Below are 288,358 nucleotides of genomic sequence, written 5' to 3'. Positions count from 1 at the left end.
CAAAAATTAGAACTCTTTTTAGTTTGGCAAATCATTGAATGACCATATGATTTAACTTTTGAATCGGTTTTTTGTATGTGTGCGTAAATACCGGCTTTGTATTTATTGTCAATGAAAAATGTACTTTATCGGGTTTAGTTAAATTTGATTTTTGGATAATAGGTTGTGGTTAAGGGTAGAGGTGTGTGTGGAAACAGGATTCGCTTCCCATATGATTTTTGTATGACATTCCTTTTGTGGATATTGGTTATTGAAATTGGTGTTTTATGAGGAGTGAAATAGAATACATTTTTGTTTAAATTTTGCGTCGATAATCGATCTAGTTAGGTTGTAGGGTCAGACGGGTTGCGCTGCGTCTGGGCAAGTTTGGTGAACAGATTAAAAAAATGAAAAAGATACCATTTTTTTATAAATAGTTGAATTGCAGTACCAATCAAAAAGTCGGTTTATTTTAATAAAGTAACTGTAGGAACTGTAAAAACGTTAATAAAGTAACTGTAGAAAAATAACACCTGTACAGTGTGAACTAGTTACATAAAAAATGGCCTTGTATCTCCTATAATAAGCTCCTTGTTTGACGTGTTCTTCTTAACTTAACGTAAAAGTTAAATTAATTTAAATTAAAGTTAATGTCATAGGTCAATTATCTGTAAAGGTTTAATTAAAAACAGATGATTATGTTATCACACTTAAAACACCAGGCATTTATAATATATTAAAATAATAGAAAAAATATTAATAATTTCTGTTTTATTTTATTTCGATAATAACTTATAGCATTAATCCAATAATAGACAAATTTAATTAATTAACAATCCTATATCGACAATATAAATTAACAATAATCTGTACTTATACTGTGCTGATGTCATGAAAAAGTCATGATTGTTTCTGAGAAAACATCTTTGTACAGATTATGGCAAAGTTACATTAAATTGCTTGGATAAGATAAAGGAGATAGAGAATATATCTGAGATTATAATTACGTCAAATATCGTTGTAATAATGACAAATACTCAAGCATTTGTAATTATTACAATAATATAACGTGTAATTGAAAAAAAATCAACAACTTATTAAAACATTCGATATTATCTATACTTTAAGCAATTTTGAATTACTTAACTTCAATACATGATAATAAGTCAACCAATGGTTTGAAAAGATGGTGAATATAACGAAAAGAACTGAGTTCTTAAAGTTTTTGACAGATCATCTAATCTTTAGGATCTTTATTGCACACACTAATTATTATTAATCGTCTAGTGACCGTCAGACATACGGTCTTTCTTATATTTGATTAAAAGAGACTGACTTACGCCAATCCTCGCTTTTCTTAATTACCTATTAAGATAAAAGTATTTTTCTACCAAATTGGTAGAAAGTCCAATTACCCGTCTCCCAAAAATGACAAGGGTGGCGGGAAGAAAACACCGGGAACGCTTGCGAGCGAGAGGGCGTTTCAGTCGGCGCTCGACCTCGAAACGAGTCGGACGTACCTCTCCAGGGTAAACTCTGTGTTTGTGTTGTAAAGACTGATAAAAAATGGACTTGTATTAATTATATTTAAGTGGTGTGAAAGAACTCTGTGCCAAAATGTGGGGGGAAAGTAGCAAAAACTGTGAAATTAACTGCCAGTGCTCAGGGTATGTCTTCACCTTTTTCATAAGTTTGAATAAAAATTGTATTATATAGGAACAACTCAAAACCTATGTGCTAATTAATATGTGAGAGGAATGTATTAACGATCTTTGCAAACTAAAATTAAGCTGTAATTTGGTTAATTCAGATTGTTTTATTTCTGAAGTTATAGGTTATCACTTCTAACGGTTTAAAGTTGTCTTTGATACGTTTGTTTCCTTTTCATGGATAATGAATGGATTGTGAACTGCAATGTGTTTGGATAAGGCTAAAAACAACATGTTATTGAAATTGCCTACAAATAGGCTACCGTAAAAATATGGAAAAAAAGTTACCTCAACTATTATATACCTACGATGTTTTACCTGCGTGTCCTTTACTGATAAGCTTTAGATTTATTAGCTCGTTTTTGTTATTAGCTTTACATAAAAATCTTAATGTTCGCGTGTCGTTATTTAGGAACTAGGAACTCTAGGAAGTGTGTATTACATTGCCTCAAAATGTTGGCTGTATGATTGAAAACCTATGCATAAAGTTTTTTTTTTCTTTCCCATAGATAACAGCAAGATTTTTATATCAAATAAAAAAGGCATAATTTTTAAATTTACTATATTACAATATAGTTTATATTGGGCATATTTAGTTTATTAGAAACTGTTACGTTTTCAGATTAAACGTTTAAAATGTTGCAAATCGTAAGTGATGTTTAAATTTATTCTATTCTCTTTGCCAATTTTATTATGAGCTGTTTACTTTGAAAAGTTGCCTTACGGCTATAAAGTTAACGATAGGTTCTATGAGAGTAGTGGGCGGTTGTTTTGTTTAGACGTTCCGCTAATAGAGATAAGAAGAAAGCAGATATTATCTGTGACTATAAAAACGGTTGTAAATGACAATTAGACGCAATATGACGCTGTTGATATCGTGTGTTATTCCTGGGAGCAGCTACTGACTAGATTTTTTAGAAAACTGTTTTTCTTAATCCTTAGTAATATTTTTAGTGGGGGTGTTTTTTGTTTTTCCTTACTTTACGTCTTAACAAAGCAACCGATGAATTTGATATTTGGCATAGAGTTAGTTGAAAAGACGAAGAGTTACATAGGCTTCTTTTTATCCCTGGAAAATAAACGGTTCCCACAGGATTTGTAAAACGCGGTCAGCTCGTTTTACTATAAAGGACACTTTACACACACCGATTTTGGATTAGAAACGGGTTGAATCAGAAGATGTAGAGGGTTACGTAAACATTAAACATTCTGTCTATGATTAATGGTTTTGGTTTCACTACTGGGCCCTGGTCCCAGGCCCTTGTCCGGGAAGTATACAACGGGCTTCCCAGGCGACGGGTTGTAACAAAGCCAAGAGAGAGGGACATCCGTTGTGGTTTTACAGTGACCTCCGACGCCCAAGGATTTGAGGTGTAGCCATAAAGCTTTTCCACCACAAAAAAAAATGTCCCATATAGAATATCTTAAATGCGTGTTGCCTTTTAACGATAATAACAATTGAATAGTGATAAAGACAGAGACTGATGGCTTAGCGTGATGACCAATGGTTTTTAAACCAGGCTGGTGTCCATCTTACAAAAGTCTAAGGTCGACCAACGCTGCAGTTTCTGGTGTATTTTCTCGATTCCAGCGTCAATGCAGGCTACGTGTATGACACAGATATTCTCTGAATATTGCTACATTCAACGCCTGCTGAGCGCTTTTGAGCTTTATTAGACCAGTAGTTACCTAGTCTGTGCTAATATAGCTGTCTCTCTGAGATATCGGACCAAGACGATTTACGATCGGAAAGTGTAGAGATAGAGAGCCCTTAAATCGTTGACAAAATATGATGTAATATTTTATTTTATCCTTGAAAATAATGGAGTAGAGAAAAGTTGATTAACCTTTTTATTCATTTAATTTTATTGAATAAAAATATTTTGGGTAAACTGCGTGGCCGCCATTTTTGGAAATGTTTTGTTTTAAATTACACTTTTGAATATTAAAATAAAGGACATGCAATGTAGGAAAAATAGAGGGTTTTTTTTTTAATTTAGATTTTTAGAAATCCTTTATTTGGACTTCCCTGACGCAGTGAAAACGGTGTTTTCGGAGGTGTCCCAGGCACAATTCCCGGTGGGGCATTCTGAGAATTATGATTTCTTTATTTTGTCTGGTCAATCCGATCATCATTATGATGCTGGTTTCAACACGAGCTTTTCATTCAGGCTTATTTCATAAAGTCTGTCCGTGTGTAGTGACTCTACCACCGGTTCGGAAGGCAGCATCTACCGAAAAGAAGCCGGCAAGAAACTCAGCAGTTGCTCTTTTCCAACTATTCTACCTTTTATCTCTCGACGACCTCCATGGCGCAACGGTGAGCGCTGTGATTTTAATTAGGAGTTCTCGCGTTCGATTCCCGGCATATATATTTGGGGTATATATATTTGAAGTTTCTCTGGTCCGGTCTTTGGCTAGTTATCACCCTACCGTCAAAGACGTGCAATTAAGCGATTTAGTGTGCGATTTGGTGCGATGTCGCGTCGAAACCGATTAGGTGTATATCGTATAACTACCATACTCCCTCACAGGTTAGCCCGCCGTGAGATTGCAGTCAAGGGCTAACTTGTAGTGGGAAAATAAAAAAAAACCAGTCTTGCGGAAGACGACAGCGGGGCTAGAATACTCTTCGAATTTAATATTCTAAATTAAACGCGGTCAACAGCTAGGTATTTAGATATTATACAAATCCCGTGGAAACCGCTTGTTTTCGCGGGATAAAAAGTCAAAGTTTGCACACCTCTTTATGTACATACATTCTGTAAGGCTTTTCAAATTCAATGTAAAGTCAAAGTCAAAAATATCTTTATTCAAGTAGGCCCATATAGGTGGCACTTTTGATGCGTACATAAGAATTACACGGTAGTGAGATGATGGCGAAACCACATTCGTAAACTTAAAACTAAAGCTACGAGGGTTCCAAACGCAAACGTTCCCGGTCTAAGAAGAAGCCCACAACAAACTTAGCCGGGTGTTTTTTGTTTTTTTGTTATCACCATCTCACAATGTCATTTAAAATTATTAGAAGAGCAACCTGGTTAGGGCAATAATTTACACCCAAGCTTTTTTATCGATTACGTAGTCCTTTATACTATAATAGGACTTTTCTATAAGCTTACGTGTAATACAAACTTTGAACTTTTTAAGAGACATCTCCAAGATGTCAATTGGTAGTTTATTATAGAATTGTATGCAATTTCCTTTAAACGAATTATGAAAAAGTAGCCTACCTACTTCAACTCTTCTTTTTCAACAAAATCTCTGCTAAAATCAATTCGGTTGTAATATTTCGCAGAGGTTTATCTACGTACCTCTAAGTTATCGGATATATGTTTATCATTATCTCGTTCCATCAAATAGTTTTAATTCATATGTTAGAGCAGGACGGAAGGTTTGGGTGATGTTTATATTGCTGTCTCGCTTTGTTACATTGTTAATGCGGCTGAGTGAGAGAGATGCAAGATCTTTCGGCGGAAACCCGGGAAGTTTTTGAATTATGTCACGTCTACGAGAATTTGTGCACGTTTCTTTGGGATACTAACTGATAGAATTTAACCGTGACTTCACTTGCGATTTACGGAATAAAAGCATAAGATATCTACTACCTCTGGCTCGTCCATGCAATAACACGTTGCATTCGATGCGTGAAAGAAAGTCGAACTAAAAAAACATTCTTTGGCTCTTTGATGCAACAAAAAAAAAACTCGTTTTTACGTTGCTGCGTGGAAGAAAGTCAATGCTTTAACATTAGAAAAAAATGTGTGAAAACATTTATACCCGATTTGAGACAAAAGTTTGGGGGCTTGGTTTTGGGCAATTTTCTTTGAATACTTTTTAATCAATTGTAGTACTTTTTCATCATCATCACAGGGCACGGGTCTCCTCCCACAACGAGAAGGGTCTAGGCCGTAGCCCACCACGCTGTCCCAGTGCGGATTGGTGGACATTGATATGATTGATTGATCTCACTACCGTGTAATTCTCATGTAATAAGATATGAATAGCTTGGATGTGAATTATCGCTTTAACCAGGTTGCTCTTCTAATAATTTTAAATGACAATGTAAGATGGTGATAACAAAAAAAAAACACCCGGCAAGTTTGTTGTGGGCTTCTTCTTAGACCGGGACGCGTTTGGAACCCCCGTAGGTTTAGTTTTAAGTTTACGAATGTGGTTATCGCCATCATCTCACTACCGTGTAATTCTTATGTAATGTACGCATCAAAAGTGCCACCTATGGGCCTACTTGAATAAAGATATTTTTGACTTTGACTTTAATATTACAAACAGATTAAATTTTATCTTTTAGTAGTATATTATTATTCCCTGTATTAGGTATTTCCTGTTTTGTATTCTCGCTTCGCTACAGGATATTCGAGGTCGGAGGATGACGTAATCTTTGCTATATTTAACTGTTTGACGGCGACTTCGTGCGTACATTTAATCTTTTATTCTACATAAGTTGCCCCTAGCAACCTGGTGGTATGGGTGGACGTCGTACCGGAACGCTAATTCGCTTGGCGGCACATCTTTTTTTTTTTTAAATGAGACAAGTGATGGCTGCAATCACACCTGATGATAAGTGACGATGCAGCTTAAGATGGGGCGCGCTTGGCTAAAAGATGCCTATTCTAGGCAAGCGCGCAAGATGTGTGGGGAATGGAGGTAGATTTTTTTTATTCATGATCAGGCGCAATACTGACAGATTAACGTGCTCTCCGAGGCACGGGGTGGAATTATCGCCAATTTCCAAACTCCGGTCTAATTGTACTAAGAATTTCTTAATAGAAAAACGCAATAATCAATGGTCCCGGCTATCGAACCATGAATTTGCGACTCTAAAGCAAGTGGAATAAGGCCCATTTTACTTTGACAGTTTGATATGCGAAAACTACCTACAGACTAGACTTATCAGTAACCCAGTTTTCAAGTGCGAGAAACTAATTATTTTAAATCGGCTCTTTTGTTGTTGATAAGGAGCTCTGAATACGCTTCGCACTCCATGCAGGCGAAAGGTCACTGCCTACTTAGCAATGTCAGATAAATTAGTTTAAAATATATAGCCTATAACAGTCCACTATTGGACCTCTGGGAAGGCGTCTCGCAACATGACGGTTTGCCCATAATCACCAGGTATTATGAAAATTAAGCCTTATTTGCTATACTCCGCGGAACATGGTAGCGGGCTAACCTGTTAGAGAGTATGTCCTTAAGTTTTGAATAGAAGCAGGCGTTACTTTGCGGAAATCCATCTCCAAGTTTTCATATATCATGAAAATTAAGCTTATTTGCTATACTCCGCGAAAATCCGGAGAATCTGTATGGTGTAATTTATAATTTACTAGCGTGCCCAGCCCGCTCCGCCGGGCTAGATTTTGCTTTATTTTATTTAAACAATAAACTTACATCATTAAACTTTTAATTTAAGTCATATAATATATTAAATCATTTCTTTATCTCCGTATTCATTCTCTTCTATTCTCTTCTCGAGCGGGTGAAGATCATTATCTACACCCATGTACACCCAACAATAGAATATCATCATAGTAAATAAAAGCTGTATTTGACAGTTAGACAGTTCAAAAATAGGAGTGCTCCGATCGTCACCAAACTCTACAGGATTACTCGCCAGGTCAATCCGGAGATTCCCTGAATGTTTCATTGAAATCGGTCCAGCCGTTTCGGAGCCTATCTTAGAATATACATATAAACACCCAGACACTGAAAAACATTCATGTTCATCACACAAACATTTTCCAGTTGTTGGCAACGAACCCACGACAAGTCAGAAAGCAGGGTCGCTGCCCACTGCACCACTCGGCCGTCGAAAAAAAAAGAAATTTGCGATGACCATAAAGCCCAGCAACCCATATTCAAGCCTAGCGGGTTCAGCTTTAATCTATTTCAGATGAGGCCTATGACCAGCAGTCTAGCATTAATAGCACAAGGATGGATATTTCGTCGTACGGATATCAAAAACAAGGAAAAATCATAGTAAATAAAAAAAAAACTATATCCTGCGGTCTACAAAAAGTTTTTACAAAGGACCCCTATGATTCTACCTTCGGTTATATAATTTCATCTCATAACTTTCAATGAAACATAACTCCTAATCTTAACATCATAAAGTTGATAATCGATTGCGTAGTTTTGTGTTTGTCTACCAACAGTAATATCATCCCGGATTATTAATGATAAAGGAAATTTACTCTTATCCTTATGCGCATAAGGTTGATGGATTTTGTTGGTCAAAGTTAATGTTGCCATGTTTTGTTTTTTTTTTTTCCCCATAAAGTGGGACATTCAAGGTGGATTGTGAGGGTTTTTAACACACTTGTAAATGGTTCAATGACCTCTTAGGCTAAGTTTTACTTAAATGGCTTATTTTATTTTTAGTTTTAGTCTTAAAACTATTTTTTGTCTCTCTTACGTCTTAGGACACTTTCAAATTCAGAAATGTTTGAATCGTGTAGACCTTATCACATACACTTATGAAGCGTTCATACATTTAACATGTTATTACTAATGTAAGGTGGTGGTGATAACTGCATTCGTTAACTTAAAACTGAAGCTAGGAGGGTTCCAAACGAGTTCGTCTAAGAAGAGCCCGCAGCCAACTTAGCCAGGTTTTTTTTTGTTATCACCATCTCAGTCGAATAAATGTTTAGCTATGAAGTTGGAGCAATTCATACTTTGGCCTTTTTTATCATACATGTAGTATCCTTAATATTGTAATAGGATTACGTTTTTTATAAACTTTATTTCTATAAGATTACGTTTTTTATAAACTTTCATAAAATCCAAAATTCATTTATTTCAAGTAGGCATAATGTAAGCACTTTTGAAACGTCAAGTCTGTCTGTTTGTTGTGACTCTACCAAGGGTTCGGAGGGCAGATTCTACAGAGCAATAAACTCAGCAGTTGCTCTTTTCCAACATCAACTATTTACATTTTAACATTAATTTTTTTATCATGTGAGAGATGAAAGCGGATGACTTATTTACTGTCCTTTTAAAACTTTCATTCAGTCGTAGCAGAACTTTTATGACAGCGCGTCCTGGGATATACTACCACCATGGTTATTTCTGTGTTGCCAGTCTTAGTACATGCTCATGGGGTACACCCCCGTCTCAGGTTTATGGACACATGTATGTAGTACATGTCTGTACGTGTGTTGCTTTAACGGTGCACTGCTACTATACTATTGATGAATTACTGAATGACGAGGTTTCCTGGAAACAAGCCGCTCTGCTTTCATCTCACACAAGATAGAACATTGATTGTTAAATTGTAAAATTATGTTGGAATAGAGCAACTGCTGTGTTTCTTGCCGGCTTCTTCTCGGTGGAATCTGACTTCCGAACCGGTGGTAGAGTCACTACAAACAGACATACTTGACGTTTCACAAGTGCGTATATTAGGCCTACTTGAAATAAATTAATTTTGAATTTAGAATTTTTTTTCCATGCCTGAGAGTTCTTCGTAAGTCTTTACGTCCTCAAAGGCATGCAAAGTCTAGTCTTTCCCAAAACTATGGCAACACTACCTACGGATGTCTGAAGGTCACCTAAATATATCGTCTCAACACTGACTCGACTGAAATGACAACATTGGAATATGAGCAAAGTCAAGAGTTTTTTTTTTGGAGTTTACTCCTTAAGATCGATATAAGGCGCCCGGTATGAGAAAAATGTTAGGAGAAGATCTATTAATGACCTCATTACGTTTTCGCTTTGCGACGTTGCGTGCCCGGCGACCGTGATGCGCAAAAATGCAACGTCGCTTTCGTTTAATTAACTTATTTTTCCTATTTAAGTTACCAAAGAAACCGAATAATATTTAGATAAAGAAACAAACACGTAAATGTATAGAACAGAGTGAGATAGAAAACATAATACATTTTTTTACCTATTCTAGTTCCATGGAAACTAAATAATAAACATAACATTTATCCTAATAGTTCTGATACTCTACATCCACCTCAATCTCTCGTAGGCTACTTTTAAGAAGTTACACTTCCGCCGTGTGTGAATAAATTGCACAGGATTTTTAATTTACCCTTTCATATGGTATTAATCTTTATTCAGCTAAATAAACTCTTTTTGTGTATGTTTCGACAATCGTACTTAAGGAGTAAACTCCAGTCGTGCGTCGGAGCTGACAGTTGACACACACTTTTTTTTATATTTATATTTGACTGCCCATGCAGATGGCTTATCTGGTGAGCAGAGAACCGTCGACAGAGCAAACAATACCTCTTGCAAAGACGGCCTGTGGCCCTTCAGACCGGAACTATACATTTGATGAATTCCTCAATGACAAGGTAGAATGGAAGCAGCCAGCCTCGCTCTCATCTCCCGCAAGATAGCAAAATGATTGTAAATGTTGATGTTGGAAAAGAGCAACTACTGAGTTTCTTGCCGGCTCTTCTCGGTAGAATCTGCTTTCCGAACCGGTGGTAGAGTCACACAAACATATATACTTGACGTTTTAAAAGTGCTTATAAAGTAGGCCTACTTGAAATAAATGAATTTGAATTTGAATTTGAACACAGTAGTGATGCTTGACAGCAGAATTCAGCATGGCGGTACTCTCCCGGACGAGCTCTGTCAAGCCCTAATGTCACAAAAGTGCCTCCATCAAGAACTTCGTAGTATTTCCACGTTGGACCGCACCAGCAGCCACGAGGCGGGGTCCGTTGGTCGGTGGTCGTTACTCGTTACGGCCTACCATATGCTCCCGTTAAAATACGTTGTAGAACGTTAACGGCGCGTCACGGTGCCCGACCCGGTCGTCGCCACGCGTCATGCCACAGGCGGAAGCGGGTATTGAATATTTATTAACTTTTTGACCCATTGCGGCCGCGGCTCGTTGTGAGTTTTTGTCGCTATCACCTACCATCGCCCACTGTGCGTTCACTGTTGAATGTCACTGGGAGACAAAACGCGCATACTGTTTAGATTGATTTAAAAGCACTTGCAACTAGTTTCGGCTGCTTGACCCGTAAACCCTTGAGTCGTCGGTTGCTGGAACTATTTGTCGCCGTATTGTCACCGTATTGTCATGTGTGTACAGTGAGCGCACTTCTTTATATCTTCATAGCACTCCACTTGACGACAAAAATCGCAATGAGCCGAGTCTTAATTAAGTATTCAGGAATAAACAAAAGTAACTAAGAGCCTGTTTCATCACCTAATAGCTTATACACATATTTTGTCTTTGTCACTTGACATAAAGTAAGAGAGTGACCAAAATTACGTTTAGGTTATGTCCCACACTTGCCAGAAGGCGGTTAAACATGCCTTAACGGTATTATTGTTATAGAAAAAGCGGTTATGTCTTAGTTGTTGGATAGAATGGTTAGTGGCGGAATTTAAGCGATTAAAATATCACAGTAATAATATTAATAAACTGATTGTGATGTATCTTAATAGGTACATAACTGTATAAGTTTCGTTCCCGATATTCCCACGGAATCGAAACATAAGCGGGTAAAACCGCAGCAGCTCATATAATTGCCATTTATTTATATTACAACTGTCATAGGTGGTGATAGCGGTAAAGTCGCCATAGTCCTGTCACTTGTACCACCATAATCGGTGCTCATCGCCCGCATCGGTGACCTTTGAGGATATCCACTTATTTATATATTAGAATTTTGATTTCTGCATTAAGTAAACGCTGGCACTGGGGGCAATAAACTGTTAACTTAATAATTTATTCAAATACCTAGGCCTGAGAGGTTTCTTTTAAAAAAAAAAAATCCCAACCATTAGACCAAAACAATTTTTTTTTCTTTTTATTTTTTTAAAGAGAGTAAAATTGTGGAATGGAATTAATGTATATATATATGTGTTTGTTTCTTAATCGTGTCGCATTTTCGTTTCAAAAAGTTTCAAATTTGAAATATATCTAACTTCAGGGTGTCGGTTTTTTGTGACGCTGTGCGCGCGAATCGTAAAAAAATACCCTCATATTTTTTTCCTAACGCGCCAAAAGAAGTATGACTCCAAAAACATGCGAACATATAAACAAAAGTCGATACAAACAATTGACTCACTAGAAACGGACATAAATGAGTGATATATCATATCGTCTGAGAAAAGCACAGAAATTCTTTGTGGGGATGGATATATACTTTTGTCAAGTGATTCCGAAGGTAATATTAGATCTACCTTTACCTAAGTTTAAACAATATATGAAAACACATTTAATCCATTGTGGTTACAACACGATTGATGAATTTCTTAACGACAAGGCTGCTTGGAAGCAGGCCAGTCCCATTTCTCACAAGATAGGAAAATTCTAAAGATTGTTGAACTATAAAAATATGTTGGAAAGGAGCAATCTGCTGAGTTTCTTGCCGGCCCTTCTCAGTGGAATCTGCCTTCCGAACCGGTGGTAGAGTCACTAAAAAGAGAATAAATTGACGATTCCAAAGTACTTTAAAATTAGACCTACTTGAAATAAATGAATTTAGAATTGCTTTCATTTAAATAAATTAATATACTAGGATAATACACACTCCCCCATCTAGTACCAAAGTAAGCATATCATGTGTTATGGGTAATGAAATAACTGGTGAATATTTTTATGAACAATATACATATATACTTATAATACATATACAAATAAACACCCAGACAATGAAAATATTCATGTTCATCACATAAACATTCCAGTTGTGGGAATCGAACCCACAACCTTGGACTCGGAAATAGGGTAGCTGCCCACTGCGCCAATCGGCCGTCAAAATAAGGCGAAAGATAAAATATTTGAAAAGATTGTTGTCTTGTTACGTCAAAGAACTGACACTTCTAACGCGTGTTCATTTTTATTTAATAAAGACACTTCTATAGGGATAAGTTTTACTTTATTGTTTTGTTCCGGGTGAAGAAACGCAAGTTTCAAATGGCTATTGGATTCAAGTACGGTTTCTAAGTCTCCGTGTGTACGGGGTCACCCCTCGCTTCTATGGTAACTACAGCTATAAACTGCAAGTATAATTGCCCCCGGGCGAGGGTGCTAGCATCTGGTGGGTTGAACGACCCGCGGGGGTTGTTAGTTGGCAGTTCGGTATCGATCGGAGTTGCGCGTGCGTCGCTTTCGACACACGATTCTAGTTCTATGTCAATGATGTAAGTAACTATAGTAGTTGCCCGCGATTTCGTTCGCGTGGAAATTTCGACGTGTATGTCATGTTATACTCTGACTATCACTATGGAATAAAAAACGTTATCTCTTGCTGTGTGAAAAACAGTTATAAATACATATATCCCATACCATATTTGACGGCAGATTGGCGCAGTGGGCAGCGACCCTGCTTTCGGAGTCAAGGCTGTGAGTTCGATTCCAACAATTGGAAAATGTTCGTGTGATGAACCTGAACGTTTTTCAGTGTCTGCGTGTGTATCTGTATATTATAAATATTTAAGTATATTGGTAGTTGTCGTAGCAATGTATCTGTTGTATTATAATCAGGAGGCGCCGGGTTCGATTCCCCGCGGGGTAATTGGAGAATTTATAATGTCGGTTTCGGCGGTGGCTAGTTAGCGCCTTTTTTTTTTTGGCGTAGTGGAAAAGCTTTATTGCTACCTCCGACCCTTGGGCAGGACGGAGGTTATGTGGGACTCCCCCTCTAAAGGGGTGTACCCAAACTAAAAACCACCACGTCATGTCCCTCTTGTTGGCTTTGTTAGACGTCCGGGAAAACCGTTGTATACCTCCCGAACGTCCAACCACCCCAAACGATTGTTGGGGCTCCCGTACTAGCGAGCAGTGGCGTGCACTTCATACATGCCCAAAAGCACTGCCTATCCATATAACTCTTGTAGGAGAAGGATTTTTGCCATTTATGCAATTTTCCTGTTGCATGCATACCATGGTAAGGAACCCAGTGCACGCCACACGGGCGAGACATCTGCTTGGCCGTTCAATTAGGTACATATTTAGAACCCAAATTAAATGACACCTATTTTTTGGTAATTCTTGGAATAAAACGCTTAAAAGGCAAAATATGTTTTTAGCCCATAGAGTGATTATTAATGCCGGTAATAACTCTGTTTCAGCAATAGATTGTCAATAATAGATTATTTCGTAATCCAAATCGATTTTTAACAATAAAAACAAAAAAAAGAAACAACACCATTTCGAAACTATCAAATCCGACGCCATAAATATTCGCTATCTCGAAACAATAAAATATTGTCTATGGTGGAAAAAAAAAAATGGCCGCCCTTTTTTTGGGGTGAAATGACACCTGCGGTTTTGCGAATTTTGTATTATGTTATAATGAATCTTATGTTGTATAGACATAGAAATGATTTTGGGTTGTGCTAATTAATGTTTTATTGTATTCTATTGGGTACAAATATCGATCGACAGTCGATGGTTAGATAATTTCGCTGCAGTACTTCAGTCTATCTAAATTATTGATTTAAAACTAATCGTTCTATTTTGGACATTGGTAATTTATAATTCAATTTAATTTGATTTTTATTAATGAATGAATTAATACATTATTTTATAGAATACCAAGGAAGTGGTGATAACCCAGTGGGTAGGCCTTCGACTTCACATTCGCGGGCCGAGTTCGAATCCCAACCTATAACTTTTATAATTTATGTACATTTTAAGTAATTAAAATATCACTTACTGCAGCGGTGTAGGAAAACATCGTGAGGAAACCTGCATTTCTGAGAGTAATCAAAACGTTCTCAAAGGCGTGTGAAGTCCACCAATCCGCACTGTTCCAGCGTGGTGGCCTACGGCCATAACCCCTACTCAGTGTGGGAAGAGACTCGTGCCCTGTAAGGGTGTAGTGGGCCGGTAATGCGTTGATATGATGATGATGATTGAACACTATGGAAAAAAACATCAGATAATAGAGTAAGTGACCAAGAAGAAAAAAAGAAAAAAAATAGAATCACGTTTCTGTACCAAAATGCATTCAATATGAAGCACATCATATAGTACTAAGTTTCTATAACGGTTCATGAGATACAAACTGACGTACGGACAGACAACAGAGGCTTTGTAATAGGGTCCCTTCGTGTTTAGTGGTCCCTTAATAGTTTTATTCAGACTCGCGGAAGTAAATGTATAATTATTTATATGGTTAAGAAATCGTTCGAAAACTTTCAATACTTAAACATGTCCGTTTATTTTTCTTACAACAAACTCCATCAGTTTTCATTGTTTAATCGCTTTATATTGTACTTGATATAAATTATTTAAAAGACAGCCGGCTGGCGCAGTGGGCAGCGACCCTGCTTTCTGATTCCAAGGCCGATGGTTCGGTTCCCACAACTGGAAAAACGTTGGTCTGATGAACATTTATCTGTATATAATTAATAGGTATTTATGTGTATTGTATTCATAAAAGTATTCATTAGTCATCTTAGTACCCATAGCACAAGCTACGCTTAGTTTGGCGCTAGATGGCGATGTGTGTATTCTCATAGTATATTTATTGATTTAGATAGCCATAATCATCAGCCTAGTAACAGCCCACCACACGGCACGGGTCTTCGCTCAGAATGAGTAGGGTATAGGCCGTAGTCCACCAGACGGCACACGTCGTTGAGAACATTATTAAGAACTGTCAGACATGCGAGTTATCCCAAAATGTTTCTCTACCAAGAGGAAGTAGCGGCGTGCAACGGGCCTTCGGCCAGGTTATACATAAAGCAGATACAAGGCATAAAACGGAAATATTCCCCTCCACAACGAGCTATAAAAAAATAATTGGGGTAGGAAGTGCTTTTGTGCATATATGAAGTGCACGCTACTTTAGGCAAAAGATTATTTGCTGAAAACGCACTCCGAGAAACTGCCGTGTATATGCCGACATCCTTAATTCCATCACCATTCTAAACATCACAACTTTCTTTCTGTATACCCTGAAGCAAGTGAGGAAATAAGATGGACCGTTAAAAAACAACCAAAAACAAAACCGGGTTTCAAAGAGCGCCGAGTAATGATTCTGTGGTAATTTATGATTGGGTTCGGACTTCGGACATTTCGTCTATAGTCTATGAGATTAAATAACTGGTTAGAGAAGGATGTACTTACACGAAATTCATTTATAACTAAACTTTATAACCACTGTTGATACATCAATTCTATCACCGGTTCCGAAGACGGCCGTATGGCGCAGAATTATCGCTAATCGCTGAAATGCTTTTTAAAAAAATCACTGGGCAGTATAATAGTTTGAACCTACTTAATTTACTTATTTGAATATAAATAAATCAAATATACTACGACAGTACACACTTATATCGATTGACGTATCGACCATCGTACATTTGGACGGCCGACTGGCGCAGTGGGCAGCGACCCTGCTTTCTGAGTCCATGGCCGTGGGTTCGATTCCCTCAACTGGGAAATGTTTGTGTGATGAACATGAATGTTTTTCAGTGTCTGGGTGTTTACCTGTATATTATAAGTATTTATGAATATTATTCATAAAAATTTTCATCAGTCATCTTAGTACCCATAACACAAGCTACGCTTACTTTGGGGTTAGATGGCGATCTGTGCATTGTAGGATATTTATTTATTATGTATAGATTCTACAATATAGTATTCAACATTGAAGAAGCAGTATTCTTAAAAGCCGAAATTTATAAATTTTATAGTAACGTCCCAATACCTTATAAAGGGTAATTTGCCATCAGTACGTTTGTATAGACCAATTGGGCTATAGGATTAAAAATAGTAATACCTTTTAATTTCGAAACGAAATTACTCTGGCGTTAGTATCATTTATTCCCTGCCATAGATATAGATAGCTTGATCCAAAGAAGATTTAAACACTTTGCTTGATCTTAAAGGAATGAAATACTTATGGTATGTTATCTGTGGCGATGGCGTCAACCATAATCTTTGACGCGGGATAATCTGTGCTTTCCTGCGACCTTGGTATGGAGTTATTGCTCCGTGAGGAGGATCTTGCGGTTTTTGTACCCCGGTCTTTCGTTGCGATACTATTTATAAACTAACGATATTAAACAATCTAAAGATGGTTTAATAGAAATATATTATGTTGGTATATTTTATCGTCGTAGTTGAGTGTAAAGATTTTCAAAAATCCGTCGAATCTTAAATCCCATACTTTATTGCCTATATCCTGAAGATAACGAACATCCTATGACATAACTTGAATATATAATAAGAAGGAGTGAGATAGCGGCGTCCGAGCGAGCGAGACGTCCCGCGACCGTTGGATAATGGTCACGGGTACGATTTTCAGAGTTCCGTAGACAATGCATAGTTTAGAAAAGCGAGAGTGAATTAAGGTTTAATTGAAAAGATTGTGGCTGAATGTAACGAAACCTTTGCTTCATGGGACTAAAATAAAGAAATAAAAAGTCTCTCTATAACGCTTTAGGTCGCGCTACTGTACAGTTCCGTAGACGAACAAGCCATCCCTATCCATGCCGTACTAATATTATAAATGTTAATGTAAGTTTGTTTGTTACGCTTTCACGCAAAAACTACTTAACCGATCCTCATGAAACTTTGTACACATATTCTTTGAAGTGTTAGAAGTAATATAGGATATTTTTTATCCCGACATAAACCTTTGGCAGAGGGGATGAAAGTGTTTGACGATTTTACACCATAACTCCGACCAATTATAACCGATTTAAATATTTATTTTTGTACTATAGAGGTTATAATATGTGTTTAATTTTGCCCAAACTTTGTGTAGATCTGATGAATGTGGTTGGAGACCTCATTTAAGGCTTAGCGATACTGAATACTTTAAATTTTTTTAGAAATACAACTAAATTGAATGCCACAACAAAAAACAAAATCAAACGCAGACGAAGTCGCGGGCACCAGCTAGTATTTTATAAAAGTGAGAGTGAAATAAAACGTTTTTACTCGGTTGAATTTTTTTATTTTTTTTCTATCATAGATGTTTTACAATTAACATTACGCTTTTATAGTCTGAATACAACAAATCCTTAGCCTCGTTACATGCAATTTAAAAACTTTTGTCTATGATCCAATTTTTCTTTTACGGAATCCTTTAAAGCAAACACTCAATGGCTCTAGAATTACATATCTTGTTTTTCGCTATGATGTGGGTTCGATTCCCACAACTGGAAAATGTTTGCGTGATGAACATGAATGTTTTTCAGTTTCCGGGTGATAATATGTGTATTATAAGTATATATGCATATTATTTATTAAAAAAAACATCAGTCTTAGTACCCACAACACAAGCTACGCTTACTTTGGGACTAGATAGCGATGTGTGTATTGTCGTAACTCGTAGCATATTTATTTATTAATTAATATTATTTTATTAGACTTTGACGTTTTATTAAAAGTATAGATTACGCTAATAAATATGTATATATATATACATTTCAATTTAATAACACTTGATCATGTTTTATAAAAAATAATAATAAATTTTATTACATATAATATACTTGTACCAGGAGATCTCGTTCTTCTCTAACAAAATGTTTACATACATTGAGCTAATTTTTCTAATTTAACTGTATATTATTAAGATTTATTTCATGCTTGCATGCAATCTTGTGGAGTTTATATATAAACAAGGATATTTTGTTGAAAGGTATTAAACAGCTTTTTATTGGTTCCGAACTTTTGTATACGGAACCCAGTGATGTGGGAGGTCCGTGTCGCACTTGGCCGTTAATTTTTTCCACCGATAAAGACGTGATGCTGCGTGGCCCAGCGGAACCTGTTCTGTAAATTGTAAGTAAGATCCCATCTCAAGAATGTTCCAGCTTCAATGCGTCTTTATGTTCCGCCTTACGTCACACGAGCGAGACGGTTTAAAAATAGGATTTAAACTGAACCCAGACTAGACCTCACTAGATAAAAATAAAAGCTAAAATTTTTTATTTTTTTGTGCCATAGTAATCCGTGACCCCACTTGACCTCAAATGCAATCACAGCTGACGATTTGGTTGACACTGCGTTTTTCTTCACTTTGTGTTTACTAAATGGCAATATAATTTTTATACAACAACTGGAACATGTTTGTGTGATGAACATTGTGGTGTTTATATGTATATTATTGACAAAAATATTCATCAGTCATCTTAGTACCCATAATACAAGCTACGCTTACTTTGGGGCTACATTGTCATGTGTGTATTGTGGTATATTTATTAAAACTATCAGTAACACAAACCCCCCCCCCCCCCCCCCCCCTCCCAATCCCAGTGTTTGTTTCTCTACTTGCCTCGGATAGTTTGTAGAAACTGCAAGATGTCGTAACATCCGCTGCAGTAATAGAGTATTGTACCTAATTCGTTGGATGCCCCAATTGGCTGCTTCCTTTACAAACCGTCACTCGGGACCGCCAGGGCTCAGTAGTTAGCAGGCTAGCCTACGTTTAGGCGCAATATTTCAATGATTGAATATTGACAACTACTATGTCGGAAAAGCTATTTATGCAACTACTATGTCGGAAAAAATTTCAGAGTCACATCCATAAGAAATGGTACCTATTTAGGTTGTCAAAAAAGTAAAATACATAATGGAATCTTTTATATATAAACTTTTCAATGGTTGAATGAATGAAGAATTTTTGAATTTGGGTTTGAACTTATATTATATATGCAAACGGTTATATCGGGCTTGCAAATTTATCATTCAGGGTAACTCAGGATGCATTTGATAGCCCACTTCTCGAGGAAGAAGGCGAGCGAGTCGATGCGGTATGTCGCGGTTTTTTTTTTTTTTATAACGGAGGAATGTGAATGTGAAACTTATCAGGAGCTATACGCGGGCGAAGTCGCGGGGGACTGCTAGTAAGTCGTATAAGGAATTTGGAAAACAAACCTAATCATTTTTCAAACATCTCTTCGTTATCATTGCATCATCATTTAACATCCGTCCAGTTAAGACATCTTACACAATTTGAACTTGAAACTTTCTATTTACACGTTGGAATTACGAAAATCCCAGTCCCGTTTCTCCCATTCCATATTCAAATCTTAACGGCGGCTACGATAGAGTCGAGTTTTGTTTCGTTTTCTTCTCTGGGCGAAGGCATCTGGTCGTACAGCCTATTGAAGCAAAGATGTTTTAATTAAAACACCTACGTATTACGAAAGACTTAATTCCGCCTATCCCGTTCGAAATTCAAATATTAACGGCAACGGGTGCAGAGGTGAAGACGATCCTTACTGTTTCTGTCTGTTTCAATTATGTCGCTTGATTAAACCGAAAAGCAAAACTAAGTCCTGTTACTTTAGTGTTTAAATTAACTAACGTTAGCTTAAATCTGTCATTTTGTACGGAAATTTCAAAACTTTAATCTCTAATGCAAAGAAGTAACTGGATAAAATACATTTGGGCAGTTATCTTATTTCAAATCAACGAACATAGAGTTCAGTTTTGTATCTGTGTTTATATTGAGGCAAAGACATCTGGTTATACAGCCTAATAGAGTAGAGTTGTGTTAATTTAGAAATGAGTAATTGTACTAAAGATAATAAGTTTTAATTGAAGTCTTTATGGACAAACACCTGCCGAGAGTTACGTAATTTGGTTTTGCAATCAAGTAGTTACTTTTATTGTGTACCCTTTGATAAAATAATTAAATATAATTTATAAAAGTGTTGTCCGAATATCATGAATTTAATAATTTATGAAAATTATGAAAAAGCAGAACGCAGATATAAAATGGGTTACAAAAAAAAATAAAGCGAACTGGTTTTATACGATATGGAGATATATCATTTGTCGCATAGTACTTTATGGATTTTCCAGCGTGCACTTTTGGATTTTCCAACTATTGTTTATATCTATTTCCTGAGATAAAAAACCTCATAGAATAATTGCTAGAGATGTTTTATAATTATTTCAAGAAAAATAGCTTCCTAAGACCATAAGTGCTTATAGGAAAGGCCTAACCATATAAAAGGCATCTAGTTCCCTTATCTACTACCCTATAAGCTCATACGAGCTCATAGGCGACGCTTTTTACTTCGATCCCTAGGGAGTACGGTATTTTAATACAGCGGATCAGAGGAAGATATTTACTGTTATGTTGTTAATAGACAGGACAAATATCAGGACAGAAGCCAGAAGAATAGCGGCAAAGACAATTGGCATCTTAGTTTTGTATTCTAGTTTTTGGTTTAACCTATTGAAGTTGCTCTGACTGTTAGTGGCGTGCATAGAGGGATTGCACAATGTATGCAGATGATATAAAATGGACAAAAACTCCAGTACGATAAAAAACTTAAGGATAGGCATTGTAAGAGTTATAAGAAGTCTATCCTTAAGTATTTGTAACTCGTAGTGGAGATTTTTTTCATTTTGTATCATGTGCATACTCTCTATACACGCCACTGGTGACTTTTTACCATAACCATCCAAAGCCCTCTTTCAAGATTTCATGAAAACTTTTTATTCTTTCCAAAAATAGTTACAATTAAGTATCTTACATACATGCCAAATTAAATGTATAATATAAATATTTCTTTCATTTATTGTTTAAAATATTATCACCTTACACCATTCACACTCGCACTCTGGGAGATTCAAGACCAGTATGTATAAGGTTTAAAGAAAAGATTCCATATAGCCGCTCTACTCAACCCTTCAGTTAAACCTCCTTGACAGCGAGTCAATCATATGTGCGTGGGAGAGGCACGCGTTTAGAAAAACATGGCCGGCGACCGTTGGAGCCAGTTTCCTTTGCTTCTTTTTTTTTTTAACCATAGAGCAAGTTTTTTTTCGAGGCACAGATTTTGTTCTATTCCCGCTCACGTCGTTTTTTATCTGGAGAGCGTTCTGACTGTTCATTTGAATGCTATATTGAGGTTTTATAATGACGAGTTACTTAAACGTTACGAAAAAGATGGCGCGAAACAACGTTGAATTTTTATGCCGCCAAATATAAAATTTTCGGTTACAAAAATAATAACTGTTTTGAGTGTCTTTTTAATAGCTGTGGTTAACGCACGGGTCAGAGAGACTTTGGTGTAAAGTATATTATAGTTTTGTGTTAATATTTTGTGCAATATTTGTTGTTGGTAAGTGCTTGCTTATTGTATTCGTCCGCCGAAGTACCAAGCTGGGGGAACATGGAGGCAGATCCTCCCATGCCCCCTGATCCAGGGGAGCATGTAGAAATCCCACAGCGTACGCCGACTTCCTCTGGTCGCAAGCGACCACTAGAAGAGAAAATCCACGCCTCATTTAAAAAATCTATCAGTGATCCTGCATCTGCAAATCCCTCTATTCAGTTAATTTATATCCATCCATCCCTAGAAGTTGCATCTAAAAAATACTTGGACACGGATTCAGGCCCTTTTGTTGTTTACGTATCACGCGAAGTGACTGATCCCTCGGCCGGCTCTTCTATCAGGGCAATAAAATTCGGACAATTTTTATATAAGAATAAAATTAAATCTATTGTTAATGACGGTGTTAAGAGCTTAGGTAGAAATAAGATCTCTGTGGAATTTAAGTGCGGGGAAGCAGCTAATAGCTTTCTTACTAACCCTATTTTAGAAAATGCAGAATTTAAGGCATACATCCCTACGTTTAATATAACTCGAATGGGTCTAGTAAGAGGAGTTCCTGTTGAATGGCACCTGGACGAATTTGTTGAGTCTCTTGATCTCCCTTCCGGCTGTGGAGAGGTGCTCAAAGCCAGAAGACTTAACCGTAAGCAAATAACAGAAGGCATTGTGACTTGGGTTCCAACCCAATCGGTAGTCGTCACATTTAGAGGACAAGTTCTTCCCAATAAAATTTACTCATATCATACATCTCTTCCAGTAGAAACGTACTATTTCCCTTCCATACAATGTGTGAATTGTTGTAGATTTGGTCATACAAAAATCCAATGCCGCTCAAAACCTAGGTGCTACAAGTGTTCACAGCAACATACCGGAGATACTTGCAACATAACTATGGATGATGCATTATGCATACTTTGTTCAGGAGGGCATTTAGCTACTGACAAAAACTGTTCTGAACATACACGCCAACAGTCTATTAAGCAGGCTATGTCTCAAGATAATATATCCTATATTGAAGCTTCTTCCCGTTTCCCGCCTAGCCACCCTTCTTATGCCGAAATATCTAAGCAAATGTTTGCTTCATCTAATAATCATGACTCTGGTCATGAAAATACCCAGTTTAAATCAATTCCTACACGATCTTACCGAAAAACGGTTATTAGCAGTCCTCGTCCTAGACCTAGTCCAGGAAAGGGATACGACCAAAAAGCTCATAAAAATATCATTGGTAACTGTTCATCTTCCCTAGGCAATGGCTGTGCCATTAATCCCAACCATGATCACTCCTACTTTACTAATTCTAGTGACAATGATGTCCCTGTTTTAAAAACATCCCTAATTGATCTTTTAGAAAAGATTACTACCCAATCATTACCGTCCAACGTTGCAAATATATTGATAAAAATCATCTCTCTTCTTCATAATGGACTTAGTCACAATTCTACAATGGAACTGTAAAAGTCTACGTAGTAAAAAACATGAATTATCTTTACTAATAAACGAATATAAACCTGCCATTCTTGCCATCTCTGAGTCTTGGCTTAAGCCTGTTTCCCATTTTAGGGTCCCGGGCTTTGCTTGTCTGAGGGATGACAGGGATGATGGGTATGCGGGAAGCGCTATCCTAGTCAGACGCTCTCTCATCTATTCCTCCATTCCTCTTCCCTCCCACAGTAAAAAGTTCAATGCTGTAGCTGTTAAAGTACTTAATATATATTTCCTCTCTGTGTATATTCCACACCCACATTCATCACTTATCCCAGAGTTGAAATCTATACTTCTATCACTAAATTCCCCTATTGTAGTAATGGGAGATTTTAACTCTCACCACACAGCCTGGGGTTCCCACTCATGTGACGGGTTTGCGATTCTTTTGATGGAACTCTTTGATGAGCTTGACATATGTATTCTCAATAACGGATCTCCGACAAGAAGAGTATACCCAGATCAGAACCCTAAGTCTGCTTTAGACCTATCTCTTTGTTCTCCTTTTTTAGCCTCACTTATGTCTTGGCAAACCCTCCCAAGCTCGCACGGCAGCGATCATTTCCCTATTCTTCTCACTTTGGCCCAAAGGTCGATTCCGTTCAAAGTGCCTAACCCGCTACTTAAGTATAAGCTAACAAAAGCACAATGGCCTGCGTACGCAGATTCCGTTGATAGGTTTATTGATTCTCTCTCAGCTGCTGGAAGTGGTGGTGATTGTTTAATTTACTATGAGCAATTTGTTAAAATTCTGAAATCATCAGCTAACCTCCATATTCCTATAAAAAAAACTGAACGTGACTTTTACTCATCTCCACCCTGGTGGGATGACGAGTGTACAAACATGATTAAAAACCGCAAGGAAGCCGAGTCCTCTTATACAATGAATATGACTCGTAGCAATTTTCTTGATTACCAGCGTACTAATGGTATAACTAGGAGACTTATGTCTAAAAAGAAAAAAAACGGTTGGGTAGATTACTGTGAATCGTTAGATCCCCGTTCTCCCTCGTCCTCAGTTTGGAATAAAATTAAGCGTTTCCGGAACTCTGTTACATCTACAGATCCTTCATCGAACGATACAAATATCTGGCTTGAAGCCTTTGCAGATAAACTTGCTCCTCCGTATGTCCCTTGTGGAAGTAGCTTTACTCCTTCCTCATCTTTATTATCTGGCAATGAAATGGATGCCCCATTTTCGTTTGATGAACTTCAAGGAGTTCTTTCAAGTCTTAAAGATTCAGCCCCTGGGGCCGATGGCATACCGTATTCCTTTTTGGTAAAACTTAACGAAAAAGCAAAGCATTTTTACCTTGATTTGATCAACAGTTTTTTTTTAACAGGAATAGTCCCGGAATCTTGGAGAACTCAAGTCATAATCCCAATACGAAAACATGGTAAAGACCCCATGGATCCAAACTCTTACCGTCCCATAGCTCTTTCCTCCACGTTAGCCAAAATTATGGAGCACTTGATAAAAATCAGATTGGAATGGATAGTAGAAAGTAGAGGTTTATTGGCCAAGTCCCAATTTGGCTTCCGAAAGGGACTCGGAACAATGGATAGTCTTGGAGTCATTACGACAGATATTCGAACAGCCCTGGCTAAAGGAGAGTATCTTGTGGGTGTATTTCTTGACATAGAATCAGCATATGATAGTGTTCTCCTTCCGCTTCTGAGACATAAACTGCATCTGCTGAATATTCCGCCGAGGTTAACTCAAATCATATTAAATCTTCTATCAACCCGAAATATTCTGGTGAAAACCCCTTCTTCTTTTCTTCCCCCCAGAACCATCTGGAGAGGTCTCCCTCAGGGGTCTGTCTTAAGTCCATTGCTTTATAGTATTTACTCCTATGATCTCGAACTGTCTGTCGTAAGCTTTTGCAATGTTCTACAATATGCTGACGATATCGCTCTGTACGTTAGCTCCAATTGCATGGAAAATATCACAAGTAACTTAAACTCTGCATTGTACTATTTAGGCCAGTGGTTATTAGATCATGGTATGTCTCTTTCTATCGATAAGTGCAAGGCAGTAGTCTTTACTCGGAAAAGAATCATTCCAGATGCTAATATTATGTATAATGGTCAACGCATTACCCTCGAAAATAAGGCCAAATTTTTAGGTGTTGTACTTGACTCAAGACTCAATGGCGCGTCTCATGTTCTACACGTCAGTAAAAAATGTGAAAGTGGCATTAACATCCTCCGTGCATTGTCAGGGGTGTGGTGGGGTGCTCACCCCTACTCCCAAAAACTTCTTTATAATGCAATAATCCGCAGCCACATGGACTATGGCCTATTTGTTCTTGACCCCATTAACAAATTGTCAACTGAAAAGCTAAACAAAATACAATACAGATGTCTAAGAATAATACTTGGTGCCATGAAGTCATCTCCCACCAATGCACTGCAAGTGGAATGCGTTGATCCCCCAGTTCAGATAAGAAGCCAGTATTTATGTGACCGCTTTATCTGTAAAGTTTTACAACTTTCTTCGCATCCGTTATTTGATAGCCTTCGACGGCTATCTTCTGTTGTCAAAACAAACCAAGACCTCCCTTTTCTTTTAAATAGTTTTCGTAAATTCACATCTCTTCCTCATCCAATTCAGTCATCTCCAATGATATCCCTTTTTTCTACACCATTCAAAAGTTTGACTTATAAACCATCCATTGTTAATTTAAATATACATAACGATACAATTGAGGCCAACCAAAGGTTCAATGAAATTATTCATAGTAACTGGCCCGAGTACCTTACCATCTATACGGATGCCTCCAAATTATCTCTGTCTGGTTGCGTTGGCGTAGCATGTTGGATACCAAAATACAAAATTGGTACTCAATTCAAGTGTCCCCCACAATCTTCAGTATTTACTGGAGAGTCTATAGGTATATTGGAAGCAATCCTCTTTGTGGAAGCCCATAACATAAAACGAACAATAGTACTAACTGACTCCTTAAGCTGCTTACAAGCACTAAAGGATAATCCGTTTCGCTCTAAGATGAGAATCTCCATCATATTAAGGATAAGAGAGGTATTGCAAACATGTCAGCAGAAAGGCCTTACCGTTGTGTTAGGATGGGTTCCAGGTCACTCAGGCATCATTGGTAATGAGACAGCTGACGCTTGGGCTAAACTTGCAACTGAATCGGGTTCTATGACCTATTTTAAAATCCACCCGCAAGACCTTCGTTGCTTAGCAAAATCTGACTTGGAGAAATCTTGGAACTCAGTGTGGGTCGAATCAAAATCGGTTAAAGGAAAACAATATGCTTCAATCCAGCCTAATATCCCCCGAAAACCTTGGTTCTTTATTCATAAAAAATCTGTTCGCTGGGTCACGTCAACTATCAGTCGTCTACGGATTGGACATGCTTGTACCCCAGTACATTTGACAAAAATAAGAGTTCGAGATCATTCTCTGTGTGAGTGTGGCCTGGACGAAGGATCAGTCTCACATATCCTTTTTTCCTGCCCGAAATTGCCCTTTAATCTGTATGATATACTTCCTTCTAAAATTCCTCGTCCCTTAAATGCCGAGTGTGTGTTAATGTCAGTGTATAGTCGGTATGTTAAACATCTATGCAAATTTATTAAAATTAACAAATTAAAACTATGATTTTTATATTTTGGATATAAAATTTGAATTCTATTTTATCTTCAAATGATTTTTAAATTCATGCGTACTTAGGTCATTTCACTAACAACTACTATTGCAGGTCGAAGTTATGAAATAGACATTTCTTTTTCTTTACTGACCACTCTAGTTCGTGCCTTTTCCAAGCTACTTGACACTGGCAAAGTACATTGTGCTGTTTTGGCACTACGAAAAGCCATAAATCAAAAGAAGAAGAAGAAGAGTTACTTAAACATACTACTTTTGACAAAGTTCTTAATGTCATCTTTTTTTCTTAGAGACGAAGAACATTTTCAAATTAGTTCTTTGAGTGCCATTCATAGTTAGCGATGATTGATGATGAGTCATATAAATCCCATACTCCTAATAGATTTCTACGCAGCAACTTACCGGCACCTCATTGCCTCTGTGAGGTATTGAACACGGGAACTCAACATAAAGCCCACCACTGCGCCAGGGGTCGTCAATGCACACGGTATTTACATTCGCGCTTCAAGTTTATAAGCGAGAGTGTGTCAGTGAAGGATTACAGCTGTGCCACTTGTTTGGGAGATGCGGTCTCGCGGACAAACAGTCGTAACGAACGCACTGACAGATAACTTACACTGCCGTCTGTACAATCGCGCGGAAAACTTTTTCGTGAGCCTGAGTACTTGAGGCTTTGTGTTCTTTGAGTATTTCTACAAGGTTAAGGATTATTTAAAAAAAAAAAGTAGTAATAATACTCGCCATGGTAAGTGAAAAACCATCGGCTATAAACAGAGCATGCAAAGAAGAAGCGTAGGTGTTGAACCTAAAGTGCTTCTAATTACACACTGGCCCTTCACATTGCCATGCTTATTTCGCAAGCCAGACCGAAATGCTGCTTCGCGGCAGAAATATGCATAACGCGTACTGCCCCGGACGAGCTCTACTTCTCCTAAAAATAAGTCTGTTGTTTGTATAAGTTTTTCAAAGTCGGCACATTAAAATCTAGTTATTAATAGTCTTAAGACGAGTTTAATTTCTTTCCTTGTATTAAAAAAGTCGCGTGAAATGAGGATAATTGTATTTATCAAAAATTAAACGAGCAAAACGATGACAACCGCTAGTGTTGGATAAAATAAGATTACAAACACTTGTGCACTCGAGTGTACACGTCCGTGCATTATTACTAACATCCTGTCTTGATAAAACCGGTTAAATAACGACAAACGCCGGGTTGACGGCCTAGTGTCACAAAAACACAACATACTTTCCCATCGACCACGGGGCCCAGACTATGGCGATATAACACCATAGATTATTTAGAATAGTAGGTTGTTGTTTCTTAATTTGTCTCCTTAGGGCAGGCAAAGATTGATGACTATACAGCCTATGCGCTATTCAGACATACATTAAATCTTAGATTTTTTGATTGAGCAAAAACGTGTGATGTATGTATTATGTTGTCTAATTATTTTTATTTTCATTATTTTTATTAATCAAAATCATCATAACAATCCAATTCTCTCGATGAAATAAGCTGCATACGAACGAATATAATATAATATTCCGAAATTTCTCTGATAGGTTTACAGCATCATAAGTTACGCTACGAGTATGTACACCAGCTGATCCACGGTTTCTTGGACGATTTGAATTGTTTTTTAGGAGGAGGGTGCTCTCGAATATTTCCAATTCATAAGTATCGATACCAATAAATATAATTTGCGCAAATTCTTCATTTACAGAGTCCATCTGTCCATCTGCCGTACCCACAATCATGGGAACTTAATTTCTGTATCAGATAATAATAATAATTATATGCACCAAAATATCCGCGCCGTCTTAAAATAGTCTTTATAATATACACCATAGAAGTTTAACTAAGCACTATGTCTTTCAACCTTACCCTAAAATACGGAAGCGCAGAAAAAATAACAATAGACAAATCAGATGATCCAGATTCGCACGGGAATTCGCGCGCTTTTGTTTGGCAGGTCATGACCCCAAGGGCTCCGTCTTGTTCATCTGTTGTCTATGGTTTTCACGTTCGAATTTCAAATTTATTTTTGACAGGTTTATACATTGTTAGGTTTGGGTTCTTTATGAGGCGTGGTGAAGTTTCTCAGATTATACATCTGTTTTCTTAATTCAAATAGTTAAAGACCTCCACTAGTATACAGTATAAAAATTTTTTGATCTTAGAAACGAATCCAGTGCGCGTTGGCGACGACGGTAAAGTCACCATTATGATATCTTTATATTTAAATACGAAAAACTTCAAAATCCTATTTTACCCGTCTACGTCTAGTTTGAACCTACCTTCTAAACGAATATCTCTAATGACTTTAAAAAAGTTTAATTTTCATACAATAATTTAATTCTTATTTAATTCACTTACGGGTAAATTACCAGGATAAAACAAGCCTATATCTATCTGTCCCTGTATCCTCTGAAAGTCCCGTCAAAATATGAAAAAGACAAAACTTTTACTTATAAATAGTTGATGTTGGGAAAGAGCAAATGCTGAGTTTCCTGGCGGCTTCTTCTCGGTAGAGTCTGCCTTCCAGATCTGTGATTGAGATACAACTACTTCTTGAATTGACTTTTAAAAAGTTTTTCAAAGAGTATGTCTACTTAAAATAAATGTTTTTTTTTATTATAGCATCAAAAAAGTTATTTCAAATATGTACATCACGAAAACATACATAATAATTGATACCAAATGCTTATGTATTGTGCACCTATTTCGGTTTGTTTATACCTACATTGTGTTTGTTTTGCACATATTATCGCCGTAACACGTAATTATAACTGAAACCGTTACGTTATCACACAGCTACCAGCTATTGTAATAGGTACTTATAATATTTAATAACAACATGATAAAAGTTTGAACTCAACGGAAAATGCATTAGCCGTTAGTTATATATTAATTGCTGGATGGGTTTTACTGGAATAGCGGTTAATTTAGTATAGACATGTGGAAACGGCAGAATAGAATACCGCTGACACTACCCCTCCTTTTTCGTGTCGTACGAGGTGACTAAGAGAATATAACGGGAAACGAGCAGTAGCGTGGTCTGTACTGCGACTACCATTAATTGCGAGGTTAAATGAATATTTATTCTAGTCAAGAAGGAGGCTGCTGAGCGAGATCGAGAGCGAGCCAATCCTGCTCGTAGAAGACAGCGCCCTACAGGTAATCGGGAATCATAAATCTTCCCGGGACGAGCTATAAGCGTTGTGCAAGGGAGGCACCGGTGCGTTCCTAGGAGATCCCGGAGCCTCCCATTATGTACTGAGGCTGGCAACCGAGGGGGTTTTAGTGGGTAGAAATCCCACATAACCCAAATTCTCCCAAAGAGATGCCCAACATCTTTTGAGAAGATTTCCCCCCCGTCAACAAAAAAAAAAAAAAAAAAAAGGTTATATTAGCTGCCTAGAGAAAATTTTTAGGTTTGGATCTAGTTGGATCTAGATTAACTATCGTCCTGTTATTGGGAAAGTATGCCGTATTCTAATCAACACCCCTCTGACAACATTTACCAACATAAATTTAAGTTAAGTATGCAGGTCTAATGTTGCTTTAGTTGGTATCTTTGAAAGTTTAGGCATTATAGTTGCTGACCTTTGCCTTTGGTCGCGTAATAAAGTAAGATGTGAAGTTATGATACTTTATTTCATCAACATTCCAAATTCAAAGTGCTACAGTACGAAAAGGTTCTTTTAAAACTTGCGATCGTGTTGAAAAATAAATATGCAATTAAAAACAAAACACCGTGGGAACGCGCATCCGGTCATAGACAACCCGTAGTTTTTATTAGCGTACATTCGGTCATAGACAAATCAGTAGTGTTTTTTTTTCTTAATTACCATAAATTTGAATAAATTTCGCCAACACTGCCGCTGATGTGTGAATGAATCGAAGAAACTTGTTTGTAGTCTTTTTTTTTATAAAAAAAAAAAACAAAAGGAAATAAGATAGAGGTGCGTACAAGATGAATAAAAAAACCGGTTTGTTTTTTATTCTCATTTATTTTTTATTTCATGTGCCCTGTTACCTGAGGATATTTTGAGGTATAATAAATATGATTAATAAATAAATAATGCCTTTTTATTTCTTTTTAGTGCATGCATGTTCATTAATTATCGAAAGTTTCTTATTTTTATTCTTTTTCTTGGGAAACCAAGTCCCTCGTAGAATGTTTGGTTTTGTTTCACACTAATTCCTAAATTAGTCAAACGCTTTCTTAGCGTGCAATCTTTGATCACAAATGGTGCAATAAAAAATGGCGCCTTTCGGTATTGTTCGTGACGTCACTTTAACGGTTTTCTTGACAATGCACCCTCTGTTACCAACCACAGTTAATAACATGCCTTAAACATTCAGACTTAAAGTCGAAAATTATATGTTTTCGTTCAATCACATAATTTGTAGGGGTCGTTGGAAAATAAACCTTAAGGTATGAGAATTAAAGTTCAAAATCAATTGTTGGTAATAATTTAAACTAATTCAGTTGATTCTTAAAGTTGGAGGAAATAATGACCATTGTTTGAAGTTTGATATTTATAACACTAGATTCCGCGTTTGGTTTCGCACGTGCTCGAAGTACTATTTATAACTGACTTTTAAGGAGGATATTTTCAATTTAACTTTTTTTACCTATTTAGGTATCTTTCGTCGATGTTTACATATTAGTGATCAAAGGGTGCTGTTCACTCGTCTGAAGGGCGTGGTTACCGGTGTCATTACAGTCACATGTGGCTTAACACCTACGCCTCAGGTTTATGGACACAAGTCGGTCAGTTACTATATATCCTTATTGGCTACCAAACATATCATATTATTATATCTTCTCCCATATTGAGGTCGTATTCTAATCATAGCTAGTCGCAACGTGGACTATGTCGCCATTTGACATTGCCTCAAACAAAGTTCACTGCTGATATCATATCTAAAATATTGTTTTTATGGCGCATTCTCCCATAAAAGTTTTTTTCTACGTATTCCTAGGAAACGCTTAATTCGGATGCCTTATGATTTGCGTGATGCGTAGAGATGAAAAAAAGGTATAAATTTGATTTTTGTAATAACCTTAAATCCACAAGAGAGTTAAAAATATGTTAATACAAACATAAAAGCTTGAAATTTAAATTCATAAATTCTTTATTAATGTAGGCCTATCACATGCACTTATGAAGCGTTCATACATACTAGTATATGATTACCAACAAATTCGTTCGCCAACTAACTAAAACTAGTACTCAAGCTAGTATGGTTCCAAACGCGCTCTGGTCTAAGAAGAGTCCACAACAAATTTAGCCGGGGATTTTTTTTTGTTATCACCATTTTTTTGTGACCAGAATATATACTTTAGACAGCCGGTGCGCACACCGCAGTGGGCAGCGACCCTGTCTTCTGAGTCCAAGGCCGTGGTTTCGATTCCCACTACGGGAAAAATGTTTGTGTGATGAACATGAATATTTTTCAGTGTCTGGGTGTTATATAAGTATTTCAGTATATTATTCATTAAAAAGTATTCATTAGTTAAAAAAAAAATCTGTACTTGGCCAGCGTGGTGGACCGCTGCCTTCCCCCCTTCTCATTCCGAGAGACTCGTGCCGTGTAGTGGGACGGTAATGGGTTGAAGATGGTGATGATTATGATGACTACTCGAAAGCCTGAGGCAATATTGAATGGCGACATAGGCCATATAACCAAACATGATTAGAACGTGACCCAAATACGGTACGATAAAGCCGGGCAGATCTAATTGCGGGCCCGTTCCGATACGATGGGCGTCACCAAGTGATATCATCGACCCAGTTGGAGCGTTTTGTTTTCGTATTAAACAGTCACATGTGTACATTTGTTCTCGCTCTGTTCCTAATATTGAGGTTGCCTGGAAGAGATCGCTTCTAAGCGATAAGGCCGCCTTTTGAATAAATAAATAAATATACTACAACACATACATCGCCATCTAGCCCCAAAGTAAGCGTAGCTTGTGCTATGGGTACTAAGATAGCTGATGAATATTTCAGGGGCAATTTGGAAATTTAAAATTTCTGTTTTATCTCTGGTTTACCTAGTTACCACCCTACCGACAAAGACGTGCGGCTAAGCGAGTTAGCTTTCCAGTACGATATCGCGTAGATACCGAATAGGAGTACGGAATTATTTATTTATTCCCATCGTACATTTTTGTCATTACACGAAAAAGTTATCCTAATACGACAATGCAGCCTGTTATGTAAATTTTAATAATATATATAACTATAGTGTATATGATAAAATCCAAATCGCTATATTTGTGAGTTCACTCAGAGTGCAACAAAATAAATCCGTCTTCTCGGCTATCACATTTAATATAACTGCCATACTCCCTAAAAGGTTAGCCTGCTACATTGCATTTATAATATTGGTATAGATGTCTATTTGCCTTTGTTTAGCTATCAGATTATTAAGAAGTGGGATTGCGTAAAGTTTCAGTATAACGAACATCTAATAAGAGATGCGTTCACACACCATCTACTCGTAGATGAGTAGATGAATGTGTGAACGTCTCAAATAGCTATCAAATTCACGTGACCCACTAACGGAAGCGTAGCGGGCGCTCTAAAACAAAAGCGTTTATTTCAATTCATGCCAAGGCTCAGGAACTCGCGTATCAATGAAGTTTTATCTTTTCTGTTAACGGACGAAAATAAAACAAGTATCGACAAGTTGTAAACCGTCTTGGATTAAAAATTAAAAAAAAATTACAAAGATTCTAAGAGGATATAAACACTACAAAACTTTACCGGTCTTTTTAAGAACAGCCAAAGAGGATATAAGGACTAAAATATATAATATTTTACGGTCACCTGACATTGGCTAATCTCTGTAAAGCCAGAAGAGAAAAAAAAAAAAAAAATATTTTACGGTTAAAAGGAACGATTAAGCAAGCAGATAATTGTGTCTACCTACCATTTATCAAACAGACCTTCCAAAATTTATCACTCCGTGAAAAGCAGGAGAATCAGTATGGTGTAATTTACAATTTCTTCAATACTCCACACAGATCTTCGACCGACCGAAGCATCCTCAGATGTTGAGTTAACAATGAATAATTGCTCAGACCTCATTTGTAGCGGGTTGTAGTTAGCCTATATAGGTATTTTTTTTTTCTACTTGAATCCTTTTTTTTGACTTCGAGAAAATAAGAACAAACAACAATTCTTAAAACAAACAGTGAACATTGAATGAATGAAAAACAAAGCACTTATCTCTGCTGATCTTAAAAAGTAATTTAAAAAGGTCGTCCGGTCGCGGGCCGTTACAGAAATGGCGGCTCTTTTGACAGCTCCAGAAGCGCGCCAAAAATAGACTTTCTGTTAAAATAAGGGAATTTAGATGATTTATTGGGGGTTTAGCATACATCTGGGTTAAAAAGAAACTTTCACTCGGTAGAGAATATTCATAATCTTTATCTTTTCTCCTAAATTAACTATTGTATTTTAGAGGTAGGTCGCTGTTTTTTTTCTGCTACCAATTAAATGAACTATCCCAAAGCCAGTGAGAAATTTTCTTAAAATTTGTTTAATTTATGTAAGGTAAGTAAGATATTTAATCTTAGAAAGTACCTCTACATATAGTTACAAATAACGAACATTATTATCATAAATCATAATACATGTACTAACTTAAGTCTAATAATAATGACAAAAGTAAAATTAAATTGGTTTCTAGACGTGTGGTCTATTTTTTTCTTTTTTTACGGCCACACTCGGTTGCCAGCGTTCGAAATACAAATCCGTTCCGTTCGGAAACCGTAAACACGTGCACTCCAGGATTCTTGCGGGATGCTTAGCGTTTGTGAACGATTATTGGATAAGGTTTTTATGGTGTCAACGAATTCCAAATTTGTGTTAGGTAGGGATTTAAATGGTCGCGTTCGTCAAAGAGATTTTTTGTTATCTTCTTTTTGCATAAGTTTTTTTATATGGTCTCATGATGAACATAGTTGAGACCTAAGACTCACTTTGGTTGGTTTTGATTTATTTACCTTGGGATAGGCAAAGGTAAATGATTATTCAGCCTAATGCGCCAAAGAAGATTATAATTTAATATTTTAGTTTAGGCTGGATGACCTAAGCCATATGGCGTTTGGATCGTTGCCTGCCATATTGTTTCAGCTGTTAATAAGCCGTTTTGAGCATATTCATTGGACAAATTTCACGTGTCGCTGCTCGTACGGTCGCCATATGTTCGCGCCCGACTCCCCGCGCGACACCTCCGTGGGGGGGAATCGGGGAGGTCATGTATAAATACATAACTGATGTAGTTTAATTTGAGCAATTAAATATTATCACTTGTTGCTTGAGCGGTGATGGCTCAGTGGGTTAGACATCGGCTTCCCTTTCATGAAGAGCGAGTTCGGGCCCCGGCACGCACCTCTCAACTTTTGTAGTTATGTGCATTTTAAGAAATCATCTTTAGGAAACCAGCATGCCTGGGAGTTCTCAGGCAAAAGGATATAACAGGTTTTCTCATTCCACTGGAGGTTAGCCCTTGACTGTGATCTCACCTATTGGTAAGTGATGATGCCACTGACAAAGATGGTAGCGGGCTAATGTTCCCCGAAACGGTTTCTACGCGGCATCGCTCCAGAACGCAAAATCACAGGCATGCAGGTTTCCTCATGTTTTTATCCTTTACCGCTATAGCAATTGGTCATTATTATCAACCCATAACCGTCCTAGGTACCACAGCGCACTGGTCTCCTCCCGCAATGAGAACGGGTTAAGGCCGTAGTCCACCACGCTGGCCCAGTGCTGATTGGTGGACTCCACACACCTTTGAGGAAAACTCTCAGGCAAGCAGGTTTCCTCACGATATTTTCCTTCACTGTTGAAGCAAGTGATTTTTGAAATGCTTAAAACGCACATAGAAGATATATTAGAACTCGGCCCCCCAAATGTGAAGTCGAAGTCGTAACCATACACAAAAAAAACACGAAGAAAATCTCTTTATATTGAAATTGTTTTTATTTCGTCCTTCGCGATGGAATTTTCAAGGTACTGACACGAATAATGTCCGCTCATTCAAGTATCCGAGCGAGCCTCTTCGCCGGAAGTGGTCGGTGCCGGATACAAGCTCCACTTGCCCCGGGGCGGAGCCCTACGGTGTCCCCTTACTGTAGAGTTAATGTCGAGAATCTCTGCGATCATTTGAGGTCGCACTTTATTTATTTTTAAGGTCTTACCTTTCTTCAAACTAGGGTTACCAGATGTAAAAACACCAAAAGACCTTGACAAGTAATAAAAAATCCTGAGATTGTTTATAGTTTCAGAATTTTCTTTCTCTCTCTTTAGTTAGAGCTGTGCTAATTCATTGTAATTTGAAGATATGCGAGGTATTTTTGTTAATCAATGGTTTAAGAAAATTAAACACACTTGAAAGGTTTCCTCACATAATATTAAGAAGTATAGTAGAAGTATAACTGAAGAAGTATCCGTCTTGGATGAATAACCACTGATTTTAATTGTGTTTAATTATTACCAAAGGAAGATCATTTTTAGTTTTTGAAAAAAAAAGCTGTATTTATTGAAAATTTGCGAAAATCTGGTCGTAATGCGTCCAAAATCCTAAAATCTCAGGAAAAATCCTTTGGATTTTAGACTAAATGGGCGCGTGGCAAAAAACTAAATAACTATTCCGTCGTTATGCCACGTTTGCTTGCAAGCCATGTCATACACGCTACAAACCTCAGGACGAAGTCAGTACAGTAGGGGGTAACCTATTAGTGATACGGCAGTTATATTAAACCTATACCCCTAATCGGTTTCTGAGCGACTTCGTACCAGAACTAATATGTAAAAAGTGGATGGACTTCATATTTAAAAAAAATAGGTAGCTGAATACAGTTCATTAGGACCTCATTTGACAGCTCCACAGATTATGTTTCGACCATAAACAAACCATTATGTTTTTATCCCCCACACGCATAGACCGTTATAGATCGATATGTTTAATGCCGGCACATTGTTTACCGACTATACAAAAGTAGGGGTGCTTGAAACCATGATACTTGCATCACAGATTAACACCCGGCTGAGTTCGTTAGAGCTAAGTGGTCGAAACTGCGGCTTGACACTCGAGAGCACATGGTTCGACCCTGGCACACATCTTATTTTCAGAGCTAATTATATGGGTATTTAATTCATGCTACTAAGACCTCTTTGACAGCCAAATGGCGCAGTTGGCAGCGACTGCGCTTTCTGAGTGGAGTGGAGTGGTCTAAAAAACATAGAAAGTGATGTTTTAAAATCACAAAATACATGATATATTCAGAGTTTTTCGACGTTCAAGCGGTACTAAATTATGTGTGTATAGAAGTGACGTCATAATTTTGTATTCGTCGTTTCAACTGTCATGGCGGATCGCTAGATTTTCCAGTTTTATTTATTCATATATGTTTTTCATAATACATGAATCATATTATATCATTAGATAAAAACGATATTTTAGTGGTTCCTTGTTGCTGTCATCACGCCTATCTCCGATTTATCTTGAGGAAGGTTCAAATTAAAATTAATTTATTTGCTTAAAACATGACAAAATATTATTATCTACGACATGCAAATCTTAATTTACTATACATCACCACTCAATTGCAAATATATTAAAAATGATAGAATATATAGAATTATAAGGAAACTAAAAAAAAACTGAATTAATGTTTCGTGGCAAATAATTCTTTTACAGAATCATAACACTTATCTACCAACCAGGTTGTCAAAATAATGCTCAAATTTCCGAGCATGTTTGAGAAAACTATATTTTTAGATCGCGGTCGCGATTGGGGAACTGTATCGCACCACGCGTTACCCCCAATGGAAAAAAATCGATGTGGAAAACCGTTACGCCGCTGTCGAGGGTTGCATCCCTTAACAGCTATATTGGCGGTTGCATTGTAACGATTTTGATGGAGTATTAGTTTTTTTTTGCCCCTCTGGTCTTTTGGTTAGCATGTCCGACTATACCACGTCTTACGAATTACGAAATAATATTGACAGATGCTTAAGTATATTTCATAAGGAATCGCCCTATAAAAATAATAAATCAAAAGAAGGATATTAATTTTTCCATACAAACTAATTCAAAACATGTTTACTTATGACAACCCTATTGAAGACACGCGCATAGTACCCACGCTACGCGATGCGTACCTAATAAACTGACAGGAGTCAAATGATATTAGTTTTGCATGTGAGGTTAGGGCTGTATCTAATTTCTTTCAGTAGAAACTATGGCAGTGGTTTACTCAAAAACTATTACTATATATAAGTCTCAGAGACAGTGCATAAAGTGGATTATTATTTTGGTTTTCATTTACGCTTCGTATATCACGTAGGTGCTATTCTGGAGTCCAGAAATAAAATGATAGTATATAAATATAATATTCATTTTATTAATATACTACGATAGATAGAACAAGGTATTTATAAAAACATTTATTTATTTTATTTAACTCTTTATTTGTACACCACAATGAAGTTAGGAAAAAAAACAATTGAAATACAAAGACAGAAGTAGAATACAAAAGGCGGCCTTATCGCTTAGTAGCGATCTCTGCCAGGCAACCTTTGGATAAGGACAAGATGAGCGAGACAGGACAGGTGGTGTGATTATAAACCTACATTCAAATGGCTAAAATACAAATACATAAACAAAATTGCACAAATAAGAAACATATAATAAATAAATATAAAATAATAAACTAATATATACTCAATCATACATCAATACTTATGAACATGTAGATAATAAAAATAACCATAATCAAGGTATAATAAATGTCGTCATTGTTGTGCAAGATAATATGCTTTCACCGCGTTTTTAAATATTGAGCTTGACCTGGTTATAGGCAGAATCCTTACAATATTCATTTATCATCATCATCATATCACCACATTACCGGCCCGCTACAGGGCACCGGTCTCCTCCCGCAATTATAAAGGGTTAGGTCCACCACGCTGGCCCAAGGCGGATTGGTGGACTACATACGCTTTTGAGAACATTATGAAGAACTCTCAGCCATGCAGATTTCCTCGCGACGTTTTCCCTTACCGTTCAAGCAAGTGATATTTTGACGTGACAACGTCTATAATTCGATGAAGCCGGCTGCACGCACGAAAAAACATGACGTATGCGGCGTTACCTCGCTCGGAGGCGTTCCATTCAAGGCTTGAAGTGCAAGCGAGAGCGCGGAACGAGCGACAAAGAGGCACAGTCGGCCTCCGCGTTCGACATCTGTCTCTCTCCTACTTGAGTGAGCGAAGCGTCCGCGTGGACAGCTTCTATACAATAATACATTTACATGTTTTCGGCAAGGACGAAGTGCAGTGAAAAGTTAATGTGGTGTCAATTGTTTATAGCAACGATAATATCTATCAAACAAATAAAATTAAAATTTTCTTTTGAAAAATGCAGCCATTCCATCAGTATTTTCTTACGACGTTGTCACGTTCAACTATCGTCAGTGAGCCGACTTTACAGACAACCAATGTTTTACTACTTAAAACACATAACAGAAAAGTTAGAGATGCGTGCTGGTATTCGAACTCGACCCCCCGATCACTGGGCTAACACAGCTTCTCAGTACTCATTAGTAACTTTCAATACGGGGCGCCGAAACCACAAGAATGTCCCGTAACCCAATATCCTGGGAGGACGTAACATCCTCTATTCCACCTTGCGCTTATTTATTGCCCGGGATTTGCACCACATGGCGGTTTCGTTACCGCAGGGCGAATATCAACGGATCCCATGGTTTATGGTAACTTAACCTCACTTCCGCGCATATGGGTCGGATAAGCGGTGATGGGTTAGGACTTCGGCTTCACTCGCGGCGGGCTTAGTTCAAATCGCCTCATAAGTCAAAGTGAAAAATATCTTTATTCTAGTAGGCCCATAGATGGCATATGATGCATACAATACATGAGCATTACACGGTAGTGAGATAATGGCGATAACCATATTCGTAAACAAAACTAAAGCTACGAGGGTTCCAAACGCGTCCTGGTCTAAGAAGTCCACAACAAACTTGCCGGGTGATCTTTTTTATGATTACCATCTCACAATGTCATTTTAAATTATTAGACGATGTCATTTTAAACCAGGTTGCTATACCTGGTTAGAGCAATAATTTACACCCAAGTTTTTTTATTGATTACGTAGTCCTTTATACTATAATAGGATTTTTCTATTAGCTTACGTTTAATACAACTTTAACTTTGAACTATTTAAGAGACATCTCCAAGATGTCAATGGGTAGTTTATTGTAAAATTGGATGCAAATTTCGTTTAAAGGAATAAACGAATTATGAATTTTATGTAACCTAGTAAATTAGACTGCCAGTTTATTCTTACTTCTAAACATACTTTTCTAAGTTCACATAAATACCTCGTTGGTGTACTGATTAGCATGTTTAAACTACGGATCACTAGGTTCTTCATTCGAATCCTAGGTATTATACAACCTGTAAATGAAATATCACACATTCTTTAGAGGTTTCTTTGCTGTCTCTGGGACTTATCTGTGAAACCTAAACGCCAATTATCTTTGAGCAAACTACTGCTTTTAATTCTTCTGAAACAAATCAGAAAGAGCTCGAACATCACGCAAAATTAAAGTCAAGTGACTCTGAGAGTAGGTACTATGCACGTGTCGGTCTTTATCGTTAATAAGGTTGTCAAAAGTAAACACGTAGAATTTCTTGAATTCGTTTGTATGGATAAATAAATATGCTTCTTTTGATTTATAATTCTTAAATTTCCTTAAGAAATATACTTTAGCACCGTTCAACAGTTTTTTGGATTTTTTATATGACTGTAAACTTTATAAAATCATAAAGTACGTTACCCCCTCCTGTTGGGAAAGGCTTTTAGTTTAGCGGTGGACTATTGTCTATTGTTGATGAAGGTTAGAGAAATGCACTTAAAGTACGTGAATAATCTTGCGCTTGGAATTCTTCGTCAGTATGTCAACAAATCACTAGCAGTAACACTTAAAGTGGGAATGCGAAGAACTCTTAAACGCCCACATTCAATATTGTAACCATAGACAAGCAATTATATTTTTGTACACTCACGCCTGCCTGTTTGTATTCTCAAAGTCACAGATTTTACTATAGGCGTGTTAAAGCTTATTCGCGATTTTCCACGGTTTAACAAATATCCATTCACATAAAGGTTATAAAATTGTATCATTGTTTCTTGTTGTTTGTACTCGACAGGGACTCGACTTTACCTTCGGGGAGTCGAGTTCGAATCCCAGTACGCACCTCTAACTTTTTTTATCTTATGTCCGTTTTAAGTAATCAAAATAGCACTTGCTTCAACGGTGAACGAAAACATCGTGAGGAAACCTGCATGCCTGAGAGTTTTACATAATGTTCTCAAAGGTGTGTGGAGTCCACCAATCCGCACTGGGTCAGACTTGTGGGCTTTACCCCTTCTCATTGTTGGAGGACACCCGTGCCCTTAGTCGGCCGTTAATAGGTTGATATGATACTGATCATTGTTTCTAGAAAAAAATCATATCAAACTATAGAATAAATCATAAATTATTATTTATAAAGTAGAATCTTTACCTATCTTATTCCTATCCAAATAGGTAATTAGTTTAATCGTGATGTCTTTTATATACACCTATACCATAGACAACTGACATTGGCTAATCTGTGTAATGCCAGATGAAAAAAAATGTCTATTCGTTCCAAACTCATCTCGTAAACGGCTTTGACGATGTTTTGAGGGGTAAGTTAGGCTTCTTTTTATTTTAAAAAAAACAAGAAATGACTAGTCTGTTTTAACTTTAAACTATTTGTCTGTGTTTAATTATATTACCATGCCTCTTATAGGGTAGCTGCAAAAAATCGCGCTTCTATTTTTAGTAAGGAGAAAAATAAATAATAGTGCGGGCGGGGGGTCGGGGTGTATTTTGAAAACTAGCTAATGACATAGGAAAATTGACTGAAGGCTGTTGTGGTAGATCTATAAATAAATCGACACTATACAAACAAAGCTGCTTTCCCGTTTTAACGATAGAAAAACCTGCCCCATGTAAATCTATTCAAGAAAATATAGAGTCTACCTATATCACTTTCCGTGAAGCGGTTCGTTAATAATAAAAAAAAAGTCAAAACACATGTTCAATGACGTATTCACGAAATGAATGAAAGTGAGCTACCGAATGGGATGCGTTCGGAAATCTATCATTTGTTTTGTCTATGCGAACGCCGCACGTGCTTCCGTATCCGGAGTCCATTGAAATAAAACCATATCGACCCACATTTTTTAAGTGACGTTTATAAAAAGAAAGGTAATTTTTCCGACATTAAATTCCTTAATGTTATGGAAAGGGTTTGGTTCAATTTAAAGAATATTTAGTTTTTTTTTACGTAAAGAATGGAACGATCTATTTAGAGTTAACAACCAATGTTCAATAAAAAATTAATAATCAATTGTCTATTATATATATTAACGTATCGCATTCAACCGATAAAATCAAGTCAACTAAAAAGCAAAAAAAAAAAGGAGAACATGATAGACTTTATACAAGTTTTTTTTTTAATAAGCATAACTGTTTGATTCCATAGATTTAATAGTGTAAAGTTAAAAACATTAAATAATATGACTGTCTGGAAAAATTAAGAACTTCTCAAATGTAGGTACTCTTTACAAGGTAAAGGTGATGGATGGACACAATTCATAGCATTGTCATATGATAAAAGTCTATCGATTTCCAGGCCAAAAAATATAACCACGCAAAGTCCAAGACATCTGCTTGCAAATAAAATTAATTCAAAACTGACTTCCCTAATCTTATCGCAGTTCATAGCATCTGCCCACCCCCTTATAGTTAGTTCCGATAAAGGTCAACGTTCGCAAAAAAAAAAAATACAATTATAATGTTTCCGAACGGAAAGGCTGAATAGCTCGACGCCTTCGCCTCAAGACGCAAAGGTGCGATATGTACAGCTGCCATTACAGCTGCGTTCGAGATTCAAATTCACTTGTCGCGCTCTATTTTACAATGAACCGCGAACTTTATTGTTACATGCAATTATTAACTCTGTTTGTATAAAGTTTGAGATTATTTTTCTATGCATTCATATGCCTTGGCGCCCTGTGAACAGCTGTTGGGGCACGCGCCAAGACGTTACATTTCTTACCTTTGACCTGAAGGCTTTTGTTGCGTCCATTGTGTGAGATAACTGTGATGCTACCGTTGCGTTCTATTGTCAAATTTTAAATTAGGTATGTTTTGATGCATAGATCAGATTTTAAACCGTTGGAAAATCGTTGGAAATTAAATGATATTAAACAAGTACCAGGTACATTAACGGACTTTAATTAAAAATATTTCTAATTCTATCAAATAAAAATATTTTTTCATTTTTTTTTATCAGGCTTATATTTTTAATTTTGATTCTATAGGGAAAACGTCTAGATTTACTTGACATTAACTTGGCATAACTTGGAAAATATAAAATATAGTAATTGAAACTTACTGTTTAAATGTAATTGTTGTTCACCAATACTTTATAAAATTATTAATTAAGACATAAGTGAACCTATTTCTTCAATATCTTGGACTAAGAATGAAGCTTTAAATAAGTCCGCAGTGAATGGTTTTCTACCTAAAATAAGATCATAATTTCTTTTTTTTATATAGAGCACGTGCCAAACATGCGATTCATTTTTTTTAACAAATCCGCCCACCTGAAAGAATCCAATTGTACTCCCCCAACCATAGACACGTGTATTCGGCGGGAGTCTAAATTCAACTTTCTCTGAATTACATACAGCTCATTTTGTAATGAAAAAAAAAAATACCGGCTGCGTGTCGCGTGCGCAATGCCAAGTGTAATATCAATTTGTAATAATAATTGTTGAGTACGTTTTTTGTTACAATTTAAATCCCGAAAATGGAAGGTATGGTCAATGGAGCAGCAAAAACAAACTAATACGTCACACTATAGTCGTAAAAATGTAATAGGCCCGTTTTGACATTTGTCATCGCGACGTAACTAGTTATGGAACCATAAGACTCGGGACTCGATACTCACGATAAATCAATTCAAGTTCATTCAATCAGTACTTGATTGATATTATTATGTATTGTAAAGTGTTCGTTCGTTCAAAGTATTCCTTTAACTTCACAACCAATACGCGTGACTGGCTGTTGATTATACGTCCACTTTTCAACATGTTGAAACAGAGTTAGTACTATATAACAACAAACACAAAAATCGAGTCAAATCACTATGTTTAAATTAATGTCCAAAATAGAAGAGCCATAGTTAACGTAATAGTAAACAATATATATCAAACTTAAACGAGCGCATAGTCAACTTTACAAGATGAGGAACAATGTAAAAAAATGGTTACAGCTCTAGTATAAAAAAAAAAAAAAGACTGAAAAAAAAACTGTTTTCGGAACGTTTCGCAACAATTATAAATTGCATGATACTATGAAGTAAGCGCAAAAAGAATACTCGCGATATATTCTTTCATATTATTTAACGTCCCAAAAAAATTTACGTATTTTTTAAAACACTGTATGTAATTGATTTTTATTTTTTTGTTTCTTTCAGTTTCGTTCCAAGTTACATACTATGGTCTTGCACAAATATCAAAACGGGCCTATTACATTTTTCCGACTATAGTAGTCTACATTCAATTACGTAGCTTTATTTTAAAAATGGTTCGGTGGGGCACGATTTTTTTGTTCATTATTGTTTTAGTGTTAGAAAAAAAAAAAATTAGACAATTGAAAAGCTTGCCACAAATGTGAGCAGATTATAATTGTATGTCGGTATAGGTCGAGGGTACATGATAAAGTCTACATTCAACATAATATAATAAAATTACGGTTACGGCGATAGCTCAATCACCATTCGAGAATCTACATGAGTTTAGAAAGTTCAACCTAATCAACACATGATTCTCAAATCGCCGTTAATAGATTCCACTAAAGTTGGCTCATCAAACGCATTGTGACCATAACCGTCGCTAAACCTGCTCCGCGCACCAACACGACAACCCAAAACCAATTCAATCACGTACATAATAGACTACAAAATGCCCCGTAGCCCTCCGAAAGGGTAAATATTTATTCAAATGAAGGCCTTTGTTGTTTTCTGCTGAATCAAGTGGTGCATCTACATTGTGGGTATTGTGCTGAATGTGCATAAAGAAAGCGGGTTTCTGAACGATTTCACAGTTCTTAATGCAACGGTTTTCGGACGGATTGCGGTTTTTTAATATATCTTCACTCTCGCCTTTTTTATAAGAAGTAATAATTTTTTTTTTATATTTGTTATTACGACAACTAGGTCACTCACCTCATCTCAAACCACACAGAGTTTATGTGACAAGGTATAGATTAATGTTTAATGATATTCATTTTAAAAACAATTTGTTTTTTTTTATTATTTAAGTCAGTACACAACATTTAGATAGCAAGTTTATGATTACAACTTGTACATAAAGAATGACAAATGAGAGAAACAGTGCAACACTGCGCAGGGCATGCAAGGAACTCTTTCAGAAAGTGCCGACCTGTGTTGAACCTGTGGCGTAGGTGTACCAGTGATTACACCGGCAACAACTCTAAATAACTTCTTTTTGACATGGTCTTGAAAAGACAGGACGTCTAATCGGATAAATGCCTTGTGCCTGTCAAAATCTTCAGATGCCTCGCTGTTTCTCCGGTAGAAAAGTGAGCGATTGAACAGTTCCTGAGTGCTCTCTCCGAAATATATTATTTAAACAATAAACTTACATCATTGAATTTTTAATTTAAGTCTCATAATATGTTAAATCATTTATTTCCCTCCGTATTCATTCTCTTCTATTCTCTTCTCGAGCGGGTGAAGATCATTATCTACACCCATGTACACCCAACAATAGAATTTCATCATAGTAAATAAAAGCTGTATTTGACAGTTTGACAGTTCAAAAATAGGAGTGCTCCGATCGTCGCCAAACTTTACAGGATTACTCGCCAGGTCAATCCGGAGATTCCCTGAAAGTTTCATTGAAATTGGTCCAGCCGTTTCCGAGCCTATACGGAACATATCCACACACCTTCACTTTTATATATATAGATAGAAGATAGAATACCGTTTGACAGGCCGACACGACGGTGTTCTAATTTCTGAAGTCTTGCCTTTGGGTCCTTTCGTTTAGGACCTAATAAGTCTTCTAGAAAAACAATCCACCAAGTATCGGACTTCGCAAAGTTTCTAAGAGGATGGCTGATGTTATTGTTAAATGTTTTTTATGATTAATTAAATTAAAAAAAACTGATTCGAACTGACTGAACTGAACTTGCAGTGTTAGTGCAGTACGCCATTTACAAAAAATCTGTTGAACTGACCGAATGATGAATGAACTAAACATTTTTTGATTTCTGAACGACTTCAACTTATCGTCTTGAAGAATGTCATGACACTAAAAAGCACAAACAAAGAGCGAAGTCATATTGAGTTATTGAATTGACTCTCGAATCTACATATCTTTGTGTAAATGCATAAAGAAAGCTGGTCTTTAGATCTTCAGATGGTGTTTTGTGCAACGGCTTTTAGTATTCCTGTTGGTGACAGTAATTTAAAGATGCTTTAGCTTTGATTTTAAGGGTGATGTCTTTATTATTTTTATACCTGGCATCACTTTGTCCGTCCGTGTTGTAAGGACTTTACTCTCAGATACTGCTTTTGGTAAGAGTTGAAATTTAATATTTTAATACTTGAAGTCTAAAACCACATATTGCTAGAAAAAAATCGCTTGTGTCTTCAATTAATTTATAAGATACAGTCTTTAATATTATTTTAATAGTAATTAATGAACTGTCTCTGTACACTTTGTATAATTAACTGATTAGCTTTGATCTATAATATACACTCTGCATGAAAATTAGGTAATACAATCTAAATACAGATTCAAAATTCAAAATTCATTTATTTCAACTAGGCCTAATATAAGCACTTTTGAAACGTCAAGTCTGTCTGTGTGTAGTGACTCTACCACCGGTTCGGAAGGCAGATTCTACCGAGAAGAAGCCGGCAAGAAACTCAGCAGTTGCTCTTTTCCAACATTAACAATTTACATTTTACATTTCAAAATTCATTTTTCTATCTTGTGAGAGATGAAAGCGGAGCCGGATGCTTCCAAGCAACCTTGTCATTAAGAAATTCATCAATTGTATAATAACCTCGCTGTAATAAATGTGTTTAACACATTCTTTAAACTTATACATTGGTAAGTCCAAAATTACCTTAGGAATCATATTATAAAAGCGTTTACTCAGTCCCACAAATGACTTCTGCACCTTTCGCAGACGATTACAGCCCTCAGTCTTGGGTTTGCCTATTTGTTGTGTTTTCCAACCGTTCGGAAGGCAGATTCTACCACGAAGAAGACGCCAAGAAACACTGCAGTTGATATTTTCGATAAAAATTACTTTTTATATTGTGCCAGTAGGAATGAATTTAAAATTACGAATTATAAGGTCAGAAATTACCTTCGGAATCTTCTTTAAAGCGTATCTACTCAACCCCAAAAAGGATTTCGTTAGTTTTCAAGTATATGTGATGTCGTGTCTCTTAAATGCTCGTGCCTATATAAAACTGCACACAAAAGTCCCCTGTCTGCAAGTCAGTTATACCGTTAACATAACTGAAAAAAATCACCCTTGTAGCCGTGATAAGAAAACGTTAAGTGCAAGCAATGCATCCATTGTTAATCGCCGGGGGAAGCCGTTTCGTTATAGCTATACGATTTTATACCTTACAGGCATGTCTAGATGATAACGGCGTTAAAATTTACACATTAAATAACTTTTAAACATTTATGAGAATGATGAATGAACTAAAAAGATTTCGATTCCTGAACGTTATCAACTCGACACCTTAACAATACATGTACACGGTACTGAAAACAAATAAATATCTTTCGTAAGTCGTTTTAAGTTTTTGTTTGACGGATGAGCCAAATATATTTTTGATAATCTGAACGCCACACGCCAACACTCGTGTTACTAATATAAAATTACTAGTGTACCCAGCCCGCTTCGCTGGGCTAGATTAACTTACATCATTAAATTTTTAATTTAAGTCTCATAATATATTAAATCATTTATTTCTCTCTGAATCATTCTCTTCTATTCTCTTCTCGAGCGGGTGAAGATCATTATCTACACCCATGTACACCCAACAATAGAATATCATCATAGTAAATAAAAGCTGTATTTGACAGTTTGACAGTTCAAAAATAGGAGTGCTCCGATCGTCACCAAAGTTTACAGGATTACTCGCCAGGTCAATCCGGAGATTCCCTGAAAGTTTCATTGATACCGGTCCAGCCGTTTCGGAGCCTATACGGAACATACACTCACACTTTCTCTTTTATATATATATAGATCCTGTTAGAACACTAATCGTTATAAATCGGATAAGTCGTTCATTTAGTTTATTCAGAACTAAATGAACGACTTATCCGTCGATTTCATACACCCCATAATATAATACCGAGTATAAGTATGTTTAAACCTTTTTTAAGTAGGTTTAAAATAAAAAATAACCTTAATTATGTTAAATAATATAATATTACCTAACGATTGACTAATGAACAAGTATCAATTGAATAAAGATCATAAATTACAAACTAGTTTAATGGTATTACTAATTATTATTGTTGGTCATTAATTCATTACATAATTAAAACTTGTGGTTATTAAGAAATTACAATGTAAAGCTCTGGTTAATATCCTTCCGCACATATCTGATTATTTGATACTTAAGGGTACGCTATCAGTCACGGGAACGGTATCTCTGCCAAGACTAATAAAAATTATACTTAACGCAAGTCAAAGTCAAATATTTCTTCATTCAAATAGGCACATAGATGGCACTTTTGATGCGTACAGTACATGTAAAATATGACATAGGAGTGAGTTGATGGCGATAAATAAATTCGTCAACTTGAAACTAAAGCTACGAGAGTTCCAAACGCGCCCTGCTCTAAGAAGAAGCAAAGTCCAGATAAGACTATAAAATATCCACTACAATTGAAGTTCGCGATTCATTTTCAACCAAAACAAACAGTGGTGAGTTTAGTACATAAATCAATAAGTTAAGATGTGATGATAGTAATGGGGAAATTATTAAATGGATGGCGCCATCTTAAGTAACGATTAGGCACAATGCATACTTAATTTCCATACAAAATTAGTTTAAATACTTAAAGTACTTGCACAATGGGTGATCTGTATTCTGGTTGTGAGTAAAGATCGGTTAAGCGATCAATATGCAACAGATTACAGGATCGGAAAGGGGCGTAGGGAGATCTCATGAATAAAAAATATATTTATTGTAACCGTTATTCTAAAATAACGGACTTTTATGGGATGTTATTTAAGAATGCGATTTAAATTTGTAACTTCGTAGAAACGATTGCTTCAGTTCTTTGAGCAATCCCGCGGAAAAAGTTATTGTTTCCGGGATATCCTTCGACCAGTGGTGTGCACAGGATATTTCTCCAGGGTAGGCACAAAGCAGAAAGATGGCGTAAAACAGATAAATCCTACTCGTAAACGAGTTATAGGAACAATGTTGGGTAGGCAGTGCTTTTGTGCATGTATGAAGTGAACGCCACTGCCTATGACCGTCCTTCACCAAGATCGAACTATGTAAACGTGTATGGGCAACGAGGGATGTTTCCTATAAATTGCATCATTGCAGCAGTTAAGCCAAACATAGAAGACATACCAATAAATTCACAAACGAACGGTAATCTCCAAATTTATAATATGGTCGAAATCGACTCGACTCGACTTTTTCTTGTACTGCTCCAGTATAGTGTTTTAATAGCGACATTATGTTGATGTCCACTGTCCCACTATTCCGGCAAGTTCTAATCTCAATATCCTTATATCCTTCATTCATATTTTGCAACTTGTTGGGTGATCTCCGATTCTTCTACGTATCACAACTGTTTTATGAAACTACTTCTTTTACATAAAAGTTTTTAAAACTATATATTCTTGAATGTTTTAACAAAATTCATTCATAAATTAATCATTCATTCAAAACAATTTCCGGACGAAAGCCAATGACTCAATCTGACCGTCTGACGTTTCGTGACACTTACAAAGCGCGCGAATTTCATTCCACCTTCACTTCTCTTTCGTGGGAGTCAACTTTTTAAATTAAAAAAAAAAACATAAAAGGTGTTTTACAGTGCCCAGTTTGGTGTTCTTAGTTAAAATTTACAAGTGTTGTATTCAAAGTAGTCCATGAGAATTGCATGTTTTGTTACGTTCACATAACCTTTTGGCGTTTAGTAAATAAAATGGGTGACGAAAAAGGGCACGGTATGTATTTTAAACCAGTTCTTCGATTTATTGTGTCTTTCGATAACTTATGGGTATCTGTTCCTTATGTTCCTCGTTTGAAAAAAAGGGTATTTTAATATCGACCCTCGAAGGGGTCTTTTGTCATCTTAGCGTATTTTTAGGGTATTTTGTAATACCGTGATAGCAAATAACAATACTTTCGAGGGATCGCGTGAATTAAATTAATTGAAGAATAATTTCCAAATCAAACTGGTTTTATTATGATTTATGACGATTTTCTGAACATAAATATTTTTTTTGTTCTTTTTTCCTGATCCAAAGCACTAGTTAATAAACTAAGTCTTGAAATACTTATTTTACATCAAAAGAGGGAACTTCTCCGATATCTCCCATTCCTTTTTTGTTTTTTTTATTATATACAGTGATTTCAGAATTATACAGATTTTAATGGTTCTTTTACAGTCTATAGATTACTATCAAAATTTTATATACAATTATTATATGATCTGTAATGTAACCTGTGGCTGTGGCTGTGCTGTGGCTCAGTGGTTGGCGCTGTGGTCATATGAGTGGGAGATCCCCAGTTCAATCCTAGCAATAACAAATTAGAAATATATTAATTTCTGATTTTAGTCTGGTTTTGTAGGGAGTCTTCGTCTGTGGCTAGCTATCACCCTACCAACAAAGATGTATCACAAAGCATTTGCCATAATGCTGGGTAAGACCCAATAATATAACTTCCATACCATGCCATGTGATGAATGATTGAAGTGGCGAACATAAATGATTTTCAGTGTCTGGGTGTTTATCTGTTTGTATTATTCATAAAAGTATTCATCAGCTATCTTAGTACCCATAACACAAGCTACGCTTACTTTGGGGCTACATGGTGATGTGTGTATTGGCGTAGTATATTAGTACTAGTATACCCCTTACGGGTTAGCCCACTGAAATATAAGACTGCATCATCACTTACCATCAGGTGAGATTGCAGAAAAACTTGTAGTATAATAATGTATTGCATCTATAATACTTCTAAATGCATAAAATAAATATACTAAGACAGTACACACCAAGCCCTAAAGTAAGCGTAGCTTGTGTTTATCAAGATAACTGATTACTGAAATATTTTAATGAATAATTGATGTGTATCTCATTACTCATAAGTCAAACCTATACTCAGTAATACACCGGTCTTCGTAACTGACGGTCGTTTTATTTACCCACATACATCTCAGTGGCGACGCGGCGGGATAACTTACCCTCGTTAATTTTAATAAATAAAATGTCGGCCTACCTAGGGAATCTGCAAATATTTGACCACAAAACAAGTGAATGGCAAATATTGAAAGGAAAATTAGTGCAGTTTTTGAAAATTAATTAAGTACATAAATACTTATATACAGATAAACACCCAGACACTGAAAAATATTTATGTTCATCACAGAAACATTTATTTTCATGTTTTATGTTAATTTAGTTTTAAGTCCTAATATTTAATTTTGTTTGTTGTACCACCTACTTATTTCTTATAACATTTTCTTGTATGCCTTTGGTTGCCTGGAAGAGATCGCTATTTAGCGATAAGGCCGCCAAATTGTACGTTCTACCTTATTCTGCTGTTGTATTTGTATCTCTGTAAATTTTCTCTGTGGTGTACAATAAAAGTGTATTCATTCATTCATTCAAACATTCTCGAGTTGTTGGAATTGAACCCACTAGTCTAGGACTCCGATAACAGGGTCGCTGCCTACTGTTTCAATCGTCGTCACATTATTAGTATGGATGATAACCTTTTTCTTGTTACAGGTTAATAACGGAGAACTTCAAAATCAACTCCGGCAACAGTGCAACAAAACGGAAACAAGAGGAGGCTTTGTCGAACAACTACAGAGTTAAAGTACACCCACATACGTTGGACTTCAACAGACAGTCTCCGTTAAGCTCACCAATCTGCACACCATCCAAGCGTAGGGTTCTAGGGGAGATACAGAATTCTCCGTTGTTCAGGTAATAATCAATTTTTTGGCTAAAACATAACTGTCTTTCCAAGTTAATAAATACACTTGCCTTCATCAATGCTAATGCTATGAATTCTAATTCACCTTCAGACCTTAACACAGGCTCTTATGAGCATACATACATATAACATGTTACCACTAATGTTAGGTGATAGTGATAACTGCATTTGTGAACTTAAAACTAAAGCTTGGAGGTTTCAAAACTCGCCCAGGTCTAAAAAGAGCCCACAACAAACTTAGCCAGGTTTTTATTTGTTATCACCATCTCACAGTCAAATCCATATTTAGCTATGAAGTCAAAAAGAAATATAAGAAACGTCTGTGCTTAAGCTATAAGTTAAAAAATTATCATCATTGTATCAACCTATTTCTCTTAAACTACAAAGTCTTGTCCCACATTGAGAAGGAGTTAAGGCTGTAGTCCACCACGCTGGCCCAGTGTGGATGAGTGGACTCCACACACCTTTGAGAACATTATGGAGAACTCTCAGGCATTCAGGTTTCCTCAAGAGGTTCTCCTACACTGTTGAAGCATGTGATGTTTTAATTGCTCAAAAAGCACATAACCTAGAATAGTTACAGGTTCATATTCAGCCCTCCAAACGTGAAGTAAAGTCCCACCCACTGGGACCTATGACCTCTTCCCGTTAAATAGATTGATTGATAGATATAGATTCCTTTTAAAAGGGTTTTCTTATTTTCAGGCCGAAAGACTCACCAACCATTGAAAGGCTGAAGAACACTCCGATAAGTAAACAAAATTCACCATTAATAGATTCATTGTCACCTTTAACCAGCAGATCTGAGCGTAAAAGGACAAAAATATCAAGAATATCAAGGATATTTGAAGAAAGGACCAAATACAAAATGTCCAACAAGGAGAATGAATTTTTAAATATGTCAGAAACATTCCTCGAGATGGACAGCAGAGAAAACGAATCGTTAATGATGTTCAGTAGAATGGGCAGAGCGGAACATCAGTCGTTAGTCAGGCCAGACATTTTTAAAATGAACAAAAGGGAAAGTGAATCGTTGAAGATGTCAGACATGTTCAATAAAATGGCCAATTCAGAGAATGAATCGTTAAACATGTCCGAGACTTTCGTTAAGTTAGATGTGGAGGAGGAGACTCGGGATTGTTCGTTTGGTGCCACGTTCCCCGCAAGCTCAGCAATTATGCCCAACTGGTGCACGGCAAAGGTATGTCCCTGGATTTGTTTTTACGAATATATACAGGGTGCTAGAGCCGACCAGGTTTTCTATATTAGGTAAAGTATTTAAAAACTTTGGGATGAATTAATTTACAATTAAATAGTTATATTAAAAAAAAATAAAAAATATTACACTAACAATTGACGGACGAAGCAGACGGAAAACTAAAGCTAGGAGGCTTCCAAACGCGCCCTGCTCAAGCCCGCAACCAACTTAGCCAGGTTTTTTTGTTATCACCATCTCACAGTCAAGTTAATGCTTAGCTTTGAAGTTAGAGCAATTCACCCAAGCTTTTCAGTACAAACATTCCATAACAAATGTGATCAAAATGTCAGCCTTAACTAACAAGTATGAAGAGAAGCTAACTCAATCCAGGGAAAACTATCCAATAAATAACAAGCGTTCTATAAAATTGCTATAATATTAACAATTGACCTCTTGTATTTTACAGTTGGACTTCACAGATGCAATCCAATCGAAGATCTTTGAAACGGAGAACGAAGAAAAAAACCTAGACATGTACGTTCCAGAAAAGGAAGCAACCGTAGACACTGATTTCGAGACCCTGCATGATTTAGAAGAAGAATTTGACTGTAACAATTTCGATGAGTGTTCGAAATATGAAATCATTTCTACGGACAGCCCTAACATCATTTCCAGTGGTCGTTCTACGTCAAGAAAAGTACATTCCAGAAATTTTGATTTCGGAGCACCGTTGCTGGAGAACGAGAACTCAACTAGCTTCAACAAACCAAACGTTACTGCTACACGCATGCTAAATTTTGAGGACGAGAGTTTCGAATTCACGTCGCCCGCACTGAAACATCATAGCGCTTCTGTCAAAAAATCGTTAAAGTTTACAGAGAAACACAACGCTTCTGTCAAGAAATCGTTAAAGTTCTCAGAAACGCCGACCAAAAATGTTCTGAGGCACGAAAAGAGTGATTCAAGTATCGGATCCATGTCTATGTCACCTGCCTCTACGAAACTGAGGTTGTATCCATCCGAATCTACAATGTCTATGGAGAGTGGGTTTATATCAGAATTAGAAGATCAATTTTTGGATTACGAGATATCAAACTCACCTAAGATTGCTAATTTCAACGAATTACTATCTGGCCGTATTAAAGATAGTTTTACGGACAGCAAATTATTATCCGGAGATAGGGGGGGGACATTTGGTGACTGTCAGTTGCTGTCCAGTCCGATGACGGATGTAGAACGCTTTGATGTGCGCCGACAAATCAAAGATGGCTTCCCAGAACAGTCATTTAACCTGAGTTTTAACAATAGTCAGTTATCCAGTCAAACTGAGCATAATGCGGCGGAGAAGCAATTATTATCTGGTAAAATTTTGGATAGTTTTGAGAAACCGTTCAGTGTACGAAGACCGCTGCAGAGGAGTTTGAGCTTTAACCCGGAAGTGTCTAAAGCGAGAGTGTCATTGTTCTCCATCAACGAGAGTCCAAACCAAGAGAAGAAGAACAAAAAGAGAAATGAAAGGTAATATTTCTCTTTTTTTCAATGACAGATGAATTAATCTGTCAACTTAACACTACAGTAATCAAATGTTAATTTAAGATCTTTGGGTCTGTAGTATAAAATATATGTAATATTTCCAGAAGCGAGATGGAGAATATATCAAGTAAACGGAGAAGATCGAATTGTCAGAGTCCGGAAATGGAGAAACCGGTGAGGCCAGTTCTTCAACGAGCGTTCTCTGAGAACCACGCCTCCATTATGTCAGCTATGACCAGATGTAAGTACACTCACCTAGTTTATTACTCTCCAGCCCTTGACTTGCAATCCCACCAGATGGTAAGTGATGATGCAGTCTAAGACGGAGTTGGGGAGTATTGTAGTCATACCCCTTATAAGTTTCTATGCGACGTCGCACCGGAACACTAAATCGCAGTGGCACGTCTTTGTCGGTAGGGCCGAAGCCTCCAGACTAGACCAGAGAAAATGCAGTAATTATAAATTCCCATTTTGCATCTGCTGGGAATCAAACCCGGGACCTCCTACCGGCACAGCTCTTACCGCTGCGCCGTCAAAATTCGTCTGTTTATAGGCAATGATTTTCCACTTACCATCACATAGGTTAGTTGTTACATTCATTATTACCATAAAAACAACCGCTAGATCAAGAACAATGGAGTAAAATTTCTAACCATATCTAACTATATATAATTTGAACAAAATTTTTGTTTCCAGTTGAATCAGAACCCGGCCTAATAGGGGACTTCACACAACCCTTCGCTCTGCCACTAACGTCTGGCGACCACACGGACTTAAACTCCATATCCTGTGATACGCTGGCGGGCTTACTGCGGGGCGACTACGCGGAGAGCATAAGCGAATTTCAGGTACTAAAATGTTGTGCTCTCCCTATTCTCTGCTGACGTATTCTAGTACCTCCGCTACTTACTTTATTTCCCATTTTCTTGACTCACGTAATTCTCCTTATTCTCCACCGATACAAACCCCCGTTTTATCCAATAGCCTAATTCCCCATTCTCCACTAAAGTTATTTCCCCCTATTCTTCGCTAACGCAAACATCATTCTCCAAAAACGTAATTTCTCCCTAAACTTATCTCCACTTATTGTCCACTAACGTAAATCTCCCCCCCCCCCCCCCCCATTTTCCACAAACTCCGTTTTCTCCACTTACGTACGTGGAGAATGGGGGCATTCTCCACTAACGTAATTCCCCTAATTCTTCATTAACGCAAAAGAATAGATGGGGGTGCCACCTTTTCTTATGCCCCCTTATTGTCCTCCAACTTAACTCCCCCTCTCATTTTCCGTTCACTTACGTAATTCCCCCATTCTTCACTAATTTAATTCCCCCTGTTCCTCATTAGCACACCCCTTCTCAACTGACGTAACCTCTTCTCGTAGGTGATCGACTGCCGGTACCCCTACGAGTTCGAGGGGGGGCACATCGCGGGCGCTGTCAACCTCTACACCCCCGAGCTGGTCCAGGCTCTGGTGGAGGAGCCAGCAAGCCCGGGGCAAGACGGGCGCCGGATACTAGTGTTCCACTGCGAGTTCTCGCGGGAGAGGGGGCCTAAGTTGTGAGTATAATTTTTTTTAGCATATCCTCATATAGTCAGTGGCGTGCACTTGCCAAATGCACTGCCTACTGCCTACTGACCAAATCAGTATAGACAAGTGATAAGAATGATTGTAAATTACACAATAATGTCCTTAATTTTAATGAATAACTGAGAAAAACCTTTTTTTAAGAGGTAACTTCGGTATTTTTCTCATTTTTCAAATTTTAATGAATCGTGAAAAGCGGAAAATTATAAATATTATTGTCTATGATAACACATATTTTTATCGCTTGTATAAGATTATTAAAAGTTCCAAATCAATCTAACACGGTAGCTGGCTAACCATATATATAGTTATATTTAACTCATACTCCTAATCTTTTTACGCGACATCGTACCGGACCGCTTAATTGCCGCTAAACCGCAGGCCATAACAGAGAAAAATCAGTCCATTATAAATTCCCATATCTCCACTGGCAAGGATCGAACCAAACCAAGGATTGAATACAAAGCGCTCACCGCTGCGCAGAGGAGGTCATAAAAAAAACCTAACCTAAATAAATAAATAAAATCTCTTTATTTCCAGATCCCGCTTCCTCCGTTCGAAGGACCGCGCGAAGAACAAGGAGAACTACCCCTCCCTCCACTACCCGGAGGTGTACCTCCTGCACTCGGGGTACCGCGCCTTCTACCAGCGGTACCCGGAGCTCTGCTCGCCCACCGGATACACCGCCATGTTGGACCCCAGCCACCGCGTCGCTCTCAAGAAGCACCGCTCCTTCAGCCAGCCCGCCAGCACCCAACGCCGGCATCGGCTGCTGTTGTGACCACCCAATGTGCAATAGACCAGCGTGGTCTACTCCAGAAATACTCCCAAAAATGGTGCAGTCCATTTCAAACAACGTGGTCAACACCAAAATACGTCGGTCTACTTGAAAATAGCTCGGTCTACTCAAAAATAGGTTGGTCTACTCAAAAATAAGTCTCGCTACTTAGGATTAGGTCGCTCTTCTCGAAAATAACTCTACGTCTACTCAACAACAGCTGCGTCTAATTGAAAATAGGTCAGTCTGCTAGTTTATAATGCGGTCTACTTCATAAAGATTCTGGTCTATTGGAAAGTCAGTGTCTAATCAAAAAAAATGCAGTCCACTTGTAGTACCTCCGTCTACTATACAGTATAGTCGATAATAACGCGGTCTTCTTAATAAAATCTCTTCTTCTTCTTCTGATCTACTCGAACTAGGTCAGAATACTAAATAATAACGCGGTCTACTTTAAAAATAATTCCGTCTTCTTGATAATGCCTGATCAAAATTATATTAAGTTCAGTATGAGATACTATGTTTCTTATCTTATTGCTGAGAGATTATGGGTACATAAAATACAAACTATATAGGACTTAGATATATATAGGTTAAGTACCTAATTGGTCTACTCAAAATTTCAAAAAAAAAAGTCTGAAACTGCAGACTGAGCTATGATAAACATCGCAGTTTAAAAAATTAATTAAACGGTTACTTCATAAAAGCTATGCTAATATACTTAAAAAAAACTTAAGTTTACTAAAAAATCGTGGTCTACTCCAAAATACATCAGTCTTTTTTATATTTTATAAAAAAACTGTAAATATCGATATGAAAGATATATATGAAAAATAGTTTCTGTTTAAACTTCTAAACCTATTTAGTTAGTAAACTTAATAGACCAAGATGTTACTTGGTCTCTTGAAGTAGACCGCAGAACATTTCGAATGCATTTAATTAATTTTAATATCACTTTTAGCGAAATTAAAATATTACTCTTACAATATCGAATAAAAAATTATTCTAGTTATAAAAAATAATAATTTGTAAATAGTTAACGAAAAAAAAAATTATGCCATATTAATTATTATTTAAATTAAGTACAAAATAGTTATTAGACAAAACAACCCCACCTCTATAGTTTATATTTAGTTTAGCATAACTAAAATATCACAAACAAAATATATATTTTTGCGATAATTTTCTATTAAATTAAAACAATTCGGAAGCGGTGATAGCGGAATGGGTAGGAGCTCGACTTCACTTTCCTGGGGGCGAGTTCGAATCCCAGTAAGCGCCTCTAACTTTTCTAAGTTATGTGCGTTTTAAATAATTAAAATATCACTTGCTTTAACGGTTAAGTAAAACATCAAAAGGAAACCTGCATGCCCGAGAGATCTATATGATATTCTCATAAGTGTGTGGAGTCCACCAATCCACACTGGGCAAGCGTGTTGGGCTACGGCCCTAACACTTTCTCACTGTGGGAAGGAGACCTGTGTGCTCTGTAGTGGGCCGGTAATGGTTTGATGTGATAATGAAGAAAACAATTCGTTGTAACTACCCAATCCAAATAAACAGACTCCTAGTTTAGCTGTTAACTTCACTCTGTGACTTTTTGTCGTAGTTATAACAACTAAGAAAAAAGCGTGCCAACTTAATTAGAAGTGGATACAAAATGACGATTTACACACAGTAACACTTCTGATTGTTTTTATAAAACATCATTAATTGTTGAAAATTCTGCTAAGCAATGAAATACTCAATTTCAACACATTTTACAGTATTTTTTTTTTGGATTTTCAGTCAGTAAATTCGTTATTTTTAACAATGAACCAGTTATCACCTGATAATTTGACATACGTCATTACAAAATGACTGATTTACCACATCTCATTATTTCACGTTATTTGACAACTCAACTAGGCCCACATTTTGTATGAAATGTCATAACCACAATTTGTGACGTAAAAATGTGCAATTGATTAAAACAGTATTATTTTCAAATGACAATTTGTATTACATACCTTTTGTTCCAAAAATAAGTGTTAAAATGCAAAACGTCAATAATAGCAAAATGATACTGTTTTTAAGTTTCGTTTAATAAGCCTCCACTTTATTTAAATATTGTAGTTGAATTGGGTATGAAGAGTTGTCAAAATGTGCGGCACGAAATTTATGTATCAAAACCATAGATAATAATGACACGAAAGTTAGGAGAAAACAGCTAAGTTAAATTGTACGGTTCGTTGGATGGGATAATATGACGTGTTATTAAAACTATGACAGACAGATAGGAAAATTGTCTTACTAAAGCTTCGACGTTGGATGTTTGATATTTTGACCGCTCGTTATGCTTTTTGACTCAAATATGACATAATTTGTCAATATTCTGATAAAGAATGTGTTAAGATGAGATTTTAAAGTCGAAGCAAAAGTAAATATTAGGAAAAAAGTAGTTAAGTTTATAAGGAAATAGGTCTTCTTAAGCTTTAAAAAACAAACTGTGTGCCGTTTAAGACCCAAGAATTAATTACGTTCGTTAATAATATTGTGTAAATAGTTAAAAGAATATTATTATTAATATTAATTATAACGCCATATTATTTTTTGGTATGAAAAAATCCGCGTTGTGTGCGTACGTGCGGCAAACGCGATACAGCCGATCGAAAAATAACAGAAATATACACAATACTTCTATTACATGACAAATTCTATTAATTTGTATTGTATGTGCCATTATTTGAACAAAAACAGTAACTTGTTGATACAAAATAACAGAAATGTTCACATTATTTTGTGTGTGAATGTTTGGCCACTTATTCAGAGATACAAAATAATAGAAATGTTAACTGTCATACAAAATATTGTGTATATTTGTCTTATTTTGTATGACTCAGTGTCACTATTTGCGAGATTAACACCACTCTTGTGCTTTATTGTAAACCTTACTTTTTCGTTAAAATATTCCTGTAATAAGAGAGATGTAATATTCCTTTTAAAAAATATAGTGTTAACATCTCTCTTACCCAAACAAAGAAAATGAACTAAATTTTGGCAATATGATAATACGCTTTCCAGTAATTATGTTATTAATTAATTAAAACAATATAATAAGAAATTATGATAAGTTCGCATTACGTTATACGGGAAGAAAGATTTATTTTTTTATTTAATTAAAACTAAAATTATGACTGTAGTTTTTAAGTTCACATAATATATATATATTTTATTTTCACTGTGATGTTTTTTGCTTGAGCACTTTCAAACTCATAAAAGTAGGTATCTAATGTTTTAATCCATAGCACGGTAAATACATTATGTTCAAAATTCCATTAATATCTGTTTATTATGCTGTTTTATCTGATTTAAAAACGACGATTGTGACAGGTCTTGTGTGAAGAAGTGTCAAAAATTCATCACAAAGTTTATACTTAAAATTTCACCTTCCCAAAGAGTGCCTAATCTTTTATGCTCTTAGTTCCATGAAATATATTTTGTGTTAAAGATTATTACGCTTATATTGTAATAGATTATAAGCCCGCCAAGCTGCAGTAGTGCAGGTTGTTGGGTTTTATGGTCTAATACGCTCTATATCAGTAATTGTAAACGATATTGACATATAACACCCAAGATTTTTAAAAATAGAACTTTTTCTTCGTGCTCAGACAATAAACAAATTATTGTTTTCTTTTTTTGAGATTTTCCGGGACAACCCCGAGAAATTTACGCTTACTAGTTATATTTTTTTTTTGTAAATATTACTTAATTATTATTATCCTTAGTTACAGTATGTTTCGAAATTTTATTGATAAAGGAATAAATTTACGTTTTATTTTTTTATGCTCTCATGTTTTGCAATTTTTCATTTTAAATTCGCAGCCCATTTAATTTATGAACCGATAGTGTCTAGAATATTTAAAATGTGTACTGCACCTATTAATTAAAAATTTAATTCGACTTGAACTAATTTTAGAGTTAATTTTATTATACCACAGTTCTCTTAACTTAATTCTCATACCCAAAGTAGTCTAAACTTTCTCTAATGTTGGGAACAATATAAAAGTACATACCTACTTGTAGATAGACGATTTAGTTATTAAGGAGATTTGTGTAAAATAGATTTGACACCAACCTTTTTAAAATATTGACTTAAATGACAGTTGCGAATAAAATTCTGTAAAAATTAAGTTACAGTCAAATTAGTTAACTCTCCTTTTCGATATTGTGTCGAATGAAAATGGGGTATTTTCTTCACTTTTTTCTTTGGGTTTGAGTAACTTCTACCCAAGTCGGTAACGAGATGATGACTTGTCTATAACCTTTTTTTCCCCCTCTGATGGCATTTTTAGTCCCGGGTATTAGTACTTATCACGCCGTAGCCGTAGCCTGCCAACCCATATATAATTATATTAGTGGGTTCTTAACCGTATATCCCACAAATGAGTCATGATGTTTCAGTAGAACATTAATAGTTATTAATCATGATATCGTATAAAAAAATTCCGTAAGTTGATATTGAGATGCAGTTATAACATTTTTTGTTAAAAGAAAAGCAGAGTTTGTATATTTGACTGTAACTATTTCTTATTTAAAATTATCCAATAAAGAACCACACTACGTAATTTTCTTATCGCGCAGTATGAATCGCGACAGTTGCGACTGCGACGCGACCGTCGCATCTGAAACAACTGTCGCGCCGTATTTACCGCAGTGTACGTCACAAGCCCAGCCGCGAATCTTACATAGTGTGCAAAAGCAGACATTTTGTACAAGTTTGATTAAAATTAAGAGAGTTATTTTATTTTTACTACTACGGACGTTAAAAATAAACAAATTAATGCTGAATAAAAAAATAAAAATTACATTTAACATGAGTAGATTTTCATTTATATTTTTCGGCGCAATTATTTTGATAATAAACTTTAATATATTATTAATTATTATGATGTATATTTAATTATAGTTTTATTGATAAAATATAGAATATAATTGTGAATTTCTAGATTTTAAGTTGAGATAAATAAATAAATTATAAAAAAATACCTGTTATGTTTTTCTATATATCAGATTTAGAATAACCCGATAAATTGTTACACATATTATGTTAGTATAGCATATATACGTGTGAAGAGTTTTGACCTTTTTATGGGGGGATCGATTTCGACACGGCACACAATTTTCTGCTGTTATGTGGACTTTTAATTTAAGCTATTTAAATATTTCTAGCTTTTTAAACTATTACATTATTTAATTTACTAAACGATGTAAGAAAAAACGCGAGGAAACCTGCATTCCTGTGAGTTCTTCATAACGTTCGACATTCTCAAAGGCACGTGAAGTCCGCCAATCCGCACTTGACCAGCGTAAAACAAGCTACGCTTACTTTGGGGCTAGATGGCAGTGTGTATATTGTCGTAGTATATTTATTATTCATCTATGATTTATTCTTTTTCATTTTTTTTTGAATTCTTAACAATGCTTTAAAATAAAATGAAAAACACTTAAAAATTTATAAAAAAAAACATCCACCCTCTGCTTGCGGGGCTTTCGAATGCCCAAGCAACCGGCGGTTAGGGCTCCAGAGTGAGGAACCTCCTCACAATACGCTCCGTTTCAATGACTACTGCCTTCTGTATCCGACCCTTGATCCGACAACCAAGCGAAAGCTTCTTAAGATGTTGGTCGAAGCTTTTTGCGAGAAGACCATTGACTGTAACGACGATCGGAACAATAACGGTCGACTCAACATTCTACATAGCGGTAATCTCGTGAGCAAGGTCCAAGTATTTAGATACTTTTTCCTTTTCAGCTTTCACCAGATTATAATTATTTATTATTAATATGTAATCTTTAAAGTTATCTGCCCCTCAAAGCTGCGTGGTGGGTTTACGCTCTAAGCCCCGTTCTATGGGAGGTCGCCTTCGCATAGCTTTGGGACATCAATGCAAAGTATGTGACACACAAGGATATATCACTTATGTCAAAGATTTTTTAATGACCCCTGTGGCGCAGTGGTAAACGTTGTGTTCTTAAAGTTGAGAGGTCCCGGATTCGATTTTCAAAATTTGGTTGTTTATAATTTCTGAATATTCTCTGGTCTAGTGGGAGGCTTCGGCCTTCGCTAGTTACCAATCTACCATCGAGAGAGACCCGCCATGCGATTTAGTGTTCCGGTACGCAGAGATGTAAAACCATAGAGCTATACACCTCTAAAAGGTTAGCCCGCTACCATCTTAGACTGTTTCAATTACCAGGTTTGTAGGAAGTGAGGAATACAAAAAACATACAATGACAAGTGAAACAATCATATATTTAAGAACAAGATATATTTTCATTTAAAAACTAGACATGTGACAAATATTATTCGGAATAGTTACATAGTTCCAAACATTTACGTAAATTACTGCATAAACATCAAGACATTTAAGTGGTGAATTATTAGTCTATGATACTATATTTCGTAATGCTACCTCAGGTGTAAAATTCAAGTTAACATACTTGTTACTTAATGTACTATTTCATTACTTCTTAGTGTCATCATAATCATCTCAACCAATTGACGTCACTGCTGGACATAGCTCTTTTGTAGGGAGTACCACAATACACGGTCCTGGGCCGCTTGCCTCCAGCGGCTCCCGGCTACTCGCCTGATGTCATCTGTCCACCTCGTTGGGGGCCGACCTACGCTGCGTTTACCGGTTCGGGGTCGCTATTCGAGCACCTTAAGACCCCAACTTCCATCGGTTCTCCGAGTTATGTGCCCCACCACTTCAGCTTCGCGACTCGCTGAGCTATGTCGGTAACTCTAGTTCTTCTACGGATCTCCTCATTTCTGATTTGATCACGTAGAGATACTCCTAACATAGCTCTCTCCATCGCCCGCAGACTGACTCTGAGTTCTTTTTAAATACATAAAAAACAAGTGCGATAAAATAATGTATTAGTATACATTATTTTATCGCATCGTATTATTCGTATTATTTTTACAATAAATTACCGGTTGATATATTGGGGATGTCTCTAAAAAAGTTGATAGTTTCTATTAAGCGAAAGCTTATAGAAAAGTTCTTTATAGTATTAAGGATTACGTAAACGATAAAAAAGCTTGGGTGTGAACAATTGCTCTAACCAGGTTGCTTCTTAAATATTTTCGAACGACAATGTGAGATGGTGATAACAAGAAGAACACCCGGCAAAGACATTTTTAAGACAGAGGGCGCTGTTATTATTTCCTAAATAACATTTAACACCCCATTATTGTCCAAATTATTCGGTGTCTCGATTTTCTTTTCCATAACTTCATTATTAGCTTTATCTTCTTCTGTAGAAGTCATAGACAATTGACGTAAGATGCTTTCGAAAATTTTCGGCGCGCTTTTCGTATTTGGAAGCGAAATGTCAGTTTGCGTCGGCACAGATTCCCATCTCTTTTCCTCTTTCACTTCTAGAGGTAAGACCGTCTCTTTCAGATTCAGAGATAAGTTTTTCTTTTTAATTTCTGTTTCAGGATTGGGTTTCTCAATTTTCAGCTCTTGTATTTTATCTGAAATGTAGTCCCGGTCTTTAGTTTGCCTTTCTATGGCTTTTGTAAGGACGTTACCAAGTATGTGAGCACATTTAATAACATTTTGAGTTTCTCGGGGTGTCAGACGTATCCCTTCATTTCTGATTATGCTGTTTATGGTTTTAATGTTCTCCGGAGAACGTTTTCTGGAACCGTCTGTTGAAAATTCTGTAATAAAATATTGCATATTTAAATATTGGATAGAAGCAGGCGTTACTTTGCGGATATCCATAATATATTATGAAAATTGAGCTTAATTTGCTATATTCTGCGAACAGCAGGACAATCTGTATGGTGTTATTTATAATTCTTCAATCCATATACTTCACACCAAACAAATCCACGGCAACGTTCGCTTCGATCATCCTCAGGAGATGTTGACTTTTCAATTAATAATTGTTGAGTGTATAATTGTCAATTGCATTTTTGACCACAGAGTACAAAATACACTATTGAGTTAGCTGTTTTCGGACCACGCACGCCTTGTGAAGTGGTGGAGGTTTTTGTGCGGTTGTCTGAACGAGCTGCCACAAAACGCTATACTATTACACGACTTCTTCAATATACATACTTGCTTTTAATTATTTTTTTAGCTAAAAATAACACTTGCTTTAACTGGGAGAGACCTGCATGCCTGTAAGTTTTCCATTGGTCATGTGTGCTTTTTATTTAAGCTATTAAAATATCACTTGCTTCATATATGATTTACTTAAACGCTGAAAGAAAACATCGCGAGGAAACCTGCATGCCGAAGAGTACTCCATAACGATCTCAAAGACGTGTAAAGTCTAGAAATCCGCACTGGGCCAGCGTGGTGGACTACGGCTTGCACCTTACTCGTTCTGAGATAAAACCTGCTCTGTAGTGGGCCGGCAATTGGTTTAAAAAGATGATGCTGAATCAAAGAATCACCTAAGTCCGCCAGCTCTATGTCCTCGGAGCGGTAGGGCGTGGGACACTGGTCGTAATAGCGGCTGACGGGTACCCTCGCCAGCGAGTTGTTATAGTTCGCCCAAAAGTGGCCCCATTCGCCTTCTCCGCGCTCACTGCACTCCTGCCACGTGCTCACGCTGAAGCTGACGACGAATTCAAAATTCATAATTCAAATTCAAAATTCAAAATTCCAAATTGAAATTGAAATAAAATAATTTGACCTTTTGTTGTCGAGAGCATTTTGCATAATCGTATACCTACAGCGGATAACTCAAGAAATATGTTCAAGAGTAAAAAAAAGTGTGTGTACTTATGTACACGCGTTAGAAGATATACTGCTTTGGAGTAACAAGATAGAAAACTTTTCAAATTTGAAATTTCGCCTTATACTTTTGTAGAAAAAACGACACTAACAATAATAGAAAAAAAGGTAGGTATTTAATACATTGAAAGTATTATTATAACGCATTATCTAGTTCATTAAGGTTTATTTAAATATGACAAAAACAATATTTCTACTAAATAATTTAAAACATGGACATAATAAACATAATTAATTTTTTAATACTGATAGACTAATAAGAATAATAATAAGACAACCAAGTTTCACTCAACAATAAAATTTATGATTTTTGTACATTTAAATCACCGGAATGAGTCCGTAGATTTTGACAATTCAATGTGTACACTGTCAAACCTTATACCTAGCTAACTTCAGGGTGTCGGTTTTTCGTGACGGTGTGCGCGCGCATTGTTAAAATTTACTCTCATCATTTTTCCCTAGCGCGCCAAAAGAAGTATAACTTTACAAATATTGGTTTCATGTCAAGAATCACATGGATATAGTAATTTAGTATATTCTAATGGAGGTTTTGAAACCACAAATAAAAAAGCCTATTTCAAATAACTAAAAAGAAAGACAAATATTTCCAACAACATTTTTGAAATCGGTGCCGATTTAAAAATAAAAAATTCTTTGTTGTTAACTATATTGTAAATGATACAAAGCATGTAGTTATTACTCAATACAACCAAATTCTGAAACAATTTTTTTAAGTCTTGAAAAATTGGACTTCATAAATCTGCAAAAGAAGCACACCTACGTATCTTACTTTTGCGGAAACCGAAAACAGAATGACCGAAATAAAAACATCGCCTTTTCAACAGCACCATGTAACTTTTCTAAGTTATGTGCGTTGTAAGGAATTAAAAATATCACTTGCTTCGACGGTGTAGGAAAACATCGTGAGGTAACCTGCATGCCTGAGAGTTCTACATAATGTTCTCAAATGTGTGTGGAGTCCACCAATCCGCACTGGGCCAGCGTGGTGGACTACGGCCTTAACCCCTTCTCATTGTGGGAGGAGACCCGTGCCCTTTTGTGGGCCAGTAGTGGGTCGATAGTATGATAAATTAATTTTCTTTATTTATTTATTTAGTCCAAACACTGAACATCTTAAGAAATCCATAAATTTTAAAGAAACTTAAAACACTTGGTAAGTTATACCTGTCCTGCAGATCTTGGCTCCGCGGTGATACCAGGGTCTCAGCAACGCCCGCGACGCTGTCCCCAGATGACGCTGCGGAGTACTCCGGAGACATAGAGGAGTAGTCTAACTCTGTACTCACTGGGCGTCTTGTAGAATGTATACTGCAAGCAAAACGTATTTGAAGGTCTTCTGAGTAAGACTAGTAGAACTTTGACGGGTCTCCTCACACAATAAGAAAAGGTTAAAGGATCGGTGGACTAAATAAATCACTTTTAGGTGAAACTTTTACGTTGGTTTTGGTTTTCCTGGAGTATAAAAACGTTTTACAAACTCTTATAAATAAAAAAAAGACAGGTCATCTCTGTCACAAAAAACTCTGCTACAACTAAAAAGCAAATTCAAATTCAAAATTTCTTTATTCATGTAGGCCTATCGCAGGCACTTATGAAGCGTTCATAAAGCTACGAGGGTTCCAAACGCGCCCTGCTCTGAAGAGTCCACAACAAAATTAGCCGGGTATTTTTTTTGTTATCGACATCTCACAGTAAATTAATATGAAGCTACCAAGTTAGAGTAATTCACATCCAAGCTTTTTTCTTAAAGATTTCATTCGGTAATTTGTTATAAAATAATATACAATTGCTTTTGAGTGAATTAGCAATTTTATGTAGCCTAGTAATCTGCACGAGTTTATTTTTGCTTCTAATATCTATATTATAACAGTCCATTTTTTATGGACATTTTGTTATATTTTTATGGACATAAAGCGACCACTATATGTACAAAAATTTTAATGGCATACCGTAGGCCAGTCAGTCTGTATACTAAAATACTCAAACCTAATGATAAAAAGAAAAAAAAAATCTTTAACATTACTCACCTATAAGTCCCGCTAGAAGACGTCTTATATACACTGTCCCTTGACGACATAACACTGTCCCTGCTCTTCTTGGACTCCAGAACCCTCACTTCTTTCTTGGCTTCCCTCGGATAAGAGCTGGGGATCTGAACGGAAGAACTTCTACCTTTTTGGCATAACCTCTTTGGTGTAGAGGTCGCTAGGGGAGCCAGTTTGTCCTTCAAACCGTATTTCAGACTAAGATCTTCGAAGTCCGAGACCTGAGCGAGTAATAAAAAGAATCGTGTGGTTTCATAAAACCACGGTAAAAGAAAAACGTTTTTTCACATTATAGACATTTAACTAAACATTTTCGGAATATTCCATTTAGGGATATTAAAGTCGCTACATAAATCTTCATTTTATACTTCTTCTTCTTCTTCTTAGGGTGCCGTCTCTTTACGAAGGTTGGCAATCATTAGGGCTATCTCTACCTTGGACACCGCTGCTCTAAATAATGATTTGGTGCTCTTTCCAAACCATTGTCGTAGATTTTTGAGCCATGATATTCTTCTTCGGCCAGGCCTTCTTCTGCCTGCCACTTTACCTTGTACGATAAGCTGAAGAAGTTCATACTTTTTGGTGTTCCGCATCACATGACCAAAATATTCTACAAAATAAATATTTTATACTTGGAAAATGGGAATTATAATGGGAAATGATAACAATTAATCTACTTTTATCATCTCCCATTATCAATCAATATTTTTATTGAACCCTGTATGTCAGAGTTCGACATACTTAACAATTATTTAGACGATATGCACATATTAAAAAACTGAAAACAATATTTTATATAAATAAAGGTAATTTTGATTCGTTTTTCAATTATTTGCAATCATTCTATTGTAAATTCCATCTTCATGAGTTTCACAGTTTATAAATGTAACCAGTATTTCATGGAATACCGGCACAAATGAGTGATAGTCTAAACACTACACGGTCAGCTGATGCGAACTATAGGCGTCGCCATATTGGTCTCGGCCGCTCTGACGAGCGCCTGTCACTTTATCCCTACTCCGCGGCCGACCGTCACGCGACATGCAACACACAGTCGGCAAACTCTGAGACGATGCAATAAAAGTTTCACCTCGAAAATCCGTTAAACAAAACAATTTACAGAGCGTGAACAATTTAAATTAGGTTAGTTTAGGTTATTTTGTAAGTTTAAATATAATAAATATACTAAGACAATACACACATCGCCACCTAGCGCCAAAGTAAGCGTAGCTTGTGTTATGTGTACTAAGATGATTGCTGAATATTTTTATGAATAATATACATAAATACTAATAAAATACAGATAAACACTGAAAAACATTCATGTTCATCACAGAAACGTTTTCTAGATGTGGGAATCGAACCCACGGCCTCAGAAAGCAGGGTCGCTGCCCACTGCGCCAATGCGGCAGTAGGTAAGTGTACGGGAGCTATGGTGATACGCTCGACCGTAACAATAGGAAGATCTTCCTCCGAGCGGGTGATCGTGCTCGGGGACCGAGCTCCGAACATTCATTTTCATTTTTCGGATGTACATTTGCCGATAACCACCTGAGGGGTTGCTACGGCGTCACCGGGGGAGTGGGGCGAGCGCGAAAGCTCGCCATGAGAAGAGCCCCAGGGCTCGACGACATCGGGGGGGAGAGTGGGAGACGTCGACCCGAGGGTGCCTCCTGCGAGGACTCGAACCTCGGCTCGGTTCGACGTTAATCTGACTGTTAGTGGACTTTTGGACTAATCATTGTTTAGTCCGAACGCCCCCGTGACCGTGGTAAGGATCCACGTCCGAATGACGTCAGAAATCGGGGCCCTCGTCTTCGCCGGCAAAGACGCTGTGTTGTTGCGTGTGTGTGTGTGTTGTTGGGACACGTTGTCGGTAGTTATTTTATCGTCAGGGCCGTCAAGGCCATGCTTCGGACGACGCCGCTTTGGCTCGACTTCGGGGGCGGGGGTATAAGTGACGCCTCGACCACTAGGGCATTGGGGTGTCGGACTGCGTTTTCAAAGTAGGTCTTTGATAATAATTTCATGTACTGGGCTATGGTGGGAAGATCGAGGTCTCGGTGGAGATCTACGTTGCGCACAAACCACGGACTGTCCGTGGTCATACGCATAAACTTGTTCTGCAGGACTTGAAAGCTCCTGTAAGAGCTGTGAAAGCGATGGGCGAATACTTATACTATAACTTCGCTAGCGCGATGCAGGATTTTTGTAGCGCCATCTAGTTATGTAATGTGGAGACCGTTACAGTATGTATTTTAGACGTAAGAAACATATTTTCTTTTAAATTTTTACAGAAGACTTAAAATGTGCGATCTGACATATATTGTTTGTTTACAATTAGTCCGCGGATAAATTGGCCGTACTTTAGTACCTACCTGGGATAAATCCAAGGACATGTCATCTTCCAGTGACGCCTCGCGACTGTTTGATTTTGCTGTGTTGCTTCGTTTCGGTGAATCGACGCTCCTTTTTGTTTTAAGCAACGATTCGGATGACGGTCTGCGATGATACGATCCGGGGAGGGAGTTTGCTCTGTCACCTCTGCGATAAAAAGAACAACTTTTCTTAATCCAAAACTATTGTTACAATGTACCTTAATCCTGGGGATCTAAAGGTCAAAATCGCGCGTGAACGTAACGCGTAGGTATTAAACGTGTTTGTGTCGAATTCGTAAACGTGTTTCGTAGAATAGGCATAATTCGAAACGTTTCTAGGTCGCTCTATTGTCTACGATTTCCGAGTAAAGAGGTGGTAGACCTTCGAAGTGATATAAACAGCGGGGGCCCATCGCTGCTAAGTCATATACCCCCCCGATGTCGTCGAGCCTTGGGGCTCATCTCATGGCGAGCTTTCGCGCTCGCCCCACTCCCCCGGTGACGCCGTAGCAACCCCTCAGGTGGTAATCGGCAAGTGTCCTTCCGAAAAATGAAAATGAAAAATGCTGCTAAGTCGCAGTTAGATTCTGTTTATTTCAGTTTAATATTAGATAAAATCACCAGCATAGCTCACAAGCGGCGATTATATAATGATCTCTTTTTCAACAGAACCGCCCATAAATATCTGCCGGCGACGCTTGTGTCGCGGATTAGGGCGCCCGATCCATTAATGTATTATTTATTTAGTGTTCGAGGCATCCACTTCTGCGGCGACGTCCGAAGAATGTCCTTTATGACCCTGACAATCGAATTACTACCGACAATGTGTCCCAACAACACACAGCCAACACAGTGTCTTCGCCAGCGAAGACGAGGCGCCCGATTTCGGACGACATCCGGACGTGGACGCTTACCAAGGTCACGGGGGCGTTCTGATGAAATAATAATTAGTCTAAAAGTCCACTCAGATTCCGACTCCGAGCGGAGGTCCGAGTCCTAAGGCAATTCTCATGGCGAGCTCTAGCGCTCGCCCCCCTCCCCCGATGACGCTGTAGCAATACCTCAGGTGGTTATCGGTTAGTGTCCATCCGAAAATCGAATCGACTGAGTCAGTCTACTCTGAGGGCGAAGTGAAGTAAGGTCATTTAGTGAAACGACTGTCAAGCGTGAATATAAATTTCACCACGGCTTCCGTCCTTTACTACGATTGACTTGTGTTCTGGAACTTTGTATTGAAGAGCTGATTAAAGTCCTACAAGAGTCATCAGATTCTCTTATACCAGATCCTCGTACCTTAGCACTGAGCAATGTGATGAGTGATAGGATAAGTTCTGAATTTTCTCTGATCTTGGCTGGTGGGAGGTTTTGGGCTAGTTACCCAGCCAAGACGGCACGGCTTTGTCAGTAAGATGATGAGTGGGAGGATAAGTTCTGATTTTTCTCTGATCTGGGCTGGTGGGAGGTTTTGGACTAGTTACCCAGCCAAGACGGCACGGCTTTGTCAGTAAGACGATGAGTGGGAGGATAAGATCTGAATTTTGTGAATGTGAATCGGGTGTGAAGTAAGACGTGCCCGGGGCGTTTTATGCATGCAATAATAGCTGAATGAGGTTTCTGAATGTTGTTCATTCTGTGGCTGCATTATTGATGCTGTTTCCTTCTGGAAGCAAGAAGTATATAAATGTAGATCTAACTTTTTTAACAATGGTTTTCCAGTAACAACAAAGTCTGGATTCAGCGGTTTGTGTATTTTCTTTGGGGTAGAAGAGCTTGAATTTGGTGGCGTGTTTTTCTTCCCTTCCGGCTCCTTCTTTATGCTGCTTCTCCTGGAGAACGGGCCGGAGTTCCTTCTAGAACCCGGCCTGCTTCTAGCTCCTTCCGGATCGTCCACCCATTCGGAGTTATGCATTTTTCACTGTAAACCAAAGAAAAATGAATACGGTAAGATGAAATCAAACCAGCTCACGTAGATTTCTAATAAAACCTTCCTCAGCCAAGACACTTTGCAAAACCTTTTTCTTTCCCCGTTTACGCCTTTCCAAGCAATCCCACCGCCAACTGACGTTGAGGTTGCAATGAAATCATTACAACCCTATAGTGTCCAACGTATAATACAAGTAAGCGCGCCTGTATTTTAAAAATAGCAATTTTGAAACAGCTACGAAATCACAAAAAATCAAATAAGATCCGAGCGTCTATATTTTGAAAACATTCAAATTCAAAATCAAAATTTTTAATTCATGTAGGTCTATCACAGGCTATAATTGAGCCTCTATACATATATGTTAATAGTGAGGGGATGGTGATAACTTCGTTCGCCAACTTAAACCTAAAGCTACGAGTTCCAAACGCGCCCTGGTCTAAGAAGAGCCCACAACAAACTTAGCCGGGTAATTTTATTTTTTTTGTTTCGTGTGATTCTTGTAAGACATATGCAACCATGCTCACACACTGCTGGGTATTTCTCTCGGAGAAATTCTCACACTCTTTTACGGTTTAAGCCGCTTGTTTCCAGCAACTCGATTCGTTTTATATAAATAAATAAATTAATAAGTATACGATGAAAATACACACCGCCATCTTTCCCCAAAATAAGCGTAACTTATGTTATTGGTACTAAGATGACTGATGAATATTTTTATAAATAATATACGTAAATACTTATAATAAATACATAAACAACCAGACACTGCCAAACATTCATGTTCATCACACAAAAATACGGCCTTGGACTCAGAAAGCAGGGTCGCTGCCCACTGCGCTACAATCGTATCAAACGTAACTTACGTCGAGCTTTATCAACATGAAATAGCCTATATAACTGATATTATAAGTTTGTCTAGCATTACAAATTATACATTTACAAAGCCTCTAACTACCCCCGCTTTGAAGCGAAAGGTTCTGGTTGTTCTTTTAACAAAACCATTGAAAATGTTAACGTCAGACTAGGGTCACACATAGACATCCTCAGCCTAATAGTGTCACAGGCCTCTTCTTCATAGAACAGAGTAACAGAGCGTAGACCCACCTCGCTGATCTAATCCGGGTTAATGGGCTTTAAGGCTCCCCGCACACACATCAATATTATTGACAATATTCTGCATTCAATATTGTACGTGTGCCGTATTGAAGAGTTGAAGAATTTGTATAAAATATTATCAGTAATATTTACTGCGTGCGAGCAACCTTACGACTTTTATCACAAGTTAATGATAATCTCCGATATTGCCTACTAAGAATTCTTTAATAAAAAATCCTGATATTTCACATGTTTTGTCTGGATTTGAACCCAGGAACTCCGTAAAAATAAACTCGTTGTGAACTAGGGTACATAAAATTAGATGCTCATCATATCAACCCATTACCGGGCCACTACAGAGCACGGGTCCCCCCACAATGAGAAGGAGTTAAAGCCGTATTCCACCACGCTGGCCCAGTGCGGATTGGTGGACTCCACACACCTTTGAGAACATTATGTAGAACTCTCAGGCATGCAGGTTACCTCACGATGTTTTCCTACACCGTCGAAGCAATGGATATTTCAAAAAGTGAAGTCGAAGCCCTACTCACTGGGCTATCATTAGTAATTCATTCAAGCGAAATTTAATATTATTTTTTAACAAATTACCGGTTGAAATTTTAGAGACGTCGTCGCGTCGCTCAATAAGTTCAAAGTTTATATAAACCGTAAGCTTATCCTGTTATAATATTACTTAAACTATAAAAAATCTTGGATGTGAAATGCTCTAACTTCGTAGATAAATATTACTTGACTTCACAGTGATATAGTGATAACAATAAAAATACCCGGCTAAATTTGTTGTGGGCTCTCGTTGAGAACCCTCGTAGTTTTAGGTTTAAATTGTGGACGTAGTTATCACAATCCAATCACAATCATGTGCACATATATGTATGAACGCTTCATAAGTGCCTGTGATAGGCCTACATGAATAAAGAGTTTTTGAATTCTAATTTGGACGCTCGTATAAAAATATGTCAAAACCAAAACAACAAAACTTGCTTTCAGTTTGAACTGGACTTTTGGGGCGGTAATCTGAGACATCATAACTAATATAATCGAACAGAGAGAGTTTTTTTTTGTCAAGGAGTTTGTTCCTACATAGGAACAATTAAACTTGATTTTTGGCAAACAGTTTGTTATTATGAAAATTAAGCTTAATTTGCTATACTCCGCGAACAGCAGGAAAATCTTTATGGTCTAATTTATAATTTCTTCAATCCGTATACTCCTCACCAAACAGATCCTCGGCAATGTACCCTCTACGCACGTTTCGCTCCGAAACCGGAACATCCTCAGTAGATGTTGACTTTACAATGAATAATTGTGAAGTCAATGATCTTAATGGATTCCGCAAAGTAACGCCTGCTTCTATCCAAACAGTTTGTTGACAGGACGGAGAGTAGCATAAGCTTTTATAGCAGGAAAATAACACAGGATTTGTAAAAAACAGTAACATGCGGACCAAGAACGAGGTACATTAAAAAGTGTTTCAAAAAATTTAAAATTATATACCAAAAACTGAATACGAAGTTTTAACCATAAACATAATACATATTTGATTACGAAAAAAATAGTAAGATTATAGGCGCTCACCAATTTTCCATAAAAATCCAAAAAATCACTGAACTATTCAAAAACTCCCATGTTTTATCCTCTGTCGAAAACATGTGTGTCTGTCCGTCCCGTTCCCTTCTAACACTGCTCTCGCAAGGCCTATAATCGTGTGACACGCTTCAATAGTTTTACGCGTTTACTGTCACAGACGGAGCGTTGCACGGTGGTACGTTTTATCCCGGAAAAATAAAGGGTAGGTACCTGTGGGATTTAAAACCTAAAATAATCGCGAACGAAGTCGCGAGAACCAAAAAATAACTTGCAATAGATAAAACTAAGGGTAAAAACCATACATTTACGTTAGGTTTTACTGATGTTGAAATGGTATATCGCGCGCCTGAGTGATTTTTATAGCAAATGCAGTTTTAACACTATTTGCTTCATTGGTATTTCATATGGGCTTCAGGGCTTCCACACATGATTTCTGTATATTAAAAGAAAAGAATGCCAGTCTCTTTACAATTGTTATAGAAGGTACAAATTATTCTAGCGATATTTGATAGTCATACATTATTTTTGGAACTTCCAAACTACCTAGTTTGAAATATTTTTACTCATAGAATATGAAATACAATCGGTCCCTGGCGACTTTTTCCGCGTGTAACTTTTGTTAATAGCAGCACCGAGGGATGTTTGACGGCCGATTTTTGACGGCCAAATGGCGACGTGGGCAGCGACCCTGCTTTCTGATTCAAATTCAAATTCATATTATAACTATTTATGTACATTATTCATAAAAATATTCAGATGACTGCATCTTAGTACCCATAACACAAGCTACGCTTACTTTGGGGCTAGATGGCGATGTGTGTACTGTCGTAGTATATATTTAGTACCTAGGTAGGTTGTTTATTCTGCGATGCAATGGGTGTGTTTGTTATTCCGATCTTTATTTAGCAAGCTATCAACTAGATTTTTGGCGAAGAGTTAGTTGAAAGGACAGAGAGTTATTGTGCGACTTTTGATCTTGAAATAACACCAATTTCCCAAGGTTGGCTACACCAAATATCGTCCTTTTGACGTCCTGATAAAGTAACCGAATGACTTTCATCGCGGATAACACCGCGGGGCGCAGTTAGCTTACTAACTGCGCCCCGCGGTGTTATATAAACAGCTTAGATGTTTCTGTGGTATAGGTACCTACGTAGTTAAACCGCTCGCTCATATAACGTGTTCTCACCTTTAATGAAGGGATGGTGATCAGTAGCGCGTGTAGACAAAACAAAATGGCCGTGGAGACGCCCCGGGTACAATAAACGTTGTAATATTTACATTTTTGACTCTTGAAACTATTGTCTGTGTATTATGAATATTAAGAAGAAGAAAAAACAATTTATTGCACGTTAAACATATAGGAAAAGAAACAGTAAGGAGTATACAATAAACAACGTAGACATGCAAAGGCGGCCTTATTGCTGCAAGCAATCTCTTACAGGCCACCTTTGTAAATAGGACTTACAGCAAGAGAACGGGGAAGAGTGTTGTAATGTATAAATTCAATGACATAGATAATTTAAATAAATATAAGTATACGTAATATATAAATATAAAATATCCATAATATATATAAATATATAACATACATAATAAATTAATTTAATTTAATTTTCTTTACTTCGCGAAAAGCAGGAAAATCTGTTTGGCGTAATTTGTAATTTCTTCAATCTCAAAGAGTATAAAACTCAACACCAAACAGATTTTCGGCAATGTTGGCTACGCACGTTTCGCTCCGACATCGGAGCATCTTCAGGAGATGTTGACTTTACCGTGAATAATTGCTAAGCCGTCATCATCTCATTGTAAAGGCAACATCTCCTGGGGATGCTCCGGTCTCAGAGCGAAACGTGCGTAGATCGTCGAACATTGTCGAAGATCTGTTTGGTGTGGAGTATTAAGATTGAAGAAATTTTAAATAACATCATACAATTCCTGCTTTTCGCGGCGTATAGCAAAGTACCTGACGGCTGCTTCTATCCAATTGTCTGAGTACTTTAGTTTGGTTGGCTTCGGCCGTGGCTAGTTACCACCCTATAAGCAAAAACGTGCGATTTACAGTTCCGGTACGATATCACGTAGAAACCAATTAGTATTTTAGTTATTGACTATATACCAGCTGTTGCCTTACGTTACGAGTAGTTCAACATTTTCTTGCCCGCAATTAAAGAGTCGTTTTCGAGCATTATACTCTGTATCATCAAAGTAAAATAGATCTAATGCCACTCGACATAAAGTCGCAAATCCTGTACTTCTGATTTTTGTTTTACAAACGTTCTTTAAACTTTAAACGTTAAAGAATAGTCAGGAAATTTGAGCTTTCACGGAATGCAAAAAAGGCTACAGATGAGATTGCAGTCAAGGGTTTACTTTTATGATATAAGCTGTCCCTCGCGACTTCGTCCGCGTAAAAGTCAACCTTAAAAGATAGACATGTGCTGTCGCGGACCCTCTTTTATATATCATAATCATTTAAAACATAACAAAATATTATACATGTTTAATCGCAGTGTACGACATGCAAATACTTAATTTACTATACATCACCACTCAATTACAAATATATTAAACATAATAAAAATTGTAATTATAAGAATGTCATATGTTTATTAAGATTAGAATTAAAAGGTGTATTAGTTGTATGTCATAATCAAAAATAAGAAAATTATAAAAAAAGTCTGAATGAATGTTTCGTGGCAAAGAATTATTTTAGAGAATAAAAACACTTATCCACCAACCAGTCGTGTAATTTAGCTTTGAACTTCAAGAACGGTAACTCAATTATAGTTTTTGGTAATCTTAATATATATAAATCTCCTGTCACGATGTTTGTCCGCGATGGACTCCTAAACTACTAAACCGATTTTAAATTGAATTGGCACACCGTGAGCAGTCTGGTCCAACTTAAGAGATAGGATAGCTTAGATCTTTAATTATAGTCGCAATTTTATTTTATTGCAAATTTTTTGTCTATAAATAATATGGTATTATATATACTACTATACTCCTTATATATAATAGCGATACTGAATACTTTAAAAGCAAAATCAAACGCAGACGAAGTCGCGGGCAACAGCTAGTTTATTATAAATCATTATTCATTATCAAACAATAATAACAACTTTTGGAACAGACCGCTGTTTTGCATGGTGGATAATATATTTTATTTTGATATCGGGTATTAAATGATACATTTCCACATATCTCGAAAAACCTTCTTCTATACTTTTTTACGAAGTATATTGATTTGAAGATGTACTCGTATATACTCGGTAGCGTTAATAATTTTAGTGATTTAAAGATGGGTTTGCATGATTGCTAATGCACTTTTTTTTAATAATAAAAACTTTATTACTTTTTAAAGAAAACATCTTTTTCATACATGATTTTATCGAAACTGTAATCGTTTACGCAGCGGAGGCTCTCAAAAGGAGCAAAAAACTCAGATTTTGAACCATTCTTCAAGACTTCATTGGTCCTGTGCTCCGTACCGACACATAGGTTACCACCCTACCGACAAAGACGTGGTAAATATTGGATAGAAGCAGGCGTTACTTTGTGGAAATCCATGATATGTTATCAAAATTAAGCAAGAAAGCTTTACAATGAATAATTGTTAAGCACAATAACAACTTAACAATTATTCATTATAAAGTCAACATCTCCTGAGGATGCTCGCGTACAAACCCCGAATCGGTTTGTACGCGACATCGCACCGGAAGACTAAATCGCTTACCACGTCTTTATCAAAATTAAGCTTAATTTGCTATACTCCGCGAAAAGCAGGAGAATCTGTATGGTGTAATTTATAATTTCTTTAATCCTTATACTCCAAACAGATCTTCGGCAAAATACCCTCTACGCACGTTTCGCTCCGAAACCGGAACATCCTCATGAGATGTTGACTTTTTTTTTTCCCTCACAGGGAGATTTAATTGTCTCCTAGCCGTGCGGCTAGGAGACAATTAAATCTCCCCGGGGAAAGGGTAAAGATTTACCTTCTCCCACAGCTTTATCAACTCTCAGAGCACTGGCGCACAAGTGGAAATAATATCCAAATAATATATGTGTATTAATAAACGGGGGTAAACTTCTCCTATTTCATGTTCCAGTGATTTAGCAGGTGGGCACGTTAATTATATACCTCGTCAGGGGATATAATCGGGGGATATAATTTTTATCTCCCGCCCGTGCTAGCCCTACAGGAGGGGAAATCCTCATGGACACCCGCAGCGCTAGGTAGGGCCGGACTTTTACCGGTTAAAACCCCCCCTGTACCTCGTTGACCGTGTACCTTTCGGCATAAACACGACAACGATTTTGAAAATTTTTCTTTAGATGTTGACTTTACAATGAATAATAATAGGCAACGACTCCATGCCTTGCGCTGTTCAGTTCATGTTTTCATCTCCATTGGACTGCGTTTATTGCTTACCTTTCACCTTCAGCATATAATATATTATATTATATGTTGCGGGTGACACAAGATGGCCTAGTTACCGCACGTGGATCGCCTTACTATCATCGCTTGAACTATATGCAATGCACTAGGTTACATAAGATTCATAATTCATAAATCGTTTAGAGGAAATTGCATACAATTCTACAATAAACTCATTGTCATCTTGGAGATGTCTCTTAAAAAGTTCAAAGTTTGTATTAAACGTAAGCTTATAGAAAAGTCCTATTATAGTATAAAGGACTATGTAATCGACAAAAAAGCTTGGGTGTGAATTATTGGTCTAACCAGGTTGCTTTTCTAATATTTTTAAATTACAATGTGAAATTAATTGTTAAACATAAGTTTGTTGTGGGCTTCTTCTTAGACCAGGGCGCGTTTGGAACATCCCGTAGCTTTAGTTTTAAGTTTACGAATATGGTTATCGCCATCATCTCACTACCGTGTACTTCTCATGTAATGTAAGCATCAAAAGTGCCATCTACGACGCCCTGTGTCCACCAACCTGAGCCGTAGGTGTTAAGCCACATGCGCCTGTAACTACACCGGCGACCACACGCTTCACACCGAAACACAGCATTGAAAAATTCCCATTAGCGGCAGAAATACGCATGGTTTAGCTCTGGTCGAGCTCTGTCATAAAAAACTCTTCTATTTCTGTACTACTGTAGACGGCCGAGTGGCGCAGTGGGCAGAGACCCTGCTTTCTGAGTTAGAGGTCGTGGGTTCGATTCCCACAACTGGAAAATGTTTGTGTGATGAACATGAATGTTTTTCAGTGTTTATGAATGAATGAATGAATACACTTTTATTGTACACCACATAAACATAACAAATTAAAAGTAAAAATTTAACAAAAGGTATACAATTTGGCGGCCTTATCGCTACATAGCGATCTCTTCCAGGCAACCAAAGGCGTTAAAAACAGCTCAAGAAGAGAGGTAGGCGGTGCATTTAACTGTACTGTGTTGCAAATAAACATGCATAAACCTATATATACAAATAAAATATGTTCATATAACAAACTTACAATAAACTATATAGATAGTGATAATAATTAATATATACCTATATAATTAATATCAATAATAAATAAATATATACAATATTGTCAAACCACAAATAAAACAGAAGGGAATAGGCAAGTTAAATATCCGCAGATGCAGACAAAAAATGATCTTTGACAAGTTTTATCTGTATTTTATAAGTATTTATGCGTATTATATTCATAAAAAAAATATTTATCAGCTATCTTAGTACCCATAACACAGGCTACGTTTGCTTTAGGGCTAGATGGCGGTGTGTGTATTGTCGTAGTATATTTATTTATTCATTTCAAGTGTTTATAGTAAGCCTTCGGAATATTAAGTCTGTCTGTTTGTAATGTTTCTACTACAATTCAGATCTATCGAGCATATGGCATATTCTACGGAGCTGTATGTTTTACCACAATTCAGATGTATCGAGAAGAAAGCAGATTCTGCCGAGAAGAGCCGCCAAGAAAATCAGCAGATTGCATGTTTTTCATATGTTAAAGTATACTGTATGTAAAGCACTCTTTTCTCGAGTTCATATATCGAACCTTTTCTGAAAGTCACCAATGTTTTTACAGTGATAAGTGACATAAAGAAAATGATGTTTAAGAAGAAATTATTTTGATTTTAAAGACCTGAAGTAAGGGCTTTAAATGTTGTTTCTTGTATTTTCACAGAAACGCAATATCGTCTTTATTTCAACTACCCATTGAAGGGAGTATTATAAACATTATTATATGTATTGTAATATTATTCCAGTCCAAATAAAAACCAATTTCAGAATACACTATCATATAATTTGTCAATTACGCAGACAATATACTTCCAATTTAGAGTCTTAAAATAATTACTCTTTTACTAATATATTCGTTTCCCTTTTTCCTTTTTCCTTTTTAAACTCTCACCAAATCATCCCAAACGCCCGATGTCACTCTTTTCATGCTATCCTTTCTCCTTTTTTTCCCGCGTCGCTTTAGTCGCCAGTCCTTCCAACTTTCCAACGTGCCAGCACCTTCTTATCAAATATAAATACTCCAAATCCATTACTGTTTTTATCAAAAGGATTCATTTTATTGATTTGCATATCATCTCGTATTGATAATCTAGCTTAGAATGGCATTTATCTGTGACGAAAATTCAAGTAACCTTACAGTATATACAACATGTATATGAAAACCGAAATATAACTACACAGGCTTTAGACGCACATTATTAACTGTCTCTGAGACTTATCTGTGAAACCGAAACGCCAATAGTTTTTGAATAAACCACTGCCATAGTTTTTAATGAAAAAAATTTTGTACATGACATGCAAAAAACGTCCCTTTTGGACAAACATTCTGACAAATAAATTATATCACAAACAGATCAGTATTAAAATTTTATTATTGTTGACGTTTTCATTCTTATCGTTAATTTTAGGAAGTTGACCCCTCTGGCGCTGTGTCTTATAAGTGGTACCAGTACCAGGTTCCATTGTTGAAGGTTCAATTTATAATTGTCTATGGTTTGCTCTGGTTGGAGGCCGCTAGTTACCATCCGACAAAGGAGTGCCGCGAAGCGCATTAGCTGACCGGTTTTTTCAAATTCAAAATTTCTTTATTCATGTAGGCCTATCACAGGCACTTATGAAGCGTTCATACATATTTGTTAACATAATTGTAACGGGATGGTGATAACTTCGTTCGCCAACTTAAATCTAAAGCTACGAGGGTTCCAAACGCGCCCTGGTCTAAGAAGAGCCCACAACAAACTTAGCCGGGTAAATTTATTTTTTTGTTATCACCATCTTCCAGTAAATTTAAATTAAGCTATGAAGCTAGAGCAATTCACACCCAAGCTTTTTTATCTTTTAAATAATCCTTAATGTTAGAATAGGACTTTTCTTTTTTAAATCGGTTAAAGAGTTAATATCTCACGGACCGACACATCAAGCTGGAATGCGTCCGTGTGTCCGGCCTGTGTCGTCACGCGGACATGATCAGAAAGATGTCAGGGTTACGTAATGTCTCGAGTTAAGATGCTGGAAGTGACCATGACTGTGTGAGTTCGTGGAAATGTCCTGGTATTCTGACTGTGTGTGGACGATGAATTTCTTAATGACAAGGTAGACTGGAAGCCACCAGGTCCACTCTCATCTCCCACAAGGTAGAAAACTGATTGTAAATGTTGATGTTGGAAAAGAGCAACTACTGAGTTCCTTGCCGGCTCTTCTCGGTAGAATCTGCTTTCCGAACAGGTGGTAGAGTCACACAAACACCCAAACTTTACGTTTTCAAAGTGCTTATATTAAGCTTACTTTTGGCGCCAATTGGCGCCGTGGGCAGCGACCCTGCGTTCTGAGTACAAAGCCGTGGGTTCGATTCCCACACATGAACAATGTTTGTGTGATGAACACGAATATTTTTCGTGTTTATGTATGTCTATCTTTCTATTTATATATAAAAGAGAAAGTGTGTGGGTATGTTCCGTATAGGCTCCGAAATGGCTGGACCGATTTCAATGAAACTTTAAGGGAATCTCCGGATTGACCTGGCGAGTAATACTGTAAAGTTTTGTGACGATCGGAGCACTCCTATTGTTGAACTGTGAAACTGTAAAAAACAGCTTTTGTTTACTATGATGATATTCTATTGTTGGGTGTACATGGGTGTAGATAATGATCTTCACCCGCTCGAGAAGAGAATAGAAGAGAATGAATACGGAGAGAAATAAATGATTTAATATATTATGAGACTTAAATTAAAAATTTAATGATGTAAGTTTATTGTTTAAATAAAATAAAACAAAATCTAGCCCGGCGAAGCGGGCTGGGTACGCTAGTTATTCATAAAAATATTCATCAGTTATCTTAGTATCCATAACACAAGCTACGCTTACTATGGTACTAGAGGGCGATGTGTGTATTGTCGTAGTATATTTATAATTATTACTCGAAATAAATGAATTGTGAAATGATGGTCGCCCCGCGGCTAGTGAAAGCTGTAGTGGCTACCGCCCTACGGCCTTGCGCGACACGAGGTGAAAGTTTGCTGCGCATCGGCTCAGCAATTAGTAATAACCTGTTGGCAGCGAGCTGACCCGACGGGCCGCTGCGGAGAGCGCCGGTTCCGCTTGTATTTGGACTACTTAGCCTAGCCAATACGTAAGCTACAAAGATCCGAGCGTTATTTGCTATACGCCGCGAAAAGCAGGAGAATCTGTATGGTGTAATTTATAATTTCTCCAATCCTTATACTCCACACCAAACAGATCTTCGGCAATATACCCTCTACGCCTAAGTCGTGTCTATAATGATCTTGCTCTCGCACTTAACAATATTGATCCATATTGTCAAAGACCGAATGATTATAAACGTGCTATGTCGGATTTAATTTGTAGTTTTCTTTTGTTATGTTTTAGTTTTTCTTATTGTTATACTAGCAATCCCCGCGAATTTCATTTCGCCTTAATATATTTTACATCTCAATTTATTTATAAAGTACAATACGTAAAACTCATCTTACTCCGGAACCTCTCTATAGGTCACATCAACAGTTTTACGATTAGGTATAGACAACTTGACGTGCGCTGTCGGTTGTGTTTTGTTACTAATAAAAAATATTGTATTTTAAAACTTATTCTCCAATTCCGGATTAACAGGAATCAAAGAAATCAAAAATAATTAAAATCGGTCCATCCGTTCTTGAGTTATAAATAGTGTAACTAACAGGACTTTCTTTTATATATTGTAAAAATATTCCAGTCCAAATAAAAACCAATTTCAGAATACACTATCATATAATTTGTCAAATACGCAAACAATATACTTCCAATTTAGAGTCTTAAAATAATTACTCTTTTACTTATATATTCGTTTCCCTTTTTCCTTTTTAAAATCTCGCCAAATCCCAAACGCCCGATGTCACTCTTTTCACCCTATCCTTTCTTCTTTTTTTCCCCGCGTCGCTTTAGTCGCCAGTCCTTCCAACTTTCCAACGTGCCAGCACCTTCTTATCAAATATAAATACTCAAAATCCATTACTGTTTTTACCAAAAAGATTCATTTCATTGATTTGCATATCATCTCGTATTGATAATCTAGCTTAGAATGGCATTTATCTGTGACGAAAATTCAAGTAACCTTACAATATATAGGTTATTTTTGTTCAACCTCTTTGTATTTTTATTATAGTTTGTAGTGTTGATATCGGTGATTTTGTAGTGAATGCTGTGACACTTAAAGTGTCTAGTCACACTGATTAGAGACCAAATATTTGTAATTTTCCTTTGCTATGTATTGTAAACAAGCTGTTTGTGTTCCTTTAATAAATAAGTAAATATGGTTTACTGTTAATAACTTACTTTTAAATGCAAAAAAAACCAAGTTTTGCCTAACGTAAAAAAAATTGATAAAAACATCATAATAAATGGAGAAACACTTAAAATAGAAAACTCCACTGTTTTTCTAGGAGTGACCTTAGATTGTAAGCTACAGTGGGGTACCCATATAGAAAGCCTAGCGAGTAAACTCAGCTCAGCTGCATATGCAATCAGGAAAATTAGACAGCTTACCGATGTTGAAATAGCTAGGCTTGTTTATTTCGCATACTTTCACAGTATTATGTCCTATGGGATCTTGCTGTGGGGAAAAGCTGCAGATATTGAAAGTATATTCATACTACAGAAAAGAGCCGTACGATCAATATATAAACTTGGGTCAAGCGAATCGCTTCATGTTAAATTTAAACAAATAGGTATTCTTACAGTAGCCTCACAATATATTTATAATAATATAGTCTTTGTGATACAAAATATTACTCTTTGTAAACAAAAAGCCGAAATTAACAATCGACTTACCAGAAACGGACATAAATTAGTGATATCTGCATATCGTCTGCGAAAGGTGCAGATGTCCTTTGTGGGGTTGAGTATAAGCTTTTACAACATGATTCCTAAGAAAATTCTTGACCTACCAATGCATACATTTAAAAAATGTGTAAAAACGCATCTAGTACAGCGAGGTTACTATACATTTGATGAATTCCTCAATGACAAGGTAGATTGGAAGCAGCCAGCCTCGCTCTCATCTCCCGAAAGATAGCAAAATGTATGTAAATGTTGATGTTGGAAAAGAGCAACTACTGAGTTTCTTGCCGGCTCTTCTCGGTAGAATCTGCTTTCCGAACCGGTGGTAGAGTCACTACAAACATACATACTTGACGTTTCAAAAGTGCTTATAAAGTAGGCCTACTTGAAACAAATGAATTTGAATTTAAATTTGAATTTAAACAAATACGCACGTTACGTTTCGCCCCGACACCGAAGCATCCTCAGGAAACGTTGACTTTACATATTTAGTATATACTCCACACCAAACTTTTTTAGATTCATAAATAGTAAAGTCAACATCTCCTGAAGATGCTCCGGCGTCGGAGCGAAATGTGCGTAGAGGGTACTTTGCCGAAAATATGTTCGGTGTGGAGTATAAACGCGTTTGGAACCCTCGTAGCTTTAGTTTTAAGTTTGCGAATGTGGTTATCGCCATCATCTCACTACCGTGTAATTCTTATGTACGCATCAAAAGTGCCACCTATGGGCCTACTTGAATAATGATATTTTTGACTTTGACTTTGACTTTGACTAAAGATTTGAGAAATTATAAATAACACCATACAGATTCTCTTGCTTTTCGCGGAGTATAGGAAATAAAGTATAATTTTGATAACATATTATGGAATTCCGCAAAGTAACGCCTGCTTCTATCCCTATAAACATTATTTATTTCATCATCAGCATCACATCAATCCATTACCCACTACAGAACACGGGTCTCCTCCCACAATGAGAAGGGGTTAAGGCCGTAGTCCACCACGCTGGCCAATCACCATCATGTAGGATTCTCAGGCATGCAGGTTTCCTCACGATGTTTTCCTTCACCGTTGAAGCTAGTGATATTTTAGTAACTTAAAAAAGCGTATGTAAACAGATGTGAGGGCTATATATATATATATATATATATATATATATAGCTGCCCTCAGCGCCATCTGTCGGGCTGATTTGTGAATCTAAACCATCCAGGGTGCCACCCAAACGTATACCGAAAAATTCATTGAAATCGGTCCAGCTGTCTAGGAGGAGATCAGTGACATACACACGCACACAAGAAATATATATATAAGATATCTGTTTACATACGCATACGCACAAACTGACTGCTGCCATTCCGCAATAGAATAATAACACTTTCATCAGTTGAGACTTTTATGTAATAAATTTTAATACGTTTACCTTTACACCCACCTCTCCAATTAAGTTAGTAACTTTCTCCAATACCAATAGTTTGTTTTTTATCTTTAGTAACAAATGCCGGAGCACGCCGATGTCTCTCATGATAAGGTAAAACGGCATGCAAGGAGCACGTCCCGCAACATGCCCTGTGTCCACCAACCTGAGCCGTAGGTGTTAAGCCACATGCGCCTGTAACTACACCGGCAACGGTGGATTGGTGGACTCCACACACCTTTGAGAACATTATGTAGAACTCTCAGGCATGCAGGTTTCCTCACAACGTGTTCCTCCACCGTTGCAGCAAGATATACTTTAATTATTTAAAAAACATAACTTTAAAAAGTTGGAGGTGCGTGCGATTATTATAAATAAACTAGATGTGTCCTGCGGCTTCGCCCGCGTAATTTTGGGAGGCAGCGTACTGCTACATAGTATACACATATAGTCATATATGAGATTTGAGATTTTTTCACAAACATTTCTTTAACTCACGTAATTATTTTTTTCAATGAAAAGTATACTATATTATTTCTAATACCTCCAAGAATATGTATAAAAAGTTTCATGAAGATCAGTTTAGTAGTTTTCGCGTGAAAGCGTAACAAACAAACTTACATTCACATTTATAATATAAGTAGGGAGTAGGGATTGACTCCGTATAAGATAAAACAACTGCAGTGTTGTATTTTGGAGCCCTGTGACTCCCATTAAAGCTAAGCTAACATTTTCTTGAAAATTGTTTTTCTATGAATCTGGCGTTTCAATAAAAAAAATATTTTAGTGAATGTAAAAAGAATAATCAAGCTTTATTTCATGACTAGTTGACCCGCGCAACTCCGTCTGCACCAAATCGTTTTAATATATTAAAAAAACCTAAAAACTAATTGCAGCGCTACCTACCAAGTCCAGTTTTATTTCCTAACTATGTTATTCGCGTCCCGTCTTCGCCGTACGTGTTATTCTATACCCGTCGCCACTTCTAAGCGATAGGTTCAATTTGAATAATTTAAAAATGAATTAGCAGGTATATAATCAAACTTAATATTTATATTATTCTATTTCTTTCGCATTTATATTAATAGGATGGCACGCATGCATTCGATAGCTGTCCCATATGCCTTGCGACTCTGTGAAGAGTTATGTCCTTTATCTCCGCCAATATTTATCAGATCTCCATCAAAATTAGACAGTTCATGCTTGGTAGTATACACTTTGGAATAAAAAAAGAATTATTAAAATCGGTTCAAATTTAACGGAGCTATGAAGTAAAATTTTTAAAAACTATTATCCCATTTCCCGGAGGAAACTTATTGTTTATCGGGATAAAAAGTAGACTATATGTTGACCCGGAATATCAACTACCACTATACCAAGTTTCATTTGTATCCGTTCAGTAGTTTTCACGTGATGCCCGGACAGACAGACAGAAGGACAAAAATTAAATAAAAATCTGTTTTGGACTCGGTATCGATTATAAAGCATACCCCGGAAAAAATTTCAAAATATATTAAATGTACAGAAATCTTCCAGTTACAGATTTATTATAAGTATAGATGTAAATATCATTTATCTAGTTACAAAAACAATTTGGAAGTGGCCTAAGATTCGTACTCTCCTCTGTACACGGTCACTCTGCTTTGTAAACGGTACTAAGGTTGATATACATTTATTTCAATTTTGGGTATAAGACCGCCATGTTGGGTATAAGAACGTCCATCATGTGTACATCACCAGCTGCGAAGGTTCCAAACATATAAATTATATACAGGGTAAAGCCACTTTCGCTGGGTCACATAATTTTAAGCTAATATTTGACATATTACGTAATTTGCGAACGTGAAGATTTTGCAGTGAAATTTTTCACGTATAATTTTTACATTAATTGCGCAACACGTACGTAAGAGGTTTAAACTTTAGGTTTATTTTTGGCTATTACCTACTGCGTTAACTACCTATTTAAATTAACTGTGTTTTATTTTATATTTTAGTAATATTTATTTTTCGTGATTTTCACTTTCTCGACTTCCTGTTTCGGCTGTTATAAATACTCACAGGAAAAAATATATCTACTCGTATATGCCCATTAAATGTATCTACGAGTATATTATTGTGTTCTCTACTTCTTCTTCTCTTCTCCTCTCCCTCTGCTATATTATATGTTATTTTATTTTATATTATTCTGTTTTGGTATACAACTATAATATATTAGTTGTTGCCCGCGACTTCGTCCGCGTTCATTTTTTTTTCGTTCCATTTAGGTTGTTCTACAGATGTTTTTTAAATTCAATAATCTTGTAAAACAAAGAACGTGTGTCTACTTATGTACTCTAACAATAGAAAAAAGGTATGTAATACATTGAAAGTTTTATTATATCGTATTATCAAGTTTATTTAAATATCACATAACAGACATATTCCTCCATAATTAAAGAAATCGACATTTTTGATTTTAGCATGCAGCCTATACATATTGATATAAACTTTTTTTGAAAAACTATATAATAACTAAATAAAACAAAAATAAAACTATAGCTAACTTCAGGGTGTCGGTTTTTTGTGACGGTGTGCGCGCGCATCGTAAAAATTTACTCTCTCATTTTACCCTAGCGCGCCAAAACTATAACTTCAAAAGTATATCTTTAACAAGATTTGTTTCGTTTAGGTGTATGTAGACCTTAATTTGTTTTAACTAGCGATAACTTCTAAGTTAAATGTGTAAATTTGAATTAATTGAAAAGTATTTTACTACTTTATTTAATGCCCTTTATTGATGACAGAACGATATATTTGAAAATATTTAATACTGCGATACTAATATAACCCATTATTTCATCAATGAATAATAATCAAAGTTTTACTTCAATCGCCCGTAAAGGTTACACGCAAACACAATTTTTTTATTTAGAATATTGGTAAGGGTACAGAATGGACACTACAAACCCGCGATAACTGTTGCAGTAGTATTAACTGGGTCGCAACAATTTGTGTGATAAACATGAATGTTTTTCAGTGTCTAGGTGTTTCTCGGTATATTATAAGTATTTATGTATACTATTGGTTGCGTACTGGTCGATATTTGACCATAAATAATTTAAATTATAGAGCAATGTCATTTGACTTTGTAATTTAATGGCTTCCTAAATATAATCAATTTTAGAAAGTTGTCCGGGGATTTTGCAAATGGGTATTTTTATAGATATTTTCATTACGCATTTTCACTTCTCCTCAACGTAATTAATTACGCTTGCGTCGCCATCTTGGAAAAATGGCGCCCAGAAGATTTTTGACAGTTGATATCTTTTGCAAACACATTTTACGATTAATTAATCAATATTTTAATTTTAGTTTATAATTTTTTAGCATGGAAATGATTTTTATGGGCTCATTTTAGAAATAAAGCACATAATAACAGTTATTTATCTACTCTACATAAGACTCTGAATCAGTTAGGTCAATGCCAACATTAAAACAATAATATCATCCAAACGGATGATAAAATGTTATACTGAATTTCATAATGACACTCCTTTGTTTTTTTGCGGTCCCTACTGCGCAAAGGTTTACTAACATACAGCCACATTCTTATTGCTGGTATCTGTATGAATTTCAAAAAAAGATATTGTCATTCATGTATACTCAGTAAGTATAAGTTGATATTAGGTTTTAACGTTTTGAAAATCTTTAATAGAGTATTAATAGGTGTAGATAAAGACTTGTATGCAACTGTCGATAATGAGGTACTAAAATAAACTCATGTGATAGGTGTAACTGCTGTATATATAGTATACTATACTGCAGTTGCATGAATAACTATTTGCCCTTTTCCAGCATTTAACACTTTACATACATCAATTTATTCTGACATGTATGCAGTTGAAAGTTCTAACTTTCATAGATCGGAACATGTTATTTGTATAGTAACCTCGACCTAATAATTGTGTTAAAACGTTAAAAGGTATGCTTTTAGAATAACTTTCGTTCATATATAAAGCCAACGATCACAGTCTATTGGGAGAGTTTTGTCATCCTATTCCGAGGATCGAATTCGATTCTTAGCACGCACCTCTAACTTTTCTGAGTTATGTGCGTTCTAAACGAATTGTGTAATAGCACTTGCTTCAACGGTGAAGGAAAACATCGTGAGGTAACCTACATGCCTGAGAGATCTACATAGTGTTCTGAAAGGCGTGTGGGGTCCACGAATCCGCACTCGGCCAGCGTGGTGGACTACGTCCTTATACGGGAGCTATGGTGATACGCTCGACCGTAACAATAGGAAGATCTTCCTCCGAAGCGGGTGATCGTGCTTGGGGACCGAGGTCCGAACATTCAATTTTCGATTTTCGGATAAACACTTGCTGATAACCACCTGAAGGGTTGCTATGGCGTCACCGGGGGAGTGCGGCGAGAGCGAGAGCTCGCCATGAGAAGAGCCCCAGGGCTCGACGACATCGGGGGGATCCCCGAACATTCCTTATTATTCGGATGGACACTTGCCGATGACCACCTGAGGGGTTGCTACGGCGTCACCGGGGGAGTGGGGCGAGAGCGAGAGCTCAAGAGTGGGAGACGTCGACCCGAGGGTGCCTCCTGCGAGGACTCGGACCTCGGCTCGGTTCGACGTTAATCTGACTGTTGGTGGACTTTTGGACTAATCATTGTTTAGTCCGAACGCCCTCGTGACCGTGGTAAGGGTCCACGTACGGATGACGTCAGAAATCCTGACCCTCGTCTTCGCCGGCGAAGACGCTGTGTTTGTTGCGTGTGTGTGTGTTGTTGGGACACGTTGTCGGTAGTTATTTTATAGTCAGGGTCGTCAAGGACATGCTTCGGACGTCGCCGCTTTGGCTCGACGTCGGGGACGGGGGTATAAGTGACGCCTCGACCACTAGGGGGTTGGGGTGTCGGACTGCTGTGAACATTCAACTTTGGAAGTTGTATATATAGGCATTCTTCGTGAACACTTCCCTAGCGCGATGCAGGATTTGTTGCTGTGGTGCCATCGAGTTCTGCAATGTGGAGACCGCTACAGTCCTAAACTCTTCTTAAGAAGACCCGTGCCTTGAAGTGGGCCGGAAATGGGTTGATGTGATGACGACATGTGTATAAATGCTTATCAGTTCAGTTAAATATCTGGAACATATCATCCATAACAAGTTATTGTTATTTTAAGTTTAATTGTGGTCAAAATTACTGTACCATTAACGAAATAATTATAATTATACCTAGTACAAACGTAACCTTCCAAGCACAGAATTGAGAAAATACAGAAACCGTGTACATGACTAATATTGAAGCATAAAAACCACTCAAATTTAGTTGTGTTCGTCATAAAGCAGTTAGTAACAGTTGACAACCTCTAATGTTCTGTGTAAAAGTTTGTGGGTGCGAAGTGAGACGTGCGCTGGGCGTTTTTACTGTCTTTGACATAATGCACTGCATACACTAATGAATGAGGATTCTGTATCTTCTTAATTCTATGAATGAATGAATACACTTTTATTGTACACCAAAGAAAAAAAGTAGTTACAGAGATATAAATACATAGCAAGAGAGTACAATTTGGTGGCCTTATGGCTACATAGCGATTTCTTCCAGGCAACCAATGGCGTAACAGGAAAAAACATAGAAAAGAGGTAGGTGGTGCAATAAATAATATTTAAAATTATACAAATATATAAATAAAATATATATATATATATATATATATATATATCTCTATATAAATATACTAGCTGTTGCCCGCGACTTCGTCTGCGTTTGATTTTGTTTTTAAAGTATTCAGTATCGATTAGCGTTAAGTGAGTATTGTAGTATATATATATATATATATATATATATATATATATATAACATGTGACAAATAATTTGCAATAAAATAAAATTGAGACTATAATTTAAGATCTAAGATATCCTATCTCTTAAGTTGTACCAGACTGCTCACGGTGAGCCAATTTTATTTAAAATCAGTTAAGTAGTTTAGGAGTCCATCGCGGACATACATCGTGACAGGAGATTTATATATATTAAGATTATATATAAATACAAATAAAATATATATCATAAAAACCTATATAAATAGATAAAAAATAACATCCTCAATTTATATGAAATACATAAATAATTAAAATTACACACTTAAAATGATCCGCTTCAGCGATGTTCGGCTGAAAGAGACAAATAATGATCCTTCACTATTTTCTTGAAGGTCCCAATCGATTGTGCCTCACGGATATCTAACGGCAAGGCGTTCCATATTTTAATAGCCTGAACCGTAAATGATCCGTTGAAGAAGGAGGATTTGTGACCAGGCACCTTCAAGGTTAACTTCCTCGTAGAACGAAGCTCGTATGGGAGTCCTACAAAATGAAACCTCTCTTTCAGGTAAAGAGGAGTAGAAGGATGAAATAAAACACAGTACAGAATAGAAACAATGTGCAAATTCCTGCGAAGTCTGATAGGTTACCACTTGAGACGAGACCGAAATTGAGAAATATGATCATATTTGCGCAACCCAAATATGAGACGAATGCTAGAATTCAGGAGTCTCTCAAGTTTATTTAACTGATCTTCAGTTAAGTTAACATAGCTTGCGTCAGCGTAGTCAAGAATGGGAAGGAGTAGGGTCTGTGCGAGCATTATTTTCCAAGGTAAGATCTATTACAATGATTAGGCCGGTTTTTGAGTAGTTCAACGTGTGCTATTCAAAGAAAATAAAAACGGAAGCCGGAAGTCCATATTAAACTTCCTAACAATTAGAATACTATAGTGAAAATAAACCGGTCTGTTTGTCAGAACGTCATTTGCATTTCCTTATCTAAAAATATTGAAAAACACTTAGATTTACGACAAAAATATCGCTTTCTTTGACATTATGCAAATATTTTGCCGAATTCCGAGCCACGCCCAAAGAAAAGACAAAATAAGAGAAAATTATCTTACTTAACGTCCTGTTTTTAAGTCCACCATCTTAGATTGTAAGCTTTACGCACATATTTTTAAAGTCCATTGCTTTTCATACATCGAACATAGTTTTACAACACATGAGTGTCTGTTAAACGAATTCCATCACTATATATTATACAATTTAAGTGGTATTTACAATGTATGAAAAGAATATACTGCATCTGATATGTTGCTATAGAAATGTGCACTCTATTTCGTATAGAAACAAAGTTGAGCTTTAATTGCGTTGAGATGAGAGAATGGCCTACAATTTTAAACTCATGGGAAGTTGCACGCCAGCTTTCTTCACATCTTGTCAACTCAGTTAGGCTCTATCTTTCGTGAGCTTTGCACTTAAAAAAAATAAAAAAATAAACGTTTAAAAAAATTAATTTATAAAAGGTGTGACAGTGTTTTGTCTGTGGCCAGTGACATATATTTATTTAATGACCCAAATAATAGTGTTGTGACTGTTTTTTTTAAAGTGGATTCTTGTTTTTTCGTGCGACAACAAAATGGTGAGTTATTTATATATTTATTATGAAATTAAAATGGTTGTATTTTTTTTAGTGGGCAAATTTCAGAAATCGTTCGTAAATTTATACCTCATAAATTTTAACTTTATTTAATAACGTCGTTACATAATTAATAGATAACTTATAATTTATAGTTTAAGTTTAAGTTTATACCTTTAAGTTTATTAGTATTTTAAGTTTACACCTTTTTTTTATAGTGATATAATTTTTTTTTTTGGAATTATCCTCTTTTTTTAGTTTCAGAAAATACCTACTATGTAGAAACTGAAAACCCCTAGGGGTTTTCAATGTAATCTTTTAACTCTTGAACTCTTCTTAGCTAATATCTTTAATTTAACCGATCAATAAACAACTATAGAGCTACTGAATAAAACTATATATAGACAACTGATTTAAAACTACTCTACTCTATGACAAGTTAAAAAATATTAACGCGGATTTTTTTTCCTTTATTGATTGAAGAAGGGTTTAATAAAACGAAACAGTTTATGTAAGGGTAGCTAATATTATCGTCGTCATCATCATCAAACTATGGGCTATTAGTGCATAGTGCATATCCCAACACGTTATCTGGACGTGGATTGGCGGGCTCAAAAGCTTATATTCACATGTTAGTGATAATAACCGAAACCGATGGCACAACTCAATTTCGAGTTGGCACAAAAAATTCATTTGCAAAAAAAGCACAGTACCTACATATTTTACATTTATTGGCCCGACTCGTGGGTATATGCCGTATCCCTTATGAGGAAGGAAGAACGTGGTTGTGATTCAAATTAGGTTTCTGCTTTAATTGACTTACTGAGTTATACAACCACTTTCAACGGAACATTAAGCGCAAAATTAAAAAAAAAAAAAGAAAAAAAAACATTTATCGACCATAAACACAATAGATTTGACAAAATCACACGAGTGACATAATGTTAGTAATCTCTAAATACGCAGAAAATAAATATAAAAAACTTAGGTGAAAGAACTAACTAGCTAATCACAACTATTTTTTGGTACATATTCAAAATTAACTCTTCATTAGTTTCACCGATCAATCTCCTTCGTGCCTTCTTCATCTACAAGACATTGGCGAAGTACCTTGTGCCCAGTTGGCACAGACAAAAGCCATAAACAAGAATTGAATTGAACATAAAAAATCAGTTGCAAATAAATAAATTCTACGCTGATTATTCTCATTTATATGACTTTTTCCTAAAACGATTTTAACAGTTGTATTTTATCTTGAGATTTAACATTAGTTTATATTTTTTCCGTTATTATTATTAACGCTGCAATGAATTGTATTAAAATTGCAAGTTTATTTTTTGTTTTATTGTATGTGATTATTGCACTCGTTTGTTTTGTTATCTTTGCACGCAAGGTATTTGTAATTGTATATTATGTTGTATATATTGCCATTGTAATTTAATGACATTCTTATGTACTCTGCAAACCAGGTAAATACACATGCCCCTAATTCGTAGTAGAAACCGTCCATAGCCTAAGCCTTCGTAAACCAGACCAGAGACTAAACTATAAATTCCCAACATGCAATTTGCACCTGCCAGGAATCGAACCTGGGAGCGACATATAAGATCACAGCTCTCACCACTGCAACAGGGAGGTCTTCAAATCGTTTTTGAAAGGGTATATATAACGTAAATAAAGATATATTATATTAAAAGCTATTTTGAAAAGTACCAGGACCACATAAAACATATGGCATAAAACGTACCACTTTAACTCGATTTAGAGAGCTTATTATAGTTTCAAATAACATACTAGTAGATTTCAGTTTTCATAATGAAGTAACAAATAAAAACTGAAAACCCTAACAGCTGTAAAGACTAGAAATCGTATTTACTTGTGTGCGCGTGCGTATGGACGTGTGTGTGAATTATTATCAATATTACCCAGGTCCTAATCTTTTTATGTTGTCCTGGTAATTCGTTATCGCATTTGACATTTAATTGTGATGTTATTTATGGTGGTGGTGGGTGACGTGAGTTCATACAGTTGTCACCACCCATCCTACTCGGATGTCGTACGAGGCGACTAAGGAAATTGGGGGTGCTTTTATAATAGCCCAGTGGGTGGGTAGGAGCTCGACTTTACTTTCGGGGGTCCGACTTTACGTACGGCCTTAACCCCTTCTCATTAAGGCAGGAAACCCGTGGAGCCGGTATTGGGACTTAAAATGTTAAGACAGTTTGTTTGTGACTCTACACTTGTTCGGAGCGACTTAGTGTTTCGGTCGCGTAGGAAATAACTACCATGCACCAGGTTAGCCCGCTACCATCTTAGACTGAATCTTCACTTATCATTAGGAGATTGCCATCACGGACTAACTTGTAGTGGAATAATGTACAAAAAGAAAAATTAAAAAAAAACTCCGACTTTTATCATAGTGTACATACTAGTCAGAACATTTTATTTGATACCCATATTGACAGAGTTGTGAAAAAAATTTAGGCCTGTTGACGTTTCAAAAAATTAGGCTTTTTTCAAATGAATGAATTTTGAATTTTATAGAATTTAAAAATAAATTTCTTGTTAACTGAGTACAGTTAAAAATAGAGATAGATATAATCCTAGAGTTCCCACTAGTTTTTAGTTTGAAATAGTTAATTATCAACGAGTCATTGTTAACGGGGGAACATGAAGTTTTACTTTCACACAGTTTTTGAATAAATTAACATAAACGACCAGCTCTGCCGCTTTCGTCAAACAGAAATATGTATTTACTGACTTTCGAAGGTGCGATGGCGTAATTAGTAGATTTTTTAAACTACGATCCGAGTTTTGAATAGCTGGTCTTATTTGTCAACACTAAATAAATAAATATATGAAATCTTCCGGTTTATCAACGTGTAACCGAATTACGAAATTCTGTTGAAGGGTGCATAAGTTTATTTATTATTTTCATAAGGAATCACCTTGTAAAAATATTAAAAAAATGAAGCAAATTTATTTTTCCATACATACTAAGTGTTTAGTTATGGCAACCCTATTGAAGATAAAAGACCGACACGCGCATAGTACCTACTCACTCAGTCATCATCATATCAACCTATTTCCGGCCCACTGCAGGACAATATAATACAAGTCCCCTCCAACAATGAGAAGGCCGTAGTCCACCACGCTGGCCCAGTGAACATTAGTGAACTAACCACCTTTGAGAACATTGTGGAGAACTCTCAGGCATGCAGGTCCTCGCGATGTTTTCCGTCACCGTTGATTTTCTTGGATATCCGTGTTCTATATCAGTAAGTGGTTAAATACTTGTGAACTGGCGACAGGTGACGCCGGGTCGCCGGATGAGCTAGAAAGTGGGACACAAATAAATAAACATGCAATGCCTTCGCGTTGATAAATAATTAATTGCTTTTAGTATCTGTTTAATCTACTTTAAACTGAATTGAACATTCCACGTTTTACGAGTAATCACGGTAAGAAAAACAAAAGTTTTTAAGGAGCATTAATGTATAATTAAAACCTAACGACATTATAATAGAAAAAAAAAACAATATTTTTAAGAAAAAACTTAAGACCTTTGTCATTGACAAAATCTGTGTGCGGTCCTTGGCTATGTATGACAGTATGAAGTATTTATAAATTTACCCTCAAGTGTTTTATATTATTTATGATTGTTTTGTACGTGCCGTCTGTAGTTTTAATATTAAAACCAATATAAAAATAAGTTGTAAATATTCTCATTGAGTGAAATTGTAATTTCTTTTGAGAAAATAAACGACTTATTTCAATATTAATAAATCAAATATACTACGACAGTACACACTTATATCGATGGACGTATCGATCATCGTACATTTGGACGGCCCACTGGCGCAGTAGGCAGCGACCAAAGTTGGTCTGAGTCCAAGGCTGTGGGTTCGATTACCACAACTGGAAAATGTGTGTGTGAACTTGAATTTTTTTTCAGCCTCTGGGTGTTTATTTATTATATTTGAAGTATTTATGTATATTATTCATTAAAATATTCATCAGCTATCTTAATACCCATAACACAAGCTACACTTACTTTGGGGCTAGATGGCGATGTGTGTTGTCGTACTATATATTTTTTTTATTATTTATCGTCATGTAGCACCAAAGTGAGCGTAGCTTGCGTTATGGGTACTAAATTGACAGATGAATATTTTTATGAAAAACATTCCTAAAAGTGTTCGCTTCTCGGTCCAGAGAACAGTCGGAAGTCCATAAGCAGTTTTTGTTTTCTTTATTATAACTTTGACGCAACATTTTCCAAGACATTTCTCGCTCTGATACCGGACTACCTGCACTCAGAAAGTCTTATTTAATGTTATACGGACCTACGTAATACATTGCGTTGCATTTAAAACATTTTAATTTATGTATCCCTTTGGTTAAATTTATATAACATATAAGTTTATTTACATATTACGCATAAATATGACTCAATTTTTCACGTAACATTTTAAACAATATATGTATTTATTTATTTATTTATTTATTTATACTCTTTACTTGCAAACCAATAAATTTACAGAAGAAGAATAAAAAAAACACAGACAGAAGAAGTATACAAAAGGCGGCCTTATCGCTTTGTAGCGATCTGGTCCAGGCAACCTTAGGATAAGGAAAAGAAAAGGATAACATACTGCAGGTTGTGCATATTAAAAAAAAATAAAAAACTACATACCAATAACTACACACTAATACTTAAACTAGGTTACACAAAAAAAAAATACATAATATAATAAATATTAAAAAAAAATATTAATAATAAAAAACTAATATATACTATAACATATCATAAATACATTAACAACAGTAAATACAATTACAAGTCGTCTTCAATGTAAACAATAGTGACAGTGACAACTTTTTGAGAGCTTTTTAAAAATACAAAGTGACTTCGACTGCCTTATGTCGAATATATGTATATTTGCTAAAGATGCGGTGCGTACATGAAGCGGCGATAACGCATAGGTAGAAGCCCGACTTCACTTTCGGGGAGCCGAGTTTGAATCCCAGCTCACACCTCCAACTTTTCTAAGTTATGTGCGTTTAAGTAATAAAAATATCACTTGCTTCAACGGTGAATGAAAACGTCGCGAGGAAACCTGCATGCCTGAGAGTTCTACATAATGTTCTCAAAGGTGTGTGGAGTCCACCAATCCGCACTGGGACAGTGTGGCGGACTACGGCCTTAGCCCCTTCCCCCTTATTTTAACCCCTTCTCATTGTGGGAGGAGACCCGTGCCCTGTAGTGGGCCGTTTAATTGGTTGATGAAGATTTATCTAAGGAGCGAGAAATGCCGCCATTACGATTGGAAGTATAAATACTCTCTACAAGTTATTTGGAAAGGTTTTTTTTCGAACGGAAGTAAAAGTGAAGGAAAGCATTTAATTTAAAAGGCAATTAAGACATACTTTTGGATCGTTCATTCGCCAATTATATTATTTACTGGTTGCCCGCGACTTTTATCGCCGGGAAGGTTCTGTATGTATATTTTAGTCTATGGCCCCAGACCTAAAACAAAAAAATTAGGAAAACGGTTGACCTAAAAGCCATCCCTGCAACTTCCCGCTAATTCCATACTTATTTTGTTCTTCGGGCTCAAAAGTCTGATATAAGTTTCATAAAGCAATATCTTTCGAATTTTTAAACTTAAATTTAGAAATTTAGATTCTTAGCGGGAAGTTAAAAAAAAAAATAACATTAGGTATTCAATTATAGAAAATTAGTAGGGTGGTTCACTCTTCAGGTCCTTTCTTTAATTTTCCGTCAATTTCATACGTAAGTGCTCAAAACTGAATTTATTACATCGTTTCTGAACTCTTTGAGCTCGAAAGTCAGATAGAAGTTTCATAAAACACTATTTTTTTAATTCTCTAATTGCTATAGCTTTTGAACGAATCGTCCGATTTTCACGTGGTTGTCGGCATTCGACGCAGCTTATTGAGTCCTATGAAGAATTCTAGATCAAAAAACATTCAGACGAAAATTTTCGAAATTATTTAAAAAAAAAAACTTTTTTCGGAATTTTCGAATGCCGCCGATCGTTATCCAATCGATCAAGCCATTCAAAAGTTATGAGAGGTTTACATACATACGTACGTGTTATATGTTATACAGGTATTTAAGTTATATATTTATATATGTTGTATATGATTGTTAGTAGTTTACATTAATTATGGGTAATTTCATGTATGTTTATAATATCTTATTAGTACTTATTATTTTTAAATTTTTTTTATTTATATATTTGTATAATTTTGAAATCTTATTTATTGCACCACCTACCTCTTTTCTATGTTTTTTTCCTGTTACGCCATTGGTTGCCTGGAAGAAATCGCTATGTAGCGATAAGGCCACCAAATTGTACTCTCTTGCTATGTATTTATATCTCTGTAACTACTTTTTTTCTTTGGTGTAGGTACAATAAAAGTGTATTCATTCATTCATTCATTCATACGTACACACACACACGAACGCATTTTTTTCACACACATTTTTCTTAGCGGGAAGTTAAAAATTATCCGTCCTTGTTCCGTTATAAAAAGATTAGCGAAATTCAAATTGAAAAATGTTTCATTCGTGACACTATCTCGCGCACTTACGTTAAACATATTATGTGTAATTGCGAGGTGATGGTGATAACAACATTCTTTGGCTCTTATGATCACGATGTTTTCCTTCACTTTTGAATAATAATAATAATAATAAAATCTTTATCAAAATAAACGTATACATTTCATGAGTGTGAAGCCCTGTCTCCTGCGGTAGTTAAAACTGTGTTACAGGAGACAGTGTCTTCCCTATATCTATGGTCTTATTAACAAACGTTTGACAATTTACAGGGAAAATTATATAAAGGAAAGAAAAGAAATAAATAAATGAAAAAAAAAAAAAAAGAGAATTATGTAAATTTTTGAGGCGGGTGCTTAGGTACATTTGATTTGTTTGTGGGTGTGCGCGTGTTTGTATGCGTGTGTGTGAGCGTGTTTGTATGCGTGTGTGTGTGCGTGTTTATATGCGTGTGTGTGCGTGTGTGTTTGTGTTTAATTTGTAATTTGTTTTGCAAGTGATATTTTAATTACTTAAAACGCACATAAGTTACAAAAGTTTGAGGCGCGTGCTGGGTTTCGAGCTTTGCCGCCCGAAGCTACCCAATACGCTATCACCGGTTGAAAAAAAACGTGCATTACTCCGAAAAATTAAAGGTGCATGGCCGGTGGTGGACTACGGCCTTAACCCTTTCTCATTGTGGGGGGGAGACCCGTACTCTGTAGTGGGCCGGCGTTGGGTTGATGATACAATTACACCAATATAAATTATCTCGTAAGTTTTAGCCAGCGTTTGCAATATAATTGCATTTAAATAGTTACGTTACGACATCACAATATAACTTTTGAAATTTCTTTGCTTTTCTCTCCTTATTGCGTATTTCTATATGCAGTAAACATATGAACCTTTTTTTTATTAGTGTTCTTTTACCTACACTTGGAGGAATTATTAATTTATGAATTGAAAATGCATATAAAAATTTTCGGAACCGACAGGATTTGAACCTGCGACTCTCTGGCAATTGCGGCCTGAGCGTTATCCAATTGAGCTACAGCTCTCCTACCGTAGATGCCGAAATTAGTATATGCCTTTCCTTTCTATAGCTACTTTAGCGTCATCTAGTAGGTATATATAAACCTTTCTCTTGAATCACTCTATCTATTGCTGAAAACTGCATTAAAATCTGTGGCGTAGTTTTGTGACTTTGTTTTATGCCATCTTAAGATCAATGGAATAGTAAATAGAAGCAGAAGTCAGAATGTCAAAAATATCTTTATTCAAGTAGGCCCATAGGTGGCACTTTTGATGCGTACATTACATGAGAATTACACGGTAGTGAGATGATGGCGATAACCATATTCGTAAACTTAAAGCTAACGCGTACTGGTCTAAGAAGAAGCCCACAACAAACTTAGCCGGATGATTTTTTTTTGTTATCACCATCTCACATTGTCATTTTGCTCTACTTCGTGAATAGGAGAGACAGAAGAATCTGTACGGCGTAATTCATAGTTACTTTTATCTATATGCTCCACCCCAAACAAATCTTCGGCAATGTACTCTCCTCGCACGTTCCGCTCCGACACCGGAGCATGACTTTAAAAGGAAATACTGGAAAAAAAACAATTTATTTGGTCGCGGAGTACAGAAAATTAAGCTTAATTTTCATAGAAATTAAAAGTTTTAACCAAGATTTATTTATTGCTGTATATTATTGTGTGTAAAGAATCTAGAACCGAAGATTTAGTTTCGCGAGATAACGACGCAAGTCATAAAACGATTGTCTATTAAAGCAAATTAGACGTGCGCGATGTTTTTAATTAATTTCACTTCAAAGATGGCGCGATTCGGCGAAAGTTGATTTCCAAATGATAACATATTGTTTGCTGGCCTACACGTCACATGCCCATTATAGATTATTTATCTGAGGAATCTTCTTGTTTACGTATTCTTAGACTCTGGCACAAAAAAAATTAGAACGTAAAAAAAAAGAAAAAAAATTACTGAAAAAAAAATGTATATTTGTTTACTCCGCACTAGATTTTTTTTATATGTTATAAGTATAACCACTTTTAGACCGACTCATAAAGAGACATATTGCTGAATTAGAAAACAGTAATAGTATGAAAGCATTATGTATGCAATATCACTTGACGGCCGATTGGCGCAGTGGACAGCGACCCTGCTTTCTAAGGCCGTGGGTTCGATTCCTGTTTGTGTTATGAACATGAATGTTTTTCAGTGTCTGGGTGTTTATATATTATATTTTAAGTATTTAGGTATATTATTCATCAAAATATTCATCAGGCATCTGTGTGTATTGTCGTAGTATTTATATTTTATTTATATTTTTCTACGACGCACGGAAATTGATGGACACACGGTGGCATGTGCAGTACGTGCTCGTTGCATGCTCTGTGAACGTTTGCTTTGTTTAAAGGCGATGTTTTTACCATCAGGTGAGCCAACTGTTTAGTCCGACAGTTATTACTTAAAAATAACCGAAGATTAGTCAAAGATCAGTCAAAACTCGGTCAGATCTCAAACACGGGCGCATCTCGATATCGCTTTCCTTTAGATAGTTATTTCGAACGTAGTAATATATTAAGAAATCACTTTCGATCGTGTCAAAACTTTCTACGATTCGCTTATGTATCTATGGCATTTCTCTTTGGCGAAATTTCCATTTTGAAACTTGAACTATTTTTTTGATATTTATAATATGCGACAAAAAAAAAACGAAATAAAATAATTACCCGGCTAAGTTTGTTGTGGGCTCTTCTTAGACCAGAGCGCGTTTGGAACCCTCGTAGCTTTAGGTTTAAGTTGGCGAACGAAGTTATCACCATCCCCTTACAATTATGTAAACATATATGTTTGAACGCTTCATAAGTGCCTGTGATAGGCCTACATGAATAAAGAAATTTTGAATTTGCATTTGAATTTGACAGTAACAAAGAATCGCTAAAATATTGTGTTTATATGTGGTCTTCAGAATTGGGTCTACAGCTTCACTCGTTAACAATTTTTAATTCTACCACGAGAACTATTTTAGAGATCGGTATAGAAATTACATGTTCTTTTCCATAGCATAGGTGACATGCAGTGGCGTGCACAGGTCGAAGGACCTGTGCACGCACGCATAAAATGAAAAATGAAAAATTTCCCCTCTAAAACGCCGGATAAAATGAAAAATTTCCCCTCCAATACGAGTTATATAAAATAATTTGGGTATTCAGTGCTTTTGTGTATGAAATGCACGCCACTGGTGACATGCATATTAAATTTTAAAGCTGTCTGCCCGCGGCTTAGCTCGGAAACAATTTTCAATGTTCCCTCGGGAACTACTCATTGAATCGGGTTAAAAGGTAGCTTATGTTCTTTTCCATGTCAAAGGCTACATGCATGCCAAATTTCAACCAAATGAACTTAAAATTTCTGAATTTTCTCAGGTCTGGTCCCGTGGGTGGCTTTGGCCGTGGCTAGTTACCACCCTACCGACAAACACGTGCCGCTAAGCGATTTACCGTGCCGGCACGATGTACTAAGCTAGATCGGCTAACAGTTGTGGGGTTCTTCTTAGAGCAAGGCGCGTTTGAAAGCCTCGCATAGCTTAAGTTTTAGCTAATAATAATAATAATAAATATACAGTCAGTATAATATTCAGTCGACCGTTATTGTTCCGATCGTCGTTTCTTGCTAAGAATTAAAAAAAAAATTAAAAAGAATAAATGATAGAATTTATAAATATACTACGACAATACACAAATCGCCATTTAGCCCCAAAGTAAGCTTAGCTTGTGTTATGGGTACTAAGATGACTAATAAATATTTTTTTATAAATAAAATACTTAGTTTATACATATAAACACCCAGACACTGAGAAACATTCATGCTCATCACACAAACATTTTTCAGTAGTGGGAATCGAACCCACGGCCTTGGGCTCAGAAAGCAGGGTCGGTGCGCCAATCGGCCGTCAAACCACCGCCAACTTTACGTACTCTCACAATATAGAAAAATGTTGATAAAGAGCAACTGCCGAGTTTCTTGCCGGCTTCTTTTCAGTATAATCTGCCTTCCGAACCGGTGGTAGAGTCACTACAAACAGACTGACTTGACGTTTCAAAAGTGCTTATATTAGGCCTACTTGAAATAAATAAATTCTGATTTTTTTTGAATTTGTACACATTTCCCATGTAACGTATGCATCATAAGTTCCATCTATGGGCCTACTAGAATAAAGATATTTTTGACTTCGACTTTAACTTATTATTAGTTTTCCCTTCAGGCTATCTTTTAGTAATAAAAAAAACATTAGCTTTCAAATATCTTATCATTTGAAAGGGTAGGATAAACTCTTTATGTTAGGTAGGAGACTTCGGTCGTGGTTAGTTAACACGCTAGCAAAAAAGGCATGCCGCTATGCGATTGTGCGTTGCGGTACGAGGTCGCGTAGAAACCTATTAGGATATGTATATATTTTAACTGCCATATACAGTTGCGTGCACTTCGTACATGTACAAAAGCACTGCCTACCCTAATTATTTTATATAAATCATATTGGAAGGGAATTTATCCATTTTATGCCATGTTCTTGCATGCTTACCCTGGTCGAAGAGTCTGTGCACGCCGCTGCCCCTAAAAGACTAGCGCGTTACCATCTTAGACTGCATTATCACCAGTAAGTGATATTTCAGTCAAGGGCGAAATTAAAGTGGGATTTTAAAAATGTGTTCGTATCCTCTTTGGCATCGATTATGACACCTGCTACGCGCAAGTTAGAAAGTCAGTCTGTACGCAGTTCCGTGTCCGCCGGATGCCGGCGATCAGGTTTTCCGGCGCTGCCAACATGAGTGTTTTGTGAGACGAAACTTTTTAAACACAGATGCAATATACAATAATATGTGTCCTTATATTTGAAAGGCGACTTTTAGTTATCTTATTATAATTACATAATTACATGGTTATGCATACCTACACTAATTTTTTAACTTATTTTATTGTGTAACTAACTTGTTCACGTACTTTTTAGTTTAGAGTAGACATAATTTGTTTATTTATTCTATTTTCATCTTGCAGAAGAAGGGCTTCGGGTTCTTGCATATAAAATGGACCCAAGAGAGTCATTGAAGGATAAATTTAAAGAAGTTACAATAATGACGATGCATTGTCAGTACATATTGGTAAATTTAATTTATGTCCATAAAAATATAACAAAATTTAAAAAGAAAATGGACCGTAGCAATATAAATATTAGGAGCAAAAATAAACTCGTTGTGCAGGTTACTAGGCTACACAAAATTGCTAATTTATTCAAGGGCAATTGTATATTATTTTAAAACAACAACGGAATGAAATCTTTGAGATGTCTCCCAATAAGTTCAAAGTTTATATAAAACGTAAGCTTACAGAAAAAATATTCTTTTTAGAGATACACCTAATTGAATTTTTAAAATCTACACCCATTTTTTTTTTTAAATAACACAAAACTTAGATATGTCTGCAGAACTATATCTAAATTGATTGCCAAACATATCCCATAAAACATGCATAAAAAACTAAAAGAAACGCGTGCAAAGTAGAGGGCAACTATTATTTCAAGCGATTCGTTCTAACCAGTCCATCTTACGTAGTTTAATCCCATCATAGCTTGTTAGCGATAATAACGTATGCCGGAATCGAGTTAGTTAACTTACTCCACGAAGCATGGAGATAATTCACGTTCAATTTCGGAATAACGAAATAGACTTTCTTAAGGTTCCTTGCGTGAATGTTTTGAAAAAAAAAACTTTGCGTAAACCTTTTTGTGGCCGCTATCGTGACGTCATAGGCAAATTAGAGCTTTGGTAAATCTTTGTTCTATAGCAAAAGATTATTGATTTTGGTATTCATAATAAAAAAACATAACAACTGAATGTTTAAAATCAAAAAATACTTGAAATACGCGGAGATTTTCGAAGTTCAAGCGATCGAAATTCATGTTTATATAGACGTGACGTCATTTTTGAATTCTGCTTTTCACCTGTCATGGCGGATTGCTAGATTTTGAAGTATTATTTATTTGAAATAGATATCATACTCGCTTCGTTTTTCATAATACATGAATCATATATCATAATTTATGTTATAGTTACAGTGCTTTTGTGATTCTTCGTTAGATACTGTCACAATGTCAATTAAATGAAATTATTTTCACACTTTCAAAAAAAATAATCTATCAATTGAATAGCTTATCAATTGAATTAATAATTAATTTAACAAGTTATCGTCATCAAAAGTTTACGCATTTACAAATGTCAAATGTCAAGATACATCTTGTTAAAAAAATTTAATTATGTACCCACTTTACAAAATTACTGTAACATGTTATTGAACGTATTACGTTGAAAAGCAACCTTGCTTTTAGCTGTTACTTTCTACAATATAATGCGTCAGCAAGTCGAGGGCATTGACCCGCGTGCTGTATATATTGCGGTGAGATGAAGCTCTAATCTGAAAGTGAACTTCAAAATATATGTCGACCCCGCCATAGAGTAGGCAGTGACTGTAGATGCGCGACATGGCATTTATTCCGCTCGCCTCGTGCCACTTGATGTATACCGATGAGGTACGCGACACACGTCCCTACTAATATTATAAATGTGAATGTAAGTTTGTTTGTTACGCTTTTACGCAAAAACTACTTAACCGATCCTCATGAAACTTTGTACACATATTCTTGGATGTCTTAGAAGTAATACAGGATACTTTTTATCCCGACATTAAGCTCAGTTCCTTTGGGAGAGGGGATGGGTGTTTGACGATTTTACACTATAGAGTACTTATATTTGTGCTATAGAGGTTATAATATGTTTTTAATTTTGCCCAAACTGTGGTTGGAGATAGAGGACAGAACTCCTGCTGTCAGCTGTCCTCAGCGGACAGCAGCAAACCTCTCATTTAATGCTTAGCGATACTGCACACTTAAATTTAATGCCACATAAAAAAAAACAAAATCAAACGCAGACGAAGTCGCGGGCAACAGCTAGTATCTAATAAAGTGACAGGAGTCTGGTCCAAGAAGAGTCCACAACAAACTTAGCCAGGTTTCTTTTTGTTATCGCCGCGCCATCGAAATGTTTTTGGTACAGTAACATAACAACATATTGTAGTGCAGTATCGTTAGTGGGTAAAATAAGAGCAACATGTGCCTTTTAAATAACAAATTACAAAACATAATGTAACGGAATTACGGAATAATGTCGAATGGTGCATAAATATAGGTATTCCGTAAGGAATCTTCTTATATTAAATCAAAAGAAGCACATATATTTTTGCATACAAACTAATTCAAAAGGTGTTTATGGCAACCCTATCGAAGTTAAAAGACCGACACGCGCACAGTACATGCGCTACACAACGTGTAGTGCAGTAGTGTAGTGTAGTAATAGAGTGACAGGAGTCACTTGATATTACTTTTGGATGTGATGTTAGGGCTGCATCAGATTTCTTTAATTAAAACTATGGCAGTGGTTTACTCAAAAACTTTTAGCGATCCGGTTTCACAGATAAGTCTAAGAGACAGTCAATAATGTACCTCTAAAGCCTCTGAAGTCTTATTTTCATTTACACTTTGTAAACTATTATCAAAATTAAGCTTAATTTGCTATACTCCGCGAAAAGCAGGAGAATCTGTGTGGTGTAATTTATAATTTCTTCAATCCTTATACTCCACACCAAACAGATCCTCGGCAATACACCCTCTACGCACGTTTCGCTCCGAAACCGGAGCATCATCAGGAGATGTTGACTTTACAATGATTAATTGTTGGCTTAATTTTGATAATATATCATGGATTTCCGCAAAGTAACGCCTGCTTCTATACAATACTTTGTAAACTTACTCGTAAATAACGCGAATCCCTCCGTGAGAAGTTTAAAGATATAGGCATACTTACTGTAGCTTCACAATATATTTATAATAATATATCTAGTATTTGTAAGACAACATATTAGTCTTTATACACAAAAAGTGGATATAAACAGTCGTTTTATAAGAAATGGTCATAAATTAGTGACATCTGCATATCGTCTGCGAGAGGTACAGAAGTCATTTGTGAGGTTGAGTATACGCTTTTATAATGTGATTCCTAAGGTAATTTTGGACCTACCAATGCATAAGTTTAAAGAATATGTTAAAACACATTGATTACAGCGAGGTTACTATACAATTGATTTATTTCTTAATTCCTTGCGACCTTGTCGCTTGGAAGCATACGGTTCCGCTCTCATCTTTCACAAGATAGAAAAATTAATGTTAAAATGTAAATTGTTGATGTTGGAAAAGAGCAACTGTTGAGTTTCTTGCCGGCTTCTTTTCGGTGGAATCTGCCTTCCGAACCGGTGGTAGAGTCACTACAAACAGAAAGACTTGACGTTTCAAAAGTGCTTATATTAGGCCTACTTGAAATAAATGAATTTTGAATTTGAACAATAAAACCTACATATAGTTATAACATAACGTTTGCTCTATGACAAAGTGGGTGCTAACTGCCAGTAAACCGGTAGTGAAGTATGACGACTAGTATTTCCGCCGGTCGTTGTCTTGAGGTTTTCCTTTCTTTACGTCAGCCTAGAAAGCGGACATAAGCCTTACATCTGCCTAAGTAGCACGTTTACAACGATACGTTCTTTTCTACTAATGTTTGTTTAAGTAACTACCTTTCGCAACTTCTTTAGTCGGCCGATTGGCGCAGTGGGCAGCGACCAGCGAGTCCAAGGCCGTGGGTTCGATTCCCACAACTGGAAAATGTGTGTGTGAAGAACATGAATGTTAGTAGTTCTTTGACCTCATGGTGGGTGGCGCTGGGTGTTTATATGTATATTATAAGTATTAATGAATATTATTCATAAAAATATTCATCAGTTATCTTAGTACCCATAACACAAGCTACGCTTACTTTAGAACTAGATGGCGGTGTGTGTATTGTCGTAGTATATTTATATTTATATTATTTATTTATTTAGATACACTAATATCTAAATAAATAAAATATATAATATAATAATTGTGTACCGCGTTCGGGTAGTCCTTTTTTTCCGAACCAAGCTATGGCACAGGGTTTTTAGGCATAAAACAAGAAGATTGCATAAAATGGATAAATCCGACTCTATCTACTATCCTCTGTAACAATGTTAGGGTAGGCATTACTTTTGTGCATATACAAAGTGCACGCCACTGGAACTAAGGCAGGACACGCATGTCTTTCAAATTTGCTCACTTTTAAATGCTCACAGAAGTGGCATTATTAGTAGTTCTTTGACCTCATTCAAAAAACATCTCACACATATATATATATATTTAATTCTACTACATACTACGTAATCTCACCTGGTAAGTAATGATGCAGTGTAAGATGGTAGCGGGCTAACCTGTAAGGGAGTATGGTAGATATACCCGTAATCGGTTTTTACGCGACATCATGGAAAGCAGGCATGAGTCTCCTCTACGGTTGCCAGACGGTCGGGAATTGGCGGGATTCTCCCGAATTTATGAATGTCCTCCCTACTCCCGACAAAGCAAATAATCTCCCGAAAAACAAGTTCGATAAATTTAAGTTCACATTTTCGTCAAACGGAACTTGCAAACAACACACAAAAATAATTACAAATACTTATGGCAAGAACAAAAACAATTAACATGCTCATTCGGTTCTTCTCTTATGTGTCACAAATACCTACTGTGTTTTTTTTTCTTAGAACTACAGTGCTATGCAAAAATATGTTGGTTTACTTAATATATTATGTATAATTATTATTATTCACTTATTTTTTTATTTCTCCCGACCGGATAACAGGAAGAATGCCAACCCTACTCTCCTCGCACAATGAGAAGGGGTTAAGGCCGCAGTCCACGAATCTGGCCCAGTTTCAGTTTGGATTTGTGGACTCAACACACATTCGAGAACAATACGACGGCCGACTGGCGCAGTGGGCAGCGACCCTGCTTTCTGAGTCCAAGGCCGTGGGTTCGTTTCCCACAACTGGAAAATGTTTGTGTGATGAGCATAAGTGTTTTTCAGTGTCTGGGTGTTTATATGTATTTTCTAAGTATTTATTTATATATAATTCCTAAAAATATTCATCAGTCATCTTAGTACCCATAACACAAGCTACGCTTACTTTGGGGCTAGGTGGCGATGTGTGTATTGCCGTGGTATATTTATTTATTTATTTATAACAAAAAAAAAAAAAATATGGAGAACTCTCAGGCATGCAGGTTTCCTCACGATGTTTTCCTTCACCGTGGAAGCAAGTGATACTTATGTTAATTGCTTATAACGCATATTAGAAAAGTTAGAGGCGGTTTCTGGGTTTCGAACTCGGCGGTCGAAGTCCTTATCACTGGGCTATCACCGCATCTTTAAATACAATAAATAATAATAGTTATTGAATTCTATGGAGGGTAGAGGTAAGGAGAGTCATCTGTGTATATGAAAAAGTGTTGTCAAAATGTATTAAATTAGGATGGCGCCACATTTGCATCAGGGTAACTCTTAAAAGAAGCGCCAAATATAAATATTGTTAGAGTAGGCTTGAAAAATAAACAAGGAAGTATGGAGATACAAGGAAGTAAGGTTATATTTACCACAATATTTTGTACAACGTAAGTTGTTGAAATTCTCAATAATTAACTACTTTAGTCGATAATGACATTACATTTTTTAACTCGGCATACTTCAATTCATCTACGATTGCTACATTCATACCATACCCTGTGCATCCACCAGCGCCATTGTGGAGGATTTTTGAACTGTTATTTAGCGCATACACTGGACACTTTTTCAACTTTTCTCCCATATAAGATGACTCTCCTTACCTCTACCCTCCATATTGAATTCGAAACCGCGAGAACTTAGAGTAATAAAGTTTTATCTATTTCATAACCTCGCGTTAACACCACAGACTTCCACCTGTGAAAGTGACAGCTGACACCTGACAGTTGATACGCGATACGTCAATAATATAATATACTTGCGTACGGTTGAACACCTTCCACCTCTTTTATCGCCTCAACAACGTTCTAAATGTCTCCAACATTCGAAGTTAAATATTTCAAATAGGCATTTCAATGGATGGCACTTTTGTATTTTGACGCATACATTATATAAATATGTCTTTTTTTTGCCATGGATTTGTGCCGCTTGGGTCCAGCGAGTCCGTACAACGATGGAACGATTTGATGGCATCCGTCCAATTTATCGGGGGTCTACCATTTACCAACGCTTCGTCTACCGCTGTGATGTCTCCATTCCAGCACCTTGGAAGCCCAACGTCCATCGGTTCTCCGAGCTATGTGCCCCGCCCATTGCCACTTCGGCTTCGAATCGTAGCTATGTCGGTAACTCTGGTTCTTCTACGGATATCCTTATTACTGAGGATATCCGTAGAAGCACCAAAATTCATTTATTTAAAAAAAATCTTTATGTTGGCCTACTTTATAAGCACTTTTGAAACGTCAAGTATGTCTGTTTGTAGTGACTCTACCACCGGTCGAAAAGCAGATTCTACCGAGAAGAGCCGGCTAGAAACCTGAGTTCCTAGTCGGCTGGAAAAGAGCAACTACTGATAGTTGCTCTTTTCCAAAAATTTTTTTAATTTCTTTACAAGTTAGACCTTGATTGCAATCTCGGTCTAAGTCGGTAGCGGGCTAACCTGTTAGGAATTATGGCAGTTATTTTGAATCTATCCCCCTAATCGATTTTTACGCGTAGGGTGGAACAGTGGCGTGCACTTCATATATGCGTGGAAGCACTGCTTACCCTTAAAAATGATATCACTCGTAAAGTAGAAAGATTTTTCCATTTTCTGCCAATTTTCATAATTATGCATACCCTGGTCTGTAACCTTGTGCACGCCTCTGGTGGTAACTAGACACGGCCGAAGCCTAGAAATATATATTATTAATAGAATATTTCAGAGATAATAAATTCCCAAATTGCACCTGCCTGCCGTTCTGCCAAAGATGTCTTAAAAAAATCATATTCGCAAATCAAAGCAGCGGCCAACTTTATTGATTCTTGTGAAATTTCCAGTCCCGTTAAAGGTTACAGTAACTCTGTAAAAGTTAATTATTTACTTAAAAAGTTGAAGCAAGTTACGCAACCCGTTCAGGTGACACCAGACGGTACTTTAAGATGCAGTATTCGATAAAAAGTTTAAGAACCGCTTTCAAATTAAGCTAAAAACCTGTCTTGTAGCCCAGCTTCGAGCATTGGTCATACATACACAGTGGCGTGCATTAGGTATCTTGCCAGGGTATGCATACAACAGGAAAATTGCATAAATGCCAAAAGTCCTCCTTCTATACGAGTTATATATTAATTTTAGGGTAGGCAGTGCTTTTGCGCATGTATGAAGTGCACGCCACGGTACATACATATTATTATAGTTAGAAAGTGTTTAGTTATAGAAATATGTTGTTATAATATTACTAAACTAAGCCCGTGACGTCGTCTACGTGGACTTCAGATTTGGGTCAGAAGCTTCGCTCGTTAAGAATTTATAATCTTACGGTAAAAGTTACATTGGATGTTGTCTCTGCAGGGCGGGAGATAAAAATTATATACCCCGATTATAACGAGCGTGTCCACCTGCTAAATCACGTCATACTTTATCCCCGTTATTATTATCCATCATTTATTCGTTCACTTTTTTTTTAATTTTCAACAGTGAAATTATAAAAGAAAAATAAAAAACTAGCTTGCAGGGCTTTTGAATGGCCAAGCAACCGGCGGTCAGGGCTCCAGAGTGAGGAACCTTCTCACAATACGTTCGTTTCAAGGATTACTGCCTTCTGTATCCGACCCTTGATCCAACAACCAAGCGAATGCTTCTTAAGATGTCGGTCGAAGCTTTTCGCGAGAAGACCATTGACTGAAACGACGATCGGAACAACAACGGTCGACTCAACATTCCACATGGCGGTAATCTCGTGAGCAAGGTCCAAGTATTTAAATACTTTTTCCTTTTCAGCTTTCACCAGATTATCGTCACGTGGAATAGTAATGTCAACAAAGATTGCACGGCGCACTGATCGATCGACTATATCAGGTCTATTAGTTGTAATATAACTTTCAGTGATAATCGTTCGATCACAGTGGAGCAAAAATTCCTTTTTTCCCGCGTTTATGTTATTTATCTATTAATTTATCCCCGTTTATTATTACACATATATTATTTGGTTATTATTTCCACTTGTGCTCTGAGAGTTGAGAAAATAAATAATAATAAATATACGACAATACACACATCGCCATCTAGCCCCAAAGTAAGCGTAGCTTGTGTGATGGGTACTAAGATGACTGATGAATATTTTTATGAATTATATATACATAAATACTTAGAAAATACATATAAGCACCCAGACACTGAAAAACACTTATGCTCATCACACAAACATTTTATACTCTTCCGTCCGCGCAATTTTCATAAAAAGGCGTACAAAGTTTTTGCTTCACGTATTAATATATAGATAAAACAAAAACCTGTGTGTGTACTTATGTACACGCGTTAGAAGTTATACTTTAGGGTAAAAAAATAAAAACCTTTTCAAAACTTTTACCTAACTAGAAAAAACTAAACTGACAATGTAAAAAAGATATTTCATACATTGTAAATTTTATTATTACGCACTATCTAGTTAAATAAAGTTTATTTAAATATCACAAAAAAAAAATTCTATAATACATAAATAAAGGAATGGACATAATTAAATTTGGAACACTAATAGACAGTTATCGGAAAACCAAGTTTCACTCAATAATAAAATTTGAGATTTTTGTACAATTGAATTAATTATATCACCGGAATGAGCCCAAAGACTTTGACAATTCAAAATCTTTGGGCTCATTTCTCACTGTCAAACCTTATAGCTACCTTCAGGGTGTCGGTTTTTTGTGACTCTCTTAATTTTAACGCGCAAAATAAATAAATAAATAATAAATATACTACGACGATACACACATCGCCATCTAGTCCCAAAGTAGGCATAGCTTGTGGTATGGGTACTAAGATAACTGATGAATATTTTTTATGAATAATATACATAAATAATTATAATAGATAAATACGCAGACTGTGGATAACATTCATGTTCATCACACATATTATTGTCCCGTTGTGGGAATCGAACACACGGCCTTGGACTCAGGAAGCAGGGACGCTGCCCACTGCGCCAATCGGCCGTCATAAAAGAAGTATAACTTCAAAACCCACGCATTCACTTACCCGGACCCTTTCTTCGGTCGCAAGTTACGTAGCTCAGTGTGTTGAAGCCAAACACACGGCAACGGTCAACAAGGCAACCGGTTCGATTACTTTCCCAAGCCGAAACACCCAGGTTTCACTTTTTAATACGTAAGCTCGTTCCGAGATATTTTTGTGTGTGATGAAATCTATTTATCTTGTTATTAATCTATAGGTTTGCTTTAAAGACTTTATCCTCCAAAGAACACACTGTTTACTTACAAGAGAACTTTAAAGTAATTAAACATTAAGTTTTTGATTATTTTAATTAGTGATTTGAACCTATATTTAATTAGTTAAAAGAGAAGCGCGCGGCGATAGCCCAGTAGGCAAGCTCGAATTCTTTTATCTTCAATAGTTTTGCAAATTTTTAATAGTCTTTTTTATTTGATTGACATTGTTAAGAATTAAAAAAAAATGAAAATCAATAAATGATATTCAAATTCAAATCCAAAATTCATTTATTTCAAGTAGGCCTAATATAAGCACTTTTGAAACGTCAAGTCTGTCTGTTTGTAGTGATTCTACCACCGGTTCGGAAGGCAGATTCTACCGAGAAGAAGCCGGCAAGAAACTCAGCAGTTGCTCTTTTCCAACATCAACAATTTACATTTTGCATTTTAACATTCATTTTTCTATCTTGTGAGAGCTGAAAGCGGAGCCGGAAGCTTCCAAGCAACCTAGAGATAGAAAATAGGTGTTAGTAATAATGTTATTAATAAAAAAGTCTCAAAATACTTGGACCTTGCTCGCGATATTACCGCAGTGTGGAGTCAACAGACATTGTATATTATGAACTTTAAGCTTAATTTTCTATACTCCGCGAAAAGCAGGAGAATCTGTATAATTAATTAATAAAGTCAACAGTCTCCTGAGCACCGGTTTCGGAGCGAAACGTGCGTAGAGGGTAGGTACATTGCCGAAGATCTGTTTGGTGTGGAGTGTAAGGATTGAAGAAATTATAAATTACATAGATTCTCCTGCTTGACGAGGATTATAGCAAATTAAGCTTAAGTCCTCATATCGTTGATTTCCGCAAAATAACGCCTGCTCCTATCCAATAACAGTAATTGTTCAGAAGTCATCTATACTAAAAGCTTCGACCAACATCTTAAGAATCTTTCGCTTGGTTGTTGGATCAAGGGTCGTACAGAAGGCAGTAGTCCTTGAAACGACGCGTATTGTGAGGAGGTTCCTCACTCTGGAGCCCAGACCGCCGGTTGCTTCGGAACTTAAAAGCCCCGCAAGCGGAAGAGTGGTTTTTTTATAAATTTTTAATGAGTTTTTTTTTGTTCTTCTTTTATAATTTACGATGTTGATAATTAAAAAGAAAAGTATTATTTAAGTAAATTACAGAATAATTAATAATAATATTAGTTTTAATAAAAAAAATATTTCTTGTTGCAGATACCAAGGTGGAGGCCGGTAAGTTAAGAGCAATGAAATACCCCTTTTTAGGAAAATAGCGCGAACTGAGGAATATGGAATTTCCCAAATTTCAAATTCAAAATTAATTTATTACAAGTAGGCCTACTTAAGCACTTTTGAAACGTCAAGTATATCTGCAGATTCTACCGAGAAGAAGCCGACAAGAACTCAGCAGTTGCTCTTTTCCTAAGAATTTTACAATTTAACAATCACTGTTCTATCTTGTGTGAGATGAAAGCGGAGCGGCTTGCTTCCAGGCAACCTTGTCATTAAGAAATTCATCAATAGTATAGTAACAACGATGTATTAAATGTGTTTTCCAATTCAAGATCAAATTCAAATATGTTTTATTCATGTAGACCTTATCACAGGCACTTATGAAGCGTTCATGCATTTAACATGTTAACACTAATGTTAGTGATGGTGATAACAGCATCCGTAACTAAAGATAGGTGGATTCCAAACGCGCCCTGGTCTAAAAAGAACCCACAACAAACTTAGCCAGGTTTTTAAAATATTGATATAAATACTGATTTTTATAAATTCATTAAACTTATGTAATGGTAAATCTAATATTACCTTCGGTATCATGAATGAAGTAGAAAAACTGCCGCGGGGAACAGAAATCACGCGGTGAAGTCATAAATCAAAGGAAAATCAACGTCTTCCAAGCTAATCTTCCTTGGCATTTCTATCAAGATTTATGACGTGCCAGTAGAATGTAAATCGTGTTTTATGAAAGTTCGCAGTACTATGCTCATCAATTATAACGCACTGTATTTTAAACGCTAAAATCTTAATAATAGGTTGTTATTTCCAATGGCTGTAATGTTATGTATTAATATATCTTCGATGTTTGTATGAAAGTTATAATTGACCCATCGAATCTCATATGTGAGATTTCACTGTTTACGTCTGACAGGGTATTCTTTTTTTATTCCACTACAAGTTATACCTTGACTGCAATCTCAAGTGGTATGCAGTCTAAGTTGGTAGCGGGCTAACCTGTTAGGGAGTATGGTAGTCATACCCCTCATCGGTTTCTACGCGACATCGCACCGGAACACTAAATCGTTTAGCGGCACGTGTTTGTCGTTAGGGTGGTAACTAGCCACAGCCAAAGCCTCCCATAAGACCAGACCAGAGAGAATTCACAAATACCCAAATTACCCCTGCCGGAAATCGAACCCGGAACCTCCTACTTAAATTCACATCGCTCTCCGTTGGTCCCGAGGTCGGGTATCTTCAAAGATACCCAACCTCGGGGAAGATCTGCAGGGTGATTACGTATCTCGCGACAGGTTTGCGACAGGCACACAGTTGTCAAATGTGACTTTTGTTTATTTATTGTATGGAAAAGTGACGTTTGACAGCAGTGATTGCAAGATTTACGCATGTCACAAGCCTGTCGCGAGATATGTAATCACCCTGAGGGTTATGTGAGATTTTTACCCACTAAAACACTGGTGGCCTTCAACACATATTTGGGAGGCTCCGGGATCTCCTTAGAACGCACCGGTGCCTCCCTCGTACAGCGCATGTAGAGCTCGTCCCGGGAGAAAATATTCTATTCCCCCCGACCTCATTTGCCTGTCTACGGGCTACGGTAAGCCAGTGGCGGTACTACCATACAAGCCGAAAAGCCGGGCTTGCGTTACAATAATTATAACTTTTAAATTTTTCTCAACTATTCCGAAATGAAATTAACAAAATAATGAAAACTTGATAGCAATGAGGATATAAATACAATGTTTTAACTTTTGCTCAATAATGTATATACTCTTTGTCTACTTTACTGCAAGCACTACGTTACTCTGGCAGGTAGACTCTGTGGTAGCAACCAGCCGAACGGCGCGGCGCCGCGCCGAACTATCACTATAGCGCTCTTTTATTTTACTGCTCTCTCTCATCAAAATTTCAATGTATTTAGCAGAGACAATCTAGATTATTTAATAATTTAGTATGGAGATCAAATGCCAGATTGCGAGTTGAAGTTAGTGAAGATGACCAGCGAGCGAATTTAAACAACTTCACGCGCGTTATTATTTGCGTTACAACTTGTTGATACTTGACAGATTCATTATTATTTATTATAGTAACTAGTTAGGAGTTTATTATTGTTTTTTTTTTGAGTTGAATACTGAATTTTACTGGTTTGTTTTCTTACAAATAATAGTAAATAATGTTAAATATGAGCTCAAATTGTGTGCAAATTGTTTCTGTGGAGAAATCAAAAAATAAATTGGCGAACAACAGGTAATTTTTTTTAATTTAAAAATTGTTTGTTGGCTTTGCATATTTTTTTCTAATGAAAGGAATGGTTGGAAAGCGGCTGGTTACGACATAAATTACCAGGCATCATAAGAATTAAAGAGAGCAGAACACAAACACAAACTTTCATGCTCATCACACAAACATTTTCCAGTTGTGGGAATCGAACCCACGGCCTTCGGCTCAGAAAGCAAGGTCGCTGCAAACTGCGCCAATCGGCCGTCGATTCATTCATTCCTTGCCTTTTTTTGTGTTTTTACTTTTAATTAATTTATTTAAATGTGACTTGTTATTTGATGTAGAAAATTGATGTACTTAATTATTAACGAATAATTTTTGCACGCCAATCTTGGCAGGATATCTGACATTTAATTAACACCTATGTAAACATGTTGCATGTACCATATTCAAGCAAAATAAAAAAAATTATTCATTGATTGATTGAAATGAACTCTGTTGGATCTCAGAAGATCTCATTTGGTGGCAACTTTCCAGTGTCTAGGTAAATTTGCTGTCGCGCAGATACAAAATCGGTCAACAGAGACCCAGTTTGTATCAACTGCCGCGTCTTTGTCTCCGACAATCAAACTGTAACTCCCACGCAGGTGTTGCTGAGTCGGAAGTAGACTGCAATTAGTATTGTATGTACATTTAATTACCGCAAAAAACATGAGATTATTTGATTCATTTGTGTTATTATATTACCTACATTTTTTTGAAGTTTTACTTCTTTAGTGGCGTTAGGAAAAAAACATGCGAGTGTAACGAAATGCGCGCGCGCGGTTACACGATTATAAAACGATGAAGGTAGTTGCGAAACCGAGTGAGGGGAGAATACATCGTCCGCCAGCTCACTTTTTACGATGCGCGCGCAAACCGTCACAAAAAACCGACACCCTAAAGTAAGCGATAGTCGACATTTTTGAAGTTATACTTCTTTTGGCGCGTTAGGGAAAAATGATGAGAGGAAACTTTTACGATGCGCGCGCACACCGTCACGAAAAACCGACACCCTAAAGTAAGCGGTAGTCGTCATTTTTGAAGTTATACTTCTTTTGGCGCGTTAGGGAAAAATGATGAGAGGAAACTTTTACGATGCGTGCGCACACCGTCACGAAAAACCGACACCCTTAAGTAAGCTATAGTCAACAATTTTGTTTCTCAATAAAAGGTTTGACAGTGTACACTTTGAATTGTCAAAGTCTGCGGGCTCATTCCGGTGATTTAATTGATTCAATTGTACAAACAAAAATCCCAAATTTTAATGATGAAACTTGGTTTTCCGATAATGAGATATCTAGATAATGCGTTATAATAAAACTTTCAATGTATTAAAAACCTTATTTCTATTGTTATTGTCGTTTTCTCTACAAACGTAGAATGAGCGAATTTTTGAAAGATTTTTATCTTGTTGCGCCAAAGAAGCATAACTTCTAACGCGTGTACATAAGTACACACACGTTTTTTTTCTTAAACGCCTCGTTGGGTCGCCGCCTTCGATTTAAAGACACAAAGTTAAAGAGTAATACCCGTTTTCACTTACGTCGAATAAGGCAAAGCTTAGTAAGTAACGTAGCTATACATATACGTTTCACCAATCGATTTCAACTAGGCCACTAAGCTACAAGTTGCTTATCTTTGCAACGAATCATTGAAACAAGTTGTCAAATTAAAGTCTGTCACATAACCCAAAAAAACTTTTTCGGGTTTACTTAATTCGATAAGATCGAATAGTTAAAGTATGTGTCAAAGTATTGAGGTACAATCCAATATTATCTTCTTACAGCTTTTAAATGGCAGTCACAAATCACATCTCTACTAAGTAATTAAACTTTCTACGGCCTTTTAAAAACCGACTTTATGTATCGATAGCTCGGTTCCCATCACTAATTAAACCAGTTCATACAGATTTGAGGAGCGTGCGAAGGTTGTGAGAGTATTGTCTGTGTTTTTATGGAGATGACCTGTGAACTGTCTTACACGTACTATGTATATACTCTGTGGCGTTGACTTCCCGTGTTTTTATTCGCATACCACTCTGAGAGTTCTTCAGAATTGTATGTAATATGTTCACAGAGACATGCATAACATAAATACTTTACGAAGCTTCGAACGATAAAAAAGCTTGGATGTGAATTGCTCTAGCTTTATAGCTTAATATTAATAAACTGTGAGATGATAATAACGAAAAAAATAAAAATTAGCCGGCTAAGTTTGTTGTGGGCTCTTCTTAGACCAGGGCGCGTTTGGAACCCTCGTAGCTTTAGGTTTAAGTTGGCATACGAAGTTAACACCATCCTTACAATTATGTAAACATATATGGAACCTAGCCGTAGCTTTAGGTTTAAGTTGGCATACGAAGTTAACACCATCCTTACAATTATGTAAACATATATGTATGAACGCTTCATAAGTGCACATGGGTACATTAAGCTACGCTTACTTTGGGGCTAGATGGCGATGTGTGTAATTCTTAGTATATTTATTTATTTATTTATTAAACCTGGAAATTTACGGACAAAGTAAGAAACCATAATCAGAAGAATCCAGAAAATTCGAAATTCTCTGATCAGACAACAACCCAAAATAACCGATGCCCTCGCCTATACATTAAATGCAAAATGGAAGTGGGCTGGAATTTTAATTATTGTTACTATTATTTTTTTTTTATCTACGTACTTGAAATTAAGGATAAATATGAAAATACGTAAATTTATGAAGTAATAAAAGCCTTTGTTATTTATTAATTTATTTAATAAAAAATTGAACTTCGTCAGAACCAAAAATAAAATGAAATGAAAATACATTTTGTTGTACACCATCTAGGAATAACAAACACAATTCAAAGAACAAAGATACAATAGACGGCCTTACCGCTTAGAAGCGATCTCAGTCTTCTGTCTTCTCTGTCAACTTCATGTCCTTTGGCAGGCAACCTATCAAAGTTAAGAAGATTGTTTAGGGTGTACACAAAATATTATTAAAGTAAATAAATTTTAAAAAAAGATCCAAAAAGAAAGCGTACATCGCTAGAAAATACAAAATGGAATGCCTGACCCGTCTATGTCATCAATAAAATGTAGTTTTTGTTATTCAAAATTACTGATGCATCATTATTGGGGAGATGTCAAGCCTGTGAAGTCAAAGTCAAAAATATCTTTACTCAAGTAGGCCCATAGATGGCACTTTTGATGCGTACATTACGTGAGAAATGTGTACACGAGAAGTACATGGTAGTGAGATGATGGCGATAAACATATACGTAAACTTAAAATTAAAGCTACGAGCTACAGCAAGCTAAGCCGGGTAATTTTTTTGTTATCACCATCTCACAGTAAATTGAGATTTTTTATCGTTTAAGTAATCCTTAACATATTATAGGATTCTTCCGTAAGCTTACGTTTTATATTTAAAACTATGAACTTATTGAGAGACATCTCGAAGATTTCATTCGGTAATTTGTTATAAAATAATATACACATGAATTAAATTTTCAAATACCTACTGACTATGCACCGTCATTATTTTAACTTCTTTAATTTATCTTTTAATGACTCTCTTGGGCCCATTTTAGATATCGCACGAACAGCCCTCTTCTGCAGGACTAAAATAGAATCAATATCAGCAGCATTACCCCATAATAAGATGCCGTAGGAAATAATGCTGTGAAAATAACTAAAATACACAAGCCGTTTCTATATCTGTCATATGGCGAATCTTTTTGACCGCGTATGCTGCAGAACTAAGTCTGTTAGCTAAATTATTTATATGTGGTTATTGAAGGTTAAGCTTGGTTCCATATACGATGTAACGAAATGCGCACGTACATGGTTACACGATTTTAGCAGGATGAAGGTAGTTGCGAAACCGAGTGAGAAGGGAATACATCGTCCGCCAGCTCAATTTTTACGGCACCCAACCGGCACCCAAAGCTAGCTATAGGGTTTGACAGTGTACACTTTCAATTGTCAAAGTCTGCGGGCTCATTCCGGTGATTTAATTGATTCAATAATAAAATAAAATAATAAAAAATAAAAATAAAAAAGCCTAAATAAAAAATAAAAAAATAAATAACAAGTGATTCAATTAATAGTTGTTATCTGGTGTTATATAACTTCTAGCAGGAACCCCTCTCATGCGAGGGTAAAGGCCTCCTCCAGAGATGACCACCGGTCTCTATCCTTGGCTATTTGCATCCAGTTTATGCCGGCAACTTTAGCGATATCTACTACTACTAGCTACTTTTCTATGGCCTGCAGGACCTGGCCATGACGTCAGCCTTAATGTCCAACGGTCGTCAACCATCCTAGCTATGTGGCCTGCCCATCGCCATTTTAATCTTTGGGAGTAATGAAGGGCATCTGTTACCATCGTCTTTTGTCGTATGACATCATGGCGGATTTTTTGAATTCTTTTTATTTTCATCACACTTCTCTCCATACTCCTTTGACAAAATTTGATTTTATTTTTTATGCGATAGGTGTATTTCCAGGTTTGGCAAGCATAAGCGATTGACGGCAACAAACATGTATCCAAAACCTTTGATTTTACTTTTATTGGCATGCAGCTTTTTAAAACTTCTTTTAAGCTCCAATTGATTCAATACTGTATACTAAAATCTTAAATTTTAAACATGGCGGTCCGATTATGAGATAACTAGATAATGCGTTATAATAAAACTTTCAATGTATTAAATACCTTTTTTCTATTGTTAGTGTCGTTTTCTCTACAAACGTAGAATGAGAAGTAAGATGAAAAATTGGAAAAGATTTTTATCATGTGACGCCAAAGAAGTAGATATAACTTCTAACTCGTGTACATAAGTAGGTACACACACTTTTTTTTCCTCTCTGTTGTTCGTTCCCTCCGTTCTGTTTATAATTATTTGTGTGATGGAAATGTTGTCAATAAATTTTATTATTTCTTTCGTTGCAGTGGGTGGTGCTTCTGCTGGCGTTGGTGGTGTCAGCTGAAGAGAACCCCCCGGGGCTGGTCAGCAAGGATACGGAGCAGGATCTAGTCGCAGAGGCCACACAAAACGGTAACACTATTGTAGTAGCAGAACTTCAGCAGAAATTCACTGTGAAGTCAAAATATCCTGAGTATGCTCTTGTGTCGAAGCGAAACGTGCGTAGTATGTACTCTACATTGCCGAAGATCTGTTTGGAGTAAAAAGATTGGAGAAGTTATAAATTACGCCATACAGATTCTCCTGCTTTTCGTGGAGTCAAATAACTAACGTCAACTGCTAAATGGTATGAAGTGTCTAACCGCCTGTTCGAGAAACCCTACTAAAGTGGAGTGGTTTTTGATGCTTCAATATTAGTCGTGTACGCGGCTTCTGTGTGCTCTTAAATCTGTGGATATGTGACGGTTATACCAATTAATTATTAGTTTTTTTACATTCAAAAACGCGGTAAAATATATATTAGTAGTAGTAATAAACTAATACATAAGTATACTAGCGGACCCCAGCGCCATCTGTCGAGCTGATTTGTGAATCTAAACCATCCAGGATGCCACCCAAACGCGTACCCAAAAAATTCATTCAAATCGGTCCAGCCGTTTAGGAGGAGTTCAGTGACATACACACGCACACAAGAAATATACATATATAGGGATATATAAGTTTATTATTTTATAATAATCTTAATATATATAAATCTCCTGTCACGATGTTTGTCCGCGATGGACTCCTAAACTACTTAACCGATTTAAAAATTAAATTGGCACACCGTGAGCAGTCTGCTCCAACTTAAGAGATAGGATAGTTTAGATCTTCAATTATAGTCGCAATTTTATTTTATTGCAAATTATTTGTCTATTGTCTATAATTAATTGACAGTCACATGTTATATTTATATATACTACTATACTCATTTAAGGCTTAGCGATACTGAATACTTTAAAAACAAAATCAAACGCAGACGAAGTCGCGGGCAACAGCTAGTGTATTATATTTTTCTTATTTCTGCAATTTTGTTTATGCATTTAAATGAAGGTTTTAAATAATTTTACACCACCTGTCCGCTCTCGCCCATGTTGTCCTAATCCTAAGGTTGCCGGCAGAGATCGCTACTAAGCGATAATAGCCTTTGTATTTCTATTCTTTTTCTATTTCCGTAACTTTATAGTGGTGTACAATTTTTATTAATACATAACTATAACCTAAAATAAACTATTTAAAAACTAAATAAAATCTAAAACGTCCTCGAAACCACCGCAGCGAGGCACAGTTCCTAAGATGCTGGCAGCATTTCCCCTCTGGATGGCCAAACTAATTCGTTGGCCAAGGTAACTGCCCGCTCTAGGATCACCTGTAGACTCGATAACCCTTTTCGATAATTCTTTGAAAAGGGCTCTTGCCTCCGGACCCCACGGTCCCAAAGTCTCTACACCAAAAGGCACAAAAATGAAGCTGCTATCCAGGTTTTCATATTTACGCCTCTTGGCCTGCTCGGCACTGGAAGCAGCCGCACCTACCATTGACGAAGTGGCCTGGATGTGTGATGCAGCTAGGGTATCAACACAAGTTGCATCCCACAGAAGTGACCTTCCAAGCCTCCAAGGTATGAGCGTCATACCATCAGGTCTCTTGCCATCGCTCCGCGCCAAACCAATAGGTTCTAATAATTGTAATAATTTTTCATTGTGGCATTTAATATGACATCTAGTGGTGTATAAATAAAGAGTTAAAAAATAACTCTTCGTAATTTTCGAAGAGTTATTTTTTAACATGTTCTAGCAATAGTAAAAATTGATTAATTTAAATATGTCAAATTGAACAATTTTATAATTTTTATAATTTAATTAGTGTTTTTACCTACACTAGGAGGAATTATCAATTAAATAAATTTGAAATGCATATAAAAATTTTCGGAACCGACAGGATTTGAACCTTCGACTCTCGGGCAATCGCGGCCTGAGCGCTTTCTCCAATTAAGCTACGGCTCTCCTACCGTCGCTGCCGAAATTAGTATATGCCTTTCACATCAGTCTTATAGCGACTGTAGCGTCATCTAGTAGAAAACGTTGCAGTTTCGATCTACGGTAGGAGAGCCGTAGCTTAATTGGAGAAAGCGCTCAGACCGCGATTGCCCGAGAGTCGAAGGTTCAAATCCTGTCGGTTCCGAAAACTTTTACATGCATTTTAAATTTATAAAATTGAACAATTTTACTTCAAAACATTTTTGCGTGTGTTCCAGGAGCACAGTCCCAGAAGCGAGAGGCTGGCTTATCAAACTCCTACGGTGAACCGCTTCCCCCAGACGCCTACGGACCCCCCTTGAACATACCTAATATAGGTGAGTGGCATTCAAGCCAAGCCCCCCCCTCCTCCCCTCATCAGGGTCATCACCATATCAACCCATTACCGGCCCACTACAGGGCACGTGTTTATGCTGTAGTCCACCACGTCGCCACAAGCCCAGTGCCGACTGGTGGATCGCACACGCCTTTGAGAACATTATGGAGAACTCTCAGGCATGCAGGTTTCCTCACGATGTTTTCCTTCACCGTTAAAGCAATAATTCTTTAATTAGTTTCGTTAGAGGAGCGTGCTGGGATTCAGCACGCACCTCTAACTTTTCTAAGTTATGTGCGTTTTAAGTAATTAAAAATATCACTTGCTTTAACGGTGAAGGAAAACATCGTGAGGAAACCTGCATGCCTGAGAGTTCTACATAATGTTCTCAAAGGTATGCGGAGTCCAACAATCCGCACTTAGCCAGCGTGGTGGACTACGGCTTTAGCCCCTTCTCATTTTGGGAGGAGACCCGTGCCAGTCGTTATGATGATGACGATGATAACTGTATAAGTGCCATTATTGTGGCCAAATTTAAAGAGATTTAAATAACCCTAACATACTTCAATACCTTCATCTTAGATGAGTCTTCAGAATTTGTTTAACGTTCGCAATGAGAATAACCTCCTTTTTCTTCAGTTCCAGATTTACCGTTTCCAGCACCAGTCTACGGGGTACCAGAAACCACCATCTTCTTAGAAACACCTCCAGGGGCTTATGGGCCACCTCAACCTGTTGTCTTCCCTAGCCAGAAATATGAAGGTCCACCGCCGCCCATCGGCAAACCAAAACCTTCCTACGGCCCGCCAAAGTTCCACCCACCGAAGCAATCTTACGGCCCGCCAAAACCCATATATGGTCCACCGAAAAAGACGTATGGGCCACCAAAACAAGTACTTCCAAAACCAAATTACGGCGCGCCATTTAAGCCACCGAAGATATCCTTCCCAAAACAAGGGTACGGTGTTCCGAAACCGATTTACGGAGCCCCGAAACCTGTGTATGGCCCTCCCAAGACTAATTATGGACCACCGCAGCTGAACCAAAACATACATTTTGATCTGCCACATAACTTTGGTAATTTCGGGGGCGGTATCGGATCAGTTGGTCCGATAAGCAGTATTGGTACAAACTTCGGCAGCCTCGAAACTAGTGTTGGCACCAGTATTGGGACAAATCTGGACTTGGGATTGAACTTACCAGCTCCAATTTATGGTACACCGATAACTAGCCTACCCGGGAATCTGAAACCTAAATTCCCTGTACCTTCGGACCATTACGGCCCACCGGGACATCATTTAGGGCCAATTGGTCCAAACGACCAAGTTGTTGTGCAAGATTTTGAAAGTATAGGTCATTATGGACCTCCACAGCCTGATCCCAACCCTAGACCCCCTCATCCTGGTATTCCAGCTCCACCGACGCCTCCTCATGTGTTGTATGATGGATGGAAACCTATTCCAGGGGTATCAAAAGCTATTGAAGGTATTGGACATCTAGAAACGTTAGATCAGTACGGACCGCCACCACCTCTTCCACCTAATATCCAGGAAGTGACAATAAACCTTGACGGACACTCGTTGCCTAATTTAGACCAGCCTCAATTCTCAGGTGCTCAAATAACTACTGGTTACTCCAATGTTCATCAAGATGCTTTAGCGAATATAGATTTGAATGCTATAGTCGGAGGTGATTCTAACCACATCGATCAATCGAAGACAGTTTTCGAAGCGCATTATACAGAAAATAATAACAATCCTCACGGTGACATAGCCTTTATACAAACTGGTATACAGGAAAAGCCACACAACCTTGAGTCTTACGGACCTCCGCCTTTAGAATCATTTTCAAATGGCCCATATCCACCATCTCATAGACAGCAGGGAGCGAAAGGTTTGATACCACCATCTGGTATATACGGAGTTCCTCCAGGGAGTCAATATGGGGCTCCTCCGAAACCGTTGCCAGCTAACCTTCCAATTCCGTACGGCACATTTTCCGGAGGAGGTCACTCGATCCATACAGGCGGTCATAATCCTCGACATCCGATAAAATTCAGAGAATCCGTCCCTGAAGGTTTGATTCAGCAAATAGGGCATATATCACATCATAAGGATACTCATGCTATCGATCACATCAAAACTGGTCCAGCATACTTACCTCCACCTATAAGAGATATTAAAGAAATCAACCATCAAGGCAATCATGGATTTAACGGAATATCACTATCTATAGAACCCTCGAATTTGTATAGTCTTCCTCATGCAGGACAATCAATAAGCTTCCAACAAATACAACAGGCACCACAGCCTAGCAATTTATACGGTTCTCCCATAGATTCCTATGCAGCACCACTACTAACTGTTGGAGATCATACTGCCTCTGGGTCAACTAGCAATGCTGTAGCTGCTACTTTGGATGGAATGATCTTAGCTAACCTATCGAATTTAGAAGCTGCCGCTATACTGAAACACTGTCCATATCATGAGGCAATTTTGAAAGCTGCTAAATCGGGTGAGAAAATTCCCGCAGAACTAGCATCCAGATATGTGGCAAGTTTAAATAGTTTAGGTTCAACATTCCATAAACATCAACATCTATTATCACAAAATGATTTTAATGCAGCATCAGGTAGTGATTCATTTAACTACAATTCTAATAAAGATTTAGCAACAGCCTCTCATACTTTAGTAGAAACTGTGCTGCCAAATCAAATTGAGAACGAGAAAACAGTAAAAGCGAGTGCACAGAAAGGTAAATCTATACAAGATATAAAAGATCGATACAAACAAAACTCAATATCAGATCAAATATATCAAACGTCGGAGAAAATAAAGAATTTGAGCGCGGAAACTAAGTTACTACAGCAGAAAATTGTAACGGCGAGTCAGAATTTGAATCAAGTGAATGGTCAGATACAATTTGCACAAAATAAACCACCTCAGGGTAACCAAGCGACATATTCTGTACAAATTCAATCTTCTGAAACTGGAAGCAAAGATGCACCTTCAATTCCACACGAACAACTGCTGTCCGAAGGTCTGCTACAAAGCATTTTACAAGCTATAGAACAACCTCACAGTAACCAAGTTAAGAATAACGTAGACGTAAATTCATACCAGAATCAGGTTAAAAATCAGAATGTTTATTCAAACCAGCAAAGCACTCAAAATCAAGTTTACCAATCGAATGCTCAGCAGAACAGTGAAAATCAAAACATAGTATACGCGCATACGCAACAAAGCAATAGTTTGAACTACCAAACATCAGGGTTCGGAGATTCCGATGACGGATTAGTTTTACCAGCCGGATACGAACCTGTAGATCGAACTAAGACCAACAACCAAAAAGATCAAGACGTGCAAGTTTCTAGTACCGAAATTAAAGAGGTTCACCACCACAGAGGCGATATACCCAGCGATTGTGATTTAAGAGCAGACAATTCTATAACGCATACGATCGTTGTGCCCGCACCTAATAATTTCGAAAATGTACCACCAGTGGAAGATGTGGAAGACAATGATGTTGCGGTGTACTTCGGTGATAATGCAAAAGAGAGTTCGGAAAAGCAAGAACCGGTGACAGAAATATCAGTAGCTACATCTATCAGTGAAGACGATGAACACTATGACAAAGCGCCAGAGTTCGGTGATAAGATTAAGAAGACGTGAGCTGTAGAATTAGGCCTGGCTGAATATTGGGTACTATCGGTTAAGCAATTAAAGCAATGCCAATACCACGAGATAATAAATGTTAATGCTGACCTCACTTACGCAGCGGTGTTCGCTGTAGCCTTGTATGTAGTCCAGGATTCGAAACCCACTCGTGTGTAATCTGGTATTTGAACAACCGTCAAAAAAAAGCGACAGTAGCCAATGTAGCACGCCGTAGGATAGTTTCTAGTCTTATTTAAACAGTGCGACTGATAAAGGCGCGGTCTCACTAAGCGTTTATTTTTATATGCTGACTGATAGCGCATTATTTGCTATTATAAGTATTTATAAATTTTGCATAAAAATATTCATCAGTCATCTTAGTACCCATAACACAAGCTACGCTTACTTTGGGGCTAGATGGCGATGTGTGTATTGTCGTAGTATATTTATTCATTTTATTTATTTGCTAAAGACAGAAACGCATCCAACAATAAAACATTTTCTTTGATTTTGAGACGCAATTGCAATGTTTTTGACATCTCTGCCCTGGGAACAATCTCAAATGGTTATATTTTTTTCATATTGTTAACGCTTTTGTATCACAATTATTATAAACCTTACATTTCAGGGAGTTAATGTCATATGGAATAGTAATTTTAAAATAACACTGCTCCGTGCGATGAAAAAGATAAAGACCCCAACGATACATTTATAAATATTATGAGAAGGGGCGGCGAATCTGCAAAGTATGTGTGACACTTTGGTGATAATGACAGCGTCAATATCACGCAAGCTTTATAATAGGAATGTATTACATACGAATATTTAGAGGTTATATTTCTACAAATTTCATAAAAATGCTGTCCGTTATTCACATTATTTTTAATCAATATTCTACGCTGTAATCATACTTTTTCTTAACTCACAACGAGCTGAAGTAGAGTAAAACTATTTCTTCTTCAATTCATTCTTTAAGATTCATAACAAATATAAAATGAGAGCGATCCGTCTACGATGCGTCAACAACCCAAAATAAACGCCGAGTGAGGTCGCGCCCTAAAAGGTGCAATTTTGTGCCTATAAACATTCAGTCATTATTCTTATAAATATTACTCTTTCGCATTAAATATCTTGGATCGAGTACGTGAGGTATTTCGGTATCATAATGTATAGTATCACTGGTATCATCTGAGATGCTTCATAAAATATGTCGGTTAGTCTGCCATACATCACTCTAACGCTATGACATTGTAAGCGATTGTTCCACCTGCACGGTAGCATGGGCAGGAGACAATTATATCCCCGGGGGAAAGGATAAAAAATTATCTCTCTTCTTCCACAGCTTTATCAACTGTCAGAGCACTGGCGCATAAGTGGAAATAATATCCAAATAATATATGTGTAATAATGGGGGAAAATGGAGGAGGCCTTCAATCGTATGGGGGTCCATAGTGAAACATGATTATATTATATATTACTAGAATTTTATATATATATATATATAAATATAATTTTTATGCATGCACATATGATGTATTAATAATTGATAATAATTCGTTATGGAGAAGGAAAAAAAATACGTGTATTAATAAACGGGGATAAACTTTACCTATTCCATGTTGCCGTGTTTTAGCAGGTGGACACGTTAATTATATCGCTTGTTAGTGCATGCGAAGTATTGCTGTATATAGGGTGATGGTTTTCCACTTACCATCAGGTGGACCGTCTGCTAAGTTCGTCAATTATTACTATTAAAAAAAAAAAAATTGCACGAGTTTTCTATGATACCACGTACCGATGCGAATAAGTCTCAGCAACCGATTGCATGTGTCAGGACGGCAGTTGGGAAGCGATCTGCAGCAATCGACAGTGCGAACTGCCTGTGAATGAGGCCCTTTATACCAAGGCTCACAGAAGTAGTCTGAGAGCAAGTGTCAAGTTAATGCGAAGCTTTATTATATTTATGAGTCGAAAACGAGAGCGATCAAAAGTTTCTCAGCATTCAAATATCATTATATTTAACGTGTACTGCCTCTGTTTATCGACGCCATTTTGTTTAAACTAACAAGGTATAGTCCAGGAGCTATAACGAGACTGAGTATAATCTGAAGTAAAATGACAAATAGGCTATGAAAATTAGTCTTTAGTTTGTAGCTAAATAAGAAGTCTTGTGTTTGAAATAGTCTAAAATGGTTAATAATTGTAACGATAAGTATGAGTAACATACTACCTAACAGGTTAGCCCGCCACCATCTTTTACGGCATCATCTCCAGGTGAGATTGCAGTCAAGTGCCAACTTGTAGTGGAATAAAAAAATACAGGTAATTTATATATGTTAAACCACATATTAAGTATATGAATTTGATTCATTTAAATCGTAAAGATGATTGCAGTGTCACACTGCTACAAAAACAATTCATCCAAATTACCAATTAAAAACTCCGGAGTAAAAGTGGATTTGGCCCATAGACTGTTCTTTTAAAATTACATGAAATTTTATTCGATAATGGCGTCAGAGAGTATAAAAAAATATAAAAAAAAAAACAACTGTGGACATGTACGCTTTTGTTAGTTTACTATGCTATAAACCGTTACATTGATCAGTCTTTTTGTTTATGGGCTTAGAGAGTATAAAAAATATTTAAAAAATCAAATAGTGTTAACGTACACGCATTTGTTCCACAGTTGCTCAATTTACTATACTTTAACTGTTAAATTGATCAGCCTCTTAGTAACTTTCGTATGAAACGGTTATGCGATTTAAACAATACCATGACAAAGTAAAAATGTTAGATTATAATTCAAAGTCCTTATAATTCTCAACATATTGCTTTGAATGTACTTACTGTTATAGACTTGGAATAAATGGCTCGCTCGCTCTTGGTCTATTAGAGGCTATTTATTTAAATTTAGGATAAGTTATGTTAATTCGACAGCAGCGCCATCTCTCGTTCATTTGAAAAACTCCCGATTTTGATCGATCTATATAACTATAGATCTTTTAAGAAAATGGGCGTCTTTTAAATTGGTTATACATTAAGTAATTTATTTAATTAACTTATGTTATTATACTTAACTATATGTACCACTTTTTTCTAAGTTATACGCTGAGTTTTCAAGTATATATGTACCTACATGCTCGACGAAAATTCTGGATTATGTCATCATCCTTTATAGCCTATAATAGTCCACTGATAGACTCAACGCCTCGCCTAGCGAGAGGTCGCAGTAGATACTACTAGTTGCCATTATTCTTTTAGTTTTTTTTGACGTGACAACGTCTTATAATTCGATGGAGCCGGCTGCACGCACGAAAAAACATGACGTGTCCGGCGTTACCTCGCTCTGAGGCGTTCCAATCAAGTGAAAACGAGAGCGCGGAACGAGCGACAACGAGGAACAGTCGGCCTCCGCGTTCGACATCTGTCTCTCTCCTCACCTCACTCAAGTGTGAGCGATGCGTCCGCGTGGACAGCTTCTATAGAATAATACATTTATATGTTTTCGGCAAGGATGAAGTGCAGTGAAAAGTGAATGTGGTGTCAATTGCAACGATAATATCTATCAAACAAATAAAATTAAAATTTTCTTTTAAAAAATGCAACCATTCCATCAGTATTTCATTACGACGTTGTCACGTTCAACTATCGTCAGTAAGCCGACTTTACAGACAACCAATTTTTTTTTATTTGGTACAATCATTTCGGATCCATTTATAGATAAAGGGTTCAAAATCTCTGCCATTGGATTTTAGTGTGTTTAGAATTCATCGAGCACGTAGGTATGTATATGTGTGTAGACCTATATTAAAAAAAAAAATAGATGTAAGTAGGTTTTACTGCGAAAAATTTACGAATTTAAAACTATTTATTCTGTTTGTAGTAACATTTTTTACGCATGTATTGAAAGTGAATAAAAAAATAATACAAATTGCCTTTAGTTTTAATTATACAACAACCGATGGCCGGCGAAGTAGAGAGTACCTGTCGTAATTTATAATTCTACGAAAAAGTGATTTGACGTTAATACTAAAAAGGCGACTTAGGCCAAGCATATAAAACGTCATCAGAGAACGAGAAAAGAGTTGTTTTATTCTGAGTCTCAACCTTATTGGCACGACAAATCATAGAATTAAAATATTAATAATTGAGTACAAAATTGTAAGTTACTCCTGTTTGTGTTGTTCTGGTAAATAAACAAATTCTATTCTATTCTATTCTATTCATCAACAAAATGACACTCGAAATACTGCTCAACAATGTTAGTCGTGTACACGGACGTTTATGTTCTTTATTCTTTGGCAGCCGAATGAAGACTGCAGACCTTTTTCACCAGTTCACCAAACAGAAATAGAGATTGTGACGCTTCTTTTCCAAACTTCGGAAATATTAGTGCGAATCTCGTTAGAATTAATCACGACTAAACGATTTTTTTTTTCTTATAATAATAGAGGTCAGCGAGTATTTCTCGTAGGGAAAAGGCAAAGGTATATCACCGTACAGCCATTATAAGAAGTTAATTGTATTTTATTAATTTTTTTTTTTGTAATTCAATTAAGCAATAATTCCATCATGCGCCGCGTTTGTATTTGAAAGACAAACTTTTTAATATAAGTGTCAGTAGGTACACGCTAAAAATTAAAGAAAAACCAACCATTACAAAAAACCATTATTTTATTTAAATGCAAATCACTTTACAAAATATTACACATACAAAATGAATATTAATCAGATCAATACTATTAAAAAAATAACAACACAGTAATACTTAATACAATGTAACGTTTACTGGTTTATTAAGAATGAGAATTTAAGCATAATGACACATAAAAATAAAAAAAAACAACCGCCTTAAAATACTACTAACACTAAAACATCTCAATCGTTTAATAGATTTCATTCTATTTGAGAGAGTTTGACAAACACTCTAAATGATTTTATTTCTATATTTCCACCAATAAAATAATTTTGAAAAATTCAGATTTGAACCTAAATTTGTAATAAATAAAGTCATGGGTAAGAAAGGTCCTAACTCCGCGTTTTGACTGAAGAACTTTCTTGGCTTCTTTTTGGTGAAAATCGAACTTTTAAACCAATGAGGTAGTATATAGATCAGTTTAGTGGTTATCTAGGTTCAACACGGAACGTATTTAAAAAAAAAAGACTAAATTTAACAAAGTCGCCATTTTGAATTGTATCTAAACAATTTCATTTAGCCAATGTCATTCGAGATGAATTATTACGATTCTATCAATAGTTTTACATACAAAATTAGTACATTCAAATCTGTCCAGGCATTTAGAAGTTATGGTTGAATAAAGAAAACATTTTTTTAGTCAGTCGTCCAAAAATGGTACAAAAACAAAATAGAAACTACTAAAAACTGGTAGGTATCTTAAAAACTAACTATTACAAAAATAAAAAAAATAAAAGCATACGCTTCAGCATCTTAAATAATTCACACTAAACATAACTATACTAAATCTTATTTAGTGTCACACTATAATATTTACATTGTGTTATCTTAAAAAAAACTTTGACACAATAATTGAACTCCACAATATGCCTCACCATCGCTTAAAGCAGTATTGTTATAACATTTTTGAAGTTTGGTTTCAGAATTATAATCCCTCAGTAGAATCGTTAAGATACGTTAAATGAAGTCATTTTAAGATAATACTAATTTTGTAAGGAAAGTGAATCTGATGTTTGGTCCTCAATGAACTACGCTAACTTTACTGTGAAGGTAACATACATACTCACATTAATATCCATTTTTTATATTTAATTTATCCGTAATCTATAGATTTATTAATCGGCTACTTTTGTTATTAGTGTCAAAAAATATCCATACAATTTACTAACCAAAACATTTTTATGACTCTTGTCATAAGGTTCAAAATTGCAAAATTTCGCTACTTTCTATTTTATTTTGTTACGTCACTATTCGGGGAAATGCGTACAAAAAAATAGCCAGACTACCTATCACGGTTCTGTAAGCGGTAATGGCTTTCTAAATAATATATCTTTATGAAAGTATAATTTACAGAAGCTGGAGTCTACCATAAATGAAAAAAAAAAAAAAAAACTTAACTGCCTACGAATAAAGCTTAGATTAAAGCCAGAAGAGAAAAGAAAAAAAAAAGCTTAGATTCTAAATTCGTAATTCTAATATTTAGATTACGTCATTTTCAACTGACATAATACCTTTATTTTTCTTCTGGCACTCGACATTTTAACAATTAACTTGGCTTATCGACAGATTACAGATAGATTGAACATAAAAAACGGACGTAAACTAACAAGTGACAGTAATTTCTATGCAATGAAAATAAAACCATTGGATTTGATTACGATTTTTACAGATCGCAGTTCAAAGAAAGTTAAAAAATATAGCCCCGCAACACGAACACGTTATATTGTAGTCAGTGCATGATGTGGACGGATACAATTTACATACTTGCATTTACATACTTGCAACGGAAAACTGTTCCAGCAATAAAAATATTGATTACGAATCAGGTAATCTTTATTGGCAATAGACTTACGTTTAGACGGTTTTTTTTTTCAGAATACAGATGTCACCACCCCTCCGCTGTTATAGGCTAATCATGAAAAACTAGAGTTTAACTAGCTAGCTTCTAGCACTCGTTGTAGAATCTACGCAAGCGCTTTTATCATCATCGGTATCGAAATGTGTTGTAGTGGATACTAATTTAGTTTTTAGTCTATCCATAGCTAGAAACGTATCAGTTTTAACGCCCCCTATATCATTGGGGGTATATTCGACGACTATAAGATCGTCGACACTAAACGTTTCCTCACGATGGCTCTTCATATGTCGTCCTAGGAATTCACAGCAAAACTGGAGATCGCATATTTTACAAGCGATATATTCTGTTGTATCTAACTGCGTATGCGACACCGTGTGTTCATAGCAATCGTTGGCCGTAAGGAAATAAACGTCGCAAATGCTACATTTGAAAAGTTTGTTTTTATTAAGCGATGTATCGCTTTCATTTTTAGCCGTGTTAGGTTTATTTTCTAGTTTATTAGCTTCTCCTAAATTGTTAGGTTTATTATTAGGTGTAGATTTGCCACTTCTATTAGTTTCTTCTGTAAAGGTAGGTTTATTATTAATTGTTTCATTTGCAAAAATATCGACTGATTTTGATAGTTTTTTAGTTATTTCGACTTTATTAGAATTTGCTTCGAAATTGCTAGATACAGGCTCTAGCGATTGATTATCTGGATTTGATACTCCACTTATATTTTCATAATTATTAACAGTGTGATATTTATGAGCTGAAGAGTCGGTTTTGGAGTTCGGTTTGTGATCATAGAACATTTTATGAATGCTTTCAACTACACTGTCATTAAAATCTGTCTTACTGTTTGTTACTTTCTTTTTCGCTTCTTTCACGTGGTGAATAGCGATGTGCTTTTTAAGGGACATTCTAGTGAAACGGAGGTCACATATTTCACAAGCATAATGCACTTCGTCGTGTTTATTATACATTTTATGACGTACCAAACTCTTGGGATGCACAAAATTAAGTCCACACTTCTCGCATTGATAAATACCAGATTTACGGACAAGGGTAGTTCTGTGGGCACTTGTTTCGGCATTACTGCTGCATTCAATCGCATTTGCAACATTTTCATCACTTTTCATATCACAATCACTAACTTGAGTTTTCTCCTCAGTGTTTGATGTAGCATCATTATTGTCACCTGGTAGATCTTGTAGAGCTACTTCCATAGGTATATCTGCTATTTCTGCTATACTCAGATCAGAAATTAAAGTTTCTTTCTTGCCATGGTGTGTTTTTAAATGCTTAGTATGAGTTATGGTGGTAAAGTTTATATTACACATTTCACAACTTCTAATGGCACATTTGGTTTCGTGATTCCTCTTAAAATGGTAATTGATACTACTGTAGGTCATGTAATACAAATCGCATTTCTTACATAAATAAATCCAATTATTTCCCCTTTTATATAATTTTCCTGTTTGCCGTAACGTAAGTAGATATACGACTTCCATGTCATTTGAACAATTCTGTGTTTTGTAATGCAGTTCTATCTCAGACGTGTGAAATGCGAATCCACAGGAATTGCATTTTTGGAAGTCTCTATTTTGTTCGCATACGTTTGCATGTTCAACCAGACCAGTGCCGGTTACAAATAATATTTTACAAATATTACATTTGTAATATATATTATGTAGTGGACACCGCGAGTCTCTCATCGACTGTTCTACACTCACATCTTTGGTTTCATCCTCAAAGTCGCAAGTCGTGAGTCGATCATCATCTATGCTTATTCTTGGTTTCTTGGCAATGGATCCTTTAAACTCTGGTACTGAAGCTTCACTATTTGTTTTATATTTATTAAACGTTCTATCGATTCGAGGTTTTTTAGCAACTTTTTCATTTGTTGACTGTGGTTTACGTTTTTGCGCAATGCAATTAGTAGCTACGTTATTGATTATTTTTTTATCGCTAAATTGGATCAACTTAATGTTTTTGCGGTTAAAATTTCTGATCGAGTGCATTTTGTCGTGCGCTTGTTTTCTTGAAGAGAGACATGTTATACCACACTTTTCGCAAGTAATTCTGCTGGGTTCTGATGAACAGGCATGTCTATTTATATTCGCTTCATGCCATATGCACATAGTACATTTTGAACATTGGTAGTAAGTCAATATTTTGTTTTGGAATTTGTTGGTTCCAACAAATGCTTTTCCTATTGACTTATTATTGGTCAGCCCTTTGTTATAAAACTTGTTTGCAACCATGGGGTTTTTATTTGCCTTTTTTAGTATCACACCATTTTCGAAATATATTATGTTCATGCTATTTCTGCTGAATTTCTCGTGATATTTGTAGTGAGAGGCCAAGTTTTGACTCCTGAAAAATAGAGGGCATTTCGGACATTTCTTTTTGCTGTAATAATTTTCACAGATGTGCCTCTGTACAGTATTTTTACCAACGCAAAGGTTACACTGTTTGCATTTGTAAAAATTGTAGACAATTTTTTTATTAGCTTTAGTTTTATCATAGTAGTGGTGATATTGGATATGGGATTTGTATCTATGTTTGTTTATCAGTTTGCCGCAATGCTGGCATCTGATGAACTTCAGTCCGTCGGGTTTCTTTTTCTGTTTACCCTCACCCACATTTAACTCAGCAATTTCATTGTGTTTGAGCTCAGTAACACTGAATTGATTATCTGCATGAAACTCAATTATTCTGAATGACTTAACGTTTAGCTTTTTAAACTCATGCAAGCTTTCATGAATGATTTTTTGTGACTTATATGCAAATCGTAACTTGCAAACTGAGCAAGTAAATTTTCTAGCGCCCTCGCATCTATTGTTTTGCGAATGCTTCGCTACCCTGTTCGGTGCGATTATCACATTACATTTGCCACATCGATACAACGTCAAATTATATGGTCCATTTGAGACTGCCTTCATTCTGACACATCTAGTGAATTTATACATACTCTTGGATAGTATTAAATCTATTTGCTCTTTTGTTAAACTAGCAAATATTTCCGACCAATCATCCGATAGTAAATTCTCATATTTATATTTGAGTATTTTAAAGGAATCCTTGTCGAAATCGTCGCTTAGATGTAGTTCTTGATGCTTTTTGTAACACTCCTCCACGAAGTTAAGATCGCAAATGTTGCAATGTTTTATCGTGATGTTATAGCTCTGCATGTTGCAGAAATGGTCTTGACAATGCTCAACCACTTTATCGTATGTATCAATAACTATATCACATGCTTTACATAAGAACAATATATTCCATACTTGTTCGAGGGAGCGATACTTTTTGATTAGCTCGGGTATGTTTTCATTTTCAGCCATTTTATCATTTATATGATTTTCAGCCATTACATCATTCATTTCACTATCATTTTTTCGATTCATTTTATTTTTAGTCGGGTATTCGTGGAACTGTATGTGTAAATTGTAGGCTAGATCGCTGAATTTTTTGTTGCAGAACGCACAAATTTTCGGCTCCTCCGCATTGCACGAATGGTTTTTCAATGCTAGTACACTGAAAAAGTTCACTTCGCAGAGTTTGCATTTTTTGAATATCGGATAAGGCGGATTTATCCTCTTCTTTGTTTGTATGTTGGTGAATTTTAGTTCTTTGAGTTTCAGTTTTGGGAATTTCTTGTGAAGTTTACTGTGCCGCTGGAGAGTTTTCTTGGTGAAGCGCAAACCGCAAGATTTGCACGTTGAAGTAGGTCGGGTGGTGTTGCACTGGCCTACGTAGTGCTTGTCTGAGATCTTGTTGATTTTCATGTAACATTTGCAAGTTGGACAGTAGAAATGTGCCAATTCATTATACTTAGTGTAACCTTTACTTTTCGCTAATTTACTCGCGTTGAATTTAACTGAACTAACTTTAGTATTTTTCAATTGATATTTACTTGTACCTATTTGAAAGTTGTCTTCGCAGTCACTATCTTTGTGCAAATTTATAGGTAATTTAGCTTGCACATAATATATTATTATAAAGTCTCTCGCGGTGACCCCAGTGGCATGAATTTTCTTATGAACATCCATCGCTTTTGAGTGAATCCATAAATTGCACTCCGTACAATGAATTGCGGGCGTCTCAGCTTTGCATACATCTGTGTGGTGGGTCATAAAACTTTTTTCGTCGAAGCAATTTTTACACGTTTTGCATTTACACAATATTCTGTCTAATATATTCTTAGTGACTTCTATGACATTAAATTTCTCGGTAACATTATGTTGATAATAATGGTAAATTCTATCTTGAAATTTGAAAGTGCGCGCGCAATGCCGACATTTGAAATCACCCCTTTTTGAAATACACATTCTTGAATGTAGAACAGCTGATGTACACGAAATAAAATGTACGTGGCACTGATTGCATCTGAATAAAGTCGATTTCGGTAGCGGATAGGTCTCGCTATCCCGTGAAATAGATATTTTAGTTAGTTCTTTGGACAAAACGGGTTCTTTTTTACAGAAACCCAAATGTTTGGAATCTTCCCCGGTCCCCACCTGGCCATGCTTAGCAGCCAAATGTATTCTAACCGAATAATCTGACGAGAAGCACATACTGCATTGTGGGCATTTGAATTTGGATATTGTCTCAACATCACAGTCTTCCTCTCGGTAATATTCCAAATGGCACGCTTTGATATGTTTGTTATATTTTTGGCTACTACTCAATCTTGCGTTACATATACGGCATTTCAAGTCTGAATGCTTGAACTGGACGTCGCTCACCTCGTTCTTCGAGCTATGAATCATTTGCATGTGGATCCGTAGTTTGGCCATCCATTTGAAGTGACACGTGCATATTGTGCACACAACGTACCTATCCGGCCGAGCTAGAGCATTTGTTGATTTCGAACCGTCCGCGTAGTGCTGTGCTTTGTGCAACTTAAACGCCGCATTGTTCTCGAAAACTATATCGCATTTATCGCATACGAATTTACCCGGCAACAGTTCGTACGTGTGCCTCAATAAAGCTATTGTATTCGGGAACACAACATTGCAATGGCTACATAAAAGATTCTTATAGTCTATGTCATTCTCGTGTATAGAATGTTTCGCTGTACTTTTAACAGCTTTATTCTTACTGACTGCGACCAAGAAGGAGTGCGCGGTCATGTTGTGAGCATCGAAATCGTTGTCGGTGGGGAAAAGTATCTGGCATTCGTCGCAAAAACATGGGTTGCTTTCCAGAAACATTTTACAGTCCTCTAATACTACAGAAACATCTAGAATTACATTTTCTCTGTATCCACTTTTTTCGTTGGTGATCTCCGTTGTATGAGATTTGCTACCAAGTATTATTTTGTTTTGGAACTGTGTCTGCTCTAATAATGACTGTAGGATGTTCGTCTCTCGGACACTTACCCCTTCTGAAGCGTCTTGGTTAAAACTCTTCTGGGAACATGTTTCTTGGTAATCGGTATCATGAAAATCAGTATCTCCGTAATCAGTCTTTTGGGAATATGTCTCTTCGTTTCTAAACGCAGATGTACTGGGTTTGGATCCTATAATGATTCTGTTGTTGAAAGTTTTGAATTTGATGTCCTCTTCGAAAACAATTGGGGCTATATTGTAAGCATGATAATTTTCTTCTAGGTCCATTGAGGTGTCTGAAAAAAAAACCAGATTTTAATTTTTTTTATCTATATCTTAGAAGTCAGTTTCAGGAAGATAATATCGATTGGATAGAAGCAGGCGTTACTCCGCGGAAATCCATGATATATTGTAAAAACAATTATTCATTGTAAAGTCAACATCTCCTGGGGATGCTCCGGTTTCGGAGCGAAACGTGCGTAGAGGGTACATTGCCGAAGATCTGTTTGGTGTGGAGTATACCATACAGATTCTCCTGCTTTTCGCGGGCTATAGCAAATTAACCTTTATTTGCATAAGATAATATCGAGCCTTTTCCGCAAACTTGGCATAACTACATTAAACCAAAGTTGGGTTTTAAAAAAAAAAAACAATATTCATTCATTTCAAGTAGGTCTTAATATAATAAGAACTTTTGAAACGTCAAGTATGTCTATTGTAGTGACTCTGCCACTGGTTCAAAGGACAGTTTCTCCCGAAGAAGAAGCCGGCAAGAAACTCAGTAGTTGCTCTTTTCCAACATCATTTTACAATTTAACAGTCATTGTTCTATCTTGTGTGATATGAAAGCGGAGCTGTTTGCTTCCAATCAACCTTGTCATTAAGTAATTCATCAATGGTATAGTAACCTCGACGTATTAAATGTATTTATATACATTCTTTAAACTTATGTAATGATAAATCTAATAGTACCTTCGGTATCATGTTATGAAAGCATCCTGAGACCATACTGATATCACTAATTTATGACCGTTTCTATAATTCGATTGCTTATATTTACATTTTTTTATAAAGATTAATGTTTTGTTTTACAAAGATTAAATTTTTGTAATTTTATTGCCAAGCAACTGTGAGTATACCTATATCTTAAAATTGTTCACGGAGAGATTCAGAAAAATAATTTGGATTGATCGACAGCTCCTTTTGTAATATCAATAATTTTCAGCTCTCACAAGATAGAAAAATGAATGTTAAAATGCAAAATGTAAATTGTTGATGTTGGAAAAGAGCAACTGCTGAGTTTCTTGCCGGCTTCTTCTCGGTAGAATCTGCCTTCCGAACCGGTGGTAGAATCACTACAAACAGACAGACTTGACGTTTCAAAAGTGCTTATATTAGGCCTACTTGAAATAAATGAATTTTGACATTTTATCAACAATTTACATTTTGCATTTTAACATTCATTTTTCTATCTTGTGAGAGCTGAAAGCGGAGCCGGATGTTTCCAAGCAACCTTGTCATTAAAAAATTCATCAATTGTATAGTAACCCTACTGTAATAAATGTGTTTTAACAAATTCTTTAAACTTTTGCATTGGCAGGTCCAAAATAACCTTAGGAATCATATTATAAAAGCGTATACTCAATCCCACAAATGATCCCTGTACCTTACGCAGACGATATGCAGATGACACTAATTTATGACCATTTCTTGTAAGTCGACTGTTTATGTCCACTTTTTGTTTATAAAGACTAATATGATGTCTTACAAATACTATATTGTTATAAATATATTGTGAAGCTACAGTAAGTATGCCTATTTCTTTAAACTTCTCACGGAGGGATTCGCGTGATTTAAGTTTATATATTTACCGTACAGCTCTTTTCTGCAATATAAATATAGTTTCGATTGCTTTCAATGTGGATATCAATATGGCCGCATGAATTCTGACACCAAATCTGTATTTAAATAATCTTTCAAGGGTTTGATTCCACTCTGCTAAAAGGCTTCCAAATATTATGAATGCCAAAATAAAATTATACCTTCTTCCTTAATATCTTCAACTTCTGCCTTTAAAATTTTGATGTCGGGAAATATGTTCTTTATGCGGGGATTGTCCAGCACATCGTGCTCCTCAATGTCTATATCGTCATCCATTGTCTACGAAATAGCTAAAAAAGGATAAATTTGATATATTAATGAGGATAATAAACATATTCACTTAAGTGCATTATTTACTTAAGTACATTATTTACTTAAATACATTATGTACTAAAGTACATTATTTACTTAACTACAATATGTACACAATTACATTATTTACTTATGTATATTATTAACTTAAATACATTATGCACTAAAGTTCATTAATATATTCAAGTAAATAATATAATTTAGTAAATAATATACTAAAGTAAATAATGTTTTTTGTACATAATGTACTTAAGGACATAATGTATTTAAGTAAATAATGTACTTAAGTTAATAATGTATTTAAGTAAATAATGTACTTAAGTTAATAATGTACTAAAGTAAATAATGTACTTAAGTAAATAATGTTTTTAAGTAAATAATATACTAAGGTAAATAAAGTATTTAAGTAAATAATGTACTATAGTAAATAATGTACTAAAGTTAATAATGTACTTTAGTTCATAATGTAATTAAGTAAATAATGTATTTAAGTAAATAATGTACTTTAGTAAATAATGTTTTTTTGTACATAATGTACTTAAGTACATATTGTATTTAAGTAAATAATGTACTTAAGTTAATAATGTATTTTAGTAAATAATGTACTTAAGTACATAATGTATTTAAGTAAATAATGTACTTAAGTAAATAATGTTTTTTTGTACATAATGTACTTAAGTACATAATATTAAGTAAATTATTAACTTAAGTATATTATTTACTTTAGTACATTTTTTACTTACGTACATTATTAACATTATTTACTTAAATACATTTTGTACTTAAGTACATTATTTGCTAAAGTACATTATGTACAAAAAACATTATTTACTTAAGTACATTATTTACTTAAGTACATTATTTACTTTAGTACATTATTTACTTTAGTACATTATTTACTATAGTACATTATTTACCTTAGTATATTATTTACTTAAAAACATTATTTACTTTAGTTCATTATTTACTTAAATACATTATTTACTTTAGTACATTGTTTACTTAAGTACATTATTTACTTAAATACATTATGGGGATATATATTGGGGGATGGCGTCGCTCGCTGGCATGGCCAGGTGGGGACCGGGGAAGATTCCAAACATTTGGATTTCTGTAAAAAAGAACCCGTTTTGTCCAAAGAACTAACTAAAATATCTATTTCACGGGATAGCGAGACCTATCCGCTACCGAAATCGACTTTATTCAGATGCAATCAGTGCCACGTACATTTTAATTCGTGTACATCAGCTGTTCTACATTCAAGAATGTGTATTTCAAAAATGGGTGATTTCAAATGTCGGCATTGCGCGCGCACTTTCAAATTTCAAGATAGAATTTACCATTATTATCAACATAATGTTACCGAGAAATTATTTACTTTAGTACATTATTTACTTTAGTACATTATTTACTTCAGTACATTATTTACTTTAATACATTATTTACTTATATACATGATGTACTAAAGTACATTATTTACTTTAGTACATTATTTACTTCAGTACATTATTTACTTAAGTACATTATTTACTTAAGTACATTATTTACTTTAGTACATTATTTACTAAAGTATATTATTTACTTTAGTACATTATTTACTTTAGTACATTGTTTACTTAAGTACATTATTTACTTAAATACATTATGGGGATATATATTGGGGGATGGCGTCGCTCGCTTCCGTAATATATACCACCTTCTACAAGGCCAACCCTACACGTGTCCCCTGGGTGGTGCAAAACAAGCGACAACGCCGAGCAACAGGCGGCGGTCTGTAAATAACCTGTGTTCGGGCTCCCACAAGCCCTGAGGGACTAAGTCCCCTCAAAACAGCGTGGCAGTAGAACCTTAGGAAAGTGCTACTGGGATTCTTCCTAAACCCCTTTTTGTACAATGGAAAAGTGTAAATATGAGAGTGACTTGCCATGCACTCCGGCTAGCCCCCGGCGCTATCAGGTATCCGGGCCTGATTGTGTGAAGTATGTTACCGATGATTCCACAAGAGTGAACGACCAGGCTCCTGTGTCAGTGAATGTTACTGGAAGAAAGACTTTAACATCATAAGCAGCCCATTTAAGCTTTCATGTTAATCGAAATAACGTCAGGGAACTAAATCAAGAAAAAAGCCAAACATCTGCCTCAACTTCAACAAAAAGCATGATTCAAAACACAAATAAACCAAAGTACATGCAACAGACCTTTCATAAAAGCATGTTTATTACAAGAGAACGCAGCCGGTCACTTGGCAATCTACCAAGCATAAGAGACATACAAAAAAAACTAAAGAAAAAGACCAGATTGCTAAGGCCACAAATCCTGATGCACCCTGGCAAAGAGTACCAGAACAAAACCAAAAGACAACACAGAGTCATCCCCAAAACACTTTAAAAGAAGCAACATTCTAAATCAACAGCAACGCGAAAACAAAGATAACACTTCTGCAACTAATAACATTGAAATATCAATCAGTTTATCAATACTAAACGTTGAAGATAATACACAAAATACAGATGATTCTACCAAAAAACACAGAAAACCATCAAAACCACCTATATGGTGTTGATGATTTACAAAAACTCTCAGAACTCCTTGAAGAAGTAGCAAATAAAGAAGATTACACATACAAAATCATATCAAAAAACCAACTTATCATAACCTCAAAATCAATAGAAAAATATAAAGCTATCAATGATCACATCCGACCAAAATACCTTATTGGCCATACATTTACAAGAAAAGAAGAGAGATGTCCACGAATAGTCATTAAAAACTTACACTTTAGCACTCCAAAAGATGCTATAATTCAGGCTATAGAAATGACAGGAAATCAAGTGAAAGGAGAAATTGTCACTGCTAGGAAAAAAGGCACTAAAATTCCTCTTAACACATTCTTCGTGAATATGGTACAACATGATAATAATAAACGCGTTAAAGAAATACAGTACATATATAATCAGAGAGTCTTAATAGAAGACCCTAAAAGACAAACAAGCATAGCACAATGTGTCAGATGCCAACAATATGGTCACACTAAAAATAATTGTATGAGACCATTCAGATGCGTAAAATGTGCCGGCCCACATAAAATCACCATGTGTATTAAAGGGCCGACACACCTACTTTATGCTGCCTTTGCACAGGAAGTCATCCAGCTAATGCAATACAAGGGATTGAAAGTATATAAAGAAATATTGTCCAGAAAAATTCAAAAACCATCAAAATAATCCAGCAGAAGAGCTGTCATGTATTCTCACAAAGAAAAGGACACTATAGTACAAGGAAAATCACAAACCCAACTTTACAGTGAAGTAGTGAGGACTGAATTAGGAAGAAAAATGAACAGTAGAATTTTCGAAGAAAAACTGATGTATAACGTTGACAATATAAAGTCACAGCGCACACCCTACAGCTTAAAGAAGACACGCTGAAACAAATGATTCACAGCCAAAAAATAAATTAGAAACTCTTATCATTAATCAGGCAGAAAAGATAGACCAGCTCCTTCAACACATGGGCACTCTGATAAGTCTCATCACTACACTGTTGAATAAATTGCCCTAATAGGTTATTTGAGGATTGCTACCTGGAACATTAATGGCTTACTGCCAAATAAGGAAGATCTAGATATAGTTCTCAAAACAAACAAAATAGATGTAATCTTAATATCTGAAACACACCTTAACGACCGGGCATGCTTCAAACTTAAACATTACAGTGTGTACACAACAAATCACCCAGATGGAAGATCTCATGGTGGCACAGCAGTAATCATAAAAAGTAACGTTAAGCACAACATGCATAGTGAATTTAAAGAAAACTACTTGCAAGCTACAAATATCACTATAGAAGATAAAATGGGCCCTATAAATATAAGCGCTGTTTATTGTCCCCCTCCTAACAAAATCAAGGAAGAAAACTTCGCCTGTTACTTCAGGAGCTTAGGAAACAAGTATATATCTGGAGGAGACTGGAATAGTAAACACACTTTTTGGGGCTCCAGATTAATAACGACGCGAGGTCGAGAGCTAAAAAAATGCATGGATAGTCTCCATCTAACTGCATTATCTACAGGAGAACCAACCTACTGGCAGACAGATCGCAATAAAATACCCGACTTGCTAGACTTTTTCATTATAAAAGGACTCTCTCATATGCTTTACATTGTAGAGTCATATCTCGATACATCAAAATACATTCATTACAAGTAGGCCTAATATGAGCACTTTTGAAACGTCAAGTCTGTTTGTGTGTAGTGACTCTATGAAGAAGCCGGCAAGAAACTCAGCAGTTGCACTTTTCCAATGTCAACAATTTATATTTTACATTTTCAAATTCATTTTTCTATCTTGTGAGAGATGAAAGCTGAGCTGAATGCTTCAGCAACCTTGTCATTAAAAAAATCATCAATTGTATAGTAGCCTCGCTGTACTTTATATGATGTTTTTAATGTGTTTTTTTCCCAATTAAAAAAGGTTTAGATTTAGATCTAAAAAAATTTAAAGTATTCAAAAGTAAAGGATGTCCCAACAACGGATAAATGTTAAATGTAAAACGTATTTTTTGAATAAAAAAAAATTTTTTCATTTTTTTCAAATTTTTCATTCAATCACTAAGCCTTAAATGAGGGGTTTGCTGCTGTCCGCTGAGGAGTTCTGTCCTCTATCCTCCAATCACATTCATCAGATCCACACAAAGTTTGGGCAAAATTAAACACATATTATAACATCTATAGTACAAAAATAATTATATAAATTGGTTATAATTTGTCAGAGTAATGGTGTAAAATCGTCAAACACTCATACCCTTTCCCAAACGAGCCGAGCTTAATGTCAGGATAATAAGTATCCTATATTACTTCAACCACTTCCAAGAATATGTGTACAAAGTTTCATGAGGATCGGTTTAGTAGTTTTTGCGTGAAAGCTTAACAAACAAACTTACATTCACATTTATAATATTAGTAGGGATAATGTCAACAACTACAATGTCTTCAAAAGTATATCTGTAATTCATAACTAATATTCAGACTACCTCCCTGGCGCAGCGGAGAGCGCTGCTTGGAGGTCTCAGGTTTGCACCCTGGCAGGGCAATTTGGCAATTTATAATTTTGAATTTTGCCTGGCCTAACGTACGAGGCTTCAGCCGCGGCTAGTTACCTCCCTACCATCAAGCTATATAGCATTAAGGTGCGAAGTCGTGTGTAAACCAATTAGAGGTGTGGTTTAATACTATTAATTGCCATCCTGTTTACAGAGACATGCAGTATAGGAATTTAGAGCTCTGTATGAATCAGATTTATTTCAATGATAGAACCTGATTGGGTGCATGCGCTAAATTTATCTGTCTTACCCCTACCGGCTTCTGCTACCATCTGAGACAATATCATGACATAGCACTTGTTGAAATGGCAGACCAGGGATAATAAAACTACTTTAGGTTAAAACTTTGCACTCACCTTTCACTTTTTATATAGAAAACTGGATTTTCACTCAATTCAATGAAGATTTTTGTATTCTCCGGTTCGTGAATTGACCGACTTTAATCGCAGGTTACATTTTAGACTGTATTAGCATAAAACTTCGGGCAGTAGCCTATTTTGAATTCACATTATTTACCTAAAATATTCAGTGGTTCGTATGCAAATATGATGTTTTTATTGTCCATTTCTCTTCCTAACACACAAAACAAGGTTGGAGCTTGTAGTTAACCTGTAAATAATGCAGTTATAAAGAACATGAATACAAAATTGAAACGTTAGCTTCGTATAGTTTGATTTAATGGTCGGTCCGTTTTCGGCTTCATCAAGCCTAACAAATATGAAAATACAACAAAAAAATATTACCGAATTATATGTACTTCCGTAAAAGATTACAATTAGTGTTCAAACAGTTAGAAATAAAATAAAATAAAACACATAAAAATCCACTGTCCACCGTAATAACAACACTTTTTATAACCTCAATCTTTATGTTGTACTGTGGCTAGGGAATGGATTCTAGGATTTTGGAGCTGACCATAGACAAAGGCTTTTCGATAGTGCTTGTACACGATGCTTTAAAGTTGCGCAGGTGGTTTGATAGAAGAATAACATCTTCGTGGCAGCTTTGAAGTAAGAATCATCCGTATTTAATTTTATGCGTTAGCTTTATTATGCGATTTTTTAATTTATGTAGGGAATCTGTAGTAGTCTGAATATGCATTGCTTGCGATTAAATGGGTTGCTTCGGGTATATTCATTAAATCATAATCGTTTGCATTAAATAACAATTATTCTTATTCACCTTGGGCATTTATAACATAAGCATGTATTATTATCAACCCCTTACCACAGAACCCACGACCTACAGAATTAATAACATACAGAAACCACGTACACGACAGACGACTATACTATAGAGTATAGAAGCATCAAAAACCACTTCTGTAGTATTTCTCGAACTAGCGATTAATCACTTTATTCCATTTAGCAGTAATTATTTTACCTCTAATGTTCTAATTGTTTACCATAAAATGGGGAAAATGAAAAATTTGTGCGCTAGCAACGTTACGTTACGGGGAGTTTACACTTTTTTTAGACATACATAGTTCTATGAGCGGCCCACAACTGGGCAAGGGTCACATTTCAGAATGAGTGCGAATTGGTATACTTCAAACGCTGTTGAGATCAAAATGGAGAACTCTCAAGCAAGTTTACTTACAATGTTTTCCTACACCTTTAAAACAAATGATATTAATTGCTTATAATGCTCATAACTCTTTCTTACAATTACCATAGATTAATAAAAACATTTCAATTTCATTCTTCTCGTGTATTTTGTTTAATTTAGTTTTTGATTTTTACTGTTTTTAATTATTGTTATATAATAGTGTAGATGGGTCATAGGTTAGCAAATAAAGAATTACTATTATTATCTTATATATGTATTTCTTGTGTGCGTGTGTATGTCACTGAACTCCTCCTCAACGGCTGGACCGATTTGAATCAATTTTTTGGTATGCGTTTGGGTGGCATAGATTGGTAAGATCCTGGATGGTTTAGATTCACGAATCAGCCGGACAGATGGCCAGGGTCCGCTAGTTTATTATAAATGCGATAGTGTGTTTGCCCGATTGTTACCTAAGATCTAAGATTATTTGGGGCATATGTAGCTTGTATCCTGGAAAAGAAAATATTAATGCCACAGTTGGGTTATATTTAAAAAAAAAATTGTTACCATAGATTGTATGATTGATCGTGATGAAATTTCGCATACAAATAATTTGCATCCCATGATACATTTGAATGCCAGGAAAATGAAGAGTTCCGCATGATTTTTAAAAGCCCAAATTAAACACGTGTTACGTAGGCATACCTGCGGAATAGCCATAGTATGCCTGCTCGTTACGTCGGCGCAGCGAATTCCGGAGGCTAGATTTGAATCGTGATGCGATACCTTTTTTACCACGCTTCCTATGGGAATTAATTGTAAAAGCTATGCTCGTGAGCTCGTCAGGCCACATATCGGCCAGGCATATTAAATAAGTTTAGTTTTAATATTATAATAAAGGACTTGACAAAGAGAATATTATACTGAATGTAAGAATGTATAGGTACACTTTTATTGTACACCAAGAAAAAAGTAGTCACAGAAATAACATAGTAAGAAGGTACAATTTGGTGGCTTTATCGCAACCTACGACAAACATTATCCGCTATGGCAAATTACGAATGCAAGATGGCCGCCACCACAATATAGCGACCCATTCGTTCCGACACCGGAGCATCCTCAGGAGATGTTGACTTTACAATGTATAATTGTTAAGTCATTATTTATTTAGTCGTATGGCATTTTCTAAGAAAAAGCGGTTTAAATTATTGATATAATTTACAAATTATTTATTTATTTCATCTTATTTATACGTAAATATAAATAAATAATACATACGGATACTTAACCTCAATTATATTGGAGCACTTGAAAAAGTATATAAGCACAATTTTTTTCACTAATATTCACAAATAGTAAGTAATATCAATCAAAATATTCAATTTAAATCACTACTGAATATAATTTATTAGCACATATATAATTCGCACTTGTATGAAACTAAAACACGTGTTGTGAATGTATAAATTAGAAACATGTTGATAAATATTATGAATATGAAAACAGTGATCAGAGGTGACGAGCGTACCAACATTCGCGACTAATATCGAGGTTCAATTTCATTCAATTTCAATGTTGGTAGCTTTTTTTTCGAGACTTAATGAGCGGTTAAGCAGACAGCTTCATACTGTTAAATTTGTGTCACAGATGCTCGCGCATCTTAAAATTTCATTCTCATAATTTTTTCATAACGCGCCTTAAGAAGTATAACTTCAATAATTAATAATGTAACTCTTAGTCTTATAAATTTATATTAGTCTTAACATTTTTTTATTCTGCAACCTGCTGCGACCCTAAATATAACTCGCGGACAACACTTGGTCATAAATAAACAATAGGGTTTCATGTTCGCCGAAATCACTCAAGATCAGTTCAACGGAAAGCCGAACAGACAAGCAATCGCATTCCTAATATGAATATGAACACAGATTATCAATAAAGGTAAATAATTTGGTGGATGCGTGGTAAAGAAAAGAAACAAAGTTAATTCGGTTGTATCTAATTTTATTATATTTAGCTATAAATGTGCTCACAAAATTCCAAATAGATTTTACTATTATTAGTATCATTTTCATTTCACAATAATTACTATAAGTTTTTTAGTCGAAACATACATTTAATTATTTTAAATAGATTGATGCAATATGTAGACTATATACATTAATAATTCAGTTAGGTTTCTGTGTAAATTTGTAAGTCAAAGAGAATAGTTTTTTTTTTTTTTTTTTTGGAAATGTTATTCCATAAAAGGTTCAGAACTTATGGTCTCGACAATGAGTGTGAGCGAGGAAAGTTTTGTGTATAAAAACATTACACCATCAATGCTAAATGGACCTAATGTCACTCATTTTTAAATCACAAATTATTTACTACTGTTATTTGAATTTTCCAAAAGTTCCGCTAAAAGCCGTAACAGTAGTTGTGGTAATTTGAGTTTTAAAACTATGTATGTAAGAATAATTTTAGTCTGACGTTATTACGTGTTAACTAAGGTACTAGGTACTGCTACATCAGCGGACTTCAACAGCTAACGTGCGAATATGAGCAGTTTTATTTATATGTTTGGTATCAAATAAGTATCTTTATTTGTACTTCTAATCATGTGACATTCACCCAATGAGCCTTCGCAGGGGAAAATAAGTTTATAATCCCAATTGGGACGGTCAATAATTGTATACATATAGTCGTTCCGCTCGGTCACTGATTGTACCTTTGCGGCTTGAACAACGGTCATTAATTGGTGCAAGCAGCGTCCACGAAAATCAGCTCTAAATCCCTTACGTGATGTCTGTGTATTTTCCGTTTTTTTTGTTAAAATAGTTATTTTATAGACATAAATATGTGATTTAGACAATTGAAACGTGAAACTAGTTGGCAATACACCGACATAATTGGTACCCAAATCTGTTTTGATTCTAGTCGACCAAACACCGACAAAATAATGGCTAAAGCTGTTTTCATTCACAATAATAAATAATTATTATAAATTAAAACACATATTATGTTAAATTCTTAAGCATAGTGTTAGTTAATTTTAACTTAATTTTAAGTTATTTTCAAATAACATTTTCACTTACCAACAAACGAGATCGTGGTCAAGCGTAAATTGTTTTAAACGATATCGAGCTAAAAGAACTTGTGTTCTACATAATAACTTGAGAACCTGTTCTTAAGTGCCAAAAAACTTGAAAACCTGAGTCACTAAATCGTTGGCCTTTATAAACATGCAAGTTTTCGCTAGTTATTTAGTGTAAGATTGTTAAAATAGAGAAAAACAATCAAAATTTTTTTTTTTTGCATGTTTTATTATTTTGAAAACACGCTTCACACAAAAGTATGCATAAGATTTTTCTATATGTAAAATGTTCGTACACCGGAAATGGCGAAATTTGATGTAAAATTATGTACTTAATTAATTATCACAAATAAATGATATCATTGTATAATTTATTTGGTATTACTCATAATACTCCTTACTTCTAAGTAAGCTTGTACTTTTGCACACGAAACTTTTGTTATTTTTTGTAAAATAGAAGTCATTTTTTTTTCAATTTTTATTACAAACTTGTTAAAACTATTTAAAGGATGAAATTTTTGTTAAATAAAAATACTCTTTTTTTGTTCATTATCCATTGCACTAATACCATAATTAGTTTCTTAAAGTTAAATATAAACGATCGTGTGATTACTGAACGTTACTGAAAAAAATTCAAGTTATAAAAAGTTCTTCCAGTATCTTTTTGTTATGGAATACAGTTTCAAATCAACGGTAGAAAAGCTACCTATAGACATACCTTTGATTCTATTCTAAATAATGAGGTTTTTTTTAATATAATTTGACGGACCAAGCAGGATGGCCCACCTGATGGTAAGTGGCAACACCTATAAACAGAGTAACACTTCGTAGGGCATGCAAGGTACGTGCAACCCTGTGTCCATCAACCTGAGGCATAGGAGCTCAGTCCCAAGGAATATAATAAATCCACTTGTTTGTATACTCATTGGATGTAAGGGCGCGCAAGCAAAGAGAACCCGTACTGCTCTAGCTACACAAACCCCTACTGTAGAGCGTCTGAGTTGACTCACTATGAACAACTACACTTAAATAGTAAAATCTGTATAAATTGCTACGTATTTATGAAAATTGAATAAGTTTTTGTAGTTCCAAAATGCTGCGATTTATTTATCTTCAAGGGACGTATGGAAACGTCTGCGTGACACGTCCGATGGCTCTGAAATATAATGAGAAATATATTAAAATTATATCTCGGTAGCTGTGAACTTTCGGCTTCCCTTTCGAGGGGAACGAGTACGGGGCACGCAGCGCTAATAAAATAATGGGCCGAAGCGGAAGAATTTATGGCTTATCATAATATATATTAGTTTCTTAAATATGACGGCCGATTGGCGCAGTTTGCAGCGACCCTGCTTTCTGAGTTCAAAGCCGTGGGTTCGAATCCCACTACTGGAAAACGTTTGTGTTATAAGCATGAATGTTTTTCAGTGTCTGGGTGTTTATATGTATTTTCTAAGTATTTATGTATATTATTCATAAAATTATTCATCAGTCATCTTAGTACCGACAACACAAGCTACGCTTTCTTTGGGGCTAGATGGCGTTGTGTATTGTCGTAGCATATTTATTTATTTATTTATAGTTCAACGGGTACATAAAACGATAATATTTTGGGATTCGTCGATATTTCGATCTAGGATAAGAGCCTTATAAAGAGTTTAACGAAGCGCTAACGAAGTGTTCACGAAAGTTGACTATATATAAGTCAAAGTCAAAGTCAAAGTCAAAAATATCTTTATTCAAGTAGGCCCACAGGTGGCACTTTTGATGCGTACATAAGAACCACACGGTAGTGAGATGATGGCGATAACCACATTCGTAAACTTAAAACTAAAACTACGAGGGTTCTAAACGCGACCTGGTCTAAGAAGAAGCCCACAACAAACTTAGCCGGGTGTTTTTTTATTGTTATCACCATCTCACAATGTCATTTTAAATTATTAGAAGAGCAACCTGGTTAGAGCAATAACTTACACCCAAGCTTTTTTATCGATTACGGAGTCCTTTATACTATAATAGGACTTTTCTATAAGCTTACGTTTAATACAAACTTTGAACTTTTTAAGAGACATCTCCAAGATATCAATTGGTAGTTTATTGTAGAATTGTATGCAATTTCCTTTAAACGAATTATGAACTCTATGCAACCTAGTATATTGCACTGTAAGTTTATTGTTACTTCTAATGTTTAAATTATTGCGGTCACATTTTTTCTTAAATTTAGAAATGTTTCTATGAACGTACATTAAATTTTCAAATATGTACTGACTGTACACTGTCATTATTTTAAAATCTTTAAATTTGAACTTCCAAAGATGAATGGTTGGAGATCTATCACCGGGCACGATCACCCACTGAGGGGAGGGTCTTGCTATTGGGCTCCGTGGCTACGTACCGCGTGCCGAGGCCGGCCGTGAACAGAAGCCGGCGGCCGCGCACCAGGTACTCGGGGCAGCGCGCGAAGCGGAACACAACCGGCGCCGCCTGCCCAGCACGGAGCACGCTGTTGGGCGCCATGATGCCCTGCGGGTACACACCGGTTGATTACAGTTAATCTATAAATAAATACTACATAAAGGGATGTGAACGTGTACATAAAAAATCGATTTTTAATTAATCCGGTTTTCTGCTTAGCGAGAAAAATCGATTTATAAATAATCGATTTTGTTATATTAATCGTTTTTTTTTTCCTAATTTGCCAAGTAATTACAAAATAAACACCATAAATAGTATACAAATTTCATTAATTCAAAATAGACAACAGAAATAGTAAGTTTTTATATAATCAACACAAATTAAACAATCAAATGTTAAAAAGTTGAAATTAAAATGTTTTTCACATAAATCAGCAAAATTAAATTATTCAAATAAATAAACATCCGTAGGCAACGAGTTCAGGAATAACGGCTCGTTTGAAAAATGAAGTTTCACCGACGAATCATTTCACAACATTTGGATGGCATATCAACCAAATATGCCAACCAAATGTTGTGAAATGATTCGTCAGTCAATAAAATAGTACAATTCGTTGACTCCATCTAGTGAATTTTTGATCAAACTCAACTGTTTTAAAAGCACAGAAGTAATGCCATCATAGATGAATAGATGGCGTTAATGTAATATTATGGAGAGTTTTCATTGGCAGTTCGCATTCCGGGTTCTGGGCCAAAAAAAGCAAACTTAATGTTGGGGGGTTGAAGATGAAAAAACAGTAATAATTGATTGAATGATTATAAAAAAATCGATTATTCATAAAAATAAAATCACGTATTAAAATCGATTTTTACTTTTAAAAAATCGATTTTTAATCGATTATTTTTTCACATCCCTATTAACTACAACACAAATCGTCATAGTACTAAGTTAACTGATGAATAATGTACATAAATACTTATGATATACAGATAAACACAGAAAATTATTCATGTTCATCACACAAACACTTTCCAGCTGTGTGAATCGAACCAGAAAGCAGGGTCGCCGCCCACTGATCCAATCGGCGGTCAATATAGTTGGATATATATAATATAGCTGGAAGCAATTAATCTGTCTAAAGTTAATCTATAATATAGTTGAAAGCAATTAATCCGTCCATAGTTAATCTATATTATAGTAGGTTATAGTTAGAAGAAATTAATCCGTCTATAGTTAATCCATAATATAGTTGGAAGCAATTAATCCGTCTTTAGTTAATATATATCTAAGTGGAAAGCAGTTAATTTGCCTATAGTTAATCTTTAATATAGTTGGAAGCAATTAATCCGTCTATAGTTAATCTATATTACAGTAAGTTATGGTTGCAAGCATTAAATCTTTCTATAGTCAATCTATATTATAGAAAGTCATCGTGGAAAGCGGTTAATCTATAATATAGTTGAAAGCAGTTAACCCGTCTATGGTTAATCTATATTTTAGTGGTTTATAGTGGGAAGCAGTTAATCTGTCTATTGTTTATTTATATTATACAGATATATAAGACATATGTAAGACCTTTATTGGAGTATGCTTTCCAGGTCTGGAGTCCCTATTTTGTTAAGGATATAGAAATGCTTTAAAAGGTTCAGAGACGAGCCACTAAATTGCCAAGAGAATTGAGAAATCTTTCATATGAGCAAAGGCTTGCAAACCTGGGACTCAGCACCCTCAAAAGTAGGCGAGAAAGAGGCGATCTCATTGAAACTTATAAAATATGAAATGAGTATTACAACATTCCAAATTTTAACGAAATATTTTTAAAAAAGAGTAACCCCAGATTAAGGGGCTATGGTCTCAAACTTGAATATCAGCAGACATCGTCTAATCCTTCCGAGCACTTTATCAGCAATAGAGTCTTACAAATGTGGAATGCCTTGCCTGAAGATGTAGTGACTGCAGAATCACTGAATCAGTTTAAGAATGGACTGGATAAACATCAAAAAGACAAAGAGCGTAAGAAATGATATAGACGCATCAGCGAAAGCTGCTTAGTCTATTATATAATAATAATAATATAAATTATAGTGGGATAACTGCTTCCAACTATAAAGTTGGAAGTTCAAAGATACTCACCTCAATAATTGCCGTCTGCCGCACATTCCCCACGTGCACGGAGCACTGGAAGCCGGGGTAGATGGCGGTGGAGTGTCGCAGCACGTGAACGGACGCCTGAGGAAAGAACATTCTTTACTTCCAAGTTCACTTCGGAGATTGAAATTTAAACCTAGTCTATAACATAAAATAACAATCGGTGACAACATAACTACGCATGGCATCACTAGATGGCGCTATTAATACCACAACAATATATAATTTTTTTTAATAAATTCTATGCTTATCCCATGATATATTATGAAAATTTAGCTTAATTTGCTTTCCTCAGAGGTACCTAGCCGAAGTTCTGTTTGGTGTGGAGTATAAGGATTGAAGAAATTATAAATTACACCATACAGATTCTCCTGCTTTGTGCGGAGTATTGACTTACTGGGTGACTGGGTGCCGTACCCCTAATCGGTTTTTTTATTAGTTATGAACGGTAAAGATTTAAATTTACTGTAATGTCTCGAAAATAGTACTTACTTGAAAATAAATACACCCCCTCGGATCATTAGGGTCTTCCAACATCACAACGTCATCACAAACACAGAGGTCATCACGTTCTTCCACTGCATTATCACAGCCTATCACATCCTTTGTATATTTAACATCATCATCAGATTCTGATATATATATTTTGGAGGTTTTGTCTATGGTCTTCGTTAAACTGTTTTGTGCTCCCACTATATCTAGAGGATTCTTGTCTATCATTAGTTTCTCTATGTTGGCTATATTTTGAGGATCCTTGTCTATGGTCAGTTTTTCTAGGTTGCCAGCATCTCTGTCCATTGTCCTTGCAAGGCTGTTCCGTAAGCTAGCTGCACATATTTCTTTTGTATCTTTGTCCGTTATTAGTATTTCTATGTTGGCAACATCTTTAGCGCCCTTGTCTATTATTATCTTTTGAATGTTGGTAGTTACGTCTTTGTTCCTGTTGTCTATGGTCTTCGTTATGTTATTCTGTACGTTGGCTATGTCCTGTAGTATGTTTTTGTGCTGTCTGCGCGCGTTTTTGCGATTCTTTTCGACGTTCTGAGACGATTGCACCGTTTTGATCATCTAAAACATAGATATTGAGTTAATTTATATATAGATATTAAGTTATAAGAGTCCGGTTCAAATTTGCTTGCGCGCCGATACTCCCAATGAGTATACAAACAAATTTAATCACTATACAATTATTAAACATCTGAATTACGATAGCAGCGGCAATCAAATCACCTGTTTCCCTTTGCAGCGTCCAGGCGCACATCCCCCAAACGTGGGCTTCCGGTACCCGCCGCGCCGGTACTGCTCCGGGATGGCGAGTAGCACCATCCCCTGGCGCAGGCTGGGCGGGCGGTGGCTGAGGCCCAGAGACGCGCTCTGGCCTGCCCGCACGCAGCCACACGGCACGCGGTTCCTGTATATACTCTTCACGGATATCTCCACGAACTCCCCCGTGTCCAGAGGCCCTGAGAAGACGCATAAAAAAAAAATTAAAAACACTTAAAAGTAGGTTTTTTAAATTTTTAAATTTCGATTTCAGCCACGTGGTCAATCTCCAGTGCGATTTTCAAACTACGCGTGTACGCAAAGTTCCAAATTCAAATTTCTTTATTCATGCATGCCTATCGAGGCTCGTTCACATGGAACATCCGATTTTACAGGATCCATTTTAGCTGATCCGACGGTCCTGGACTTTGTTTCTTCAGTGTATCGTCTACTTTCTACGAGGACGGACTTTATGAAAAATTAAGCTTAATTTGCTACACTCCGCGAACAACAGGAGAATCTGTATTACGTAATATTTGTAATTTCTTCAACCCGTATACTCTCCTGCTGTTCGCGGAGTATAGCAAATTGAGCTTAATTTTCATAATATATTATGGATTTCCGCAAAGTAGCGCCTGCTACTATCAAATATGAGGATGGACGTTGTGAATGGCTGTGTGCATCAAACCGCACCCTGCGCACCCCAGTGGCACTGCCTCGTGCGGTTTCGATCCAATAAAACGGATCAGTATTTCTGTTGTTACTGGATCCGCAATACTGTCATGTGTGTGAACTGGCTCATACAACTACATACGCTTTTGACGGCTGATTGGCGTAGTTTGCAGCGACCTTGCTTTCTGAGCAAGGCCGTGGGTTAGATTCCCACTACTGGAAAATGTTTGTGTGATGAGCATGAATGTTTTTCAGTGTCTGGGTGTTTAAATGTATTTTCTAAGTATTTATGTATGTTATTCATAAAATTATTCAACAGGCATCTTAGTACCCATAACACAAGCTACGCTTACTTTGGGGCTAGATGGCGATGTGTGTATTGTCGTAGTATATTTATTTATTATTTATTTATACGCTAATGCCTACTTAATATTATAAATGTCATTGTAAGTTTGTTTGTTACGCTTTCACGCAAAAACTACCAAACCGATCCTCATGAAATTTTGTACACATATTCTTGGAAGTGTTAGAGGTAATATAGGATACTTTTTTATCCCGACATTAAGCTCGGTTCCTTTGGGAGAGGGGTTGAAAGTTTTTGACGATTTTACACCATAACTCCGACAAATTATAACCGATTTAAATAATTATTTTTGTCCTATAGTGGTTATAATATACGTTTAACTTTGCCCAAACTGTAGTTGCAGATAGAGGACAAAACTCCTCAGCGGACAGCAGCAAACCCCTCATTTAAGGCTTAGCGGTACTGAATATTTTTTTAGAACTACAACTAAATTGAACGCCACATCAATAAAACAAAATCAAACGCAGACTAAGTCGCGGGCAACAGCTAGTAACATACACGTTTAAATGGACCTGTAAAACGGACGTTCTATGTGAACGCGCCCTAACAGGCACAGGTTTGCGACAGGCGTACATCTTGGTATCGCTGCTGTCAAACGTCACTTTTGTTTATTTATTGTATGGAAAAGTGTCGTTTGACAGCAGCGATACCAAGATGTACGCCTGTCACAAGCCTGTCGCGAGATACGTAATCACCTTGCCGCGTAACAAATATGACTACTCTTTTCACACCATTATACGAGGGAAGTCGTTTACAAGTGTATGACAGAAAAGATGGCACTGTTTTCTCTCTTTCTTTCTAGATACAGACCTATAATAAGGTTGTCCCCCTCCCGCAGCTGTCCCCGCGCCAGCAGCCCCCCCACCACGGGGCCCGTCGAGTCCCCCACGTGGAAGATCTCGTCGATTTGAAATTCACATGTCTCCTGGTAACAAAACTCTCAATGTCAAATTTGTACGGTGGGAGGCTTTGGTCACTTAACACCGAGAGATTACAGTCAAGGGCTGACTTGTAGTTGAAAAAAAATATTTAAATTTCTTATTGTCTGGGTGTTTATATGTATATTATAAGTATTTATGTATATTATTCATAGAAATATTCATCAGTCATCTTAGTACCCATAACACAAGTTACGCTTACTTTGGGGCTAGATGGCGTTGTGTGTATTGTCGTAGCATATTTATTTATTTATTTATCACAGGTAGTAAAGTAACGTAAGGTAATATAATATAATGATACAAATGCGTAGCTCACAACTTATATTGGTGTGTATGCAAAGCAAAAGTAAATAAAGCCAGTGGTCCTGACGGAATTCCAGCAGTGGTTCTTAAAACCTGTGCTCCCGAATTGTCTCCTATTCTAACACGTTTATACCGCCTCTCCCTTAAAACCACTCAGGTCCCGAAAGCTTGGAAGATTGCCAACGTGCAACCTGTTCCAAAAAAGGGTAGCCGTGCCGACCCATCTAACTACAGACCAATTGCTATCACCTCTTTATTATGTAAAAGTCTGGAGCGTGTACTTAATAACAGACTTCTGGCATACCTAGAAAACAACGAACTCCTGTCAGACCGTCAGTACGGTTTTCGACGAAATCGGTCAACAGGGGATCTTTTAGTGTATGCCACGCACATCTGGGGTGAAGCCATGGATAAGCACGGTGAAGCGCTCGCCGTTTCACTCGATGTATCGAAAGCTTTTGACCGTGTCTGGCATGAAAGTCTTCTGCACAAGCTTCCAGCCTACGGGTTACCCATTAGTTTTTGCAACTGGATCGCTGATTTCTTGAGTGGACGATTTTTTCGGGTTGTCGTCGATGGGTCCTCGTCTGACCTAATGGCCATCAACGCTGGTGTCCCTCAGGGATCGGTTCTTTCCGCTACGCTCTTCCTGCTGCATATAAATGATCTGTTAAAACCCGGCATCTTTGGGTATGCAGATGACAGCACTGTGACGGTTAGATACATGTCCAGTCCACGAGCTAGTGGAGACGAAACTCTTGTGCTCAGAGAGGCCTTGGTGGAACGCGTTAACCTGGCCTTAAGCGAGGTGTCCGATTGGGGTGACACTAATCTGGTAGAGTTTAATGCTTCCAAAACCCAAGCGTGTTTGTTTTCCGCCAAACGGAGTCCGTTCCCCCTAACTCCGACTTTCAGAAATGTATCTGTGCCAATCGCGAATAGTATTGAGCTCCTAGGTATCAGCATTTCGTCCAATCTAAGCTTTGGACAATGCATCGAGTCCAAAGCTAAAACTGCTGGCAAAAACTTGGCATCCTCAACAAAGTTAAGCGCTACTTCACGCCAGAACAGCTTCTAACCCTGTACCAAGCTCAGGTTCGGTCGTGCATGGAGTACTGCAGCCATTTATGGGATGGCTCTGCCAAGTACCAGCTCGATGCTTTGGATTCGGTGGATCGTCGTGCTAGGAGACTCATTGGCAACGACCTTGTAGTCAGTAGACTTCAAAGCCTTGAACACTGGCGCAAGGTTGCTTGTCTGGCTGTTTTCTACAAGATACATTTCGGAGAGTGTGCTCAGGAGCTATTCGATTTGGTCAAACCATCTCCTTTCTACCATCGAACTGCGAGGCACCGAAAGAATCTGCACCGTTACGTGGTTGAAATACCATCAACACGTACGAAGCGTTTTGCTTCTTCCTTTCTGATCCGCACCGCAAAGGCCTGGAATGCCCTCCCATCTTCCTTCTTCCCTGATACCTATAATCTGGGTACCTTCAAATCAAGAGTGAATAGGCATCTTCTAGGCAAGCGCGCTTCATCTTAGGCTGCATCATCATTTACCATCAGGTGTGATTGCAGTCAAGCACTTGTCTATATACTTAAAAAAAAAAAAAAAAAAAAGCGTAACTCGTGTTATGGGTACTAAGATGACTGATGAATATTTCTATGAATAATATACATAAATACTTATAATATATAGATAAACACCCGGACACTGAAAAACATTCATGTTCATCACATAAATATTTTCCAGTTGTGAGAATCGAACCCACGGCCTTGGACTCAGAAAGCAGGGTCGCTGCCCACTGCGCCAGTCGGCCAGTAAATGTATGTAATGCTGCAATTTAAAATCTACTGTCCCTGCTTTAGGTACAAAACCTTTATCACAGGCGACAGTTAACCGTAGTAACCGTTTAGTATAACCGTATACAGCAACGCATAGGTGCATATTGACACCACAAAGCATACTTACATCCTCCGGCTTGTGCTGCACGCTGTCACCCGGCGGTTGCAGGGCGAGCAAATACGCGTGCAACGCATTGAGGCCGGCGCCGCGCACGCAGCTCACTGGGAACACGGGTACCAGCTCCGCTTGCGAGCTGGAAGCGAGATTCCAGCTTCACACATCACCATCAAATTTGTATTTATATGTATACATATAAATACATATATATATATATATATATTTTATTTATATAATTTTTAATCTTATTTATAGCACCACCTACCTCTTTTCTATGTTTTTATCCTTTTACGCCAAATCGCTATGTAGCGATAAGGTCACTAAATTGTACTCTCTTGATATGTATTGATATCTCTGTAACTATTTTTTTTCTTTGGTTTAAAATAAAAGTGTATTCATTCATTCATCAACCGGGTACGTGTCTTGGCATTGCTTACGCGCCGGTACTTTCAATGAGAATACAAACAAGTTGACGAACAATATCGTATTCACACAGCAATGAAAAGATAAAAAGATAAAAGTGAAAACTTACTCGTCTTCTTTTGCCGCGTCCGTGGTGTTGTCTATGGCATCTAGAATTGACTTCTGTGGCGCGACACAGTTTCGCGCTAAATTCTCATCCGTTATTAGTATAGGTTTCTGTAACAAAACATACAGTTTTATTTTTCAAAAGGCTTTTAATGGAGTGTATTGGATAGAAGCAGGGAGTACTTTGCGGAATTCCATAATATACTATGAAAATCAAGCTTAATTTGCTGATTATGGAGATATTGACTATACAATGAATAATTGTTAGACCGCACGGGTGCGTGCATGAGTGCGTTGTCTGCGTCAGGCATGCGTCAGGCTTGCGTGCGTTGTGTTGCGAGTTACAATAATCACGTCTGGGTCGCCAATGCAGCGCGATGCAGGGTCCTCGTGGCGCCATCTAGTTGCTCAATGCGGAAACTCCGACAGGCAAGGCTGTTCCGATGAAGCTACCTTGAGAGTTACTATAATCGCGTCGGAGTCACCAATGTACGGGAGCGACCAATGCAGCGCGATGCAGGATCCTGGTGGCGCCATCTAGTTGCGAAATGCAGAGACCGCGACAGGCAAGCCTGTTCCGATGACGCTACCTTGTCGGAAGCCTCTAGCAGTGCAGCCGCAGGACTTTCCTACGAGACTGGAAGTCGCAGACGACGCGGGTGCGTGCATGCGAACGTTATCCGTGTCAGGCTCGATTGAGTTGCGTTGCGAGCTACAATAATCGCGACAAGGTCACCCATGTACGATAGCCGCCAATGCAGCGCGATGCAGGGTCCTCGTTACGCCATCTAGTTGCTCAATGCGGAAACTCCGACAGGCAAGGCTGTTCCGATGAAGCTACCTTGAGAGTTACTATAATCGCGTCGGAGTCACCAATGTACGGGAGCGACCAATGCAGCGCGATGCAGGATCCTGGTGGCGCCATCTAGTTGCGAAATGCAGAGACCGCGACAGGCAAGCCTGTTCCGATGACGCTACCTTGTCGGAAGCCTCTAGCAGTGCAGCCGCAGGACTTTCCTACGAGACTGGAAGTCGCAGACGACGCGGGTGCGTGCATGCGAACGTTATCCGTGTCAGGCTCGCTTGAGTTGCGTTGCGAGCTACAATAATCGCGACAAGGTCACCCATGTACGATAGCCGCCAATGCAGCGCGATGCAGGATACTGGTGGCGCCATCTAGTTGCGTAGTGCGGAGAGCGCGGCAGGCAAGACTGTTGAAAGTCTTAAACCACGCGGGAGCTTGCGTGCGTGCGTTGTAATCGTCACGCGTGCGTCAGGCTCGCGTGCGTTGCGCTGCGAGCTACAATAATCACGAGGGGATCACCAATGTAGGCGAGCGACTAATGCAGCACGATGCAGGATACTGGTGGCGCCATCTAGTTGCGTAATGCACAGACCGCGACAGGCAAGCCTGTTTCGAGGACGCTACCTTGTTGGCGGGCTCCAGCAGGCGCGCCAGGCGCACCAACAGCGGGCCCACGGCGCCGGGCGCCAGCTCGCACTTGTTGAGCACCGCGAACAGCGGCATGTCCAGCGCCAGCAGGAGTCCGATGTGCTCTTCCGTTATGCGCGTGATGCCCGCCGTGGCTGAGATCTGATGAACCAAGCGATCTCTTGAAAAAGGAACTCTCAATCTGATTACAGCGCCCTCACAGGGTCCCATTTCAAATGTGAACATTAGATTGACGTTCCCTTTTGAAAATATAATAATTACTAGCTGTTGCCCGCGACTTCGTCTGCGTTTGATTTTGTTTCTTGATGTGGCATTCAATTTAGTTGTAGTTATAAAAAAATTTAAGTATTCAGTATCGCTAAGCCTTAAATGAGGAGTTCTGTCCTCTATCTCCTACCACATTCAGATCTACACAAAATTAATCACATATTATAACCTCTATAGTACAAAAATAATTATTTCAATCGGTTATAATTAATTTGTCGGAGTTATGGTGTAAAATCGCCAAACACTTTCATCCCCTCTCCCAAAGGAACCGAGCTTAAAAAGTATCCTATATTACTTCTATCACTTCCAAGAATATGTGTACAAAGTTTCATGAAGATCGGTTAAGTAGTTTTTGCGTGTAAGTGTAACAAACAAACTTACATTCGCATTTATAATATTAGTAGGGATTTGTTCTCGCTCCTGTTGTCCTAATCCTAAAATTGCCTGACTGGAGATCGCTTTTAAGCGATAGAGCCGCCTTTTGTATTCTACTCCAGGTTTTGTGTTTATCTTTATTCGTCCTTTATTTTCCTAACTGTGTAGTGGTGTACAAATAAAGAGTTTAAATAAATTATGCAAACAATTGCCTCATTATGCAAACAATCTTTCAAACTAGTTCGTTAGTTTACGGCCTCACCGTCTACTCGCGCAGTACGCCAGTTTGTTTACGCTTTCACGCAAAAACTACTAAACGAATCATCACGAAACTTTGTAAACATATTCCTGAGAGTATTAGAAGTAATATAGGATGCTTTTTGTGCAGAAATTAAGCTTAGTTCTTTTGGAAGAATGTGATTGACGATTTTACTCCATAACGCCGTCAAATGATAACCGATATCAATAATTACTTTTGTACTTTAGAGGTTATGATGTCTGTTTAATTGTGATGACTGTGATTGGAAATAGAGGACAGAACTCCTTAGCGGACGGCAGCAAACCACAACATTTAAGGGTTAGCGATGCTGAATACTTTAATTTTTTTTAGAACTACAACTAAATTTAATGCCACATCAAAAAAACAAAATCAAACGCAGACGAAGTCGCGGGCAACAGCAAGTGGTATTATAAACCTACATCCAAATAACTACAAACGAATACATAAAAAATATATACACAAATAAAATGTTTATCTCCTCAATGCGCGTGCTGAAGTCACGTTTGTCTCCTCATTGTGAATGTCTGCGTACTCACCACAAGCATGGCGTAATGCGCGAGTAGACAGTGAGGCCGTAAACTAAGGAACTAGTTTGAAACATTGTTTACATAATGAGGCAAGTAAGAATAAATAAATTAAAGACGAGTTATATTAGGTTTGTGTTTATCTCCTCATTGGGCGTGTTGAAGTCATGGTTGAAATACCATCAACACGTACGAAGCGTTTTGCTTCTTCCTTTCTGATCAGCACCGCAAAGGCCTGGAATGCCCTCCCATCTTCCGTCTTCCCCGATACCTATAATCTGGGTACCTTCAAATCAAGAGTGAATGGGCATCTTCTAAGCAAGCGCGCTTCATCTTAGGCTGCATCATCACTTACCATCAGATGTGATTGCAGTCAAGCACATGTCTAATTATTTAAAAAAAAAAAATGTTTGTCTCCTCATTGCGCGTGTCCGCATACTCACCACGAGCATGGCGTAGTGCGGCGAGTAGCCGGTGAGCCCGTGTAGCGTGGTGCGCTGGTACTTGCTGTGGCCGGCCAGGTCGAGGAAAGAGACCAGCTTGGCGCTCCGCTCGCCGATCCTCTCCGCCGTCATCAGCTCGGAGCAGCCGTAGTTCACCACGTTACCCTGTATGCAACCACGTCAAAGCAAAATGGACCTTACGAAACTTGTTTCAGAGTCGCTTATTCCTGTTCCGCTCCCAAAGGGTAAAACGGGACACGATATTATCAAGACTCCTATGTCCGTCCATCGGTCTGTGTGTCTGCCTATCTGTCTGTCCGTCTGTTGTGTGTGTTTTGATAATCTAGTTTTCTTTTTAAATAAAAAAATATACGACAATACACACATCGCCATCTAGCACCAAAGTATGCGCAGCTTGTGTTATGGGTACTAAGATGACTGATGCATATTTTTTTGAATAATATACATAAGTACTTATAATATAGATATTTTTGTATGTGCAATAAAGACTTACATTCTATCTATCTATCTGTTTGTCCGTCTGTCGACAGTTATCTCATGAATTATTTATATTCGATTGGGACCTTCAAGAAACTAGTGAAGGATCATCATTTGTCTCTATCAGCCGAACATCGCTGAAGCGGATCATTTTAAGTGTGTAATTTAAATTATTTCTGTATTTCATATAAATTGAGGATGACATAAATATTTTTTTATTTTTTCTTTAATTGGAAAACCAACAGTTGTAGATACTAAATAGTTAACAAATTGGTTGACTTAAAACTAATAACAGGTTTCCAATATATAACATTTATGTTATATATTTACATATTTATATGTGTTGTATATGATTTTTATTAGATTACATTAACTATAGGAAATTTCATGTATATGTATTTATATATAATATGTATAAATATATATAAATACAAATAAGATATAAACATGAAAGTTAGACGGTTGTAATTTTCACAGGTGATACATCTCTGTTGCCGTTATAACAAGAAATAAAAAAAAGCAGAATAAATAAATAAATAAAGCGCAAAGTAAGCGTAGCTTTTGTTATGGGTACTAAGATGACTGACGAATATTTTTATGATTAATATACATAAATACTTAAAAAATACAGATGAACACCCAGACACTGAAAAACATTCATGCTTATCACACAAACATTTTCCAGTTGTGGGAATCGAACCCACGGCCCTGGACTCAGCAAGCAGGGTCGCAACTGACATAAAACATATATTTACTAAAAATTGTACTCTCTTGCTCTGTATTTATATCTCTGTAACTACTTTTTTTCTTTGGTGTACAACAATGAATGAATGCATGAATGAGTACACTTTTATCATTCATTCATTCATTCATTCATATTTAAGGCGGGCTAGCGTTAAATATGAATGAATGAATGAATGAATGAATGAATGAATGAATGAAATATGAATATGAAATAAAACAAACGCGTTTTTTTATTTTTGCCCTTTTTAATGGACGGAATCCGTCGTACGACGCGCATTTGTCCGGTTTTTTTGTTTTCCTTATTTTTTAAAGATCTGTATGATGCTACTCACCTGGGCATCGAACCCCAGTATCTCGTGGCTCAGCGAAGACGTGCGACCGCTCTTCACCTCGTGCAAATGTCTGAACATGTTCAGCCGGGCGCTGCCACGGCCGTTGTCGAGTTCACCTGCAAATAGCATTCGAATTATTAAGGTGATAAGAGTTTCTTGATGCTTCTTCACCCTAGAATCTACTTTAAAAGACAGACTTGACCTTTGACGGCCGATTGGCGCAGTGGGCAGCGGCCCTGCTTTCCGAGTCCAAGGCCGTGGGTTCGATTCCCACAACTGGAAAATGTTTGTGTGATGAACATAAATAGTTTTCAGTGTCTGGGTGTTTATATGTATATTCTAAGTATTTATGTATGTTATTCATAAAAGTATTCATCAGTCATCTTAGTACCCATAACACAAGCTACGCTTACTTCGGGGCTAGGTAGCGATGTGTGTATCGTCGTAGTATATTTTTTTTTATTTTGTTCTCGTTCCGAAAAAAAAAAACGCTTGGAAAAATATGAACGCTTCATGAAAAAAGAGTATTTGGATTTACTGACCTTGCGTCAAAACGCCGATAAGGGTCGACTTGCCAGCTTCATTGGCTCCCATCACCGCCACCCTCAGCTCCACGCTCTGCTGGGTGTCTGCCAACTAGAACAAGGTCATCATCAAACCCATCATCGGCCCACTACAGGGCACGGGTCTCCTCCCACCATGAGAAGGGGTTAAGGTCGTAGTCCACAACGCTGGCCCAGTGCGGATTGGTGGACTTCACACACCTTTGAGAACATTATGTAGAACTCTCAGGCATGCAGGTTTCCTTGCGATGTTTTCCTTCACCGTTAGAGCAAGTGATATTTTAATTACAAAAAACGCACATAACTTAGAAAATTGGAGTTGCGTGCGCGGATTCGAACTCGGTCCCCCGAAAGTGAAATCGATATTCTACCCACTAAGCTATCACCGCTTACTTAAAAATAAAGTAAAATAAATAAATAATAAATATATTTATATATTTTTTTGTTATAAGTTACCAGGGTTGAGGCCGCAGTCCACTACGCTGGCCCAGTGCGGATTGGTGGACTACACACACCTCTGATACCTTTATGGAGAACTCTCAGGCGTGCGGGTTTCCTCACGCTGTTTCCCTTCCGAAGCGGTAAACCAGCTCGGCTTTGCTTGCGTGCCGATACTCTCAATGAGTATACAAACAATTGACTATACAAACCGCCAATCGCAATCATATTATGTGCAATTTATGTAGTATATAGCAGTGGCGTTTCTAGGGTCTAGAACAAGCAAGCCCAGTTAAATATAGAGGACTAATTTGACTCATTATTTTGCCGATATAAGGCAGTTTTTGTTGTGCCAAATCACAAACATCAACTAATCTTTGAAAAACACTAAGACTATGGTCCACACGCGAATAACGATAAGAAATTTTGATCGATAATTAAAGTCTGGCTTTTTGGCTTATATGGTAGTACCGCCACTGGTATATAGCACATATGATTGTCAGTTTGACTTAAAGTTGCGGAGCATTTTAAAATGAAGTTCAACAACTACTGAAGTACTATTAAAGGAAATTAACCTCAGTGTTCATTGTAATATTTCTCTTTCCATCAAAACTAGTTCATATTTCTTATTTTCTTGATCCAACTTATTTTATTATACCTTATTTTTAGGTTAACTTACCTTTCTAATGTACACTTCCGCGACGGCCCTGTTGGGCGCGACGCGACGCGCACGTGCGCTGGCGAGCACGGCGCCTATCGCGTTGGCCATGCTCCGCAGGGAACGTAACGAGGCCCTCAGGGGCCCGGCACGCAGGCCTCGCAGGGCCCCGCAGTCACGCACCCCTACCACGTACACAGCACTACCCCCTCCCGAGCGAAGACGCCATTTCAGCTGTTAACAAAAGTTGCTATTTAATGCTAATGGATGGCGTTACTAGTACTTTAGCCACTGGTATGAGAAATAGAGAGAGAAAAAAAAGTCATATATCTGCTCCGTTTATAGGAAATAGTTTTCCACTTACCATCCTGTTTTTTTTTTTTAAATTAATATATAAATATACTATGATAATACACACATCGCCATCTAGCCCCAAAGTAAGCGTAGCTTGTGTTATGGGTACTAAGATTGCTGCTGATTTTTTTTTTCATGAATATAACACACATAAATACTTATTGTATACAGATAAACACCCAGATTAACCCACGGTTTAGGACTCGGAAAGCAGGGTCGCTGCCCACTGCGCCAGTCGGCCGTCCAAGGACGTGGGTTCGATTCCCACAGCTGGAAAAATGTTTTTGTGATGAACATGAACGTTTTTAGGTATCTTGATCCATCCAGATATTGACATCCAGATATTATTCTTAAAAAAATATTCATCAGTCATCTTAGTCCCATAACACAAGCTATGTGTGTCTATTTAATTGGCGAACGAAATTATCACCATTCCCTTACAATTATGTAAACATATATGTATGAACGCTTCATAAGTGCCTGTGATAGGCCTACATGAATTAAGAAATTTTGAATTGAATTGAATTTGAAATGAATTGAATTGTGTATTGTAGTAATATATAAATATGTATATATGTTTCTAATTATTTTTTTATGTTCCAGGATCTTTTATAGAGTATTCAAAGCATAATAGACGTCTTGTCACCTGAGTCACGAGATGCTGGAACCTCCTCTCGCACGGAGAAACCAGCTGCAATTTGTACTCCACATTCCCGAACCTCGGCTCTGGAGGCAGGCTGCCGTAGCATTCGTCGCCAGAGTCCTCCGCATCGGATGTCCTGGAGACGCCAAAAAAAAACATTACCACCATAGAATTAAGAAAGCCCAGAATGCTCATTCAGCCATTATTGTATGACGATTGGTGCAGTGGGCAGCGACCCTACTTACTGAGTCCAGGGCCGTGGGGTTCGATTCCCACAACTGGAAAATGTTTGTGTGACGAAAATGAATGATTTTCAGTGTGTTGGTGTTTGTATGTTTACTATAAGTATATGTATATTATTCATCAGTCATCTTAGTACACATAACACAAGCTACACCTAATTTAGGGTTAAATTGCGATGTGTGTATTGTCGTAGTATATTTATTTATTTAATGTAAAAAGTAAGATTTAAGATGAAGAAGAAGTCTTTATTGCACATTCAAATATAAAACCAGTTTAGCAAAAAAAAAAAAACGATAGTATACATATGCACAAAGGCGGCCTTATCGCTTGAAGCGATCTACTTTAATGTCAATAACACAAGCTACACCTAATTTAGGGTTAAATTGCGATGTGTGTATTGTCGTAGTATATTTATTTATTTAATGTAAAAAGTAAGATTTAAGAAGAAGAAGAAGTCTTTATTGCACATACAAATATAAAACCAGCTTAGCAAAAAAAACAAAAAACGATAGTATACATATGCACAAAGGCTGCCTTATCGCTTGAAGCGATCTACTTTAATGTCAATAACACAAGCTACACCTAATTTAGGGTTAAATTGCGATGTGTGTATTGTCGTAGTATATTTATTTATTTAATGTAAAAAGTAAGATTTAAGAAGAAGTCTTTATTGCACATACAAATATAAAACCAGTTTAGCAAAAAAAAAAACGATAGTATACATATGCACAAAGGCGGCCTTATCGCTTGAAGCGATCTCCTTTAATGTCAATATTAACAATTATTAACAATTATTCATTGTAAAGTCAAGATCTCCTCAAGATAACCGAAGATCTGTTTGGTGTAGAGTATAAGGATTGAAGAAATTATAAATTACACCGTACAGATGCTCCTGCTTTTCGCGGAGTATAGCAAATTAAGCTTAATATTCATAATATATCATGGAATTCCGCAAATTAACGCCTGCTTCTGTCCAATATTTAGTGTCAATATTTCATTTTTGGGTTTCATATGTACTTTTTAAAATGGATGGAAAATGTAAAATGAATGATTTAAATTAAATTAAAAAATTAAATTAATTTTTAATTAAATTCCATTTAAATCCATCCATTTTTTTTTTTTTGAATAAATAAGATTTTTTCTAGCTAACAAACTTTTTTCCCATTTACCCATTTTATGGTGCTCACCATAAACAGAACTGCTTGAAAACATAAGAGGTAAAATATTTACTGTCAGCTGCTAAATGGTATGAAGTGAGTAAACGTTTGTTCGAGAAACCGCGCCAAAGTGGAGTGGTTTTTGATGCTTCAACATTAGTTGTGTACACGGTTTCTGTACGTTCTTACTTCTGTGGTTAGCGTGAATAGTACTTTCCGTTCTACCCGGCTAAGTTTGTTGTGGGCTCTTCTTAGACCGGGGCGCGCTTGGAACCCTCGTAGCTTTAGATTTAAGTTGGCGAACGAAGTTATCACCATCCCGTTACAATTATGTAAACAAATATGTATGAACGCTTCATAAGTGCCTGTGATAGGCGTACATGAATAAAGAAATTTTTAATTTGAATTTGAATTAGTACGAAATCGAATGACATTTGAAAGTTGATAGGTATGTAAAAGAAAGTATTGAACTCACGTATCATCGCAAAACTCGTCCATATCATCGGAACTGTAAAAGAAGTCACTCTCCAGATCCTCAGCATTGAAATCCCCAGCCAGATACATGTCGTCCTTTATACCGACTTTCTCCAATTTATCTATAACATTGTACACCCGGTCGGCGAACGCATCTTTTTTATCTTTCCCATTGCTATCTACGTTATCTTTCCTTTTGGATTTTTTGTAATCCTCATCGGCTTTCAAATCGTTGACGTTCTTGCCGATTTTTTCACCGCATATTTTGGGTATAGCCGATTGATTGTTCAGAGTCTCTGGCAGGTCTACGGTCTCATGCCACGCTGCGTTTGGTAGCATGTCTTTGGCTGGCGATATTTTGTTCTTTTTCCGTCTGCTTTTGCGCCCCGAATTCCTTCTGCGCGGTTTCTTGTCGCCGTCCGTTTTTGTGTCTGTGGAATCATTCGAAATTTAAATTTAAAAAAAGTTTTTTTTTTTTGCCACCATCACACTACACATCGCCACCTAGCCCCAAAGTTAGCGTAGCTTGTGTTATGGGTACTGAGATGACTGATGAATATTTTTATGAATAACTTATAATATACATATAAGCACCCAGACACTGAAGAACATTCATGCTCATCACAAAAACATTTTCCAGTTGTGGGAGTCGAACCCACGGCCTTGGACTCAGAAAGCAGGGTCGCTGCAAACTGCGTCAATCGGCCTTTTAAAAGTTGCAAGTTGTTATTTCTCAAAGTCAAAGTCAAAGTCAAATATTTCTTTATTCAAATAGGCACATAGATGGCAGTTTTGATGCGCTGATTACATACAAAATGTGAACATAGCAGTGAGTTGTGATGGCGATAACTACATTCGTAAACTTAAAACTAAAGCTACGAGGGTATTTGCGATCGAATCCATAGAATTAAGAACGTATATAACCCTCATTTAGCCATTATTGCATGCGGTGCATTGTATTCAAAAAAAGGTGAAAACGCCCCGCGGAATTTTGCTAGCTCACAAACTTTTCGAATTTTTAGATCTCCACATTTCGGATTCGACTCACAAAGACTATATTATTACAAACATGTATATACTAGCTGTTGCCCGCGACTTCGTCTGCATTTGATATTGTTTTTTGATATGGCATTCAATTTTGTTACAGTTCTAAAAAAGTTTAAAGTATTCAGTATCGCTAAACCTTAAATGCTTCTGTCCGCTGAGGAATTCTGTCCTCTACCTCCAATCACATTCATCAGATCCAAACAAAGTTTGGGCAGAATTAAACACATATTATAACCTCTATAGTAAAAAAATAATTATTTAAATCGGTTATAATTTGTCGGAGTTACGGTGTAAAATCGCCAAACACTTTCATCCCCTCTCCCAAAGGAATTGAGCTTAATGTCAGGATAAAAAGTATCCTATATTACTTCTAACACTTCCAAGAATATGTGTACGAAGTTTCATGAGGATCGGTTAAGTAGTTTTTGCGTGAAAGCGTAAGAAACCAATTTACATTGACATTTATAATTTTATTAGGGATAGGGATGTACACTGTCAAACCTTATAGCTAACTTCAGGGTGTCGGTTTCTTGTGACGGTGTGCGCGCGCATCCTTATAATTTGCTCTCATCATTTTTCCCTAACGCGCCAAAAGGAGCATAACATCAAAAATATACCGACCTTCATCTTGACGGTTGACTTCGAAGAAGTTCTCGATGTAACTGCAGTCCTTCACCAGTATCTCGCTACTGAGGTCGGGCTCGCAAAGGAAGGAGGACTCCTCGGGCAACGTCTCGTTCTTACCGTGCGAGCGGCGACCTCTCCGACGACCTGTTGAGTCATACTCGTCATAATCATTGAATGAATAAATGATGAATGAATGAATGAATGAATGAATGACTGAATGATTGAATGAATGAATGAATGAATGAACATACTACGGCGATACACACACCGCCATCTAGCCTCAAAGTAAGCGTAGCTTGTGTTATGGGTACTAAGACGACTGATGAATATTTTTATGAATAATATACATAAATACTTAGAATAAACATATAAACACCCAGACACACACAAACATTTTCCAGTTGTGGGAATCGAACCCACGGCCCTGGGCTCAGAAAGCAGGGTTGCTGCAAACTGCGCCGATCGGCTGTCTAAATGAATGAATGAATGAATGAATATACTTTTATTGAACACCACAAAAAGGACATAAAAAAATAAAAGTATAACAAAACAACGTATATTTAGCGGCCTCATCGCTTCATAGCGATTCCTTCCAGGCAACCAATGGCGAAGAAAACAGATACAGAAAATAGTTTGGTGGTGCACATATACACATAAAATAAAAATATATAATATACAAGCAAAACCCCAGCGCCATCTGTCGGGCTGTTTTGTGAATCTAAACCATCCAGGGTGCCACCCAAACGCATACCAAAAAATTCATTCATATCGGTCCAGTCGTTTAGGAGGAGTTCAGTGACATACACACAAGATATATATATAAAGATATTTAAAACAATATTTGTAACTAAATACAAAGTTTGTAATAAAAAAGAAACTACCAATACAAATATTAAATTATATTACTTTCAAATAATATTCAATAAAATAATAATTAAAAATAAAATCATAGTATTTTTTTTTGTCTTTCAAAGATCTGCGTCATTAAAGTGTCTATTGTATTGTAGCTCTTGTGTGTAGCATTTTATTGCATAATTTTATAAGTTTCATAGTGTTTTTATCTAACTTGCTATCTAATTATAGTGCACTATAATCGATACAATATTTTAAAAAACGTGTGTGTACTTATGTACACGCGATAGAAGTTATACTTCTTTAGCGTAACGAGATAGAAATCTTTTCAAAATTTGTATCTTACGCCTTATTCTACGTTCATAGAGAAAACGACACTAACAATAGAAAAAAGGTATTTAATACATTGACAGTTTTATTATAACGCATGATCTAGTTAACTCCAGTTGAGTAAAGATCATTTAAATAACTAAAAACATTCTACGTAATTAAAGAAATAGACAATAATAAACATGTAACCAATTCTACGTGACGGGGCAAAAGGGGCGGGGCGACGGAGTTATAAGATTCGTGTGAAGAATAAAGTTGTATTTAGAATTCACTTAGAATTACTTGACAGTCTAGAACAGTGTCCCTGGCTGAAGTCCCACGCAGTGGAAGCAAAAGCTGGAAGCACGTCCTGTAGGCTCAACTAGCAAGGTTCCTAACTACAGCGTCCGGCAAGTGTCTTCGAGAGGAAAGCGTTTGCTGAAGCACTACAGGCAGGTACCGCTAGTGATTGACAATGGTGTGTGTGGATTCGAAATGTTAGTAGCTGTGAACCTTACGGGTTTCAACAGCGTCACCGGTGGGTCGGGGCGAGCGCGTAGCGTCGCCTGATGAAGGGTTTTGAGCCCCAGGGCTCGAGGAATATCGGGGTGACGTCTACCTAGGGGCGTCTCCTGCGAGACTCGGACCTCGGCTTAGGCGGACGTCGGAATTTGGAGGACTGATCGGACGGTGATTAGTCCGTACGTGCCCGTGGCCGTGGATTGTGTCTTCGTCCGGGTGACGTAAGAAATCGGGGACCTCGTCTTCGTCGGTGTTTAGCCCTAAAGCCCCAGCATAGGGAGCGTTGTCCGTCGTTAGGTCGTCGTCGGGGTCGTCAAGGAAGTGTCTGGGTCGTCTACTAATAGGATTGAGAACAACGCACAAACGCGGCCTTTTCACGAACCCTGCGAACGTGCGCTGCGAAGCTCATACGCTTATCGAAGGTGACTCCTAGGTACTAGACAATGGCCGCGGCACCGTCTTGTACTAGTAGGAAAAAATCTCTTTAGCGCGATTTACATTTCACGCAAGTACAACTAACGCCATCTAGTGTTAGCGGGTCAGTATTGCGTTTTTTGTTGTAATGTTACAAACATAATTAAATTTGGAATACTAATAGACTCATTATCGGACAACCAAGTTTCACTCAACATTACAATTTGAGGTTTTCGTACAATTTATTAAATTAAATCTCCGGAATGAGTCCGAAGACTATGACAATTGAAAGTGTACACTGTCAAACCTTATAGCTAGCTTCAGGGTGGTGATTTTTACTCAACGAGACAAAATCAAATCCTTTTATTTGCATAAAACTTTGTAGGTATACATGTTTAGTCATAATATATGACATGCAAATCTTAATTTAAACAAATTCATTTATTTAATAAATAATAAAACATTAAAATAAATAAAATCACAATAATCGGCTGAATATAATAAAATTTCATTAATTTTACTGTATGGAATAATAAACATGGAATGTCAATTAAAAAATAACTAAACTAATAATTATATTTTACTAGCTGTTGCCCGCTACTTCGTCTGCGTTTGATTTTGTTTTTAAAGTATTCAGTATCGCTAAGCTTTAAATGAGTATGGTAGTATATATATATATAACATGTGACTGCCAATTAATTATAGACAAATAATTTGCAATAAAATAAAATTGCGACTATAATTAAAGATCTAAGCTGTCCTATCTCTTAAGTTGGACCAGACTGCTCACGGTGTGCCAATTTAATTTAAAATCGGTTAAGTAGTTTAGGAGTCCATCGCGGACAAACATCGTGACAGGAGATTTATATATATTAAGATTATCCAAGAACTCCCTTACCGAGTAATAGCATTTATCAACCAACCAGTCACGTAATTTTGCCTTGAATTTCAAAAATGGCAAATCTTTAATAGCTATAGACAAAAGAAGTATAACTTCAAAAAATCAATGTGTCATCTCTTGTTATAAAGTGTATCATTGTAACATGGACCTTTGAAGGTGTAGATCGAAACTGCAACGTTTCTTACTAGATGACGCTACGGTCGCTATAAGACTGATGTGAATGGCATATACTAATTTTCGGCAGCGACGGTAGGAGAGCCGTAGCTTAATTGGTGAAAGCGCTCAGGCCGCGATTGCCCGAGAGTCGAGTCGTCTTGGAGGAATTATCAATTTATAAAATTGATAATTCCTCCAAGTGTAGGTAAAAACACTAATAAAAATTATAAAAACTGCTAGTAATGTTCAAATATTTTTACCTTTGGGTGCGTCTGGATTCTTCCTTACATTCTCCTGGTCGTTTTTATGTCTGGTCTTCTTGTTCTGTTTATGCTGGCCGCCATCCGAGGGGTCAAAGAGGCTGAAGAAAGAGTCCATGTTAATCTGCAAAGAGGTTCAATAGCTTTAAAGGCTGGCTGGAGTGACCCAGCTTGGAGCCGCAACAGTGGCACTGCGTACAACGGAAGGTTCATAGTCAAAGTCAAAAATATCTTTATTCAAGTAGGCCCATAGGTAGTACTTTTGATGCGTACATTACATGAGAATTACACGGTAGTGAGATGATGGCGATAACTATATTCGTAAACTTAAAACTAAAGCTACGTGGGTTCTAAACAAGACCAGGACGGTCTAAGAAGCCCACAACAAACTTAGCCGGGTGTTTTTTTTTATCACCATCTCACATTGTCATTTAAAATTATTATAAGAGCAACCTGGTTAGAGCAATAATTGACAACCATTTTTTATCGATTACGTAGTCTTTTATACTATAATAGAACTTTTTTATAAGCTTACGTTTAATACAAACTTTAAACTTCTTAAGAGACATCTCCAAGATGTCAATGGGTAGAGGAATAACAAAAAGAACATCCGGCTAAGTTTGTAGAAGAAGCCCATAACAAACTCAGCCGGGGGTTTTTTTTTGTTACCACCATCTCAAATTGTCATTTAAAATCATTAGAAGAGCAACCTGGTTAGAGCAATCATTCACACTCGAGCTTTTTTTATCGATTACGTAGTCCTTTATACTATTTCCGGTTCCGGCCGACCAACTACGGAGACAAGCGCAGGAGACATAAGAAGAAAAAGCGTTTAAGGCGCTTTCGGAGTTCAGATTTGAGGGTTGTGCGCGCTCTTGGCCCCTCGCGTCTTACAACTAACTCGCCTTGAATATTAAACGAGTTCGCAATAAACCCAAAGAAAAATACGAAAAAACCGCGTCCGCCATGCACGAAGCCGCCCGCCTTTTTTTCCAGCCAAACTAAGTGATATAATAAATAATAATAAATAAATAAATACACTACGAAGAAGACATAGTACATAGTACAAAGTAAGCGTAGCTTGTGTTATGGGTAATAAGATGACTGCTGAATATTTCTATAAATAATATACATAAAAGTAAATTTGATTATCGTCGCCGTCGCGGCGCGGCGACAGGCCACTGTAGCGCTTGCTCACTGCGCGGTTTTATTTCATGCCATAAGCACCGTGTATTTTGCCAGTGTCTACTGAACGGATTAATTAAAAGTTAACACATAAGGCTCCTTATAAACTTTGATTAGTGATTAAGCGAGTTCCCACATTTTCTGCGAGATATCCAGATGGGGGCAGCTGATTGCACGCTCTTACTTTCAATGAGTATACAAACAAATAAAATAAATAAATAAACTACGACAACACACACATCGCCATCTAGCCCCAAAGTAAGCGTAGCTTTTGTTGTGGGTGCTAAGATGACTGTGAATATTTTTTTTATGAATTATATAAATACATATAGATAATCTTATCGTAAAGAGCTGGTTTGAACCGTAAATAGTAGATTATAGGGTACGAACCCTCTTTTGGGGTAATTTATTATATTTTATTTGTATTTTTTATTTTATTGTTTTCATTTCTTAATTTTTACATCTTCTAAAATACTGTGCTCCTTTTCAAAAAATCATATCACAGATAGACACTTCAATTTGCACAGAAATAGATATAGTATATTTTTGGCACCCGTAAACTATTTATAATGAAAAAACTCTTATAAATAAATGTCTGTGCAAATGCCAAAAATGTATGTATGAAATTGGTGCCAAATATTCGCTTTAGTACAAAATAAATGTTTATTTTGAATGTCACATTGAAGACTTATCAATTCGTATTATAATTATTAGCAATAAAGGCGGTAACTACGTAAAAAGTAGACTACAAGATTTGCTCGCTCAATCGAGGAGTCGTTCCCAGCATTAAACTCTGCGTCGTCACAATAAAATGGATTCAATGTCAATCGTGTTAGAGTCGCAAATGCCATCATCAAATCAACCGATTGAAGTCCACTGCTGGGCATAGGTCTTTTGTAGGGTTCCAAACTCCACGATTCTGGGCCGCTTGTATCCAGCGGCTCCCCGCGACTCGTTTGATGTCGTCTGTCCACCTGATTGGGGGTCGACCAAATCTTCGTTTGCCGGTGTGGGGTTGCCATTCCAACACCTCAGAAACCCCAACGTCCATCGGTTCTCCGAGCTGTGTGCCCCGCACATTGCCACTTCGGCTTCGCGACTCGCTGAGCTATGTCGGTAACTCTGGTTCTTCTATGGATCTCTTCATTTCTGATTTGATCACGTAGAGATACTCCTAACATAGCTCTTTCCATCGCTCGCTGAGTTACTCTGAGCCTTCTTATGAGGCACATAGTTATGACGTACTTCCGATTTTTTTTACAGACGTCGGAAAAACCACATTAAAGATTTGTAGGCATTTGAGGGTTGTTTTTTTAATAGTTTTAAATGACAATGTGAGATGGTTATAACAAAAAGAAAATCAGCCTAAGTTTGATGTGGGTGTGTTATTAGACCAAAACAAGCCCGCGCTTGGCAACCTTTTAAGTTTGCGAATGTAGTTATCGCCATCATCTCACTACCAAGTTGTGTAAGGTTACTTGAATTTTCGTCAAAGTAAAATGCCATTCTAAGCTAGTTTATCTATACGAATTGATATGTAGGATCGGGCGGTTTTTGTATTGATCCGTCCGACATCGTGTGGGCAATTGCACGATACCTGATAATTATCAGGTATCGTGCAATAAGAACACCTTTAGATTTCACTCGCTTTATTCGAACACTGAATTTAACTAATATAAACTCGTAATAGCAAACTTTTAAAATAATAACCACTAATAGAAACGTAGGACGGTTCCGTGACGACGTCTTTCTGCCTTGCGTCCCAACTAATTAATAATCCCAATCAAGTCAGTAGACCCCGTCGCGACTCTGTCGAAGCGCGCCAAAACTGTTGATGCATGCTAGCCGCTAGCTGGCGCGTTTGCGTTTCATTTCCGGCTGCGACATGCATATCAATAAAATTCTAGATATTATAAAAGACCTTAGTCATCAATCGTTTCAAAGTTCGATAAAAACATACACTATATGTACCTCGCTAAAAATAATCGGTATCCCACGCGATATCACATTTGATAGCGACGCGCAATTTTAATCGCAGGTAAACGACCTCCGTGTTATTGTATTCACGTATACAATACTAGATTACCATCCAGGCACAGAATTATAAACATACAGAATACACACCACCAATACTGAAATATCAAAAATCACTCCACTTTAGTATTGTTTCTCGAAAAGGCCGCCATCTTGAAGTTTTTGGATATTTAGCAAATTGCTTTCAAAATCGATTTCTGGGCGTCCGCTTGGATACCAATACACTTTTATCAGAATTTAAAAAGTATTTTAATCAGTAATTATTTTACCTTCTAATGTTTTAGAACTTTTACCATAAAATGAAGAAAATAGGAAAAGTTTCACACTGCTCTACTCACGTGTGTGTGTAAGACGCACACGCCTCACTTCACACTAAATCACATAAAACAGACTAATTTAAAAAAAGAACAAAAAAACTTAGCAATCAATCAGTATTAAAAACAAAAATAAAAAGTAATTAAAAGAATTATATAGATGGTAAGCCTATAAAAAGAGCAATGTTGTGCAGGGCATTGACGCATCCTGCAATGTGCAGGTATAAATAAATAAATATACTACGACAATACACACATCGCCATTTATCCCCAAACTAAGCGTAGCTTGTGTTATGTGTACTAAGATGACTGATGAATATTTTTATGAATAACATACATAAATATTCAAAATATACCTATAATATAAACACACCCAGGCACTGGAAAACATTCATGCTCCTCACACAGACATTTTCCAGTAATGGGAATCAAACCCACAGCCTTGGGCTCAGAAAGCTTGCTGCAAACTGCGCCAATCGGTCGTCTAACATGTATCCATGAACCTGAGATGTTAAGCATTGTATGCCTATAATTACACTAACAACCATGTCCTTCAGCCGGAACACAGTACTGATAAGTAAGTAAGTTCAAAGTTTATATAAACCATAAGCTTACAGAAAAATCCTATTATAATATTAAGGATTACTTAAACGATAAAAAAGTTTGGGTGTGAATTGCTCCTGCTTCATAGCTTAAAATAAATTAACTGGGTGATGGTGATAACAAAAAAAAATATTTACCCGGCTAAGTTTATTGTAGGCTCTTCTTAGACCAGGGCGCGTTTGGAACCCTCGTAGCTTTAGATTTAAGTTTGCGAACGAAGTTATCACCATCCCGTTACAATTATGTAAACAAATATATATGAACGCTTCATAAGTGACTGTGATAGGCCTACATGAATAAAGAAATTTTGAATTTGATACACACACACAGTATTCAAAGTCATTTATTTCAAGTTTCAATAAATGTGTTTTAACACATTCTTTAAACTTATGCATTGGTAGGTCCAAAATTAGAAATCATATTAAAAAAGCGTATACTCAATCCCACAAATGACTTCTGCACCTTTTGCGGACGATATGCAGATGTCACTAATTTATGACCATTTCTTGTAAGTAGACTGTTTATATCCACTTTTAGTGAGTAGTAATACAATGAGCCTGCTTTTAGGGAATAAACTCTTGGATGAGCTCTGTCACAAGCTCTGCTACTACAGTTCTACTGGACTTTTTAATTGCTCTTATCAAGTTAGGATAGAACGGCCAAAGATTTCTTGTGATTTTTTTTGTATTCCACTACAAGTTAGTCCTTGACTGCAATCTCACCTGATGGTAAGTGATGATGCAGTCTAAGATGGTAGTGGGCTAAGTAGTTAGGGAAAGTGAAAGGGAGTATGGTAGTGATACCCCCAATCGGTTTCCATGCAACATCACAGCTAAACACTAAATGGCTTAGTGACAAGTCTTTGTTAGTAGGGTGGTCACAGCCAGTCTCCCACCAGACAACAATAAATAAAAATAATAAGTTGATAAAATTCCCCGTGATTTGAAAAGATTTTCTGTGATTTCAAAAATAAATGCTACCTGCATCAGTTTCTATAAATAATATTCCATTTTATATTATAGTATTAAACTGTAAGGAATCCTTTATTTTATCAGGATGATGTGTTTACTTATGGCCATGTAAACAATTTCTATACAAAATTTCACAGACATAGGTACCACAAATACACTTAACCAATCTATGCCCATCTCCAAGATAAACCTGTACCAAATTACAACAAGATTGGACCAATGTCATAGGTAATAAACAACCAAACAGACATACTTTCGCAATTATAATATAAAGGATTTTGGCAAAGGAGATGTAGGGTCTCCTTGGATCCAACCTATAGTGCTGGCACTAAAAGTGCATTTTAAGTTTTTCGAAAAATAATTCAAAAATAGAATACATACCAAAATCCAGTTCAGGAATCCTCGGCGAAAAACTCTTAAACAGCTGTTTCACTTCACCTAGGTTCAAGGTCACGCACCGTGGTAACGGTCCGCAACGAATGTAGGAAACAAAGCTGATACACAAACACTCTTTGAGCCTTTGCCAGATTATTTTTGTGACGTAATACCAACAATAATATTATCAACTCAAGCTGAACAAACAATTTGTACTACAGTACTATTTGTGCACTAGTCAGTATACGAGTTTGTCTGTTACATGTTGCACTAATGACTGAGTATGAGTAATACGGTTTTATTGAACTACAAAACACCGAAAGTATTGTGTATTATTATGAAATATCTTTAGTATCTATCTTTGAAATCCCCACTTTGGGTGATGAAATATTTTGACATTTCACTTCGAAGAAATTTTGTTTGTTAAGGTAACAGTGTTGCCAGACAAAAAATAATTAACTGTTTTTCGCCCTATGAGCATAATTAATCTTCTCAATAAGCTAATATAATATAATTATAGTAAATTTTTTTATTAATTCAATTGTTTAAAGTATTTTTAATATGTATGTAAAAATACGGGTTCCCACTCCTATATGAAAGTTCTTTACATCATTTGTACATCGTCGAAGCTGCTATCCAGGTTTTCATATTTACGCCTCTTGGGCTGCTCGGCACTGGTAGCCACACACACCATTGGCAAGGTGGCCTGGATGTGTGATGCAGCTAGGGTATCGACACAAGTTGCATCCCACACAAGGTGACCTTCCCAGCCACCAAGGTAAGAGCGTCATAACATCAGGTCTATTGCCATATCTCCGCGCCAAACTATCGCCAAACCAATAGGTTTTAATACAGCTGGTACGTGATGAGCGGTAGCAAGAGATCGTCGGATCATGTCGTTGTTGGTGCTATGGCGACAGAAGCGACCGGCGCTTCTTGAACATTATTATCTTATTATTTTTACATATTTTAGAAATAGCTTTAATCCATTGCAGAAATCTATCAGGTGTAATCATTTTTCAGGAATCAATATGAATAATATCTAAATAGTTCCTCCATAGTTCCTCGAATGTTCTGAATAGATCTCTAAGTTGTGAAAAAAGAATTGTGCTCCGTTTGACATTTTGAAATTTTTAAAATGTCCGATAATGTGTTGATGTTCTTATTTATGTACTAAAAAAAGTTAATAAATAATGGCTGCGAATAAATTTTAGAACGGAAAAATAAATTTTAATAACTCCTATTTACTAAAAAAATGATGGTAAAATAATTCGAATCGAATAGGCTCGAATTAAGCGTAAGTAGGAACGCAATTCATTTTAAATTTATGACAGAAAAATTGGCGGCAAATGGTAGTGTTATTTGGCTTGTATTGTAAAATTAAATTAAAATGTCGATTAAAGTAGAAAATAATCTGAAGGAAAGGAAAGACGATAAAATATTTGAACAAAAAGCGCATTACATACCTTGTCAGGTCGAAGAGGATGGTCCGGCGAATGTTAGCGAATATTTTGAACCTTACGTTGTTGATAATGGGAATGGAGGTAAGAAATACATCAATCTAATCAATGCCATATTGTGCCCACCTCACTTATGGGAGTTCGACGTTAGACCAATGACTGAGGAAGTTCAACGGGAGGGTTCAAATTCAAAATTCATTTATTTCAAGTAGGCCTAAGCACTTTTGAAACGTCAAGTGAATTAAAAAATATAAAAATTACAATTAATTACTTATATTGTAACTAATAGTGTTCTTTCCGAATTTAGGAAAAGAATCGAAAATATGCTAATTTAACTTAAAATGAAATGTTGTCGTGACCTACCTGCTTGGTTGCGTTGGTCCTGCGTTGTCCTGCGTCTGCAATCTACCTAGGGCTAATTAAAGATTCTAAACCAAAATTTCATGGTTAATCACATTTCTTAAATATAGTTCAACGGGTACATACCACGATAATATTTTGGATTTGTCGATATTTCGACCCAGTTGCATGGATCGTGGTCACGACGGGACTGCGTAGGTCCATGATCACGATCCATGCAACTGGGTCGAAAAATCGACAAAACCAAAAATACCATAGTGGTATCCATTGAACGATGCCTAGGGCTGTGATATGTTATTATAAATCTTAGCTGGTTATTATAATCTTGATGTTGTACAGATTCTTAATATGGGGCCAAAGCTGCTGATATTGAAACTATATTCCTATTGCAGAAAAGAGCTGTACGGTCAATATATAAACTTAAATCACGTGAATCCCTCCGTGAATTTTTTTAAAGAAATAGGTATTCTTACGGTAGCCTCACAATATATTTATAACAATATAGTATTTGTAAGAACATATTAGCAGGGGCGTGCACTTCATACATGCACGAAAGCACTGCATACCCTAAAATTTTCATAAAACTGGCAACGGAGGAGGATTCTGCCATTTTACTTTCTTGTGCTCCCTGGTCAAAATCCATGTGCACGCCACTGCTTATTAGTCTTTATAAACAAAAAGTGGATATAAACAGTCTACTTACAAGAAATGGTCATAAACTAGTGACATCTGCATATAGTCTGCGAAAGGTGCAGAAGTCATTTGTGGGATTGAGTATACGCTTTTATAATATGATTCCTAAGGTGATTTTGGACCTACCAATGCATAAGTTTAAAGAATCTGTTAAAACACATTTATTACAGCGAGGTTACTATAAAATTGATGAATTTCTCAATGACAAGGTCGCTTGAAAGCCTCCGGCTCAGCTTTCATCTCTCACAAGATAGAAAAGTGAATTTTAAAATGTAAAATGTAAATTGTTGATATTGGAATAGAGCAACTGCTGAGTTTCTTGCCGGCTTCTTCTCGGTAGAATCTGCCTTCCGAACCGGTGGTAGAGTCACTACAAACATACATACTTGACGTTTCAAAAGTGCTTATATTAGGCCTACTTAAAATAAATGAATTTTGAATTTAGAATTTTTGTGAATCTTGTTTGCTTAGACTCTGGTGACCCAAAACAAGTAAATAAACTAACTGTTCAAATAAAAACCATCACTTATAAAATTAACCATGATATTAGAATTATCAGCGACATTCCGGGGGCATCCAATGGATGGAGTAAAAATGTCTTTGCCAGACGGATACAGAGCTGTCATCGTTGAGGAGGGAAAGAGACCCTTGTCTGAGGATGCTGAGAGGAAATTTCAAGTAAGTAAATGACTGTCTGCTGAACCGGGAATGCCATAAAATCGACAAGGAGTTGATGAAACAAATTGCTTAAAAGCCGGCAACGCATCGGTGGCTCCTCTGGTGCTGCAGATGTTTATGGGCGGCGGTGATCTCTTACCATTTGACCCACTTGCTCGTTTGCCCGCTATTAATATATAACGAAAAAAAAAAAAATGACTATCCTGGCACAGTGGAGTGCTAGTGGTCTTATAAGTGAAAGATCATGGATTCAATCCCCGGCAAGTGAAATTTAGGAATTTATAATTTCCTGAATTACTAGTTATTACCCTACCGACAAAGACGTGCAGCTAAGCAATTTAGCGTTCCGGTACGATGTCGCGTAGAAACCGATTAGGGGTATACTATTAATTACGTCTTCTTCGTAGATCGTCTATTGTGACGCCGCTGTCTAGATTTCCCAGCTAGCGTTGGTCGCCTACAGAAAAAGCAGCACTTGAAGAAGTTTAGCATCATCTGGTTGCATTATGTGCTTGCCCAAAAGAGTGCTGCGTTTATGCATCAGCGCGGGGCAGGAACAGATCAAATGCAGCGGCGTCTTCGCAGCCTCCTTACAGAGTCTACACAGATCTCTGTCCTGCTGCTTTAGGCTGAACATGTGCCTGTTAAGCCCACAGTGCCCCGCAAGCGCTCGCACTAGGATGCATAGGTTTTTTCTGTTGAGTGCTAATGCCTCAGAAGCTTGCCTTTTGTTGAATGGTCTTATTAGCACTCCAGAATGGTTCATTCCTTTGTTTGACGGCCGATTGGCGCAGTTTGCAGCGACCCTGCTTTCTGAGTCCAAGGCCGTGGGTTCGATTCCCAATACTGGAAAATGTTTGTGTGATGAACATGAATGTTTTTCAGTGTCTGGGTGTTTATATGTATATTATAAGTATTTATGTATATTATTAATAAAAAATATTGATCAGTCATCTTAGTACCCATAACACAAGCTACGTTTAAATTGGGGCTAGTTGGCGATGTGTGTATTGTCGTAGTATATTTATTTATTTATTTATTCCTGGGAGTTGTCTCTAGCGACTGAGTGTCTGGTAGTTGCAATAGGTTTGTAGGGTGAGTTGAGGTGATCAAATACTAACTGTGTTTGTGTGTATATTGAAGTATCAAAAACCACTCCACTTTCGAGTTTCTCGTACAAACAAATAATTGTTTTACCTCTAATGTTCTAAACGTTTAACTTAAAATAGTTTGTGAGCTAGCAACATTTTGCGGCTGTATAGTGACACGTGCGCGGGGTGTTTTTACTGTTTTTGGACACAGCGCACTGCATACAATAATGACTGAATGAGGATTCTGTATGTTCTTAATTCTGTGAAACTACCATACGCCCTAACTGGTTAGGCTACTATCTTAGATTGCATTGTGTTTTATCGACTTGTGGGATTGCAGTCAGGGGCTAACTCGTAGTGGTATAAAAATAACACACCAGATTAGCCCTATAACATCATAGACTGTATCATCACTCACTTAAATAGCAGTTGGCGATTGAACTTGTAAAAGAAAAAAAAAAAAATTAAAAAAAAAATATTTGCATTGTCGGTCCGATTCTACAAAAGATGTATCTTCCGTTCTTGGGCTTGAATCCATACTTCATCATCGTCATCCCATTACACACTACTGCACCATCTCTCGGAGTGAGAAGGGTTCAGGCCGTTTAGATCAGTGTGCTAGTCACACTGGCCAATTGCGGATTGGTGGACTTCACACGCCGTTGAGAACATTATGGAGAACTCTCAGGTAGTGTTGCCCAAATGCAAGAACAAGACGAGACTTAGCCAGTCTTGGTCTTGGTCTTGCGCCAATACACCTGGTCTTGGTCTTGGTCTTGGTCTTGCGCTCCCAGTCTTGGTCTTGGTCTTGGTCTTGCAGCAAGAGTCTTGCAAGTCTTGCAATTACCTATTAGTCTATTACTATTTATTAAAGTTTACTTTAAATCTTAGAAAAACGTATTAGAATTGGAACATTGTGAGCTTGAATTAACATAGCCATAGTAAAGATCAAGCAGATTAATAAATAACTGAAGATTTGATAAGAAATTCGAAAAATCAACTGACCTATATGTCGTTTTCCATGGAAGTAACTGTTTCTTAATAAACATTTATGATTTATAAGCTTACATTTGCTAAAACATGTAAAAAAACAAATTAATTACAATAACTTGACTGTATTTTAAAGAACAATACTTATCTGTCTAGAAAGAGATTGAACCCTCAACTTATAAGAAATTTAATAAAAGAGTTTTACGATTTATCATTTATTTGAATAAAAAATAAAATACAACACAAATCAACAGCTTTATCATTAGGTTATGATACTTTATATCAATTCTTTTGACCAAGAATTAATACAAAGTAACCATCTGGCTGACTCATCACTTAACCTATTTCTATGTTTTCTAATTACTAATGATGCTTTAGAAAATAACCTCTCAGCAGGTACTGAAGTTGCAGGTATTGAGAGAAAATCACGGGCCATTTTCGATAAAATCGGATACTCTGTCTCATGCGTCCTCCACCAATCTAAAATCACCAATCTGAAACTTATTTATTCTTTGGAACACCTGTAGGTACTCTTAAAATTCGAAATTATTTTGCATGAATAGTGTCAAATGTTATGATTTCGGCGCGGCGGCAACGATTGTTTTAGATTTCAAAAGAAGCCGCCGGCGCGTGTATCATAACCATGTACTTCCGAAAAGCGGCAAATTTCTTTAAGAAGTAAGTACAAAACCTTTGATGCCGCATTATCAAAGTGCCGATGGTTAAAACATAACTATGCATGCACTCAGTTTGATTTTAATAGATATTTTTTTATTCGCTATGTTTATGGTATTAGTCGTAATGCGCATAGGTCCAGTTTTTCATATTCTTTGATATAGTTTTTTGCGTCTCATAGAATTCCTAAGCGTACCTACCTACCTATACACCGAACTGTTACACCTAACTACTCCGTGAAATAGCGCTAAGTCCTAGCTGCAAGACGCAAGAGTCTTGCAGGCTATGTCTTGTTCTTGCTCAAGTCTTGCACGGTCAGTCTTGGTCTTGGTCTTGCTAAAAATACGCGGTCTTGTTCTTGGTCTTGGTCTTGCAAAAACGCAAGAACAAGACCAAGACTGCAAGACCAAGACTGAATTTGGGCAACACTACTCTCAGGCATTGACGGCCGATTGGCGCAGTGAGCAGCGACCCTGCTTTCTGAGTCCAAGGCCGTGGGCTCGATTCCCACTACTGGACAATATTTGTATGTTTTCAGTGTCTGGGTGTTTATCTATATATTATAAGTATTTATGTATGTTATTCATAAAAAATATTCATCAGTTATCTTAGTACCCATAACACAAGCTACGCTTACTTTGGGGCTAGATGGCGATGGGTGTATTGTCGTAGTATATTTATTTATTTATGTTTCCTAACGATGTTTCTCTTCACCGTTAAAGGAATTGATATTTAAATTAAAAACAAACATAGCTCCGAAAAGTCAGTGGTGCGTGCGAGGATTGAACTATGTCTCCACAAAACGAAATCCGAAGACTTACCCGCTGGGCTATCACCGGTTATAGTGTCCATACTTAGTTGCCCAGAATCAAATAGAAGAACAGAAAAAAGACCTATGTCAAGTAGTAAAATAGATGATTTACATTGCAGGTCAGTGGGGGGTTCAAGGAAATAATTTACTGGAATTGGGATAAAAAGCCCTCGAGGAATGACAATCTAGCTAAATCATTGGTTTGGATGGATATTGCTGAAGCAGTAAGTTCTTTGAAGCTGTTTCAATATACCCGGCTAAGTTTGTTGTGGGCTCTTAGACCAGGGCGCGTTTGGAACCCTAGTAGCTTTAGTTTTAAGTTGGCGAACGAAGTTGTTACCATCCCCTTACAATTATGTAAACATATATGTATGAACGCTTCATAAGTGCCCGCGATAGGCCTACATGAATAAAGAAATTTTGAATTTGAATTTACAACATCTGAATTAAAACCGCACTAAAACTTCACAGCCTTTAGAGGTACATTGTGTACTGTTTTTGAGACTTATGTGTGAAAGCGAAAACCTAATCGTTTTTGAGTAAACCGCTGCCATAGTTTTTACTGAAAGAAATCAGTAACAGCCCTAACATCACATGCAAAATTAAAATCAAGTGACTCCTGTTACTTTACTTTATTAGGTTCGCGTCGCGTAGCGTAGGTACTATGCGCGTGTCGGTCCTTTATCTTCAATAGGGTTGTCATAAGTAAACACATAGTGTTTTGAATTCGAAATAAAAAATCTTTTGATTTAATGTTATTACCTTACTTATGAAATATACTTGAATTATTGAAAAATTATTTCGTTATTCTGTTACACGTTGTATATCCACTTTCAAACTTTTTTTCGGCTTCGCACGCTCTGGTTGCCTTTAAAAGATCACATTTGTGTGTGATAAGGCCGCCTTTGCACCCTAGCGCTAAGTACTATTAATGTTTTTCATATTGTGTTTTGTTGCAATAAAGTTTTTCTATTATCTTCTACGCATTTGATTCGCTATATAGCAATAAGGCTGCCAAATTGTAACTTCTACCTTAACACTAGATCTATTATATATTTTGTGAATTTTCTTTTCACCACACACAGAATTTAAAATTATATTCCATCCACAAAAATAATACTCTTTTAGGCTTTGCGAATGTATGAAGTGCAGGCCACTGATAGTATAGATACTATCAGTGGCGTGCACTTCATACATTCGCAAAAGCACTGCCTGCCCTAATATTGATATGTAACTAGTATAGGAGGAGAATTTTGCCTTTTTATGCAATTCTCCTACTGAATGCTTAGCCTAGTAAGAAACCCAGTGCACGCCACTGTAATCTTTACTAATATTAAGAATCTTTGGTTTTTTTGACCAAACGCACTTATCTCAGGAACTACCGGTTCAAATCCGAAGAACCTTTTCTCTTTATTGCTACAAGATCTGTAAGCAATAAAGAGATAACAAAGATAGCTCTAAAAATAAAGGAAAGGTGAGAAATAATACAAATAAACAACTGTTCAAACTTTTTATTTTCAGATTCACGGTGACTAATATAATGGAAGATAAAGATAACTTTACAATACACAATAAACAAAATTAATGTGATATTGGTGTGACAGAGTTAAAGTACTGTTCTTACAATAAATAAAATAAGCTCTTTTCTAAAGAAAATAAGTAAATTAATAAACTATATTACAACAGTAGTGACGTTTTATATCTCCTTCATTCTATTAATACATTTTTATTATTAACTTTATTTAGGGTGGAGTCCACCACGCTGACCAAGTATACCTTGGTACATGTTGTATGCCTTCGAGGAGAAAAATATGAGACTTCTCATTTATAATAACGTTCTCATGTTATCTCACAATGTTTTCCTTCACCATCCAAGCAAATGATTTCTAATTGTTGGAAATTCACATAAAGTTATAGATGCGAGCAGGGAATCAAACTCAGTGTTCCGGTAAGGTGAAGACTTACCCATACTATAACTGCTCAATCAAAACAAATTTATGCTTAAAGATAATACAGTGCAACCTCGATATAACAAATCGGAGGAGAACAAGATAATATTCGTAATATCAAGTAATTCGTTGATCTGAGGTTTGTTATGTTGAGGTTAGATTGGTCTAAAATTCTTTATAAAGAGGTAAAAGAACTTTTACGTTTCTGAGCCATTTTAACTTAAATCTTTAACTATAGTGACGAGCAGAGGTGTTAACTTTACTTTCCATCAAAACAACAATGATTATTGTACAAACAAAAGCGTGTCGAAACATGTCGAGACATGAACCACATTATAAGAGTAAGAGTAATATTATTGGTGGAAACTTTATATAAAGGTTTTGGGTTGGCAAAATTCGTTAATTAGAGGTATGTATACTTTTTCTTGATAGTTGAAAATTCGTTATAAAGAGGTTGTACGCAAAGAATGTTCGCAATGTAAAGGTATATTTTATCATATCATAAAGTCGTTATATTGAGGTATGTTATATTAAGGTTGCACTGTATTATGCGTTATATCTCTTAGTATCTAGTCGTAAACAAACATACAGCCAGGTTGCTTAGTACCAGATTTTCCATTTTTCTACTCATTCGAACATGTGAAAGTTAACTATGATTTGTATGGAATCGAAACAGCGCCATCTGGTTATAGCACAAGATTAGTTGGCGAAATCGAGGGGTCGTTTTCGAGAATCGAAATACTTGAACATCAATTAAAATGGATCTTATTCGTATTATGAAAATTCAGCTTAATTTGCTTTTTTCCGCGAAAAGCAGGAGAATCTGTATGGTGTAATTCACATCCGGCATTGAGGGTCTGCAGATTAATTAAAAATTAAGCTTAATTTTCATCTTCTACCAGCATTCGTATTGTTTTAATGCTAATATATAATATACTAGCTGTTGCCCGCGACTTCGTCTGAGTTTGATTTTGTTTTTTGATGTGGCATTAAATTTAGTTGTAGATCTAAAAAAATTTAGAGGAATTCAGTATCGCTAAGCCTTAAATGAGGGGTTTGCTGCTGTCCGCTGAGGAGTTCTGTCCTCTATCTCCAACCACAGTTTTGGCAAAATTAAACACATATTATAACCTTTATAGTACAAAAATTATTATTTAAATCGGTTATAATTTGTCGGAGTTATGGTGTAAAATCGTCAAAAACTCATCCCCTCGCCCAAAGGAACCGAGCTTAATGTCGGGATAAAAAGTATCCTATATTACTTCTAACACTTCCAAGAATATGTGTACAAAGTTTCATGAGGATCTGTTAAGTAGTTTTTGCGTGAAAGCGTAACAAACAAACTTACATTGCCATTTATAATATTAGTAGGGATTTATATGCATTTTAAATTTATAAAATTAACATATGCATTAGGTTACGCGATTTTCTACTCGATTTCTTTGGAGCTATTATATGGGCCACCCTGTATAATGACTTCAAGTCAAGTCTGACATTCAAGTCGCCAATAAATATGTAAAAATCCTCGCATTCATTTAGCTGAAGTCACCATAATCGTCGACTGAATTATGCCTCTATCAAATAATTCTGGCGAGTCAGAATTATCTTCCATCCTTGACTCGAATGCGTCAACTCGAGCGAGCTCATGATTCCATTCGGGCTTAAATGCATAAACAATTTTCAATTCTAAATCTGCCTACGTAAAAAATTCGAGTATTGTGATAATTTGCCTTAGAAACAACTTCGCTATATATTGACTATTTCATTATTTTTCTTTCTTAGCAATTCTTTAATTTGTTTCCTCTTTATGTACTCCATCTTAGTGATTAAAATAGTTCTTTTATATTTATTATTTAAATTTCTAACTTTTATATTAACTACCTTCTTTTTTCTGACAGAATCAGTTTTTTTTGGTATTAAGCCCGAATTCGAAGCCAATTTTATTGGATCCAAATCAGTTCTATCATTGGAACGGACAGATTCTTTAGACGTATTCAAATCAGGGTTATAAAAATGATTTCCAAATTCCGTACGGTTTTCCAAATCGGGGAAATCGTTAACATTCTCCCGGCTCATCTTGTTGAATATTTTTAGGAACTGCCAAAATTCTATATCGCCGCCTTTTATATTCTTCTCGTAAAAATCCATCAGTTTTGGGTCGCATTTATGGTTGTGTATTATTGGTTTCGGTTTCTCATATCTATTTTTGTTGTTTGCGTTTGCGTTTTTAATTTTTTCTTTAGCATCCTGTAATTCTTTTAATTCCTCCGCGCTAAGTTTATGTTTCCACACTTTTTTCTTGAACGGTTTAGCGTTAGGATCGTGCCTTCGGATATGTAATTTCAATGCACTGAAAGTCTGACATATTTTCTCACATTTCTGACAAGGGAAAAGCATTTTCTGACCATTCTTCTTCGCAATGCGACTTAACTTTTGCATTTTAACGCAATAGTCACCGTTTTCAAGTTCTTTTTCAGTATTTACATCACCTTTGAGTAGCTCTTTTTCAACTTTATCCGGCAACACGTAGTTCCCTTTTTTTGTATTAATTAGTACCTTCTCAACAATCCATTCGCCATCTTTTTTAACCAACTTCGTCTTTTTGATATCTTTGTCATTCTTTTCGCGTCTTGCCCTATCAATTTTGAGAAAGGCTTGTCTATTTAGATTTTTTATGCTCGGTATGACTTCCACTTCGTTGAATTTATTATTCTCAACATTAAAATAGAACCTCGACCTGTTGTTATTATTCTTCCTATCTTTAAGAGTACCGTACAAGTAGTTCAAATTAATTTTGTGCATAAGACGAACATGTCTGACTAAGTCCGAATTGGTTACGAATTCACATAAAGGACATTTCTTGAGCATTTTTATATTGCACACGTCAAAGTGTTCCTTGCAATGGTCTAGAAGCTTCTGTTTCGTGTCATACAACTGCAAAATACAATGAAATAAACTTTAATGAGTTCAGTATTTAGAAAAAAATTTTTAGCGGCGTTTGGAAAAAATTATGGGAGTGAAATTATACGATGTAACGAAATGCGCGAGATGAAGGTAGTTGCGAAACCGAGTGAGAGGGGAATACATCGTCTGCAAGCACTCAGTAAACAAAAAAACCGACTCCCTGAAGTTAGCTATAACGTTTGACAGCGTACACTTTCAATTGTCAAAGTCTGCGGGCTCATTCCGGTGATTTAATTGATTCAATTGTACAAAAATCTTAAATTTTAATGTTCAGTGAAACTTGGTTGTCCTATAATGAGATAACTAGATAATGAATTATAAATTATAATGAAACATTTAATGTATTAAATTCCTTTTTTCTATTGTTAGTGTCGTTTTCTCTACAAACGCGTAGTAGAATAAGGCGTAAGATAAAATTTTTGAAAAGATTTTTGTCTTGTCACGACAAAGAAGTATAACTTCTAACGCGTGTGTACGTACAGTAACGTTTTTTTTAGTCTTTTCAATCTTCTAGTTTCCAAAATATAAATGGAGGATTAGAGTTCAATGATTATAAGTACTTTGTGAAACTAGTAGTAGACGAACTTATGTCGGTTTTATAGATACCTTTAAGTTTATTAAAATTTACCTTAAAACAAACGTAGCATTGATGTGAATTGAGTTTGAATTTTTGCGACTTGATCTTTTCTTCATCAGTTTCATCATCGGGCACAAATTCTTCATCACCATCAGAGTTCATATCAGTATTGACTGAATTCTTGACACATCGTCTTTTTTTTCTAACACCCCTTTCTTCTAAATGATTTTCTATATTTATTTCATCAACCTCGGAGTTTGATTGCACGTTTTCTACAGTTTCACCATTTTCTCTAGATGCCATTTCATTATTTGTTTCCTTAGATTTAGGATTGGCATTTCTATCATCCTCTGGCATTTTAAAGTTTGTTTTTGATTTTCTTTTACCCTTCGCTAATTCTAATTTATCTAAATTATTATTTTGGATTTGCGTATCTTCATCGTTTGTTAGACGTAATTGATAATTTGTAAGATTCTCATAATGGTCAGAAACACTAGCAAGCTTATTCCTTTTACTATTATTTATTAAATCATCATCTTCTTCATTATCTGAATATCTATAGCTTATCTTTTTAACCTTTCTAACACATTGTCTTTTTCTAAGTTTGACTGATTCTGCTAAACTATTGGTGTAATCCATTTCATCGTTTTCACTAGCATTTGACTGTATCGCTGTTTCTATGTCGTTTTCTATATCAACTTGTCCTAAATCTTTATTATTATTTATACTATCTGTATGATTTTTGGTTGATGCAACTGCATCATTTTTAACATTCTGTTTCTCTTGTTTATAGTTTATTTTAATTATTTTACCATTTATACTTCTATTATTTTCTAATGTAATTTCATCATTCATTTCTTTGCATTCACCAAGTTTTATATTATCACTAGCTATTTCATATTTTTCACACGTCTTTTCTTCATTAACAGATGATAATTGTAGATTTGTTTCAACATCATCACTTGTTATTTCTTTATCATTGTTGTGATTGCTTGTTTCTCTATTTATTTCGTTTATAGCCTGGTTTTCATAATTACTATCATCCTCATCCGGTTTCTCAGTTTTTGGTATATTAATTTCTGAGTTTTCTTGATCAATAACTAATCCGTTATTCACATCGTTGTTTGTAAGTGAATTATTAGTATCATTTGTGGTAACACTTTCCTTTAAACTATTTATTCTTGATTTATATTCGCTAATGGGTACGTCGGACTCTGTTTCGCTGAATACTGTTATTTCTATTTTCTCTGTAACAAAAAAGATTAGGATTTTTAACAGAGTTCAAAAAGTAGGAGGTCCTCAATTCGTCGGAATCTTTTTTTCTTTTTTTAAATGTATATTACACGATTACTCGAAGACGCCTGAACCGATTTGAAAATTTGTTTTTTTGTTTTAAAGGGCTTACTTTCCAGGTAGTCCCGTTTAAATTTTACCTAAATTGGTCCATCTTTTATTAAAAAATCAAACAATAATGTAACCCAAAGTAGTAGTTTAGTTCCTGGGCGTATGTTAATGTCGGTTTTTTTTTTAAATAATAAAATTACGTCTTTAGTAAGACTGGTGTGATCACAAGTTATAATTCTCAAACTACCTACGTCCTTCGGTGTTAACCACGGTGATCCAGAGAGGCAGTTAAAATCAATTCCAAAACTTCAAAGTTAAAATTTAAAATATCTCTATTCAAGTTGGCCCATAGGTGGCATATTGATGCGAACATTACATGAGAATTACAAGGTAGTGAGATGTTGGCGGTAACCATATTCCTAAACTTAAAACTAAAGCTACGAGGGTTCCTAACGCGTCCTGGTCTAAGAAGGAGCCCACAATAAACTTAGCCGGGTGTTCTTTTTTGTGATCACCATCTCACATTTGTCATTTAAAATTATTAGAAGAGCAACCTGGTTAGAGCAATCATTCACACCCAAGCTTTTTTATCGATTACGTAGTCCTCTATACTATAATAGGACTTTTCTATAACTTTACGTTTAATCTTACCACTTATAACATTATGCAAGTCGGATTTCTTGATCTCACCGTCAAAGTGTCTCTTTACGCGTTTCATCGGTTTCACTCCCCCGTTCTTTCTCCATCTCTTAAGCATCTCTTTTCTCACTCTCTCCGCTTCTTTGTGGCTCGTTACATCCACGTAAACGTCTGTCTCCTTTTGTCGTGCTTCTGAAAGTAAACAGAATCAGCGTGTTAGACTACGGCCTTAACCCTCGTCATTCATCATTTGACAGCCGGTTGGCGCAGTGGGCAGCGACCCTGCGTTCTGATACCAAGGCCGTGGGTTCGATTCCCACAACTGCACAATGTTTTTGTGATGTGCATGAATGTTTTTCAGTGTCTGGGTGTTTATCTGTATCTTATTAGTATTATATTTATAAAAATATTCATCAGCTATATATATAGTAGTATATTTATTTATTATTTATCTATTTTAGAAAAAGAACCAATTAGTTTGCCCATCCAAAGGGGCAATGCTTCCAGCATCTTAGGAACTGTGCCTCGCTGCGGTGGTTTCGAAGACGTTTTAGATTTTATTTAGTTTTAAATAGTTTATTTTAGGTTATATTTATAAAAAAAAAATTTACTTTTTGAAAAATAAACTTTTAAAATTTCATACTTATAAAATCTCTTCAGAAATTTGAGAATGCTTCAGATGTGTCATACATTATGAACATGGGACCTGTTTATTTGTCTACTTAATGATTCATTTGCACTTTCTGTATTGTAAAAATAATAAATAAAAAAAATAAAGAAAAATCCAATAAAGCAGTAAAACTTTTGAACTCTCTGCCGTGGGGAATCCGCTTTCTTTTGGGGCTAGATGGCGATGTGTGTATTGTCAAAGTATATTTTTTTTTTTATTCTGCTACAAGTTGGCCCCGGACTACAATCTAAGGTGGCAATACAGTCCAAGATGACAGCGGGCTAACATTTTTGGGTTCAATCTAACGGCCAAAGCTTCCTGACAAAAAGATGATGATAATTACCGTCGTTTGATGTAGAAGGCATTATTATATGCTCTATGAAGAAATCAGTGAATTTCTTAACAGCTGTACCGGCATTGGTTCTGTTTTCTGACATAGCTATGTTTGTATCCTCAGAGAGAACTGCCTCAGAGTATTCCGTAGACTCAGTTACGTCTTCATTTTCTGTGAACAGAATAATAGAATGTTTACCAATATTATTAATGTTAAAGTGGATTTGTTTGTAATCGGATACCAGGTTGTATAAGAGAAGCACCAAATAATAATTTATTCAGGATAAAACTGGAGACTTGGCTTGTCGAGAAGGCTTTCTACAGTTATAATGAATTCTTGGAAAGTAAAATATTGTGAAGATTGACTTTACTTATTTGTTATTATAGAATCTAGTACAGCGAGGTTATTGATGAATTCCTCAATGACAAGGTAGATTGGAACCAGCCAGCCTCGCTCTCATCTCCCGCAAGATAGCAAAATGATTGTAAATGTTGATGTTGGATAAGAGCAACTGCTGAGTTTCTTGCCGGCTCTTCTCGGTAGAATCTGCTTTCCGAACCGGTGGTAGAGTCACTACAAACATACATACTTGACGTTTCAAAAGTGCTTATAAAGTAGGCCTACTTGAAATAAATGAATTTGAATTTGAATTTAATATTACAATGAATTTATGAATTCATATACATTTGCATGAGATAATTTATTATTTATTAATTACTATGTCACTTATAATATTAATATTTATGAATAAATACCTATTGACTATTGACTATTTGTGTGTTTGTATATCCATGGCGCTCTAACTGAGCAATCAATCAAGTTAATTATAGCATAACAATAGTTGAAAGGACAGAAGACAGCTTGATATATCTATATATATAAAACGCAAAGGTGACAGACTGACTGAAAGGTGACTGACTGATCTATCAACGCACAACTCTAACCACTTGACGGATCGGGCTGAAATTTTACACACAGGTAGTTATTACAACGTAGGCGTTCGCTAAGAAACGATTTTTGAAAATTCCAAACCTTTGAGGGTTAAATTGGGGTGGAAAGCTTGTATGAAATCCTTCATTAACATTTTATTTTTCAAGTTACATCCATGAAACTTTGATTTTAGGTTTTCGATTAAAAATAAAGAAATACGTGTTTCACAAATTTTAAAAATTCCATCTCCAAAGGCATCAAAATAGGGGATGAAAATTCATATGAAAGTTTCTGATTTTTTAAGTAACTTCCGTTCATATTTTTCTATTAGCAGCAAGACCTTTTTTTAAACCTTTGTAGTTAAAATTTGCCCAATCAAAAATTTTACTTAACGTGAGCGAAGCCGCGGGCAAAAGCTAGTTTCAAAACTACCTATTCAAATCTTGGAGATGTCTCTTAAAAAGTGCAAAGTTTGTATTAAACGTAAGCTTATAGAAAAGTCCTATTACAGTATAAAGGACTACGTAATCGATGAAAAAGCTTGGGTGTGAATGACTGCTCTAACCAGGTTGCTCTTCTAATAATTTTAAATGACAATGTGAGATGGTGATAACAAAAAACGCGTTTGGAACACTCGTAGCTTTAACGAGGGTTCCAAACGCGTCCTGGTGTAAGAAGAACTACGTCAAGTATAAACATGCTTGGGCGTAAATTATTGCTCTAACCAAGTAGCTTCTTTAATAGTTTTAAATGACAATGTGAGATGGTGATAACAAAAAAAAACACCCGGCTAAGTTTGTTGTGGGCTTCTTCTTAGACCTTTTATAGTTTTAAGTTGACGAATTTATTTATCGCCATCATCTCACTCCTATGTCATATTTTACATGTAATGTACGCATCAAAAGTGCCATCTATGTGCCTATTTGAATAAAGAAATATTTGACTTTTGTACTTTTGTTTGTAAAGTATATTACTGTGGTAATTGTAACTGAAAAAGAAAAAAAATAGTCAAACAAACTTATTTTAGGTTACTTTAAACTCACCGCTCAACGGTTCAACTTTGATTTCGTGCATTATTTTCGTGTCCCTCAAGTCGTCGGTTACGCTGTCCGTAGGTTTTTTGGATTTCCTTAACCTGGAATTATCAGAATTTGAAAGAATTTTATTATTTAAAAAGTTACATTAAGTATACTTCACTTTTAACGGCGTTCGAGTTAAAACTTTTCAAAGTTATGTGCATTTTAAGTATTTAAAACATCGTGATGAAACCTGCATGCCTGAGAGATCTACATAATGTTCTCAAAGGCGTGTGGAGTCCACCAATCCGCACTGGGCCAGCGTGGTGGACTACGGCCTTAACCCTCATTCTGAGGAGACCAAAAATTGAAGGTAGACTAACAAACAGGGAAAAAGAATCTCAGCGGTCGCTTTTTTCGACATCAACGCGTGAAAGTGAACTACGATTTATATAGTAAAGAAGAAGCGCCCTCTAGTGGTAACACCGGGTAACTGTGTACTATCGCTAGATGGCGCTGTTTCGATCTTACAAATCGTAGTTAACTATCACGCGATCGAATGACTTTGGACGTTTGGTCAACTCTCAGAATGTGGGTTGAGGCCGTAGTCCACCACGCTGGCCCAGTGCGGATTGGTGGACTCCACATGCCTTTGAGAACATTATGAAGAAATCTCAGGCATGCAGGTTTCCTCATGATGTTTTCCTTCACCGTTCGTGGCATCGAAACACCGCCATCTAGTGGCAGGTCGGTTCCCACTATTCTAACTAGATGGCGCTCCCTTGATCCCATACAAATCGTGGTTAACTTCAACGCGTTCGAATAAGTAAACGTAGGTAGAATACCTGGCGTCACCACGCCGCTACTAATAACTTACCGATTTTATAAATTTAAAATGCATATAGAAAATTTTCGGAACCGACAGGATTTGAATTTGCGACTCTCTGGCAATCGCGAATTTTTATATGCATTTTAAATTTATAAAATTGATAATTCCTCCAAGTGTAGGTAAAAACACTAATAAAATTATAATAAAGCTACATGTCATCTCTTGTTTCAAACGTGTCTCATTGTAATATGGACCTTTGAAGGTGTAGATCGAAACTGCAACGTTTCCTACTAGATGACGCTACGGTCGCCATAAGACTGATGTGACATGCATATACGAATTTCGGCATCGACGGTAGGAGAGCCGTAGCTTAATTGGTGAAAGCGCTCAGGCCGCGATTGTCCCAGTAGCAGGTTCAAATCCTGTTGGTTCCGAATATTTTCAACAGCATTTTAAATTTATAGAAATTGATAATTCCTCCAAGTGAAGGTAAAAACGCGAATAAAAATAAATGAAATTATAATAACTTACCGATTTTTATTGAGTTTGTATTTGATGCAGTGAGTCTTCCAGTAATGCGCTTTCAGATACAGATGTTTTTTGTACGTCTTCTTGCATATTTTACACTTTCTGTCCTAGAATAAACAAAAACAATGAATGTCGGCCAACTTGCTTGAGTAAAATAGTTTTTTTTTCACTAGAAATTAATGTAATTTTTTTTTGGAAAGAATAAATAAATAAATAAATATACTACGACAATACACACATCGCCATCTAGCTCCAAAGTAAGCGTAGCTTGTGTTATGGGTACTAAGATGACTGATGAATATTTTTATGAATAATATACATAAATACTTATAATATACAGATAAACACCCAGACACTGAAAAACATTCATGTTCATCACACAAATATTGTCCAGTTGTGGGAATCGAACCCACGGCCACGGTCTCGAAGACCGCCAATACAACTCTAAATCAGGCCATAGATCCATTCAAAAGAGGGCTATATAGGTTTTTAATACGGTTTGACGGCCGACTGGCGCAGTGGGCAGCGACCCTGCTTTCTGAGTCCAAGGCCGTGGGTTCGATTCCCACAACTGGACAATATTTGTCTGATGTTTTTTAGTATCTGGGTGTTTATCTGTATATTTTAAGTATTTACGAGTATGTATAAAATTCATAAAAATATTCATCAGTTATCTCAGTACCCATAACACAAGCTACGCTAACTTTGGGGCTAGATGGCGATGTGTATATTTATTATTAATAATCCAGAGAAATAACTATGCAAATGTGCAGTGGTGTGCACAGGGTGTGCACAAATCGTTACTACCGTACGATTTTTATTATAGCGAAACTAGGGTAGGCAATGCTTTTGTGCATATATGCGGTTGTATACGTACCATTTCTGAAACGTGTCCGTATTTGAGATGCATGACTATGCTCGGCTTGTTGTACGTGAGCAGGCCGCACAGGTCGCATATGTAATGCTGTCTGTACATGTGTTTGCGAGTTATGTGCGAGCGGACGTAGTTCTTATTGTAGAAACTGAAATAATAAATAAAATAAAATAATAAATAAATAAATATACTACGACAATACACACATCGCCATCTAGTCCCAAAGTAAGCGTAGCTTGTGTTATGGGTACTAAGATGACTGATGAATAATTTTTATGAATAATATACATAAATACTTATAATATATAGATAAACAACCGGACACTGAAAAACATTCATGTTCATCACACAAATATTGTCCAGTTGTGGGAATCGAACCCACGGCCTTGGACTCAGAAAGCAGGGTCGCTGCCCTCTGCGCCAATCGGCCGTCGTTAACAAACGTTGTTACTAAATTCGTGGGTTACAAACGCGTCCTGGTCTAAGAAGAAGCCCACAATAAACTTAGCCGGTTGGTTTTTTTTGAAGTAAAACTTCTTTAGAATCGTTGTTATCTCAAACCGGGTGCAACGGAAAAAACGACAGGTAAGAGACACAAATACAAAAATGTGTAGGGTTCAGCCGGCGAGAGAATGAGACAGAACACATGTGTTTAATGCATGTGTTTGCGCCTGCGTATTAGAAAGTTTTAGTATAAGTGTGTTGATTGTTGGTGATTTTTATTTGTGTCAATATTTTCATCTCCTTGACAAATTAATTTTAAAATTCTATATACGGAGTTATATTGTATTGCTATGTGTTATACTAATTATTGAAGGGAAATTAGAACCGTTGTGATTTTAAACTCGATGTAACGCAATGCTTCACGATCAAGAAAGAGACCGATTTATAAACGACACATGTGTGGGAGGGAATGAGATAGAATACATTACACATTTTGTTTCGTATTTAAGTTACTAAGGAAACCGAATAATATCTAGATAAAGAAACAGAGTGAGATAGAAAACATTTTTAGTTTAATTATAGTTACCATGGAAACTAAATAATAAACATTACATTTATCCTAATAGTTCTGATACTCTACATCCACCTCAATCTCTCGTAGGCTACTTTTCAGAAGTTACACTTCGGCCGTGTGTGTGAATAAATTGCACAGGAATTTTTTTTGTTATCACCATCTCACATTGACATTTAAAACTATTAAAGAAGCAACCTGGTTAGAGCAATAACTCACACCCAAGCATTTATATCGTTGACGTAGTCCTTAATACTATAATAGGACTTTTCTTCAAGCTTACTTTTAATACAAACTTTGAACTTTTAAAAAGTACATTCAGCATCACAAATTTTGTGTTGTGGGAATCGCACCCACGGCCTTGGACTCAGAAGGCAGGGTCGCCGCCCACTGCGCCAATCGGCCGCCTGAAACGTGATGTGATAACACTTTTTTTTTTTTTTAACTCACCCTTTCCCGCAGTGATCGCAGAACACGGACTTTCGCTTCACCTGATGCTGTTTCTTGTGGTCGTACATCCGGTGCAGCCGCGTGAATTTCTTGTCGCACACGTCGCAGACGAAGTGCTTCTCCGGGTAGTGGACTATCGTGTGCTTCTTTAAAGCTTGCTGCAAGTAATGGAATCTGTTGAAATCTCCAAATTTTCCCCCCAAGGTTCAAATTCAAATTCAAATTCAAATTCATTTATTTCAAGTAGGCCTACTTTATAAGCACTTTTGAAACGTCAAGTATGCATGTTTGTGTGACTCTACCACCGGTTCGGAAAGCAGATTCTACCGAGAAGAGCCGGCAAGAAACTCAGTAGTTGCTCTTTTCCAACATCAACATTTACGATCATTTTGCTATCTTGCGGGAGATGAGAGCGAGGCTGGCTGCTTCCATTCTACCTTGTCATTGAGGAATTCATCAAATGTATAGTAACCTCGCTGTACTAGATGCGTTTTTACACATTTTTTAAATGTATGCATTGGTAGGTCAAGAATTTCCTTAGGAATCATGTTGTAAAAGCGTATACTCAACCCCACAAAGGAGTTCTGCACCTTTCGCAGATATCACTAATTTATGACCGTTTCTGGTAAGTCGATTGTACAACCTTGGAAACTCGGACAGGGATCCTGTCTCTGTTGGTGACCGAAAAACGCAACCTTCCTTTGTATGCCCGCTGTCATTACTTTCCGTTGGCATTTGGCCCTAATTGAGCGTTTGAGCTGAATTCTCACCATGATATTTTAAACATTTTTCGTAATGACCACACCTCAAACGCTTGTAACCGTCTAACAATTTTCCTTCTTTAAAGTCCATGTTTCGCATCCGTATAAAAGAATATACCAGATATAGCACTTGAGAACACGATACCTCGTGGGAAATAGAATTATAGGGTCACACAAAACTTTTGACATTTCGTAAAAAGCTGCTTTAGTTTGCCCAATTTCGCATTCAATTTCTTATGTTATCTTTGTAATATTTAACTTTATGGCCTTCGGTGGTTTATTGTTTTAACAATATTTTTGAAGTAATACTTCTTTTGGCGCGTTAGGGAAAAATGATGAGAGTAATTTTTAGGATGAGCGCGCACACCGTCACGAAAAACCGACACCCTGCAATCAGCTATAAGGTTTGACAGTGTACACTTTCAATTGTCAAAGTGCGGGCGCATTTCGGTGATTCAATTGTACATAAATCTCAAATTTTAATGTTGGTTGTCCGATAATGAGAATGAGATAATAGACCCCCTCCCCTAATGCGTAGTTAATTCCGCAAATTAGCGTAGGGTGGGAACTATGGAGGGAGAGGGGGGGAGTTAATATACCCCCCTCTAATGCGTAGTTCCGCAAAGTTAAAAATACCCCCCTCCCATAATGCGTAGTTCCGCAAATCAGCGTAGTGTGGTAACTATGGAGAGGGGGGGGGGGGGGGCTAGTTAACATACCCCCTCCACTAGTGCGTAGTTCCGCAAATTTGTAGTGTAGGAACTATGGAGGGAGAGGGGGGAGGGGGGGCTTTAGATAATAGACCCCCTCCCCCAATGCGTAGTTAGTTCCGCTAATTAGCGTAGTGCGGATGTATCTGACCCCCTCTCAGGCAAAAGAAAGCACCGACCTTATCCTTGTACCGCTTGGCGCAGCCGTCGAAGCCGCACGCGAAGGGCCGGTAGTCGATGTGCGTTGTGAGATGCGTCCTCATGTTGTACTTGCTGGACAGCACCGCGCCGCAGATCTCGCACTTGCACTCGTACAGCCGCTGGTGCGTTTGTCTCTGGAGCGTGACAAGTAGCATCAGTAAGTGATGGAACTACCCCCAAAAATAATAAGCGTATGATTTAGGCATAATGACTTAAGACATTTTTCATAGGAGTTACGTAGATTTTTTTTTTTAAATTCTTTATTTATTCGGGACTTTACTTAACAATAAGAATGTCAGCCCCATCGTTCCCTTTACAAAAAATTATACTTCCTTTCTCTTATCTTAACTTAAAATCTAATAGCATTCTGGCTATCGTCTGCGTAAGGTACAGGGATCATTTGTGGGATTGAGTATACGCTTTTATAATATGATTCCTAAGGTGATTTTGGACCTGCCAATGCACAAGTTTAAAGAATTTGTTATAACACATTTATTACAGCGAGGTTACTATACAATTGATGATTTTTTTAATGACAAGGTTGCTTTGGAAGCATCCGGCTCCGCTTTCAGCTCTCACAAGATAGAAAAATGAATGTTAAAATGCAAAATGTAAATTGTTGATGTTGGAAAAGAGCAACTGCTGAGTTTCTTGCCGGCTTCTTCTCGGTAGAATCTGCCTTCCGAACCGGTGGTAGAATCACTACAAACAGACAGACTTGACGTTTCAAAAGTGCTTATATTAGGCCTACTTGAAATAAATGAATTTTGAATTTTGACTTTTGAATTGCCAAATCCACGTTGAATTTAGGCGAAAAGTTATAGATATATTTTTTCTATTATTTCCATTTCCATTCCAGTGAATATCCTTGCTTATAGAGTTAATTATGGTCCGGTTTATCTTTAGTCCAAGTCTAGTACTTGCTCGGAGTAACGCCTGCTTCTAGCAGGCGTTACTTTGCGGAAATCCATGATATATTATGAAAATTAAGCTTAGTTTGCTATACTCCGCGAAAAGCAGGAGAATCTGTGTGGTGTAATTTGTAATTTCTTCAATCCTTATACCCTCTACGCATTGTTAAGACTTAACAATTATTCATTGTAAAGTCAACATCTCCTGATGATGCTCCGGTTTCGGAGCGAAACGTGCGTAGAGGGTACATTGCCGAAGATCTGTTTGGTGTGGAGTATAAGGATTGAAGAAATTATAAATTACACCACACAGATTCTCTTGCTTTTCGCGGAGTATAGCAAATTAAGCTTAATTTTGATAATCTAGTACGTGCCATCTTTTCAGACGTTTAGTATTGCACGCCTCATAAGCGAAGCGTTGAGGTGGGTATTACTGTCAGTTTACGCACACCGAGTGATTCTCCAACTTAAAATGTCACACTTTTTATTCTTTATTGCTTTTATAAGTGAATATCAATAGACAAATGTTGAGAAAAACACTATTTTTAACACGTGATATTTTTAAATCTCTTTTTATTATTTAAACTAATTACAAAATTGTTTAAAAAAGTTCTGTCTTGGACGTCAGTGCGGATATTGTGGTCACGAAAACGAGCGAAATACTTCACTTATCGAGTTGTTTTTTTTTTATAGGCTTCAGTATTTTGAGGAATAGAAGTCTTTTCACGGTGTAATTAGATGTAGTTTAATTATTATTTAATAAATTAAATTAGAATGAGATTATGAGGCGTGCACTTTTCCAACTATTTGTGTCTGTAAGCGATCTCTGTGCAGACAAGATATTGGGATGCTTGGAGTCTTTGTTCACTTCCTCTTTGATGGTTGGTATTTCCAAATATTTGTGAATTTCAAAGTCAAAGTCAAAAATATCTTCATTCAAGTAGGCCCATAGGTGGCACTTTTGATGCGTACATGAGAATTACACGGTAGTGAGATGATGGCGATAACCACATTCGTAAACTTAAAACTAAAGCTACCAGGGTTCCAAACGCGTCCTGGTCTTAGAAGAAGCCCACAACAAACTTAGCCGGGTGTTTTTTTTTGTTATTACCATCTCACACTGTCATTTAAAATTATTGGAAGAGCACCTAAGCTTTTTTATCGATTACGTAGTCCTTTATACTATAATAGGAATTTTCTATGACCTTACGTTTAATACAAACTTTGAACTTTTTAAGAGACATCTCCAAGATGTCAATGGGCAGTTTATTGTAGAATTGTATGCAATTTCCTTTAAACGAATTATGAATTTTATGTAACCTAGTATATAGCACTGTAAGTTTATTATGACTTCTAATGTTTAAATGAACCAAGGTGCACAAAAGATTGCTCCAAGGACATGTGATGTTTTGGAACCTCTGGAATAAAAGAGTTTAAATAAATAAAGTAAACAATTGATTGCGCTTACGACATGGTTGTTCAAATGCTTGACCGTTTTGAACAGCTTCCCGCACTCGGGGCACGGCTTTGTCTTCATGTCCAACTCCATGTGAACTTCCGCCACGTGCACCTTCAGCACCCGCTTGGTCTTGTAGCTGCAATTGATACTGGATAGAAGCAGGCGTTACTTCCGAATTCCAGTGGCGTGCACTTTATACGTGCACAATCAATCAATTTTTTATTTTATATCCTGCCAAGATTGGCGTGCAAAAATTATTCGTTAATTATCATATAATTTTTTTACATTAAATAACAAGTCACATTTAAATAATTAATTAAAAGTAAAAATACAAAAAAAAGGAAATTAAAATATCAGATTAAATAACCAAATTATTTTATATAGCTCGTATCGGAGGGTAATTTTTAACATTTTATGCCATGTATCTGCTTTACTAAGGAATTCCACGATATATTATGAAAATTAAGCTTAATTTATAATTCCTTCAATCCTTATACTCCACACCGAACAGATGTTCGGCAATGTACCCTCTACGCACGTTTCGCTCCGATGACGGAGCATCCTCAGCAATGAATAATTGTTAATCCATTATTAATTGTGAAGTCAACAAACATCTATATACCTTCCATGACTTCGATATAACGTTCCTACCAAGACAATGTTAGCACAGACTTCATCTGTCTTGTTCATTCATTAAATTTATTTCTCTTTATATAATTAAGTATGAAAATATAACTTTTATCGCACATCGTCTGAGCCACAGCTGAGTTTCTCGTCGTTTCCTAACTACAAAAATAATTGACGTTTATTTCGTAGCGAGGGTAGTCACTAAAATATAATTGACGTTTTATTTTTGTAGCGAGGGTAGTCACTACAAAAATAATTGCCGACTATTTTTGTAGCGAGGGTAGTCACTACAAAAATAATTGACGTTTATTTTTGTAGCGAGGGTAGTCACTACAAAAATAATTGACGACTATATTTGTAGCGAGGGTAGTCACTAAAATATAATTGACGTTTATGTTTGTAGCGAGGGTAGTCACTAAAATGTAATTGACGTTTATTTTTGTAGCGAGGGTAGTAACTACAAAAATAATTGACGATTATTATTGTAGCGAGGGTAGTCACTACAAAAATTATTGACGTTTATTTTTATAGCTAGGGTAGTTACTAAAATATAATTGACGTTTATGTTTGTAGCGAGGGTAGTCACTAAAATATAATTGACGTTTATTTTTGTAGCGAGGGTAGTCACTACAAAAATAATTGACGACTATATTTGTAGCGAGGGTAGTCACTAAAATCTAATTGACGTTTATTTTTGTAGCGAGGGTAGTCACTACAAAAATAATTGACGTTTATTTTTGTACCGAAGGTAGTAACTACAAAAATAATTGACGATTATTATTGTAGCGAGGGTAGTCACTACAAAAATAATTGACGATTAAAAATTTCAACATACGTTTTGTCGCACGCAGTGCACTGGTAGAGTCTGGTGATGCCCGTGTGTCTCTCGCGATGCTTCCGCAAGGTGGAGCTGTCTCTGCACGCGTACTCGCAGTAGCTGCACTTGAACGGTTTTGCGCCTGCAACGAATGACTGATGAGTGCCTTGTTCGAGGTTACCTACCTATAAATATAAACCAAGATATGTATAATAAAAAAAAATAATATCATCGCCATCTAGCCCCAAAGTAAGCGTAGCTTGTGTTATGGGTACTAAGATAGCTGATATTTTTATGAGTAATATACTCAAATACTTAAAATATACAGATAAACACCCAGACACTGAAAAACATTCATGTTCAGAGTCGTTGCCCATTACGCCAACCAGCCGCCAATGGTATGGAATCGAAACAGCGCCATCTGTTCAACATTAACGTTGACGTTGTCGTTTTATAGTATCGAAATAATTGAGTAAAATGGATCCTATTTGCATTGCATTAAAGCTTAAATTTGCCTACAATTCTTTAGCTCGGCCTTTCCATTGAACGTTTGTGAAACCAAAATCAGAAGTACAGGATTTTGCGACTGCGAAACGAATGACATTAGGTCCAGATGATATGTGAGAATTATGACCAAAATAGTATTTATTTTTGTTTCAATCAGATTGAAACAAAAATAATCGAGATTTGACTCGACCACCCCCCCCCCCCCCCTCTCCCCATCATACGTAATTTATGGACGCCCCCTTACTACATACTAAAGCTGACATCCACTGTGCTTTGAAAAAACTATCCTGCCTGCCAGCTAAAGCCCGGTGAACAATATCGGAGACTCTACTCTCGACCCTACGTTTGAGGGACGCGATATGTATCCTAATAATTGCGAAGAAGCCATAAACTCTGTTCTCCGCACCACCACGGTTCTCCGCTCACTACCAGATTATCCATCTCAACATTATCCTGAAGATATTAAATTCAAAGTCAAAATCATAAATATCTTTATTCAAGTAGGCCCATGAATGGCACTTTTGATGCGTGGCGTATTATATTGCGACTCGTAGAGCATTCAAAGACCTTGCTTGCTTGGGTATAATTAGCCCACAGAGTGCACGTATAGAATTAATGCTGACGCAGATAACGTTAGACGCAGATTCTAGGTAAAAAAAAAAAAAAATTACGACCAATAAAAGTCACTAAAGTAGCTAAAATTGGTTTTTAGTCACGGCAAATTTACTTTATACTATCACTAGTTTAGAGCCCCTGCGATTCTTGTATGAAAATGTTTTTAATTAATTTCTATAAAAGGCCGAGGAATTTTCTGGAACTCAAAAACACTTATAAAATATTAGCAAACCCTGCAGGGCTATTCTGTATTGCAGTTGACCACGACTTTGGTTAGCCACTGTTGATATTTGCCATCGTCCAAACCATTATTACACTTTAACCTAACCGAGTGGTGAGAACCTAACCTAGAATCGGTGGTAGCGCATTGGGCAGAAAGCTCGACCGCCCTTTCGGGGGGGCCGAGTTCGAACCCTAGCACACACCTCTAACTTTTCTAAGTTACGTGAGTATTAAGCAATTAAAATATCACTTGCTTCAACGGTGAAGGAAAGCATCGTGAGGAAACCTGCATGCCTGAGAGTACTACATAATGTTCTCAGAGGTGTGTGGAGCCCACCAATCCGCACTAGGCCAGCGTGGTGGACTACGGCCTTAACCCCTTCTGATTGTAGGAGACCCGTGGGCCGGTAACGGGTTGATATAATGAACCTAACCTAACAGATTTTTTTTTTTGCTGTTCCTAAGTTTAAAAATTCAATGCGTTTAAAAAATGTCTAAAACACATATATCATGGTTCTGTAAGCAGTAATGGCTACGTAAATAATTAATCTTCATAAAAGTGTAATTAACAGAAGTTGAGAAATCGAAACTTTAATAGTTTTTGAGTAAACCACTGCCATAGTGTGTACTGAAAGAAATCAGATACAGCCCTAACATCACATGCAAAATTAAAATCAAGTGACCCCTGTCTTAGGTACGCGTCGCGTAGCGTAGGTACTACGCGCGTGTCGGTCTTTTATCGGGTTGTCACAAGTAAACACTGAGAATGTTTTGAATTAGTTCGTGTGGAAATGTAAATATGCTTTTGATTTAATAATTTTACAGCGTGATTCCTTATGAAATATACCTATATATCCTTCAACGGTATTTCGTAATTCCGTTACACGTTGTGTAGATTTAAAGGATGCTGATAATCTATCTATATATATAAAAGAGAAAGTGTGTGGGTATGTTCCGTATATGCTCCAAAACGGCTGGACCGATATCAATGAAACTTTCAGGGAATCTCCGGATTGACCTGGCGAGTAATCCTGCAAAGTTTGGTGACGATCGGAGCACACATATTTTTGAACTGTCAAACTGTCAAATACAGCTTTTATTTACTATGATGATATTCTATTGTTGGGTGTACATGGGTGTAGATAATGATCTTCACCCGCTCGAGAAGAGAATAGAAGAGAATGAATATGGAGAGAAATAAATATATTATGAGACTTAAATTAAAAATTTAATGATGTAAATTTATTGTTTAAATAAAATAAAGCAAAATCTAGCCCGGTGAAGCGGGCTGGGTACGCTAGTATAAAATAAGAAAAAAAAACCCCTTGCTAACATATTTACAAACAAACTTGATTTGTGAATGTGAATATTATATTATACTTATATACAGTTATACAGACATACTTTTTTGATTGGCTTTACATACACCTACCTATTAGAGATTACTTTTCTAAATTACATTGGTTGGTTCCGAACAAAATTTTGAATTTAAACAATGAAAATTAATTCTAAATTATTTGAATACATTTTTGTGTTTAATATAATAAATGGCAATTTTATTAATGTTGGTAAGCATTATTTAATCATTGCTTGTTATTTTTTTATTTCCTTAATAATAATTGACGGATCCAGCGGATTGTCAAAATAAGATATTTTTTTTTTTTAAAGTAGATACATCCGAATTTTTGATTGATACTAGAAAAAACATTTGTAACAGGTAGCGACTTTATTGTTGTTTAAGCTACATTGCCTCTTACACTCTTTAACAACCAGTGTACGCTGTTGTGGAAAACAGAAATGTACCTAGGACTCTCTGCGCGTAGTATTTCCACTCCGGAATTGAGGGAGCCGTCGTTCGACAAGTGTTTTCTATACATATAGTGCTAAAATTTCAAATAGCTTTTTTTTATTTTTATTTTGTTGGAAAGAGGTCTAAAAAAATGGCGACGTAAAATTAGCGAAATTGAAAAAAAAAAACACCGAAATTTGTTGCTAAAAAAATATTTTTTTTGTTTTAACCGATCGCATAAAATCGGCAATAACGCTAACTTTACATTAAGATAGCGTAGGTATAAAAAAATGGCGAAAAAAATCTTTTTTTTTTTTTTTTTCTAAGCATCTTCCAGCAACAAATTAGCAACAAACTTACCCTTATTTGCTTGATTGATCAGTCGACATTCAGTGATTCCCACGCTATCTTAATGTAAAGTTAGCGTTATTGCCGATTTTATGCGATCGGTTAAAACAAAAAAATTATTTTTTTAGCAACAAATTTCGGTGTTTTTTTTTTTTCAATTTCGCTAATTTTACGTCGCCATTTTTTTAGTTCAGTTGGGAAGTGATGACGCAGTCTAAGATGATAGCGGGCTAATCTGTTAGGTAGTATGGTAGTCATACCCCTAATTGGTATCTTTGCGACACCGCGCCGAAACACTAAATCGCTTAGCGGCAAGTCTTTGCCGGTATGGTAACTAGCCACAGCCAAAGCCTCCCACCAGACCAGACCAGAGAGAATTCAGAAATAACAAATTTCCAAATTGTTCCTGCCGGGAATCGAACCCGGAACCTCCTACTTAAGTTCATAGCGCTCACCGTTGCGCCACGGAGGTCGTCAACTCTTGTGTCACAGTTAATTTATAAAGTGGGTAAACAATTAAACTTTTGATAACTGTAGCTATGGAGGGTAGAGGTAAGGAGGATCATCTGTGTATATGAAAAAGTGTCCTCAAAATGTATTAAATTAGGATGGCGCCACATTTGCATCAAGGTAACTCTTAAAAGAAGCGCCAAATATAAATATTGTTAGAGTAGGCTTGAAAAATAAACAAGGAAGTATGGAGATACAAGGAAGTAAGGTTATATTTACCACAATATTTTGTACAACGTAAGTTGTTGAAATTCTCAATAATTAACTACTTTAGTCGATAATGACATTACATTTTTTAACTCGGCATACTTCAATTCATCTACGATTGCTACATTCATACCATACCCTGTGCATCCACCAGCGCCATTGTGGAGGATTTTTGAACTGTTATTTAGCGCATACAACTGGACACTATTCAACTTTTCTCCCATATAAGATGACTCTCCTTACCTCTACCCTCCATAACTGTAACTTCATATTTGCCAGATATTTATGTTCGTGACATTGAGTTGGAGGGTATTTTGATATAAATACGACTGCATTATCGATGCACCTCAGTCCTACATGGACTCGAACGACGCAAAGATACCTCCCGGTGTCTAAAAAAAAATTAAAAATTCATTTATTTCAAGTAGGCCTAATTAATAGGCACTTTTGAAACGTCAAGTCAGTCTGTTTGTAGTGACTCTACCGCCGGTTCGGAAGGCAGATTCCACTGAGAAGAGCCGGCAAGAAACTCAGCAGATTGCTCTTTTCCAGCATCATGTTAAAATTTAACAATATTTAGAATTTTTCTGTTTAGTGAGAGATGAGATCGGAGTGGCCTGCTTCCAAGCAGCCTTGTCGTTAAGGAATTCATCAATCTAGTCGTTTATCACTTGTTATTAACGTTTATATGATACGCAGTTTCGAAGTCTAGGTCTAACGGAGAAGACCCGAATGTGTGTTAGAATAATTTCACGTTTTGCATGTTCGCCCTTTGTAGAGGCCCGAGTTTTCTGCCAGGATTCCAATGCCAAGCCTTGGGTACCGCTAGGACGAACTTGCCCAGTTGTCTGCGCCAGTGTCCTTAATGCCATAGACAAGTAAGCAAAATTCAAAAATTCAAGTTCATTTATTTCAAGTAGGTAATATAAGGACGTTTGAAACGTTCCTTTCAATATGAAACACCTATTGGTGCGATCGGCAGTAAAATATACCTGTATGCCGTCACGGCGAACGGCGTGACGCTCTGTGCGTAACCATTTATATTTACTGCTTCTGTAATTATATTCTGTAGTAGCCGTGCCCTGTCGCAACGATGAATTGTGAATTTAAGTAGGAGATCGTGTTACACCAAAGAACTAAAACTTCTAAAGCGTGTACATAAGTACACACACCTTCACTAATGGGGAGTGAGCTAGTTTAAAGTTATAAATATTAAGGATTACTTAAACGATAAAAAAGTTTGGGTGTGAATTGCTCTAGCTTCATAGCTAAATAATTTTACTGTGAGATAGTGATAATAAAATAAATTTTGAATTTTGAATTTTTTTATTAATTATTTTTAGATTGATAATGCTAGACTACAAGAAATCAATTAAAGATCAACTTGGTGGTCGAAACAAAATTAATAATGACATTATGGCTAATGATTATAATGATGAGTTAAGAATGAATTTCCATCCGAATTTACGAAGAAAACTGTCAGATCTTGACAAAAACGATAAAGGAAATACAGATGTTAAAAAATTCATACAAGACGTAGATAGAGTTGATAACAATCCAAAAAGTTCGAAAGAAACCAATGTTAAAGTAGATACATCTAAAAATTTAAAACAATATCATAGAAACACTAAAGAGGATATTATTAAAAATGAAAAATATGTCAATAAAAATGAAAAACTAGCTGAATTTGATACGAACACTAAAAACGGAACAGTTGATATAAACGATTTAAAAATACTAGATGGCGTAAAGCATGTTCACGGTATTCTACGAAGAAGTGGTAAAACAGCGTACGGTGACTTTGGGGATAATTTCAACAACGATATCGATGAAGAAAAGGAAAGATGTTGGTTCTTAGAGAAGTTCGACCCTAGATCGCTGATAGGCAAAGTTGTGAGACGCAAGTGTGGTAGGCGATCGAATTTCGATGCAAAATTTGTTGTCGTCATGACAAACGTATTGAATAAATATGTCGATACCGAATTCAGATTCACTGGTGAAATGACTGAGGTATTTTATCATATTAACCATTTCTCCTAACTACTATATATTTAGATATTTCGTTTCTAATACTACGTGTAAATGAAAACCGTAATATTATTTCACATGCTTTAGAGGTACATTACGTACTGTCTCTGAGACTTATCTGTGAAACCCGCTGCCATAATTTTTACTGAAAGGAATCATCGACAGTCCAACATCATGCAAAATTAAAATTAAAAAAAAAACAAAGTCCAAAATTCATTTATTTCAAGTAGGCCTAATATAAGCACTTTTGAAACGTCAAGTCTGTCTGTTTGTAGTGACTCTACCACCGGTTCGGAAGGCAGATCCTACCGAGCAGAAGCCGGCCAGAAACTCAGCAGTTGCTCTTTTCCAACATCAATAATTTACATTTTACATTTTAACATTCATTTTTCTATCTTCTGAGAGAAATCGTGTGACTCTCGTCACTTTATTAGGTTCGCGTGCCGTACGCGACGCGTAGCGTAGGTACCATGCGCGTGTCGGTATTTTATCTCCAATAGGGTTGTCACAAGTAAACACTTAGAATGTTTTCAATTCGTTTGTATGGAAAAATAAATATTCTTTTTTTAATTTAATTTATGTACAGGGTGATTCCTTATGTAATATACTTATGCACCCTTCAACGGTATTTCGTTATTCTGTTACACGTTGTATATCTAATGTATGTGCCTTGCGAATAGAAGCTTTACCCATTAGTCTACCACTGTTTTTTATTTCAATATCTATTAAGTTAGGATTAAAAGGCGATTGGCGCAGTTTGCAGCGACCCTGTGCAGGCCGTAGGTTCAAATTTTTTTTTTCAGTTTGGTGTTTATATGTATATTATAAGTATTTATGTATATTATTCATAAAAATATTCATCAGTCATCTTAGTACCCATAAAACAAGCTTCGCTTACTTTGGGGCTAGATGGCGATGTGTGTATTGTCGTAGTATATTTATTTATTGTTCTTAAAAAATTAAATTAAAACTAACTCTTTGTCAAATATCAACATGATTGGTCGCTAAATTAGGGCGTTAAGGAACGACAAACAAACGAAAACCTGCAACACACTCCCGCGTTTATAATATTAGTAAAGATAAGTAAGGATAATGTGTCCAACATTCCAGATACTTCTGGAAAACATCTTTGGTAAGAACACGGATCTGAGAAACAATATCTTCGACGTGAACAAACTCCTTATATATCTGAGGAAGTCTGTGGACCGTCATAAAATACACTCCCACAAGTATGTGATAACTCTGAAGGCCAGGCAATGTCTCACACTATCCATCCCTGGTTGTTTCTGCAGATCTGGGTACGTTGAGAAAACAGCACGATTTTAGATCTTTTTTTTTTTTTGTGCATGTAAGATGTATTTAGCGAAAGCGCCCTAAATACTCCGTTATTTGTAATGACTATGTTTTTGCGGCGCTTGTGTTGGTATCTCTGGGCCCATGGTGTTCTGTCACGAAACATTTTATTAACATCGTGTCCCAAAACGTCAAACCAACAAACGTTACGTCTGGTGACCCAAGAGCTGGCGCTTATTTAGCCCAACGGCTAAGTCTAGCAATTCAAAGGGGCAATAGCGCCAGCATTTTGGGTACCATGCCCATAAGTGAACAGTTAGACGGCTTATGTTGTAAATATTAATTTTAGTTTGTCTATCATTTATTATTTTTCTTTTTTTTTTTTTTTCAAATTATTAACAATGCTTAAGAATAAATTAAAAAACACTATTAAAAATTTATAAAAAAAAAAAAAAAAACTTCCACCCTCCGCTTGCGGGGCTTTTGAATGCCCAAGCAACCGGTGGTCAGGGCTCCAGAGTGAGAAACCTCCTCACAATACGCGCCGTTTCAAGGACTACTGCCTTCTGTATCCGACCCTTGATCCAACAACCAAGCGAAAGCTTCTTGAGATGTTGGTCGAAGCTTTTCGCGAGAAGACCATTGACTGAAACGACGATCGGAACAACAACGGTCGACTCAACATTCCACATGGCGGTAATCTCGTGAGCAAGGTCCAAGTATTGAGATACTTTTTCCTTTTCAGCTTTCACCAGATTATCGTCATGTGGAATAGTTATGTCAACAATTATTGCACGGCGCACTGATCGATCGACTAGCACTATATCAGGTCTATTAGCTGGAATTTTAATTTTAGTTTGTAATTATTATTTCCCTAGAAAAATATATTTTTCGTTGGTTCATTAATAAATAAATAAAGTTGAAATAAAACAGTTAGAACTCAAGCTAAGAGGGTTCCAAACGCGCCCTGAAGTATCCACAACAAACTTAGCCGGAAGGTGTTTTTTTTGTTATCACCATCTCACATTGTCATTGAAAACTATTTAAAAAGCAACCTGGATTCGCTGTTGGTGTCCAAGCTTACGATTTGTGTCCATTATTTTTTTTTTATTTCTAATAACATATTCGTTGTTGGTATGTAAGCGGTCACCCGAAAATCGATTTTGAAAGCAATGGGCACGGGTCTCCTCGCACAATGAAAGGTTAGAGCCGTAGTCCACCACGCTGGCCCAGTGCGGATTGGTGGACGAAAAAAAAACACTAATAAAAATTATAAAACAATTATTCTCTTTTATATCATGAAAATTAAGCTTAATTTGCTATACTCCGCGAACAGCAGGAGAATCTGTATGGTGTAATTTATAATTACTTCAATCCGTATTACTCCACACCAAACAGATCCTCGGCAATGTACCCTCTACGCAAGTTTCGCTACGAAACCGGAGCATCCTCAGGAGATGTTGACTTTACAATGAATATATTTATAAATTAAATTTATAAATTACACCATACAGATTCTCCTGCTGTTCGCGGAGTATAGCAAATTAAGCTTAATTTTCATAATATATTATGGATTTCCGCAAACTAACGCCTGCTTCTATCCAACATTTATTCTCTTTCAGATACGTAGAAAGTTCCGGACAGTGCGTAAAACCGGAAGATTGCGTCACCGATGAAAAATATTTGCAATATTTATCTAGAATTGTAATACTGTGACTAAAGTAAAGTGACCAGAAATTAAAGTGAGCGCACGCGCCTACAATATATCGACTTAAAATAAACACGGCATAACGTCGGATTATGACATTGGAAAGGTGTTGTCAGTAGCGTCTTACAGTGGCGTGCACTTGGTTATGCATACAGCAGGAAAATTACATAAAACAGCAAAAATCCTTCTCTTATAAGAGTTATACATAAATTTTTGGGTAGGCAGTGCTTTTGTGCGTGGATGAAGTGCACGCCACTGAGCGTCTATACCTTTGGGGTTTTATTAATGAACGCGGCCGGTGGCGTGCATAGAGGGTATGCACAGGGTATGCAGATGATATAAAATGAAGTAAATCTCCAGTACGGTAGGCTTTTTATAGTCAAAGTATTCAAGTAAGCCCATAGGTGGCACTTTCGATGCGTGCATAAGAATTACACGGTAGTGATACGATGGCGATAACCACATTCGTAAACTTAAAACTAAAGCTACGTGGGTTCCAAACGCGTCCCGGTCTAAGAAGAAGCCCACAACAAACTAAGCCGGGTGTTTTTTTTTTTTTTTTGTTATCACCATCTCACAATGTCATTTTAAATTATTGGAAGAGCAACCTGGTTAGAGCAATAATTCACATACAAGATTTTTCATCGATTACGTAGTCCTTTATACTATAATAGGACTTTTCTATAAGCTTGTTTATGATATACATTTTATACGCTTAGGATAGGCATTTTAACTCTTATCATGCCTATACTTAAGTTTTTTGAAGATTTTCTTCATTTCATATCATCTGCATACCCTGTGCATACCCTCTATGCACGCGGAATAAAGGAGCAATAGTTTAGCAGTTTTTACACGCTTTTGTAGGCTGACTAAGCATTGCGCGGTAGCTACGTCAGGCCGCGTAAGCATTGCGCGGTAGCTACGTCAGGCCGCGTAAGCATTGCGCGGTAGCTACGTCAGGCCGCGTAAGCATTGCGCGGTAGCTACGTCAGGCCGCGTACTGGGTAGCCAGTCCCTACCAACCGGCCGTCAAGCGAACAAGCGTTTGTTGAACAAACTGTGGTCAAAAGGTTCGAAGAGTATTATTACCAAATCCCCGTACCACGCTCCCAGTAGCAGGCAGACTCCCAACAGAGGTGAACACACCTACACCTCACACTTTAACATTTAAATGGTTGAACTGTGACAAAACACTGCTCCGACGTTGTGACACATTTTTTTTTTATAAATAAATAAATATACTACGATAATACACACAACGCCATCTAGTCCCAAAGTAAGCGTAGCTTGTGTTATGGGTACTAAGATGACCGATGAATATTTTTTTTTTTGAATAATATACATAAATACTTATAATATACAAATAATGGTCGTAGTATATTTATTTCATTATTTATTTATTATATAAAAACCGAGACACTGAAAAACAGTCATATTAATCACACAAACATTATCCAGTAATGGGAATCGAACCCACGGTTTTTTACTCAGAAAGCAGGGTCGCTGCCCACTGCCCCAATCAGCCGTCCATATAATTACCAATGTTACCATGGCCCACCTGAAGTGTAAAATCATCCCTACTAATATTATAAATGTCAATGTAAGTTTGTTTGTTACGCTTTCACGCAAAAACTACTAAACCGATCCTCATGAAACTTTGTACACATATTCTTGGAAGTGTTAGAAGTAATGTAGGATACTTTTTATCCCGACATTAGGCTCGCTTCCTTTGGGAGAGGGGATAAGTGTTTGACGATTTAACACCATAACTCCGACAAATTATAACCGTATTACAGAATTATTTTTGTACTATAGAGGTTAAAATATGTGTTTCATTTGGCCCGAACTGTGGTTGGAGATAGAGAACAGAACTCCTCAGCGGACAGCAGCAAACCCCTCATTTAAGGCTTAGCTACACTGAATACTTTAATTTTTTTTAGATCTACAACTAAATTTAATGCCACATAAAAAAAACACCAAATCGCGGGCAACAGCTAGTTGTCTATAAACAAAGCAACACTTCGCAGGGTATGCAAGGAGCACGTCCCGCAACATGCCCTGTGTCCACCAACCTGAGACGTAGGTGTTAAGCCACATGCGCCTGTAACTACACCGGCGACCACGCGCTTCACACCGGAACACAGCATTGCAACAATGCCGCTTAGCGGCAGAAATAAGTATGGCGGTACTTACCCGGACGAGCTCCGTCACAAAAAGCTATACTACTGCTACAACATGATTCAAGGAGTGCCAGAATAAACTGGCAAAAATATAAAGATATGGCATTGTGGCTGGCTAAGAAGTACCAGGGTGTAATGAATGGCTAAGAGATATGTGGTATGATCTGAAAACTACCAGATTATAACACAGCATTGCAACAATGCCGCTTAGTGGCAGAAATAAGCATGGCGGTACTTCCCCGGACGAGCTCTGTCACAAAAAGATTTACTACTGCTACAACAGGAATCAAGGAGTGCCAGAATAAACTGGCAAAAATATAAAGATATGGCATTGTGGCTGGCTTAGAAGTACCAGGGTGTAATGAATGGCTAAGAGATATCTGGTATGATCCGAAAGACTACCAGATTATAACACAGCATTGCAACAATGCCGCTTAGCGGCAGAAATATACATGGCGGTACTTCCCCGGACGAGCTCTGTCACAAAAAGCTTTACTACTGCTACAACAGGAATCAAGGAGTGCCAGAATAAACTGGCAAAAATATTAAGATATGGCATTGTGGCTAGCTAAGAAGTACCAGGGTGTAATGAATGGCTAAGAGATATCTGGTATGATCCGAAGGACTACCTGATTATAACACAGCATTGCAACAATGCCGCTTAGCGGCAGAAATATAGATGGCGGTACTTCCCCGGACGAGCTCTGTCACAAAAAGATTTACTACTGCTACAACAGGATTCAAGGAGTGCCAGAATAAACTGGCAAAAATATAAAGATATGGCATTGTGGCTGGCTAAGAAGTACCAGGGTGTAATGAATGGCTAAGAGATATGTGGTATGATCTGAAAACTACCAGATTATCACATCCCCAGACGAGCTCTGTCACAAACAGTTCTACTACTGGTGTTTAGCTATTTTTATTCCAAATCCATGAATCCTAGCATGTGGCAGTGTGTTTTGACTCACCCGTATGTAGATGTCTGTGCGTTGAAAGCGAGTATGTCGAGTTGAATCCCTTATTGCAGACCTCACATTTGAAAGGCTTCGCATCTATAAATAAAGATTTTATTCTCATTAATTTTACTCCTTACTCACTTATCCAAAATAGCATACAATTAAAATTTTAATACCCCTTTACTTATATAAATAATTAAGGATGAGGTGAATTAAAAAAATGATATTTGCCATTTTTTGATGGCGGCCATATTGGATTTGAAATTTGTCATAGTATTCGTTTGACACCAATATTGAGAGATTATGAAAATTAAGCTTAACTTGCTATAGTCCGCGAAAAGCAGGAGAATCTGTATGTCTGTATATCTATATAACAATTAATCATCAGTCAACATCTCTGTCATTGCTTGCATTGATCTGTTTGGTGTGGAGTATAAGGATTGAAGAAACTATAAATAGCTCAGATTCTCCTGCTTTTCGCGGAGTATAGCAAATTAAGCTTAATTTTCATAATGTATCATGGAGTTCCGCAAAGTAAAGCATGTCTGCTTCTATACAATAATATTGAGAGAGTTGTGAAAAAAATATACTATCGGCCAATTTGTGGCCATCTTGGACTGATTTTCACCAAACACATTTCAGTTCGGTTTTCTATAAAAAGCGTGTTTTTTAGTTTTATTTAAACTATTATTTATTTTCTACTTTTTAGTTTGGTTTATTTTAAACTGTTATTTGATCTAATCTACTATCAATTCCGTGATAACTTATTTAAAACAGCCCATTCAAAAGTAACAGCTAACGCCCTCTACCATCTAGTAGCTTAATGTTTTCTGTGGTATTTGTTAGGTACGCGAACGCCCTCTGTTGGAAACGCCATAGGTTTTTTACATTTGGGTCTAGATGGCGCTGTAGTAATTGTAATTAATAGTTCGAAAAAACTAAAAAAATCTTATTTTTTATATTGAAAATTGGAATAATCTTCTCAGATTAGTGTATTGTCATCGATCCTCGGTATGTCTACAAAGTTTGAATCAAATCTGATCGTTCAAAGTGGGTCAAAATCGCGCCCAAAGAAGTCGGTTACAAACATACAAACATACAGGTGAAGCTAATAAAAAGCTAATAAAAATAAACATAGTCAAATTCGGTTCAATTGTTCGACCATTGCCACTGACTCAGACACACACACGTCAAACCCGTCGTTTTACATAGGGGGTTCTTCAAAATTAGAAAAAAAAAGCTACTCCACACACGATGTCACATTTAATCGATTACAGAGTATGATGACCACTTTGAATTCACGACATTTATTATTATTTGGAAGTGTTTGTATTTCTCAGCTCTTGGCTGGTTTCAACTGCATTTACGGGCCTTAACCAAGTAAATGCAGTGGTGTGTTTTTATGTTAAACAAAAACTTTCTTACTATTCTACATGTATTTATAATGGCAGCTTTTTGCAAACCGATGTAGAGAGATTCTTCCAGACCTATTATTTTTAAGCTATGTAGAAGATTATTAGGAATAACCCCTGTAGTAGAGATAACAATAGGTACCACATACACTTCAGCTTGTTTCCAGATTCTTTATTATTATTATTATATAATAGACTAAGCAGCTTTCGCTGATGTGTCTACATTTCTTGTGGTCTTTGTCTTTTTGATGTTTATCCAGTCCATTCTTAAACTGATTCAGTGATTCTGCAGTCACTACATCTTCAGGCAAGGCATTCCACATTTGTATGACTCTATTGCTGATAAAGTGCTCGGAAGGATTAGACAATGCCTGCTGATATTCCAGTTTGAGACCATAGCCCCTTAATCTGGGGTTACTGGGAAAATATTTCCTCAAAATTTGGAATGTTGTAATACTTATTTAATATTTCTAATGTTCCTTGAATTGCGATACATTTTGATGTGTTTATACAAGAAATATTAATTATGGATTACGCATAATAAATAAAATAAATATACTACGACAATACACACATCGCCACCTAGCCCCAAAGTAAGCGTAGCTTGTGTTATGGGTATATTTTTTTATGAATATAATACACATAAATACTTATAATAAACAGATAAACACCCAGACACTGAAAAACATTCATGTTCATCACACAAACATTTTCCAGTTGTGAGAATCGAACCCACGGCCTAGGACTCAGAAAGCAGGGTCGCTGCCCACTGCGCCACTCGGCCGTCAAATAAATAAAAAATAATACATTCTTGCATTATATATAATATTCTCGATTAATAAATAGTTAAATGTATTAGTTCCGACATTATTATACTCACTCGTATGAACATACATATGCTTGTCTAGTTGGCATTTGAAGTGAAACTTCTTGGAGCAGACCCCGCACTCATTGCCCGTGGCTTGCCTGTGCACCCGCGCTATATGCTTGTTTAAATATTTCTTGGTCTTGCACGTGTACGTGCACTTCTTACACGCAAACGGGCGGTCTGTTCTGTGCAGCTGAATGTGCTGTGCGAGTCCTGCTCTCTCGGTGAATACCTGGAATATATCAACATATTCAAATTCAGAATTCATTAATTTCAATTAGGCCTAAATAACCACTTTGGAAAAGTCAAATCAGTCTGTCTGTAGTGACTCTACCACAGGTTTGGAACGCAGGTTCTACCAAGAAGAAGTCAGCAAGAAACTCGGCAGTTGCTTTTTTCCAACATCAACAATTTACTTTTACCATTCATTTACACCTGGGTGTTTATCTGTATATTATAAGTATTTATGTGTAATATATCCATTAAAATATTCAACAGCTATCTCAGTCCCATAACACAAGCTACGCTTACTTTGGGGCTAGATTGCGATGTGTGTATTGTCATGGTATATTAATATTTATATTTATTTATTTATATTTATTTTTCTATCTTGTCTTGTGAGAGATGTAAGCGTAGCCTGTCGCTTCCAAGCAACCTCGTTATTAAGAAACTCATAATTGTAAAGTAAACTTATGGATTGCGATGTGTGTATTGTTGTAGTATATTTATATTTACTTTTCTATCTTGTGAGAGATGAAAGCGGAGCCTGTCGCTTCCAAGCAACCTTGTTATTAAGAAAATCATCAATTGAAAAGTAAACTTATGCATTGGCAGGTCCAAAATTACCTTAAAAATGTTATAAAATCATAGCAGTAGTACTCCCCCAGTTGAGCTCTGTCACAAAAGCTCTGCATCGCTTCTCCTACCACAATGGTTTAGGCCCTAGTCCACCGTGCTGGCCCAGTGCGGATCGTTGAACTTCACACACTTTCGAGAGCATTATGGAGAACCCATGGAAGGTTCCTCACAGTGGTTTCCCTTGTTATTGAAGCAATTCAAATGTTTATTACTGTTGAGTTAAATAAGACTAATTACTAAATATGTGACAATTTACATGTCTTCTTTTATACTTCCAGCTAACACGCATACAAACATTCTCCTATTATACATACACAGCGCACACAAGCATAGCCATCCAAATTAAATAATGTGAAATACTAATAACCAGTCGCAATTAAACCTTGACAAAGTGCATGCATATTTTCTTTTAATCTATCCACAACCTGCAAGCACAAACAAACCTAATTATAAACAACAATTACCTTAGTGCAGATTTTGCATTTGAATTCTCCAAACACCTGCTTTGTCTTTGCCATTTTGCTTTTATTCAGTTTTTCTTATTGACTTAGTATTTAAGGCAGCCATTATTTGTCATGAATTACCTGTAATGCATAAATATATTTACCTATTAGCTATAAGATGTAGTATACTATAAATTGAGCATAGTGAAAACATTTTCTCTACAGGGAAAGAACAAAACGTTTGTCTTCTGCCAAAGGTTTATCCACCTGCCAAGCAAGAGGTGGAAATAAAATATGTGGCATGTATGTGGGAAATATGTGACATGGTGTCAGAGACCTTTATATGCAACATTTGCTCTGAATAGGTGACAACTATTCTACTATAAAATACAATCAAATGTAGTTATAAGTACTATTTTAAAATTTTAATGTTTATATTATGAGGCCCGCACTACACGACCAGAGATTCTGCATCTTCATGAAATATGTTCAGAGCAGTTGAATGGAGCAGTGTGATATATTTCATTAGATCTCATCTTGGGCGTGAATATTTGGGAGTGTAACAGTTCTTATGTGGTAGGCCCTGCAGTACAATTCAAATAAATCACCTTCGCATGCAGCGTAAAATTAATTTCTATTAGTTTCAAATTATTTTGTACTTAAACATGTTTGTATTTTTAAACAAAACACTAATTTTAATTAATTGGTTATATCAAATGAACTGTATTCAGAAACATTTTTAATAACATGGTAGTGTTAAAAATTCGGAAACTCCCAAGGAGTGAAAGACTTCGAACTAAACTTGTTTTTTTTTTTGGGCAACTTGACAGTTTGTACGAAACGCCAAAAAAATAAACGTCAAATTGGGTAGCTATGGTATGGAGGGTAGAGGTAAGGAGAGTCATCTGTGTATATGAAAAAGTGTCGTCAAAATGTATTAAATTAGGATGGCGCCACATTTGCATCAGGGTAACTCTTAAAAGAAGCGCCAAATATAAATATTGTTAGAGTAGGCTTGAAAAATAAACAAGGAAGTAAGGTTATATTTACCACAATATTTTGTACAACGTAAGTTGTTGAAATTCTCAATAATTAACTACTTTAGTCGATAATGACATTAAATTTCTTAACTCGGCATACTTCAATTCATCTACGATTGCTAAATTCATACCATACCCTGTGCATCCACCAGCGCCATTGTGGAGGATTTTTGAACTGTTATTTAGCGCAACAACTGGACACTTTTTCAACTTTTCTCCCATATAAGATGACTCTCCTTACCTCTACCCTCCATAAGCTATGGCCTGAAAATGGAACAATGAATACTAAAGCTAGGGTTTAGCACTTCAGACAAATAACCATTTAAAAAAATAATAAATGAGAGTAATAACTCAATAATCTGACTTATTCTGTCTCCTTATCTTGCTTTTCATGAGGTTTCTGGGTAAGGACCAACGATCTCAGAACTTTTAGAGCGCTTTTGACTTCAGCTGCAAATTACCGCGCAATACGCTGTGATATTCCACTAATACTTTTTGATATCCTTTTTGAAATATGTTATTTTAATTTCTAAAAACCGTGTACAGTCCATTCACTATAAAATAACCAGTCCCCTATATTATACTGGAGAACGCGGGAAATGATTTGAATGGACTGTAAATGGCGTTTTGGTAGAAACAAATTGACAATCTTAAAGTTGATAGTGCGGTTTTCTTCTATATAGTAGACCTTTAGTTCTGGTGTAGAGATACAAGTAGAACAATGAACAAAATGGTTGGCAATAATACAAATTCTGTTGTACTTTTCGAAAATAAATTAGCAGTCAAATGTAGTGCCATCCCTTTCCCTACCCTCTTTGTTGGAAAAAGATACTCTGCCTAAGTGGGCAGGTCTAAATGCACTGCTATTACTTATTTTGAGAATAACCACATAGTATAAAACACCCCTATTTGTATGAGCGAAATTTAAAAATCAAATTGTTCCAAAGATTCCAAATTTTTTCAATGATAAAGTAAATAAAACCCTGTATAGGCAAGAAAAATTATTTATTTATAAATCAAAAAAATTTACATTAACAATATTATACAAATCCATGCTGTGATTACAATTTTACGGTATCTACATACAAGGAAAATCGATTTCAGTATCGCCTATTGTTTCAAACGATTGTACCTTGTTTTCTTTCTTTTTGGTAAGTGATGATGCAGTCTAAGATGTTAGCGGGCTAACCTGTTAGGGAGTATGGTAGTTATACCCCTAAAAGGTTTCTACGCGACATCGCACCGAAACACTAAATCGCTTAGCGGCACGTTTTTGGTTGGTAGGGTAACCACAGCCAAAGCCTCTCACCAGACCAGACCAGAGAAAATTCGGAAATTATAAATTCCCAAATTGTATCTGCCGGTAACCGAACCCAGTACCTCCTGCTTAGATTCACAACGCTCAACGTTGCACCCGGGAGGTCGTCAAAAAACCATTAAACCCCCATAATCACTTTCTGCACGGCATCGTACCGGAACGTCAAGTTCTTTGTCGGTACAGCTAAGCGGCGGTAAGCTAGCTAGCAAGACAGCTTTCGGCCTATTTTTTTATCTCTTAGACTTTTTTTAACTCAGTTTGTGAAATATTGAATATTTAATTTTTTACACAGATACTCTACTTGTTACTACTCTGTAATGTCACACTGGCAAAAGTGCGCGAACTATGGAGGGTAGAGGTAAGGAGAGTCATCTTATATGGGAGAAAAGTTGAAAAAGTGTCCAGTTGTTGCGCTAAATAACAGTTCAAAAATCCTCCACAATGGCGCTGGTGGATGCACAGGGTATGGTATGAATGTAGCAATCGTAGATGAATTGAAGTATGCCGAGTTAAAAAATTTAATGTCATTATCGACTAAAGTAGTTAATTATTGAGAATTTCAACAACTTACGGTGTACAAAATATTGTGGTAAATATAACCTTACTTCCTTGTTTATTTTTCAAGCCTACTCTAACAATATTTATATTTGGCGCTTCTTTTTAGAGTTACCCTGATGCAAATGTGGCGCCATCCTAATTTAATACATTTTGACGACACTTTTTCATATACACAGATGACTCTCCTACCTCTACCCTCCATAGCGCGAACGATGACTCTATGGTGCGGTCACTGACCCGACTACGCGAGGTTGTCGAATCAAAAATTTTTTGATTTCACAGTGTAATGCCACTTTACATAACATTTTTTTGTAAGAAATAAATTAATACTGAGTTTTGAAAAGTCATAGAACAATAGTTGCTACTTTTAATCATAGGAACTACAAGGCAGAGAGCTTCCTGGTATTTTTCATTTAAACCTGTTTAATATTACACTTATTATGTCTAGTTATTTCTACTCCTGCGCCAATATTTGGAGAGTAGATAAATATTTGGGAGAAGATTTGTTTCCCCGGAAACCCGTTTTGTTTTACGAAAGTAATAATAATCGACAATAGAATAGGTTAAAAAACACAGGACTCTACCGTGAGCTGTCAAAGTTATCATCCTAGATTTGACAAAGCATAATTCTCACGAAGCCTTAGGAGCTATTTTTCTCACCTGTCTTATAATCTAAACAATCTTTTCGTTACATTGTAGTGTAAATTCTATTGTACATTGTTAAGAAAATAATAAAAATACCCACTCACAAAAAGAAAATATCTTTTTATTTATTTTTTTGTTTTTTAGCACACTTGTTTTTTTAATACTTTACATTAAAAAAGTAAATATAAATATTTTTATATTATGAGGCAAACTTTACAAAGTCGGCTTTTACATGTGTTACCCAATGCAAACTTAATTATTTAATAGCATTAAAAGGTCTAACCAATCTTAGATTACCCATTGTTAATAGGCATGATGATATATAAAGATATATATATATATATATATATATATATCTTTATATATATATCTTAATATATATAAATCTCCTGTCACGATGTTTGTCCGCGATGGACTCCTAAACTACTTAACCGATTTTGAATTCAATGGGCACACCGTGAGCAGTCTGGTCCAACTTAAGAGATAGGATAGCTTAGATCTTTAATTATAGTCACAATTTTATTTTATTGCAAATTATTTGTCTATAATTAATTGACAGTCACATACTACTATAATCATTTAAGGCTTAGCGATACTGAATACTTTAAAAACAAAATCAAACGCAGACGAAGTCGCGGGCAACAGCTAGTATATATATATATAAGAAGATAATCTCACTTAGAATATTTTATAATTTTCAATAAATAAATCTTCAAATCTAGCTATTTGCCGTGACACCGAATGGCGTCACGTCTATATAAACATAATTTTGTAGCGCTTGAACTCCAAAAATCTCTGCATATGTCAAGTATTTTGTGATTTCAAATTATCACAAAATACATGACAAATAATTTTTGGCCATGGAACTGGGACATTCTAAAGCTCTAATTTTCTATGAGGTCATGAGCATTTTTTACACATAAATAATTTTTTTAATGTAATTTGCAATTTATGTCAACAAAACCTTTAATTTCTGCAAAAGTAAGATATTTTTTGGGTATAGTAGATACTTCCAAACATCATAGGGCAGTTTTTCAATATTAGTCATCATGCCTAATACAGCAAATTCCTAATTTTGTATCAATAATTCGCTCTTTTAATATAAATAATATACCATAAATAACATTTACATTATTAATGCCTTATTTACAATAAATATAAAATAATATAACTTTGGCAAAATATAAATACCAATTAACTTATTAGTTTTGTCACGTCGCGACGAGTTTTAGACAAGCCTGGTGCGTTTATATTGCGACTGACGCGTTTTATTCAAGTCCGTCGCGGTTCTGTTGCGACTGACGCGTTGTCGTTGCGTTTGACGCAGTTTAGTAACGTTTTGATACATTTAAGGTATGTTTGATAGCTTTTAGTTTGGTCGGAGAGTTTTAGGCTCCGCATAATTATAACCGTATGCAAAAGATAACTAGAATATAATACTTCTTATTATAGTACATTTTCTTGTTAAAGTTAAACCCGTCGTAATGATAACTAAGTTTTTCGTTAAAACTAATTAGTAACTAAGGGAATCACAGCCTACAAAATATAATTCTGTAAAAACTTTTTATTTATTCATAAATCTACATAATCCTTAATTCCCAGGAGTCTAAATCACAATAAAATTCCCGCCCGAAAAAACAATACCTGTCATAAAACATCTGTGGAGCCGGCTTTTAGCTTCTTGTAGCGGGTATTTTATTTCCATAAAAAAATTCTCTTTTAGATTATTTCAGTCAATTTTATTTCAGGCACCAATTAAAAAATGGCAATATTTAGTGACTATTTGGAATCGCTTAAGAAAATCGAATAAAGACGCGTGGTTTTAACCTCTTCCGCGGATGTCGTACGAGGGGACTTAGGGAATATAACAGAGAGCGGGCACCAGCGTACTCTGGGCAAACCCTCCTGTTAGGAAAGGCCAAGGAGTCCAGCTGTAGACTGTTAAAGTGTCACCCGAGTGACCGATTTGTTTACAGATTTTGTTGGACAACATTGCTTTAGTAATAATGCATGTATCGTACTCAACAGATCACTCCACAGATCTTCTAAACAGGTAAAGATAATAATTCTAATAAATATTAAATTATTACTTAACTAATAGTATGGCAACACTCGGCTACCAATAGCCCAATGAATAGGTAATATGGTGCCTTTTTTAAAAAAAGCAACATTACTCAACACATTTTTTACTGTAGAATGTAATGCAAATTCAAATTCAAAATTCATTTACTTCAAGTGAGCCGTAGTTTATAAGCACTTTTGAAACGTCAAGTATGTCTGTTTGTAGTGACTCTGTCACCGGTTCGGAAAGCAGATTCCAAATAATAAAAAATAAATAAATACCCAATTTATTTCTCAAACATTACTATGACAGTATGACAAAGCTACTACAGCCAATGAAAAGATAAACACAGAGTCGTAAAAAATACTTCGTTCGTCTTTTTCTTTTTTGCAATTACAATTTTTTTCTACAGTTAAAAATGTGTTTATTCTTAACGTTATGATTTTATTATTTGAAATAACAATTTTTCTTTTTATTAACTAAAGAAACAGCTCCTAGCAACACTTAAATCCTCTTTACCTCTATGCTTTTGTCTATTGTCCATGTATTGGTGGTATCCACCGCCCAGAATACCTAGCAATATAATAAGGCCTACCATAGAGTTTGATTTGAACTTTTTCGCACAGTCTTCTGGGTTATCGGGGTTCAGTGTGTATATCTGCGGAAGACATATAAAAATTAAAAATTCGAAATGTTTTTTTTTTGTAATAGGCACAGTTCCACTACAAGTGCCTTCATTATTTTTTTAATTAATTCAGTCTGTCTGTAGTGACTCCACCATCGGTACGGAAGGATAACTCTACAGAGAAGAATCCGACCCGAAACTCAGCTTATCTATACTAATATTATAAAGTTAAAGATTATTAAATTCGTTTGTTTGTACATTATGGAATCTGAAACTAGTCTGAAATAATGGTATTTCTAAAGTAAGTCAGAAGTAAAAAAAAAAAAAAGCGTCATCATCATCATATCAATCCGACCCAGAACACGGGTCTTCTCTCACTATGAGAAGGGTTTTTTTTTTTTTAAATTTTTTTTATTTACGACAATACAAACATCGCCATCTAGCCCCAACTTAAGCATAGCTTGTGTTATGGGTACTAAGATGACTGATGAGTATATTTTATAAATAACATACATAAATACTTAGAAGATACATATAAACACCCAGACACTGAAAAACATTCATTCTCATCACACAAACATTTTCCAGTAGTGGGAATCGAACCCACGGCCTTGGACTCAGAAAGCAGGGTCGCTGCAAACTGCGCCAATCGGCCGTCAAAGTTTAGGGCGTAGTCCACCATGCTGGTCCAATGCGGATTGGTGGGCACAACACACCTTTGACAACATTATGCAGAACGCTTTTGAGTACTTACCGGGCGCAACGGTGAGCGCTGTGAATTGAAGTAGCAGGTCCCGGTTCGATTGCCGGCAGAGGCAATTTGGGTATTGACTAACTTAACTGAATTTTCTCTGGTCTGCTCTGGTGCGAGGCTTTGGCCGTGGCTGGTTACCACCCTTAAGCGATTTAGGGGTATGACTACGATACCATGACAGGCTTGTACACTTTGGGATGCAAAGCTTGCAATTTCGTCGAAAATACTTTCATTTGATCTTCTTATTTAAGCTCATTAACTCCCAAATTTATTCTTCCGTCTTGCTCTCGCTCATTACTATAAATACTCGCGTTAATCCCAGATTAAAATATTTTAAACCATTTTCCCTAAGTGTCTTGTAATTCTTCCTTTTACAATCCCATCGTTCGCATGTGCCGCCTTTATAATGATTTAGTATCAAGTAATCATAATTTTGACATTTTTAACAAAAGGATAAATATTTTTAAAAATCAAATTATTAAGCATTATTCCACATAATCTTTAGGGAAATAATATATATATTATTATTTAAGTGTTTATTTTTTGTTTCAACTTTAATTTTATCTTTACTTTCTGTTTAATTTAATTCCAAGTTGTGTACACATACTATGGGTTGTAGCTTAGAACAAAACTTGTTATTACTTATATTTAGATCTACTTTTAGTTATTACCTGTTTTGTGTACCTAATAACAATAAACAATAAACGATACTCACAGGTTAGCCCGCTACCATATCAGACTGCATCTTCACTCACCACCAGGTGAGATTGCAGTCAAGGGCTAACTTGTAGTGGAATTTAAAAAAAAAAAGTACCTGCAAGCCCGCGTGTGTCGCGTATGCAGCCAAAGCCGCGTAATACGGCGAAGTGAGCCCGGCCGAGTGGCCCGCCAGGGTCAGACCCGACAAGCTGATCGCGAGGGCGGCGGCCAACGCAGGTTTCGTGTGCTCACCGAAAGTGAGGGCCGTGGATTTGATTCCCAGCCGTGCATCATCACGCTTATCCTACGCGTGATAATTAAATAAAAAAAAATATATATATACTATGACAATACACACAAAAAAAAAAAAAAAAAAGTTAGCGTAGCTTGTGTTATGGGTGCTAAGATAGCTGATGAATGTTTTTATGAATTTTATACATACTCGTAAATACTTATAATATACAGATAAACACCCAGACACTGAAAAACATTAATGCTGATCACACAAACATTTTCCAGTTGTGGGAATCGAACCCACGGCCTTGGACTCAGAAAGCAGGGTCGCTGCAAACTGCGCCAATCGGCCGTCGAAATTCATTTTTATTAGTATTTTTTAGGAAATATAAAAATGTATTTAAAAATTTTTCGGAAGCGACAGGATTCGAACCTGCGTCCCTCTGGCGATCGCGGCCTGAGTGGGGATGTGAAAAAATAATCGATTAAATCTCGATTTTTTAAAAGTGAAAATCGATTTTAATAATTGGTTTCATTTTCTACGAATAATCGATTAGTAATCGATTTTTATAATCATTCAATCTTATTACTGATTTTTCATCTTAGCGCTTTCACCAATTAAGCTACGGCTCTCCTACCGTCGATGCCGAAATTAGTATATGCCTTTCACATCAGTCTTATAGCGACCGTAGCGTCATCTAGTAGGAAACACATCTTACATATTACAATGAGACACGTTTGAAACAAGAGATGACACATTGCTTTTTTATAAATTTCATAATTTTTATTAGTGTTTTCACCTACACTTGGAGAAACTACCAATTTTATAAATTTAAAATTCATATAAAAACTTTTCGGAACCGACAGGATTTGAACCTGCGACCCTCTGGCAATCGCGGCCTATCTCAGGAAAATAGACTGTGAGATGGTGATAACAAAAAAAACCTGGCTAAGTTTGTTGTGGGCTCTTCTTAGACCAGGGCGCGTTTGGAACCCTCGTAGCTTCAGTTTTAAGTTAACGAATGCAGTTAACACCATCACTAACATTAAGTGTAACATGTTAAATGTCTACATGAATAAAATATATTTGAATTTGAATTTGACCTGAGGCGTACGGGTTAAGCCACATGCGCCTGTAACTACACCGGCGACCACGCGCTTCACAACGTAACACAGCAATGCTACAATTCCGCTTAGCGGCAGAAATAAGCATGGCGGTACTTCCCCGGACGAGCTCTGTCACAAAAAGCTATACTACTGCTACAACATGATTCAAGGAGTGCCAGAATAAACTGGCAAAAATATAAAGATATGGCATTGTGGCTGGCTAAGAAGTACCAGGGTGTAATGAATGGCTAAGAGATATGTGGTTTGATCTGAAAGACTACCAGATTATAACACAGCATTGCAACAATGCCGCTTAGCGGCAGAAATAAGCATGGCGGTACTTCCCCGGACGAGCTCTGTCACAAAAAGATTTACTACTGCTACAACAGGATTCAAGGAGTGCCAGAATAAACTGGCAAAAATATAAAGATATGGCATTGTGGCTGGCTAAGAAGTACCAGGGTGTAATGAATGGCTAAGAGATATGTGGTTTGATCTGAAAGACTACCAGATTATAACACAGCATTGCAACAATGCCGCTTAGCGGCAGAAATAAGCATGGCGGTACTTCCCCGGACGAGCTCTGTCACAAAAAGCTTTACTACTGCTACAACAGGATTCAAGGAGTGCCAGAATAAACTGGCAAAAATATAAAGATATGGCATTGTGGCTGGCTAAGAAGTACCAGGGTGTAATGAATGGCTAAGAGATATGTGGTTTGATCTGAAAGACTACCAGATTATAACACAGCATTGCAACAATGCTGCTAAGCGGCAGAAATAAGCATGTTGCATACATTTTTAATTGTCTATCACTCACCTGGTGCGCGTATATGGTGTCGTAGAGCACGGTCCAGGCGAGAGCAGAGAGGTAGAGCGGCAAGCATATAGCCGGCTCGATATGGCCCTGTATAGCCGTGTAGCCGAGCAACGCGCCCCAGTTGAACGTCGCCCCCAAGAACATTTGCGGGTAGTTGGTGAATCTCTTCGCCAATGGGTAGGTTATGACTAGAACTGAAATTGAAATTAAATTGAAATGCCTTTAAAAATAACACTACACTACACTACACTTACACTATCATACTTCACGCTATTACAATGCACAATTCACGCTATCATCATTAACACTTTACGCTATCACAATTTACATTTCACGCTATTACAATTTAAATTATCACAACTCACATTTTACTTTATCACAATACACTATTCATGCTATCACAATTCACATTTCACATTTAAGTTTATCACAATACACTTTTATGCTACCACAATTCACATTTCACGCTATAACAAATCACATTTAAGTTTATCACAATACATTATTAATGCTACCACAATTCACATTTCACATTATAACAATTCACATTTCACGCTATCACAATTAACATTTCACGCTATTACAATTTACATTTCACACTATCACAATTCACATTTCACACTATCATAATTCACAATATACATTTAACTTTACCACAAAACGCTATTCATACTATCTCAATTCACATTTCACACTATCACAATTCTCATTTCAATTTACTACAATACACTATTCATGCGATCAAAACTCACAATTCAGATATCACGCTTGCATTTATCAAATTCAAATTCAAATCTTTATTTGCGTGATTGCAGGTTAACAAATTTGATCTTATACTAAAACATAACAAGTTACGTGCTACAATCTGCCATTCTATGGCATGCAAATTATAATAACACCTTAATTATAAAATTATTTTTCCAATTTATACAAAATGTCAGAATATTAAGGTATCAAAAATTATGAATTATGATAAATATCATTATTATAATTTACAAAGATCATTTATGTGAGTAATTACAGATTTTTTCCTTTCTAAAAAATTATCATAGATATAGATAAAAGACAGATACTCCTGGACCTAAGCTATCACAATTCAGACTTCATGCTATAAATGCCAACACATAAATCACGATAAATATGATAAAAATAAAATAAAAATCGTTTATTTCGTTTCTTACATTGTAAATGATACATGTTGTGAAGACCTCCTTGTAAGCGTCAAAATACCTGTGTCAGGAGGCCTTACTCTTCCATAGCAAAAACAAGATAAAATAAAATTAAAACGATTGAGTAGTGTGTCTTGGTGTGTATGGTGTGTTTTTGTTTGAGTGTGTGCGCGTGTGTGTGTTTACATGTTATTAAGTGCGTCTATATCAATTACATTTTAAATAGAAAAAAACTGAAGAAGCGCCTCAGTTTCTTCATAGGTTAGTGTCTTCAGCCAGGCTGTCAATGTTTTGTTACATTCAAAAAACGTTTTTTTGGTATATAGCAAATTCTTGATAAGAGTTTATTTATAGAGAGATTAAATATAATCCACTCACTCATACTGCTGGCTCCCAAAACAACGCTGTAGCAGTTCAACTGCAGCAGAACGCCTAAGCCAAGGCTTAACTGTAGAGCCAGGAAAGCCACGGCCCGCGTCTCGCTTATAGCGCCTGACACTAGGGGCCTGTCTTTGGTTCTTTCTACCTGTGACGAATAAAAAAAAAAAAATATATTTTCTAGTAATAATTTGTGTGCACATCTATACTTATAATAAAACTGTAACTGGAAGATTTCTGTACTGTAGTTTACTGAATGATGGCGTAGGTACTATGCGCGTGTTGGTCTTTAACCTCCAATAGGGTTGTCATAAGTAAACACTTAGAATGTTTTGAATTCGTTTGTATGGAAAAATAAATATGCTTATTTTTATTAAATATTTATACAGGGTGATTCCTTATGAAATATACGTTTGCATCGCTCGATATTATTCTGTAATTTTGTTAAACGCTGTATATAATTTTTTTTATTTCCTAAAATTCTTTGCCTTTGCCACACTCTCAGTAGTTTTTCAGACACTCTTAGTAGTACGCCGCCCGGAGGTTAGCTAGTACAAAATGATTTTGACGACCTTCCCCGGCGCAATGGTGAGCGTTGTGAATATAAGCGGGAGGTCCCGGGTTCGGTTCCCGGTCTGGTCTGGTGGGAGGCTTTGGCCGTGGCTTTTTACCACCCTACCAACACCCTACGAGCCGCTAAGCGATTTTCGATTGGCCTGGTATGACTACCATACTCCCTAACAGGTTAGCCCGCCACCATCTTAGACTGCATCATCGCTTACCACCAGGTGAGATTGCAGTCATGGGCTAACTTGTAGTGGAATAAAAAAAAAAAAACAACAAAATGCGTTCACCATTTGTAAACCGTTCTTTTGGTTCTGTAATAAAGTGAATAAATAAAATGAAACTATGGTAGGACCTGAAGACTCTACTAGACTATACTAACACAAACTGAGCAAAAGTAACAATATGTTAGATTTTTGTTTTGTTTGTATTAATTATTTAATGCGTAACAACATCGAGTTATAGTTTTTAATAGTTTTTTAAAGGACAATGTGAGATGGTGATAACAAAAAAAAAACAACCGGCTAAGTTTGTTGTGGGCTTCTTCTTAGACCAGGGCGCGTTTGGAACCCACGTAGCTTTAGTTTTAAGTTGACGAATTTATTTATCGCCATCAACTCACTCCTACGTCATATTTTACATGTAATGTACGCATCAAAAGCGCCATCTATGTGCCTATTTGAATAAAGAAATATTTGAATTTGACTTTGACTTTAAAGTGGACACGGTTTGTATAAAAGGTAGGTAAAAATAAAAATCATAAAAATATAAAAAGCTACATGTCATCTCTTGTTTCAAACTTGTCTCATTGTAATATGGACCTTTGAAAAAGTAGATCGAAACTGCAACGCTTCCTACTAGATGACGCTACGGTCGCTATAAGACTGATGTGAATGGCATATACTAATTTCGGCATCGACGGTAGGAGAGCCGTAGCTTAATTGGTGAAAGCGCTCAGGCCGCGATTGGCCGAGAGTCGCAGGTTAAAATCCTGTCGGTTCCGCAAAACTTTTATATGCATTTTAAATTTATAAAATCGGTTATGTATATATTGTGCGAAGATAAAGAGCAACAATAACAACTATTAAGATATTCAATACACCGATACTATTAACCACCTTCGCGTCTATGTCTCTGTCCCACAGGTCGTTGATGGTGCATCCAGCTCCCCTCATCAAGCCAGCCCCGGCCAGGAACAGTGCTGCCGTCTGGATGCTGGTCCCCAGCGGTACACTACCCGGAAGGGAGGCCAGGGCGATCGACCATGAACACGGCCAGTAGAGGAGGTATACACCTTGAATATATAAATAAATAAACTACTAATATTATAAATGTGAATGTAAGTTTGTTTGTTACGCTTTCACGCAAAAACTACTAAACCGATCATCACGAAACTTTGTACACATATTCCTGAAGGTATTAGAAGTAATATAGGATGCTTTTTATCCCGAAATTAAGCTCAGTTCTCTCGGGGGAGGGGACGAAAGTGTTTGAAGATTTTACATCAGGCTTAGCTATCCTAAATACATGAAGTGCTACCACATTTATGAGGCACATGTCTTTCGAAAAACAAAAACAAAAGCGGACGAAGTTGCGGGCAACAGCTAGTAAATAAATAAATATACTACGACAATACACACATCGCCATCTAGCCCAAAAGTGAGAGTAGCTTGTGTTATGTATACTAAGACTGCTGAGGAATATTTTTATGAATGTAATACATAAATACTTATAATATACAGATAAACACCCAGACACTGAAAAACATTCATGTTCATATGTTTTAAGATTAGAATTTATAACGATACATTACGGAGAGTGTACTCAAGAACTGTTTGATCTAGTTCCCCCCTCACCTTTTTACCATCGAACCGTAATCAGCCATCAAATATAAGTAAAATTTCATAAAAAAATATTTAAACTCACCAATAGGTTTGTCCCATCTTGATAATTGAATGTAAGGTACAATTTTTTCCCTCCAAATCATCTCTAAACTGGTCTCAACAACTTTCTCATCGGCCAACTTCTCTACTTTTATTTTATCTATAACTATTTTGGGCGTAGATGTCTCTATGACAACCTTCTGCCTGTGGTGATCACTTTGCGTTGAATGTGCTCTTACATATTTAATATGTAATCTACTATTGTCTAAATATCTTTGGTTTTTTAAATACATATTGCCGCAAGGGCAAGACTTTAATCTTATTGAATTATTTAAGCATCTCTTTGTGGCATATTTTAGGATGCGCTTGATGTCAATCATATTATACCGTCTTATGCTTGTATGGAGCATTTTTTATCAATTCTTGCCCTGTAATCAAAATAAAAAAATTATGGCCAATCTTTATTTTTATTTAAAATAAAAAAAATGTTAATTTGTGTTAATTGTTTCATTGATCTATTTGTTCGTATGTTCATTGTTTAACTATCTCTTTGTTTGTATATTCATTGTTCAACTATGGTATATACTTGATTCCCGTATGGAGAATATTTGTTAGTTATACGTTTTTTCTGACTAAGTATAGTATAAGCTTTTACAACATGATACCGAAAGTAATATTACATTTTCCATTAAATAAGTTTATAGAATGTATAAAAACACATTTAATGACAAGGTTGCCTGGAAGCAAGCTCCTCAAGATAGAACAAAGATCATTAAATTGTAAAACAATGTTGGAAAATAGCAACTGCTGAGTTTCTGGCCGGCTTCTTCTCGCTAGAAGCTGCCTTCACTACAAACAGACATACTTGACGTTTCAAAAGTGCTTATATTAGGCCTACTTGAAATTAATGAATCTTAAATTTTGAATTTTAACATTCTCAGCACCAGCCAGGAGTAGGAAATTGGATAAGTCCACCTTGGTAACTTGGACAGCATCTTAAACTGTTACATTAACCCCAGATCCCTAAGCAGTTTTATGCAGCATCAATACAGAATGCATTATCACAAGCCACAGACAATGCCTTCCACCACAGTAGATATAAGCCTAATAAAGGGCAACACTGCATCCCCCCCGATGTCGTCGAGCCCTGGGTCTCTTGGCGAGCTTTCGCGCTAAGTAGATTGTATAATGAATTTAGTGCTAAAAGTGAGTGTATTGATTTGTCAAATGATACATTCTATCTATCTTGTAATGAGGCCCGCTTCAGCGGATGCACTTCGACCCTCCAGGATCTTTTGTGCTCAAACGATACATTAGGAAAGTTGAAAACCAAAATTATTAAAACGTTTGGCACTTCGCTAGAAGGTGACTCGTAATCTGATGATTACGAACGTTATTATTACGTTTGTTTTTTTTACATCAAGTTGAGATAATAATTATAATTCCTCAGTATTAAACTACTGCAGTGAGGCCCGCTTCAGCGGATGCACTTCTACCCTCCAGGATCTTTTGTGCTTGCACCGTCCTTGAATCCTCCTCACCCTAAATACCTTCAAATATCTACTCTAAGAGTTTGATTGAAGCTTTTACGTGGGAGGCACAGTAATCCTCTGGTTGTGGATAGGCCACTCCCAAGAGGTCCAACCGCTTTCTAGCCAATCCGTCGCATTCACAAAGCAAATGCTCCATGGACTCAACATCCTCGTTGCTGGCACTACATGTAGGGTCATCAATTATGCCCATTTTGAGCAGCATGGACACTGTGCCAAAGTGTCCTGTTATGGCCGCTATGGCATAATCAGTTACTTAATAATCAAACTTTATTTTTATTACAAATATATTTGGAAGTGGTGCAAGATCCATACTGTACTGGTCATTCTCCATTCATTAATTCCAAGTAGTCTATAGATATAGCTCTAGGTACTAGTTAGTAGAGTAGTAGTAGAGGCATAGCTGAGTTTCTTGCCGGCTTCTTCTAGGTAGAATCTGCCTTCCGAACCAATGGTAGAATCACTACAAACAGACAGACTTGACGTTTCAAAAGTGCTTATATTAGGCCTACTTGAAATAAATGAAATTTGAATTTGAATTTGAATAGAGGGGAAGGACAATTTCGACCCGATTTTAAGGGATGAATGAAACTAAAGGTTTGGGTGGGGACTTAAAAAGAGTTGAGAGGACCATGGATGGAGAAGGTTAGGCTATAGAGACAAGAGCTTAGCTCTACAGTTAATGAAGACAAGGCGCACTCTATAAACGTAAATAAGCACTTTTGATAATTCATATCAACTGCAACTTCAACTTTACCAACGTTCCAAAGGGGGACTGTGCAGAAGAAGGCAACAAGAAACTCAGTATTTGCACTTTTCTAACATCAACAATTTTTTAGGAAGAAAAATTAGAGGGAAGGAGTAGTAGAAACAATAATAATTATTTTATGACTTAAATCCAAACTTAAACAAGTAGCTAAGGACTCCAGTAATTATCCTGCATAATATTATGCAATACTAATTACTCAAAACCTACTTTAATTAATAAGGAAAAAATAAACTTTTTTTTGTTCCCAAGGTAGGCTAATTACCTTGGATAGGATCACACGACATTCACGTCTGTGCGCAAAACAATATTCATGTTGCAAGCACATTTACTCTTGCCTTGAAGGTAAGTATAGTCTATTTTATAGAAATATGTTATAGGAAATTCAGATTGTTAACGAATAATATGTCAATAAACACGATTCACATATTCATTTTCACAGACTATTTCAATTTGATTTCAATTCTCAATGTTTATTTATAACAAGTGATTAGTGACATAATAAATAACCTAACTATGTTAAGATATAATAACTTTAACTGACCTTCAGGATCTACACATATAAACAACTCAAGCACTAACACACTTCTCGTTTTTCAAAATACGGTAACTAGAATACCTGCGATTTTTTTCATAAAACTTTGCATTCGCAAGGTTATATTTTTTAATCAAACTGTCAAATCAGAAACGGCTGTTAAAAGCATTTATGTACACAAGAACACACTAAATATTAGGAAGTTCTCGAAAATTGTCATCATACATGCATTTTTAGAACTCTGTCTTAATTGGGTGCTAAATAAAATAGAATTTTAGAGAAAAAATCAATTTCTAAAATTGAATCAACCGCGTTTTGACAGAGACCTGTGACAGCTCGCAGAGGTAACCTTTGACACTTGACTTTTTTTTATAGTTACAGCTGGGTAGATTAAATAAATGTTAAAAAAAATAACATGCAATGAGAAAACCAACACTACACCCTTAGAAAATAAAAGTTTTATAATCATAAATGTAGTTCCAACATATAAAGAGCACGGTTTCGTGATTTCGCAGTGTACGCGCGATTCATTAAATTTTCCAACCACAGAATACAAAACTAGCGAGGAGTTGACAACTACAATTATCAAACTGTCCGACTGGTTTTGTGTAAAGAATATGAATTGGCAACTTGTTGGAAAAGTTTGTGAATCGCCATCCTAATTTAATACATTTTGACGACACTTTTTCATATACACAGATGACTCTCCTTACCTCTAACCTCCATAGTTCGGCATTAGTATGGAGGGAAGAGGTAAGGAGAGTCATATGTGTATATGAAAAAGTGTCGTCAAAATTATGGAGGGTAGAGGTAAGGAGAGTCATCTGTGTATATGAAAAAGTGTCGTCAAAATTATGGAGGGTAGAGGTAAGGAGAGTCATCTGTGTATATGAAAAAGTGTCGTCAAAATGTATTCAATTAGGATGGCGCCACATTTGCATCAGGGTTACTCTTAAAAGAAGCGCCAAATATAAATATTGTTAGAGTAGGCTTGAAAAATAAACAAGGAAGTATGGAGATACAAGGAAGTAAGGTTATATTTACCACAATATTTTGTACAACGTAAGTTGTTGAAATTCTTAATAATTAACTACTTTAGTCGATAATGACATTAAATTTTTTAACTCGGCATACTTCAATTCATCTACGATTGCTACATTCATACCATACCCTGTGCATCCACCAGCGCCATTGTGGAGGATTTTTGAACTGTTATTTAGCGCAACAACTGGACACTTTTTCAACTTTTCTCCCATATAAGATGACTCTCCTTACCTCTACCCTCCATAGGCATTAGGCAATCATTGCCATTGGCAACATTGGATAGGTATCATTTTTATTTACCTACTACTCTGTGATCTGTCACCCTGTGTCGGTAATCGCTTAGGGCAATAAACATTTATATTTCTTAGTTGTTTTTGATGTGTTGGTTTTTCGTGTTTTTGTATCAATATTAAATATTTATAAAACAAAAACTATGCGATTCATACCTTTAGCTTAATTTATAATTTCTTTATCAAAGGTAAGAAATGTTTCGTTCTGCAAGGGACGTTGGTAGTGTAGGGCCAACAAAAAGCAGAACCGAGCGAATACAGGGTGAACTTGAAGAGTATGGGTGCGATTTGTGCGATGTCGGAGGCTGGGCGAGTGAGACCGACGTGGAACTCCACAAAACGAAGATGCATTTTAAGCGTTCATTCGTCAGTGCGCTTCGGAAAAGGGATGACTATTGCTGTGTGAGTTTTTTTAATTAACCGTAACTCTATAAGCTGTATGGTCACTGCTCTTTGCCGGTCCTGCCTAAAGGGAACAATTAAAAAAAGTAACTCATAACGAGCGCCAAAGATGTTATTTGAGCATAGAACCAAGCACCTTTCGCAGTCTCAACTCGATTGCCTTTCGTCCATAGATTTCTCGACCGCTATGGCATGGGTAATAACTAACTTAAACATAAGCTAAAAACCGAACTAAATCGCTGAATTTCTCTTTGGGGAAAAGTCAAAATGTGTATCACCTCCCACAGTTCTTACTACCTTTCAGCCAAGCTAAGTGTCGATTGCTAGACTTCACATGCCCCTTGAGACTGTATCCTATAATGTATAGAGAACTCTCAGACATGCAGGTTCCCTCACTATGTTTTCCTTCACCGTTCGAAGCATGTAATATTTATTTCTTTATTAGCATTTCAAGGGAAGGAAACAAACAGTACTATTACACATTAAAGTAATGCCATATTTTTATATCACATAAACCAATGAAGTTTCCATAACTGAGATATACATATAATACGATAACATTAACCACATTTGCTTAGGAATAAGTACAAACGAAAAGTATACAAAAATGAAAAAAATTTAATTAAAACAAAAAAGAAAAACGAAAACTTCAAAGCTTATAATACTTATTTAGCCATAATAAATTTCCTAAAAGTGCCAATTTGGACATGAAAAATGGCCGTCTCACAATATTTGCTGTTGAAAGCATTGCACGCACGAGATAAAAAGTTATCTGCCGAATACCTTGTCTTCCATCTAGCCCACACAAAGGGAGGTTTACGCCTTGCATTTAACTTACAACATGCAAAATCGATATTACTTAGAAGAAGTGGGGAGTCAACTAAATTATGTTGCTTAAATTATAATCAAAGTCAAAGTCAAAAATATCTTTATTCAAGTAGGCCCATAGGTGGCACTTTTGATGCGTACATAAGAATTAAACGGCAGTGAGATGATTGCGATAACCACATTCGTAAACTTAAAACTAAAGCTACGAGGGTTCCAAACGTGTCTTGGTCTAAGAAGAAGCCCACAACAAACTTAGCCTGGTGTTTTTTTTTATTGTTATCACCATCTCACAATGTCATTTTAAATTATTAGAAGAGCAACCTGGTTAGAGCAATAACTTACACCCAAGGTTTTTTTATCGATTACGTAATCCTTTATACTATAAAAGGACCTTTCTATAAGCTTACGTTTAATACAAACTTTGAACTTTTTAAGAGACATCTCCAAGATGTCAATTCTAATTGTATTTTACATTTAATCCTTCTAAAGTAAAGGCTTTCCTAAACAAACGTTAATTGTAAATATTTCCTAATCCTTTTAATTTCAGATATGCATAAAGCAGTTTCCGAGTAAAGAATCTATAATAAAACACATAAAAACCGAGCATCTCCTGAGCACAGAAACATGTTTGCGAGTTGAACGAGAGATTTTTGTTTGTGAGACATGCACTGCTATATTTTTTAATAAGCAAAACCTCATAATTCATATAAGATACGCACACCTGGATAAGACTAACATAAAGGTTGTGAAGTAGGTATATGTTTTATTATTTTAGATTTTTTGTAGTGTAGCTTTCAGAATGTAACCTAACTAGATGGCGCCACAAGTTTTCGCACATGAATGTTCAGCCAATGCGACCAACTCGCTGGTTTTAAGTCAAAGTAAAAAAATATATATATAGTTTAATAAGCTATAAGAAACACGCTTTATCTAAATAAAGCCTAACCTAGACAGACAGACAAAACCAAACTAAAGAATAGAAAATAAATTTCAATAAATATTAATTAAGAAGTTAGTTTTAAATTTTTTTAACAAATATAAACGAACTAGTTGACCCGCGCAACTTCGTCTGCACCGAATCGGTTATAAGAGGTTTTAATATCTTAAAAAAAGCTAGAAACGAATTGCAGCGCTACATACCAGGTCCAGTTTTATTTCAAAACTATGTTATTCGCGGCCGGGCGGCCCGCTGCATTTTTCTTGCTTTTTACGTTTTTATACCCGTTGCTACTTCTAAGCGATAGGCTCAGTTTGAATAATAACAAAACTATTTGGATAAGGATTATTATCATGATAGTCAACATCCTACGATTATACTCGTGTTTTGAAAGAAAAATTATAAAAAAAACAGTTACTGTGACTTTACCATAACAGTTAGACATATAGCCTCGCGGATTCTTTTGTGCATAATCACGATTACTTTAAAGTCAAAGTCAAATATATCTTTATTCAAATAGGCACATAGATGGCACTTTTGATGCGTTATTATATACAAAATGTGTACATAGCAGTGAGTAGTGATGGCGATAACTACAATCGTAAACTTAAAACTAAAGCTACGAGGGTTCCAATCGCGCCCTGGTCTAAGAAGAAGCCCACAACAAACTTAGCCGGGTGTTCTTTTTGTTATCACCATCTCACATTGTCATTAGAAAATATTTAAGAAGCAACCTGGTTTGAGCAATTGTTTACACCCAAGCTTTTTTATCGTTTACGTAATCCTTTATACTATAATAGGACTTTTCTATAAGCTTTCGCTTAATACAAACTTTGAACTTCTTTAGTGACATCCCCAAGATATCAACCGGTAATTTATTGTAAAATTGTATACAATTTCCTTTAAATGAATTGCTTATTTTGTGTAGTCTAGTGTACTGCACTGCAAGTTTATTTTTGCTTCTAACGTTCAAATTATTGCAGTCACATTTTCTTTTAAATTTTGATATATTTTTGTGAACATACATTAAATTTTCAAATATGTATTGGCTATAGAGTGTCATTATTTTAACATCTTTAAATTTATCTTTCAATGACTCTCTCGGACCCATTTTATAGATCGCACGAACAACATGTAGTACATTGTTTTTATGTATCATCAATCAATTTCGCGGCGTACGCCAGTAAAACTCTAAGTCGGTAAGACATCTTTAGAAAATATCGTTATATTTCAGCCAATTTACAGAAAACCATAGTAAAATATACACTAAAACCATCCATCCATACTTACATCCATCCATCCATACATCCATTTTCACAAACTTTCGCATTTATAATATCAGCAGGATGGTATGCCGTATGGATGATGCATTCGATAGCTGTCCCATATGCCTTGCGACTTGCTGTTATTTGTGAAGAGTTATGTCCTTTATCTCCGAAAATATTTATCAGATCTCCATTAAAATTAGACGGTACATGCTTGGTAGTATACAGTTTCAAATATAAAAAAGAATTATTAGAATCGGTTCAAATTTAGCTATGAAGTAAAATTGATAAAAAATTTCGTCTAATTACCCGGGAGAAGCTTATTGTTTATCGACAGACCGACAGACGGACAGACGGACAGACAGACAGACAGACAGACAGACAGACAGACAGACAGACAGACCGACAGACAGACAGACAGACAAACAGACAGACAGACAGACAGACAGACAGACAGACAGACAGAAAGTCACAACAAAACAAAAAACAAACTAAAATAATTGTTAACAAACAATTTTACCTATAAGTAACAATTATTTATTGGATGCTCCGGTTTCGTAGCGAAAAGTGCGTAGAGGGTACATTGCCGAAGATCTGTTCAGTGTGCAGTATATGGATTGGACTTTAAAAAATTTTAAATTAACACCAATTACAGATTCTTCTGCTTTTCGCGGAGTATAGAAAATTAGGCTTAATTTCTATGATACCGATAGTTTTAATATAGATAATAATAATAATTATTTTTTATGGTAAAAACCCAAAGAGAAATAAAAACTTAAACATTCGTAGTTAAAGATTAAGAACAAAGGAATCAATATTCTGTTATAAATTATACTGAAGGTGCATCACATAACTTTTACAATTAATACGTTAGCCCGCTACCAATTTAGAGTGCATCATCACTTACACGCAAGATTGCAGTCAAACGCTTACTTGTGTCGACAAAAAATAATTTATTCTAAGTCGACTGATTCAGTTTTTTTTCCAGATGCGTGCTATGCCACAGGAAAATCCAGGCAAGAAATATATCTGCACATTTTTACATGCACAATATACAGAGTGTTTCAACTTGCCGAATATGTCTGAACAAGTGCGTGAACACTAAGGCGTTAAACAAACATTTAAAAACACATCCGTATCACTTGAAATGTGACATGTGTCTTTTTGAGACGAACAGACTCGAGGCATTCCAAAACCATGTCCTTCTCAGCCACAAGAAAGCTGCTAAAACTAAGGCAATGGAAACTGACACTGATAACGCATTAACCACTGATAAAGATTTAACGACAGTTGATAAGAATTTAATGACAGCTGATGAAAAATTCACAGCAGCCAGTGATTTAATGTACATTGAAGTAGCTGGTAATGAAAATGATGTTTTAAACAATGATATGGATTTAATAACTGTGATTGAGATCAGCGATAACGATCCACTGACAGACACTCTAATGACAGACTGTGAAAATGAAAGCGCCCAGAAACCAATCAAAACAGAATTATTAATCAATACAGATTTAATATCAGGCATAGAAGAAGAACCGATACAAAATACTGTTATCGTTGAAGAAGTATTAACAGATACTGATTCGTTGACAGATGAATTAGCAAAAGCTGATAAAGTTGTGAATAACGATGCGGATGATTTTAAAAAGTACTTCATACCGAAGACGCCTGCTTATTTGAGACTGCAAAGAGTTGCTGGGATTAGAGGGATAAGATTATCCAACAACGTCCACGTGTGCATATTGTGTAGGGAGATATGTGTTTGTGCCGAGGAAATGGTTTTGCACGTGGAAGAACACAAGTTGAGGAGCGAGAAGAAGATAAGCACATATCAGTGCTCGTGCGGAGAAGATTTCACCAACAAAGTTCTCTTGAAGCATCATGCGTTCAAAAATAAACATGCTATAGGTAATTTATATAATTTTTATTTGTGTTTTTTACCAACACTTGGAGGAAATATCAATTTTATAAATTTAAAATGCATATAAAATTTTTCGGGTCCGACAGGATTTGAACCTGTGACTCTCTGGCAATCGCGGCCTGAGCGCTTTTTCTAATTAAGCTACGGCTCTCCTACCGTCGATGCCGAAATTCGTATATGCCTTTCACATCAGTCTTATAGCGACTGTAGCGTCATCTAGTAGGAAACGTTGCAGTTTCGATCTACTTTTTCAAAGGTCCATATTACAATGAGACACGTTTGAAACACATTGCTTTTTTATAATTTGTATAATTTTTATTAGTGTTTTAACCTACACTTGGAGGAATTATCAATTTTATAAATTTAAAATGAATATAAAAAATTTTACGCTACAGTCGCTATAAGACTGATGTGAAAGGCATATACTCGTCTTATCTATTCAATATTAACGATATATTTTTTATATTTCAGATGCAAAGTGATGATAATTTCAAAATTAGAATGACGACGCGACGATACTCGTGGTGCGGAGTTTTTCGAAATTCGATATCGAATGTCCTCATCAATTCAACAATGTATAAAGATTTGGTCGCTCGCAATCGAGGAGTCGATTTCGTATATCGAACTATACCGTCAAAGTAAAACGTACCTTATCCACTGCTGCTGCAATGTGGATACTAAATGTGATTACTTCACTTTTAGAGTATAATATAATAAGTTTGTTAGCGCCCTACCGACAAAGACGAGTCGCTTAGCGATTTTGCGTTCCGGTACGACGAGTTTTCAGTCAAGGGTTAACTTGTAGTGGATTTTTTTTTTTTTACCTTTGCAATGTAGGTAATTTCAATTTATTGAGCACTTTACATAATTTTACATTTATTATACAATTTTTAAAATAAATTTAATTATATATTATGTAACGTATGACATATATCAACTCACTCCTATGTCATATTTTACATGTAATGTACGCATCAAAAGTGCCATCTATGTGCCTATTTGAATAAAGATATATTTGACTTTGACTTGACTTTGACTTTGACTTTGACTGTATGCACACCCAATTTGGGCGCGGCCATTTTTTTTTTTTTAATTAAATAATTTTATGAATTTGAAAACATAAGACATCGTATCGTATGGAAACCGATTTTAATCAAAATCTTAAATCTAAAAAATCATTTACTGAATAAAAGCATTGCTCTATAAGGTATTTAATTATAGAATTATTAAATTAATTTTCATTTTCAGTGTTCCCAACAAAATCTGGCAGATAGGTATGTTAAATCTTAGATATATAAAAATTTTGTGGTGGTTAGTGTACGCTTTGAAAACTTAAAAAGTTCTGCACCGATCGAGCTGAAATTTAAGCATGATATATAATCCGTATCAAGGATTGTTTTTATCTTTTGCATCAGTCACATATCTGCGACCGCGAAACTACAGTTTTTTTAACGATCGATGTACCAGTGACCGCGCCATCTGCTGAAACCAAGAAAAACACTCGCTGACATATGTAATGTATTCTTTGTTTTGTTTCTCATTTCTCAACCATTCCAGAAAAATATGCCACAGCGAAGCGTGGCAGGGTACAACTAGTATATACTAAATAGTAAAATATACATACTTGTTACGATATCACTTTAAAATTCATATAATTTATTGACTTCACTCTACTACTGTACTACATATAAACCTTCCTCTAAAATAACAATATTTAATGCTGAAAATTGCATTAAAGTCAAAATGATGTAAGCAATTGTAAATAATACAGTAAACATATTATATACGTACGTACATAAACAATGTTTTTTATTTATACCTAACCTAAACCTTTGTAATAATAGTGAGGGTATGCGAAAACGTCATTAAATTCAAAGTTTATTTATGTAGACCGATTGGCGCAGTGGGCAGATGCTTTCTGAGTCCAAGGCTGTGAGTTCGATTCCCACAAGTGGAAAAATGTTTGTGTGATGAACATGAATGTTTTTCAGTGTCTGGGTGTTTATCTGTATATTATAAGTATTTATGTATATTATTCATAAAAAATATTCATCAGTCATCTTAGTACCCATAACACAAGGTACGCTACTTTGGAGCTAGAGGGCGTTGTGTGTATTGTCGTTGTATTTATTTTTTTAAGTAGGCGTATCGCAGGTAGTTTTTGTACCTACTCAAAAAGTTTACGAGTATCAAACTCTGTAACCTAATGTCATCCGTTTTAGGCTAGCAAATACTGTGTTCTGATTTTAAAAGCGTCCTAAATTCAAATTGATTTATTAAAAAATCATAAAGTCCATTTGTACAGTTCTGTCACAAGCCAGAGCTTAAGAATCCTACTATAGTATTAAGATTGATTGTTCATACGAAAACATAAAAGTGCAAATGTGTACCAAACAGTCTATATACGCACGCACCTGGGCGTATTCAGGGGGAGGGAGGGGAGGGCAAGTGCGTTTAAATAAATAAAAAGAGATTTACTTAATAGTTTGATGATTTTATAATATCTTAAAAAATACCTACTTATAAAATATAACACGTAAACACATTCTTAACACAATTACGCATGTGGATCTATTAACCTATGGACAGTAAGGAATAACTTCGTTTGGAAATTTTTTATCAAGAGTAAAAGTTTTATACATATAAATCTTAATCCTAGTAGAATTCTAAATAGTTAGAATTAAAAGTTTATTACCATAACTCTGATTGAAAAAAATAAATACTATAAGTAAACAACCACTAACTTAAGCAAATAATAAATAAAATTCGTAGCCGCCTCCTGCGCCGCTTCCAGTTCCTGAGCCACCTCCTGTTCCTGAGCCACTTCCTGCCCCGTAGCCGCCTCCTGAGCCCCTTCCAGTTCCTGAGCCACCTCCTGTTCCAGAGCCACTTCCAGTTCCTGAGCCACTTCCTGTCCCGTAGCCGCCTCCTGAGCCGCTTCCTGTTCCTGAGCCGTAGCCGCCTCCTGTTCCTGAGCCGTATCCATCTCCTGCCCCGTAGCCGCCTCCTGTTCTAGAGCCACTTCCAGTTCCTGAGCCACTTCCAGTTCCTGAGCCACTTCCAGTTCCTGAGCCACTTCCAGTTCCTGAGCCACTTCCTGCCCCGTAGCCGCCTCCTGAGCCGCCTCCTGTTCCTGAGCCACTTCCTACCCCGTAGCCGCCTCCTGAGCCACTTCCTGCCCCGTAGCCGCCTCCTGAGCCGCTTCCAGTTCCTGAGCCACCTCCTGTTCCAGAGCCACTTCCAGTTCCTGAGCCACTTCCTGCCCCGTAGCCGCCTCCTGAGCTGCCTCCTGTTCCTGAGCCGTAGCCGCCTCCTGTTCCTGAGCCGTATCCATCTCCTGCCCCGTAGCCGCCTCCTGAGCCGCCTCCTGTTCCTGAGCCGTATCCATCTCCTGCCCCGTAGCCACCTCCAGAGCCGCTTCCTGTACCTGAGCCACTTCCTGTTCCTGAGCCACTTCCAGTTCCTGAGCCACTTCCAAATCCTGAGCCACTTCCTGTTCCGGCGCCACTTCCAGTTCCTGAGCCACTTCCTGTTCCTGAGCCACCTCCAGTTCCTGAGCCACCTCCTGTTCCTGAGCCACTTCCTGTCCCGTAGCCGCCTCCTGAGCCGCCTCCTGTTCCTGAGCCACTTCCTGCCCCGTAGCCGCCTCCTGAGCCGCCTCCTGTTCCTGAGCTGTAGCCGCCTCCTGTTCCTGAGCCGTATCCATCTCCTGCCCCGTAGCCGCCTCCTGTTCCTGAGCCGCCTCCTGTTCCTGAGCCACTTCCTGTTCCTGAGCCACTTCCAGTTCCTGAGCCACTTCCAGTTCCTGAGCCACTTCCAGTTCCTGAGCCACTTCCAGTTCCTGAGCCACTTCCAGTTCCTGAGCCACTTCCTGTTCCTGAGCCACTTCCTGCCCCGTAGCCGCCTCCTGAGCCACCTCCTGTTCCTAAGCCGCCTCCTGTTCCTGAGCCACCTCCTGTTCCTGAGCCGCCCCCAGTTCCTGAGCCACCTCCTGTTCCTGAGCCACTTCCTGTTCCTGAGCTGTAGCCGCCTCCTGTTCCTGAGCCGCCTCCTGTTCCTGAGCCACCTCCAGTTCCTGAGCCACCTCCAGTTCCTGAGCCACTTCCTGTTCCTGAGCCACTTCCTGTCCCGTAGCCGCCTCCTGTTCCTGAGCCGCCTCCTGTTCCTGAGCCGCCTCCTGTTCCTGAGCCACCTCCAGTTCCTGAGCCACCTCCTATTCCTGAGCCACTTCCTGCCCCGTAGCCGCCTCCTGAGCCGCCTCCTGTTCCTGAGCCGCCTCCTGTTCCTGAGCCGCCTCCTGTTCCTGAGCCACCTCCAGTTCCTGAGCCACCTCCTGTTCCTGAGCCACTTCCTGCCCCGTAGCCGCCTCCTGAGCCGCCTCCTGTTCCTGAGCCACTTCCTGTTCCTGAGCCACTTCCTGTCCCGTAGCCGCCTCCTGAGCCGCCCCCTGTTCCTGAGCCACCTCCAGTTCCTGAGCCACCTCCTGTTCCTGAGCCACTTCCTGCCCCGTAGCCGCCTCCTGAGCCGCCTCCTGTTCCTGAGCTGTAGCCGCCTCCTGTTCCTGAGCCGTATCCATCTCCTGCCCCGTAGCCGCCTCCAGTTCCTGAGCCGCCTCCTGTTCCTGAGCCACCTCCAGTTCCTGAGCCACCTCTAGTTCCTGAGCCACTTCCTGTTCCTGAGCCACTTCCTGTCCCGTAGCCGCCTCCTGAGCCGCCTCCTGTTCCTGAGCCGCCTCCTGTTCCTGAGCCACCTCCTGTTCCTGAGCCGCCTCCTGTTCCTGAGCCACTTCCTGCCCCGTAGCCGCCTCCTGAGCCGCCTCCTGGTCCTGAGCTGTAGCCGCCTCCTGTTCCTGAGCCGTATCCATCTCCTGCCCCGTAGCCGCCTCCAGTTCCTGAGCCACTTCCTGTTCCTGAGCCACTTCCTGTCCCGTAGCCGCCTCCTGTTCCTGAGCCGCCTCCTGTTCCTGAGCCGCCTCCAGTTCCTGAGCCACCTCCAGTTCCTGAGCCACTTCCTGTTCCTGAGCCACTTCCTGTCCCGTAGCCGCCTCCTGTTCCTGAGCCGCCTCCTGTTCCTGAGCCACTTCCTGTTCCTGAGCCACTTCCTGTCCCGTAGCCGCCTCCTGTTCCTGAGCCGCCTCCTGTTCCTGAGCCGCCTCCTGTTCCTGAGCCACCTCCAGTTCCTGAGCCGCCTCCTGTTCCTGAGCCGCCTCCTGTTCCTGAGCCACCTCCGGTTCCTGAGCCACCTCCTGTTCCTGAGCCACTTCCTGCCCCGTAGCCGCCTCCTGTTCCTGAGCCACCTCCAGTTCCTGAGCCACCTCCAGTTCCTGAGCCACTTCCTGTCCCGTAACCGCCTCCTGAGCCGCCTCCTGTTCCTGAGCCGCCTCTTGTTCCTGAGCCACCTCCTGTTCCTGAGCCGCCTCCTGTTCCTGAGCCACTTCCTGCCCCGTAGCCGCTTCCTGAGCCGCCTCCTGTTCCTGAGCTGTAGCCGCCTCCTGTTCCTGAGCCGTATCCATCTCCTGCCCCGTAGCCGCCTCCAGTTCCTGAGCCACTTCCTGTTCCTGAGCCACTTCCTGTCCCGTAGCCGCCTCCTGTTCCTGAGCCGCCTCCTGTTCCTGAGCCACTTCCTGTTCCTGAGCCACTTCCTGCCCCGTAGCCGCCTCCTGAGCCACCTCCTGTTCCTAAGCCGCCTCCTGTTCCTGAGCCACCTCCTGTTCCTGAGCCGCCCCCAGTTCCTGAGCCACCTCCTGTTCCTGAGCCACTTCCTGTTCCTGAGCTGTAGCCGCCTCCTGTTCCTGAGCCGCCTCCTGTTCCTGAGCCACCTCCAGTTCCTGAGCCACCTCCAGTTCCTGAGCCACCTCCAGTTCCTGAGCCACTTCCTGTCCCGTAGCCGCCTCCTGTTCCTGAGCCGCCTCCTGTTCCTGAGCCGCCTCCTGTTCCTGAGCCACCTCCAGTTCCTGAGCCACCTCCTATTCCTGAGCCACTTCCTGCCCCGTAGCCGCCTCCTGAGCCGCCTCCTGTTCCTGAGCCACTTCCTGTTCCTGAGCCACTTCCTGTCCCGTAGCCGCCTCCTGAGCCGCCTCCTGTTCCTGAGCCGCCTCCAGTTCCTGAGCCACCTCCTGTTCCTGAGCCGCCTCCTGTTCCTGAGCCACTTCCTGCCCCGTAGCCGCCTCCTGAGCCGCCTCCTGTTCCTGAGCTGTAGCCGCCTCCTGTTCCTGAGCCGTATCCATCTCCTGCCCCGTAGCCGCCTCCAGTTCCTGAGCCACTTCCTGTTCCTGAGCCACTTCCTGTCCCGTAGCCGCCTCCTGTTCCTGAGCCGCCTCCTGTTCCTGAGCCACTTCCTGTTCCTGAGCCACTTCCTGCCCCGTAGCCGCCTCCTGAGCCACCTCCTGTTCCTAAGCCGCCTCCTGTTCCTGAGCCACTTCCTGTTCCTGAGCTGTAGCCGCCTCCTGTTCCTGAGCCGCCTCCTGTTCCTGAGCCACCTCCAGTTCCTGAGCCACCTCCAGTTCCTGAGCCACCTCCAGTTCCTGAGCCACTTCTTGTCCCGTAGCCGCCTCCTGTTCCTGAGCCGCCTCCTGTTCCTGAGCCGCCTCCTGTTCCTGAGCCACCTCCAGTTCCTGAGCCACCTCCTATTCCTGAGCCACTTCCTGCCCCGTAGCCGCCTCCTGAGCCGCCTCCTGTTCCTGAGCCACTTCCTGTTCCTGAGCCACTTCCTGTCCCGTAGCCGCCTCCTGAGCCGCCTCCTGTTCCTGAGCCGCCTCCTGTTCCTGAGCCACCTCCAGTTCCTGAGCCACCTCCTGTTCCTGCGCCACTTCCTGCCCCGTAGCCGCCTCCTGTTCCTGAGCCGCCTCCTGTTCCTGAGCCGCCTCCTGTTCCTGAGCCACCTCCTGTTCCTGAGCCACTTCCTGCCCCGTAGCCGCCTCCTGAGCCGCCTCCTGTTCCTGAGCCACTTCCTGTTCCTGAGCCACTTCCTGTCCCGTAGCCACCTCCCGAGCCGCCCCCTGTTCCTGAGCCACCTCCAGTTCCTGAGCCACCTCCTGTTCCTGAGCCAATTCCTGCCCCGTAGCCGCCTCCTGAGCCGCCTCCTGTTCCTGAGCCACTTCCTGTTCCTGAGCCACTTCCTGTTCCTGAGCCACTTCCAGTTCCTGAGCCACTTCCAGTTCCTGAGTCACTTCCAGTTCCTGAGCCACTTCCAGTTCCAGAGCCACTTCCTGTTCCTGAGCCACTTCCTGTTCCTGAGCCACTTCCTGTCCTGTAGCCGCCTCCTGAGCCGCCTCCTGTTCCTGAGCCGCCTCCTGTTCCTGAGCCACCTCCAGTTCCTGAGCCACCTCCAGTTCCTGAGCCACTTCCTGTTCCTGAGCCACTTCCTGTCCCGTAGCCGCCTCCTGTTCCTGAGCCGCCTCCTGTTCCTGAGCCGCCTCCTGTTCCTGAGCCACCTCCAGTTCCTGAGCCACCTCCTGTTCCTGAGCCACTTCCTGCCCCGTAGCCGCCTCCTGAGCCGCCTCCTGTTCCTGAGCCACTTCCTGTTCCTGAGCCACTTCCTGTCCCGTAGCCGCCTCCTGAGCCGCCCCCTGTTCCTGAGCCACCTCCAGTTCCTGAGACACCTCCTGTTCCTGAGCCACTTCCTGCCCCGTAGCCGCCTCCTGAGCCGCCTCCTGTTCTAGAGCCACTTCCAGTTCCTGAGCCACTTCCAGTTCCTGAGCCACTTCCAGTTCCTGAGCCACTTCCAGTTCCTGAGCCACTTCCTGCCCCGTAGCCGCCTCCTGAGCCGCCTCCTGTTCCTGAGCCACTTCCTACCCCGTAGCCGCCTCCTGAGCCACTTCCTGCCCCGTAGCCGCCTCCTGAGCTGCTTCCAGTTCCTGAGCCACCTCCTGTTCCAGAGCCACTTCCAGTTCCTGAGCCACTTCCTGCCCCGTAGCCGCCTCCTGAGCTGCCTCCTGTTCCTGAGCCGTAGCCGCCTCCTGTTCCTGAGCCGTATCCATCTCCTGCCCCGTAGCCGCCTCCTGAGCCGCCTCCTGTTCCTGAGCCGTATCCATCTCCTGCCCCGTAGCCACCTCCAGAGCCGCTTCCTGTACCTGAGCCACTTCCTGTTCCTGAGCCACTTCCAGTTCCTGAGCCACTTCCAAATCCTGAGCCACTTCCTGTTCCGGCGCCACTTCCAGTTCCTGAGCCACTTCCTGTTCCTGAGCCACCTCCAGTTCCTGAGCCACCTCCTGTTCCTGAGCCACTTCCTGTCCCGTAGCCGCCTCCTGAGCCGCCTCCTGTTCCTGAGCCACTTCCTGCCCCGTAGCCGCCTCCTGAGCCGCCTCCTGTTCCTGAGCTGTAGCCGCCTCCTGTTCCTGAGCCGTATCCATCTCCTGCCCCGTAGCCGCCTCCTGTTCCTGAGCCGCCTCCTGTTCCTGAGCCACTTCCTGTTCCTGAGCCACTTCCAGTTCCTGAGCCACTTCCAGTTCCTGAGCCACTTCCAGTTCCTGAGCCACTTCCAGTTCCTGAGCCACTTCCAGTTCCTGAGCCACTTCCTGTTCCTGAGCCACTTCCTGCCCCGTAGCCGCCTCCTGAGCCACCTCCTGTTCCTAAGCCGCCTCCTGTTCCTGAGCCACCTCCTGTTCCTGAGCCGCCCCCAGTTCCTGAGCCACCTCCTGTTCCTGAGCCACTTCCTGTTCCTGAGCTGTAGCCGCCTCCTGTTCCTGAGCCGCCTCCTGTTCCTGAGCCACCTCCAGTTCCTGAGCCACCTCCAGTTCCTGAGCCACTTCCTGTTCCTGAGCCACTTCCTGTCCCGTAGCCGCCTCCTGTTCCTGAGCCGCCTCCTGTTCCTGAGCCGCCTCCTGTTCCTGAGCCACCTCCAGTTCCTGAGCCACCTCCTATTCCTGAGCCACTTCCTGCCCCGTAGCCGCCTCCTGAGCCGCCTCCTGTTCCTGAGCCGCCTCCTGTTCCTGAGCCGCCTCCTGTTCCTGAGCCACCTCCAGTTCCTGAGCCACCTCCTGTTCCTGAGCCACTTCCTGCCCCGTAGCCGCCTCCTGAGCCGCCTCCTGTTCCTGAGCCACTTCCTGTTCCTGAGCCACTTCCTGTCCCGTAGCCGCCTCCTGAGCCGCCCCCTGTTCCTGAGCCACCTCCAGTTCCTGAGCCACCTCCTGTTCCTGAGCCACTTCCTGCCCCGTAGCCGCCTCCTGAGCCGCCTCCTGTTCCTGAGCTGTAGCCGCCTCCTGTTCCTGAGCCGTATCCATCTCCTGCCCCGTAGCCGCCTCCAGTTCCTGAGCCGCCTCCTGTTCCTGAGCCACCTCCAGTTCCTGAGCCACCTCTAGTTCCTGAGCCACTTCCTGTTCCTGAGCCACTTCCTGTCCCGTAGCCGCCTCCTGAGCCGCCTCCTGTTCCTGAGCCGCCTCCTGTTCCTGAGCCACCTCCTGTTCCTGAGCCGCCTCCTGTTCCTGAGCCACTTCCTGCCCCGTAGCCGCCTCCTGAGCCGCCTCCTGGTCCTGAGCTGTAGCCGCCTCCTGTTCCTGAGCCGTATCCATCTCCTGCCCCGTAGCCGCCTCCAGTTCCTGAGCCACTTCCTGTTCCTGAGCCACTTCCTGTCCCGTAGCCGCCTCCTGTTCCTGAGCCGCCTCCTGTTCCTGAGCCGCCTCCAGTTCCTGAGCCACCTCCAGTTCCTGAGCCACTTCCTGTTCCTGAGCCACTTCCTGTCCCGTAGCCGCCTCCTGTTCCTGAGCCGCCTCCTGTTCCTGAGCCACTTCCTGTTCCTGAGCCACTTCCTGTCCCGTAGCCGCCTCCTGTTCCTGAGCCGCCTCCTGTTCCTGAGCCGCCTCCTGTTCCTGAGCCACCTCCAGTTCCTGAGCCGCCTCCTGTTCCTGAGCCGCCTCCTGTTCCTGAGCCACCTCCGGTTCCTGAGCCACCTCCTGTTCCTGAGCCACTTCCTGCCCCGTAGCCGCCTCCTGTTCCTGAGCCACCTCCAGTTCCTGAGCCACCTCCAGTTCCTGAGCCACTTCCTGTCCCGTAACCGCCTCCTGAGCCGCCTCCTGTTCCTGAGCCGCCTCTTGTTCCTGAGCCACCTCCTGTTCCTGAGCCGCCTCCTGTTCCTGAGCCACTTCCTGCCCCGTAGCCGCTTCCTGAGCCGCCTCCTGTTCCTGAGCTGTAGCCGCCTCCTGTTCCTGAACCGTATCCATCTCCTGCCCCGTAGCCGCCTCCAGTTCCTGAGCCACTTCCTGTTCCTGAGCCACTTCCTGTCCCGTAGCCGCCTCCTGTTCCTGAGCCGCCTCCTGTTCCTGAGCCACTTCCTGTTCCTGAGCCACTTCCTGCCCCGTAGCCGCCTCCTGAGCCACCTCCTGTTCCTAAGCCGCCTCCTGTTCCTGAGCCACCTCCTGTTCCTGAGCTGCCCCCAGTTCCTGAGCCACCTCCTGTTCCTGAGCCACTTCCTGTTCCTGAGCTGTAGCCGCCTCCTGTTCCTGAGCCGCCTCCTGTTCCTGAGCCACCTCCAGTTCCTGAGCCACCTCCAGTTCCTGAGCCACCTCCAGTTCCTGAGCCACTTCCTGTCCCGTAGCCGCCTCCTGTTCCTGAGCCGCCTCCTGTTCCTGAGCCACCTCCAGTTCCTGAGCCACCTCCTATTCCTGAGCCACTTCCTGCCCCGTAGCCGCCTCCTGAGCCGCCTCCTGTTCCTGAGCCACTTCCTGTTCCTGAGCCACTTCCTGTCCCGTAGCCGCCTCCTGAGCCGCCTCCTGTTCCTGAGCCGCCTCCTGTTCCTGAGCCACCTCCAGTTCCTGAGCCACCTCCTGTTCCTGAGCCACTTCCTGCCCCGTAGCCGCCTCCTGAGCCGCCTCCTGTTCCTGAGCCACTTCCTGTTCCTGAGCCACTTCCTGTCCCGTAGCCGCCTCCTGAGCCGCCCCCTGTTCCTGAGCCACCTCCAGTTCCTGAGCCACCTCCTGTTCCTGAGCCACTTCCTGCCCCGTAGCCGCCTCCTGAGCCGCCTCCTGTTCCTGAGCTGTAGCCGCCTCCTGTTCCTGAGCCGTATCCATCTCCTGCCCCGTAGCCGCCTCCAGTTCCTGAGCCACTTCCTGTTCCTGAGCCACTTCCTGTTCCGTAGCCGCCTCCTGATCCTGAGCCGCCTCCTGCTCCTGAGCCGCCTCCAGTTCCTGAGCCACCTCCAGTTCCTGAGCCACCTCCAGTTCCTGAGCCACTTCCTGTTCCTGAGCCACTTCCTGTCCCGTAGCCGCCTCCTGAGCCGCCTCCTGTTCCTGAGCCGCCTCCAGTTCCTGAGCCACCTCCTGTTCCTGAGCCGCCTCCTGTTCCTGAGCCACTTCCTGTTCCTGAGCCACTTCCTGCCCCGTAGCCGCCTCCTGAGCCACCTCCTGTTCCTAAGCCGCCTCCTGTTCCTGAGCCACCTCCTGTTCCTGAGCCGCCCCCAGTTCCTGAGCCACCTCCTGTTCCTGAGCCACTTCCTGTTCCTGAGCTGTAGCCGCCTCCTGTTCCTGAGCCGCCTCCTGTTCCTGAGCCACCTCCAGTTCCTGAGCCACCTCCAGTTCCTGAGCCACCTCCAGTTCCTGAGCCACTTCTTGTCCTGTAGCCGCCTCCTGTTCCTGAGCCGCCTCCTGTTCCTGAGCCGCCTCCAGTTCCTGAGCCACCTCCAGTTCCTGAGCCACTTCCTGTTCCTGAGCCACTTCCTGTCCCGTAGCCGCCTCCTGTTCCTGAGCCGCCTCCTGTTCCTGAGCCGCCTCCTGTTCCTGAGCCACCTCCAGTTCCTGAGCCGCCTCCTGTTCCTGAGCCGCCTCCTGTTCCTGAGCCACCTCCGGTTCCTGAGCCACCTCCTGTTCCTGAGCCACTTCCTGCCCCGTAGCCGCCTCCTGTTCCTGAGCCACCTCCAGTTCCTGAGCCACCTCCAGTTCCTGAGCCACTTCCTGTCCCGTAGCCGCCTCCTGAGCCGCCTCCTGTTCCTGAGCCGCCTCTTGTTCCTGAGCCACCTCCTGTTCCTGAGCCGCCTCCTGTTCCTGAGCCACTTCCTGCCCCGTAGCCGCCTCCTGAGCCGCCTCCTGTTACTGAGCTGTAGCCGCCTCCTGTTCCTGAGCCGTATCCATCTCCTGCCCCGTAGCCGCCTCCAGTTCCTGAGCCACTTCCTGTTCCTGAGCCACTTCCTGTCCCGTAGCCGCCTCCTGTTCCTGAGCCGCCTCCTGTTCCTGAGCCGCCTCCAGTTCCTGAGCCACCTCCAGTTCCTGAGCCACTTCCTGTTCCTAAGCCACTACCTGTCCCGTAGCCGCCTCCTGTTCCTGAGCCGCCTCCTGTTCCTGAGCCGCCTCCTGTTCCTGAGCCACCTCCAGTTCCTGAGCCACCTCCTATTCCTGAGCCACTTCCTGTTCCTGAGCCACCTCCTGTTCCTGAGCCGCCCCCAGTTCCTGAGCCACCTCCTGTTCCTGAGCCACTTCCTGTCCCGTAGCCGCCTCCTGTTCCTGAGCCGCCTCCTGTTCCTGAGCCGCCTCCAGTTCCTGAGCCACCTCCAGTTCCTGAGCCACTTCCTGTTCCTGAGCCACTTCCTGTCCCGTAGCCGCCTCCTGTTCCTGAGCCGCCTCCTGTTCCTGAGCCGCCTCCTGTTCCTGAGCCACTTCGAGTTCCTGAGCCACTTCCTGTTCCTGAGCCACTTCCTGTTCCTGAGCCGCCTCCTGTTCCTGAGCCACCTCCAGTTCCTGAGCCACCTCCTATTCCTGAGCCACTTCCTGTTCCTGAGCCACCTCCTGTTCCCGAGCCGCCCCCCGTTCCTGAGCCACCTCCTGTTCCTGAGCCACTTCCTGTTCCTGAGCTGTAGCCGCCTCCTGTTCCTGAGCCGCCTCCTGTTCCTGAGCCACCTCCAGTTCCTGAGCCACCTCGAGTTCCTGAGCCACTTCCTGTTCCTGAGCCACTTCCTGTCCCGTAGCCGCCTCCTGTTCCTGAGCCGCCTCCTGAGCCACCTCCTGTTCCTGAGCCGCCTCCAGTTCCTGAGCCACCTCCTATTCCTGAGCCACTTCCTGCCCCGTAGCCGCCTCCTGAGCCGCCTCCTGTTCCTGAGCCGCCTCCAGTTCCTGAGCCACCTCCAGTTCCTGAGCCACTTCCTGTTCCTGAGCCACCTCCGGTTCCTGAGCCACCTCCTGTTCCTGAGCCGCCTCCTGTTCCTGAGCCGTATCCATCTCCTGCCCCGTAGCCGCCTCCAGTTCCTGAGCCACTTCCTGTTCCTGAGCCACTTCCTGTCCCGTAGCCGCCTCCTGTTCCTGAGCCGCCTCCTGTTCCTGAGCCGCCTCCAGTTCCTGAGCCACCTCCAGTTCCTGAGCCACTTCCTGTTCCTAAGCCACTACCTGTCCCGTAGCCGCCTCCTGTTCCTGAGCCGCCTCCTGTTCCTGAGCCGCCTCCTGTTCCTGAGCCACCTCCAGTTCCTGAGCCACCTCCTATTCCTGAGCCACTTCCTGTTCCTGAGCCACCTCCTGTTCCTGAGCCGCCCCCAGTTCCTGAGCCACCTCCTGTTCCTGAGCCACTTCCTGTTCCTGAGCTGTAGCCGCCTCCTGTTCCTGAGCCGCCTCCTGTTCCTGAGCCACCTCCAGTTCCTGAGCCACCTCCAGTTCCTGAGCCACTTCCTGTTCCTGAGCCACTTCCTGTCCCGTAGCCGCCTCCTGTTCCTGAGCCGCCTCCTGTTCCTGAGCCACCTCCAGTTCCTGAGCCACTTCGAGTTCCTGAGCCACTTCCTGTTCCTGAGCCACTTCCTGTTCCTGAGCCGCCTCCTGTTCCTGAGCCACCTCCAGTTCCTGAGCCACCTCCTATTCCTGAGCCACTTCCTGTTCCTGAGCCACCTCCTGTTCCTGAGCCGCCCCCAGTTCCTGAGCCACCTCCTGTCCCTGAGCCACTTCCTGTTCCTGAGCTGTAGCCGCCTCCTGTTCCTGAGCCGCCTCCTGTTCCTGAGCCACCTCCAGTTCCTGAGCCACCTCGAGTTCCTGAGCCACTTCCTGTTCCTGAGCCACTTCCTGTCCCGTAGCCGCCTCCTGTTCCTGAGCCGCCTCCTGAGCCACCTCCTGTTCCTGAGCCGCCTCCAGTTCCTGAGCCACCTCCTATTCCTGAGCCACTTCCTGCCCCGTAGCCGCCTCCTGAGCCGCCTCCTGTTCCTGAGCCGCCTCCAGTTCCTGAGCCACTTCCTGTTCCTGAGCCACCTCCGGTTCCTGAGCCACCTCCTGTTCCTGAGCCGCCTCCTGTGCCAGAGCCGTATCCATCTCCTGCCCCGTAGCCGCCTCCAGTTCCTGAGCCACCTCCAGTTCCTGAGCCACCTCCTGTTCCTGAGCCACTTCCTGTTCCTGAGCCACTTCCTGTTCCTGAGCCACTTCCTGTCCCGTAGCCGCCTCCTGTTCCTGAGCCGCCTCCTGTTCCTGAGCCGCCTCCTGTTCCTGAGCCACCTCCAGTTCCTGAGCCACTTCCTGCCCCGTAGCCGCCTCCTGAGCCGCCTCCTGTTCCTGAGCTGTAGCCGCCTCCTGTTCCTGAGCCGTATCCATCTCCTGCCCCGTAGCCGCCTCCAGTTCCTGAGCCACTTCCTGTTCCTGAGCCACTTCCTGCCCCGTAGCCGCCTCCTGAGCCGCCTCCTGTTCCTGAGCCACCTCCTGTTCCTGAGCCGCCTCCATCTCCTGCCCCGTAGCCGCCTCCAGTTCCTGAGCCACTTCCTGTTCCTGAGCCACTTCCTGTCCCATAGCCGCCTCCTGTTCCTGAGCCGCCTCCTGTTCCTGAGCCGCCTCCTGTTCCTGAGCCACCTCCTGTTCCTGAGCCGCCTCCTGTTCCTGAGCTACTTCCTGCCCCGTAGCCGCCTCCTGAGCCACCTCCTGTTCCTGAGCCACTTCCTGCCCCGTAGCCGCCTCCTGAGCCGCCTCCTGTTCCTGAGCCGCCTCCTGTTCCTGAGCCGCCTCCTGTTCCTGAGCCGCCTCCAGTTCCTGAGCCACCTCCAGTTCCTGAGCCACTTCCTGTTCCTGAGCCACTACCTGTCCCGTAGCCGCCTCCTGTTCCTGAGCCGCCTCCTGTTCCTGAGCCGCCTCCTGTTCCTGAGCCACCTCCAGTTCCTGAGCCACCTCCTATTCCTGAGCCACTTCCTGTTCCTGAGCCACCTCCTGTTCCTGAGCCGCCCCCAGTTCCTGAGCCACCTCCTGTTCCTGAGCCACTTCCTGTTCCTGAGCTGTAGCCGCCTCCTGTTCCTGAGCCGCCTCCTGTTCCTGAGCCGCCTCCTGTTCCTGAGCCACCTCCTGTGCCTGAGCCGCTTCCTTTGCCAGAGCCGCTTCCTTTGCCAGAGCCGCCTCCTGTTCCTGAGCCACCTCCTGTTCCTGAGCCGCTTCCTCTTCCTGAGCCACCTCCTGTTCCTGAGCCGCCTCCTGTACCTGAGCCACCTCCTGTTCCTGAGCCGCCTCCTGTTCCTGAGCCACCTCCTGTTCCTGAGCCACCTCCTGTGCCTGAGCCGCTTCCTTTGCCAGAGCCGCTTCCTTTGCCAGAGCCGCTTCCTGTTCCTGAGCCGCCTCCTGTTCCTGAGCCGCCTCCTGTACCTGAGCCACCTCCTGTTCCTGAGCCGCCTCCTGTTCCTGAGCCACCTCCTGTTCCTGAGCCACCTCCTGTGCCTGAGCCGCTTCCTTTGCCAGAGCCGCTTCCTTTGCCAGAGCCGCCTCCTGTTCCTGAGCCGCCTCCAGTTCCTGAGCCGCTTCCAGTTCCTGAGCCGCTTCCTTTGCCAGAGCCGCCTCCTGTTCCTGAGCCGCCTCCTGTTCCTGAGCCACTTCCTGTTCCTGAGCCACTTCCAGTTCCTGAGCCGCTTCCTTTGCCAGAACCGCCTCCTGTTCCTGAGCCACCTCCTGTTCCTGAGCCACCTCCTGTTCCTGAGCCACTTCCAGTTCCTGAGCCGCTTCCTTTGCCAGAGCCGCCTCCTGTTCCTGAGCCGCCTCCTGTTCCTGAGCCACCTCCTGTTCCTGAGCCGCCTCCTGTTCCTGAGCCACCTCCTGTTCCTGAGCCGCCTCCTGTTCCTGAGCCGCCTCCTGTTCCTGAGCCACTTCCTGTTCCTGAGCCACTTCCAGTTCCTGAGCCGCTTCCTTTGCCAGAACCGCCTCCTGTTCCTGAGCCACCTCCTGTTCCTGAGCCACCTCCTGTTCCTGAGCCACCTCCTGTGCCTGAGCCGCTTCCTTTGCCAGAGCCGCTTCCTTTGCCAGAGCCGCTTCCTTTGCCAGAACCGCCTCCTGTTCCTGAGCCACTTCCTGTCCCGTAGCCGCCTCCAGAGCCGCCTCCTGTTCCTGAGCCACTTCCTGTGCCTGAGCCGCTTCCTTTGCCTGAGCCGCCTCCAGTTCCTGAGCCACTTCCTGTTCCTGAGCCACTTCCAGTTCCTGAGCCGCTTCCTTTGCCAGAGCCGCCTCCTGTTCCTGAGCCGCCTCCTGTTCCTGAGCCACCTCCTGTTCCTGAGCCACCTCCTGTGCCTGAGCCGCTTCCTTTGCCAGAGCCGCCTCCTGTTCCTGAGCCACTTCCTGTTCCTGAGCCGCCTCCAGTTCCTGAGCCACCTCCTGTGCAGGCGCTGCCTCCTGTGCAGACGCTGCCAGTGGCACAGCCGCTTCCTCTGCTGGCTTCTGGGCCAGAGTCTGAACCGCACCTGTGTCCGCAGTTCCGACCACGGCTATGCTCGTGAGCACGCCGATGGCCACATCTGTGGGTGTTGGCATGCCCGACAGGGCCGATATGTCCGCACTGTTGAAATTAAATTAAGTTTAGCGAGATTAGTATGTGGAAGAGTCTAAAGCGAACTCCACATGTGCCTGCATCACCTCCACGCCACATGCGCCTACATCACCTCCACGCCACATGCGCCTACATCATCAACTAGGCACGGCCAAAACGTTCCATCGGAGTTGGGTAGAGAAAATTCAGAAAACTACTTTCACCAAAAGTTGTCTGTTATCGAGAACAGAGATAGAATGTATCCTGGTGACTGACAAAGAAAATATTTACACCCGAGAAATAAAAAAAAACTAATTTATTTTGCATACTTCCGAACAACACTACACACAGACAAAATCGGCGGCACGTCTGAAGGCTATGCACGCTTATCGGAACGGTGGTAACTAGCCACGGCCGAAGCCTCCCAGAGAACTCCGAAGCCTGCCAGACTAGAAAACACACAGAAATTATTCAAATTCAAATTCATTTATTTCAAGTAGGCCTACTTTATAAGCACTTTTGAAACGTCAAGTATGCATGTTTGTGTGACTCTACCACCGGTTCGGAAAGCAGATTCTACCGAGAAGAGCCGGCAAGAAACTCAGTAGTTGCTCTTTTCCAACATCAACATTTACAATCATTTTGCTATCTTGCGGGAGATGAGAGCGAGGCTGGCTGCTTCCATTCTACCTTGTCATTGAGGAATTCATCAAATGTATAGTAACCTCGCTGTACTAGATGCGTTTTTACACATTTTTTAAATGTATGCATTGGTAGGTCAAGAATTTCCTTAGGAATCATGTTGTAAAAGCGTATACTCAACCCCACAAAGGAGTTCTGCACCTTTCGCAGACGATATGCAGATATCACTAATTTATGACCGTTTCTGGTAAGTCGATTGTTAATTTCAGCTTTTGATTTATAAAGAGTAATATTTTGCCTCACAAAGACTATATTACTATAAATGTATTGCGAAGCTACTGTAAGAATACCTATTTGTTTAAATTTTTCACGAAGCGATTCGCGTGATCCAAGTTTATATATTGATCGTACGGCTCTTTTCTGTAGTATAAATATACTTTCAATATCTGCAGCTTTTCCCCACAGCAAGATCCCATAGGACATAATACTGTGAAAGTATGCGAAATAAACAAGCCTAGCTGTTTCAACATCGGTAAGCTGTCTAATTTTCCTGATTGCATATGCAGCCGAGCTGAGTTTATTAAAACATTTGCCAGGTTAAGAAGTGACTAGCGTTTCCTCTCGACCTCTCCTGCGGAAGTACTGATAAGTCTCTCATGAACATGACTTTAACTGCATCCTTTCCGATGATCAAGCCCAAGATGGAACCGACAGTGTTTGATCCCGAGATTGCCAAACGCGGGTTCAAATCCTGTCGGTTCCAAAAATATTCATATGCATTTTAAATTTATAAAATTGATATTTACTCCAAATGTAGGAAAAAACACGATTAAAAGTTATAAAATAAAGCAACGTGTCATCGCTTGTTTCAAAGTGTCTCATTGTAATATGGACCTTTGAAAAGTAGATCGATACTTCCTACTAGATGGCGCTACAGTCGCTATCAGACTGGTATAAATGAATATACTAATTTCGGCTTCGGCAAAAGGAGAGCCGTAACTTAGTGGTCAAAGCGCTCAGGCCGCGATTGCTAGAGAGTCGCAGGTTCAAATCCTGTCGGTTTCGAATATTTTTACATGTATTTTTAATTTATAAAATTGAGAGTTCCTCCAAGTGTAGGTAGAAACACTAACGACGATTGTAAAGTTATAAAAAAGCCAACGTGTCAACTTTTTCTTGAAAGTGTATCTTTGAAAAGTGGATCGAAACAACAATGTTTCTTACTAGATGGCGCTACAGTCGCTATAAGACTGATATAAATCCATATAATAATTTCGTCATCGGCCGTAGCTTAGTGGGCAAAGCGCTCAGGCTGCGATTGCCAGAGAGTCGCAGGTTCTATTCCGGTCGGTGCCGACAGTTATTATATGCATTTAAAATTTATAAAATAACGTTTACAACTTACCCCTTTCTTGTGCGGATGTTTCTTGACCTTCACAAGGCTAGGCATGCACGCTACGGCCACCAGCTGTTTGACAAAATATATCTTTTATTATGGCCATATTTGTCTTCTAATTTTTTCATGTTGAAAAGTTCAATGTAAACTCAAGCATCTTTTTAAAAGTTAGTAGAAAATAGGTTTTGTTTTGAAGGTAAACTTCTATATCGACGTATGGAGAAAATAGCAATGTAACGTTTTGTTGTTACGCGCTATCTTAATTTCCAAGTTACAATTTTCCGTAACGCGCCATGTTTATTACTAACTAGCGTACCCAGCCCGCTTCGACGGTCTAGATTTTGCTTTATTTTATTTAAACAATAAACTTACATCATTAAATTTTTAATTCAAGTCTCATAATATATTAAATCATTTATTTCTCTCCGTATTCATTCTCTTCTATTCTCTTCTCGAGCGGGTGAAGATCATTATCTACACCCATGTACACCCAACAATAGAATGTCATCATAGTAAATAAAAGCTGTATTTGACAGTTTGACAGTTCAAAAATAGGAGTGCTCCGATTGTCACCAAAGTTTACAGAATTACTCGCCAGGTTAATTCTGAAAGTTTAATTGAAATCGGTCCAGCCGTTTCGGAGCCTATACGGATCATACCCACACACTTTCTGTTTTATATATATAGATTTTTTAAAAAGTTATTTCAGCTGTTTGTAAATATCAGTAAATGTAAATAACTTTATTAAAACTAGCAATTTATATAGTAAACATCAATTAATTGTAATAATAAAATTCAAAAAACAAAATAAGATGTCTTATTTCTATCTACTTCAGATTAGCTCTTGCTTGAGTCTAAGATTGTAACATGTTTAGTTATATTAAACCGCGGTAAAGTACCGGAACGCTAAATGGCCTGGCAGTATATCCTTGTCGGTAGGATTGTAAACAGCCTCGGCCGAAGCCTCCCACTAGAACAGACCAGAGATAATTGCGTAATTATAAATGGGACCTCCCACTTCACTGGAAGGAGGCCGTGGCTAGTTCCACCCTACCGACTAAGACGTGCCGCTAAGCGATTTAGTGTTCCGGTGAGATGTCGCGTATAAATTCTTAACAATGCTTAATGCTTAAACACTTAAAAATTTATAAAAAAAACATCCATCCTCTGCTTGCGGGGCTTTTGAATGCCCAAGCAACCGGCGGTCAGGGCTCCCGAGTGAGGAACCTCCTCACAATACGCGCCGTTTCAAGGACTACTGCCTTCTGTATCCGACCCTTGATCCAACAACCAAGCGAAAGCTTCTTAAGCTGTCGGTTGGAGCTTTTCGCGAGAAGACCATTGACTGGAAGGACGATCGGATCAATAACGGTCGACTCAACTTTTTATTATTATTATTATATTAGTTTTACTTACTAAAGTGGCGAAAACCAATAACTTAGGAGACACCATTTTCCTCGATTAGTGAAGAAAACACTTTGATATCGAACCCAAAGAATCAACGCATTTTATACCGTGCGCAAACAATGCGGTGAATCAAAAAGTTTGCTCAAGTGCATAATATGATTGCCAGCTTGACGTAAGTTATCGACTTTGCCCGCGCTGAGTTGAATAGCACAGACACAAGTTTATTGTTTATTAATTGCTTCGTGTAAATATATAAAGAATGAATGAATACACTTTTATTGTACATCAAAGAAAAAAAGTAGTTACAGAATTCAAAATTCAAAATTCATTTATTTCTTCAGTAATTTAATTCATTCAAGTAGGCCTAATTTATAAGCACTTTTGAAACATCAAGTCAGTCTGTTTGTAGTGACTCTAGCACCGGTTCGGAAGGCAGATTCCACTGAGAAGAGCCGGCAAGAAACTCAGCAGATTGCTCTTTTCCAACATTATTTTAAAGTTTAACAATTTATAGAATTTTTCTGTTTTGTGAGAGATGAGAGCGGAGCGGCCTGTCGCCAGAGATATAAATACATAGAAAGAGAGTACAATTTGGTGGCCTTATCGCTACATAGCGATTTCTTCCAGGCAACCAATGGCGTAAAAGTTTTAGAGACAGCCCCGATCCAAGATATTAACTGGTAATTTATTGTAAAATTGTAAGCAATTTCCTTTAAATTGCTGACTTTGTGTACTATAGTGTACTGCAATGCACGTTAATTTTTGCTTCTAACATTCAAATTATTGCAGTCACAATTTTCTCTTAAATTTATTTTTGTGAACATACATTGAATTTTCAAAGATGTATTGGCTATAGATTGTCATTATTTTAACATCTTTGAATTGATCTCTCAATGACTCTCTCGGACCCATTTTATAGATCGCCCGAACAGCCACCTTCTGCAGCACGAAAATAGTGCTAATATCAGCAGCATTACCCCACAGTACAATATGACATAATGCTGTGAAAGTAACTAAAATAGACTAGCCTAGCAGTTTCTATGTCTGTTCGATAAACTATTTACCCCATAGATGTTTAGAATCTCACGTTATTCCTAGAAATACTGTCGGATTTAAAATAGTATATAATGGTTTTATCATTTATTGTATCGATGTACGCGCAATCAATTTATCTAAATTATGGAGGGTAGAGGTACCTCTACCCTCCATAATTTAGCTGAAGGGCTTGGTTGCCGGCGCGACCAAAATTTACAACAAAATCCCGGAACATTACTTGCTGGAGAAAGCTTATTATAAAATAAATGACTTCCTAAATGAGAATATTTAATATTGACAATAATAAGTCCGCCTCTCAATCTGGTCCAGCGCCCTCACAGGGTTCCATTTCAAATGTAAACATTAGATTGACATTCTGTTTGAAAAATATAACAATTATGTAATCTATGTGACATTGTAATGGACTTGTAATTGAATAAATAAATAAATTACAGGCTCATGTGGCTTAACACCTACGCCTCAGGTTTATGGACACGGGGCGGCATGTTGTAGGACGTGCTCCTTGCATGCCCTGCGAAGCATGCTCTGTTTATAGACGGCGATCTTTCACTGACCATGGTGGCCCACTAAATCGGTCCGTCAATTTTTTGACGTGACAACGTTTTAAAATTCGATGGAGCCGGCTGCACGCACGAAAAACATGACGTATGCGGCGTTACCTCGCTCTGAGGCGTTCAATTCAAGGCTTGAAGTGCAAGCGAGAGCGCGAAACGAGCGACAAAGAGGCACAGTCGGCCTCCGCGTTCGACATCTGTCTCTCTATTACTTGAGTGAGCGATGCGTCCGCGTGGACAGCTTGTATACAATAATACATTTACATGTTTTCGGCAAGGATGAAGTGCAGTGAAAAGTGAATGTGGTGTCAATTGTTTATAGCAACGATAATATATAGATATTATGGTTGAACAAATAAAATTAAAATTTTCTTTTGAAAAATGCAACCATTCCATCAGTATTTTCTTACGACGTTGTCACGTTCAACTATCGTCAGTAAGCCGACTTTACAGACAACCAATTTTTTTTCAAATAAACAAACATACACATTCTCGCATTAATAAAATAAGTATGGATATGAGACATTATGTTTGAGTGCAATGCAAAAATTGTATAGATATTTGAACAGGTGCATGCAGAACATCGAGCGAAGAATTAGTAGTTAATAATTGATAAATACAATTAAATATCTTTCATTATTTGCATATATTTTTAATTATTCTGACATAATAGACAATTTATATCCTATTGTATATCATATAATAATCAGGGTTGTAAAAAATGGCGGTGCTGCCCGCTCTCTGTTATTATTTATTACAAGCGTACCCAGCCCGCTTCGCCGGGCTAGATTTTGATTTATTTGATTTAAACAATAAACTTACATCATTAAAATTTTAATTTAAGACTCATAATATATAAAATCACTAGCTGACCCCAGCGCCATCTGTCGGGCTGATTTGTGAATCTAAACCATCCAGGGTGCCACCCAAACGCATACCGAAAAATTAATTCAAATCGGTCCAGCCGTTTAGGAGGAGTTCAGTGACATACACACGCACACAAAAAGAAATATATATATATAAAGATTTATATATATAAATATTTATATCTTTCCGTATTCATTCTCTTCTGAAGCGGGTGAAGATCATTATCTACACCCATGTACACCCAACAATAGAATATCATCATAGTAAATAAAAGCTGTATTTGACAGTTCAAAAATAGGAGTGCTCCGATTGTCAACAAACTTTAAAGGACTACTCGCCAGGTCAATCTGGCGATTCCCTGAAAGTTTCATTGAAATCGGTCCAGCCGTTTCGGAGCCTATACGGAACATACCCACACACTTTCTCTTTTATATATAAAGATTAAAGTAAACTTCTTTAGGCGCGACTAGGGAGTAAACCAGTTTTATTTCTGACGGAAGTAACGCTCACGTCAGACGTCTGTGTAGTTTCCGCTTTTTATAAATAATAATTTCGATTGGTCGTAAGATCTATCATATACTCTCCACGCTTCTCGACTTATACGCCAGCTAGTGGCAAATATCATAATCAATTAGTTTTATTCATTTCCAATATTTTCAAACGGATCAATTGTGAATTGCAGAGTGAATAAAAATTCAATAGTTTAAAAAAAAAAAAATTAAATTGCAAAGTTTTTTGAAAATCTCTAAATATTTTTGTAATAAATAAATTATTAATATATTTTCTGACGATTGCGTCATTCTATAATATTCAATGATAAGGTTAAATTGACATCTGCTCAATTTCAATTTTCTACTTCAATTTTCTACTCTCAATTATTCTATTTAACAAACGAAATATTTATAAAATGCGAAAATCACTTTCGAATTTGAAATGGAATATAAAATGAAATAGTGAATATCAAATGAAATGGAGTCCCAGGAACATTTTAATCTTTCATAAATAAATAATAATAAAAGTTTTACTTCAATGGCGCTTAAAGATTACACGTATTTTATTTATTTATTTATTTCTTTTACATCCTGTTAGTAAAGCAGGGTCTTACACTAACTAGATAGAACTATGTCATTAAACATTATAAAAGACATGATATTAATATAGTGTACGTGCAGTACTCTGCGAATATTAAAGTTAAGGTAATTCAATAGTCTCAGAGTATCTCAACAATTCTGTCCAAGTCAAAGTCAAATATTTCTTTGTTCAAATAGGCACATACGAGATGGCACTTTTGATGCGTACATTACATGTTAAATATGACATAGAAGTGAGTTGATGGCGATAACTAAGTTCGTCAACTTGAAACTAAAGCTACGAGGGTTCCAAACGCGCCTTGCTCTAAGAAGAAGCCCAAGAAACAAAATTAGGTTTTATTTTCCACCCGTCATGGAATAAATCCCACTCAGCAGTGCTTTTAGCGACGAAAGACTGCGAGGAATGGGAGATCTAACGCGGGACACTGTGCGGCAAGACGGACGGCGAGACATTTGCGTTACGACTATCAATGCTGTGTGGTGACGGCAGATCTGAACTCAGTTGTCACCACACCTCCTCACCCCGGGGGTGTCGTACGAAGCGACTAAGGGAATATAATAATAACCATAGACAATAACCTTCGTCCACGAAAAACACTTTTGACGTTGAAGGAAAACATCGTGAGGAAACCTGCAGGGCTGTGAGCTCTACATAATGTTCTCAAAGGTGTGTGAAGTCCATCACTCTTCACTGGGCCAGCGTGGTGGACTTTAACCCCTTCTCATTGTGGGAGAAGATCCGTGCCTTTTAGTGGGCCGATGGGTTGATATGATTATGATGATGTTTATGAGTGCCTGCAATAGGCCTACATGAATAAAGAATTTTAGCTACTGTTTTTTTTTTTAATTTTAATCCTAAGTTTGCCTGGCAGATATCTGTTTCTTTATATATCTGTTTTGGTGTAAACATTAAGAATGATTATAATGAAAACAGAGGTAAACCGCTGAATCCAACTCGGATGGGCAGCGTTCGGGAAACTTCGAGACATATTTTCGTCTAAAATCCCTCATTGCCTGAAGACCAACGTCTTCGAACAGGGCGTGTTGCCAGTGATGACTTACGGATCCGAAAGGTGGTCGCTTACTATGGGCCTCATAAGAAGGATCAGAATCACTTAGCGGGCGATGGAAAGAGCAATGTTGGGAGTATCTCTACGTGACAGAGTTACCGAAATAGCTCAGCGAGTTGCAAAGCTCGCCGGTGGACGTTGGTTGTCCAAGGTGTTGGAATGGCGACCCCGCACAGGTAAACGCAGCGTTGGACGCCCCCCAACGAGGTGGACAGACGACATCAAGCGAGTCGCTGGGAGCCGCTGGAAACAAGCGGCCCGGGACCGTGGATTTTGGAACTCTCTACAAAAGACCTATGTCCAGCAGTGGACTTCAATCGGTTGAAAATTAAAAAAGAAAGTGCCAACCCTGTACTGCTACCCATTGTTAAAGTTTATGCAAATATTAATATACAATAACTGTTTAACCAATTGCATTGAGTAAGTATTAACGTAAACTGCTCAAACATATAAGGTTTAAAATGCGATCTGAATCATGAACTATGAGGGGAATGTATTACAAAAATATTTATTTACACAGATGTTTATTACAACTTGAAGGTTAAGGGTAAATGAATAGAGGTAAGGGTAACTGACCCTTTCTATGGGCCTCATAAGAATGCTCAGAGTCACTCAGCGGGCGATGTAGAGAGCTGTGCTTGGAGTCTCTTTACGTAATCAGAAATGAGGAGATCCGTAGAAGAACTAGAGTTACCGACATAGCTCAACGAGTCGCGAAGCTGATGTGGCAATGGGCGCGGCATATAGCTCCAAGAACCGATGGACGTTGGGGTGCCAAGCTTCTGGAATGGCAGACCCGCAGCGACCCCCAACGAGGTGGACAGACGACATTAAGCACGTCGCAGGTAGTCACTGAACCCAAGCGGCATAAAACCCTGGAATTTGGAACTCCCTACAAAAGACCTATGTCCAGCAGTGGACGTCTATCGGTTGATATGATGAACCGATCCTCCCTATTACTAATTTATTTCCTTTATTCGGTATTGGACAAATTCTGGATTCCTCGAATTCGCGATTCGGCAGATTCGACATACCTACGGCAGAATTTGTGCAGTCGCACACACATAACAAATATTATACAAAAGAAATGTCTATTGCATGGCTATAAAAATATACAACTACTTACCAGACCGTGTTAAAGATTTACCTATTAATAAATTTAAAAATTACATTTTTAACAAACTAAATAATGAAAACTTATATAACATTAATGATTATTTTGAAATAAAATTTGACTAATAAATAGACATTCCTAAATATGACATTTTTGAGTTGACCAAGAAGTTGACATCTACCTAATTTTACTATTAAAACTGTAACAAAATGGATTAATTTATAATACAAATAAATTGCCTAGTTAAATAATTTTGCACGCCTTTATGGCAAAACATGTTTGGATCAATTTTATTTGTTATCTATTTACCATATATCATGTAACCCATGTTTAATGCAAATAAATGAAATTATTATTATTATTATTATTATATTTTTAAGCTGAAATTTTTTTAATCTTATATTTTCTCTATTAATCATTTTATATATACAAAACAGAAAGTGTGTGTGTATGTTCCGTATAGGCTCTGAAACGGCTGGACCGATTTCAATGAAACTTTCAGGGGATTGACCTGGCGAGTAATCCTGTAAAGTTTGGTGACGATCGGAGCACTCCTATTTTTGAACTGTCAAACTGTCAAATACAGCTTTTATTTACTATGATGATATTCTATGGTTGGGTGTACATGGGTGTAGATAATGATCTTCACCCGCTCGAATAGACAATAGAAGATAATAAGTACGGAGAGAAATAAATGATTTAATATATTATGAGACTTGAATTAAAAATTTAATCATGTAAGTTTATTGTTTAAATAAAATAAAGCAAAATCTAGCCCGGCGAAGCGGGCTGGGTACGCTAGTATATAATAAAAATAAATAATGGTTGCGTTTGATTTTGTATATAGTAGATGAGCAATTTATACTCGTCACAATAAAGGAGTTGATGGTTCCCCGTTCCGGGAGAACTCCTCAAGAATTAGCCCCGGCTTGATGACAGTAAAACAGGCAAAATAAATTTATTAATCAAAAGTTGACATTCAGCTGTTACTACTTAGATATGATTGCAAACCTACTCGTACCTACATAAAATCGTGAAAAAGAAAACCGAATTTGTTGTATTACAAATTCGGTAAAGAGCAAGAAATAAAACGCTAAAAAATTATGTACATTAAACAGTTAGGTTAGTTCGCTTATTTATAGTGAATTGTATACAATGTGTAACCGAATTTCGAAATACTGTTGAAGGGTGCATAAGTACATTTCATATGGAATCACCCTAGTTAGTAGGTATAGCTTAGTACAATTATTTTAACAAAAGAGATTTTTATTTATTTTCATAGACATTTATTTTTTGTCTGTGCTTATCCATGTTGCAACCAATCAAAAACGAGCTCAAATCGACGCGATCTGTGATTGGTTGTAAATGGTCACGTGACAGCCCTAAACGGATGGTTGATTGGATCTTGTCAGTAGTGACGGTTGGCGTTCGTTGAGTGGTTGTGTTGATGCGTTGTTGACATAGTCCCAGGTTCCACGCTCGGCTTCGTGATCTGAAATTATCACTTATCGTTATCCTTGGAATTATATTATTAGTTGATGGACACATGCGGCATGTTGCAGGACGTGCTCCTTGCATGTCCTGCGAAGTGTTGTTCTGTTGCTGGCCAGCTGCTGAGCCCGTCAACTATTGGTTAATTATAATAAATATAAATAAATATACTACGGCAATACACACATCGCCATCTAGCCCCAAAGTAAGCGTAGCTTGTGTTATGGGTACTAACATGACTGATGAATATTTTTATGAATAATATACATAAATACTTATAACATATATATAAATACCCAGACACTGAGAAACATTCATGTTCATCACGTAAACATGTTCCAGTTGTGGGAATCGAACCCACGGCCGTGGACTCAGAAAGCAGGATCGCTGCCCACTGCGCCAGTCGGCTGTCAAAGTATAAGAACTAGGAGTAAAATGAAAAAGCGTATACCAAAGGAGTTCTGCACCCTTCCCTATAATAGGGTAGGTAGGATAGCGATGAGGCCACGAAAAGATGCAAACAATTGTACCATAAAAATTGTATTAATTTACTTAATAAACTATGACAATGTAAACTTTTCTTCACAACCTCGCGTTTCACTCCCTGACCCTCCAGAGAACGATCCAACCCGCCAAGAAGAAAACCCAAGTCTCCCGCCAAAACTCACAGCCGTCCAAGTAGGATCCAAGCAATTTGATTGGTTCCCGCCGTTACACGTCTACCGGCGTTAACCAATCGGAGAATGACAACCGATCGTCTCGTTCAATAATAAGATTGAATTAAAAAAAAAAAACAGAAATGGAAATTCAATTAAAATCCTAACAATTTATATGATTGACGTAATCTAATTTTGAATGTTTTGCATGTGTTTTGTAAGTTAAAATTTGCATGCCTTTAAATCGGAAAAAAACATCGGTTTTTTTAATAATTTTGGTAACATCTTTAATTTCACATGTTTTTTGCAAATAAATGATTATGATTCCGATTATATAACTAATTTATATTTAGACAAAAAATAGATTACTAGAATCTCACCTCATGATGATGGTGATACGAGGAAGTCTTCCCCGGAAGTAGTGTTGAGATGGGCAGGGTATCTTCAGGAGACATGTTCTTTATCATTGCGTGTAGCGCCAGCCTGCAATATTATAAATAATAAAAGCCGATTGGCGCAGTGGGCAGTGACCTTGCTTCGTTGAGGCCAAGGCTGTGGGTTCTATTCCCACAACTGGACAATGTTTGTGCGATGAAAATGAATACTTTGTATCTTAACGATGAATTTCTTAATGACAAGGCTGTTTGGAAGCAGGCTCCGCTCCCATCTCTCAAAAACTATTGATTTTCTGAAATTGTGAAATGATGTTGAAAAAGAGCAATCTGCTGAGTTTCCTGCCAGCTCTTCTCGAACGAATCTGCCTTCCGAACCGGCGGTAGAGTCACTACCAACAGACTGACTTGACGTTTCAAAAGTGCTTATAAACTGGGCCTACATGAAATAAATGAATTTTGAATTTTAACTTCAGTGTGTCGGTTTTTTGTGACGGTGTGCGCGCGCATCGTAAAAATTCCCTGTCATTATTTTTCCCTAACGCTCCAAAAGAAGTATAACTTCAATATACAGATAAACACCGAATATTGAAGTTATACTTCTTTTGGAGCGTTAGGGAAAAATAATGACAGGGAATTTTTACGATGCGCGCGCACACCGTCACAAAAAACCGACACACTGAAGTTAAAATTCAAAATTCATTTATTTCATGTAGGCCCAGTTTATAAGCACTTTTGAAACGTCAAGTCAGTCTGTTGGTAGTGACTCTACCGCCGGTTCGGAAGGCAGATTCGTCCGAGAAGAGCCGGCAAGAAACTCAGCAGATTGCTCATTTTCAACATCATTTCACAATTTCAGAAAATCAATAGTTTTTGAGAGATGGGAGCGGAGCCTGCTTCCAAACAGCCTTGTCGTTAAGAAATTCATCAATCGTATAGTAACGACGATTTATTAGCTATAATCAAAATTTTAAGTTTTTTTGAAAAGTTATGACAGTGAACACTTTTGATTGTCAAAGTCTGCGAGCTCATTCCGGTGATTTAATTGATTCAATTGTACAAAAATCTCAAATTTATGATGTTCAGTGAAACCGATGGTCCGATAATGAGATAACTAGATAATGCGTTACAGTAAAACTTTCAATATTATAAATACCTTTTTTCTATTGTTAGTGTAGTTTTTTCTACAAACGTAGAATAAGTGTGGGAGTAAGGAAGGTAGAAAAAAACGTTGGCATGTGATGTTTGCATCTACTGTATTGTATTCATATAGCATGGAAATCGTTCGGTGGCGGTGACGCGAGTTCCATTACTATTGTTCACCCGAAAATGATGTTTTCACCTCAAAAAGCTGTTTAGGGACATACCCGATATATTCGTAGCCTATCTCTTTCATCCGGTTCCTCTCGGTCAAGCTGAGGGGGCTGTGGAACTTTCCGTAGGAGTCCAACATGTTGACAGGCGACTTGTGCTCACTCTGCCTCAGCAATATATTGTTCGGCCGCTTGAACAGCTCCCTGGAAGAGAAGCGTTACTACTTTGGTCTAGTGGCGACAGTGGCGTGCATAGAGAGTATGCACAGGGTATGCATATGATATAAAATGAAGAAAATCTGCAATTCCAGTCACTGAGTGGCGAGGATGCTCAGCTAAGGCTGACAAGGTCCATGGTTCTATTCCCAGTTCAAAAAAGGAAGCCTAGCCTAATAAATTACCTACTTGACCACTGAGTCTCTTAACAAGAAAGACTCAGTGCCAGAGAATAACGTTTAACTCAGTGGCGTAGCGTGGCTTGGAGAAGCCCTGTATCTAAATAAGTTCGGGGGCAAAGAAGGGCAAGGTGACAGTAGCAGTGTCAACAGGCATAAGCATGGAAGCCGTACTTCAAAATTCATTTATTCCAAGTAGGCACGTTTATAAGCACTTTTGAAACATCAGCTGTTTGTAGTGATTCTACCACCGGATCGGAATGCAGATTTTACCGAGACGTGCCGGCAAGAAACTCAGCAGATTGCTCTTTTTCAACATCATTTTACAGTAAACTTTACAATCTTCAGAATTTTATTATCTTGTGAGAGTTGTCTTGTCGTTAAGCCATTTATCAATCGTGTAGTAGCCAAGATTTATGTGAATTATGCGAATACAGGCAATTTATTTCATTTTCTAAGACCATTTATGTTCCTATTGCTTTATTTGTATGATTATTGATCTAAAAAATTCCAATTTACAAAGTATAAGTTGATTTTTCGATAGTTTAAATTTTAGGCCTTTTTACCATCCCTTAGTAAAATAAGGCCTACAGACCGAGTTAGTAAAAAAGTTTAATATTGTTTTAGTTTTCAGCAGAAGATGCTACTTTTCGTTAAAACTTTGTAGTAATTTAAGTTGATGACTGATTTATAATAAAACTTGTTAATTAAGTTGAATACTTTTCATTTTATCACAAATTTCCCTTAGCTAGTTCTTAATACCCCGGGTACCTTATATAAACTAAAATCACACAAATCCCGCCATGAGAAGTTTAAAGAAATAGGTATACTTGTACTGTAGCTTCACAATATATTTATAACAATAAAATATAATGTTGAGTCGACCGTTGTTGTTCCGATCGTCGTTTCAGTCAATGATCTTCTCGCGTAAAGCTTCGACCAACATCTTAAGAAGCTTTCGCTTGGTTGTTGGATCAAGGGTCGGATGCAGAAGGCAGTAGTCCTTGAAGCGGCGCGTATTGTGAGGTGGTTCCTCACTCTGGAGCCCTGACCGCCGGTTGCTTGGGCATTCAAAAGCCCCGCAAGCGGAGGGTGGAAGGATTTTTTTATAAATTTTTTATAGTGTTTTTTCATTTATTTTTAAGCATTGTTAATAATTAAAAAAAAAAAAGAAAAATAATAAATGATAAAAATATAGTATTTGTAAGACAAATTAGTACTCTTTTTAAACGAACAGTGGATATAAAAAAGCGCATTACTCGAAATGGACATAAGTTAGTGGCATCTGCATATCGTTTGCGCAAGGTGCAGAAAGTCATTTGTGGGATTGAGTATGAGGGTTTATTATTATAAAAAAAAAAAAATATTTACTCTAGTTCCTTCACTTCCCTCGCATCTTCCTTATTCCTCGAGGAGTCCGGCAGGTGGAAGATGTTGCGCGTGGTCTGGAACTGCGAAGCCCTAATTTTGTGTTCAGTTTAGGAGAACTGAATAAATTTCCTGTACTTTCGTTAACATCTTAACTATATTTTGACGACCTCCCTGGCGCAACGGCGAGCTGTGTGTATAAGTAGGAGGTGCTGGGTTCGATTCCCGGTGAGGGCATTTTGGCAACTCCAGACTAGTTTTGCGAATTACTTAATACCAGAGGATATTCAGAAATGATATATTTCTTATTGCCCAAGGTTTAAAATTGCGCTTCGCCAAGGAGGTCGTCATATATATTTTCAAGAATACAAAATCAACTGACTGTCGTATTAGGTACTGGAGGTCAGAGGCTTTAGGCTGTACGGGCTATTTTAGCACATGATGGTGTAGCGCTCTCCACATTACAGAACTAGATGGCGCTACAAAAATCCTGCATCGCGCTAGCGAAGTGTTCACGAAAAATGCCTATATATACTATATACAACTTCCAAAAATGAATGTGCATACACGACGACTCTACCCGGACACGACCCGTCTGTAGTTGCAGACGGCGCTGCAACCACCGAAAAGGGCCATCGCCCTGAACGGTTACCCCGAGCCCCAACTGGGACTCCGAGGAAGAAAAAAAAAAACATGTGCGGACCTCAGTCCCCGAGCACGATCACCAGCTCGGAGGAAGATCTTCCTATTGCTACGGTCGAGCGTATCACCATAGCTCCCGTACAATGTTAAATGTACTTCTATAAACAGAGTGACTTTCTTTGCGTTGTACGCATATAAAGTCGCGGGGAACGACTTGTATCTATTTTTTTACTCAAAATAAAGCTGAATAGTTTTTTTGGTTTATTTTTTGTGTAAGTTCGGTATACCGACCAGTAGCTCCATAACTTCTTGTAGGACATACCAATAATTTGGCCCCTAAGGGTGTTAAATAGGTAATAGAACCAGAATTCAAAATTGAGCATTGTAACAATGCTGCTTAGCGGTAGAAATAAGCCTGGGGATAGTTACGGACGATTTCTGTCACAAAAGATCCACAACTATTGAGCTTTATCGGTGCACTTACCTAGGTGGCCGTAGGGCGCCGGCACGCAGGCTTGTCACGTTGCCCCCTATCTCCAGCACTACCTGGTCGTAGAGTTGAAGCGCGTACACGTACGCTGTGCGGTCTCCCACTGCCTCCAGACGTTTCTGCATCTGGACCACCTGCCAAGGCTGCTATTTCAATATGTTAAGACAAAGTCAAAGTCGAAAATATCTTTATTCAAGTAGGCCCATAGGTGGCACTTTTGATGCGTACACAAGAATTACACGGTAGTGAGATGATGGCGATAACCACATTCGTAAACTTAAAACTAAAGCTACGAGGGTTCCAAACGCGTCCGTCTAAGAAGAAACCCACAACAAACTTAGCCGGGTGTTTTTTTTGTCACAATGTCATTTAAAATTATTGGAAGAGCAACCTGGTTAGAGCAATAATTTACACCCAAGCTTTTTTATCGATTACGTAGTCCTTTATACTATAATAAGACTTTTCTATGAGCTTACGTTTAATATAAACTTTGAACTTTTTAAGAGACATCTCCAAAATGTCAATTGGTATATCAGCTGATGCCCGTGGGTTCGTACGCGGTTTTTGGTTTTTCATGAATCCTGCGTGAACCGTACATTTTCTCGGGATAAAAAGCCACCTATTTGTCAAGCCAGGGTATGTTCTAACTGCATTCGAAATTTTTTTTTACTATGACACATCGCCATCTAGCCCCAAAGTGAGCGTAGTTTGTGTTATGGGTACTAAGATACCTAGTTCTTGAATATTTTAAAGAACATCGAAATACTTGTAATTAGATAAATACACTGAAAAACAATCATGTTCATCGCACAAACATTTTCCAGTTGTGGGAATCGAACCCACGGCCTAGGACTCATAAAACAGGGTCGTCAACCCACTGCGCCAGTCGACCGTCAAATTCAGTCAAATAGGTGCAGTAGTTTTTGCGTGAAAGAGTAACAAACATCCATCCATCCTTAACCAAACTTACGCTTTTATAATATTAGAAGTAAGGATTCAGCCATTATTGTTTGCAGTGCATTGTGTCCAAAAACAGTGAAAACGCCCCGCGCACGTCACTCTTCACACCCGCGTAATGTTGCTAGCTCACAAACTTTTCCCTATTTTAGGGTAAACGTTTAAAACATTAGAGGTACAATAATTACTGTCAACTGCAAAATGTTATGAAGTGTCTAATCACCTGTTCGAGAAACACTACTAAAATGGAGTGGTTTTTGATACTTCAATATTAGTTGTGTACACGGCTTCTGTATGTTCTTAACTCTGTGATTAGTCATTGAGCACTAATAAAATGTTCGTTTATTTGTCCTTCCTATACGCTATAACTGAGCCACCAATCAACTTGATTTTTGGCATGGAGGTTCCCACGGGATTTGTAAAACCGTATACAGTGCAACCTCGATATAACAAATCGGAGGGGAACAAGAAAATATTAGGGGGTTAAGAAATATCAAGTAATTCGTTGAACTGAGGTTTGTTATGTTGAGTTTAGATTGGTCTAAAATTCGTTATAAAGAGGTAAAAGAACTTTTACGTTTCCGAGCCATTTTAACTTAAATCTTTAACAATAGTGACGAGCAGAGGTGTTAACATTACTTTCCATCAAAACAACAATGATTATTGTACAAACAAAAGCGTGTCGAAACATGTCGAGACATGAACCACATTATAAGATTACGAGTAATATTATTGGTGGAAACTTTATATAAAGGTTTTGGGTTGGCAAAATTCGTTAATTAGAGGTATGTATACTTTTTCTTGATAGTTGAAAATTCGTTATAAAGAGGTTGTACACAAAGAATGTTCGCAATGTAAAGGTATATTTTATATTGACTCTTATGAACAATTCAAGGGGATTACGAAGAATTTGTTAAATCGAGGAAGTCGTTATATTGAGGTACGTTATATTAAGGTTGCACTGTATTAAGAAAATTAAGCTTAATTTGCTGTACTCCGCGAAAAGCAGGAGAATCTGTATGGTGTTATTTATAATTTCTCCAATCCTCATACTCCACAACAAACAGATCGTTCGGCGATGTGCCCTCTACGCACGTTTTGCTCCGAAACCGGAGCATCCTCAGCAAATATATAATACAAAATTCAAAATTCATTTATTTCAAGTAGGCCTAATATAAGCACTTTTGAAAGGTGAAGTCTGTCTGTTTGTAGTGACTCTACCTCCGGTTCGGAAGGCAGATTATACCGAGAAGAAGCCGGCAAGAAACTCAGCAGTTGCTGTTTTCCAATATCGACAATTTACATTTTACATTTTAACAATCATTTTTCTATCTTGTGAGAGATGAAAGCGGAGCCGGATGCTTCCAAGCAACCTTGTCAATAAGAAATTCATCAATTGTATAGTAACCTCGCTGTAATAAATGTGTTTGAACATATTCTTTAAACTTATGCATTGGTAGGTCCAAAATTACCTCAGGAATCATTATAAAAGCGTATACTCAACCCCACAAATGACTTCTGTACCTTTTGCAGATGATATGCAGATGTCACTGATTAATGACCATTTCTTGTGTGTCGACATCTCTCTGAGAGGCAAGGCCTGTGAGCTAAGCTCAACTAGGTACCTACCTCATCGTTGAGTATTGCCAAATACTCAGCAGTTCTCCGGAACCTCTGCATCAATGTCTTCAGACTCTCCCCGTATAACGTGCGTGCCTCTTGCTCCAAGTCGTATTTTCTGCATTGTGTAACCGAGAGAGCTGGAACACAAGTCATTGTACGTTTTTTTTATTGATCAACTTAGAGTAAAAAACGAGAACTAGGTAACTTTTTTTAACAATAACATAAATATACGATCGATCAGTGCGCCGTGCAATAATTGTAGACATTCGGAACTATTCCACATGACGATAATCTGGTGAAAGCTGAAAAGGAAAAAGTATCTAAATACTTGGACCTTGCTCACGAGATTACCGCCATGTGGAATGTTGAGTCGACCGTTATTGTTCCGATCGTCGTTTCAGTCAATGGTCTTCTCAAAGCTTCGACAAACATCTTAAGAAGCTTTCGCTTGGTTGTTGGATCAAGGGTCGGATACAGAAGGCAGTAGTCCTTGAAATGGCGCGTATTGTGAGGAGGTTCCTCACTCTGGAGCCCTGACCGCCGGTTGCTTGGGCATTCAAAAGCCCCGCAAGCGGAGGGTGTTTTTTTTTTTATAAATTTTTAATAGTGTTTTTTTTAATATTTGTAAGCATTGTTAAGAATTAAAAAAAATTAAAATTAATAAATGATAGAATAAATATAAATAAATAAATATACTACGACAATACACACACTGCCATTTAGTCCCAAAATAAGCGTAGCTTGTGTTATGGGTACTAAGATGACTGATAAATATTTTTATGAATAATATATACATAAATACTTATAATTTAAACACCCAGACACTGACAAACATTCATGTTCATCACACAAACATTTTCCAGTCGTGGGAATCGAACCCACGGCCTTGCAGTCAGAAAGCAGGGCAGGCCCACTGCGCCAATCAGCCGTCTAAATATAGTAATAAAATATTAAACTCTACATGGAGCGATATATTATCGCTTGTGAATTGGAGTCCAGCGGTGGCCATTAAATTGAACTATCTGTTAACTCACCAAATAAAACAGTTAAAGGGCAAATAAAATCGTATTTATATCTCAGCATATTCGTTTCGAACTGTAACTGGAATAGATCATGAAATATTATGTTTATGAAAAAAAAAAATAGTCGTAAAACTACAGTGGGTATTAAAATAGTAATAAAACTGGGCATTTTACAAATCCATGACGCAAACCGTACCTTGTGGTACTCTTAGCGCGAGTGTGGTTTTTTGACGTGACGGATAATTCGATGGAGCCGGCTGCACGCACGAAAAAACTATGCGTGTAAAGAATATAAAAAAGTATAAAAAATAATGACGTATGCGTCGTTACCTCGCTCTGAGGCATTCCATTCAAGGCTTGAAGTGCAAGCGAGAGCGCGGAACGAGCGACAAAGAGGCACAGTCGGCCTCCGCGTTCGACATCTGTCTCTCTCCTACTTGAGTGAGCGATGCGTCCGCGTGGACAGCTTCTATGCAATAATACATTTACATGTTTTCGGCAAGGATGAAGTGCAGTGATAAGTGAATGTGGTGTCAATTGTTTATAGCAACGATAATATCTATCAAACAAATAAAATTAAATTTTTCTTTTAAAAAATGCAACAACCATTCCATCAGTATTTTCTTACGACGTCACGTTCGACTATCTTCAGTAAGCCGACTTTACAGACAACCAATTTTTTACAGCAGGAAAATTGCATAAAACTGCAAAAATCTCCTCCTATACGAGTTATAATATCAATTTTAGGGTATGCAGTGCTTTTGTGCATGTATGAAGTGCACGCCACTGCTGATGTGTTATGATGCGGTGTAAGTTGGGGCGCGCTTGCCTAGAAAATGCCTATTCACTCTTGCCTTGAAGGCATTCAAGTTGTATGTATAAGTAAACACTGAGAGTTCCAAATTTTAGCGTATCAGAAAACTTAGATGAAGACGCTTTGTGCGTTTTGGATGTGTGTCAACCACATAAGGATGCCGTCTTCACGGCGTCTCGCTGTTCTGTGGTAGAATGGTGCCGGAGGAAATGAATAGATTAGAATAGAAAAACTTTATTGCAACACAACACAATAGGAAAAATACAAAGATTACAAGAAGAAACAGTAATAGTACTTAGTGCTAGGGTGCAAAGGCCTTATCACGAAAAGTGATCTTTTAAAGCCAACCTGAGCGTACGAAGCCGATAAAAAAGTGGAAAGTGGATGGTGCATAAAGTATGTTACAAAAAAAATAAAAACTTACATGAACATACATACTACATTTACATATTAACTACACAAATCCCTACTAATATTATAAATGTGAAAGTAAGTTTGTTTGTTACGCATTCACGCAAAAACTACTAAACCGAACCACATCTTGTACACAATATATTTTTGGAAGTGTTAGAAGTAATATAGGATACTTTTTATGCCGACATTAAGCTCGGTTCCTTCGGGAGAGAAGATGAGTGTTTGACGATTTTACACCATAACTCCGACAAATTATAACCCATTTAAATAATTATTTTTGTACTAAAGAGGTTATAATATGTGATTAATTTTGCCTAAACTGTGGTTGGAGATAGAGGACAGAACTCCTCAGCGGACAGCAGCAAACCCCTCATTTAAGGTTTAGCGATACTGAATACTTTAATTTTTTTTAGAATTACAACAAATTTAATGCCACATCAAAAAACAAAATCAAACGCAGACGAAGTCGCCGGCAACAGCTAGTACCGATATAAATTTATATATACTATAATAGATATATATGATATATATTTATGAGGAACAAGTTTATAAAGTTCCTGAACCCACTCGCCAAAGTATATACTGTAAAAAAACACCAGGCAAGCGACATTACGTCGGTGCTGGAAGCTGTGTTGTTTCACCGGAGTGCGGGATTCGTTACCGATGATTCTTCCGGCGTGACGAACCACCGAGTGTAAGGCTCCAATCAGAAATCCTTTGTGGGGATGGGTATATGCTTTTATAACATGATACCGAAGGTAATATTAGATCTACCTTTACCTAAGTTTAAAAAATATATTAAAACACATTTAACCAATCGTGGTTACTACACGATTGATGAATTCCTTAACGACTAG

The 288,358-nt window shown here is 37.8% G+C and overlaps 11 protein-coding genes and 1 long non-coding RNA gene across 15 annotated transcripts; 6 read left to right on the top strand and 6 right to left on the bottom strand.

Moving 5' to 3' along the window:
• The first annotated feature begins 1,484 nt into the window (after positions 1 to 1,484).
• On the top strand, positions 1,485 to 57,731 carry LOC120635719 (M-phase inducer phosphatase-like). Its single transcript, XM_039906842.1, has 8 exons — positions 1,485 to 1,646; positions 52,044 to 52,244; positions 52,960 to 53,455; positions 53,919 to 54,970; positions 55,090 to 55,226; positions 55,682 to 55,833; positions 56,370 to 56,545; positions 57,114 to 57,731. Exons 1-8 carry the CDS (start codon positions 1,597 to 1,599, stop codon positions 57,352 to 57,354), a joined length of 2,505 nt encoding a protein of 834 aa, XP_039762776.1. The 5' UTR covers positions 1,485 to 1,596; the 3' UTR covers positions 57,355 to 57,731.
• Positions 57,732 to 64,568: 6,837 nt separating this feature from the next.
• Positions 64,569 to 72,508, bottom strand: LOC120635583. The gene is made up of 6 exons (XM_039906594.1): positions 72,294 to 72,508; positions 70,600 to 70,765; positions 68,204 to 68,442; positions 67,341 to 67,484; positions 65,813 to 65,976; positions 64,569 to 65,068 (listed from the first exon to the last, which is right to left on the bottom strand). Exons 1-6 carry the CDS (start codon positions 72,506 to 72,508, stop codon positions 64,569 to 64,571), a joined length of 1,428 nt encoding a protein of 475 aa, XP_039762528.1.
• A 23-nt stretch (positions 72,509 to 72,531) lies between these two features.
• LOC120635582 lies at positions 72,532 to 130,249 on the top strand. The gene is made up of 5 exons (XM_039906593.1): positions 72,532 to 72,540; positions 123,945 to 124,050; positions 126,215 to 126,313; positions 126,952 to 129,393; positions 129,535 to 130,249. Exons 1-5 carry the CDS (start codon positions 72,532 to 72,534, stop codon positions 129,981 to 129,983), a joined length of 3,105 nt encoding a protein of 1,034 aa, XP_039762527.1. The 3' UTR covers positions 129,984 to 130,249.
• Positions 130,250 to 134,710: 4,461 nt separating this feature from the next.
• On the bottom strand, positions 134,711 to 149,983 carry LOC120635664 (zinc finger protein Xfin-like). Its single transcript, XM_039906745.1, has 4 exons — positions 149,874 to 149,983; positions 149,487 to 149,739; positions 143,880 to 144,008; positions 134,711 to 142,133 (listed from the first exon to the last, which is right to left on the bottom strand). The coding sequence occupies exons 3-4, from the start codon at positions 143,992 to 143,994 to the stop codon at positions 136,603 to 136,605; spliced, it is 5,646 nt and encodes a 1,881-aa protein (XP_039762679.1). The 5' UTR covers positions 143,995 to 144,008; positions 149,487 to 149,739; positions 149,874 to 149,983; the 3' UTR covers positions 134,711 to 136,602.
• Positions 149,984 to 152,665: 2,682 nt separating this feature from the next.
• Positions 152,666 to 184,781, bottom strand: LOC120635624 (GTP-binding protein 2). Its single transcript, XM_039906653.1, has 18 exons — positions 184,373 to 184,781; positions 178,885 to 179,008; positions 175,465 to 175,614; positions 173,798 to 174,227; positions 171,926 to 172,058; positions 170,947 to 171,159; positions 169,809 to 169,902; positions 169,267 to 169,382; positions 167,693 to 167,857; positions 165,780 to 165,944; positions 164,355 to 164,461; positions 163,832 to 163,958; positions 161,427 to 161,541; positions 159,548 to 159,780; positions 158,810 to 159,385; positions 158,303 to 158,398; positions 156,150 to 156,277; positions 152,666 to 154,910 (listed from the first exon to the last, which is right to left on the bottom strand). Exons 2-18 carry the CDS (start codon positions 179,000 to 179,002, stop codon positions 154,868 to 154,870), a joined length of 3,009 nt encoding a protein of 1,002 aa, XP_039762587.1. The 5' UTR covers positions 179,003 to 179,008; positions 184,373 to 184,781; the 3' UTR covers positions 152,666 to 154,867.
• Positions 184,782 to 185,706: 925 nt separating this feature from the next.
• On the top strand, positions 185,707 to 192,693 carry LOC120635625 (ribonuclease H2 subunit C). Its single transcript, XM_039906654.1, has 4 exons — positions 185,707 to 185,910; positions 187,430 to 187,557; positions 191,244 to 191,348; positions 192,646 to 192,693. The coding sequence occupies exons 1-4, from the start codon at positions 185,757 to 185,759 to the stop codon at positions 192,658 to 192,660; spliced, it is 402 nt and encodes a 133-aa protein (XP_039762588.1). The 5' UTR covers positions 185,707 to 185,756; the 3' UTR covers positions 192,661 to 192,693.
• Positions 192,694 to 194,773: 2,080 nt separating this feature from the next.
• LOC120635753 (uncharacterized protein MAL13P1.304-like) lies at positions 194,774 to 227,434 on the bottom strand. Of its 3 annotated transcripts, none has more exons than XM_039906894.1 (15): positions 227,282 to 227,434; positions 226,695 to 226,814; positions 225,385 to 225,604; positions 223,105 to 223,188; positions 210,748 to 210,871; positions 209,295 to 209,421; positions 206,894 to 207,049; positions 205,244 to 205,401; positions 203,782 to 203,926; positions 202,908 to 203,011; positions 201,575 to 201,666; positions 199,611 to 199,772; positions 198,610 to 198,789; positions 196,666 to 197,861; positions 194,774 to 196,007 (listed from the first exon to the last, which is right to left on the bottom strand). In XM_039906894.1, the coding sequence occupies exons 2-15, from the start codon at positions 226,746 to 226,748 to the stop codon at positions 194,820 to 194,822; spliced, it is 3,990 nt and encodes a 1,329-aa protein (XP_039762828.1). In that variant the 5' UTR covers positions 226,749 to 226,814; positions 227,282 to 227,434; the 3' UTR covers positions 194,774 to 194,819. The 3 variants fall into 3 exon arrangements, with proteins under 3 accessions (XP_039762828.1, XP_039762829.1, XP_039762830.1); XM_039906895.1 differs by having other exon boundaries at positions 198,649 to 198,789; XM_039906896.1 differs by lacking the exons at positions 210,748 to 210,871; positions 223,105 to 223,188; positions 225,385 to 225,604; positions 226,695 to 226,814; positions 227,282 to 227,434 and adding an exon at positions 209,908 to 209,991.
• Positions 213,609 to 216,568, top strand: LOC120635755. The gene is made up of 3 exons (XR_005659302.1): positions 213,609 to 213,641; positions 215,706 to 215,805; positions 216,271 to 216,568. It is a non-coding gene; the product is annotated as an uncharacterized LOC120635755 (long non-coding RNA).
• On the top strand, positions 216,571 to 220,053 carry LOC120635754. Its single transcript, XM_039906897.1, has 3 exons — positions 216,571 to 216,937; positions 218,066 to 218,253; positions 219,871 to 220,053. Exons 1-3 carry the CDS (start codon positions 216,875 to 216,877, stop codon positions 219,962 to 219,964), a joined length of 345 nt encoding a protein of 114 aa, XP_039762831.1. The 5' UTR covers positions 216,571 to 216,874; the 3' UTR covers positions 219,965 to 220,053.
• A 5,053-nt stretch (positions 227,435 to 232,487) lies between the features above and the next one.
• On the bottom strand, positions 232,488 to 243,704 carry LOC120635778 (4-hydroxybenzoate polyprenyltransferase, mitochondrial). Of its 2 annotated transcripts, none has more exons than XM_039906933.1 (7): positions 243,110 to 243,218; positions 240,572 to 240,956; positions 239,764 to 239,939; positions 238,082 to 238,229; positions 236,535 to 236,728; positions 234,490 to 234,678; positions 232,488 to 232,954 (listed from the first exon to the last, which is right to left on the bottom strand). In XM_039906933.1, the coding sequence occupies exons 2-7, from the start codon at positions 240,936 to 240,938 to the stop codon at positions 232,772 to 232,774; spliced, it is 1,257 nt and encodes a 418-aa protein (XP_039762867.1). In that variant the 5' UTR covers positions 240,939 to 240,956; positions 243,110 to 243,218; the 3' UTR covers positions 232,488 to 232,771. The 2 variants fall into 2 exon arrangements, with proteins under 2 accessions (XP_039762867.1, XP_039762866.1); XM_039906932.1 differs by lacking the exon at positions 243,110 to 243,218 and adding an exon at positions 243,389 to 243,704 and having other exon boundaries at positions 232,489 to 232,954.
• A 1,041-nt stretch (positions 243,705 to 244,745) lies between these two features.
• On the top strand, positions 244,746 to 250,818 carry LOC120635868. Its single transcript, XM_039907070.1, has 4 exons — positions 244,746 to 245,115; positions 246,491 to 246,693; positions 249,134 to 250,056; positions 250,541 to 250,818. The coding sequence occupies exons 1-4, from the start codon at positions 244,909 to 244,911 to the stop codon at positions 250,549 to 250,551; spliced, it is 1,344 nt and encodes a 447-aa protein (XP_039763004.1). The 5' UTR covers positions 244,746 to 244,908; the 3' UTR covers positions 250,552 to 250,818.
• Positions 250,819 to 277,219: 26,401 nt separating this feature from the next.
• LOC120635580 lies at positions 277,220 to 282,796 on the bottom strand. The gene is made up of 5 exons (XM_039906592.1): positions 282,666 to 282,796; positions 281,543 to 281,632; positions 279,831 to 279,980; positions 278,452 to 278,554; positions 277,220 to 277,416 (listed from the first exon to the last, which is right to left on the bottom strand). Exons 1-5 carry the CDS (start codon positions 282,794 to 282,796, stop codon positions 277,333 to 277,335), a joined length of 558 nt encoding a protein of 185 aa, XP_039762526.1. The 3' UTR covers positions 277,220 to 277,332.
• Between the last annotated feature and the right edge of the window lie 5,562 nt (positions 282,797 to 288,358).

Source organism: Pararge aegeria, chromosome 27 (assembly GCF_905163445.1).
Source record: "Pararge aegeria chromosome 27, ilParAegt1.1, whole genome shotgun sequence".
Classification (NCBI taxonomy): domain Eukaryota; kingdom Metazoa; phylum Arthropoda; class Insecta; order Lepidoptera; family Nymphalidae; genus Pararge; species Pararge aegeria.
Note: the sequence above shows the minus strand (reverse complement) of the source record. Positions and strands in the feature narration are given on the sequence as shown.

Bases quoted from the DNA above. Each gene is read 5' to 3' on its own strand.
- LOC120635582 (XM_039906593.1), top strand. The intron at 124,051-126,214 runs GTAACACTATTG...CGTGTGTTCCAG, and splicing joins CGCAGAGGCCACACAAAACG to GAGCACAGTCCCAGAAGCGA. The intron at 129,394-129,534 runs GTAACCAAGTTA...ATCAAAACATAG, and splicing joins AGCTATAGAACAACCTCACA to TATACGCGCATACGCAACAA.
- LOC120635754 (XM_039906897.1), top strand. From the start codon at position 216,875: ATGACAAACGTATTGAATAAATATGTCGATACCGAATTCAGATTCACT. The intron at 216,938-218,065 runs GTATTTTATCAT...CCAACATTCCAG, and splicing joins TCACTGGTGAAATGACTGAG to ATACTTCTGGAAAACATCTT. The intron at 218,254-219,870 runs GTACGTTGAGAA...ATTCTCTTTCAG, and splicing joins GGTTGTTTCTGCAGATCTGG to ATACGTAGAAAGTTCCGGAC.
- LOC120635719 (XM_039906842.1), top strand. From the start codon at position 1,597: ATGTGGGGGGAAAGTAGCAAAAACTGTGAAATTAACTGCCAGTGCTCA. The intron at 53,456-53,918 runs GTATGTCCCTGG...TGTATTTTACAG, and splicing joins CCAACTGGTGCACGGCAAAG to TTGGACTTCACAGATGCAAT. The intron at 56,546-57,113 runs GTGAGTATAATT...CTTTATTTCCAG, and splicing joins CGGGAGAGGGGGCCTAAGTT to ATCCCGCTTCCTCCGTTCGA.
- LOC120635624 (XM_039906653.1), bottom strand. From the start codon at position 179,002: ATGGACTCTTTCTTCAGCCTCTTTGACCCCTCGGATGGCGGCCAGCAT. The intron at 169,903-170,946 runs GTAAGTTAACCT...ACCTTGTTCTAG, and splicing joins CGGAAGTGTACATTAGAAAG to TTGGCAGACACCCAGCAGAG. The intron at 156,278-158,302 runs GTGAGTATCTTT...GTGTACCCGCAG, and splicing joins GGCAGACGGCAATTATTGAG to GGCATCATGGCGCCCAACAG.
- LOC120635868 (XM_039907070.1), top strand. From the start codon at position 244,909: ATGTTTCGTTCTGCAAGGGACGTTGGTAGTGTAGGGCCAACAAAAAGC. The intron at 245,116-246,490 runs GTGAGTTTTTTT...TTTTAATTTCAG, and splicing joins AAAGGGATGACTATTGCTGT to ATATGCATAAAGCAGTTTCC. The intron at 246,694-249,133 runs GTAGGTATATGT...TTTTTTTTCCAG, and splicing joins ACTAACATAAAGGTTGTGAA to ATGCGTGCTATGCCACAGGA.
- LOC120635625 (XM_039906654.1), top strand. From the start codon at position 185,757: ATGTCGATTAAAGTAGAAAATAATCTGAAGGAAAGGAAAGACGATAAA. The intron at 185,911-187,429 runs GTAAGAAATACA...CCATGATATTAG, and splicing joins TGTTGATAATGGGAATGGAG to AATTATCAGCGACATTCCGG. The intron at 187,558-191,243 runs GTAAGTAAATGA...TTTACATTGCAG, and splicing joins ATGCTGAGAGGAAATTTCAA to GTCAGTGGGGGGTTCAAGGA.
- LOC120635753 (XM_039906894.1), bottom strand. From the start codon at position 226,748: ATGGCAAAGACAAAGCAGGTGTTTGGAGAATTCAAATGCAAAATCTGC. The intron at 199,773-201,574 runs GTGAGTTTAAAG...TTCTGTTCACAG, and splicing joins CAAAGTTGAACCGTTGAGCG to AAAATGAAGACGTAACTGAG. The intron at 196,008-196,665 runs GTAAATTTTAAT...TGTATTTTGCAG, and splicing joins AATGCTACGTTTGTTTTAAG to TTGTATGACACGAAACAGAA.
- LOC120635778 (XM_039906932.1), bottom strand. From the start codon at position 240,938: ATGCTCCATACAAGCATAAGACGGTATAATATGATTGACATCAAGCGC. The intron at 238,230-239,763 runs GTGGTTAATAGT...TATTCGTCACAG, and splicing joins ACAGAGACATAGACGCGAAG to GTAGAAAGAACCAAAGACAG. The intron at 234,679-236,534 runs GTGAGTGATAGA...TATCACGCGTAG, and splicing joins ACACCATATACGCGCACCAG to GATAAGCGTGATGATGCACG.
- LOC120635583 (XM_039906594.1), bottom strand. From the start codon at position 72,508: ATGCATAACTCCGAATGGGTGGACGATCCGGAAGGAGCTAGAAGCAGG. The intron at 68,443-70,599 runs GTAGGTACTAAA...TTACTCGCTCAG, and splicing joins TGTCCTTGGATTTATCCCAG to GTCTCGGACTTCGAAGATCT. The intron at 65,069-65,812 runs GTGATTCTTTGA...ATTTTATTACAG, and splicing joins CATAGAGCTGGCGGACTTAG to AATTTTCAACAGACGGTTCC.
- LOC120635580 (XM_039906592.1), bottom strand. From the start codon at position 282,796: ATGCAGAAACGTCTGGAGGCAGTGGGAGACCGCACAGCGTACGTGTAC. The intron at 281,633-282,665 runs GTAAGTGCACCG...ACACAAAATTAG, and splicing joins GGCGCCCTACGGCCACCTAG to GGCTTCGCAGTTCCAGACCA. The intron at 279,981-281,542 runs GTAAATATTTTT...CTTCTCTTCCAG, and splicing joins AGGGAAGTGAAGGAACTAGA to GGAGCTGTTCAAGCGGCCGA.
- LOC120635664 (XM_039906745.1), bottom strand. From the start codon at position 143,994: ATGGATGACGATATAGACATTGAGGAGCACGATGTGCTGGACAATCCC. The intron at 142,134-143,879 runs GTATAATTTTAT...TTTTTTTTTCAG, and splicing joins TGAAGATATTAAGGAAGAAG to ACACCTCAATGGACCTAGAA.